At 41.3% G+C, this 262831-nt stretch overlaps 17 protein-coding genes and 1 long non-coding RNA gene across 33 annotated transcripts; 8 read left to right on the top strand and 10 right to left on the bottom strand.

Annotated features, from left to right (window-relative positions):
* Positions 1-7250: 7250 nt before the first annotated feature.
* On the bottom strand, positions 7251-12634 carry otx2b (orthodenticle homeobox 2b). The gene is made up of 4 exons (XM_003453049.5): positions 12380-12634; positions 10130-10337; positions 9389-9540; positions 7251-8885 (listed from the first exon to the last, which is right to left on the bottom strand). Exons 2-4 carry the CDS (start codon positions 10224-10226, stop codon positions 8262-8264), a joined length of 873 nt encoding a protein of 290 aa, XP_003453097.1. The 5' UTR covers positions 10227-10337; positions 12380-12634; the 3' UTR covers positions 7251-8261.
* Positions 12635-12851: 217 nt separating this feature from the next.
* Positions 12852-17073, top strand: LOC102079108 (uncharacterized). Its single transcript, XR_270116.3, has 3 exons — positions 12852-13770; positions 14395-14510; positions 16767-17073. It is a non-coding gene; the product is annotated as an uncharacterized LOC102079108 (long non-coding RNA).
* A 48428-nt stretch (positions 17074-65501) lies between these two features.
* exoc5 (exocyst complex component 5) lies at positions 65502-76479 on the bottom strand. Its single transcript, XM_003453050.5, has 18 exons — positions 76285-76479; positions 75799-75893; positions 74364-74511; positions 74035-74229; positions 72540-72604; positions 72303-72331; positions 70890-70999; positions 70678-70722; positions 70443-70583; positions 70286-70368; positions 69983-70192; positions 69724-69871; positions 69513-69621; positions 68326-68446; positions 68155-68241; positions 67924-68032; positions 67533-67748; positions 65502-66726 (listed from the first exon to the last, which is right to left on the bottom strand). The coding sequence occupies exons 1-18, from the start codon at positions 76309-76311 to the stop codon at positions 66538-66540; spliced, it is 2127 nt and encodes a 708-aa protein (XP_003453098.1). The 5' UTR covers positions 76312-76479; the 3' UTR covers positions 65502-66537.
* ap5m1 (adaptor related protein complex 5 subunit mu 1) lies at positions 76415-80047 on the top strand. The gene is made up of 9 exons (XM_005476966.4): positions 76415-76556; positions 76672-76764; positions 76870-77530; positions 77625-77852; positions 77925-78064; positions 78382-78467; positions 78574-78686; positions 78819-78915; positions 79002-80047. The coding sequence occupies exons 2-9, from the start codon at positions 76697-76699 to the stop codon at positions 79082-79084; spliced, it is 1476 nt and encodes a 491-aa protein (XP_005477023.1). The 5' UTR covers positions 76415-76556; positions 76672-76696; the 3' UTR covers positions 79085-80047.
* Positions 79986-102704, bottom strand: slc35f4 (solute carrier family 35 member F4). 5 transcript variants are annotated; one of them, XM_025900844.1, is made up of 10 exons: positions 102236-102704; positions 89315-89615; positions 88836-89055; positions 88618-88743; positions 88333-88525; positions 87617-87706; positions 83421-87070; positions 82819-82893; positions 82050-82737; positions 79986-81954 (listed from the first exon to the last, which is right to left on the bottom strand). In XM_025900844.1, the coding sequence occupies exons 1-7, from the start codon at positions 102462-102464 to the stop codon at positions 86829-86831; spliced, it is 1401 nt and encodes a 466-aa protein (XP_025756629.1). In that variant the 5' UTR covers positions 102465-102704; the 3' UTR covers positions 79986-81954; positions 82050-82737; positions 82819-82893; positions 83421-86828. The 5 variants fall into 5 exon arrangements, with proteins under 5 accessions (XP_025756629.1, XP_025756627.1, XP_025756628.1 ...); XM_025900842.1 differs by having other exon boundaries at positions 79986-82145; XM_025900843.1 differs by lacking the exon at positions 82819-82893 and having other exon boundaries at positions 82050-82145.
* A 21504-nt stretch (positions 102705-124208) lies between these two features.
* pgfb (placental growth factor b) lies at positions 124209-137368 on the top strand. 2 transcript variants are annotated; one of them, XM_025900895.1, is made up of 7 exons: positions 124209-124892; positions 134466-134502; positions 135605-135801; positions 135916-135995; positions 136315-136344; positions 136427-136489; positions 136587-137368. In XM_025900895.1, the coding sequence occupies exons 1-7, from the start codon at positions 124830-124832 to the stop codon at positions 136606-136608; spliced, it is 492 nt and encodes a 163-aa protein (XP_025756680.1). In that variant the 5' UTR covers positions 124209-124829; the 3' UTR covers positions 136609-137368. The 2 variants fall into 2 exon arrangements, with proteins under 2 accessions (XP_025756680.1, XP_005477020.1); XM_005476963.4 differs by lacking the exon at positions 136315-136344.
* Positions 137369-139295: 1927 nt separating this feature from the next.
* On the top strand, positions 139296-145807 carry cipca (CLOCK-interacting pacemaker a). Its single transcript, XM_005476961.3, has 4 exons — positions 139296-139455; positions 140836-140947; positions 141370-141539; positions 142677-145807. Exons 2-4 carry the CDS (start codon positions 140842-140844, stop codon positions 143469-143471), a joined length of 1071 nt encoding a protein of 356 aa, XP_005477018.1. The 5' UTR covers positions 139296-139455; positions 140836-140841; the 3' UTR covers positions 143472-145807.
* zdhhc22 (zDHHC palmitoyltransferase 22) lies at positions 145545-150349 on the bottom strand. Its single transcript, XM_003453121.5, has 3 exons — positions 150200-150349; positions 147734-148291; positions 145545-147273 (listed from the first exon to the last, which is right to left on the bottom strand). The coding sequence occupies exons 2-3, from the start codon at positions 148287-148289 to the stop codon at positions 146996-146998; spliced, it is 834 nt and encodes a 277-aa protein (XP_003453169.1). The 5' UTR covers positions 148290-148291; positions 150200-150349; the 3' UTR covers positions 145545-146995.
* A 1901-nt stretch (positions 150350-152250) lies between these two features.
* On the top strand, positions 152251-189943 carry tmem63c (transmembrane protein 63C). 4 transcript variants are annotated; one of them, XM_019349191.2, is made up of 23 exons: positions 152251-152376; positions 165394-165619; positions 170171-170250; positions 171061-171148; positions 174021-174058; positions 174758-174900; positions 175714-175765; positions 175873-175981; positions 176715-176788; positions 176915-176995; positions 177074-177194; positions 177400-177533; positions 177685-177807; positions 179994-180147; positions 180242-180348; positions 180970-181056; positions 181174-181239; positions 182037-182199; positions 182291-182396; positions 183582-183749; positions 183843-183955; positions 184055-184126; positions 184806-189943. In XM_019349191.2, exons 2-23 carry the CDS (start codon positions 165410-165412, stop codon positions 185034-185036), a joined length of 2520 nt encoding a protein of 839 aa, XP_019204736.1. In that variant the 5' UTR covers positions 152251-152376; positions 165394-165409; the 3' UTR covers positions 185037-189943. The 4 variants fall into 4 exon arrangements, with proteins under 4 accessions (XP_019204736.1, XP_013131700.1, XP_019204738.1 ...); XM_013276246.3 differs by having other exon boundaries at positions 152255-152367; XM_019349193.2 differs by lacking the exon at positions 152251-152376 and adding an exon at positions 162755-163153.
* Positions 189944-195010: 5067 nt separating this feature from the next.
* Positions 195011-198165, bottom strand: ngb (neuroglobin). The gene is made up of 4 exons (XM_025900989.1): positions 198024-198165; positions 197524-197632; positions 197297-197416; positions 195011-197191 (listed from the first exon to the last, which is right to left on the bottom strand). Exons 1-4 carry the CDS (start codon positions 198119-198121, stop codon positions 197039-197041), a joined length of 480 nt encoding a protein of 159 aa, XP_025756774.1. The 5' UTR covers positions 198122-198165; the 3' UTR covers positions 195011-197038.
* Positions 198166-200838: 2673 nt separating this feature from the next.
* On the bottom strand, positions 200839-211113 carry fam161b (FAM161 centrosomal protein B). 2 transcript variants are annotated; one of them, XM_005476957.4, is made up of 9 exons: positions 210982-211113; positions 209642-209864; positions 209077-209558; positions 208072-208382; positions 203825-203943; positions 201926-202093; positions 201716-201815; positions 201499-201638; positions 200839-201249 (listed from the first exon to the last, which is right to left on the bottom strand). In XM_005476957.4, exons 2-9 carry the CDS (start codon positions 209860-209862, stop codon positions 201168-201170), a joined length of 1623 nt encoding a protein of 540 aa, XP_005477014.1. In that variant the 5' UTR covers positions 209863-209864; positions 210982-211113; the 3' UTR covers positions 200839-201167. The 2 variants fall into 2 exon arrangements, with proteins under 2 accessions (XP_005477014.1, XP_005477016.1); XM_005476959.3 differs by lacking the exon at positions 210982-211113 and having other exon boundaries at positions 209679-209819.
* On the top strand, positions 210762-221642 carry coq6 (coenzyme Q6 monooxygenase). 2 transcript variants are annotated; one of them, XM_003453053.3, is made up of 12 exons: positions 210762-210824; positions 211926-212060; positions 214393-214451; positions 216210-216336; positions 217524-217654; positions 217740-217847; positions 219010-219072; positions 219171-219278; positions 219929-220131; positions 220337-220452; positions 220782-220948; positions 221508-221639. In XM_003453053.3, the coding sequence occupies exons 1-12, from the start codon at positions 210788-210790 to the stop codon at positions 221535-221537; spliced, it is 1284 nt and encodes a 427-aa protein (XP_003453101.1). In that variant the 5' UTR covers positions 210762-210787; the 3' UTR covers positions 221538-221639. The 2 variants fall into 2 exon arrangements, with proteins under 2 accessions (XP_003453101.1, XP_005477017.1); XM_005476960.4 differs by lacking the exon at positions 210762-210824 and adding an exon at positions 211249-211613 and having other exon boundaries at positions 221508-221642.
* A 72-nt stretch (positions 221643-221714) lies between these two features.
* On the bottom strand, positions 221715-228896 carry entpd5a (ectonucleoside triphosphate diphosphohydrolase 5a). The gene is made up of 13 exons (XM_003453122.5): positions 228223-228896; positions 227700-227779; positions 227255-227398; positions 226794-226869; positions 226180-226215; positions 225737-225825; positions 225551-225630; positions 225403-225464; positions 225202-225303; positions 224411-224554; positions 224236-224292; positions 223304-223419; positions 221715-223143 (listed from the first exon to the last, which is right to left on the bottom strand). Exons 1-13 carry the CDS (start codon positions 228665-228667, stop codon positions 223060-223062), a joined length of 1515 nt encoding a protein of 504 aa, XP_003453170.1. The 5' UTR covers positions 228668-228896; the 3' UTR covers positions 221715-223059.
* A 4820-nt stretch (positions 228897-233716) lies between these two features.
* bbof1a (basal body orientation factor 1a) lies at positions 233717-243280 on the top strand. Its single transcript, XM_013276275.3, has 11 exons — positions 233717-233914; positions 233993-234245; positions 235581-235646; positions 237463-237543; positions 237622-237702; positions 238342-238418; positions 240522-240666; positions 241208-241698; positions 241896-242000; positions 242781-242852; positions 243032-243280. Exons 1-11 carry the CDS (start codon positions 233871-233873, stop codon positions 243132-243134), a joined length of 1518 nt encoding a protein of 505 aa, XP_013131729.1. The 5' UTR covers positions 233717-233870; the 3' UTR covers positions 243135-243280.
* An 870-nt stretch (positions 243281-244150) lies between these two features.
* Positions 244151-250315, bottom strand: aldh6a1 (aldehyde dehydrogenase 6 family, member A1). Its single transcript, XM_005476956.4, has 12 exons — positions 250161-250315; positions 249636-249680; positions 249476-249550; positions 249050-249211; positions 248540-248618; positions 247478-247780; positions 247099-247220; positions 246574-246763; positions 245893-246074; positions 245627-245806; positions 244614-244712; positions 244151-244516 (listed from the first exon to the last, which is right to left on the bottom strand). The coding sequence occupies exons 1-12, from the start codon at positions 250197-250199 to the stop codon at positions 244412-244414; spliced, it is 1581 nt and encodes a 526-aa protein (XP_005477013.1). The 5' UTR covers positions 250200-250315; the 3' UTR covers positions 244151-244411.
* A 183-nt stretch (positions 250316-250498) lies between these two features.
* gstz1 (glutathione S-transferase zeta 1) lies at positions 250499-253054 on the top strand. 2 transcript variants are annotated; one of them, XM_003453056.4, is made up of 9 exons: positions 250499-250663; positions 250980-251031; positions 251116-251183; positions 251350-251430; positions 251643-251768; positions 251902-251977; positions 252382-252434; positions 252518-252567; positions 252877-253054. In XM_003453056.4, the coding sequence occupies exons 1-9, from the start codon at positions 250634-250636 to the stop codon at positions 253001-253003; spliced, it is 663 nt and encodes a 220-aa protein (XP_003453104.1). In that variant the 5' UTR covers positions 250499-250633; the 3' UTR covers positions 253004-253054. The 2 variants fall into 2 exon arrangements, with proteins under 2 accessions (XP_003453104.1, XP_003453103.1); XM_003453055.5 differs by lacking the exon at positions 250499-250663 and adding an exon at positions 250710-250904.
* Positions 253055-253093: 39 nt separating this feature from the next.
* zgc:163014 (uncharacterized) lies at positions 253094-257120 on the bottom strand. The gene is made up of 13 exons (XM_005476955.4): positions 256915-257120; positions 256644-256814; positions 256471-256576; positions 255793-255930; positions 255580-255702; positions 255314-255491; positions 255107-255235; positions 254786-254973; positions 254464-254660; positions 254295-254386; positions 254154-254208; positions 253826-253923; positions 253094-253677 (listed from the first exon to the last, which is right to left on the bottom strand). Exons 1-13 carry the CDS (start codon positions 256974-256976, stop codon positions 253448-253450), a joined length of 1767 nt encoding a protein of 588 aa, XP_005477012.1. The 5' UTR covers positions 256977-257120; the 3' UTR covers positions 253094-253447.
* A 1568-nt stretch (positions 257121-258688) lies between these two features.
* On the bottom strand, positions 258689-262170 carry tmed8 (transmembrane p24 trafficking protein 8). 5 transcript variants are annotated; one of them, XM_005476950.4, is made up of 6 exons: positions 262067-262170; positions 261522-261638; positions 261331-261418; positions 261098-261230; positions 260600-260893; positions 258689-260496 (listed from the first exon to the last, which is right to left on the bottom strand). In XM_005476950.4, exons 1-6 carry the CDS (start codon positions 262168-262170, stop codon positions 260279-260281), a joined length of 954 nt encoding a protein of 317 aa, XP_005477007.1. In that variant the 3' UTR covers positions 258689-260278. The 5 variants fall into 5 exon arrangements, with proteins under 5 accessions (XP_005477007.1, XP_005477008.2, XP_005477010.1 ...); XM_005476951.4 differs by having other exon boundaries at positions 261098-261191; positions 262067-262165; XM_005476953.4 differs by having other exon boundaries at positions 261522-261668; positions 261971-262132.
* Between the last annotated feature and the right edge of the window lie 661 nt (positions 262171-262831).

Here is a 262831-nt window from a genome sequence, read left to right as displayed (position 1 = left end):
ACTTATAAAAGAAATTATTATCTCCATATTTTTTCCTGTTACGAAAGGTATGCAGTGTACTTTCCATGTCACAGTCTAGGTTGGACAAAGTAAATTAACATCTGTGTTAAAGACTTTACCAAAAGCTGCTCCAGTTAAAGTAATGAGATTGGCGGCCTGGGTTTTCTTTACCTGTGTATAAAGGATTATTTTGGCTGGTTTGACTGGTGTGAACTGTGCTTTGATTACAGTATCTTTAACAGGATCGTAGACGCATTACAGAGATGCTTTTCAAAGACCTGGGTGTCCTTCAATTCAAAGTTACACAAACTACAAATTGAGAAATTTCAAGACCCTTGCTCGTGTTCCTTAGGGGTGAGTTTGATACGGAGTCCTGAAAGAGCTAGAAAACGGGTAACAGAAAGCTTTTGTTCGTGTGTCCACTGTAAGAAAATCACTGAGTAAAAATGATGTAAAAAGGAAGAAGACCTGAAAAGAAAACAATGCTATCAAAAGAAACACAGTGGTATGTTTGGAGGGGGGAAACACCTCCTAACATCCTAACTGTGCGGCATGGTGGAGGCATTATCATGGTTTGGGTCTCCACTGCCAATTAAAGGCCTTGATGCCTACCAAACACTTATAGAGCAATGAATTAAGAACCAAATGTTAGGGCCCATTACCCGAAGTTTAGCAACTAACGTTCTGAAAAGGCCGAGTCACGTCGCTAAACTTAACAAAATTGAGATGAAGTAGCACCACCCAAAGACGGCTTTTCAATCAAGACCTAACAGATATACTGACAGAACAGTTCTTATCAAGGTCCAAGTCTTATTATCAGCGATGGAAACATCTGATGTCGGTCTTGCTCTAAGATATGTTTGGTTTAGCCAGACTGATTTTGGGTGTAATTGTAACATAGATGAAGATTATACCACATTTTATCAGTAATAATCCTGGTAATTCTAATATTTACCAGCTGTTTTTAAGTGAACAGCTGGTCCAAATATCTTCTGTTTACTGGCTTCAATCATAGTAAAGCTTTTTCTTTTAAAAACACAGATGCAACCGTGTTACTTATTACACTCAAGCTATGAAAAGTCAAAGCGTTTGCTGTCAAATGATCTTCTATCCAGATTCTCTAAGCTTTAATACTAAGATGTGCTGTGTGCATACTTATAGTGGCAATAAGCCTTTGTCACACCAGACATTCTGGGTCGTCGTAACAGGATGTGCACAGGTATAATTAATGACATTAACGAAAGCTCAGGTTCATGCACAATACCTGCACCCTGCAGCCATCATTACTGTTTTTAATTACAACTCTGATTTTCTTGCTATTATAAGTGTGAATATTTGCCATGAAAAGGCCTATATTCACATATTTGAAGCTGCGCTTTAGTGTTGATGGCTTTGAAACTAGCAGCAATATTTTCAAGTTTACCACCAATATGTGAACTTTCTCATTTTCCAGCTCGAAATTTCTATATACATACTTCTAAAACCGAGTCTCTACTGTCTCAATGTGTTGCTATTTTGCTAAATTAGTGGATTTCCATCCCATCTCTCTTGACAGTGTACCAAATATTTCATAAAAAAGAGATAAAAACCACCTTTACCATTTATTCAACCATGCAGTGGACTAAAGTGAAAAGTTAAGATTGACTCCTGCTGGAAGAAAAGCCGCGCCGTCATGTTGGCGTTGAGGTTTCTAGAAGTTGAAATGTGTTTCGAACTTGTGTGTCATGGAGACGGCTGCTTTCATGTATTCAAGGCACGTTGGATGAAGGCATACACTTGCGGGGCCGTGAATTCAAAAGGCTTAGCTTTTTGTGCGATGACACCCTGAAACAGTTCATTGATGTATAACACTCAATGAAATATTGAAATAAGCAAAGAAGAAATTCTTCCTCTGGGGCTGATTTGCTTCTCCGCCATCTCTGCACTCTAACTAGCTGTTGTCCATCTGAGCTGCGGTCTCTGAGCTCTAATCTGTTGGATTCAGCTAATTAATTTTTGGTTCTTCCTATAGGCCTGTCTCACAAGAGAGGGATGTTTGCAGGAGATTAAACCACAGAGTGTTGGTTAGAAAGGTGTAAATTATCAGGGAGGTCTCATCACATGTACCTGTGTTAATTGTTATAACGAGGAGTCTTGTGGGCTTAGCAGCCTGACGAGGAGGAGAGAAGTGGCTCTTTCACAGGTATCTGTTCTAGTGTGCTGTTCAGTGGTTCCAGGGGAACCGAAACACTTACGTGATCTATACAGATGTTGATGAGGAAGAGGAAACCACTGCAGCATTCTGCTGTTAGTGATGGCGAATTATTCTCTGAGGAGTAGATCGCCTTTTATGGATTAATTCATTTACACTGCTGAATTAAGAGGGCAGAGTATTAATTTGAAATTATTAAAGTATATTGTTGCACAACTTCTTTTCTCTCTTTTGAGATATACTGCGCGGGTTTTTGATATTCTGCGTCGCCTGTGGTGAGAATACTGCAAGAATGGAGAGAAATTGGCTCAGTTCACCATGAAGTCATTAAATTTGTAAGCTGTTTGTGATCAAAAGGTGTGTTTGAGGCCATTAACTATTGGGTTTGATCATGGTTTTGCATGTAATGTCAAATGTCAGCTGTTCCTGCTATTTCCCCCTTCAAAACTAAGTAAGTAAAACAGAAGCGAGCATTAAAAGCTTGCTCGCTGTGCAAATGTTTTTAAGTGGCACAATCGAGGAGGTTTCTCGTGCTTTGCATTGTTTTGTACTTGTTTTTACGAACACTTGATCCTCACTTAGCTGTGATTCAGTTGGATAGCATGTGGGTAACACAGTAGTTTATATCCATGAGTCATTCTGGCCGATGTTTTACATTTTATGGAGTAAACCATGCACAAATATTGTGAGCTAGAAAGTTTGAATTTGACAGCAGTGTGGGGGGAAAAAATCAAAGCGTTTCTGGAGATTTTATGCAATATTGAGGCCTTCCTCACAAAAATTTAAAAAAGCTGGGAATCAAAGGAAGGCTGTGAAATATTTTAATTTTACTTTTACGATGATGAAATGCTTAAGCAGCTCGGATAGTTTTGGTTATTTTTTAATGCATTTTTTTTTTTTTTTGCGCTTGAAGCCATATGTGGCTCAGTTTAATATATTATGCGATGAAATCATATGTGTGACCTTTTGAGCCATATTAACCACCAGTTACACTTCCCTCCTCGTGGTACGGCACCATTAGGATGACGCGTAATCCACACTGAAAGTATTTCCATTTTGTCTGGTGGAGAGATTTTTTTAATGTCTGGGAAACATTTAATCCAAAGAGTTTTTAAAAAATGCTGAATTTCAGCCTTTTTAAAATGTAGTTACTGTTACAAAATAAATAAAAATTAAATAAAATCATTGCAGAGTACAAATTTATCATTTCTTATATATACATTTGTGTCTAAAATTGTTTTGTTCAGTAATGGATGGACATCCTCTGCCCAGTCTTAACTAGGTGAGCTTTATCTAACTAGGTATTAAGTTGACCCATAAGTATAGTAATAATGTGTTTTTTAACATATGCTGAGGTCTGGTAATCTTCTTACGGGTTTGATGGGGTTTTTTCTACATTTCTGAATAGCTTAACAAAATATGCCCCAGTAATGGATGGTTGTATCCTCATCCATCACCCTCCTCCCAGCTACTATAACTTGAAATAGGCCATCAAGTGGCTAATGAACTGATAAGCCCTCTGTGTCCTGTGGGGCTTATGAACATCATAAGCCAAATGTTTGGGCATATTTGGTGAAACAGTTTTTTTTTTTTTTTTAAAGAGCACTTACAAGGGCAAAGGACCCCGTTGACCCAGTAGCTAAAGAATTTTTAAAAAGTCTCTTCACATGCTTTCTTTTTACCACAGAAAGTTATAAATCGCTGCAGGCCGTGAAGCAAATAACGCTGAGGATATTTTTGAGGTTACAGGTTCTGCGGTGCTTGCTGCTGCTGCACGAACAATGTGTGGCCCTTTGCATTTTGAGACCTCCTAGTCTAGCTTCCTAGTATCATTATCAGTTTTGGATCTCTGTAAATCCACGGATTTGTGTGAGCAGTCTGAGAAATTAAAATAACATGCTTTTTACTGCGCTTACTTCAAATCTCTTTAGACTTCATTTTTTAAAACATCTAAATCTGTTATTATGTAGGCTATACAAAACCCCTTTAATTTAATCTTTGACAAGATTATCAAATTAATTGATGATGTCACAAACTTAAATAATTTCAGAAAATGTCGACTAAGCCTGGATAAGCACTTTCAAGGGGATACTGCTGGATTAGCTTAAAATATTTATTTATTATTTTGTATTAGTTTTTGGCACATTTTCGCCTGAAAATCATCATTTTATTGATTTAAAAAGAATTATTACATTTTTTAGCCATAAATATATACAAGTATACTATATGTACAAAGCATGCAGGCTTTTAGACATGTTTTAAGACATTTTTTTCTCAATTACTGTTTTTTTTAATTAATTTTTATTCAAAGGCATTAAATAATGTTTACACTTTTTCCAAACCTGTCCAATATTCCTAGCCAGCTATTTTAATAATCTCCCTCAGTAATAAAAATTGGTGTTCTTTGCATTTAAATGAAAAATTCACTGAGTTCAGCAGCTAATATTTATATCTCTCCCTTCTTCTTCTTCGTCTTTTCTTTTCTTTTTTTTGCCTTATTTTATAAAAGGATCACTTACTCTCATCTGTCTAATTTTCACAACCCCCGATCAGACCACACACTCGGTTTGTAATCCTCCCCATTTCCTCCCGCGGGCGTTGAGGCCTCAACCGGCAAACTTTGCGCAGGCCGATGATGCAGAGGATGACTCGCAGTTGTTACAGACCGGACAGCAGACCAGGGGATGAGGGGCGCTGCGCGGCCCGCTGTTAGACAAAAACCAAGAGGGATTAATGCAGCGTCTGTTGGTCCCATATGCTCCTCAGGACTGCTTTGGTCTTGATTAAAACTCATTGTAGGCTGTGTATGAAGTATTGAAGTATTGTGAAGGCCGGACGCCTAATCCCTCTCATGACTTGTGCACTTTGGAGACACGAGACTCCAGGGTCAGAGTAACAAGCGGAGAAAAGGAACCTTTCAGCTGCTATTGGATATATCACTCAGCATTAAATGCGAAAATGACAAGTATGTTTACTGTTGGTGTGTGTATGTATTTATATATAATTCTTCTTGTCATGTGCGGAGGCCTAAAGTTAATTATGGGACTCATCATTCACTTTCAAGAATGCACATTTATTCCGACTGAGATTGTATCTGTCATAATGTTGTAGGTTCTTTACCTTTTTCGATGCCCTACACTTCTTTTGTGATGTGATGCTGTATGATTAAATTTAACCGGGTTACGAGGCTTTTGGTAGTCTCTGAAGGGAGTCATCTTCAAACCTTTGCCATGCTTCTTATTCTCCAGTTCCCTTTCCTGCACCTTGTCTCGGTCTCTTACAGTTTTTTCCCTTCTTGTCTGGCATTTGAAAGTGACCCTGCAGTCTGAACCCCCTCCCTCCATCCTCAGCAGAAGGAGTTGTTGAGGCATCTCATGAATATTCAGTCACCCACTAACCAAAGCTATTGTTTCCGAGTTCAATTGCTTCATTGTTTATGACCATAACGAAATACATGTATGTTGCTAAACCTGGCGGTGCACTGCGCGAACTTAGGCTGTAATTTACTGTTGAATAACGCTGCAATCTGCGTGTGTAATAGGCTAAATTAAAAGGAGCATCCAGCAGTGAGAACCCATAAATAATCTGCTGTTTGTGCTTCAACCTTGAATAAGTTATACGGCCTGTTATATAATTAAGTCTTTCTAAACTGCAGTTCAACCTCATAAAACAAACACACACGCGCACACACCTATTTTCTGACCACGCAGGAGTGGAATCAAAGTCGCTCTTCTCTTTAACGCTTCGATTATTTCAAGCAACGCTTTTAATTAGTGTGATCCTTTAGCGGAGACTCCAATGAAAGAGAGATTATTGGCAATGTCAAGGATGCTAATTGAATGTTGGACTTCTAACAATTAGCCCGCTGCACAACCATGTCGAGTCATTATAGATCCCATACCCGCTTTGACTTTATTGTCTGTCGTCTTAAAGAGAAACGTCGGACTTGAAAGTTGGAGCAATAAAAAGTAAATAACAACAAACCCTCTTTTAAAAACAGCTTTCTCCTCTTGAGTCCTAAAATGTATTGATTTCTTTTTTTCCTCTGGACATAACCTCTCCTGTGCACTTAATTAAACACACCGCGCATGTGGGAAAAAAAAGTTACAGGAATATTGTGCGGAGTTTTTCTTGCCCTCTTTTTGAGCCAATTTCTTACTTTTGTACAACTGCACTGCTATAAGCACTTCTTAAACTGTAAACCCCACAACAGAGCAAAACAAAATAAAGTGTTGTATATTTTAATTTATTTTTTGCTCATGTGTATCTCTTACTGGTGTACTTTCAGGGCAGTGAAAGCAAATTAGCGTTGTTTCTTGATATATTGATGAAATATCAGCGCGCTTGTGAGACATGAAATATTAGCCTTTATATTAAAGAGCTCATCCAGGGATCAGGCGTGGAAAGCCATGCCGCGCGGGCTTTGAATAGGACCACGGCTGCCCTGCGCCCCAGAGAAACCCCCGCCGGTAAAATATTGGGATTAACATCTCTTGGAGTCCGGGATTAAACACTGCTTTCTCAAACCGCACACTCTCTTTCACTGTCTGAATTGCACTACCGGAAACAATGCGGCATTAATTCGTTCTTTTTTTTCTTTTGCGATGAAATAAAGGGAAAGGAGAGGATTAGGTTATTACCACTATGAACACTGGATGGCTCTGAAACTCATCGAAAGACAACACATGGGCGTTAATGCGTTGGGCTGTTTTTAAGACGTGATAGAAAAACTAATTACGCGTGAGAAAACAGAGTTTGGTCGGCACGCACAAGTGTAGGCTAATTATTACTCAGACGGCCATTATTGGCTTAATTAATGCGAAAGTTCTGGTTTTCCCTCTTTGCCTCATCAGCCACATGTACCACCGCAGCATCGGTTGAAAAAACATTAGCACCCACAAAGGTTTTGTTCCATTTTTAGGGCTTAAAGTCGTAGAAAACGAAGAAAACCCCTTAAACAACCGCGATTTTTGCGCACATTGCCAGGGTTCCACTTTAATTTCCAACACACACACACGCACACGCGCACGCACACACAGATCGTCTATTGATGAAAGAGTAAGCTCACAGGACCTTTATTCATGTCTTTTCAGCGGTGAGGTCACACCATCTTTGGAGCCAGTAAAGGATCCACAATCACCGTGTGTTGAGATCAATGGAGGGGAAGCAAGTGTAGAGCTCTCAGCAGCCGAGAGTCTTTTCCAGTATGGCTAACCCTTGATAATTACTACCATCCACCATGTGCTTGGAAAGTCTCGTCTCTCTTTGTGATGCAGTAAAATAACCATTAGCATCTTTCGTTGGTGAAAAAACCCCAAAAGAAACAAAAACGAAAGAAAACAAAGTTAGAAATCTAATAAAATCACAGCAGAGAGTCCGATGCGAGGGGGGGCTCACAAATTGCATACAATACAACAGATCACAGTTTCGAAGGCTAGCACAGATAAAAATAAAAAAAAAAAACACATATGTACCATTTATATAAGACGCACACTGATTGTCTCTTAGAAACTACATATTGATTCCTTATAAACACTTTTTTTTCTTAAATAAAGTAGTGCATCCATGTCCACACGCCATCCTCATGTCCCTCTGCCGGCAGGGCGGCAAAGTTGTTTAAGAAGCTTTAAGAAGGTCTGTCCATCCCGAGCACTTCAGCAGGACTATTAACTTGAGTTTTGTTCTTTTACTTCCGTGGCTGTGGTGTGCTTTTCTTTTTGAGTCCACTCTGTGACGTCCTCAACAGGTGTTTTTTTGTTTTTTTTTTGTTTGTTTGTTTGTCTGTTTTTTTACGCACATAGGTACGCACTGACAGATAAAGAAGAAGGGCTACAACCGGTGAATAAACGGGAGGGGGGGGAATCTCTTTGCCAGTGCTAAAATACATTAACTTCTCCTCTAGGAGGACCAAAGACCATCATGCCAAAAACTAGAGGCCCCCCTGAGAGCCCTGCCTCGGTGTGCCAGGCTCACGTTTTACCCAGTCTGAAGTGTTCTGTTGAGGGATGGCAGCGCTGTGTCTCGTGTGATCGTCACTGTTTGTGCACTTTTTGACAGCTGATTGCTCGGTTCACAGGACCTGGAATTTCCATGAGGACGTTTGATCCTTATAATCCAAGCAATCGGCATTGAAGTTCAGCTTCCACGACGCCGCTTGGTCCTTATAATCCAAGCAGTCTGCTGTGGAGTTGAAGCCCAGGCCGGACGTCCCGTATCCCTGGGTGGAGAGGGACGCCGGGGACTGGTTCAGATGGCTTGTGACTGCGTTTGTGCTCATCGGACTGAGAGTTGACCCCGGGCCTGACAACTGGTGGTGCATGGGAGTGAGGTAAGAGCCGCAGTCCATACCCCCGAAGTAGGACGTCGACCCGGCGTAGCCCTGGCTGTAGCCCGAGGCCTGTGTGTAGGTCATCGGATAAGACCTCTGCATGCAAGAGGAGGAGGTAGATAGGGGATCTGAGAGGGGAGAAATGGACGCCGGACTCCATATGGACACTGGCGCGGTGCTGGTTGAGATGGCGGGGACCGTAGTGGTGCTGGTGGGGGGTGTGAACTGGCCGCTGGCCCCGCTCTCCGAGCTCACTTCTCTGGTTGGGGAACTTTTCTTTTTGGCAGGTCGCACTTTGTTCTGCCCCCCATTCTGCTGCTGCTGCTGCTGCTGGCGACACTTTGCCCGCCGGTTTTTAAACCAGACCTAAAGCAGGAACATAATTGAACACATTCATTACAATGTCCCCATAAATACTAACCAAGCTGTACTAACCATTTAAAATAGGAAAATAGACTATATAGTTCCTCTTTCTTTGCCCCACTAAAATTATTTCAGCGTAATTGGAACAGTTTCCTGATAATTGAAAGATGATAAAACATATATTATGCTGTTCGGGGGGGGGGGGGGGGGGGGGAAAGCGTTTTAGAGTACATATAAAGCAAAAAAAAAACCAGCCATCAAAAAACAACATTTTTATGCTTGTGTTTCCTTTTAAATGAGTCAGAAATATATTTTCCCCCAGATTAAATCAAATACAAGTACAGCTAAAATACTATATATTTAAAATACTAAAACACTTTGGGTCCCAGAGTGAAATGTTTCGTTTGATGCTTCTCAAATTAAAATAAAAAATAACAGAGCCAATTTTTTTCCATTCTACAATATATAACAATATTTTAAATATGACTTGGCTTCAGTTGACTCACCTGTACCCGGGATTCAGGTAGATTGATTTTCAGCGCTACCTCTTCGCGCATGAATATATCAGGATACCGAGTTTTAGCGAATAACGCCTCCAAAACGTCGAGCTGTGCGCGCGTAAAAGTAGTCCGTTCTCGCCTCTGCTTCCGTGGAGTGGCTGTAAGTGCAAGAGAAACACAAATCGCATATGTTATTTATGTCTACATGTACAATAAAAAAAAAAAAAAGTCATCAAAGGCAAATTTGAAACTAATTACGCAGGAGTCCTGTGAGAGTAAAAAAAACCCGGTGGCAAATTGTAGCACTTGACATCTTTGAGTCTAACGTGCCAAAAAATTTAATGCAAACATCAAAGTAATTTGCCAGTAATTTCCTCTGGAGCCACATCTAAAAATAAAATCACACACGGAGAGACTTTGGGATTAGTCCTCACTCCAAGCTGTGTGCGCTAGAAGTTTGCTGTAGACTACTTTCCATCACCTTTTGTTTGTATTGGTCTGGTCAGTCTAATAAATGTATTTATTTTTCTTAATTTTTTTCCTTTATTAAAAGATATAATAATAATAATAATAATAATAATAATAATAATAATAATAATAATAATAATAATAATTCTTCATTCCTGAATTAAAAAATAATGTATATGAAGGGCTGGTTAATTGCTGTAACATAATAGCAAGGAGCCCTAAGTCATTTTCAGGCTGCGTGATCACATCTTATTTAATTTTCAAAGAGGTTAAACATACCTGGATAGCCCACTGATGGATGTAAAAGATCCATGCCGGAAGTAGTTAAGCTGAGGCCATTAACTGTGTAAGGTGGTTGCTTTAGATACGACATCATGCTAATGTTTGTCTGAGTGCTGAAGTTGGAGAAAATTTTGAAAATTGATGGAGCTCCCGAGGAGTATTCGGTGTCCTCTGTTCGCCGTGTGGTCCGTATTACACCTGGCACCTGTTTAAAAGAAGAAAAAGAAAAGAAGAGGAAGATGGATATTCTCGTGAAGTGATATTAGCTCTATTTACGTGACGCTGTGGCGAAATAAGTCCTCTCCAGAGCGCATGGCTCTCCTCAAAAAGCACCAGCCACTTTTCCAGCTGTCCTCATCTTTGCAACCCCCACACGACCTCCCACGATTAAGAAAAAAGAAAATGAATAAAAAGAAAGGAGCCCTGTGATTGCAACAAGTTAAAGCCACTCTCTCCTTTATACAGTGAAATTAAACACCATGAACTGAAGATAAATCTCTTCAAAATAAAAGCTAAAAATAAATAAAAGTTGCTGGCAAATTATCTATTTTATTAGGAGCTAACTTTATTTTTATTTTTTAATATTATTTCTTTTATGTTAACATTAGATTGTATGTATGTAATAATCGATTGGATGAGAAGAAAAACAGCTGAAGTTGAACTGATTATTACTAAAACGTGTGAATCCGTTTAGTCTGAAAGCACACAGTCAACATTAATAAATACTTTTTATGATTAAGATTAATATGCGCCGATATTGAAGTGATTTAGAATAAAAATTACTGAATTTTCAGGTTCATTTAGTGAATAAATTATGTTATTTTTATGTAAGGAGGAGATCATTTTAAAATATTGAATCAGTGAAAGAAAAATGGACACATACTTTCTCGATACACATTTATTTTTTTGCAGTTCCTTTAAATAAACAAATTTGCTCCTTGGTAAATTTTGACTGCTGTCACTTCAACTTCAGTGAACCTCACGCGTTATCCCCACTGTGCCTCTTGATTAGTTGCATTTTTTTCCTTTTCAATATCCAACGGTTTTAACCCCCTCATCCCAATCTGTCATACTTAAAACACACCCGTCAACCAATTGCGCGCACACACGCTCGATAATAATTACTCTGTCCAAGAATTAATTATCAGAAATGGTTTTTTTTCTTCGTGATTTAACAAGGGAATCCAGGTGGCAGCTAACCGAGCTGCAGTTTGGTGTGCGTACAGTCCACAGAGCTTCCTGCAAATCAAACCCGGCTCTCTTTCTTTATATTCCTTTCCTGCAAATCCTCGTGCGTTAATTATGATTTCATCGCAAATTTTACTAATATAAAGTAGGAAAAAAGTATAAAGTATCAGCAAAAGTAAAGAAATTAAACTCTCGTAGATATTTGCTTGATTGAGCTAAACTCCTAATTGTGACCCCCTCCCCAAACAGGATCCATCCAAATGAAGTGTTGGTTTATTGTCTTATGAATTATTTATTTTCCGAGGCAAAGGAGAGCTAGAAGACAGAGGAGGCCCAGGAATAATTTTCAGTAGCAGGCCCGAATATTCCTCCTTTTCTTCTTCATTTTTTCGGTGAACTTTTCAGCCTGGACGCCTCCACATTTTTGCTTCCCTTATCCTGTATTAATTTACGCAGAATACAGGAGTGCAGTGTGTGTACGTGTGTGAAATTTTTGTCTGAAACTTGACTCAGTAAACATGGATAGACGCCCTTGCAGTCCTGGATCAGTGAGTGAGTGTGAAATTGGTAAAATATGACCTCCAGGAATCAATTAATTATTTAAAAGCCCATTATTACATCAAGAGAACTTCAGCCCAGCGCTGAGTCTGGTCTTGCTTTCAGTATCAGGAGCTATCACAATGTAATTTTATCACTTAGATGTGATTTACAATATTTCCGTTTTTTCTTTTCTTTTCTTTTCTTTTCTTTAATATAATAAATCAGTTTGTTGAGTGCACCCATTGCACCCGTATTTGTGCTCACATTAAATCAGTGACAGCCTGGGTTTAAGACGGTTTATTTAATGCCAACAAATATCCTGAAATCTCCTCGCTGGGATTTCTTTAAGAGTCTTCGTGGGTTTTTATTTTAGCACCAGTTGAAACGTTTTGCTTCCTCTTCTAAAGAAAACGATTAGGCGAGGAAGTGATCAGGTGAGGAATTACAGGCTTTAACTAAATTTCGATAGTGTAATGATAATAATAATAATAATAATAATAATAATAAAGCTGAACTTACCTTGGCAGGGATGAGTGGAAAATTCTTTGTCTACTTGGTGTCCTCCGGGAGAAATAATAAAAGTCAGTAGAAATCGACGACGTCCTGTCGCATAAAAGGAAAATATCACAAACCCGAGCAGAGCAGGAGCAGCCGTCTTCACTGGAGATAAAAGTTAAGCGTTGAGCGCCTACATGAGGTTCTGAAGCGTTGCGACAGCGGCGGAGTGAAGGAGGGAGGCTGCATGTACGCCTTTAGGATTTGTTGGTGTGTTGTGAGTGAAGTGGTTTGAGTTAGATTTTGTACAAAGTGCCAGCCAATGGGAGCCGCAGGACTGAGCTGAGGTCTGTCTCTGTCTCCGTCTCTCACACTGGTGGGGAGGGGTTTTTTTTTTTTCCTTTCTGGGAAACAAATGTCTCCAGCTACTTTTTTTTGACGCACAGTCTTCAGCCAATGGCAGCGAGAGGGCGACTGACAACATCCCCATCCCACCGCAGAGAGGGCACACTGATAATAAATAAACGGTACGCCGTTGGATGATGAGAGGTGGAAGGAGTTTAAAGCAAAGAAAAGTCAGTTTATTTCTCATTTTATTATATTTTTCATGACATCAAAGAAAGCCTTAAAGTAAGAGATATTATATAAATAAAAAAGGGGGAAAGAGGCGAAACATATCCGAAAAATAAAGACTTCTCAGAGCATTTAATGTATGTCGAGTATTTTAGTGGGAAACTCTTTTTAAGCGTTTATAATTTCACACCCTCGTCTTTACTTTACGAGTTTAAATACAACCACAGATGTTTTATTATAGAATAATATCACGAAAGCTTCCAGACAACCGATCAATATTAAAAGTCGATTATAAAATGTTTTATCATCTCCGTTGAGGCACCAGATAAATCTGCAGAAGAAGACCGGGAAATATAAGTAGAATTAAATATGTAGGGAAACCCCAAAAACAAACAAAAAAATTAAAAAAAAAAAAACCCTAAAAAATAAAAAAAAACAAAAAAACGGGGGACCAAAGCGGAGCTTCAAAGCTGCACCGTCCTCTCACATTCCAGCACGTCGTAAAAAAAGGGGGATTTAGAGCGACTTATTTCCTTAAAACTGTCCTCCCATCCACTGAGCCAGCCAGTCTGCTACCGTCAGCCCGCTGCAGGCCCTGCACCAAAATGTACCCACAATATTTCCAGGTGGGTTCCCACCGGGGAGACACCTGAGCGCCTGGGGATTCACAGCCACCGCACCTGCGGGGTACAGCCAGCCATGCAATTACACACATACAAAAAAAAAAAAAAAAAAGCTTCTCCGTTTGGCGACGTGCGGAACGACTTTTCACTGACTGCACTTGAAACGGTTCCTGCAGGAGGAAGATGTGCTGGAAGAGAAACAGACTTCTTTATATGAAGGTAGGCCTCTTTTAATTCTGTTTAATGTGCCGAAAGTGCATTTTTGTAGATTTAATAATAATAATAATATTAAGAACAATAACACTAATATCAATAATAATATTAACTATTTATTCATTCCATTTGTTTTTACCTAGTAACAGCTACTTAGTGCAGGGTTGATGTTATTTCATATTTACTGGAGGACCAACAAGCTGCAAGGGACACATAAGCCTCCTCTACGTCACTTGAATTTTGAACCTGCGTGCCCATCTCAAAATAATATGCCGAGGGTTTTTGTCACGGCTTGGTAAATGTATCATCTTAAGAGGCTTTGTGGAACACCTACACACACACACACACACACACACACACACACACACACACACTGTGCGCTTGCACGGACACACCCGCTCCACTTCAAACAGATTTGAATATTGATTTAGATTTATAAACACAGACAGACCGTGGGCTTTTATGACTCGTCGCTTGCCTCTCTCCGTGGCTCGTGTGCAAGGCCGGAGTCAAAGGTGCAGTGACAGCTGCCGAGAATACCGGTTCTCTCTCAGCCTCTGGAGCTCACACAGTCTGACGCACAGCACACCTTATCAACTTTGCAAAACTCAGTGACATCTCTGTTGACAGATTTCGATCGTGGGGAAGCGGCGGCGTGGATCACGAAGCTGGATTTCTTTTAACAGCACAGCCGAGGGGAGAAAAGTTGGGAGATGTTTGAGGAAGAGGAGCTGCGACACATTCAGGTAACCCTCTTTGTTTATTTATTTATTTTGCAACTCGTGCTTATTTTTTATTTTTATTTTTGAAAGCTTAAGAGGAACTGCCTCATCTATTCGAAAAAGAGTCTATTAATCACTTAATTTATCACGTAGAGGCAAATTTAAACGGGTGGAATAATTAACTGTTGGATAAGTATTTTTTTTTTTAAATTGTGTTGCTGTTTGCTTTATGACTAAAACAGCAAAAATCATCATAGCGCACAAAGTGTGAATGAAGTCCTGCACTTTCTTCAGGTTTTACATGATTTCACACGAGGGTGTGCTTGTGACTGTTAAAGTGTGCAAGCCTAAATAAAAAAAACAACAAAAACAAACAAACAAAAACAGTTTGCCAGTAAAACCTTAATTTAAAAAATATTTTGTTAATGTTTCCTGTTTGGCAGCTGCATGCAGAGGGTCTCAAACTGCGTGAAAAATGATGACGTCTTGTGCTGTTATCTGCTGGATCTCACCGTTTAAATTGCTAAATAATTTATTAAACTGTAAAGCCTGGCCCTCCTCGGGGACTTTGTATCTTAAAAGGACGTTTAAAAGGAGAAGGAGTTAAACGCCTCTGGCGAGCAGCGCTCCCACTGACTCCCGGCTAATTGACGACGACTGCTTTTATCTCCGCCTCTGCTACACTCAACCTGAGGGTGAGGATTTCACCAGGCCCGCTCCAATCTGTGATTTCTACAGTTAATGCGTAGCCATGCATCTTTTCAAACGCATTGCGCAGGCCCTGGATGTTTGACCCTTGTTTGATAGGGGGGGAAAAATCGCATTTTTAAGATTGGATAATTACAGGCAATACAGACCCCAATCTCACTGCTCTGTGCTTTATCCAGGCGTGGAAAAGAAATAATCAACACATTATAGAATACATAAACGCACTTAAAAAACAAAAAGGTGAAACTGGAAAGTCTAACAAAAAAAGAGGAAAAAAAGGTGTAAATTTCCTTAATTTCAAATAACATATTTGCCATAAAAACAGCTTTTCTCGCATCTCTTCTGCTTCTCTTTCCCCACCTATAGTTTCATATTCGCATGGCTGAATACGAGGAATGTGTTGGTGGAATTCATTCTCAGCTTAAAAAGAGACTTAAAATGGGAACAAAATCATGTAAAGCATTCATATAGAAACGATAATCTGTAATGTCAAGAAGAGCCTTTCCTTCTGCACATAGGATTTCAAATTTACCCCCAGGAAAGGTTGATTACACTTCAGTCAGCCTTTATCGTTCAATATTACTTCTGCTAACATGCTCTAGTTTTTTCTCCCCTCTTTATTAAATACACAAAGTTATTATGTATAAACCAACTGAAATTTTACTTTATAGAATTAAAACTATTACCATCCATCCAGATATCATTTAACTGCCAAAAAAATAAATAAAAATAGGATTGTTATGCAAATGTAGTAATGATGTTTTAAACTACTTTATTTCAAATTGTTTTTATCGCAGCTGAGAGTTAAGTTAATGTAACGATTGAGGTTAAACTCTATTGTTTATCAATGATGCAGGCAGTAATTACTGTAGCTAGATATTTGGTGTGTGTGTGTGTTTTTTCTTTTTTTCCCTTTCTTGGTTGTGAGTGTGTGGGTGACAGAGAGAGGGGAAGAAAGAGAGAAAGATGAGCTGGAGAAGGATAATCACAAGCTGTATTTTAATTAGCCTGGCAGGTTTGATGGATACATGCAACCACTGCTGCTGCTGCAACAACTGCATAGTGAACAAGATGCCTAAACAGAGGGCTTTCCCTGCACTCTTCCCTTATCACAAAGGAGCTAAACCTTTGTGTAATGTAACATGTAAGTGACCCCAGAGGTCATCAAAACACATCCAGTCCCCTCCCCGGGGATTAAAGGGGCAGAACCTCATTCAGTGTCTGTTTGGGAAGAGTTTGCTAACACGGAGGCACACAAGGCATGTTGATCTCCTTAAGCATGTGCAGTTTTATAAATTTAATTTAGGCTAAAAGTTCTGTTTAAATGATTTCAGAGACGGGCACGGTGTCGGATAAGTCTGTGCTCCAGTTTTCAAGCTGGTGCTAAACTTGGGAAATTCTGGGCTTTCTTTCCCGCACATTTCTCCATAAATTCAAATGCAGTGCCGCCATAATGGCACAGCTCTGTGTGTGTGTCTGTGTGTGTGTGTGTGTTTGCCAAGTTCGTTCTTTCCATTAATATGACAAGTCTTTTAATTGCTGCCATAAATGTTTGTGTTGTGTTTCACGCAGGAGTTTGCCAACAAACAAAACGGATGCAATTAAACACACACTCGCCTTCAGATCATCTTTGAGGAGACAAAGTCGAGTCTGGTGGAAAGCCGACAAGGACAAACAAGGAGGGAGAGGACTCTGCTGCCTCAAGGTTAACGCTGACTGAATGAACTCTCGTCTTCACACTATCAGTCTCGCCACAAAGACACATCACTCATTGCTTTTTATAGCATCTGTGCTCTTTTTAGAAGTTGACACGATGCTCAGTTGATGTTTTATTTTTGTATCATTGCAGAAAAATTAAACCAATTTTATTTATTGACACGCCTCTGTTTATTTTGTGACTTGCAATTAATTCAAGGTTAATATGCAAATAAAGAGATTTATGTTGCCATCACTGTAAGAGCACCGCTATGCTCTGCTTTCCCCCCCTCTCCTTTCACCTAGCCCTCTTCTCTGTGTGCTGCTGAGGTGTCTGCGTGGCGTGGTAAAACCTGCCCTGCAGACCGGACCTCTCAAGTCTTCAAAGGTGGAAGAACTCAATGTGGGGGATTTGTTCAGGCTTATTTGGTAACCTAGGATTTGAATTGGATTCTGGGAAGCATTCATAACACATTTGGAAATGTTACATTGTGTGATTTCGTGTGTAATCCCCATAATAAATTTTAGAAATGGTCACAGCACTTGCACAACTGTGACTATTCATGATTTATCAAATGGTTTTCTTGTCTTGCCTCTTGGGGGTGAGGTGTGTGTGTTGCCCGGGGGGAATGGGGGAGGCGATCTCAGAGCCGGCGAAGAGACGATTCTTCAGTTTTAACCTTTCTCTCAACATTTTTTTTTCTTTTATGTTTATTTGACCTGAATATGTGATAGGGTGAGCCACCATGCTTCCAGAGCGATTCTCTCAGACCCCCCAACAGCACTGGAGCATTTCAACCTCTAGTGGATTATACCTCCCTGGGAGGAGGGTTAGTGTACACACTCACACGCACACACACACACACACACTGTAGGTACAGTTTATTAAACTTGCTGTGTATTTTATAAAAGCCACAGTCATACATTAGCACGCCGGGCTGCACATTTTATTGCAGTTGAGTAGAAAACTGCAACTACAGCATTTTATATTTGTAGCAAGCCAGTTATGTAATATGCAAAAATCCCTCCAAGCATGGTTTATGACATAGAAAAATATTCCTTTTTAAACTCTATAAAGGTCCTTAATGATAAGTCAAATACTGGGGTCTCCTACTAAGAAACCATCTTTGGAATTGTAAGTTACATATCAGCTCCAGGCTACTTCTGATGCCTCCAAATTTAGCTCTTTCTCACTGCTTTTGCCCTCTCGTATAAAATGTCGATAGAGAACCTTTCCCCCCTTTCAGGAGATTAATCTGGAAAGTCACGATCAAAGAGATAAAGGAAGAGAAACAATAAGCGGAGCAAAGCAGGAGCGGAGGTGGATGCTTATCATCCTTCACCATCCAAAATGAGCGATGTGTACTTGCAGAATCGATAGCTGTTTGCCAGATGCTCCAGAAGGAGCCCAAAGGGAGTGAAGAAAGTGAACTTCTGTGTGAACATATATTTTCGGGGCTCTACTATTTGAATTTTGTGTCTGGTGTGTGTAACTCTCCCGCCATGGATTGATAAGAGTGAGAGCTGTGTGTGTGTGTGTGTGTGTGTGTGTGTGTGTGTGTGTAAGTAAATGAGTATTTGTGCCCTGTCCAAACCCCACTTTGTTTTGAATGACACTTTGGCGATGCCCCCAGTCCCCCACTTCGACTTCTCAAGCGTACCCCCTGTCAGTGCCAACTCTGCCAATTCCTCTCATGTCTTTAATATCTCTCTTTGGGCCCTTGGGTTTTGCCAGTGAAGGCTCCCCAGTGACAGTTGGACATTGCCTTCACATTTGGGAGACAGCGGCGGGTGTCTGTAGCGTTCCCAGCCCTGGGCCTGTGGGGAATCTGTGATGGCTCGCCTGTCAGCCGGCCCCTCCCCTGTAATTAGGAGAGTAAACACAGCGTCTGGCTCGGCTTGGGGGAGAAGTAGGAGGGAGCGGAGGAGGGGACCGTCCGGCTCCTGTCCTACTGCTGCTTGAGCTGTCCAGCAGTAGCTTTGGATAGATAGCCTGTGATGTGCAGCCCCTTCACATCCTTGCAAAGGATGGAGATGCGGAGGAGAGTGCAGCCTGTTAACGTGCTGAGAAACATCAGTACCTTGCTGAGCATCAGTGAACCAGCGAGGAGGCTTTTCACTAAGCTGAACCTTTGTTTAGAAGTAGAAAGAAACGGATCATTTAAGATGATCTGAGAGCTGTTCAAAAGAAGTGATGAGAATGTTGATATGGGTAAGCTGTGCACAGAAAGGTGTTCCTTGTACTTCTTTAACAGTATAATGCTCATTTAGGTCTCTAGGCGATAACATAACACCACTACAAAGCCTCATCTCCTCTCTTCACCTCACTCCTGGTTGCTGGGGGGACTGGTCAGCTGCTGGAGGAATGTGTTGTGGGCTGGAGTTGTAGCTGTAGCTCGGGACCAGCTTTGGGGGACTGCCATGCTACCCTAAACCAGCCACTCCACACTGCCCAGGCAGGGAGGTGGGCTGCGGGAATGCTGAGACCAAGAGGGGAGGAATTTCACTGGTTGACCTGCCAGAGAAATGCCATGCAGAGAGCAATGAAGAGAGAAACCTAAAATGAGAGCGAGAGACAGAAAAGCATATCTCAGCCAATTGAAACGCAGCCTGTCAGTGTCATTTTGGTTTCGTAGGATGATTACTGATGATGGGCCAGTTGCTGAATGAGCTGGTTGCCACACAGACACTGTGGCACCACATCTGACTTCGATCTTTTCAGGTTCAGCGGGCATAACCAAAGTAGCTTCAACAGTTTATAATCAGCACATTTAGAGATGTTTCCCATTATTTACCATGCAAATCATCCATCTGTCTTAGTGGACGTTCGTTACTTGAACGTGATCAGATGTATTCGTGTTTTTGCGTAAGTAAAATTTAAATCAGATGGTGTGCACCAGTGTGTACATGTGGCGGAGATGGAGTACAAAGGAGGAGGGGCGCTCTAAGGCCCAGCGTACTTGCCAAAGTCTTTACGGCGCCCAGAGAGCCATGCTGCAGCATCATGGTCCACAGCATGGAAAGACATGGGGCAGATGGGTGCAGTGTAGCAACTCAACCTCCCCCTTCTCCTCCCAAATGTGAGGCAGCAGTGGTGGGAATGGCACAGTGTGAGAGGGAGTCTGAGTTCAGGGCTGAAACAGAAAAGCTGTTGGAGGGGCATTTGGGGGCTGGGAGAAATTGGGGACTGAAAGCTGTTTTTTTTGGGGGGGGGGGGGGGGGGGGGAGTTTGGGGAGGGGGGAGGCACTGGAGAAGCTGTTGGTGGGGCAGAGATCCTGCAATGGAGAGGGAAAGCCAATCCCCCCTGTCACATCCCTTTGAAATCCAAGTGCAGGGGCACGAGCCCAGGGAGGAGTGGCAGCGTGGCCCAGCGCCTGGGCAGACAGGCAGTCACCGCACTGGGCCGCAGTCCAGCTCGCCTGGCCTGGCCCCTTCCCACTGTAGCCCACCCCGTCTGGACCAGGCTTACGGGAGTCAGGCAGCCGACCCCCAGTGGACAGGCCGGAGCCCTGCGCTACTGAGTAGCATCTCAGATCCTCTGCTGGGTTTGAAACAGCAGCAGAATCCCCCAGGGAGAGAGGCCCTGCGGAGCTTAGGAGGTGCCTCCACTGCCTCACAGCTTCTCCTGCACCCAGGCCTCTGGATGGGGGCCCAGTGTAGTCTGCTGCTGCTGATAACCCCCACCTCACCACCAGGCCGTTCTGCCTTCAGGGCCCTGTGCAGGTCCACACATCCCCATGGCAACAGTGGCAGGGCCGTCCACACAATGTGAGTGGGCAACAAGCCAAGTGCTGCCAAATTGGGATGAGGGAGAGACATTTTGGGAGAGTGCTCAATCCTGAATCTTTTCACCTTTATGTTGTCTCTGGGTAATCGTGTTTTTGGCTTCAGTGAGCTAATATCAGAGATTTGGCCAGAATGAACAGTGGTCAGCGGCACCAGAGACGAGTGCACTTTTGGGAGGTTCCCCGCCTCCCGTGTTTCTTAAATTCGACGACTTCTCTTCAGGCTGGAAAACATTACTTGTCAAATATTGCTAACAGCAGCAGCAGGCATTTATAAAATTAAACCCTCGGGTGGGCTGATATATTCCGAAGCGTTCCTTGTGTGTTTAAAGAGACCTTGTCAAGGCAATATTAAGCCTGCGTAAACACAAGTAGTTCAATGACATTCGCAGCAGCCACCTAAAGTTGATTCCCCACCCCCTCCAGCCACTGGGAAGATACTAAGTGGTTGGGTGGTGTTTACTGAAAGTGGATATCTGCTGTTTGTTTTGTTGTTCTGCTTCCCGACCGTAAACACTGCATAGATTTCCTTGAGTGGTGTTTGAAACACATTTGTGTGTGCGTGCCATGTGTTATATTTGCTGATAACAGGATTTACTCAAATTGCGAATCACCAGTTGAGAAAGGTTAATTGTCAGTGCAAGTGGTAGAATGGGTACATGCAATAATTATTAGTCTAAGTTGCTTTATTATTTAATGATGCTAATTAGGCATTAGCTGTGGTCCCCTTTTTGGATCACAACTTCAAATGCATGTCAAATTGCATTAAGTTCACTTTGACATCCATTTATCAAACTAAAGGAATGCTGTTTTGTAGATGTCCTTAGTGTGTTTATTGTTGTGAAACGGATCTGTTCTCGAGGTACTGATCAGGAAATTAGCAGAGGGATTTTTAAGAAATGGCTCATTTTATTTGCTGTGAGGACAATGCATTTTATGATTGGTGCACTTTTGATGGTAGTCTTAGTAGACTGGTCATTTACGCTTGGATCAAGAAAGATATTTGATACATGCACAAAAGCGGAAATTTGAAAGTGTCTTTTCAGCTGGATTTTACTCCACTAAGACACACAAGGTTTGGTTTGTGTGCCACCCATGTGGATTAGACTGGCATGAATCTGGCATTAAGGTTAGGTGGAAAGTGACAAGGAAAGAAAGCAAGAGATCAAGGCATGACTGCCAGTGCATGTCATTGCCCTACACTCTCATCAAATAGCCCCGTGCTGCTTATGTTGCTGCCCAGACGCAAATTAATTTGGACGCCTGGAAAGACTGCAGAGCCCGGGACTCATCTCTGCCCTTTAAAAAAGAAAAGGCACCAGCGGAGAGCACTCTTCCAACAAGGGGGTGGGCAGGGGCCAAGAGAGAGGTTTTGATGGATTTCAGTGGAGGTCAACAGAGTGTCTGAAATAAGATGGGAGGGTACAGAGGACATGGTTGAATATGCTTGTCCTGCTATGATGACAAGATGGCTCAGCTACCACTGTGCCACTGGCCTCCCCCTGCTTTCATGCTTGCCTCCCTCCCCCCTGGAAGCCCCCCACCTCCCCGCAGGACACCAGTGAGGTAGAGAGGAGAAGCAAGCGGGGGGAGAAGAGTGGGGTGCTGATGGTTAGCTGCCGTTTAATCTTCTCCTTGGCTCACTGCAGATTCTTTCACTACATGCCCCTCTCCCTCATCTCCCCAAATCTGTACCTGCTCATCCCTGGGCCCGCTTTACAGGGGAGCTCTTGATCAGTGAGGTGATGGAGAATAGCCCTCGTCACACACTCCAAATAGGATCAGATTGCCTGGGAGCAAAAGGTGAGAGCTACATGGAGCTTGGTTAAAATAGAGGAGGTGGTGGTGTGGAGATGCTTCAGCAACCAGACACTACCAGGAAATGAGCTCAGTTTGAGATGGACTTTCTAGTGCTTGGAGATTTCAGAGGGGTTTTGGTGCTGGTGCAGAACAACCCCAAAACTCCAGTGCATGCGTTGGCCAAGAGGGGAGGAGAGCGAGGTGGAGACCACGCTCTCCACTGGCTTGTCGTTGGCATGTCGTTAACCTCCCGGGGATCGGGGGGAAAAAGGAATCAGTCCTCTGTATGCTTTAAACTCAGGGTTCGTTTGTAAGGTGCCCGGGGAGCACTGCTCCCCTGCTGGAAGACAGGGTACCAAAACAGCAGCATGCTGACAAAAGGGGTGGAGTAAAGGGTTAAATAAAACCGCATGCTGGGTCACAGAGCAACCCCCCTGGGTTCAGCAATAAACAGTTAAGTTGCTCAAATGAAGTGTTTCAGTAGTCTGGAAAAGCTTTTAGTTATGTATTTATTTTTTGACCCAACTCATCACTGATTATGTCTGATTTAAGATTTAAAACTACAGACGTATTATCAGCAAAATCGACTTTAAAAAGTACTCCTTCAGAAAGTCTGAACTTTAAATGCTGTACTTCAGCGTGGTTTTAATTTTGATTGGTTCATACACAGTATTTAGAAAGGTTACATACTTTGTCTTAAGATGAAGGAGTAGTGTTTTAAAAATTGCAATACTTCCCTCGGAAAAGAAGTAAAGTATTAAAGAATGTGCAAAACACTGGAAACAGTGCAATATACATTATATTATTTGCTTAAATCATAGAAAAGCTGGTGTGTGGATGTGACAAGTCGCTTTCTCAGTGTTGGAAAAGGAAAAAAATAACACAAATATTTAGTTTCGAGGTTCAAAGTATGCGAGTTAATGAGATGGAGGCTGGAGCTACAGTACAGCGGAAAAAAAAAAAAAAATGGGCATAAAGAGAGTCAGAACAAGAGGTTGGTAACTCTTGCCCAGTCTTGTGATCAAGCACCAGTGGTTACACTACAAACTTCTATTCCTCCTTTTCACCATTGCTCTTTCCACCCCTTTTCTTTTCTACAGTAGTAATGCCTCTCACTATTTTTCTACATCTTATCCCTTTTAATTAGAAAGCAAATTCTGCAGCCTGGAGAGACCTAATCCCCTACTGCCCAACAATGCACAGAGTGGCTTTGAACAGCCGACCTGCAGCCTCAACCCCCCGATGCTTCAAATTCCCCCCACACTGCTGGACCTTCAAGGGGGGAAGGGGTCTTTTTCTTCTCAGAGCATTATTACTTAAGGATACATGTGCTGCGGTATTTGCAGAACTGCATATTTGCATTTTAGGAATGTTAACAGTAATTAACAACTAAGTGACACATGTGACAGAAATGATACAAGTGTGTGCCAACTGGCTCTGTCTCCCCTGCGAGAGATGTAGCTGCATCTGATTTGCATATATATTAATGTCCCTTATTGTATAGATTAGATCCCATTAGCCGTGGTGATTCTGGAAGAAGGTGCAGTCACTGGGATGCAAAAAGTCCTGTTATTATGTTAAGATCATTTTAAAATTGTTGGGGGGCAAAGAAAAAGAAGGGGTTATGGCACTGATACAAGGTTAAGAGTGATTAGACTCTCTGTCCATCTTGACAATAGGCTGAGATTAGATTCTACAAGCCCAAAAAGAGAGGGGAAATAGGCCTCCATTAGTTGTCTGTGCATTTACTCCGCTTGTATCTAAAATTACCAGCTTTCATTTCTTAATAAGAGTATATCTCGATGGGCACACAGCCGCCAGAAATTAAATTCTGGCTTCATTCCTGGGGCTGTGTGCTTTACATCCACTCTGGCACTTATCGTAGTGGCAAAGTGATCATTTACTGAGCTGTTTGTCAGGAGAATTATGAAGCTGTCAGTGCCTGCTCTTGTGCCATCCGTAGAAGAGAGGTCATCAGATAGCGGCGATGATGAGAGACAGAGGAGGAGAAAATCAGGCACAGAGACTCTGACAGTAGCTACAGTTTAATCTACTGATTGCTGCTCTTGATTTAAAAGAAAGCTGAAACCTTGGGAAGTTTGATTAAGAGTCTTTGTGCCACGCTGCCTCCAGTGGCCAAAGTTTAGCTTCACCCATTACGCATTTTCTTTAATAGCACTGAAGCAGACAAACCCAAGACCCATTCTCCTCGGCCATCACACCATGACAAGTATATAAGGTTCCTCTGAGCTGTTTGATGCATATTGTAGCACTCTTACAGCTTTGCTATATTTATTTTTAAATGCACATAAAGAATGGAGTCACTGTTTGTTAACTAGCTGTCAGCAGCCTACTGTGTTCCTCAGTATTTTAGTGCCCTGCATCTTCTTGCAATGTTATAATTTGGTTTCCTCTCATCCAACAAATTAGAGCTGGAGAAAAGAGTGTTTGTGGGGAACAACGTGCAAGATGTTACTAATGCAGAGAGGTAGGCTGAAATTTTAAGTAAATACAAAATGCAGTTTTTAAATGATGATTTTTATTTATTAAGGAAAAAAAATATCCATTGTCATTGTCATCATCATCAAACATTGAAGCAAAAGTTTGGTTTAAAGTCTTATTAGAGTTATATATTAATTTTATTTTTCTATTGCAATAATTGTTAAAACTGTTGTTTACCTGCTGTTTCCGTTTTTGCATCTGTTTGGTTTATTTTTGTACCTATTTAATTTTTTTCCAATACATATGGCCATACATTGGACTTTTTGGGACACGTGATTCTTTCGATGCCCAAACTGAAACAAAAGATATCTGTTAGATGTGTTCACCTGATTAGTTAAAGAGAAAAAAGAAAGCACTGTTTTCAACACATTAATCAATAGGAGTGCATGTGATCTGATACAGACGGATTCAGCGTTCTTCAACCAGCCAGCTCACTCGTAGAAAGTTTGCGTGATGCTATACTGTGATGATCTGAGGTAAGAGTCACAGCTAATAAGTGGTCATCACGTGTCCTGCGTCCTGCACGCTGTAGCTAGTCGGCACCCGGGGTTACAACAGAGTACTTCCAGTCGCAAGAACATGTCTGATGCGAACTATCTTTTGTTTTGGTAGGAAAATGTGACTTCTTAAATGAGATGTAATTACTGTAATCGACTACACAACACAATTACAGATTGTTTTCTTTTCTTTTAATTATTCAAAATTTTGTTGTTTGATTTGTTTAAATGTTTGCCTCACTGACTTTTCTGGATAACCTTAGCGTAGAAAATGGAAAACCTGTGGATGTAGTGGGAGATTGACTTCTCTTGTGTGAATCGATGTTAGTTAGTAATGAAAATGAAGACAGGCATTTTGGTTCAAACAAAAGAGATGAAAGAAAATCTCTGTCGTGAATTAATAAATTGGGCTCGCGTGTTATACTTTGTAATTTGCGGACCACGTTCGTCGGCGCTGCGTTTCTTCTTCATTTTCATGCTTTCAGCTCTGTCACCTCTCTCCTCTCGCTGTAACAATGTTGTCTTAAATGAATTCAAACAGAGTTTTATTGACACAATGAATGATGTTTCAAAGGAAACACAGATTACAAGAAATAACTTCATTTAGCGTCTATATTAATCATTGCTCAGCTAATTAACACTGATAGAGATGCCCTGAGCTGGGATAGTGCTCTGCGTGCTTGTGTGTGTGGAGAGGTGGGGAGTGCTGGGAGATGAGGGCATTCTCCCACTTCCATTTACTTAAAGCTCAGGGGATCTTTTTTTTTTTTTTTTTTTGCATCCTGTCGCAATTAGTTACTCACGCTGTCAGTCTGTCTGTCACATCCTGGTGTGTCACACTGAAACAACTATGGAGTGGGCTGCCTGGATGAACAAACAGCAAGTGTGAGTGCAAGCATTCAGCAAGAGAGCGTGGGTCACACTCTCTGCCTAAGGCCAACATATTCTTTTCCTACTCAAGGGTTCGATTTTCAGAAAGCTACTTAGGTATTATTCTAATCCCTACCCAGTTTCTTCCCCCCAAGGCCAACAACTCAGGTTACCACTTTGGACAGTTGATAAAATGCACTACTAAAGTTTGAAGCTGTTTGTTAGAGCATAAGAAGCCAACAGTGGCAGATTCGAGGTATTCAGCCTGATCTTCTGACTCCACTGTCATGATAGGTGATTGTATCAGGAATCCAGCGTTGTAGTGCTGCTAATTAGTATGTGAATGTTCAGCAGTAGACTGAGCTGCCAGTCTTTATCTAACTGAGTAGGCGCCAACTTATTAATAAAACATCATCTCTTAATTTGCTATAACAACACATTAGCATGACAAAATCAATGGCTTTGATTTGATATTCATGTATTTCTCTGAACATATTTGCTGTTCTCCTGGGCCTGTATATGCTGTGAGGTGAGGCTTCTTGGAGCTGCTGCAGATGGGGAGGGGGCAGTGGAGGTTATGGTGAGGACTGCTGGGAGTTGTGGGGACGGCCGCCTCTGTGGGATGTTTTTCTCTTGTACAGTTTTGTTGTCTAAATGTTTTACAAACTTAATTGGCATTCCCGGGGGATGGCTGCCAGCTGTCTGCCTGATGGCAAGGGTTTCTAATTTGGTGCATGGCGAAGGTTAGCTGATGGGGTAGCTAGCGGAGCGGAGCAGGGTGTACAACACGCCGCATGCTGCACATGGCCCTGATCAAGCCCAGGGTTTGCTTGTTTTTCCCTCGTTTGTTCAACAACAGACATTGCTTCACCGGGAAAGAGAGTAACAGCTGCTATCTAACAAGCAGAGTGCAGAGAGTGCTGGTCCGTGATGTTGGAGTGAAGTTTTGGAGAGAGCTGGCTAACCAGTGGTGAAGCTGGCAACAGGCTGGGTGCATAAATGGTATCATGGATCATGGGCTGGTACCTTATCACCTCTAACCTGTAGATAGTGCTTTATTCCCATCCAAGAGCTTTTTTTCAGTCATAGTTAAAGTAGGATTTAAAAGTTATGGACAATGTTTCATCAAGGTCTTTGAACCTCCGCCTTCTCTCTACAGCATCTAAACTGCTTTTTAACTTTCATTCAGTCACTTTTGTCTCTTCCTCACAGGTGAAACTCTAAATCATCTCCTCAACTCCAGCCAACCCTTTTAAATTTGACAATCTGATGCCACTGAGGGATTTGAAAGGTCAAACTACCTATTTTAAGAAGTCAAACTAAGCTCACTTTCTGCCTTAAGTACTAATTAATATAAAAAAGCAGAAGAAAGAGCTTGGGAGCATTAAAGGTTTAGGTAATGAATGGTGGATAAGAAACCGCTGACACGCTAATGGACTAAAACCAAAGATTCTTATTTACAGAAAATGTAATTAAAAAAACACAAATGTGCTATGTAAGTTGGGTTCAAATAAAAACTTAATTTCCTTTAGGAATTATTTGGTTTGAGAAGGTGGTATTTCCTTAGAAGCCCATTTTACATAATTAACCTAGATTGGGTTACAGGTTTAGCAGGAGTGTGCTGGCCACCTTTTTTGTGCTGCTTTGCTATGTACAGACAGCTACATTGTTAAAATTGTAATAGTTCTCCTGGATTTCTTGTGTTGCTGTGGCACTGACCTTTAAGGGCAACCATATATATCGCCTGAAGACATTTTGACACTGCAGGATCTGTAAACCAAATATCCAGAAAGCATGTTATCACCAGCATCCTTCCAAAAACACACACACATACATCCATAGTCACCCACAAGTTAGCCTCTTCAAACCTCAGCCCAACCTGCCGTACAGGCCAATACAGCAGGATTCATCTGTCAGCAAGCATCTTCTGTAGGGCATGTTGACTCTGCGCACATTAATATCAATGCATGGTGCTGCATAGTCACATTGGATAATTGGCATGCAGTAGTGGCACAGTGGCGGAAAATGTAAAAGTTGCTGGTTGTTCAAGGGTAAATAGAACTTGTCTCCATGACAAGGTGGTGACAGCTGAGTGATTTATAAATATGCTTTTTAAAACTCTCCCACATGAGCGCAGTAGTATTTTGAGCACAGTATTAAGTCAGTGGAGTGGCATGCAGAGGTTCACCTGAGATTCCTCTCATGTGTTATTCCAATTGCAGTTTTGCAGTTTTGCAGTCTGTGAACAGAAACAAAGATCAACCAAATGTCCTTTTATGTAAAATACCATCCTGTGAGCCAAAGTGGAGTTTTACTTGTGTGACAAATCCAAGAGATATTCCTAGAGTACCCTATCGGAAGATAGCTAACAGCTGCAACCTCTCTGCTATTTATGGGATACCTTGCAAAAATCTTGGCTCAAGGACCATCAGATTTTTTTTCTTCCCAAACAAGAGGCCGGATGTGGAGAATGCAGAGGATCAAGGGATCTAAAGCTTAGCAAAAGCACTGCATTCATGATGCATGTGTCTGATGGTCGGGACCGGAGGAAAACATATGCTGAAGTCTTTATTGGCATTCTAGGGAAGATTGGAGGGACAATCAATTAGCTGTGAGTCCTCTGGGTCTCTTGGGATATACAAATGACTTAGTGGCCGTACAGACACAAAGATGCTAATTCCCTGGGCTTGACTTCATGGGCAAATGCCACTGGTTGAATACCACTCACTGATTTGCTTTACATTACTAAAGGATGACTCATGTATCAGCAGGTGCAGGTGGATAAAGTGGACATGCAAAAGGTGTGTATCTGAACCTGGGTGGTACAGGCAAACCTTGTTTTAACATGGCTGCTCTTGACTTTAATTGGCCTTATAATAGTCTAATTGATAAGTGTTGTGAGTGGGACAGGGAGGGGGCAAAGGGTTGCACTACGCCCCTGGCTGTGGTGCAGACTTGAGAGGAGCATGCGGGGGCACTGCTGATTATTCAACATGTTTCTCTAATCCCAGCCCTTGTGGTAGGAACCTGTGAAAGAGCCTGGTCTTTGTGCCGGGGGGCTAATCGTGTTTTGGAAACGCCGATCGAGGCTAATCTTCTGGCCTGCTTCTAATGTGGAGCCGCTGATATCCTCTGCTGCGATAAATTAAGCTACTTATTAATCTAATTATGGTACATTCATCCCTACAAACTTTCATGTGACTTGGAAAGCCCCCCCCCCTCGTTTCACCATTAACTCCTGCACCCCTTCATCCTCCCCCTCTGCAAACCTTGAGACTGACTCTGCTCTCTCAGACTGCCTGGCCCTGGCCGGCCCAATTAGGAGCCCTCAGGATTTTGCCTCTAACGAGCCTCCAGGCTCCAGTCAGCCTTTCCACACAGACTAGGGTCAGTCTTGCTCATTCTACATCCACCCCCTCCAACATCCCCCAAAATCTCCACCTGCTCTTTTCTGCCTTTCTTTACCCATTTTTTTCTTCATCTCTTTGAAGGGCCAAACTAGTTTAATGTTATATTTAATTTTATTTTGCAAATTTTTGTATGTTTTTATGTTTTACAAAAAACAAGTAAAAAACCCCACAAACTGGCTATTTTTGCTAGTTTTGAAAGCTTCTTTTGTTTTGCTCCATGTTTCTTCCATCAGGCAACCCTTTTGGCTCTCTTGTGGACTTGTTTTATATTTTTAATTCCAAAAGTGAAAGTGGCCTCTTTCTGGCCATGCTATAATTCTCTGCTTCTCATACTTCTGCTCTCAGCTTTTGCCTGATGTTACTCCCGCTGTATTTGCTGGTCTTTCACAGGGTGCTGTGGCTCTGCTGGGTGGGGATCTTGAGAAGATGTAAGGCTAGCTATGGGGAAGTGAGAGCAGGATGACAGGCCCCTTCCCTCCATGGACAGTGACCCGGAAGGGAGATGAAAGAAGTTCACGTCTGCACTTTAGCGGCTCAAACAGGGCTGCAATCATCCGTGAAGTCTCTCCTACCTACCCTCCCCCGCTGTCTCTCTTGTGCACCTTACCCTTTCCATACTTTCTTTGATTTTAGGTGGGGTGGAAAAGAGTGTCACAGCACCCTGGTGTTTGGACCCCTCTTTTTCTTCAGCCCCTCCTCATGTCTTTCTCATGATCTGGCTCCTTTTTCCATGTCCCTGGGGCCAGATGGAAAAGTTTCTTTTATTAGCCTTTCTCCTGTATTAGCAAAGCTAACTTTTAACTCTTTCTCAATGGTGCATATTCAGCTACACATGTTTTGTTTTGCCCAAAAAAGTACTGATCTTTCTCACGTGAGGTCATGTGCACATTGAGTGCAAGAGTTGTCCGCCATATTGGATGTGATGCAACCATGGGTTGTTAGGGAAAACTGTTTATTTCCCAACATCCCAACTTGGATGTTGCTGGCTTTCTCTGACTGAAATCAGTTGCAAACTATACGCTGCACCAAGTTGTTTTTTTAGTTGCTACCAGATTGTCACTGTTGCCTGTTTTTTAATGTTTATATACAAATACTCGTTATCTATTAGTCCAATGGTAGTAAAACTTGAAAAATGTGAAGCAAACCAGAAATGGAGAAGGTTCACCTCAAAATAAAAGTCGGACCTTTTTGAAATCTGCTGGCTGCAGCGCAGAAGCACAACTTTTACTTTGAATGTGAACCTTCTTGATTTCCTGTTTGTGTTGCACTTTTCCAAGTTTTACTGCAACTCAGAGAGTAGCTGGAGAGCCTTTGGAGACAAGTCCATCCCTTGTTTTCAGACTAGGACTGCAGCGATATCTAATTACAAGGAGATTTTTGCAGGCGGTCCGAGAATACTGATTTTTCCTGTGGTTTTTCTGATTTTTCCAGTAGTTGACAAATGGTCGTGGATCAGTCTCTTGGTATGAATGACCTTATTAATTTGATCTTATGTTGTCACTATGAGTGTTATACATGGAAATCAACTTGATGTCACATAATTAGTGGTCACACATTTGCAAAACCTCAACTGGTTAGCTCTCAAGAAGCACTAAGGCACAACTGGCACCAACACCCGAACCTGCTCCGTGGACCATAAGAGCTATTTGAGAAGCAATGCTGCAGCTCTATAGAACAGAAGGACAGACTGCTTGTACCATTTCTATTACAAGTTTACATTATTTTTCTCATAACACAGTCAAAAATCTTTTAATCGTTGTTCATGGAACTTCATTTAATTGCTCTTCTTACATGACCCTACGTAACTCACCTTTTACAGGTATATTCTGAGTGGCATTAACCTTCTGCTGCTCCCTTACTCAAATGATGTTGTGGATGTGTTCTTTCTCAAAGCAAAATGGAGGGTTGAGACAACAGGGAAGCACTCTCTATCATTTGTTCTTAGAAACAAAGGTTCTTTGCTGCTATCAAACTCCCATTAGATATGGAGAATTGAGTGTGCGGTCTTCACTACGTACCAAACAGCGAGGTGATAACACAACGTAGAGGCAGGCCAGGATGCTAATTGCATGCCGAATATTTATAGTCCAGACAATTAGCTGTGCCTTTTATATGCAAAATAACAACAGCAGCAGTGGCAACAGAGAGAGGGATGCGGATGGAGGGGGGGGTAAGTAATTAAGATGCTCAAAACAGGACAGGGACATGCAGTCTGTTGTGCTCTGATTTGTTGCTAACAAACACAATAATTAGCCTGTTATTGCAGGATAATGAAGTTGCCAGTGTCCTTTTCCCTCTGCCAAGTGACATCCTGTACAAGGACAATCGCTCCACTGCTCCCGTTACTGTGGACAGGGCCCTGAGGGGAAGGTTGTTGAGAAGTTCAGGGGTCACAAACCATGATCTGGTACGGGAATAGTACGGTGTATAGTGGTAGCATAAGGCTTTACAGCTGTCTTTGTGTAGTGGTGAAGTGGCAACCTAATTTCCATTAGGATGTGGTGTTTGAGCAGGTATTACATTTGTTATCCAGTGTTAAATCAAGAAAAATCGCAAGCCTGAGTTTCAAAACCGTTAACACGCGTGTTCAAATGTGGCCATGAAAAAAGGATAAGTGATGTGAATTTGCTTGCTATTGTGGATTAAGGTTGTTTTAAGAAGAATACAGTGTTATAACATAACATATAATAAACTTTCTCCAGTGATACGAACACTGTACATGTAGATTTGTGTGTCACAGTGTGTATCTGCCTCCTTTACACATATGTTTGTGTATGTCTCTGACCGCAGGTTCACTGAATCAACAATGCTGTCTGGCGGGATTAGGTGCAGCTAGAGCTGATTTGATATTTGTGGCTGATAGTGCTTGTAAGTACGCCTTTGTTCCCTTCCATTGTGGCCAAGATTAAGGCAAACCTCCTCTTCATCATCCTCCTTCGGTGTAGTAATAACCTAGATAAAGCTAGTCTTTGATTGAATCATTTCTGTGCGTGTTCAGGACCTCCTCTCTTTCTCTTCCTGTCAGCTGTCGCTCGTGTATCAGACGCCTCATATTTACACTTTCTTTTTCTTCATAACTCTGCCACTCTGTTTATTCTCTAAGTTTCTATCTGTAATACCTGTCAGTCACTGCTAGAAACTAATGAGAACATTTGTGTATGTAGATTTCTGCTAATGATGACTTGAATATAACTGAATAATGCCTTTTGATTGCTGTAATGCACAGAGTAATAAATGGATTTTCTGATATGTTAGTTTGGGTAGAAGTTGGTCCATAGATACATGTAAATTGTTTATTTAGTTATAATTTAGTTCTATGCAGTATATAACGTATTATATAATATTAGTGTGCATAGAAGATTTCGGCCTCACAGGCCTAGAGATCAGTTAGAGACCTCTGCCAACATCTGATTGGTAGGGAAAAATGAGTATCTTCTGACTGCTAATCAATGATTGGTGGAGGCCGCGAGCTGTTGCAAAAACGGTATGGTGCTGCACCAAACACTTCAGTCATAGTTTTGCATGGAAGACGTTGACTTGTCTGCAAACACTCGGAAACTACTCAGCAAGTGGTAATGAAAATCTGAAAATGGAGACATTCACCTTCAAAGTAAAAGTTGCACCCTTTGAAGAATATTGTCTGTAGCCGTAGAAAGTATCAAAGACGTAGCTACCGTGACGTCGCCCGTTTCTGAAGTCCTCTTTTGAAGCTTTCCTTGTTATAAAAAGGTCAGATGTATCAGATGAAGAAGGGCGGGTCAGACTGTGAAACTGCACTCTCATTGGTTAACAAACACCAGAAACAGTAGAACCATCAGTGGCGACCTTCAGATAGGCAGAAATTTAACTTCTTCACTGGTTTCATTTTTCCCACCTGGAAAATACTGTCACAGCGGTAAGGCACAACTTTTACTTTATAAGTGAACTTTCTCCATTTTTGTGTCACACTTTTTCAAGTTCCAGAAACCTAATGGAAAAGATGGGTGACTGCAGTAATCTGCTAGCAACTAAAGTAACCACAATTATGTTTTTGTTGCAGCAGCCTCTTTGGAACCGATTTCACTCAGCAACAGTCGGCAACCTCCAGCAACCAGGTGGGCAATACACATTTTCCTAACCGACCAGAGGATCCCAGCAGGTTACGGATGGGTCTTTAGATCCATGTGACCATAAGTCCTAAGGTTTAGGAGAATTTAGTTGTGTTTGGTGTCATGTGGAAGTCCAAAAATTACTTATTGATGATGATTATCGCACAGGTATTGTGGCTATTTTAAGTGCAATATTTGTAGATCCCAGCCTCACAACCAACAAACACACATACAAATTCCGTTTAGGTGAACACAAAATGGTCCAGCTTTCTTCACAACTTTCCAGATTTCTCAGGTAGGATATGAAAGCGTTGGCTTCTGGATTTAGGTATAAATATTATTATGGCACTCAGTTACACTCCATTTAAATGTCCTCCTGTATTTAAGTAACATATAGAATTCCTGTTATTGCTATTATAATATAATTCTTTTAACAAAGTAACTATTGGTCAAAATGGATTAAAACATTGTTAATGAATGTAAGTTAATACATTTATGGCAGCGATTTATTTGTGGCAGAAATATAATTGATGAATAAATTAAAGAAGGTTACCTGGAGCAATTTTTTGATATCTGTTAATAAGATAGATTTTGTGTTTAAAATAGCCTTTTTTTACTCAGTCTTGCTGATGAATAAACCTGTTTTAAATTCAGTTTATATGTGAAGGGGAAATCATTATATTCTTATATAAACGTCATTAGATTATTGCTGCGCAATACTTTAAATTTTGTTATCGATCCAGTACTGAGTAACTACAGGGTCAGTCTTACAGATGTCAGTACCAATACTTAAAACTTATAAAGGCAGCTTATGTAGGGGAGAGCAGTGTGTCATGACTTATGAACCAGCATCATTTTAGTGGGTTACAAATCAGTGTGCTATGTACTGACCTTAGAGGATAGAAACAAAGTATTGACCCTATGGCACTAGTATCAGTCCGATATGAAATAATGAATATTTGTTATGTTTCTTTTCACGTTTAAACACAATCCAAAAGCTATTTAGACATTATTCAATGTCTAAAAGGATAAAGAAGAGTCACCCACAGCCAATCAGCCACTTTGATGCAGGGATGTCTACAACAAATGCATAAATCTCACCTGACCAGGTAGGGCTACTGTACAGTGGACATGCTATGGATTATCTTTGCTCTAACATTTACACCTTCATTGTGTTTGAGCAGTTATGACCTGCTGACACTATTTTTTGTGTCTCTTTCTCACACAGATACACACACCTTACAGTGGTGTTGCATACATGGTCACAAACCTACCCCTCCTGTTTACTTACCCACCCAGGGTCGTCACATGACAAAAGGCATCCGAAGTCATTTATGTGATTGTGTATCTTTCCCGGCTCTCTCTTATACACACACTAATCTCTACAGGTATTTCTCCTCGGCTGCTGTTATTAGAATGCAGCAAATGCTCTCTATTGATGCATGTCAGAGCCTCATTCTTTCATCTCCAACATTTAATTTACCGTCCTGTTGTGCCACTAATCCTGTGTCGTGCCATTTCCTCCGCTCCTCAGATTGCTCTCTCAAAGCCCCCTCTCCGCCAGATAAAGAGGAAGGTAATCGCCATTGTCTGGCTACAGATACACCAGTGCTGGCTCCCCTTCTCTCTGCAGCCCCAAATTAAAGGGCCGTCCTGCCCTCGCGCCCCCTTAATCACTGGCCTCGTCTCTCTGAGCGAGTGGACCCCAGGGCTGGTGCACTTTCATCCACAAATAGGCTTTCAGTGAGAACCACCCAGGGCTGGGCTCCTCGCAGGAGATCCCCACACACTCCTCTGCTCTGTCTTTCCTGCACCACTCTTACTCCCAGCCTCACACACTTGCTCTTCCTCAGGCCCTCCCTCAATGATTGGACATGAAGAGTATTCTACTTTCACTTCTATTGCACCCTGATGAATTGAGTCTTTCTCTCTCCTCAGGAGGTCTGACCCACAAGTCTGCTAAGGAACTTCAAAGTGGTAGTGCACAGAGTCATTTCAGCTGTTTTAACTACAAGTGGAGGCAGCAACGCCTTCCACTGTGTTCCTCTGGTTGCTAAAGCTATAAAATGTGCAAGCTGACAACACAGATAAAAAACATGCAGTTTCAAATGTGTTTCATATACACACATTTCATGAAATTAGTAACCAAAAGTGTGTATTACTGACTGATATAAAAAGCATTTCTGTAATAGCGCGCACTCATCCATGCAGGGTAAATTGGTGATGAGGCAAAAAGCATCTAAACTCCACAGATAATCAGCTACTTGACCGTAATTGACTGAAAGATTCTGCTTGATACTCACAATCATGAAGTTAGGCTGCACCATTGAAAATATAATTGATTGCCGACACACTGTAGGGTTGTGGGGGTCAGCCCCCTGCCCTCAAATATGCAGAACCACTCAGTAGCATTTAGCTAATTTCTGCTAATTGAGGCTCTTGCTCTCCTCTGCTGAATTGACATAACGCCGGAGGGCTCAGCCAAATCATCACCATTATGACATTAGTAAGAGCTTATCCAGCGCTAAGAGCTTGAGCTGATACTAACACTAAGGAGTTTAGGATGCTAAGATGAGACCAAGCAATTGCAGTAGCTGTGGTAAGACTGATGGACAACAATGAAAGTTTACAATAAGGCTCAAAGATCCTAGCAGGGTTAAGGGAACTATCCAATTAAGAAAACGCATCATTCAGAGCATGCGAGGCAAGAGACACTGCTATAACTAATGCAGTAAAGCTGCAACCCCCCCGTCTACTAATAACAAACCGTTTAGCTTGAGCGGCTGCTGCCATGTACAAAAGAGCGACTGGTCTTTGCTACACAGTTAGCCTGTCTGCCCTTCTTATTAAGAATCCTGGGGAAAAAAAAAGATTCTCCTCTTTGCTTGGCTGTTTAATACACACTCAGAGCAAATTAGCAGGGAAATAATATTGTGCTTTTCATGAAACAAGGATGGGGGGACATCGACCAAGGGTTCTGGTGCTGTGGGGGGAAAATGATTGCTTGTAATATGTCCCAAGTTGTAATCCTTGGACAAGAGATTGTGGGCTCCTTTTTAGCCAACAGAGGAGCTCTGGCTGGGGAAAGGCGCTGGGCTTAATTAGACTTGTCTGGGGAAGAGATGGGCTTTAGGTATAGCTAATTAAGATCATAGCTGTGGCTGAAATGGTTTAAACTGCACTGTAATGCCAGTCAGATCCCAAAGAAATAGAAAAATGCACGTGAGATGCTATTTTCTGTTGTCCAAAAGTGGACATCTAGGTGATCAAGGCAAAGGCAGAATGGATGGCTCCCTGTATGTTCTTTATGTTGATGGAAGCATAAAGGACTACTACTACAAGTTTGCCGGTGTGATGACACTTCATTTAACCTTAGTTTTATGATATAAATCAGTGATTTCCAACCATGAGATGCAACAATGTGAAAACCTCCAAAAGCAAAGAGTTTTGCAGGTGGTGGTGGCCACAGACCATTGCTCTCTCCTTTTTTTGTCCTGACAGATCTTTCTGTAGTTTTGCTTCTTGCTGCTGACTGTTACCTGCTCCTCTGTGTAAAGAGAAACAGGAGGAGCAGTAACACAGCCCCACAGCATAACCTCCAGTGGGCTACTCATGTGCATAGTTTTAACCAAACTGTAAGAAAGAGATTCCATGAGTGTGATGTGGGATCCTGACCTCCTTTAGTAGGACCTGTCTCACAGCCCAGTGCCGCGCAGCTTGAATGGCATTCATCTAAGAACACCAGAATTGGCCACTGTCGCCTCATTCTTTTCACAGATGAAAGCAGGTTCAGATGGAGCACTTGTGACAGATGTGTAAGAGTTTGAAGACACCGTAGCAAATGTTGTGCGGTTTCAGTGATAGTCTTGAGAGGCAGAGATTTGGAAGGTTGCACACACCCTCATATCCTAGCCAACAGTACTCTGAGTGGTGTTGGGTACGGGGATGAAATCCTCAGGCCAACTTTTAAACCTGCATCTAATGCATCTGCTGCAGTACCTGGATGACAAAGGAACTAATTTCACTAACTTTTCCTCAAGTTATTGACATTAGTGACTTGGATTACCTGACCTGAATCCAATTAAGAAACTTTGGGGCGTTATGTATCAGTGGAACCACAGGCTGCCCACGAGATCATTGACAGATCCCCCAGTGCCCTCTCCACTGTCTCATCAGGAGATGCCCAGACATGGACAGGAGTCCATACAGGGGGAGACAGTACTGAGTCACATTATGAAGCAAGGTTGATCACCCATAAGTTGAGTTTTTAACTTTAATCCAGCCCTTAACTCCTGTCTGCTAAAATCATAGATACAAATAAAATTGTGTGAAAAACTCATAGAGAGTGGAAATATGTTAAATTTATTAATAAAAACATGAAATGATTAGTTTCAAGATAAAAGCATAGATTTTAGAGATTTAAATGAAGACATTAAACAACTATTTGAATATGAGAGGTGCTGTTGTCTCTGATAATGGGGTTGATGCATACTGAGGCACAAAAAGTGACCTATCAAATCATAATTTAATCAAATATAGCTTATTAGATTCAAGTAATGTAAGGATAAAAGCTATTCAGATATAACAGAGTGCAGTGAGTCTACATTAGGTCAATCGCCAAATCTCTGTTAGTCCGTCTGCTAGTTCCTGGGCCTGTTAGCGCCAGAGACACTTGATAATAAGAGTGGAACTGAATCAAACTGGAGCCCTCTTGTGTCTTCTGGCGGGCAAAATGGTTGGAGGCCAAACAGCCGTTCCTATAATCCTCGCTATTGACAGGGCCTGCTCTGTTCTCCGCCTGATCTGTTTGGTCTGTCAAGTTAAGGGAGCCCCTCTAGTGCTTGTGGGAACCAAATCTATAAACAAACCCTCAAATGATCTCAGAGCCTTCCTTATGTATTGTCCTTGGCCTACCATCATCCCTGCTGCTTCAATCGGAATCATTATTTAATTGGCCCCTACAACAAAACGGCCATTTTTTGTTCCTATATTGGAAGGGGGAGATTATATTTCAGCTCACACACGTTTGAGGTTTGGCGGTAGCTTGGTAATAAAGTTGGAGGCTGGCTTCATATTGAGAGAATATGCCTCACACCAGAATAAAAGCGTGAATGAATAGAGCAGTGGAGAAATACATTAGATATTTCCCTGGAGCTTTTGAGCCCTTTCATCATTTCATTCATCTTTGTTCGGACCAGACCTTTCTTGCTGTGACTTTGTTAAATTTCAGTATTTCATCTCTTGTTCGTTTCGGCTAAGGGTGAAGAGGGGAGGGAGCTTTCTAAATGTTGTCGCATAGCTGTGATAACCAGGCTCTCTCTCTCTCCGTCCCCTCTGACCAGCCGTCACCTTTAAATCTGCCTTTTCATATTCTTCTCAAAGCGTCTTGTCCATAGAAAAGGCGCCTGCCAAACCGGATCTCTGGACAAACAAGAGAGTGTGGAGAAAGAGAGAGATGGGAGACCTATTGGAGGCAAATTATTTAACCACTGGTGAAGAATAAAAATGCCTCCTCTTACTTCTGCCTCGCTCTCCTGTTTTCCATATTGTTACTGGTTTTAATAGAAAAAAAAAAAATCCATGATTGCCTGTTGGCTTCAGGAGCCTTTTACTATAATCAACAACTACTTCTTCTTAAAGACTCTTGAGCTGTACGGCATCCTCATACCTGGACTTGTTCTTGCTAAAAGGCTCCTGATTTGTATTAAACAGTCGGGCTTGATGCTTCATGCTTCTATAGGGTGTGAGTGACAAATCCGGACAGCAGTGTGAGTAAAGAGTACATCTACCTGGGTGGTTGTCCGGTGACAGTTTGCCAGTGAGCGCAGGCCGACTTGACCGACAGGCCTGCGATGGGCGACGACAGCATGGCCTCCTCGCCCGTGAATAGCTGGAGGCCCAGTAGCACCTTCAACTACATCTGCCAGCGCTTCAGAAAAAGGAAAATATTCAAATGGTAATCGGAAGCCTGTGAATCATAAGCCCAAGGTAAGCTATGTAATGCTGGTAAGACAGTGAGTAGTGCTTTATTTGTGGAGAGGGAAATCCTTTTTGCCATTCAGGGGAAGAATTGCAACAGTAATACCATTAACTTGCACCCTGAATCGCCAAATGCCATTTAATTGCCAATAGCAGCCCATTGTTTGGAGTGGGTGAATTTAGCCTTCAGCGCGGCTGTGTTTGTACGTGTGAGGGCAAGAGGGGATAAAAATGGAAGGGTTTATGTTGCAGGGGGGGTTGTAGGGTGTCATAGTGTAAGATGCCTGAAGAATGATGGCCCCTCACACATGCACAATCACACACAAGCAACCGACATCTAACTAAAGCTCCGAAGTAACTAGCTTAACTAAAGTCTTTAGGGAAAGTAAATTCGGACAAACTCCTTTCTCCTTAATACCTGATTTGTTCAACAACATGATTTGGGGCGCGTCTATTCAAGGCCCTTTTGGGCCGAGCCGAGGTCTTAAGGCTCAAGGCTTGTACCTCGCGGTTATTGTTGGCTGTTTAGGGTTTGTCTCAAATCTCCTTGTGCGGGTGTGTGGACGCTCCTAATGCTGGCTAATGGGCTTCGGCAGAGTAGCAGTCTCACAACTCCCATTGAGGACCCCATGGAAAGCAGCATAAGCTCCATCGAATAAAGGCTCTGGCCAGACCTTTCTTTTGGAGTTTTTTATTATTGGGAAGAGGCCACCCTCCATCACCCCCATTTTCACCCCAAATCTCCTGTCCATTCTCCTTTGGATCCTCTGTCCTCATCGACCTCCCTCCAACCTGATCAACACCAGCACCCCTTCTCCGGACTACAAGCCCAAACCCATCAGCATTGTCATTATGCCCCCTCCTCCTCTCGAAACCTGCCACAGTCCAAGACGTTGGCCTCCACCCCCAGCCTTGTCTCATACCGTCGATGCTGACCCTGACAGCCATGTCCCGGGGCGGGCTAAATTGAATGTGAAATGCATGGTGGGTCCTCGCAGACTCCATTGTGCAAAGGAGGAGTCTGGGAGGCAAGCAGCGTCACTGCTCCTCAGTGCTGATCGAGTTTGACAGCACAACGGGAGGAGGCAAGAAAAACGTTCTCTTGCTCTCTTTCAGAACTGAAAGAGGGCCTTTTTCAGTCACCCCCACCACCCTCACCCTCAACCCCACCAACCACCTTACTCACCAACCAGCTCTGCCTTCCCTCTATCACCTCGTTCTCTTCTTTTCACCATGCTCTGAAATGGGCTGCAGCTTTCTTTTGACCACTTGCTCCCCTGAGATCACACTATATTTCATTGAGCTCATCCTTGAAATGACAACAGAGGAGTTCAATTTCAACGCAATGTCATCTCTCCTTGCTTTCTACTGTTTTTCATTTGTAACTGAACAAACTCCACCCCCTTCAACTGATTTCCGGGGTGCTTTTTGGATCTTAAAAACACTTCTCCTCTTCAAATTTAGCTTAGAATCCACTGATGTCAATGAGTTAAACCTAAACTGTTCACACTACATAACCAGCATTTACATATATGTAGGTTGGACATATGCCTGTGCATGAGAGCTAGTCTGTGAGCGTACTATTGAAAATGCCATTTGTTTTGTTCTGCTTGGCCTCAGGCAGCCCCTCTCCCTTGGATGCTGCAAACCCCTCATTTAATGCAAATGACAGTCATCAGCAATCCAATGCATCTTTCATCGCTGCACATTGCCTAATCAATGTGAAGTGCTGTGTAAAAAAATACATTGCCTCCCTGTAATAGTTGTTTTTGACCGAGTCAAGTGCAGCTCCTAGAATTAATCCCAACCTGAGATTCAATTATGGGCGCCTGGCTAAGCAGGAGAGGGATAGCACCGTAAGCAGGAGTGAGGGGACTATGATTGTGTGGTGGGGTTGGGCTGTATGTATCTGTGTGCTGTGTGAAGTGTATGTATGCGTGAACATTCCTAGCTGTGGACATGCAGGTGAAGTAAATAGTAAGTTCAAATTTAATGTTTTTCTTTGCCCTTGTTGGCTTAAATCAGGGGCAAAAGGCCCTCCAGTCTCTTCCTGCAGGAGACTCATCATCATTCAGAGGCAGCCCACGTCAGTCTCCCTGGCCCTTTTGCACTCTGCGTTGCAAAGGGAGATGTGGAAAATTGGCTGGTGGAAATTCAGAGCTGTGAAAGCTCATTGTCACCTTTTTCTAATGAGTTCCCTGATCATCAGATCAGTTCTCAGTTCTGACACTGCTTGAAGAAAAGGAAAAAGAAGGAAGCGTAGCCTGGCTGCGGGAGACAAATGGGAGCTACATCATAGCTCCATCAATGTGCATGGAAGTCAGGCTTCCGGAAATTCATTTCTGCGGCCCGTGCCAGATAAGCATGTTTCAGGTTAGCATTTGTGCAGTGTGTTTTCGAGGAGACGCTGTGTTCATTATAAGGTGTTAGAGTGGCTCTTGTAATTTTCTTTCACATTTACATACTGTTGTTCTTGGGATCCATCAACACCTCAATTGTGTATAACGACCAATTTGAAGATATTAGATTAGCCCACCCAGCGCGCACCTCCACTGAGTAGATGGGTGGGAATTTAATTCAGAACCAAAAAGTAAGATCAGGGTTTTTGTAAGTATTGGCATAAAAGTGAGCCTACAGTGTCTGATTGCAGCAGATGTACACATCTGAATGAACATATGCATAAAAAATTAGCATACTTCCCAGTTACACACACACAGATTACACATGAATATTTGCTGTATATACGCTATTTAGTATACACTAAAAGTTGATCTTCTACCAGCCCAAGGACACTGCTGCTGTCTTCCATCCTCCCCCTCCTCTACCCTTCCCAACAGTGGGCCAATGACAACATAAACACAGAAAAGGCAATTTAGCTCCCTCTTTTAGAACTACTTTGAAAATAAAGGAATTTTAATTATGGACACAATGAAAAAGAAAAAAGGACTAAAAAGGGAGAAAACATTCACGCACAGTAAACAAAGCTGAAACAATTATCTTCTGGTGACCAGTCGGTGTTTTTAGAACAGTCATTTTTAATCTTTTATTTACTGCAAAGAGAGAGAGGGGGAGTGAGAGAGCAAGAGAGAGAGAGGACAAGAGGGAGTGAGAGAGAGAGAGGGATGGTGATGAGATGGGTGAGGGGGGGTGAGAGAGGCTAGGGTGAAAGAGAGAAAGATAATATGCATATATTTTAAATATCCCCACCCTCACAATCAAAAGATGTATTTTTTTTATTAGGGAAACAATTTTGCTACACACCCGGGTGGAGGAGGGGGTAGTTTGTCATTTGTTGTTGGAAATTGCTCGCTGTCAACCCCCCAAAGACAACATTGCATTTTCCCATTCATCAGTGAAAGAGAATGGAGTGACACTGTGAGTTTCCTGCGCTACGATAAAGCAAACCACAACAACAGCAACACAATACATTGTGATGACGGTGGAATGATTTTAGAGTTAGGCATAATTGAACCTAGAAGGAGGCCTTTTGTTGCTATGTGGTGGTTATAATAGGCAGGTGATTGACATTCAGACAATTTGCGTGTTGACCTCGTATTCTTAATACACAACATTACGTTTAATGGTCAATTTCAGATGTGAAACACCTTCTCTCCCCCGTGCAGAGAATTGCCTTCGCGCACTGCTTTGTGAAATGGTGAGTAACAAATCAGGGCCTGTTCAGCATCTTGGACATGGTGACTGTTGCCTGGGTCTTGTTATTTGCAAAGGAGCTGTGCTTTGGGACGCCAGAGTAAGTGAAATATAATTAATCTATCACATCTATTCCAAATGAGCCATTGACACCTTGCCTTTGAAGCTGTGCTGCTGCGTGGATGTAGATGTGTATCAGCTGTGTCTGGCCCCTGGGTGCCTCAGATATAAACATTCACGCCACCGGATGCTGTTATCCTCTATTGAGTGACACTGATGCGTTATGTGGGATTGGCTAAGATAGCAAGGCAAAAGCTACAAATCTCCATTTGCAATGAGGAGAAAATTCCATAGGATTAATTTTCTGTATAAGACCCCTGCCTGGGCCCCCGCCCCCACCTCGTCCACAACTTCAGCTGTGCAGCCTGGTGTTAAAAGACCCAGAGGAATACTGTCTTTGTCATCCTGCCGTTTGGGGCTGAAGAATAAGAGAAGTTTTAATCCCCATTGTCCACGAGTCTGGTGGTTGGTGGTGGGGGGGTCGGCGGCTGTAAGATGATCCAACCGGCCACACTAATCCCTCCATACCACTTTCGCCTTCACATCAAAAACACCCCCACCCTCCCACAAAGCAGCGGTCTTGTGCGTTGGACCCCAATGTGCAAATTCTAAAGAGGAAAATGGAGCAAAGAAAAAGTTGCAACAACAGAGCAGAATAGACTTAAAGACAGTTGCACAGAAGACAGGGCGAGCTCTGGGGTGACGGTGGGGGTATCACGGGCTCTTTCCAGCCTGCTAGAACACACGCTCCCTCTGCCGCCGCTCTCCCCCTCAGGTCGGGCCATGATGCTGCTGCAGTTGCTCTTTTATAAGGTCTCCCTGGCAACTGGAATATTTCCCAAATCCTGTGTATTTTTTTTTTTCATTTTCTAGAAGGACTACGAGCCAGGGGAAAGGGGACAGGTGCCACTCAGCCGAATGCACATGGGCTTACCGTTGTACACAAATACCAACTGTGATGCACCATATTGTTTTTTTTCTTTCTTAAATCCCACTGGATAAGCCAGCATAACAAAAAGACAGCCAAATGTTAAAAAGTGGGTATTGTGTTTCTACTTTTGCTGGTGGATCGAACGTGACTTTTAAGAAGTATTTAAGGAAATAAGTAGTTCTTCATAATATTTACTTACGTACTGTTTACTTACATGGAGAAACTGGGTTTTTTTTATGTGGTTTTACCAAAGCTGCGTGCCTTTTGTGCAGTCTTTAGAAATAAGACCACATTAGGAATAACCAAAAAAGACATTGAGGGATCTATTCTGTTGGTATTTGATAACATAACAGCCACATCATTATGACTGTGATGGTAAATATTAAATGTGACACCTTGGTGAAGTGGGGTTCCTTTTATTATGAGGGTCAGAGCGTCCACAGCGACAGGACCAGGGAAGTATATGAGAGATTAGGGCAAAGCTCAAGGCCACTGAAGTCATCAGAACGATCCTTGTTGTGGCCTCTGGGGGCACACACACACGCACACCGGAGATGCGCTGATGAAGTTCACTGTAACAGCGAGTGTGTGAGGAGTCAGGGTGGGGGCAGGGAGCAAAGACACAGGGGGGTGGTGTGTGTGTGTGTGTCTGTGTGAGGGAGCCAGGAGACAGCCGTTTAAAATTCTGTTTCCTGCAAGTGAGGAGGCTAATCCTGCCCCCATAATTCCCTGCAGCCAAAAGCACCCCTCCTTCCTCAACATCACCACTCCCTTTTTCTCTATCTAGCTCTCCCTCTATCTCGCTCATTCTCGCTCTCTTAGTGCACACTCCATGAGTGACAGCACAATGCCCAGGCCCTCGCACGCTTATCTAACTCTAGCAGATGGTCGACTTGGATCAATGCACACACGCCACGATCAATGGCTGCGATAAAGAGCGGCGGGGATGGTACCCTCTCCCTAGCTCCCTCTTTCCTTCTATCTGCCTCCCCTCATGCCCAGCCTGCTGCCCCCTGCCCAATTGTTTCTCTTTGACGCCTGTTCATCTGCATCTGCACTGGCACCTACCCGGCGGCAGGCCCTCTGCTGGTACTGAGGCCCCGCTGATGGCAGGGGTGGCGGATGCGCTGTCTCCGGCATCCATCCATCTCGCTCGACCTGCTCCCTGGGAGAACTTTGAGCCCTCTTTCTATCACGCTTATCACGAGATCACTGCTTCATCTCCTCCTCACCCACCCTCCTCAACTTATCTCACTCTCTCTTTCTCTCCTGCATCGGCTCTGGCTGTATCTCACATGTTAATCTCCCACAGCTGTACACATTCTCTTCAGCCATACAGTGCGCTTTCTGCCTCTGAACTTCTTTGCTCTCCTTGAATGCACCGTTTACTATGTAGTTACTATCATCTGATGATGCAACATTGCGCTCATCTGTTCACAGCTGTATGGGATGTTTGCACAAAAAACATTCCCACTTTCTTATACGCTACAGGCACTTTGATTCAATATCAGCCAAAGGTCAAAAGTGGCTGTCTAATTGGACACTGACATAAATGAAGTGAATCAAAGTGGGTCATAGACAGAACTGTGAAGAGAAAGTGGAGCAGAAGTCTGACTGAGTGAATCCCCAACAGGAACTATGGGTGGAAGTGGGCCAGGGTGCACGCTGGTAAACAAATTTAAACACCATAAGCAAGGATTGTATTCAGAAACACACAGGGGAGTCTGACAGACACGAGTAAAAAACCCCACAATTTCCACAAAATACATCAGATGTATTTATTTAAGCGCAGTTATGTCACTGTAACTTTATGATCGGACTCCTCATGACATGAAAGTCACATTTTCTCTTTCAACTACAGTTAAAATGAAATCAGCACAAATAAAATGAGCAGAGGCAAAGATTTTCTGATTTTGTTCTTTAGAAAGCGTTAAAATAACACAGCATTCATTGCAACACTACTTCTATAAATGCACCTCATATTCTCCTTTATAAATCTGACAGTTCAGGCCACTTAACCCTAATGTTAAATTTGTAGTGTTGAAGAATTACATATGAAAACTGAACATTTCCTGGATGCATTTAATAACTGACCAGGGTAGCATTTAATGTATGGTGCAGTGTTTCAGCGTGTTATTTTGGTGCCAGCAGAAAATCGAACCAAATGAAACAACTTTTGTCCTTCCAGGAAACAAAATTGTATTATGCAGCTCTTACTTAGTACCCATAGGACTAATGCCTTAACATGAGGCCACGTGACATGTCAGCTACCTAAACTTTGCCTAAAGAGCAACTTCTCCCTTTCCTTCTTCCATAAGGAATTTGTAATTGGCCGTTGGTGATGTAATGCGGTTCATAATAAGCCCATTAAAGCCTTTCTCTGTGCTGATGGAAAACGCAGTGGCAATATGGACACCTCCGCTATTTATACCTCTCAAATCCTCATGCATATTCACACAGTGCAGAGACAGGGAAAGAGCAGGCAGACACCCTGACAAATAAGTGCCTGGATCTCATTTCTTTTGGAGTCTAAGCTATTTCAGCACACTGGGGCCTCCTTCCCTCCTCAGACTGTGGCCACAGCCACTCTCAGACTCTGCCTGCCTTCATTTGGTTTTGGTCATCATGAGCAAGAAATGTGTATAATACAAAATGTTTGTATTTGTGTGTGTATGACAGAGCAAGAGTGAGTTGAAGACGGAGAAGAAAGGTGATAACTAGGCTGCGCTAAAGAGTCTAATCCATCGGTTGAGGCCCCAGGTTCTGTAACTCATTCTATACTTCACCATCAGCAAAGCACACCTACCTATAGGTGTCATCAAGCATCTGTATCTCTCATCAGTCACACTGAATGCTTTGCCTTGCGCCAATGATTCTTCAGGCTGACTTGTACCACATTTTTATCTGTTTCATCTTGCAAAATTAATACATCTTCATAAAACCACAGACATACAGCCTTTAGATATAGACTGTAATCTTAAGATCTTCCTATAAAGATGTATGTGTGTTCCTCAGTTTGGTGAAGTAATTAGAATTCAGTCAGGCAACTCACGTTTGAAATAACTGAGGTATTACAGTAGTAGAATAAGGCTAGAGCATCTGGGCTTCAAGCTCATCATTCCCATTAGATACCCACAAAAACTGGGGAGTGATGAGCAAATATGATCAGGGAGCCTAAAGGTGGATGCTAGGGTGGTGGAGGAGGAGTTGAATCAGCAGAGCACGATGTAGGGTAGCAGCGCCAAAGACATCAGAAGGAGTAATGGGAAATTTTGCAGCTTAAATAGACCACTAAATAAATTTGTCCCATATATGATGTGAGAAGAGTGAGGCACATAAATGTTTTTGACACACTTTGGTTTCCTGGCTAAACTAGTTCACCTGCTTTAAACCATTAATAGATTTTCAGTTCTTATTTTTATTATGATAAAAGAGGGAGCTTAAGCAACACTGACATTTCCTACAAGAGAGACTATAACAAAAAAATTCTGCTGTTATTTTTTTCTGTAGCATGTGCCAGTAATTTGTTTCCATAGTGGAATACACTGAAGTTAATAATGATCTTTTTTCTTTTTAAGTGGACACATGCTAACATCTACCTAACATCTGAGAGAGAAACAAGGCAGAGCTTCCTTTATCAAGATGAAGGAAGAGCTAATGGAATAAAATGCCCACTGAGTTATAAAGAGTTTCACTTCTTGGTGTGGCTCTCAGTCCTGAACTGCTACCCACATCCACCCATGAAGAGGTCATCTTGCTACTAAATGAGCTACTTTAATAAACTTTTATTTTTTAAGAAACAAACTTCCCAAAATGCTAACAAACATGCACAATTTAACATCAGCTTACATAAAAGAATCAACCTATTAATTAATATTAATTCCACCTAGCCACAACAACCACATCATGTGAAGGTGAGTGGTAAGGGCCAGAGTTGCTATGTGCAACAAAAGCAGCTCAATGGCTCGTCAGAACTAGCCCCAAAGCAAGCCCAATGCTCCAGGATCATTGGCAGGCACTAGGGGTTACTAGGGGTGACATGTGGGTGGATGTGTGCATACAGCAGGATTTCAGTATAAATATGTATTTTAATTTGAAATATGTATTATTATTAATGTAATTTTATGAAAAAGGGGTCCACCCAACCAGTGGAAAAACAGGTGTCCCTGCTTCACAGCAAGAAAAGGGCTCACGTGAACGTAATGTGAGATTGAATAAATGAAGTGGACTTTAGTTCAGTGTGGCGAGGTTTCAGAAACTGAGCATCTTAGGCCGTAGACGCTGCTCCAATGGGTAACTGTGTGCTGAAACTTTACTTAGACACTAAGTTGTTTGTTTCTTTTCTTTTGTTTCTGACCAAGCCATTCCCATGCTAATTATCATCAGGCGGTTCCTGTATGCTAGCAGAGCGCAGCGGCACAGCTCCCACATCTACCTACTGCTGGACAGATAGTCTGGCTGACCACACTCAGCTATTGTCACATGAGCTGTTGTCTGAAGAAGCCGTGCTCCCCCTCTGTCCCCCTCTGTCCCACTTTGTTCCCCTACCCACACTTCTTAATCCTGCTTAATTTGAGTGCAAAGAAATTCACATGTGCCAGTAAGAACATTTACAGAGTACACTGCCTCCATTCCCCCCTCCAAAATAAAACAGAGCTTAAGCACTAAGCTGTATTGATCTTACAACTTGATAGTGTGATTAAGGGGTAAGATGGCGCCCCTAAAAAAAGTGCACACTTTAAGATTACAGGCCACGCTACACCACTTTTAATTGGGAATTCATTAGTATGGGTGCGGAACCTCGGCAGGGATGTGCCCCTGAGTCTCACCGTGGACTCTGTTTTGGTCTGTGTGTGAAAACGTCACACCTTTAAGAAGAAAAAAGGTAAAGAACAGTTTGACAGCTATCAAAGCAGAGGAATGGAGAGAGAGGGGGGCGAGGGGGAGCTATGGGCCAGAGAGAAAGACAGATTTGTCCCAATGGAGATTTGAACACCTCTGTGCTGTGGGTGGGCAGACTCTTGGAGAGACACAGAGCTAAGGGGCTGCACGGCCACCCGGTAGAAGGAACTCTACACCCCAGCGTTGGTAGGCATTAGTTCAGCACCAGCTCTTCAGCTCACACACACACTGACAAACCCAAAGGCTGTAGAAGTAGCAGCTTTGATCATTGAATCACTGGCAGAGACGACAAGAACAGATCTACTAGTTCCATTTAACCCACTTCCACTAAATGACGAAGAAAAAAAACCCTTCATTTTTCCCCTCACAGCATTAAAGTAGCAGAAGCTGTTCTGTCCAGCAAGGTAGTATCTCCATTTTAATAAACAGACATTATCATTTTTCCTGTCATTTTGGACTTAAATTGTCACATATTAAATGTACTGACAAACGAGAGAGAGGGAGAAAAAAGAAACATCACCATGAAGCCGAGAAAAATTGACATATTTTCCTGAAATTTTTCAAACATTAAGCCAAAAGGTAAGAAGCACAAAATAATATATTTAAAAAAAAATCCTCAGTTGACAATGGCAGTATTTCATTGTTTGGGATACTGAATGTAATGTCTCAGATCTCACTGGCATCTTCCTCTGGCAGCCCCACTTGCTTTCCTTTTTGTATTTTCATTGTGGATTGTTGTTTACTGGCTTCAGCGCATTATATCAGTGCCTCTCTTTCCTCAAAACACCTACTCATTTGAAGACTGATTCATTCCAGGCTAATTCATATTCCCAAGGGATTAGAGACATCTAATTTGGTGATATTTCTGTCATGCATACTTTGGATGTAGTATTCAAACAGTCGTCCCCTCCCCGTTTGCCACAGCACAAACACACACACACACACATGCACGCTAAACCAGAAACACTGCAACACATCATGTAGTTATCTTGCGTGCCAAGCCAAGTATTTTCTGGTGTGCTTGAAAGATTCTCAGTTCACGTCTTGGTTGGGCATCTGCATTGTGGTGCGATTGGCAGATAAGGTTCAAAATCAGGACAGGGAGGGAAAATGTAAAAAAAAAGAAAAAAGATAAGTATTTCCAAAATGCAATCAGGGTAGAGAGGCACATTGGAACGTTACGTGCCAATGGATCCAGATAAAAGAGAGAAACAGAAAAAGTCTGAAAGACTTGGACAAGACCCCAAACTATGCAATAAACAGATTATATCCCAAGATAGCAATCATCTGTTTATGGATGCGTAAAAAGATCAGAGTTAAAGGTGAATATGAATGAATTTAAGCTGCAATATGTAGAAGTTCTGCATCCAGTACAGCATCCTTACTCACAGTTAGAAACTCGCATCGGCAATAGATAAATAAATATAAGAGCACTGTGGTGTAGTAACATGGTTAAAAATGGATGGATTGGTTTAGTAAAGTGAATTTCTAAACAGTATATCACTCAGTGTGTTGGTCATACATTACTCTATTGCTCATCCAGTAATAATGTTAATAATGATAATAACACTGCCACAACCATTGTGCAGGGATTAATTTGTCTCCTGATGTAGCATCTGAACGCTTCGATCAAGTGTCCGCATCTCAATTAAATGTTTTTTGGTGGAAAAACACTACCTTTGCTTTTTAGTGTGAATTTTTAAGTTGATCAAGATTTTAATGCTAAACAGGTTAGCAACATTACAAATAAGTCAGTATCAGTGAGCAGTAGCTATTAAACATTAATGTAGCGCCACAATTTTTGGTTGGTTAGGCAAGGTTTCAAAGGTTTTGTTGACTGTTTGAAATGTTGTTTATATAAGATCTGCAGAACAGAGACGGGTGGAGTGAAGACGAATGCAAGGAGTGATTTTCCCTAACCGAAAGGTAACAGCAAGAGTGACAGTTTGTAGTGAAACCAACTATGACTTAGAGACGGTGCTGCTGATGAAAACAGGCAACGGAAGCTGGAGGCAGCTGAGATCAAGATGCTTGGGTCTTACTTGGGTGTGTCAGAAGGACAGCTCAGGTTGAACAGTGCTGGAACTAAGTAAGAGAAGCATAACTGAGTGGGTCTGGACACGTGCACAGGAAATAAACTGGGTATACCGGGATGCTGTTGATAGAAAATGAAGCTTTAAAACACCTACCCTGCAGACAGTGACTTTGATATTCATAAAGTCAGAAGTGTTGATGATGTTTCTCTGCAGTGCGCCCTGTTTTTCAGAGGGTGGTGTGACAGTGATGGATAGCTGTAAGCTTGGTACCAATAAGAGCCTCCGAGTGGTCGATCTGGGGCCCAGGACTCTAGTAGATGGACCCTCCAGGAGACCTACTCTAAATTAAATCCTCTGAGGCTGCCAGGCTACACTGACGCTTTCCTGTGCCTCACACCCATTCTCAACCACTGCCTCCAGCCAGCCTCACTTTTGTTCCCCAAGAACAAGTTTTTCCTCCTTAATTAATTCAACAGAAAGTAATTAAACCTTTGCATTCTGCCGACGGGCCTCGTCTGCCCCCACCCTTACGAGACACAAAGAAAAGGTAGGATGGAGAGAAGGGGCGCAAGAAATTAAGAGCACTCAGTGCCAAATGACCGTCGGAAGCAAAACAATATTAGCCCCCTGAGTTAGTAGCCAGGACTCATAATAAAGGAATAACAAGACCAGGCATCGAGCTGAAATGAATGCTCTGCGGTGGTAGAGCAGGTTGTATTGTTCGGCAGGGAGATGAAGGCTGCTGACATAGACGGCTCTAGCCACAGAACCACTCTTAATTTGCTGAGTGGTGTAAGTCCTCAGGGGAGCGTGTTGTTTGGCCCTGAGGGGTAATAATGTACTTGGCAACTTCACCCCTGCATTCAACACTTTATGTGAGCATTTAGAAAAAAACCCCACCTCACTGTTTTAAGCCTATTCTTGAAATCACATATATATATAGTACTGTGTAAAAGTTCACAAAGCACTGGGAAGCATCTGATTGGTCCAAAATTCATGCAAGCAACACCAAACATAAGCAATCAACATTTTAACCCAAAGGACCCTGAGCTGCAACAGCTTACCTGTCGACAGGCAAGAAACAGTGTGATCACATTACAGCGTACATTACAGTCTTAGTGTTTTACTTTAGTGAACCTGGAAACTCCAAAATCCTACCAAAAGACTAAACTGCTCTTGAATATTCGTAGATCCAGGCTCAAAAGCAGAGGTGATAGAGCCTTTTCAGTGGTGGCTCCCACATGACAGCTGCCAAGTCTCTCAATCAGGTTAAAAACCTACTTGTTCTCATTTTCTTTCAGGTCTACTTGAGCAGGATGTCCTGGCTTTTATTAACCAAACACAATCCTATTTACTTTCTTTTTATTTAACCATTTTTTAGCAAATAATTATTGTTGATTTAGTGATTGTTATGTATAGTGTATATTTCGTATAACCTGAACAGCACTTTGGCCAACTCAGATTGTTTTAAATATGCTATAAATATAAACTTTGACTTAACTTGACTAGTTTGTAAGATGTTTCCATATCACAGAGACACAAATACCTGCAAATTAATCCCAAATACCGCTGTGACGGACTGGTAACCTGTACAGGGTGTATCCTGCCTAGTGGTTCCAGCTGCTTCACTACCCTAAATTTGACAAGCAGCTAAGAAGATGAATGGATGGATGTTGGTGCTAAGTAGCAAACATAGAGAATAGCAGAATTTCACTCACTAAAAAAGATGAACCTACTTCTTGGATCATCACTACAAACATGAAGGTGAGGTTAAGTGGCTCAAAATAGCATTGTTATAAAAGGGGAGACTACAAAATAGTCATTATGCAAAAAAGTCTATTTTTTCAGACATTTAATACTTTTTAAATAGGAGACATTTTTGTAATTGGTTGTTATTTAATTGAATTTATTTATTTTTATGTTTTCTTTTTTTAAGTGGTGGTAGTGTTGTAAGAATGAGCTCTTTGAGTTAAATAAAAAAAAAAAGCAGAAAATGTATTCAAATCAGTTAAAATTTGATCTTTTTTAATGGACTGAAATACCACTTTCACATTAAGCATCAGTATGAATAATCCTGTATATGAGATTTTCATAAATTTCAATTTCTGACACTTCAAGTGCACTTTTACTTAAGTAACACTTTTGATGTAAAAATTATACCTTTAGCTAAGCGTTTAGTACTTTTTTATACTACAAATAAAGAATCCAAAATCCTTTTTCCACTGCAGAAAGTCTCTCTCTTCCACTGAAAGTTTCTTTATATTAATCCACAGAATGCATCTTCATGTTCTGTAGTAATTACCTCCCTTTCAGTGGAGCACATGATCCATCTCATTTGGCTCCATGCAGCACACAATCAGCAAGTGTTTTCAGTGTAATCAGCCTGCATACAAAGAGCTGGTGGTTTTTATTAGTCTTACTGGGCTATAAATGATTCATGGCCTGTGTCCTGGGTGTGGTTCAGGGATGTCTTGATTATTTGTCAAGTAAAGAGAAAAGTTAGTTAAGCCCATGTCTTTGAACTATGATGTTGGGTCAGACAGCCAAGACAGATATTTTCCCAGCAAATATTTTAATCCCCAACTAATCACTTTGTGAGTCCAGTGTGTGGAGGTTTCAGAGGGGCTGGTGGTTGAACTGGGGGGGATTGGAGGCTATGAGGAGGGGGTTGCCTCATTGGCTTGGCACATTCTTCCTGTCAGCGACACGCCCTTTTTTCCAAGGGGATTGTGGGAAAAGTCAAACAGGGCGACCTCCGGAGCGAGCTGCTGGATGGCAGGAGGTGTTGACTCAGGTCCTGGAAAAAAGCCACGTGGGTGCATGCATGGGGCACCGACAGCCGCACAGGTGCTTACACATCCACTAAACCCCCCTGCTAACAAATGCGTGTGATTGATAAGAGATGTGACTCAATTTGTCATTGATCTAAATGTTAAATCTGAGGTATAAATGAAAGTATGCATCTCTTTCATGTGCAGCATAAAGAATCTGCCCTCAAGAAGCCCCTCTCTTTCTGCAGTTTGGATTACATTTCCTTTGAGTGGAAATGCTGTGCATGCACTCCTCACTCTAAACATTTTTTCCACTGATGCAGAGAAACACACTTTCTCATGCTGTGGCACTCCAGATTCCTCAGCCGTTCGGTGACTCTTGGCATTTGCTTATTATCAGAATATTCTTAATCATAGTGGAGACAGTGCCAGTGGAGAGAGCGAGCCGAGAGAGACACGTCAAAACATCTTCAACCGTAAAGGACCAGACAGCAAGCGTGATGGGCAAATTAGTCAGAGGCGCTGCCTAAATGGATGGTGAGGGCACAGGGGGAGAGATAGGGAGTATACGAGTGTGTGTGGAAATCAGCGAGGGAGCAGAAAACAGAAAGAGAGAAAGAGAGGAACCTTCTCCATTTCACCATTCAGCGGTGCCTCCTATTCCCGAAGCACTTCGCCAGATCACAACCCACTAACTGATAGAGAAATAAATTAAGGAAAGGCTGCTCAAATAGATACGATTCTGAAGGAGATTTAAGGAGTGGAACTGATTGTGCATGTCTGATTCCTGCGCTTCAGAGTCCTCACCCGGGGGGCTTGGCTTTCAAAGCTGAGTGACTTGCATGGAGAAACACTCCATTAACAAAGTTCAGCTCTCCTCTGAGCCCCCCCCCCTAAAAAAAAATCTTCCCCTCTCCTATCCCCCCTCTCCCACCACAGACGACCTCTCCCAGGCAGCAAAGCTTTTTGCTGAAACTGTTTCAGGGTGCAGTGCCTTCATAAACAGGAAGATTGTAGTATGTTTAGAGAGCAAACAGTTGACAGAAGGAGCTCCAGGCCCGGTTAGAGTATTAAGGGATAATTCTAATTAATACAACTTGGATCCTGTTTTTGTGGTTTCGGCTATCATTTCTATCAGTTAGGATAACATTGTACTCAACCAAAGAGTCTGCTGAGCTCACACCACATATTAACAGCGACATAAAATGAAGACAATGCGGCAAGACTAACAGATGATCAGAAACATGGCGACAAAACAGCAAAACCAATGACTTTATATACATTTAAAAAAAAAAAAAAAAACGCGTATGTTTTTATATTTGTGCATCTGTAACCAGTCACGAACACGTTTTTCCTCACCTGAAAATAAGTCAGATTCATTTAGAGACACAGGATTTGGGATAAAGTGAGAATCGGCACACAGTACCCATAGTTACAATGATGCATCACTTAAAAAAGCCATTCTATATCATGAGCAAGGAAATTGATGGGACACTCAAAACTGTCCCATCAAAGCTTTAACTTCCCGTCTTTAAATATGGTTGTATTTTACCTTAAATTATAATTTTTCATCTTTGTCTGCTTCTCTTGTTCCCAATAGAGGCATCCAAGCTTTGTTGTGCTTTTCTTTTTATCCTAATTAAAGGCCATTTGGGGACATTTCCTGTATACAATTATGTTGTTCGAATTGTTGTTGGAGTTCTGTGATTTGAGGATATGTCAATAAAGCTAACATGTCTTAAGTAGTAAGTATTGTACAGTATCCAAAATTTGAACAAGAGTTTTGATACGTTTTTCATAGTTTCTGATAAGTTCAGATATAATGTAATGCTATATATAATTTGTGAGCAGGTGCTTCCGCCTTTCAGTCCTAGCTTTGTATTTACAGATATCAGAGTGCCTGACTTTGGACTTTCTTCTTATTAACTGAAGACCAAAACTACGATTCCGTTATAACTTTATTCGTCCTGTAAATGTTTCTGCTACACAACTTGCTTTAGCCCTGTCAGACTTGTTGGTGCTAAACTATTCATGCATTCCTAAATCGTATTAAAGGGTTAACCTGAGCTCAGGCAGTTTAGAAAGACAGAGGGCCATTGAGCAGGCAGCATGGAGGAGAGCAGTAGCTCGGGTCCAGAGTCCCAGGATTAGAGTCATGGGACTAGTCAGAGGCAGGACCATTACCCCTCAGTGGAAAGCCTCAAACCCAGTGACTCCTTCTCACATCAGATGGAAAGGAATATACTCAGAAAGAGAATAAGTAGAGAGAGGGATGTAGGCGTAGATGGAGAGGAGTGGGTTATGTGTCCAAAAAGAGGCTCGCAGTAGTGCAGAGCAATTAGGCGCGGTGGGATGGGGAAGCTGTGTTTTTATGGTCGGAGAAGAGACTTGTGATCACTTTGAAGGAGGGTGTTCGTAATCTCTGTGAGGTGGTTACCACAGTAGAAATGATTGTGGTAATGGAGGTCAGCCTTTGAAAGAGGCGCTTTGATGCGCCATCACCACTGAACTTCATTTAACTTAGCCCATCTAATCATCTGACACCAGTACTCCAAAACCCATTCACAAATCCCTCTATTATGCCAGTGGGGCTGCTATCACCTGAATATGTTGCAACTTTATCACACAGCTCATGTCTACAACTGAGCTCTTGACCATTAACCCCATTAACTTGTCAAAATGCTGTTTGAAATATTTGACTTTTTTTTTTCTCGATTTCTTTGCATGGGTAGAGAAGAGCAAGTAGTATAGAAGCTAGGTGAGTGTGGATAATTGAGCAGTCTGCAGGCGTGGAGCCCAGAGATAAGTGAAAGAGTCAGAAATTGAGTGTGATGCTGAGGCGAGGGCCCGGCCCTTTATTTGATGGAGAAAAGAAGAAACGGGGAAAAAGGGGAGAAGAGGATGTCTCTGAGGAGGAGAGATAGACAGCAGCAGAGCGAGGGACTCGGAGACAGACAAGGGGAAAGATATGGATGGCAGGCAGCAATTACTGAGACTGAGGCTCCATGCGAACGCAGCCAAATGTGTGTGTGACAGTATGCGAGGAAAAGAGAAGCACAGAGCGAGTAGAGGAGTGGAGGCGAGGAGGAGAAGGAGGAGGAGGGGGCAACAGAGGGAGGATTGAGATCTCTGCCTGCCTGGGCCCCTGCTGACTCTCATACAGGCAGATCACAGGCTCATCATGTCAGCTCTGTTTGTGGAAATCCTCCCTCATCAAATGACAAATTTGCTACACGTTTACCTTTATCAGATCTGAGAAGAGAGGCCGAGGAGACGAGTGAGGAAAAAGGGTGTGTGTGTGTGCCTGTGTGCGTGTGGGGGGCCTGTGTATGTGTGTGTGCGTAAGTGCCTCTTTCTGTCGCTGCTACCATCGAGGGGCCAATTACCTGCTCCTCCGAGAGCAACTCTGCCATCTCAGGCCTTTCATTCAGCCGCCCGTTTCTCCTCCTCCTCTCGCTCGTCCTCGGAAACATCTGTCTCTGAATATGCAATGAGTGTGTCAAAGAGAATACACCCACGATCTGCACAGAGCTAATATTTGCTAACATCAAACCTGTCTGTTCTGCCTCTAGTGCCGCGTCCGCCGCTGGAGCAGGATGCCTCCGGTGCTGCTGGGATCCTCTCCCCCTCCTGCTGTAAGATTACTGGCCTTGTTACTGACACCATGCCTCGCCGGCCTCCTCCCTCTCCTCCCTGCCTCTGCTTTACCCATCCTCTTCTTATCATCCTGCCCCTTCTCTTTTTTTTCTCCCCTCCTCGATTAAGTCTTAATTAACTGGACTTGAGTCTCATCAGCCTTTTACAGCCCTCTTGAATAAACATCAGTATTGACCATAGTTTACATGTCAGTCTGGGCTATTAGGATTTTTATGGATCATAGATAATGAATGCATTTAGCCCGTCGTTAACCTGTCTTTACCTGTTTGTCTTTTCAAGAAATGTTCAGATTCTTGTGCAGGAGAATTCGAACATCAATAAAGGGAGGATTTGATTATGCGTCGCTGTGTAGATTTTCTACTTTTGTGGGTTCATAGAAGTAATAGTTTAATCTTTACATGTTTTTGAGCACAGTAACCCTGTGGTTATTTAATTTGTTAGTTATTAAGGAGTGCTAAAATACACTTTCAGAATGATCTGTGGAGTCGATTTTGATTAATTAGTTGAACTGCTTAATTTTTGCTTTTAGCAAAGCAAGTTGTCACTTTGGTTCTTTTTAAAGCAAAGAGCTACGCTAAGAATAACATCTTCACTAGTTCACACTGCTGTTAAATACTTGCTGAAGTAAAGAATGAAACTATAGATTTGTCATTTCACGTCTCTTGTTAGATCACAAAGTTTGATGTGCTGTAGATGAATTAAAAGTTGCAGATTTGATGTCTCAAAACGAAAGTGCTAACCAAGTTTTTCCATTAATCATGAAACATGCAACATATATACATGTGCACTAAAACCTAAATGATAGATAAGACTGAATTCTTTCCACTCCTTCATTGTCTCAGCGTTCCTCAGTGCATCCAGCTTCCACCCTACTCCTCCTGCAATGCCCAGCTACGCCCAGCAGGAAAGACTTTACCATTAACTCCACCAAATGTTTGACTAATACTTTAACTGTTTTACACTATCAGCATCCCAGCCTCCATTATTAATCAGGACAACGTGCACAACTCACTTCATTCTAACTCCACAGTCAAACTTCTTTCATTGTTAAACTTGAATAATAGACGACCAAAGTCTTCATTCAGTCTTTTTATTTTTCTGACACTTCAGGTAATTTATGCAGTTTTGTGCAGCTCCTGCTAAAGAAAAAGTCTTAAGTCAAAGTCTTAAACAACATTTTTTCATGTGCAATAGTACATCCCCATACCTGTAAATATTTAACATATGTAATGGTTCCTTTTTAATTAGACACTCAATATTATATAGGATGTGCCCCATATGCCAAAAGTCCACCCCAGACCATTATCTGCATGTTTTTCCTGTCCACTCTCTGCTCAATACTATCAATAAAACTAAGTGCTGCTGTGTGATGCTTCACATGCTGACATGTCCTTGGGCAACACACTGAATCCCAAGATGTTCCTGTCAGGCTGAGGGTGTGTTAATAGGTGAATAAGAAATAATATGAAGCCTTTTGTTTCACCAGCGCAGGTGATTAATAACTCCACTCTCTTTACTTGCTCCTCATCTTTAATAAAGGATTTGATTGGGTCTTCCAGCGTCTTTAAAATATGGATTTTCGATTATATAGTCTGACTGTCCAGGATCCCTCTAATGTTACTTTTTGAGATTTTTGGAAACCAGCACTTTAGCACATGAGAGAAAACAAGGAAAGAGGAGCTGTTTCAACAGGAGCCGCTCTCCTCTGTGTCTGCCTCTGCTGAGTGATGAAGATTAAAGAGAGACAGAGAGAGAGGGAGGGCAAGATTAAAAGGGGACCATAGCTTGAGTGCAAGAGAGAGAAAAAGAGAGAGAAAGGGTGAAAGAAGGGAGGGAGGAAGAGCGCACGGAAGATAGCAAGCTATAACAGAGTGAGGGAGGGAGAGCATTTGCATAATGTCCTCCACCACAGTAAGTCCCTGAGGCTAGCCATGCTGGATAACAGAGGACCAATACTCTTAATTCAATCTCTTTATTTTTCTAATACTTCAGAAATTAATAATTCGTCCCCATTCCACCTCCAGCCACCCCCTCTCGTCCACAAAAACCACCGTGAGCGTCAGGCTGAGCTGCCTAAGTTTGTAACTTTAACCCAAGAAATTGATGTGAGCAGGCCTTGAGGCAGACCTGCTAATGAATGGATAGAGAGAGAAAGAAGAAAGTTAAAAGATGGTCTTTTATAAAGTAATTTAAGAAAATCCTGTTAGCTGGATCAAGTACAAGAGTATAATTTCTTAAAATGGGAAAAAGAGGAGCTTTCGCGCCTCTCCCGCACACTTAATAACAAAATTAAGGAGGTAAAAAGATAAAGAGACCGAATCAATTAGGGCAGGCCTGGTAAACAGTGCTAAATGTACAGAGGGTGGGATGGTCCGTGGAGGTGGGATGATGGGTGTGATGCTTAGGTGCTAATAACCCTCAGGCTGCTTTATGCCACACCACCTCTGACATGTCCCGGATGAGAACTGGGCTGGGTGAGATGAGAGGGGGAGGACACAAATGCAGCTGCCCTCACTGCCATTTTAGAAATTTTTTTTTAAAAAAAGGGAAAGTATTTGAGCAGTGCATGATATCCCGAACAATTCATTTTGGTAGTTTCAAACAAAAACGTCTTTTTGCAAGAAAATTAAACAACCACAGTCTTTTTTTTCTACTTAATTTCAGTTTCATTGGCTCCTCTGCTGTAGCTTTCCTTCCCCACCAAGTCAATAGGACACCCTTTTTTCTGTTTCCCGATGACACGATCATTCTCCTATGGCAGAGGCGTAGAGAGACACCCATCAAGTTGACAGCCTGTTAACCAGGCACTAAACACACTAGAGATAAGAGGAGATTATCAGACTGTTATTGTTCCAAAGGGGAGTCCTCTGTCACAGAGACCTGGCCAGGCTCAGTCAGTCAGGGAGCTGGGTTGATGGTACAGTGCCGGTGCTGATTATTTTTTGGGAAGAAGAGGATCCTTTGCCATTAGTTCCCTCTGTTGTAAGAAAACTGGAGTTTTTCCTCAGTGTGTCAAAATCAGATCAATCACACGAACAAAATTGTTTTGAAAATTATTCGTCACTTAACTAAAGTCATTGTTTATCAAGTATATGAACTCAGCATGGTTGTGTGCATGCTGAAAGTGGAAAGCAAGTGTGTGTAATGCAATATTTAAGCTATTAAATCATTTTCTGCTTTAATAACACCAAAAATACCTTTGTTTTTTATCAAGTTGCACTTTGTTATTCCTGTGCACCATTTTTAGCATTTATAGTTTTTCTCTTTGTAAGCTTGTACATCATGTGTGCTGATTATCATGAGTGGATTGGCTCACTTATTGTTAAAAAAAAACGTGTATCTTTTGTTAGTTATTATTGAATTACTCCTGGCGTCTGTGTATTTTTTCATTATGCAGAAAAAAAGGAAATTTCTCGTAGTATTGGAAACACTGTAAAGATATATATATATATTTAGTGATGTGATTTTTTTCAATAACTGCATTATTTACAATTATATATAATACTAATATATAAATGATAGCAGCACATAAATTTTAGGGAATTTATTGTTGAAAATGGCAAAGAATTAATTACAATGAAATTAAAAGTAACCAAATCAAATTTCCAGTGTGTTATCTTAGGGATCTTTATAATTTGTATCTTTACCTTTGCACAGAAATGTGACTCTTTTGACCTTTTATCCAGCGCTTCACTTGTGTTCCACTTCCTCAGTAGATAAAAGCAAGGATGAATGCTCTCCGTAGGCATACCAAACACTGAGCATTATTTGATTCACATTCCCCTGGGTGTTATGACTGGGAAATAATTGTACGTATTTGTATTTGTTTCTTTTAACTGTGGTGTGCTCTGGGAAATTCTTAATACCTTCTAGAGATTATACGGTAACTCCCAAACTCCCATGATTATAATTAAGCCTGACTTGGTTATAAAATGAGCAAATAGCAATTTAGTTTTGCATCGTGTGAGGGAGCATCTCTGTGTGTTCCCTGCGTCTCCGCACATCTTTACATTTCTAAATATACTTGTGATGGTGCTTGTGAGTTTGAATATATACATGCGTTGTGCATGTATGTGTGTGTGTGTCAGGGGGAAGTGCTGCAGAGGAAATGCACATATTGAGAGTGTTTGTTTGGGCATGGAGACTGCTATCATCTTTCTTCTTGCAAAGAAAAAAAAAGAAGACAAAAAACCACACGCACAAACATTCTCCCATCCATTCTTTCTCTATCTCGCACTCACTCTCTTCAGCTCTCTCCCTCTCTCTTTCTGTATCACTTACAAAGGCAGCCGTTTCCTCCAAAATGAGGCCACGTACGGAAGGTATGCAAATGAAATCATTGCTCGTGGATTAGAATGGGACACCATATACCCTAAATCATGATTGTCAATCATGGCTGGGGATTAAGGGATATGGGCTCACAGACCTAAAAAAGCAACATTTCCCCCCTCAGGCAGATCCCCATTGTGAGAAGCTCTGAGGAGGAGAGGGCTCCACAGGGGAGGAGAGCAACACTGGAGCACTAGTGCCCCCTTCTGTCTCATGTTCACCGCACCGTTTCATCATCAAACACAGCCAGTCTCAACAGAAATAAGAGGCTGGCACACACAAGCCTATTCATTTACATTCGATGTAGCCGCGGGCAAAAACTTGATTAGACAAACGCACATGCTTTGGTGATGCAGTGTTTCATCTTCAGTGGAGGAGAGAGAGACCTCATTTGTTTCTCTGGCAAGTGTGCAGGCTTGGTTCAACATCAGTGGGTTAGGAGGGCCAAAGGCCTTACAAACGTAACAGATGTTTGTTTGCCCTGTGAGTGAATGTGTTTAACACCAAAGTCCCTTAAACATCACAATCAATTTGGTTTTTATACCGTGATTTTAAAATGCTTCTGCAGTATTTTTCTTAGTCCTGCATGCACCAACATGCCAATAATGGTGTACACAGTATGGAATTTAAGCATGTATTGTACACTATAATAGCAAGACTGGACCAGCTGCTATAATTCCTAATAATTACCCATAATGCACAGTAATATTAAATTATATATTATGACGTTAAATATATTTACATAAAATAATTAAGAGGAAATGTGCTTAATGCTGCTACAACTCGAGATTCCTCCTTCATATTTAGGAAGTAGTGCAGCTCCTCACACAGAGACATGTTTAGTGGATTGTGTGTGCAGACCCCGGAGCCCTCAGCTAGAGTGCCAGTCTGTTCCTGTGGAGCAGTCAACCAGACAAACCCAGCCAAGAGAGAGCAAGGCACAGGCACCGGGCCAGGAAATAGCACTGGAAGACACTCCACTACGGCAGAGAATTAATAGTGTTTTTAGGAGATGGGGAGGGTGGAGGAAGAAGGGTAAAAAAAAAAAAAAGCAGAACAAACAAACTACTTTATGACATCTTCAAGAAACTGGTTGTGTATGATTGCAAGAATCAAGGGATTATTAAACCCCACTAGATAATAGAAGCGAGCAAAGGAGGAGAGTTGGCACCATTCACATCCTGCACAGTACAGCCCTCAGCTGCCCAAGACTGAAGGTGGCGTGGCACCTGTGCCTTTTTGGCCCTGGCATCGTATGGGCAGGAGGTCAAGGCCAGGGCAACATCTGCATCGCATCAGAGGGCCTGGATGTGTGCCCACACCACCAACGTCTGTCACCGAGGAATTCTGAAGAATAGATTTGAAAAAGACCACAAAAGCCTTTCTTTGAATATCCACCATAGATGTATAAATATAAAGATTCCACTCTTTTAACAGCTTTTACTCCAAATCAGCTCACATGTAAACTAGTTAATCGGGACACAGTGATCCCATCTGTTGCGTGATTTCTAAACGTCGCTCATTGTTTGCTTCGAAAATGCTAAGAACGGAGGACATTTAATCAGACAAGATGTTCTCCGTGAGGCCAAAACACTCATGGATCTAGTCACAATTACTGCCTAATTTTAACAGGGGGGATCCTTAATCCCAGACTGTCTTCCACAGCGAGTCCACCTGAGTCATCTTTTCACTGGTGGGTAAAATAAACCAGAAAAATTGATATGAGCCACAAGCACACTAAAGAGCAAATCATTATGCATCATTAGGTGAAGATTTAGTTTAAACGTGTTTAGCAGGAATTAAGCAAAGCTGTTGTTGACATGGATTGACTGCTGTAATGCTTTATTGTCAGGGCTCCAGGAGGCAGAGAGAGGGACGGCCTAGTTGGGGAAGCAGCAATGCGCCGAAAGCAAGGATTTATGGGATATTGGGAGAACTAGCCGGGTGAGTGGACAAATAAGAAGCTACGGTCGATGATTTGGCAGAGGAGACAAAGGAGGGAGGGAGATGCATAAAGAAAGCAAACAAATATGGGTGTTAGTGTCAAAGAGGATTCAGCTGTAGAATAAAATTAGAAGAATTGGTTAAAAATTGCATGCTTGAAATGTGCACGTAGAGAGGTTCTATTTGAAACTACTGTACTACAGACAGAATATAATTTTCTCACCTTCAAGAGATTTGGATTTGTGTGGATTAAAACCCCTTAGATTACAAAACAACCATTTTCAACGAGAGCCTCTCTCACTGACACCTGGCTAAACAAAGCTTGATCTAATAGCACGGTTTAAAGATTTTATTGCACAATGGAAAGGTCAAAATGATCGATATTGTAGGTATGTTGATGAAGATCACAGTCCCGGTATAAATTCAAAGCTAACTGCACACATCTTGGTATGGTTTCCTTGCACTGGAGCAGATATTCTGTTATCTGAATACAAACGTGGCGGACGGCACTAAAACAGGAAACGGCTTTAACAGAAAGTAAAAATCAAAAGTAGAACGACACGTTCACGGTCAGTTCAACCAGTCTTTCTGCTGTCCTGACACCAGCGTATGTTTGTATGTGTTGGAGTCTTTATGTTTCTGAATGTGTATGCAAGAGCTGCTCAAACTGACGAGTAAGAGAGGACAGTCTTATCCAGCTCTCCAGTGTTGACAGTTTTACTAATCCCCTCCACCTGCTCAAACACCCACCCCAAAAAATACATCCCTCCCCCTTTTCCATGTGCCTGTGCTGGGAGTCCCTGGGGCCAGGCTGCGCCTCTGCCTTCGTCTCCACACCAGTTATCGTCTCTGGCCTGGCTCCGCTCCCCTAACCCCTTCCCGTGCCACACACATTAATCGGCGCAAAAACAAATAGTTTTCAAATGTTTGGAAAAGACCCACTGTTTGCATCAGGGCCTAACAAAATAATTTTTACAAGCTATCCAGTTGTGATTAGGGCTGAGAGAATTGAATTTATGTGGCATTGATAATATTAATATTAGCCTAATTAATTATGTTGTTTGAACTTGCACAGCACCGTGTGTACCCTCTACACAACACTAACCAGCCGGCGCTGGAACTGAGCTCTCAGCCATCTCTATCTCCCCAGCTCTCCCCCAGTCCATGACTACTGCACACAATTCATCAACTCGTAGATATCTAATCCCCTCTGGCTCTGCTCACTTCCTGAAGTCTAAGAAAGAACTTTACTCTGGTGGCAAGAATTCCTATGAATACTTGATGACTTCTATAGACAGACTGTTTCATCTCACTTTGAAAGTGACATTTGAAGAGAACTCAGCAAACTTTCTATTCACAGCTCCCCAATTTATGAAGGATATTCATAGACAGACAGTAATAAAATGCAACAGATTTTTATTGGGTCACTAATTAAGGTAAACAGCAGTACAATGAGAGCGACTTTGTATAAGAGACAGTTTTGGGCATTAGGTACACGACCCTTCGTCTTTCTCAGTGTAGAAGCTCCCTAATAAGCCCTGTGTGAAGAAGTCCCTTCTAGCTTGTTTCCTTAATCATTAGAGGTCAACACTGTAGTGTCTCCTGACCCAGAAACACTGCAGATCAGACTGACAATGTCTTTGGACCGTGTGCCCCACTGGATGAGTAAGTGTTGATCTGTGCAATTACAGTGACACATACTCAGTGACCCATCACACCAATCATCTAAGCCATAAAGAGACCACCCAAACCTACAGAGAGGTTCTCAGACCTGTTTACAGCTCGGATCACACTTCTCTGAGATGGCCTCTTGACCTGTAATTTGTGGTCAAGGGTCAAAGGTTATAGAGGTGGTCATGTGTCTCTCTTAGCCAGACAGAGCTCAGATCTCATGCTTAGTCAGGCTGTCTCTGTCTGGTTTCCTACAGTTCATTACAAGGGTAGCTGTCTGCAATGCACAGAGCGACTACAGCCTTGACTTTACAGCGTGATTGTTGACAGTTTCCCTTTAAAGCAGCTTTTGGGTCCACTTCTGTGCACACGTGCAGCCACAGAATTTATATTTTTGGCACAATAAAAAAAAGTGTTTCTTTTTAGATAACCACAGAAATTAGTAATGTCCATTTACTTAGATTTCAGATATCTTTGCCATAAGGATTGGTGATAGATTAGTATTTAAAAACAATTGAAATGAAGTCAATAGACATTTAAATTTCTTCAGCTTGGAGAAATAAACAATGGAAAAAAAGGTAAAATGCACACATTCAAGGAGCACTGGCCCTTGTCTCCATGACGCACAAAGCGATCCCAGTACAGTCTGTATGCTAGGGCCAGACTGATGCATTCACTGAAGCAGTAATGGGTATCTTCAAGATGCATCATCTCATCAAAGCATAATTTACTGGACGGAGCTCAGGGAGGTGTTGAAACAGTCATTAACTGAAGTGTCTACCGAGTCGAGCTGAACGGTAATCCACTCTGAGCTGGACGAAGGCGTGCAGGAGGTTTCGGTCCAGATTGGTTAGCTGCTCACCCGAACAGACCTGCTTCAGGTTATCAGGGGCAACCACCAGGAGGTTACAAAGGGCATGGAGTGTGTCAAAGAGCTGCAGCACCAGAGGGACCTGAAAGACAGTGAAGCACAAAACTATTTACATAGTTTAGGTTTTTATGTTATTATTTAGATTAAATAAAAATGTCTAATATTTAGAGACTCTCTGTGAGAATTGCCCGTTTTTTCATATAATATAGTTAATTGTAAATAGATTTATTTTATTTATTTATTTGCTACATAACATGATACACAGGTCAAGTTTTTAAACCTCTACATCAGTGTTTTTCCCCTCCAACCTTAACCCTAGTCCCCTTATGTTTTTGTTTGAGGTAAACAAACTGCGAGCAATAGTCTACAAAAATGCCAGATTTAGTAAAAATGACACAAATTACTATAAAATGCATACATGCAAATTTATATTTATAAATGCATATTCTTTTTTTAGTCATCATAAGGTTAAAAAAAATAAAATTTTCTGAAAATGTTTTAATGGTTCATGCTTTACAGGGTTAAATAATTAATAATTAAAATGAATTGTCTTGTGGACTTTTAACAGCTGTTCTGACAAAATAAGCAAATGTACACGTTAAACACTGAAAATGTACAATGCTGTTGGTCCATGTATGTTTAGACTGAATGTTTAACAAAGGAAAATAAGCAATCAAATAATCAATGATGGAAATAATTCTTATTTGCCACCCTTCTTGTTTGTACTGAAAGATTAACAAAGGATGCCAGAGCCTTTATTTTGGATTGGCCTGACCAGTTTATTTAATAAAACATCCCAGGTAGAGCCTTTGTAGGCAAAGCCATGTTTGCCCTGTGACCAGTGCATTCTGGACCTATGCTCCACCCCCCACCCCACCCCACACTCACCCTGAAGTCCTTGGCGCATCGTCGGTATTCAGCCACGTCGCAGATGGCCAGCATCCCTCCCATTGAGCTGTAGCTGTATTGCTGTAGATGCTCATGGATGAGCCGGTGGAAACGAATGCCCAACTCCGTCAGCACTGTGTCCACATTTTTCCCATCCATGGACTTCCGCACGTGCTCCACCTGCCGACTGACGTAGGCACATACCTTGGAGCAGGCCTGTCAGGTGGGGGGTACACGCGGAGAAACACGGAAAACACGTTCAGTCCGACACACTATCTGTATTCAGTCGAAGAAAAACTAGGTGTGGATTTGATTTGGAAGTTTCCTTTGCTAATTTGTTTAGTTTTGAATGTGAGCTCCTTAAAGCAAGCTGAAGATTTTTCTCTCTTACTGTAGTGTACTGGATCATGACATTGTTTTCATCCTCAGGCCTGAAATCGGTCTTCTTCTGCTCTGTTGCCAAGATGTGCTTCATCTGGCCCACCATGCAGTTTAGTGTTCTGTGTGCAGCAGGGAAAAAAAACAAAATATAAAACACCCATAAATGTCTTTTAAAACTACTTGCTATTTCATTACAGGTTTCCATCTGCACATACAGACAAAGTATTAGAAATGCACTGACCTGTCGATTCCAGTGTCCAGTTTTACTTCCATCTGCTCTATCACCTCTTTTTTCTTGTGCAAACACTCTGCCAACTTTGGAGATGAGCTAAAAACAGATTAGGAAAGGTAAATTCGGAAAATCTTTTTACTAAATGAATAAAAGTTTCATCATCTTTAACCCTTAACTGACCTTATCAGAGGCATGAGCTGGTCATTAAACTGTTTGTCAAACAAATGGAAGATAGAGTTCGCCTGCTGAACCACATCCAGGAAGTACAGGTTGGCATTCTTTGCATCAGGTGAGGGAATTGCTGTAGAAGAGAAAGAGAGAAAGCCAGACAATAGGAAAAAAAGGTGGGTAAAAGCATGAATCAACATGATTCACAAAGAGCAGAAAACCACTACTGCCTGATGTCTACTTCTTGGCATTAGAGAAATATAATGCATGAAGCAGAAATTCTCAGTAACGCTCTATTTCAGTGTCAGACAGTGAGGAGAAAGTAATCAAACCACAGGGACATCAATGATCCATTTCCTTAATGCAGAATGTACCTAACGAATTGAGCACTGGGATGTACCAAATGCATGTTTAGTTCCACTGTAGCTGGCTGAAAATGATAAGCTGCTTCCTTATTATACAGTCCCATAGAAAATGTAAAGAAGTGCCAAAAGCGCAGCCTGCATGGCATCAAGGTAACTTGGATTTTTCACTTTTTCGTATGGAACAGACATTAATGGGCACATGTAACCAACCGCAGTAAGTGATGTCAGAGCAGGTGTTTTCCTCTAGGTGTCGAATCAAAAACTGAGGAGGATGTGGCGTGCCAGGTAACATACTTGATGGTTTCAACTCATGTGGAGCAAATAAGTCACAGGAGAATGATGATGGATCGTCCACATGCGGCTAACAAACTGGGATTTATTTTGCCTTTGATAAAATGATTTGTGTCTGTCACTATGTGTTAGTTCTGTAATAGACTGGTGACTTGTCCAGGGTGTAGCCTGACTCTCACCGAATGACAGCTGGGTTAGGCTCCACGTCAACACTGAATTCGATGCGTTTCCAGCTTCCTTTGTTAGTGTTTTGTTATAAATAAATGTAAGACAGAAATATTGTATTCATCTGGTTTTCCACACCTAATCTGCTCTGGTTCAACAGTTTGAGAACCACTGGACTAGACCATTATCAAAGTTTAACCGGGATGGCTGCTATTATTTAACAGTCTGCTGGCTGTTTGATTGAAAAGCTTTTCTTAGAGATGGCAAGGATGACCTGGATCATCCTTGCCAGTGTATTATAAGTTTTAGTTTTAGGACACAGCTATAGTGAACACTGCAGACAAACATTATGGTTTTAATGAGCTAAATTGGATTTACCTGAGAGGCCAATCTCTAAGGCGTAATCAATGTGTTCTACACAAAGGTGGTCAACCAGTAGCAGGAAGATTGAGAAGGCATTCTTGGGCAGGTCAGACGGGTCTGAAAGCTGTGTAACATCAAAGAAAAATACGCATTTAAACTTTTTCAAAAAACACAAATGCAGTACAGTTAGCGCACCGCTAGTAAACATAGGGCAGAAAAGCCTCACCCTGTGGCATCTCTCAAAGGCATGGCGTGTCTCCTGCAACAAATTGACAACCAGCTCCGGAGAGAGAAAAGTCTCTCCGTGGGTGTCAATGCTAGGGCCCAGTGGAAGATTGGTGCGTTGTCTGATCCGTTCCTTCAGATCTTGAATACTGTTACAAAAAACAAAACTTAAATTATGTTTTTTTTTATGTTTTTTTTATTATATTTTTTTTACCTGTTAATCTTTTCTTCATGTAAAATCAAATGTGCAAAAGTCTGACCTGCCAGCGCCCACTGGCCGTTTCTGGTGATTCTTGGAGTCGTAGTATCGCTGCAGAATCATGGCACCTCGAGTGCGAAGGTATTCTCTCTCCATGTCAATGTAACTTTCCAAGTACGAAGAAAAAATGCTCTTAATCAGCTTGGAGAGGAACGTATGCTTGTCTGAGCCCAGGTTGAACTCTGTGAGCTTTGTGGCTAATCCTGTGGTCCTTCAAAAGGGAAATAATCAGAGTCATAAACAAGAACAATGGTTTCTGGGTATCCATGAAGTGAACTGAATTAAAAGTCAGCAAGTTAATTACCTGGTGTAAAGATCATAGAGATTCTTGAGGTATTGTTCTACATCTGAGTGTCGAGTTTCGTCCAGTTTTTCTTTAACATGTGCCTGCAGACACAAAGCCAGTTAAATATAACCAAACACAGAGTAACACATCAAACTTTTAATTTCAGTAGAAATACCTGTAACTTGTTCTCAAAGATGTTCTGGATGAGTTTGGCCATGACAGTCTCAGGACTACTGAAGACCTCGCCCACCTGCTTATTGACCCTCTGGCAGAGGACTGCCGTGTCCTCAAACACGTCATTCCTCATGTAGGCACCCTTACAAAGACAGATGACACCAGCAACATGTAAAGGTCTGCAGATATTACTTGAAGCAATACTACCAAGTGTAAGAGGAACTTTACACACTCACCTCCTGACACTGCTTGATGTAGACGTCCACACAGTGTGCATAGCCCTTTAACGAAAAGACACATGCGTTACGTCACTGTGCAACAGTTCAAGGAAGTGCAAAAAATTTAAATCATACATGATTAATATGAACAGAATGGGAATCACAATTATCCTATTAATTTGACCAAAGATTAGGTCAAATGTGGACACCGAACCTATTTTCTAGGTTACCTTGAAATGTAATAGAACCGCTGCAACCTCTCGCATACGTCCAATCTCGCCCCTGCGCTGAGCTGCAGTGAACTCCTGGATTAACTGCCGCTCCAGGTCATGGTATTTACCTGGTTAGAAAACCAAACAACCAGCAATAAATTATTAGATTTTATATTATATTATTACAAAGGATTACTAGGATTTCTGATTTGACTGCTCATAAAATGTGGCCTAATATTCATCTAAGTCACAGACACCAACAAACACAAGCTGACTAAATTAATGATACACAAACAGTTGTACTTCATGTGATTTAAAAAAAAAAAAAAAACTCAACACAGTGCAGGCTGGAAAAAGGAATTAAACTCTTAAATTTAGTTATGCATCATAATGGCAAAAACCTTCATCAGATGAGGATGGTGTGCATCAGCATCAGCACACATCAGCACGCCCCAATTGGGAAGCCAAAAAAAGTTTACAGGTCACATCCTACAGCATAAACATAAGTCAACTTTTACGTCCCATTTTCCTCAGTTTTCCCACACTCCGCAGTTTCATATAGAGACACCTTTATTGTGAAATTTCATTGTTTCCCCCTGGATTGGGAGACATCCAGGCCCCGAGATAGAAAAGCAACATAAAGTTCAAACAGAGTAAACTGATGATCTAAGGGTTGAGTGCTAATGTACTTTTCTCTTTGCACAGGATTTTGTGTTTATTATTCAAAAAAAACAACAACAAAAAAACAACTTCTTTCTCATTAGTCCAGGAAACACTGATCAACAAGTGTTCTGGAATACCCAAATGGACTTCAGTAACATTGACATATTGCACAAAGTTGTTTTTGGAGGACAGTGGTTTCATTTGTCCTTCCACCAGCACACTGTCATTTACTGTTTTTCTAAGATTGGAAATAAACTTACAGAACAAACATTTTTGCAAAGTTTTTATATTTCTGCAGGTGTTTTCTGTAAGCCTTGTTTTGTTTTGTTTTTCATTCTTTATGTACACACAATTTTGCTCCTGGTCTGAACTCTGTAGTACATTCACTACTCATGACAGTAGCATCGAGCCTGGACCGGTGACCACCCAGGTCTTCAGAAATACTTTTAAAGGCTTTTTAATGTTCGGACCCATGAAAGTTGTTGAGACTGAGGGATGGTTAAAACAAACTGTGTTTGTTTAACTTTAATCACGTTTTCTTCATTGGAGCAGTGACTCAAATTCAAACAAACCGAACACTTTTTTTCAGCCTGCACTGTGAGATTGCTTCAAGTGTTCAATAAAGGTGCCTTGGTTTTTGTAACTGTATCTCAGATGAAGATCAGATCATACATTATTAATAATTAATGAAGAAAACTTGGTCATTCCAAGTGGTTTATAATAGAAACACTAAATGCAGCCAACAGTGGATGACTGTCAAAAACTTACTTGCAATTTTTGCCTTGACATCTGCAAACCTGGCAGAGAAAAACAGTAAATCAATATCAATGACATTTTACTCTATATACTAGTAAAATAAAAAAGTAGAGGGTTATATTTTTAGAAATCACATGATGCTGTAAAGATTTAGTGTTGCGATTATGCTGAGAGGAACAAAAGTAATGCTGTGTTCCTCTTGTATGTGACTGCTTTTGTCTAAAGCTGCCTTCAGGATGCCTGACTCACCTGTCGAATGGCAGCTCCTGGGCAATGAGATGCAGCTTCTGAATGATATCAGCAGCTTCCTTAATCTGAGGAACAGAGAAAAAGTGAGAGTGGGTATGTATGTGTGTGTAGGTGTGTGTGAGAGAGAGATATCAGGTGATGGAAAAAGAGTGAGAGCACAGCGGGACCATGTGAGGTGGACATCCAGAGAAAAAGTGGGCAGGCCGCCGGCAGTGTCTCCCCTTGGGGGATCATCATCTTAAAGCAGCCCTCCTCCACCTTCCCGTGTTGAACAGGGAGCTGATAACAGACAGGCTGCGCTCACCTGGGCATCGGCAGCAGCAGCGGAAGTCCTGACTTAGCAGCACATCCAACTCTTTATTGGCATGCCTTTTCTGAATAGGCTGTAATCCCACAGGAGTTTAAATCGCCTTCAATAATCTGTCCGTCCAGGGATATCTGTCTAAAAAAAGGGGCCCTGTCGAGAGCCGCCCCACACCCCCTACACACACCCCACCCCTCCTGACATACACGCTGGCTGAAAAAAAAAAGCCCCAGACCTACGAAAGGCCCGCCGTCCGCAACTCCTCTGTTCCCGCAGATGCCTGCCTCAGCTAACATCATTACTCTGCTCCCGTGAGGAGGATCCAGCCTTTCTGCTCGGCGAAGGTTTTCTAAGTATCTGTCCCCCAGCTAAGATTAGCTAAATCCCATGTAAGTAATGTAGCCGTCTCCCTGCAGTCAGGGTTTAGCAGCACTTGTCTCCACGCTGGCGGCCCAGCCCTCCCTTTCAGAAGGATTAGCAAAGCCATCCCCCTTCAGCTATTCACTTGCAGCTTTCCTCTTTTCCCCCTCATATGGAGGTATGCTCAGGAAAAAGGAATCTGGACAGATATTTCTGCATGCCTTTCCAGAAAACCCGCTCCATCTCCAGCTTTCGTCTCTGGGATTGACCCCCAGACACACTTCTCAGCATCCGCTAATGACATTCCTACTAACAAGAATAAATCTAAAGCATCTCAGTCTCTCTGCTGTCACTACAAAACTGCAAAATCAAACTTTTGGCCACTTGTCTAACATCGAAAAGGCCTCTGTGTAGACTGAAACTGGGTAAAAGTGTGCATATCTTTTCCCAGGATGTATGTCACCGGTGCCCTTGCGTGCACCACCTTGCTACAAGCTCTCTCCTGCTGTAACGTGACACAAAGCTGAGGGCCATCCAAATTCTCTCTCCCAGACAACCTACTGTAAGTGCAATTAGTTTTGACGTGAGCATGTTGACATCCATGCTAGTCAATCAGCCGGCTATTGTCAGACAGCAAATGACAGTTTATTAATCCAAATTAGTCGAGGGATCCAACTAAAGGGATAAACTTAACAAATTAATATGGATGGTTTACCTCGTAATCCTGTTCATTCTCACCTCCAGCAGTATCACAGCAGGGGGCCCCCGACAATGGTCACGCATACACACCTCCACTGATGTGAAGGGAAAGAACATGTGCAGCATGCTTACCTTCTCTGGGTTGTTAAATACATCGCTGCGTAGGTCTCCATCCAAGAACTCGTTGAAGTAGGTCATCAGACGCTGAGCTTCCACAGCTCTCTGGCGAGGCGTGTTCACCCCCTCCAGCTGGTCCCCCAGGTGACAAACCTTAGTGGCCACATAGCTGATGTGCTCGTCGAGCTCTTGGAAATGCTGAAAGGCCACCTGATATCATCCAAAACAAAGAGGATGTGAAATAGAAACACACACAAAAAAAGTTTTTGGAATGACAGATAATATAATCTTTGACAGCTCAAGGGTTTTGCAGTGGGTGTGATTGGGCTCCGTTCACAACACACCTGGTTGCTTCTCTGCAAGTCTTGAACTTTGTGGGCAAATTCCTTGGCCTCACGATGACACTGATGCTCAAGCTTCTCCACCTTCCGCTGGATCTTCTCATCCAACTGCTTCAACTCCTCAATGTGGTTCTGAAACTCCTCCAACAGCCTTTAATGGGGGAAAGAATGCATGTGCAAATGCAAGTTTCCACTTGGTAGTTCTTCAAAAAATAACAGGTAAAAGATGCAGAAAATGCCCTTAGTTTAGAATAGTAATTTGGTACCACAAGGTTAAATCTGTCCCACTGACCTCACAGTTACAGTTAATAGTTAAAGAATAGTGCCAGATGCTTAATTCCTGGGTCCCCAGGCTTAAGAAGCTCTGAAAACTAGCAGCTTCATCAGCTGCATTTTAAGTGCCACCAGGACTGCAGAGCAAATGTTCTAAGTCAGCACCACATTTCACAGAGTAGGAAACATCCCAAAATGATGAGTGTATAATCTTCTGACTAATTCCCTCAGCACTGGCTAGAGCTTAAAGACATCTCCCATCCTTTCCCAACAGACACTCATTCCCTGGCTGGTGACTCACAGTATGGTGGCCTCCACAGATATGTTGTCTCTGACTTGTAGCTAAGAGTATCCGAGGAGGTGGTGGCAACAGTTTGTGTAGTGAGAAGATAAGCAGGATGCATCTGTGGTACAGTTAAACTGTTGTGGCATTTCTGCTTACGAGATGCAGGCCTGTCCCCAAATATAAACATCATAACAAATATGGGGAAAAAAGATGCAAAAGACTTTAATATTTATTTCTTGTGTTTCCAACCCGAAACTCTAAATGAGTGGAGAGGAGATCCAGGTGAGCTTTGTGAAGCAAGGAAGGACAGCTTCTTTAGAAAGTCAGTCTGTTAACTGTTATAAAATAATACAATGACATAATGTAATTTAAACACTAAGATATATCGAATTATCTCTAAGTATTTTAACAGGAAGCTTACCCTAAATTATTATTAAAATATATTTACTGAGAGAGAAGAAGAATGTTTATGTGTATTTAATGGCTACAGAGAGAAAACGGTCTTGATTACAGAGTCTAATTAACTGTTCAAAAAATGAGTGGCACTATGGCTAGAAAGACAGTATGCATGGTTAATGGAAAATCTTTATACAGCTAGGTGAGTCAAAAGGCTGTGTTTTCCCATTTGTAAAAGTTGAAATATTAATTCATGAATAAGGCATCCTTTTGAGAACATATTTATTATTATAATAACTAAAAATAATCAATTAAACTTTACTTCCTTTCCAATAAAGCTTAATGGATGGAAGGAGATCTTATACGCTATACAATCTAAAACTTTGAGCTAAAATGTGGTGCATGTAATTCTTATAAACTACGACCTTATATTAAGGATAAGAGAGATGCTCCTGCATATGTAATGACAAGTATCTAGAGTACCTTTTGGGGTCAAACGCCTCGGCTCCTCCTTTGGAGCCTCCCCCAGGAGTCCTCCATGCCAGCCTTTCAATGTACTCATCTGCATCAAAGGGCTCCTAAAAGGGAGAAAAAGCAATGGAAGAAGCGTCAATTGGGCCAAAATAGGACAGTCGTCTACAAAAGGATGGTAAAAAATTACAAGATCCGGTAAATTGTAAAAGGTTACTAAAGTTACCTGTGCTGATTTTATTGCACACAAACAGCCAACAACATTGCTATTTCCTCGAATAAGCGAACTCATACAATTAAACAATACGTGTCCTCTTTTCTCTCACTTTTCTCCCACAACAACAAGAAACCAACGTTTCTCCTCAATGCTTGAGTTATTATTAATTCTTAATTACGCACTCAATTGATAAATACGGTCGGCACCGTTAGGGTACCGTTAATTGTAGTTAGCCCCTTAGCTAGCCTGACAGCTAACACAGCTACCCGTTGTCATTTTACCTCGAACAGATGAGCGGTCGTCGCCATGTTAAAGATTCAGCTGGCGGCGCGGTGAAATAAAACCTAGGAGATGGAACTCAAAGCCGGCAATAAAGCCGACTTCTGCATTGATTTGGTGGTTTCGTACAGTTTTGCCCTTTGTTGACAGCTAGCTGGTTGGTAATCCAGCTTCCTGTATGGGAGAGAAGGGTGGGGACAGCCGCTTGGAAGTGCGCAAGCGCATTTGTCAGCTGATTGGACGTAGTTGTCACATGAAACAACAAAAGCAGGAAGTAAGTAGCAAGCATCAGCGATGTTCATACAGCGAGGCAAAAAATGAATTTAACACATGCACAGGGAGATTTAAATGTGAGATTTTGACGCTTTTGGGTTCTTTTTTCCATAAAGTCAGGAGTTTACTGTAGCCGGAGAAATGACTGTACGTGGATTGTGGATTATTTCTCACGAGAATGGAGGAAATCTGTCAATACGCTTTTCTAGGTTTGCGACTTCTAATTATTGTCACATATATGCTAGCATAACATATTTTTTTCGGATTGCTTGTAGATCGCTGTGTTTTGTCATGTCTTGTGTCTCCTTCATCAGGAGGTTTTCCACCGTGGAGCACCGCGCAAAGAGCCTGGCAGGTTCCTCATATGTAGCAGTCCCAGAGGAGAGTACTTTCCTGCAGCTCCTGCTCACTGAGCTGGGGCTTTCAGACTCAGGCAAGAATTATGTTACCCTCAGAGATGACTGTCTTTACCGTCCACGGTCACCAGCCCTGGAGCTGCATGTGGATGGACCTGGAAAAGGAATACTTTGGCCTGTGTTGACTGTCTCGCAAGGGCCTCTCATTCTGGCTTGCCTGCCTTTAGTGGATGTCCCTCCTGATCCGCGGCCACCTCTGGCCAGTTTGCTGTCAGTCTCACAGGGTCTCACACTTCTGGCAGGCCTACAGACTTTTCTCCTTGGCTCAGGGAGTAAGCCTGATAGTGAAGGGCTTGGCTCTCGTCTGGCAATGTTGCCTTCGGTCCTCTTGCAGGTTTGTCCACTTGGCACACCCCTTGATGTCCCCCTACCAGGGACACCTGCTACACCCACAGCGCCCACTTCTGCTGGAACTCAGAAACAGCCAGCCTGGAAGACAGGACTACACCGAGGTCGAGCTGTGGTTAACATTGGACTGATAGAAACAGTGCGGTCCATGCAGTATGGTAATCGAAGCAGACAGGACCTCTGGGATGTTTATGGCACTGTGACATGCAAAGTAAGTTCACAATGTAAATAAAAGTGATTGATGTTATAACTTCTGGAAATAATTTATTTAGGATTATTCTACATTTCTACCCTTCTTTCAACAGTGTGAAGTGGAGGGGGTGCTCCCAAATGTGACAGTGACTCTATCACTGCCACCAAATGGTTCTCCACTGCAGGACATCCTGGTCCATCCCTGTGTGACATCTCTGGATTCTAGTATCCTGACTGCCAGCAGTGTGGATAATTATGATGGCTCAGCTTTCTCCGGGCCATACAAGTTTCCCTTTTCCCCTCCTCTAGAGCCCTTCAGACTATGCAGCTATACTTCTGAGGTATGCATAGAAATTCCTTGCAGATATGTTTTCATTTTGTACATTTCTTCTAAAGTCTTAATTTCTCACCAGGTTCCTGTTCCACCCATACTTGGTTCATACCAACTAAAGGAAGAGGAGAACCAGCTTCGCGTGTCAGTAACCCTCAAACTTCATGAGAGTATAAAGAACAGTTTTGAGTTCTGTAATGCTCACCTGCCATTCTTTAACAGGTAAACTGCACAAAGTTCAAAATCATTATTTCCTCGTGCATTTTTGTTTATAGAAAACTCTTCTAAATGTTTTTAAATCTAATTTAGGAGAGTTATAGTCCCTTGCCTGTGTGTGAGAGACTATTAAACAAACTGCATTGTATTTCATTGCACTGTGTTCTGTAACCAAGGTAAAAAAAAAAAAAAAAAAAAAAAAAAGCTTCAACAGCAAGTCTCAGACTTGAAATTATTGTGCCTGCCAAGTTTTTGTGGAACTCTAATGTCTTTGATCCGATTTGATTGATTGTCTGCATACTGCCTCTGTGTGCACTGTGCAGGGATCAAATGGGTGTTGTAGATATGAAGTTGAGCTCTGGACAGTTGGATGTTTCAAAAGAGAAAAACCTGCTTGTCTGGATCCTGGGTAAGCGTTATGCTTCAGACTGTTCCTATAAGAAACAAAATCACTTTCACTGCATCTGCATACTTAAAAAGAAATGGATGACTATTTTATTCTCAATGATATGTAGGGCAAAAGTTCCCAAAGTCTCGTGAGGTTACGATGGAGGGTAAGATCAGCTTTTCTGGACCAACACCAGGACCTTCTGACCCACTCTGCACAAAACTTACTGCTTACGTCAAAGTAAGTTATTATGTTTTATAATTACCAGTAGCCAAGGATCGTCACACATACTTTACATTATGGTCTTCATGTACTACTCACATTAATGTGAGATGAGATAAAAAGATCATCCAGTGGCTTTTTTCTTCACAGTTGCATTTCAAAGTGCCTGACATGACGTTGTCTGGGTGTTATGTTGACCAGCATTCGGTGCAGGTTTATTCTTCTGCCAAGCCACGGATTGTAACATGTAAGCTTACAGTAAAAAGTTTTTGTCAAAATATTTGTTGCCTGTCTCTTGGGTGACCCTGACAACTGTGTCTGTCCTGCCCTCAGCCCGAGAACTTCAGTCCAAAGAGTACTACATATGGAATTCAACAGGTACAGCTCCAGTATCCTCTGGACAGATGATGATGTAGCATGGATTCACAAAGAGGGGCTTTGTGGACACTGCACTGTGTATTAATGAGACTGAAAATACTGTAATGCACACACAGTGACGTACGGTCCTCGGTCAGCTGAAAGTAAATAATTTTGACCCAGTTAAATTATTTTTGTGGTGCCCTGTTTTACAGGAGAATTATTATCTATTATCTACTCACATGTGCAAAGGTACTTCACAATATGCAAAAATCAACTGGATTACTGCTTTTAAAGAACTACCTGCACCTGCAGTTCAACTTCTTTTATCCCCCAGTCTTCAGTCTGCCTCAGATATATCCCATTGCAGACACAAGGGCCACCCCTTGCTCTGACAGTCGCACTTCAGTGACTCTCCATCAGCCGGATAATTAGCAGCTGGGGCCTTGTCATCAGCTGTTGTAGGCCTGGAGTAGAGGGGCGGCTGGACTGTGAAAGGGAAGCCTGATTCGGCCAGTGTCTTGGCGACAAAAGCTTCTCTTTTGAGCTGGCAGGAGTCCACACCCATACCAATCACTGGCCCCCACCTCTTTTGACCTCAGCTTTGCCCTGTCAACTAGTAGCTAGCTGAAACACAAACTCTCCAGCCTGACTGTGATTGAGCGCTGACCCTCGGGCCCTTCGAGACTTGAAAGCTGTCGGTCTCATTCTGTGAGCAGGACCTGTCTAATTGGTGAAAAAGTCACAAGGATGGTAACTGTTGGGTTGCCTCTCGAGGTTGCAGAGGAGGTGTTTTAACTAATTTATTGTACACCCTATAGTAAAGAATTTTGATCTTTTATTGATGTAACACAATCATCAGAGTAGCCCTCTATTTATGCTTCGATGCACAGATAAAACGGCTCAAATCTGCGTTTGCTTCCAAATGCTTCCCTCAGTTTATCAGCACATTACCTGAACTATGCATGTAACATTCTACTACACAAGCTCCACCTCTGTGCATTAAGTTGAATGAATAACTAGCCGATGAAGGGTTAAACCAGAGGAGATTGTGTCCCAACTATTCCACAGCAGCCAGACTCCTCTGAGTGGCCTCATTGTCTGCCATTGGCCTCTTGTGCCCCTTGCTGGTCCAAATGCTACATTCTCACGTGGATTTCCACTCAGAAGGCTGACCATGACCAATCCTCTGTCAATTGGAACCAATTGCTCACACGGCATCCTTCACCTTCTTTTTATGTAGCAGTATGGAGTGGCAGACACCGAGACCTCTCGGCTCTCCCCCTCCACGATGATTTGGCTTTAAGGCCCAGTGTGTGTGGTTAGCGAACTGGAAAAGGAGAAGGTTTTTTTTTTTTGAAGAGTTGGGCCACTCTAAATCTCCTCAGTGTCGCAATATGTGGTCAGTCTGGCTCCTCAAGTCTGCAGTTAGTGGCCTCTCACTGGCAGACTTTGCTTTGTTGATTGAATAGCTTGCTAAGTAGATGGACTCATTTAATGTGTTGCTCTGCTCCAGTGCCTTCTGTCCATACCTCTGGGCATTCAGCTGAATTGTTTCTCATTGTTCACTTATTTAATATGTGTTTACTCTTCCATACATGCATACAAGATTTACACTTTTGTCCTGTAATAATCAAAATAAAAATCATGTGGGCCAAACGCAGCATTTTGGATTGTTACAAATCATTTAAAACATCATGAAGTTTGGATACTAAAATGTTTTTTCACACCCACAAAAGAATTTGCAATTAAATGCCAAAAAATGTTTTCCACTTCTCTGTGGATGTTTGAATTACTGTGTGTCCCTCAGCCCAATAATGACACCCAGTGGCAGATTACAATAAAAGTCACATTAGCATGTATTTATGTCTTTAATACATTTAATAAAGTACATTTCTTCTGTTTAAATAGTTCTACTCCACCACTGCAAGATTATCACTGCTGATTCAATTCCTCCTGCTTTGTAGTGTTCATTTAACATGCTGTGCTTGAGGACCAAGCAATTGAAAGCTTCTGTTGCTCCAGGTGTTTGGTAGGAGTCCAGTTCCTCTCAGCCAGTCTAAGTCTGCTTAGAGTTGGCCTCAGAGAAGCCACTTCATAAATAATGGTAGAATTACCAGTTTCCTGTTTTCAGTCTGAGTGTGCAGTTGCTTTTAAATAACAGAATATATTTGCAGACTGAAAGTTTTGGGGGGGTTGCGCTAATTTTTATCCCAAATGTCTAATAATGGACCAGAAGCCTCAAAGCAAGTTGATTTGAATCTCTTTGAGCTAAATAGTTCATTTTTGGATGTTTGTTGTCAGTATTGCAGGGAGGCTAAATGAGCGTCAATGTCCCAGCATAAACAGCAGTTTTTCTCACATCATCGCATTTCTTTCACCAATAGAGGGCGCCATAAACTCAGTCATGAAAGCCAGAACATGCAGTAGCTTCCAAACATCAAAACTTTCATCATATTGTTAAAAGTTGGTTCCAGAACACACATGGCAACTTTGTTATCATTTCTGAAAACTGAAATTTGGTATGATAGCTTAAAGATCCTGCTTCTTCTTCTTATCCTGCCTATCTGACCGTTTCATCCTGTGACCTCTGTGCACTTCAGCTCTCTGCACCAGTTTCTCTTCAGTTGTCCACAGTTTTCTATTTTGTTTTGCTGTTTTCAAAAACATCTGCCATGTCCAGTTTGTTGTGTGGTTCTTTCCTTTAGTCTGTGCTACATCATGAACTCTGTCTTCTTTGACTGTATGGTCTAACTTGCGTTGTAGCTGTTTTTCTGGACAAGTTACACTTCACAACCAAAGGAAGGGAGAGATATTGGCTCCAGAAGGCAGCCGGGGTTCCCATTTCTTGTGGTCTCATTCCAAAAGATGTCCCTCTTAGTGGGTCTTCTCACGAGTTTCAGCTTCTGGATGCCTTCTGCATTTGGATCTCCATCGAAAAGGACAAATAAAAGAAGGCAAGTTAGGTTGGAATACACCACATTCAAACAGAGTATGTATTAGATCAACAATTTCCAAGCCTACCGTTAAATGTGTAGACTGTAGCTTATGTCTTCTCTGCTGCCTGACGATTTAGAGGTGAGCTTGAGAGGCAGCTCTCTGAACCTCCAGAAACCTGCCCTAGAAAGGGTTAAATAAACTGGATATTGAAATCAACTAAGGTCATTTACTCCAGCACTGTAGTGAATTATAATAATGAGCTATTTGTACTTTACTGAAATATTTCTAGTTTGTTCTGCTGCATACTTCTGCTTCACTGCCAGGAAAATTCCTATAATGTCTCTACTACTTATGTGGTATTAAATGCTCGGTATTTTCATATTGAGGTAAAGATATTTCTAATTAAAGGAACTGACCCATCAGTTTTTGTTGTAATTGGTGATTTGTAGGTGATGGAAGAGTGGATGCTGGGTTTAAAGCCAAACACTCTAAAAAAAAAAGTCACACAATTGTGGAGTCTATGCTTTTATTTGTTTCTGCAAGTTTGCATCTCCTGGTGGGAGCTTTTCTGTTCTCTGTAGCCTGAAAATAGATCCCGTTGAGGGCCAGTCATGGCTGTAGACCACCCCACTTTCCACTCTACTGGCACTTTAATCAGATCCACTGGGAGACAAGAGGAAAGGCTCAGACTCACAGCTGCCTCTCTCTCCCTCCTTTCCCATCCACCCCATTTTTCTCCTCTCTCCAACTCGCACTTAAGCACCGTTGCACACTGTTAGTAAAAATGTATGATTTGAATTATTGATGCTAAAGATGCACTTCACCTCTTCCATACTTTGTCAAGATGCTTTACCTGAATTACTTTGCTCGTGCTTTCTTGGCCGGTTGTAAAAAACCGGTGGACATCCCCATCTGTGAGGTCCCTGTCCTACAAAAAAACCATCAAAATTCCTTATTGGAATTGTTTGACATAGCATGAAGGTGACAGTGGGTTAGCAGTGATATTTTATTTTTTTTTATTTTTTTTTATTACAGTGGCAATTTGATTGGCAGTGCTTGTATGGCCAATTTGAAGGGCCAGCAGTTGCAGTGCCTGAGGAGAGATAATGACGGGATGTCTGGGTAATAATCACAACCAGTCAGAAACAATAATGCAGAATGATGTCTCCCAGAGTCCCAGCGCAGATGTGAAATGTTTTAAAAATGAACCAGGCAGCACGACTAGTCTGTTTTAGTTAAATATATTAGGCAGCTAATTTTGCCAAGCTAACCCAAGGTCTTCTGGGTGGAGGAGAATGAATGATGCTTAAATTGTCACTTCATTTTGATAGAAAGTTCCTGAAAGCGTGGGTCTTACAGCACGCAGACACAAAATCAGTATCACACAGTAACACATAGTGATGAGTAACAAAACAAATAAATCATAACTGGGAATGAAATTTGGCGCAGACTGACCTGAAAGCAAAGAAAGAGTTATTTCCTGCTTCAGTGGAGGAAAGGTTGTTCTTTTCTCTCCCACAGATCCTGGTGGCAGCTCCACAGCGTGTGGCAGAACAGGGACTGTCCATTGTGGTTTTGGCTTCTGAGTCTTTTCTTGCAAAATATTACATGGGCCCACTTTATGCAATCCTGGTCTGGAGTGTGTAGAGCCCATTGTCCTGCTGTCTGTCCAAGAAGCTGACACTTGCAAAATACTTCTCGGTCCAAGCTATATATGTAAAGTTTAATAGTTACAATATCTGTCTTAAAGTTGGGTGTTACTAATGACCTCAGTCACATGATGGCTCTGTGAGCGTAGATCCACTTGTATTAATATTTCTGTTCCTTTTTGCCCTGTCCTATAAAAATGTCAGTAACTTCACTTTTAAAGGAGTCTTTTCAATTTGCATCATTTGCTTCAGCTGCTTCCAAGCAAACCCAGTGGTCTTCACATCTTCAGCGCCTTTCAAACTTATGATTTGTCCTGGAGCGTTGTTGTGTGGCGCCCAAGTAAAAATGCAATAACACTTTTGGAAGAAGTGGTTAAAAGAGTAGGTGTACACTCCATCCCAACCTGACTTTCACATTATAATGAGCTAGGTTTCTATGGCAACTCTCCCTACAGGTTACTTTGTAACTCATAAGTTAATGCTTGAAAGAGTCTGTTATTTTCCTGCACCCTCTTTGCTATCTGAAAGCCCAGAGGGGAGCAGAGAGGGAGCCAGGTTTGTTGGGAAATTGTTTTCTGACTGAAAAATATGACTCCAGTAGAGCTCATAAAAGCACCGGGGTAGGAAAAAACTGTTACAGTCGTGGTTCTTATTACACTGCATACAGGAGTTGTTGTGCATTTTTTTCTGTGCTTGGTAATATTTGGTATTTTTTTAAAGATTGGTATTGTTTTTGTTATCATGCTAGCAGCATGGATCTAGGGATGGCAGTCCCAGTCTAACAGTGTGTTGGTATACTGCTTTCACCTGACCGAAATATTGTGTCAAACAACTACCCAGTGTGATTTTGCAAAGCCACTTGTGGTACCCAATTTCATGATTATAGCGCCACCTTGAGATGGATAGATGTTTAAATAAAAGGTATTGCTAAAATATCTTAGCAATCAATGACAGCAGGTGCCCGTGTCCAGTGGCTGCTAAACGAGCCCAAATCATCACCCCTCTACCACCGTGCTTGACAGCTGGTATGAGGTGTTTGAGCTGATATGCTGCGTTTCTTTTTTGCCAAATGTGGCGCTGTCCATTATCACCGAACTCCTCCACTTCGGTCTAGTCTGTCCAAATTGTCCAGTTGTTCCAGAAGTCTTGTGGTTTGTTCAGATGTAACCTAAGCCATGCGACCAGGATTTCTCCTGGCAAACCTTCTAAACAAGCCATACTCGTTCATTGTTTCTCTAATTATACTGCAATGAACCTTAATATTTAACATGCTAATCGAGGCCTGTAAACTCTTAGATGTAGCTCTTGTATCCTCGGATGATTGTCGAATTGTATTGATGCACACCTGAATGCTCCATACCAGCAAAACTGCCAAAACTTCTGCTTTGATAGAGGTGCTCACACTTGCTGATGATCAAACAACCAAGTGCATGTGAATAGCAGCACCTGACTGCTACTTACCCTCTTATTTTCTATAGAAGCATTACAGGTGTTTTCACAGGACAGCATATAGTCGTACTTTTTTAAACATGACTGTATGTATTTTACAAAATACTCTTTCTGCAGCTAGAGATTATAAAAGATCCCTCTGATTAATGTGTTTTATCAGTTTCTAGCTGGATACCAGTGACCATTATGAAAGTACGATTTGAACATTGCCTTTTTTCCTTTTGCTTCTTCGACATCATTTATTTTAATATGTTAAAATGCCACCACAGTTGTTTAGCTGAAACCGTCATCTCAGCAAATGCTTCATTAGAGGTTTCGACTCACTGACTGTGCTCCAACATAACAGCACTGTAGTGTGACTCTTGGGATTGTCTGTTTTCCAGACAGTGCTACTGATGATCTCAGTAGCACTGTTTGGAAAAAAAAAATGTTTCTCACCATGTTATGAGATATTAAAAAAAAATCACAGTGACAAGATCATAGCATATGCTGTGTGGGAAACCATGTCCCCTGAGCTTTGACCATTGTTAGACATTTTCACCATTAATTGTGTGTATCTGTGAAAAAGGAAAAATTACAGTTGACTGTCAGTTTTCTGTGTATTGTGTATTTGTGTGTGAGAAAGCGAAGAACAGCACTGAAAAGCATCGTAATTCTCAAAGAGAAGAATCATCACTGCTGAATCAGAGCAACACACAGAATACTAATACTGAATGAATCACACCACTTAATTTTGCTAAAAATACTTGTCCATGAGCAGTTAATGGTCAAAGGGACAACAGTCTGCTTTAGTTCATTCTCATAGGCTTGTTTCCATCTTTATAGACTAGCTTGACTAATATTATATATTCAGTAAATAATTTGTAATGGCAGAGGAGATTCGGTTAAATAAAAAATGTTTTAATATTATTCTACTGATAATGTGATTCAGGGTGCTGAGTCCTTTAATGTTTTTACATTTATTTGTCTCAAATACTTAAATATACAGTCAGTTTGTCAGTTCTAAAATATTAGTCTAATATTAATACCAAAAATGTGTCCTCATGTCAGAGCTTTGCTTAGAAACAGTGGAGCTGTTGCTTTGCTCTTTGGGATGTGAAGCTTTTCCAGCACCATTATCTGTATATAAATGTATATGAATGTTTTTCGGTAATTCAGGCAATAAAGTTCTAAAGCTAGAAGTTTTTACAAAATATTAGAAATACATACATGTGATCCTCAGTTAGATGAGGAATATGCAGCTTTTTGTGGGTTTTAAGCCTTTTATTACAAAATCAAAAGATCCTGTACATTAAGCATAGTATAACTGTCATTCTTCTATATAACGCTATTCAGTAAGATTTAAAATTATTACTCTTGTTGATACAGATCTAAATAAATATCATAAATATGTGTAAGACTGAGCCAAACTGGCCCTGCTGATAGTTATATTCACAGAATACAGTCTGCAGAGCATCTCAAGGGGGAGCCAGTCAGCTCTTGGTTTGGGTGCGTGCGAGGGATGGAGCGCGGGAAGTATTTCAAGAAAGTAAATAACACTTTCAGCTCAAGTTGCATGATCCATAAATGTTTTCAGTTTCCCCTGTTGTTGTGAAGTGATAGAAACAGTACGTCTCCAGAGTGAAGTCTGAAGTTCAAGACGTTACTGCCTCACTTCCTGATAGATGAGTCCACATGGACTGAGCGTCCCACAACACCTCCAGTGTGGGCTCTGGAGAAATTTGGGGTTTCCAGACTGGTTAACGGAGGTCACTATCAGAGCACGTCATGCCAAGGGAATGGAGACGGTGCCGTTTGCGCGACTGCGGCTTCGAGTGTGGGTGCTGGAGTCTGTGAGCTCCTCGCCGTGGTCCTCTGACTTTTTGTCTGCAATGGTGGCCAAGAAACGCAGAGTGACTGAATCCCATTCCTCTGGCAGCAGCATGAGCAGGAAACCCAGGCAGATGATGCAAGTGGCAGCCAGTCGCACCACACTGAAGATCACCTCATGTTTCAAAAGATCTACAGCTAGAGTGAGAGGGGAATAAATATGGGCGGGAACAAAAGAGGGAGCCAGAGAGCAGGATGGGGATAGAGAGTGTGAAGGATGGGGGAGAACCACAATCAAATCGAGATTAATTACATAAAGTAAGATAAACCACAGGACAGTGCGGCTGTAGGGGGATTAGTGTAACAAATGCAGCTTATAATCAGCACAAGCAATCCACTTTATCCTCTGTGTCTTTGCGGTCTGGAGCCCTGGGACAGGTTCCCGTAACCCACTGACCTTCATACAGACCGTTAAGGAAAAGAACTTGTCTGCAGGCATTTGTGTTGCCTTGGGAATCTGATCCTCCCTTAGCAAGAGGATGGTTGCAGGATCTGTCGAGGCACACTGATGATTGGGTTTCCAGGACAAAAGAGGCAGACTTGCTGTGTAATCTCTTTGCTACAGTGGCCCTAAATGCTGACCTCTCAATACAGCGCCACAGTATGTGTGGCCGTTTACTCCATTTTTTACAATCATATTATTTTACATTGAAATGATCAGTGAATGACAAATAGAAACCTCACCTGCATTTCCCGGCACACTGAGCAGTGTCCCTATAGAGATCAGAATGGGGTAAGTCAGTACCACACCAACATGGACCAGGATGTTGAACACTGCAAAAGAAACAGAAGACATTTAAGGTAAACATGAGGATGAGTGACAATTTTGAGGGCATTAGGTAAAATCTTGATAATCTTGGTTCTGCTGAAAAAATAAAGCACAAATATTTCAGACTGCTGATCACACAATAATTAATAATAAGACATTTTTTGTTATCGTTTGTTATAGTTCAAACAATCTGGGAACCCATTAGATAGTTATCTGACCTAGCCACTGGGGATGGCGGCCAATATTTTGTAGCTTCTGGTCTTGCCAGGTTATCTGGAAAGTGGATAATGGAGGTCCATTTAACACTTCCTCCCACTCGCCATTATATATGAATACACATATATTTCAAAAAGCTAATAAAAAGCTAAATTGTTGTCAGTCGATAGCTAAGGTTCCATTACTGGGGCTAAAAGCAGACAACAAACGGAAACCGGAAAATTTCCGATACTTAAAATAATGCCCTTTGCCTACAGATCCTACATCCATATTCAGACAATATAAACATCATATCCACCGAGTGACTGATGGTAATTATTATAAATTAATCCCTATAGTTATACTAAAAGCCTTAAAATGATCCAAAATGGTTTGTACATGTGGATGAAACCATCCGGTGTATATGCACTCTCACCCAGCCACAGTCCTGCCAGTCCACACATGTATCCCCACGGCAGTGAGGAGAGTGAGCCCCAGTGCTCTACCCTTGTGAAATACAGGATGAGGGGCACACAGGAGATGAAGATGAGGTTGAAAAAGCCCATGGTGGAAAGAAAATGAGCCACTTCTCCAAGGTTGGCGCTGCCTAGGAACATCTTGAACAGCACCTGGATGGTGAGGAAACAAAGCTAGAGTTGACATGATGCAATCAAAAATCAAGCATAGCTCAGACTGGAACGGGCTTATGAGGAAGTCTGACCTTATAAAGAGCTGAAGTTGAGGCTGAGCCCACAGCCAATGCCACACCCACAAAGGAATCACCATGGAAACCGTCAGCATAAGCCATCATGACAATACCTGTGATGGCCATTATGGCAGCCACAATCTGCACATAGAGACATAGATGACACATTTTGAAGTAGTAAAAGCTTGTGTTAAACTGGTAATAAACAATCTCCTTCTTGTTTTCATACAGACCCGAACACCCATGAACCGGTCCTTGAGGACAATCCATGAGAGGAGAAAAACAAAAGCTTTGTGGCAACAGTAGAGGGCAGAGACATCAGTGGCGGTCAGTTTCTTCAAGGCTAAGAGGTACAGGTAGTTGGTCAGTGTCCACAGGATTGAGAAGGGTGCTGTCCTCTTTACAAAAAGCTTAAGAGTCATTCCATCCTCCCCAAAGAGCTTGCTGCACTCCCTGTTAGAGAAAAACACCAGTAAAGTCTTCTGAATGGAAATGCTTCATTGTTGGAAGACTGTGTTTAGAGAATGGACACGATGGTTGTTTGGCTCTCACAGGTTTGAGGGTGGTTTAATACTGGTTCCAACTCACCAACAAACAAAGCCTCCTGGGGCTGCTATTGAAGCTCTTGAGGTAAAATGATAATAGATAGGAACATCCTTAGATATCACATTCAGCTAACTGTGTTTTTAAGTCTTTTTAAAAGAAGGTTTACCTGAATTTCTGGATGGGGGTCTGCTTCTCCCGTGTGGTGACTACATGTCCCGAGTAGTAGATGGGGAAGATGAGGATGTTCCAGTTGCTGCTGAACCAGGAGATGAAGAAGGGACAGGAGAATGACTGGAAGGTCAGCTTCACCACCTGAGTGGTACCCACCCAGGAGGAGGAAACACACAGCACCATCAGCAAACCACCCAGCACCTTCAGAGCCGTGTTGGTGCACATATGGAAGGACTGGCTCTCCATACTGGTTTCACTTCCTGGTGTCTCTGCGTGAGACTCCGAGCCATCCTCTCCTGATGAGAGTCAAGAAGGGAGGAGAAAAATGAAAGGAAATCCACAGCTAGATCAGATTTCATCTGAATAATTTTGATTAGTATAATGTCACAGAGTTTAATCTTAGCAACTTTTGTATTTTTTGCACCACTATATATAGACTTCAGTGCTGCCTGCATTGTGGCTTCCTGACTGGGTTCCAGCACATGGGCTTCATTGATCAGTTGCCCTTAGTGATCACTACCTCAGTTTGCCTTTCTTGCTGTGGTGGCACAATTGAGGCTCCCTTTAAAATGCATTGGGTTAGCATGGTGCATGCTGCACATGCCATAAATAGCTTGGTTGCCTCATGATGCAGCATGTACTGTACTCCCTTTGCAGCCAGATGTGCACAGAAACCGGATGCCGAGAGAGCAAAAGTAAACCTAACCACATGACAGTCAACATGAAAGTCAGGCCAACCTTGGTGCTCATGGGACACTGTTCATGTATCACTGCTATGAAAAGGAATTTACTGGAACTTTACTGGAACATCCAAATTGCAAAGGTTAAATGATACGTATGGCCCAGTGCCTTTATGGATGATCAGAGAAAGCAAAGTGGGATGTGTGCGAGCTCAGATCCGTTCTTTACCTCTCAACAGTGTGATCAATTTACACCAGGGCAGGAATAAAAGATGACATGTGCTGGCTGTTTGCTGCCTGTGCTGTTTGCTAGATCAGCACCTAAAGCTCTGCCATTTCCACCACAGACACCAGAGCCCTGCAGACACACTAGAACTTGTAGCAGTAGTAGCTCTCCTCTACACAACATCTCAGGGGTGCTCGTTATTGCATGCGATAGTCTTCTGTTTGTTATCTGCAAAGAGACCTCAGCAGGATGTCAAGCAATGGGAGCACAAGTCTGTGACGTGTACTGGAAGTGGATTGTACCAACAAGTGCAGTAAATAATCCTTTCTTACATCCAAAGAAGCTGTAACACAGTGTGTGGAGTGCAAACTCTTTGATCAAACAGCCATTTTCTTAGTAGGACAGCTGGTAGAAGTTTAGTTTTTGTAAAGTTCCTTATGTGATCAGATGCCAGTATGTGTTTTAAAATCGATTCCTTCTTTTTACAGGACGCAAACAGAGGAATACGTCACCAAACTTTGAAAGTAAGTTGCTGAGTAACTTCATAAAACAATCCAAAGTCTTGCCAAACGTAGTATATATCCTTTATAAGTGCATGAGATCATCGCTGGCACTCAGTGGCTGAAAAACTGCCCAAGAGATTATAAAATTGCAGATTGGAAACAGTCATTACTGGCAGCCGTCTTCAATCAGTTCAAGGATAGAAGTAAAAAATAAGAACATAAAAATGCTCCTTTGCAATTAAAAGTCCTGCATTTAAGATCGTATCAGTGTATTATCCTCTAAATGTACTTAGCATCACATGAAAGGAAGCACTCTGAAGAAAATTGGTTTCCTGAAACTGAGTATCAGTATCAACTTTTGCATTAGTGATACATCAGTGCATTTTGTAGACAGTTTTAACTGAACTTTATATGCATTATACTTTGTTTTCCTTTAAAGATTTCAGTTCACTGCAGAAAAACATGATAAATGGGGTGAGAAAGAAGAAAAAAACATGTTTTTCAATACTCAGTACACTAAAACACAAAGTAATGATTTTAAGTAAAATGTAACTACAATAAATAAAAGAAAAATATATGCCAGTCAAATTTCATTTGACCTGGTTCCATTAAATTTAACATTTCAAATCGTAAAATTTACACGTAATCAAAATATTAAAGTCAGCATTAGGGAACAAATATTTTTTGAGTGTAGTTGTCTCTAGGCAGGCTAGTTGTGCTTTAGGGTACAGGTAATGGGGAATTTAACAAATATATATTTTTTACAGTAATACAGTTTTATTCCAGCCTGGGCCTCAAAAAATTATTTAGATGAAACCAAATGAGTATTTTAAAAGAAAAAAAAAAAAGCATTCCTCATTATAGACAAATAACTTGTTTTTCATCTGCAAAGCACCAGTGAGCTTTCTGGTTAATGTATTGGTGTAAAAAAAACAAATGAAAAAACTGTGGAATGAGGCATTTTACACATTTAGCATAAAATGGAAACACCCGAGTAAAGTAGCTCCAATAAAGCTCACGTAAATGTATTTTCCAACACTGCATTGCTGCAGCACTGACCGTCTGTCCACAGTGCAGAGTGGAAAATTCCCTCTTCAGTGACCACTTACACTTTAAAGGCTTTTACGAGCCTTCAAAGTGCAAAAGAAAAATATTATTTAGCACCCAAAAATTAAAAAGTAATAATGAGTTCAACTTGTACACCCCCACCACAAAAATTGCTCATTGGAGAACCCCACTTCAGGGGATGTGTTAAAGTTAAAAAGCTCACCATCGATACAGTTTAGTGTCTGCAGGATCATCGAGGGATTTCATTTAATTGCATTCTGTCACAGCAAGGGTTCTTAATCAAACTAATGAACCTGGTGGTTGCTAAGTGGAAAAAACTGAGATCAGATATTTCTGCAATAGAGAAGCAGCTCTTTTATTTATTTTTATTTATTTATTTTTTTTTTACTTTAGGTCTGTTTTTCTTCATCCACACAGCAGGATGGTTTGTGTTTCACAGCACCGACAAAACCTAAAGCTTTTAGTGTCGGATGCAAGCTTTTCTGTCCTGAGGTAAAAGCCACAACAGGCTCATCTGATGCCAAGACGCAGTAATATTATAACTCTACTATTCCCCTGTCTCATAAAAGTTGCTCCCATTGCCAAAATTGTATTCTCATAGCAGACAGTATTATTGCTGACAAATATTGGTGGTAAAATTTTGCAAAGGAAACAATAATCTCTGCTAAACGCTGGCTGACAACACAGTACTGCAGGAGTGAAGGTAAATTCAGTCCAATTCAGGGTAAGTTTTATGAAAAGCTAAAATTTAAGGTTAGTAGTGTTAATTATTCATGATGAATAATTAGTTACTTAGCGCTGGGGTGGGTTTTTTTTAAAATGAGTGATGATCAGTTTTGGTGTTTTGGTAGGTAAAATGTGATTGGATAAAAGAATGAATACATGCACAAAGATTAAAATCTACAAGTCAGGATAAAATGAACAGTGTGTTAAATGTAACCCAAGAAAAGCAAATTTCCTCATGTCAAAGAAGCATCCACTGATACTCGGGATAAAAAAGTGTAATATTTTGAGGTTTTTTATAGTTTTATAAGTTAAACGCACAGTAGCTTATATCAGTTCAGACATAGAGTCAGAGTATTTGGAAGTGCTAGAACACTTCATTGCAGAAAACCCAGTGCTGCATAGCATCAGTCACCACTGGCACCCATTTATCCATTCATCGTGACGCAGTATGCTTCTCGAACCTCACTTTTCAATCCATTTTCTCCTTTATCGCCACCACTGATGTTGCTTGGCAGTGATTGATGGAGGCCCGTTGAATCCAATAAGAGGCTCATAGTCTTGTCTGCAGTTTTTAGCCAGCTTAGCACAGGTCAAAACGCATTAAGTCTTTATCTAAATTAGGCCTGAAGATGAGACATGGATATCATGATGCTGATGAAAAGTTGATTAGTGGCATCACAGTAATCTCTGTTTACAGAGTTAAAGGTGGGGGGCTAAAATGTTCAATCAGATGAGGGGGAACAACAACAGGCCCGCTACCATGCTTTACACACTCCATTACCATTACAATTACACTGCTACCAGGAGGCTGAAATATTAGAAAATGTGTTTTTACAGTATTCAAATTCAAACAGTTTTTAGATTCAAAGGCTGCTCTCATGTAAATGCAGCACAGATATAATTTGGAAACGTCCATATTTATTAAAATCTCAATATTTCCTATGAAGACGCATAGACTCTACATGGCACTTTGGTGTATTTGATGCCTTGTAGGAAACAAAATGTCACTTGTGACCCTGAAAATAAAAGTTAAGCACTTTGTCTTATCTTATTTTGCTATTTACACACACAACGCATACAGTATACTCCAATACAGTATAAATGGCATCTTATGTCTCTTTGGATCTTTCAGTTTACCTTCAGAGTTAGGGCAGGTCAGGACCTGAGTGCTGTATGAGCTGAGAGGAGCCACTCGGGCTGAGTGCTTCTTCATCCTCCACTGGGGGCACCACACACTGTCCTCCCCTGGAAGTAGTGTGTATGTGAGTTTAGAAGTGTTGCTTGGCTGCTGCTGCAAGCTCAGCAGCTCCTTCAGCTCGCTCCGTGCATCCTCAGACTCCCGACTCCTCCGCTTCTTCTTCACACTCTTGACTGCCTCCTCCTCCTCCTCCTCCTCCTCCTCTTCCTAGGTCTCTGTCAACTCTTCAGTCTCCTTCCAGCACTCCAAGTCCTGACTCTCTGTTCCTCTCTAGCCCAGCACGTCTGTATAGTGCCACAGCTCAGTGGCGATAGCTTAGTGGAAGTGTAGCGAAGTGGAGACCCTACAGTTGCTCTATCATGCCGTGATCCAGCTCTGCCAGTGTCTCCAAGGGAGACTGAGCTTCAAGTGTGTGTGGCATGGCGCAATCACTCCCCTCATCTCTTTCTATCCTCCCCCTCCTCTTTTCGTGTCTGTCTCGCTCACTTTTCCCTCCTCTTCCTTTGCTCCGCAAATCAGCAGCTTTGTTTGGAAGGTAACCAAGCAGCTCAGGCTAATTTATGCTGCGCTAGCTGTGCCCCCTCTTTTCCTCCTCCCCTCGCTTTTCTACCTGACCAGGCTCTCCTCTCTTCTTCCATCCCTCTTTTTCTTTAATCTCCCTCCCTGTACAAACTCTTGTCCTCTGTCTTGCAATGCCTCTCTTTCCTTGGCACCTCTCGTGCTCTTGGCTACCCCTTGAGAGTCAGATTATTAGTAGACCTCTCTCAGTCTTGTTGCCTCAAACCCTGCAACATTAATCAATTGAGCGACGATATGAAAAAGGCAAAAACCATGTGCATACTACACAAGAATACATGACAATCCCAGAGATTTAAATCCTGTTGTGCACAGAGGTCATTTTAGTTCTCACAGAGGGAAAATAGGCCTTTTTACCAACGTAATTCACACTCCACTACTAAATGTTTGCACTTTATTATTGCACGGTACTCATGCGTTATTTCCATATTCAACACACACACTTCATAAAATAGAGAATATGCAAAACACGTTCAAACCTTGAGAAAAAGAAACAACTACTTTCAAATCTTTCAGTTTATTTAAGTTTTTATCATTTACTTGTTTGCTTATTTATTTGTTTATTACAGTGGTGTACTGTCAAACTGAATTGCCCATTGCATGATACATAAAGTTCTCTGAATCTGAGTTATTTAAAGCAGAATACATTACGAGTTAGTAAAACAATCGTTTACAGTGTTCTGTATCTGTTTCCTTAAATGAAGAATCACACCGGTTATCTGTTGCTGACTTGGAAGGAAGTCAAGAGCTCCCCTGTTAGTCTCATAATTTCATGCACCTAAGAACTCAGGTTAAGCAAAGCAGAGGTACTTGCCCTCTGTATCGTTCCATTGTACCAAATTTACTTGAAGGCAGAAGGTAAGAAAAGACTCTACATAACACAGATCACCAAGATACGGTGGGCCGGAGAGGTCAATAGCATTACAACGTAAGAAAAGACCAGCAACTACAGAAGCTCTACAAAAACACAGCAGAAATAGAAAAAAAAAAACCCCTCACGAATCACAACAGAAGTGTGTTTTGTGTATTATATGAATCACATTGTTAAAACACACATTACTGTTTCCTTTTTCTCCCTTACAACACAGATGAATCCACAGCGTCTTTTAAGTGCGTCTCAGTGCGATCCTTCCCGTGTTTTGGTTTCTGTCACTTCCAAAGCTTCTAAGTTTGTATTATGTTTGACCTCTCAGGGCCACCATACCACCTTAACAAATGTCCATTTATGATAAATCATAATAAATGGTTCTGTAAAAAAATAAATAAATCCATAATCACTGTAAGCGCTTTTGATAAGAATTTCTTTATTTATGTAGAAATTTCTGTGCAGGATGTTAGCTGTTTATTTATTTATTATATGCTGGTACTTTAACGAAGAATTTTAATATTTTATCCGTCACTGCTGCACAGTCGAGGGAAACCCTCATCAGCAGCTATGTTGATGATCGGAATAGAGTTTGTGAGTCAGGCTCAGGATTATAGTCAATCGGGAGTTTCCATTTCAAGGAAAGCCATGCAGCTATCCAATCTGATGCTGTGGTTTATCTACCTGAAGATTTAATGGACCTAAATATCACTCTGGCCTCTACGTCAACAACATATCAATGCCAAAGTATATGCGGTCAGACACATGAGGCGATGCAGCCAGTAACATAATATTACTATGAAATCTTACAGTAAAATCTGAATTGGAGAAGCAAGAACAGGAGCAATGTGACCTGAGAAACAGGAAACAGGGGAAACACTCAGTACAGTAACTGCAATGTGATTTTTGCCTAAGTTGGCTGGCTGTGAATACTGAAAGCTATTTGCAGCATGTCTGCTCCAGGATTTCAAATGCTGATCAGCCAAAGATCTGGCAAAGCTACAAAGGGCATAACAGATCAGAGTATTTGTTGTGCATTCTTCAGGCTGCGAGAGAACAGAAAACAGCACAGTTATTGTTTGGCTGTTTGTTGCAAGTGAAAAAGACACACTGAAAATTTGGGGCCACGTTCCAGTAACATTATGGTAATTCATCTGTTAGAGTTCAACACTTTGAAAAAAGCACTTCTCTGCTGTCATTTTTTAGGATGATGCCGTGACGCAGGCACATTTACTCCCTGGGGTCACCCAGTTAAAGAATGAGTGTAACAAGAATACTAATGCTTTAAATTATGCAACCAGAATCAGCATTGTTTTAATATGTTTGCACATTTAATGTGTGACAAGCAGGACTGAATAGCGTAATCCAGGGACAAGCTGGAGGGTTAAATGTAAAAATAGACCTGCCGATGAGAGGAGCCAACACCTAGACACCGAGGGGACAGAAGAGCGACCCAGTCAGCAAATCCTGGGATTCGAATCAGTATCGGATTAAGAGAAATACCTGGAGAGCGGTCACTATAGGAGGCCACAGTTCAATCTCAAATATTGGACTAACAACTCTAAGTTTTAAGAAGATTATTGCTTTCTCTATCCTGCGTTACTACACTGTTCAGCCTTCATCTAACTTTGGATGCTTTCTTTTTTGTTACATCTGTAACTGATAGGAGGAAAGTTACTGATCATTTTACTGAGCATTTTATTCTACAATTCAAGCAAACCACAGATGAACTTCAATCATTCAATAACCCTCTAACTAAGAAAGAAAGAAAGACAGAAAAAATACTAATAATGATCCCTTTTTAGAGTAGCTAATAAAATGGAAAGTGTGTCTATATAACAAAATGGTCTGCAAGCATAACTGATCAAAGCACAATATACCACAGCATCCTCCCTCTTTACCTCCATAGCAACACCGAGTCTCCTGTGCACACTGACGCACTCGACCCATTCAGGCTCTTTTGTCATTCAGATTAACTAATGCTCGACAGTTTGCAGTAGACGGGTCTTTGTCTTTAGCACCTCTCTGTTACTCATCACATCTCAACAAGGTCCAGGAGCAAAGACGACGAGCACAGGGTGCTAATTTTAGCTGAAAAACCTCTGAACAAATTTCAGGTGTGTATCCAGACACGGTACCTCACCAACTCAAGGTACTGAGAACATTTGAAGATGAGGACATCTAGTGGTAAATATGATTGGCTGCATTACAGATGGGACAGGAACACTGGAAAAAACCTCTTAAAGAGACAATTTTCTCCACGCTTTAAAGGGTTGAGTCACTCACATTTCTGCACTATACAGTCAAAATTATGGTGATTTTTAAAATTGAAACAATAACAAAGTACATTTTAAAATACTAACATCAGTGTGTGTTAAACTAGGCCCAGTTACCATTCACAATTAATAGGATTTGTCCTTCTGAGCCAACTGAACAAAGCAAGGATATGGCTATTACTGTGAGTTTGGGTTTTTTTTGGTTTGTTTGTTTGTTTGCTTTGTTTTATTATATTTTGTTGTTTTCACTGCCTTAAATATTGAAAACCTACACGAGTGTTAATGTTCTTCTATTTTAAGTAAATCGAGCTTGTTTGTAATGAACTGTGTCACCCCCACAAAACAGACAGCCAGACCCATGCTGCTTTCTTCTCTTGTTTGTGCTCTATCACTAAATCCAATAAACAAGTAAAATGCACAGACATCCCATACCTGTGGTGTATGGCCATTTGACTGTGGAAACTGTGGATATGCCTGATTAATAACAGCACAGATACTGACTTTACTAAGTAGATCAGTTTGGGAATTTAATAACACTTTGTCAGTGTAATAAAATATGGCTTGGTCATTATTTCTGGGGTTTGTTTTGTTGGTCCAGTTCACAAACAAATAATCCCAATGACTTTCTAAAAATGCTGGAAACATTTTTACAGCTGGTATCTTATTACTTTTATTAAATGTGAAAGGTTTATTGACGTTATTAGATTTAAAGACCACAAGAGGGCAATGTTTGGCTGCAGCTCATACCTCAGCGTAGCAGCAATGCACGCACACACACATACTCCCTTCCCATATTATGTAATGTTACTTTGCATGACAGCAGTTGGCTGTAATTTATATGCTCCTTTATTTCTTACTGATCACTCAAAGGGCTTTTACACTGCAGCCATTAACCCACTCACACAGTGACAGATGCATCCAGAGCAGCTGGGGTTCAAGTGTCTTTGTGGGCGATAATCTCTGCGATTGCCCCAAGATACTTGCAAAACAAAGTTCCTAACCATAAATTGCTGAGATGAGCTAAAAAAAATCTCTTTTTTTTTTTTTTTTCAATTTTATCACCTGACATGGGCTGCAATACTACAACACCAAGTGTACAGTCGCACAAGAATAGGTCAGCACTACTGTAACTCTCATGGAGAAATATTGCACCCATTACTCCCAGGTTAGTTCTGTGCTTTCGCAGGAGCATTGAGGACTAACAGCACTCCAGGAGTCATTCAGGCAAAGCTCATATCCCATTCGTTGGCCTGGCTATAAATAGCACAGAGTGAGCAGGCATGGGAACGGGACGGTCCAAAATAAGTATGTGCACATACAGAATGTTTGAGGAAGAAAAGGGATATTCATCTAGTGTGAACGCTGTCTGGTTTTAAAACACACACACACACACACACACACACACACACACACACACACACACACACACACACACACACACACACACACACACACACACACACACACACACACACACACACACACACACACACACACACACAGGCATGTATAGATTCACAATCATCATCTGTCTTCTTTCCTTATGTTTCTAGACTTTGTCTGTGGACAGAAGTAGACATAAAAACACACTGCTCTGTGATAAATGGTTGCCTTTCCTGCCCTTCCTCTATACAATTTCCTTCTGAGTGCTCAGGTGTGCCCCTGCTTCACTGTGACGCCTGCAGTGAAAAGGATATAGGTCCAGTACTGAGTGGGACTTCAACTACAAGTACCTGCAATTTCTCTTTCACCGTACCTATTTACCCAGCGGGGAGCGCACACGCACTACACACTTTTTCTAAATTACCACCTCAAAAAAGACACCCAGCAAATTACAGTAATGTTTTCCAGGAGGTGCTGAGGAAGCATTTGCCTCACACACCATTGTTCTGTTAGAATTTAATCGATTCCATTACAGCTTCTCTCTGGAGCAGGCGTTCATAGCTGTGCATCCATGTAAGTAGCGGATCAAGAAATATTGCACCTTGCTTGTTTGGAAAAGCATTTACTTTTTCCCTCTCACATTCTGTCACCGCATGCAGCCATTGTGTCATGACTGTACCGTATGCATTAGAGTCCGGACCCCGTCTCCAAATGTGGTCCACAATTCCCCTCAGAGGCATCTTCTAATTCACCACAGATGGCAAGTGGCAATACAAACAAACTGGCAACAAGATCTTACTAAATATATCATTACGCCATAGGCTTGGCAGGACAAGCCTTCTGTTCTATTTAGGTGCTCCTTTGTCTTATCCTTTATGGAGAATGATACTCACCAGCTTGAGGGACATGTGATTCAAAGTGTAAACAAACCACAGTACTTGAGTGCAATGCTTTCAGGCAGCAAGACGCAGCAAAGAAAGAGACTTTGCGAAGAATTAGCAGGATGATGATGTGCAAATCAAATTTAGTCAGATTAGCAACTGCGTGTTTAAGAGCTGTAAACAGGAAAAACACTGACAAGCTGCACTGGAGAGCAGCTTCTATGGACTTTCATTCATTTGATGGATGGATGGAAAAAAAACAGGGGAAACAGATCTATCTAAAAAAATGGGAAATGTCTTTCAGGTCAAAAACACCTTCTGACTGATGCACTTTTATAACCTTGGTACGGCTCTTGCAATCCACACCTGCTCCCTATATTTCAAATAATATCACAGACAGCACCCCATCTTTCATTTTCACAAGTACAGAATATGATAGACAATAAAATAACAGGCTCAAGCCTGCAAAAACTGGAAACCAGAGCTTCACCAGATACTGATCTTCATTGTTTAATTTGATGATTATTTTTCTTTTTTCTTTCTTTTTTTGCAGAAATAGATGAAGAATAATTTAGCCTGTGTTGTCAGAAAATAATGAAAATGCCTACTGTTCTTCATGTTGGCATTTTTACTTAAAAATAGCTAAAACGATCCTTCAATAATCAGAAAAAAACTCTTTTTACTGGCCAATCAGTAATCAACAACAGCACCTTATCATCTCATCCTTCTGCGATATTGATGTATCAGAACATTTGCACCATTTAAAAACTAGAAGTGAATATCAATGATGCCAGTGCTACTTCAAGCTTCTAAAATACAAAATACTAAAATACTTTACTTTTTTACTTTATTTATTAGAGCCAGTCATTCAGTACTGGTTACACAACTCTGGTGCTGTCTCAGAGGCTTTGAGCTGTTCAATCTGTTTTCAATTGAAAGTTTGGACTACTCCTGATTAATCAGGTGTTCTTTCAATAGATTAATCCAGACACGTAGATACATTCTCAAGTAAAATGTGTGATTGCGTTCATGGTTAATCTACTGCAACTGACACCCCTGATAAACAGGAGGCGGTTAATGAAAGACAGGCTCATTTCGCTTTTTCTTTCCGCAGCTTCTATCTAAAAAGCCATTGAGATGCTCTGAGCTGATCTGAAAGGGCCTCAGCTGGAACTGTTCTTGATTGAATGAGACCCTATCAGCATGGCGGTATTTCCTTTGAGATTTCAAATAGATTTGTCACCGTATATCACAGAGCAGGGAAGCCATAACATTGAGAGCACATCGTTTTCCTGCATGTGTATTTAAGTCAGGAATTTATGTTTGAACTTTTATGTAGCAGCCAGAGGGAGATGTTAGGGAGCCGCTGTTGCGTGCCCAATTTAATTGAGGTTAAGGGTCTCAGCATCTGAATGTCAAGACACTCACATATAAAGGCCTGATGACCAGCTGCATTTTGGTGAATTTATTCAACGGGAAAAAATCCCTTTAAAAGATAAACGACATAATATCGTAGTGGTTAGGGCAATTATGCAACACAAAGGTGAATCTGTGCCTGCTCCGGTGCTTTAGGCCTTGTCAAATCCTCCTCCTCTCACCTCACTTCATTACTATAGAGCCATTTATGATAGCACTGATTGGCTTTTCAAAGAGCTTAGTGCTTTTCTCCCCACTTTTCTCTCTCATAATCTCGCTGCCAATGGCAACACTCGAACAAAACTGGAGGGCAAGTTTTCTAAAGATCATCCCTGAACAAAGTGCACCATCAGCTCTCTTCTCCAATCACAGCCATTGTCTCAATGTCAGCAAATTCAGAGCAATGCCTGACACAAATCAAAACCTCTTTGACAAGAAGAAAATTATAGAGAAGCTTAGCTAACACATACCCGCACTGCCGTATTTGAAGCATACCAGGAGATAGCTGGTAATATTCCCATCCATCACAGGAGAAGCTGTGGGATTTTCAATAAACAATTGATTGGGAGTGACTGTTCACAGACTTCGCCAATGTGGGGAATGCTCAATAGCTGGCAACATTAGAGTACAGTTCAAGCAGTCACTTAACTGCATGGCTCTTTGCTGTGGAACTGCATTGTCTCGTAGCGCTAGATTTGGTTTGTATGCCTCTCTCTGCCCCCTTACCCCCACCTCCCCCTCTCTAACACAGTGCCTAAGAGATGGAAGGGCCAGCTCATCACCCACCCTCCAGCTGACAGTGGTAGAGATGGACACTCTGCTGCTCCTTAACAGCCATAATTAAAATCCAGTTTTCATTAACCAATTTTGCACAAGGCCTAATTAGAATTAAAAAGATTTGGCAATTGTACACTGTTTCTTCCAAACACCGAATTACAAGCATTTTTGCTTTTGGCAGCTATAACATGCTTTGATAGGCAGCACCGTTTTCCCACAGTCTTTAATTTACGCAGTATCGCACTTGCCTAATAAATGCGTGAACCTGTCACATCAACAAATGACCACATCAGACTACTTTCTTTTTCTTTTCTTTTTTTTTCTGGCATCTTTTCACTCACTTCTATGACTGGAGTATCCCGGGTTGTAGCCGTAGTAGCCGGTGATCCTCAGAATCCGGTCCTCAATGTCGTGCAGTCCGTTGGCTGTCACTTTGGGGCTGCTGTCCGTGAAGACAACGCAGCTGCCACCGGTCGGCGTCGACTTGCCCGGCAAGTGTGTGCTCTTCAGGGGCTCCAGCCGAATACAAGGCTGGTCTCCACTCTCTAAAACACTCTCGGTGCTCATCATTGTAGGTCAGAGCGGGAGGAGATGAGATGAGACCGGGGACGAGCCTTGATAACCATGCGAGAGACCTCCGGGGCTGCATCAACAATTAGCAGCAAGAGGAAGGCATCCAGACCCACATCCACATTCCTTCAGTGATGCTCTCGGACGCAGAGCAAGGTTATCAAACTCAAGCAGCCTCGCAGCCGTGAAACACCAGGGGGCGTGTCACTACTATCACATGCGTTTTTATGCGTGTTCAATAAAATAAGAGACGGCAAACTTGGCTGCGATCAGCGAAGAGGAGCAGAAGAGTCCGCTTATAGCAGTATCTATAAAATAAAATAAAAAAGCAAGGTGGTTAAAATAATCACTAAAATGAGTTTTCAGTAATTAGTTACTCTAATGCGTTTTTTATTTCATGATATCTCTATAATATTCCATATTGCGTCGGTCATTTCAGTTTAATGAAACAGCTAAATTGTATTTTTCCACTATTTTTGGGTAGTGGATCTTTTGACTTCAAATTGCACCTTGGTATCGCTGTTATATTTCAGTTGATGGCTGGCATCCGCTTTTGTTTCCTTCTCTTCTCCTTCGTCTCTTTATTGAGTTCTACTGAAGAAAGAGGGGAATTCTTTTTTTAGGAATATTTTATTTATATATTAATTTTTCCCAAAATCAATCGGTCTACAGCTGGGTGCCGGGGGACACATCAGACAGAAACTGATTAAATAAATCTTAACTTCTCGTTTAACCCAACACAAAAATATCTTTTAAAAGACCACAAGCAGTTTATTTTTGACGCTCTATTTTCAGCACGTATTCACTGCCTCCTCTGGCTCTCTGTTATTTGTGGACTAATCCTGGACCTCTCACTGACTTTTCTGTTTGTTGTTAATAAAACATGCGTGTGTGTTTGGCACAGGTTTGTCTGACTCTCTGGTTCACAGCTATGGGCCCTTGAATGTGTGTTATTTTTCTTATTGTCAGCCTTTGTGTAAAATGTTTTTCTTTCAGTATAAAAGCTTGCAGATTATGAAGTTTGTGCACACTGCTGCTCACCATAGCAAGTCAAGTTTTTTTCTTACAATTTTCAAGCACTTATTATGAATTTTATTCTAAGGTAAACCCCCAGAACAATCTCTTTTTCTCAGCTGGCCACAGGTTCTTGTGCTGGCTCAGGAAAGCTCCACTTGACTGGATCCCCCAGCTTGCAGATACTTGGAGAAAAAAAAAACATTCAGAAAACTGGGCTCCAAATCCAGTAACACAAGATGCAGTATTTCAGTGTCTCTGCGATACGCCTCTTTTCCAAGTCCTCCCCTCTCTGTGTGAAATCGATTCCCAGTGTGTGGAGAATTTGTGCCCCTGTTGGCATTGTTGTGCAGACACATGCTGGGGTTTATGATGCCCTTGGACGGCAGAAGTGCTTCCTCCCCCTGTCTTACTTACTAAACCAATCTCCACCTCATGTTCTTTTGTTTCAGTTTGTTTGCACTCCAAAGCACTTATCTCACACATTCAGTTCATGGACAGCTTTGTGGCTACAACAATGAAATGCCAATGCCCAGAAACTTTCTCCTCGCCTTTTTGTGAGAATTGCTAATGTATTATTGGACACTTTCTTACAAGTCTGTGCAGCTCAGTCCAAAAAAAGTTAAAAAAAAGTTTTCTTCAAGTGTCTACTTTTGTTACATTACTGTATAGTTTATGCAATACTGTATCTAAACCGCTACAGTAGCAAATTTTGCATTGGTTTGTGCCCTTTCATGTCTGAGGTGCTTGTCAGAGTTACTATTTTCTGTCAGCTGTTAATGCATGAAGAAGAGTTCAGCTCAGGGGGAAAATTGCTCTCTGACAGCAGCGGGCTTATTAAAAGTCTTTGCAGCTATAACCCACATTAAGAAAGCAGTTTATGCATGAACTGTTACAATGCAAGGCCTGGCATTTTGGATTTTAAATGCTCGTGCTCTGTGTTGTATGAAAGTGTCATCGCAAAGTGATCTCTAAAGAAATCATTCCATCCTTGAAGCAATATCTTAAAAGCTATTATGAAAAGATGATCCTCGGATCGACTTTAATAGGATTTCTAATTGTCCCCCAGCAATGAGGCTGACCTCAATCTCAGACAACATGATTATCATTCAGAGCATCTCCCTGATGTGAATCCTCAGTGCATGATAAATTACTGTCTCACCTTCCTTTCTTTCCTTCTCTAGTGCAGGAGAATAAGTGAGAGGGCCCGAGTCTAAAACTCAGATTGTCTTATTAATCAAATCTTCCAATGTTTCTCACTTTTTGGTGTGCCGGAGAGTTTTTCATCTGTTAATATACAACAACAGCATGTACAACCGGTGTGTGCAAAGAGCACGGGTCTGATATTTGATGCTTAGAGCTGAGAACATCAGTCAAATGACAGTTTAGCCATAATAGCACTCTAATGGCTCCCTGACTCTTCTCCTCTGTGCTTGTGGTAGGCAGTCTACCACACAATATAATCCTTTACCTAAGTGGAATAAAAGGACACACCGAGGAGACAATATGTCCCATGTGACTTCATCCCAGACCAACCCCATCACACCAGCACCTCCCACAGAGGCTCAGCAAGTCACCTTAGAGATCAGTGACTGACTCCCCAGCCACCTGCTGTATAAATATTCAATGCACACTAAAGATAAACCCGGCTCGTGCACGGAGAAAGAAAAAGAGGGCCGTTCAACAGAAGAGGAAGGTTGTAATTTCAATGTAGTGAGTCCAGCTGTGATTGGAAGGCATGTTGGCCTGCAAAGGTCAGATTTAAAAGCTTGGTAAACGTTCAATAACTTTGTGATAATGCATGGTTTCAGTTGGAGAGAAAATGGAATTTAAATACAGCGAGAAATGAATATTCATACCAGAGCCAATTTTTGAGACTGAAAAATCACATATTCAGACATTGAGATAGTTCTCTTCCAACTAGAGAAACTATTCTGTTGCACAACAACAGTGCTTAAGATGAAATATCGTCATGTCCTTTGAAGCCTCACATGACCTTTCTTTGTTGTCTCCATGCAAAGAAAAACACTTGCGTCTCACAGAGCACTCTCCAGCCTATAGGATTTCCTCTTCCACCTCCTCTGTCTTCAGCCACAAAAGTTGATTTGTGTCGAGAGGACAATTGGCAAGAGAGAGTCTGCTTGCTCTCACTTAACGATGCCAGTCAGTGTATAAACAAAGTATGCAACGACGCTGCATTTTTAAAAATAAAGGATCCACAGAGCCTATCCTCTCCCTCGTGCTAATCCACTCCAAGACACTGTCAACATGCTTTTAGTGGAAAAGGGCATCTTGTCACACATTTCACTCATTTTTGAATAATCAGAAGTCAATGCATTGTTATACAACCATCTATTTTCTTCCTAGAAACCAGGACCTTAATTCTGTAGGGCAACAGTACAAACCACCAAACCACCATAACGTCCCACATTGTTATAAATGATGCACCAAATTAGCAAAACACAGCGTTTCCATTTTTTAAAACTTTGGATCAGTCATACAGCAGGCTGTTATCTATGCTCACTTAACTCTCAGTGGATATGGCCTTGCAAACTCAACATTGCAATCATTCAAACACAATGCTTTTCTGTCATTTTATCTGTGACAAATCACCTCGATGGCAGAAATTTAGTCAGCATTACAACCAGAATTAGTAAAAGCTATAAAACATCACACTGGCGCCTCTGCAGAATTATTTACACGAAGGAAAAAACAACATAAATCAAAATGCTCCAGAGAGCAAAAAATAATACGTTAGTGCTAACTCCAGTTCACACATTGCTTTGTCTCTCGCTATACATCAGACTTTAGTAGATGCAAAAAAGGTATGTTCACCCTGAAGGCAGCTCCCTCTGGTGTTGAAAACAGGACCAGTGTGACAATTTAACTGTGACAAGACAGAGTGTAATTAGTGCCTCAAGTCACTGTCTGTCACATCGACTCAGTATAACGTCTAAAATATGACGTTTTCATCAACATTTGTCTTCTTATCCGCATCACTGAAGGTCACTGTCTCCATATGTGGCTATGACTTGTAAAACATGTACACATGATTTATTGTTGCCTGACAGAGGACGCTGGAAGTGCGTCACTGAAAGAGTCAGCAAAATGGATATCACAATACGTCTTTAAGCATGTGGACTCGTACACGAGAAAGCACTTAACCCTTGACCTTTGTCCTGTTGTTAAAGGACGATCAATAAACCAATCCAATCAAGGTTGAATTTTGCAGTGAACATTTGCATGTCATTAGAAGAAGCTGTCAATAAGAGGAATTTTTGCATTTGTTCATTAGATTCTCTTTAGGTGTACTGCATGTATTTAATGCATAACAAGATATATTGTTAGATGAAGAAATGTGTTTACTTGTATTTACAAGGCTGGGTTGGAAATATACTACATTTTAATATCAAAACGATAAATATATTAAAAAAATGTCCTTTAAGAATTGGATGAAATGGCTTCTTTCCATTAAGCCACGCCGTTTGTCAAGTTAAGAAGCTGACTGGACCATTCTTTAAATCTTGATAAAGCTCATCTTTGAAATATATTAAAAGCTTAGAACTATGCAGCACATTAGGGTACAGCTCTATAGCCGAGGTAAAATATCACAATAGTGTCACACCCACAATTTCTCATTCACATCTATGCATCCTTTATATTACGTCATACATTTAATCATGTAATTGTAGAGCAGCTCTTGGAGGCAGCCGCTGTAGATTTATGGCCTCTGGTGGTAACAAAGTTAAATCCCTCAGTGTAGCTTTTCTGCATGCTCCGTCCCTTTGCACTGCAGGCAGGATGATGGATTAGGCCTCCGGTGTGAGGAGGGGGCTGAGGAGCAAAGGCTGGACGACAACAGCAGGGATGGGGACATTTAGCATGATTGACCAGGCGGGATTGTGAGTAATGGTCACGCTGATATTAGCTTAGGGGTCTGCCTCACTGCACACGCTCTGAATTTTGATGATTTCAGGGTGTTTATTACAGCAGATGCTGTTCAACAGATTGCAGATTTGCAGATCTCTATTTCAACAGCTCCACGGGGGTTTTGATGGAGACACATCTGTACAGGAAAATGCTGTTTTCAGTTTTAATAGAAAATTCTGTAATGCACATACAAATTGACAGTTGAAAATGAGTCAGGCTGCATACACTACAGGACCAGGGTTATGTTAAATTCCTGGGGCACACAAAGGGCCCAGGAGGTCCTGCCACAGCCATTTCATTCAAAAGTGTGAATGAGAGTTTCACCGAGGTGCTCCACAAGGTCAACTAACTTAGCAACTGCTGCACGCTACAACAGATGTCACCTTGCCAGTGCATCTGACTTTTTCGTTTTGCAGTATGTACATTTTCATATGGATTAAAAAAAGTTCACTCAAGAGCCTTTGAAGAATATCCAGGTCTTTCAGTTTTAGAAAGTTTTCAGCCCCAGAAGCACTAAGTTAGATAAGCTGCAACTCGACAGCCAGTCGATGAGGACTTAAGCTTCAATCTATTGAAGCAGAGCTCGATGAACTCTTGATCAGACTTGTTTTTCTGTGGTTAACCTCCATTTTCAGCACTACATAAGCTCAGTTCTTGTTGACTATCGACAGGTTAGTCTCTCTCCTGCTCCATAGGCAGATTTTTGGTCGCACTGAACTCTGAGCTCATTAATTACATCAAGTATCAGACAAGATGGTCAATTCTCAGAGTGAAACAGGTTGAACCCTGATCTAACAAAAGCACAAGAGGTAAATAAAGATATGGTGCATGAAGCTCTCGTTGTTGTTTCCTTTGGCAGGTATGAAGAGTGAAATGGTGGAGAGTGTGGCTCAAATCATCCTCTTCAAGCAGCCTTAGGGAGGATGAAGCTGTAGCTTCTACAGTGTATTCATTGTCATATATTAAAATGTGGTTATTTATGGTTTCTCGCCAATACACAGAAAAAAAAGTGTCACTGGGAAGTGCTAGTCAGCAAACACCACCTAAATAATGCATTAAGACAGCCTTTTTCAGAATATAACCAAAAGTACACAGCTTAAATTAAGGGTGATAAAAGAGCTGATGAAGATATATTTTTTCTCTTTCTGCAGAGTGACAGAAATATTGCAGTTCATGCTCATTTTATAGGGTCTCACATTCAGAATCCATTTTTTTCATCAAGATAGCTGATTCAGCTGCCCTGTGCTAACTTATATTGTTAAGGGAACAATGGGAACAATGCTACCTGCACTTAGTTTTTTGGTTTTTTATGTACAAATGTAAGAGCAGGCTCATAATTCATCTCCAGTTCTAAGCTTATTTCATACAATGTTCGCCTTTAATTTACGCAGGGGCATATTAACGTCTTACAAGTAGCTTATTTTTTGGTTAGAAGGGAGCTAAAGATGCACATCTGCACTGTATTGCCAATGCTGTGGGCCCCTTAAATATTGATCATCCCCTCTGACCCTATGCACCCTTGAGCATCATCCCCCATAAGAGCCCTTATCCCTCAAAGACCCACATTGATTAAACCATTTAGGCCATCAAGCTGTGTAGGTGCAGGGTCACACTCTGTCTCACGGCCACTGTCTCAGCAAGGGGAGTCTACAGGGAATTGATGCTCACTGATAACTAAGTCCCCGAGGAGTTTTCTGAAACAGGAAATGCTCCCAAATGATGCCTCATGTTGATGAAACTCTTGATAAATGACTTGTTTTGGTTATGCGCTATGCTATTTCATCAACACTACGATGCACACTTGGGATTCAGTATGTAAACTCACACTGAAGCTCTTTCTCTGGGTGACTAGTGTGCAAATTGGAAAGTTACTGTTGATTTCGGTGGGGAAAATAATGAGAAAAAAATCCTTCTTAACTGTCCTCTTATGAAGAGCTACAGTGAAATGCATGACGAAAGGAAACAAAATCACAGCAGCACTCGTTTCCTGTTTGCTTCACATTTATCCTTACAAGTCAAAAAGAGTGAGCATGTGGAGTGTAATCGATCTAGGATCCCAAATTTTAAGCAGGTCCATAGTTTTTTCAGTGGATCTGAAGCCATTAGCATGTTTCACATCATGCAAACTTTAATAGACTATATTTTGTGTAAGTCCTTTTCTTTCTTTTTACAGCACCTGAATCTCAAGCATATTAAATAGTATGAGATGATACAGACATGCTATGACTTTAAGTTTTAGTGCTTACCTTTAACTGCAGATTAAGCTGCAGGTATGTGTGGCAAAGATATTTACTAAATATGTACAGATGTATTTGTTTTGATCTTATTACGTCTGCCTTAAAACTAACCACAATCACCTTAACTGATGAATCTAGTATAAATCTATTCACATATATTGTATTAAAAAAAAATTCCCCAAACTATTGAACTATTGAAAACTCCGTCTGTCTTATACATCTCTTGGTTGTGAGTGTGATATCGGTGCTATAGATATCCAAACAGCCTCATATACAAATATGCAGTTTACAACCATTTTACTGCTGTTACTAGAGTGCCACCCTCTGGTCATCCTGCCAACATCACATCTGTGATGAGACATGAGAGAGGTTTTTTTCAGATGCTGAAAAGCACTCAGTTGTGTCTATTTAGGCTATGATGTGATTTTGCATCTATTATGGATAGAGCATGAGGCTGTAGCAGTGCTACAAACAGCACATTGCGCACAGACCATCAAAAAGATATCACTTGCATGATAATCCTTCAAGTAAGTCGATGAAAAAATGTATGTTTTACTTCTTGAATTAATCTTTATAGAATCCCGTACAGCCACCAGAAGGATGTAAGAACTGTTTTGTTGTCCACAATCAAAAGCAACGGCTACTAATGAGGAGGTCCCGCTGCCATGCTGTCTTTTACACATATTAGATTTTAGTCGTTTTCACTTCTGTTACATTTTCCAAGATGACACTCTGATTTTCATATGAAAAGGGAGGACTGCAAACAGAGGAACCACGCCGAGTACTAAATTATCTTGTCTCCCTCTCACCATTTATGTATAGTATTGCTATTATTTATGAACATCTTTTGTTTGGAATCTAAAAAGAGGGAGAAAAGTACTTCAAAAGCATAAGCGCCTTGTTACGAACACTTTCGCTGGATACACACTGTTTTTCTGAGACTGTGTTTTTCTCTACAAACTCCCAGTATTACAAGCATTATTCATTCATGGCTGTAAGCATCTCAGAGTCTAAAGATACGTGTTGTAGTCTGGTGTACAAACAGTAAACTTCCTAATACTGTCATATCGTTCCACTTAAAAAAAACTCTTTGTGCATTTTGCTCATTTATACATAACTGTATTGATTAACTCTTTGATATGAGCATAATTCCTTGTGAGTGGCCTAATGAGACAGTTTCATTACAGTGAACCCTGCAGCAAGCTGCAGCTGTTAGACCCTTGAGCTAGCCACTAATTCATTCTTTCTGCACCGGGGGTGCTGTCATAGCTAAACTTGCACTCTCCTGTAAAATGTCCAAAATGCTGGATTTTAAACAAATCAATCAGTTTTGTGTATTATCATTAATATGCCCGATTCTCACATTTTTAACAAGGTGTTTGTATCTCCAGTGTCAGGCTAGGCTGCAGATAAAGATGTGTCTCTGATCAACTCTCCTTCTAACTCGATCCACATGATTAGATCATTGCAACACAGCAGATATTCTCATGACAGAAATAAAACTTTCATCTTCGCTGTTGCAGACAAGTCAAGTCCAAGTGAGGCTCAACATTCTTCTGAAACAACTTAATACAGAATAGCAGACTCACTGTTTAATAAGCTGTCTGTTTATACTTCCTTTGGTGCATTCAGATTAAAACCTTCCTTTTCAAAAAATATCAACTGCAATAATTATTAACAGCTAAAAAAGACGGTTCACAAAAAGTCACATACACACAAAAAAACATGGTAAAGAATCAGATTTAAGGTAAACGTTCTGGTGTTCAGGTAGTCTTTATGTTCTTGCATCACACATTCAGAAGTCTCACTTCCTTTCCTGACTGGTCCATCTGATTACAATCCAGTTTGAGGCCTATGACCTTTTCCAAGGGCAGATAAACCTTTATCTGACTTGTAAATCCAGGAGTCTCATGACTTTGGCATCCAAAGGAGGAATCCTGCTTCTAAGTTTTCAACTGTGGATTGACAGAAATTCCTTAGCACGCTAAACGTTATCAACTTGGCACCTCACGAAGCATCTAATTTAGCGAATGAGTCAGGTTACTCCAACTGCACAGCAAGACAGTGTTTCCCAAGGTTTTCTGGGAACTGAGATTAGGAGTAATTTCAGATGTTATAGCGATTGCCTGGTTTCCCTGAGCTGAACTGTGTCCAAACGTCACTTTATAGAGAGACGAAGTTTGTCTATAAATCATGCCACATGGAACTTACTGAGCAGTTCAATATGATCACTATTGCTCGTGACAGACTAGTGCAATTAGATGTAATAGTCAGTCTATGTATGGTCAAGCAAGTGACCCAGAATACTATAGTTTAATAGCTGGGCTTCTCTGGGAGTGTTATTATCCATGATAGCACAATTTCTGGTCATTTGAGTGTGATGCATTAAAACTGCCATGTACAGTATGTTCTTGTCATGACACTGTTCAGCCTCAGGACCTAACTTTTGGTATAGGCACTGAAAATAGAAGTCTCTCTCATCAGAGAAAAGATGGTACAAGATCAGCTATATCGCACGTATTTAATTTTAGATTTTTATACCTTTTTGCAGCAAAGCTTATGAGCTGATGATTCACTTTGATTTATGCTAATAACTTCTGATACGTGATTCCTTGGGTTTGTGTGTGTGTCTGTACCTTTCTTCCTGTCTTGAGAAAAACACTTTACCAATCTGATAAGGGCTTTTTAAGCTTTCATGTCTTCACAGTTGCTGCCTTTCTTTGAAGCGATTGGCTTTGCGGTACTTCTAAGATCACACACTTTTTCATTCTTCAGACAGATGCATGTTACACGATAAAGAGAATTGCCAATATGTCGCTGAAGCGTTATGAGAAAGATTTCTTTTAATAAAAGCACGTACTTTGACTTTAAAGTTTCTGTTGCAATAAAACATCTGGGGGGGTTTTGTGTGTGTGGGTTTCTTTTTTATTATTATTCTTGTGAAATCCAGTAAACAGCTGCAGTGTGCATAGTATGTTTCCCATTTTGTTTGCCATTAAAGGTAAATACAAAAGAAACACATGCTGTTATGATGGCTGATTTAAAACTGACAACAGAATAAGGATGAAATTGCATAACTTCGAGTCCTTCATCAGCCAGTTCATGGGAAAGGCCTCTTTTATTTTTTGTTTGTTGCTTTGAGGTTTATCACTTGTTTCACATTTCTCAAGCAGCCTGCATGCATAACATCATCTCAGATACCAGATGCTTTGGACTGGACACTGCCTGTAATACTTTATTTGACTGCATCCTTGAAACAACTTGCTCTTATCTCTTCCCCTGCTTCACGTCCCTCAGCTTCCATCTCATTTCCACCAAAGGGAATAAATATGCTGCATATAAGGTGCCATTTGCGCCCCTCACAGATTGAGTATGTGGGCAATTTCTCAGAAATATAGTGGAGACTGCCTCCACTGTGCCACTCCATTCAGAAATCCAATTTATTCATTTCAGCTTCATGCAATAGGACTCTCTTACACAAGCTATTGGATGTAAAACACAGCAGTACGCCCGGGATCCTATATTTCATGATAACTTATTTCCCATGCAGATGTCTCCCAGCTGTTCAACATCTGCAGATTTGTGTTTCCTGCCCAGAGTAATAAGGTCTGTCCATTCATGAGCACATTTCCCAAGCCTGTGTGCTCAGCCTGTTCCTGTTGCTTCTACGCTCTTTGCCATGTCTGTGAGGCCTGTAATCTGATCCTGGAAGCAACAGGGTGCACAGGTCAGATCCTTTAGCACGCCAGCCACAATGCCACAAGGCACCCTGTCTAATAGTTACAAGCCATGCCTGAACCCAGCAGTGGCAAAGCAAATCTTCTCATCGCTGCAGACAGGAGATGAAGAGCGGTGTGCAGGCTCTTTAAATTAAGCTGGCATTTCCTTCAGTGACTTCTTCACGTTGATAAGAGCCTTCCCAGGAGGCATGGGGGGCTAAAGGCAGTGGGCGGGGTGGCATAACGTGAGTGTGTAAATCCCACTTTACAGTTTATCTGTTATGTGGAAGACTAGGGCTGTCCCTCGGGACGGTGAGGCCTTTGCCCCCTCTAACCGTGCCCCTCCTTCAAACCCAGGGAGCTTCTGGGTATCTCTGCAACCAAAGTGGACAAAGTCACGCCAGAAAGAACCAAGATTCCTTCTGGTTACAGCGTGGGAATATGTCCTCTCAGGAGGAAGTAGGAATAATAAGAAGAGGAGGAAAACCACAGCGAGGAGGTCAAGAGGGAGGGTGGGGAACTACTTGCAACTGCACCATCAAAAGCAGCAGATGTGGAGCTTCTCTTCACTCACTTCTACTTGTTAAGAAAAAAGAAGAAGCCCTTTTTGGTCTGAATACTACTGAATGCCAGATGATGGCCCATTTAGCCCCCTTTTGTACTGGTTCCTCAGGCTATCTCGCATATGCCTATCTAGATGTTATGACCACAGGGTCGCAGTTTCCCATTAATCACCAGCACCCATTTGTAGTGTGATTAATCTCTTTATCTGTGGTGTTCTGGATCTGCAGGTGCCTGTGGTTTGGTGTTTCTTTACAGCCAGGTGTAGCATAGTGTGAATGGAGACACCCCAATGCTTCATAGAGGAACATTAGAGCAGATTTGTTGAGTTGCAAGATGTGTCAGGATGACAGATGAGTTCAGTACTAAAGTGCTTCCTCTTGTATATTGAGAGAATAGCATGGTTAGCGTGTAAACAATAGACTACGATCTTCTTTGATCACCAGCACAAAGACACTTGATGACTGACCACCGGAGCGACCCCGCTGATATGAAAGTGTTGCGTACAAGCCTGGCCTCCAAACCCCCATCGACACCAGTTTGTCATCTGCGTGCGTGCCTCCGTTTAATCCCGGGTCATTCAGCTCTACTTAAACACAGAGGCACAGAGTATAAACACAGGCTTATTAACACCGCCAGAGTCAGTAATCTTCCTCGAAAACTTTCGACCGTGACTCACGCTTTTACCCTGACATGTGCTTTGCTCATTACAGCATGATGTATCACAGGGATTTTTATAGTCAATATTTGCCTGGATCTGTTTGGTTTCATTGTTTAATCTGCATCAACATTTTGACACCGTGATGGAGCTGTTATCAAAAAAATCCGAAACGTGTTTTTCGAAAAAAAGAGCATTGGTGAAGAGACGGCTGTAGTGTATTTACATACTGTTTAAAAGGAATGTAACCAAGATTTGCTCTGTGCACAGATGTTCATGAGGGGTTTTTGATATGTCCTGATGTTCTGCCTCAAATGCGTTTATCCTAAAATGTCCTTCTAGAGTTTTTCTCACATTTATGCCACGAGTATCGAGCAGCTATCAGTCTTTTTAATTCCACAAATTCTCCAGTGTTGTCGACATTTCATTATGCAGTATCAACAAAAAATGCACACATGGAAAATCAGTGGAACTTTTTTTAAATAACTTGTTTATTAACACATTCTTTTTACTGAAGAAGGTATTCATTTATCTCCAGAAGGATTAGTCTCTTGCTTGCTCCCTCCTCTTAAACTGCAAGGTCATGGAAGGAGCAGCCTCGTAGGAATCCCGGTATCTCGCACATTTCAAACATTTTAGCATTTAGATTTTTGCTAAATTGGGTGCTCTAATCTAAATGCTTTAGTTGAAGGATGATCTTTCTAACCACTGAGCCATCCTGCAGGCTTGGCCACCTAAACAGTCTCATACCAAAAACCTTATCTCAGCTGATGGCAAGGCAACATGGACATTTAGCAGACAGCTATAAGCCTTGTATCTTGTCCTTTTGCTCTCCCGCCTCAGGATAGTCAGTTAGTCTCATCTCCACTGGGAGTAACTGTTCCTCCTCCTGCTGATCTGTTTACAAACCACAGCCAAACACCCAGCGATTGGCCAACTGTTTGTGTTACGCTGCAAGCTGCAGTATTCACGTCATTACTGAGCCAAAGAAGCCAAGGCGCCAGGCTCTGGGGAAGCCATAGGGCCCATGGGAGTCGCAGGTGCACTACACAGAGCCAGAGAGGATATTTGTAAAAGTAGAAGTTCCAGAAGGTTCCAGATGAGAAGAGGGGGAGTGGTCTAGTGGGTCCCATCTGATATCAATGATTCTTCTTCCTGGCAGAAGCCAGGGGTCACGCCCTATATCAACATTGGGAACAAAATAGTAAAGCCCAGTCCACCTTGAAAAAGCATGCTGGTTGTCCATCTTACGTAGGAATCGTCAGAGCATGACGCTTTTATCAAATTTTCTTGTTTGCCTTTTTCCATGAGAAAGTTGGGAGCTCTTGGACTCGCTCCATGTGCTCACAGCTCTGTACCTAAAGTCAGTGCCTCCCACAAAAAGGACTCCCTCGTCATGTGACTGGGCTCAAGGACAGCTGCCCTTCCCATGGTGCTCATGTTCCTCCCCCATCCCTTGGGGGGGGGAGAAGGCCCAGGTTTGACTGTATGAAGGAGGGAAACAAATACAGAATCTGTGTGACACCAAAAAAGAGAGACATCTGCTTCTCATCTCTATGGGAAACTTCCCGCGATCCTGGAGATCGGGATGGAGTCCCCCAGTCAGAGTACACTGGCTCCTCTAAGGCTCACAGCTTGTGTGCAGACTCCCCAAGGCATTGTTGGCTTTAATCCAGAGTAATCCATTTGAGTGAGTGACCCTGTCTTCCCCCAACAAACCACAGATACACATAAACAGCGTAAGTTATCATTGCTTCCTCATACAAGTTTTATTTAGTGAGGAAATGCTGATATCCAGGTAGCAAAACTAGCATGAACACGGGCTCACTGTGGTGTCTAGGCCTCAACATCCTGCACTCATTCCTCTCATTACCATGATGCCTGGGGGTGCGACTCTGTTTATTTTCACCTGATTAGCGCTGCACATTTTCACTCGTTCCCGAATCGGGGTGTGGGGGCTCAGTTAGTGTTCTGTGTTCATTCAGCACCATTTCTTTCCACGGTGGTTCAAAGCTTATCACAACACCTACTAACTCTTTCACATCTGCCCCTGCACATGGAGACAGGACGCATGGTCTGAACTTTGTTGGGCTTACTGCTGGGATCGGGTCTGATTTCAATTTTAATCACTTTTCAAGCAGATCATGCAGTAGTTAAAAAAACAAAAACATTTTCCTTTGGTAGCAGTTTTTTTATAGTCTATAAACACATTTAATATATCGGGGATGTCACAGCCTTACAGACAGTATGTCTGTGTTCTGTTCTTCATCAGAGATGGATACTGAAAGGACCTCACGGTTTGTTTCTAAAGAAAAAACTTGCAAGTTCTGCAACAGATCCTTCAGCTAAGCGCTGTGGATTACTAAAATCTCTGCAAATGTGTTACAGGAATTTAAATGTGTTGTGGTGCAATGTAGAACTTGAGGCATATGTGTGGCTTAGCTGATAGAAACTAAATGAGAAACTGCAGAGCATGAAAAGAATTACATCTAACCTCCTTTCTCACAACCCCAGCCTCACCGTCCTGGAAATTGTGTGTTTATTTGATTATTTTCCTTTTCAGGGCAATGGAAAATTACACTTCAGCTACTGAAAATGTTTCCTTAAAATAGAGAAACATGCCTGAACGCTTTCTTTTTTTCAGTCCAGAGGCCCGTTAAGTTGACTAATGTGAGAATATCAACGAAAAAGCGTTGGTCAAGCTTCTCTACGTTTGTTCTAACTTAAGTTAATAAAGTGCGCGATCATCCTAGACCAAGTTTCGCTGGCTGTTTTATCCACCCTGGTGGTCCTCATTTATCTGTCCCCTCAGGGCAGAGCGCCATCTGAGATTGGCTGTCTCCACCATCTTCCTGACGGCAACACTTTAAGACCAGACACTTAATAGCAGCAGTAAAACAATAAACATACACATTGTCCTAAGTAATTGAAACTTTTGTCCCAGAAAGTATACAGGGGGCATATTTTTTGAAACAAAGTGGATCATTTGACGATAATTTACTGCGCTGCTGCCAAATTCCCATCAGCTGGATGTATATTTACTATTTCAAGTTATTAACTTTCCCCAGCTCTTTGACCTCCACCCACTCTCTCACTGCTCTGCTCCAGTTTCCTTGTTTCTTGTTCTACAAGCTATAGCTATTTGAGTAAATGTATTTTTCTACACATAAATAAATCTCAGCGCACAATTTTACTTGGCTACAGTTTATATAAACAGTTGTGCACAGATGAACTTCACCTAACGCTTGCGCAGGTCACGGCGCGCTTCTGTACTTTTCAAACTTTAAAGGTCTGTCATGTCTGCTTCTAAAGGCTCGGCTTTTAAAAATGAGTCTCCGTGGGTTCATTAACTGAGAGGAAAGCGTCGTTCCAGCTTTCCTACATCGTTCCTGATATTCTGCATATCAGGTGTTGTCCAATGATAATTATCCACCTCCACTATGCTTCCAGTCTTTGCTTTTGGGGGATTTTTATCTTATCACACAGACATAACAGTGGTATTGATTACATGTATGCTTCTAATTAACAAAGCAAATAAGTCTGTCTCCCACTTAATGATCAGACATCACTCAGCATGGAGACCAATCATCATTAAAGATGTATTTTCCCTTAAGACTGCGCAGAAAAAGCATCAGAGGTTGTGCTGACTGTTTTCTATTTCACAGTGTCAGAGATGAAGTCACTTCTGTCTGTTTTCATAATTAACTCATTAACCATGAGCTAGGATGATCACACAGAGCACATGCAGGAGACAGAGTGATAAATATCAGTAACAAACTCATTTGTGTATCCTGTGAAGGGATACAGAACAAACCCTATAATAAACTCTGTCCCTGATCCCGAGCTGCCTGTGCTGGTTTATACTGTTACTAGTTGACATCAATGAAGCAGCAAGAGAAGCACTGAGTCTGTTTTAAAGTCAGCTGTTGTTGATGACCACCGTCGAAGAGCTTATTTTAGCTTATTAAAAGATTAATTCCTAAACTACTTGCAGAAATGTTATACAGCTACCATCAGTTTACTAAGGTTTGCTTTATTAATGTGGCTGATGTGAGTGTGTTTTGTCAGCAAACCTTTTAAAACTTTTACACATAACCCCCAAGGTTTTTAAAAAAACATGCAGTAACCTGAAAAAATAAACGGCAGCCCTTGAATGTGATTTCAGTCCAGTAAATCTCGCTGTCTGATTGAATTTATGTTTGCTTAAGTGTCTTTAACCCCCTTTACTTAAGTGCTCACTCTTCTAGCAATACCTCTATTCTCCCTGCCAGTCAATTCAGATTCAACATTCACTATTCAAAGGTATACTCCATTAGTCTCCCTTATCTCTTTTAATAACATGTCAGATAGCTGAAAATATCGTGGAAGCTCGCAAGAAAGCGTGTTTACAGAATAACTCGAGGCTTGCAGATGCACACCTGCTGGAGCTTGAAGAAATGAACATTTGATTTACATTAAACATAATTTTGTACTTATTATTTGAGGAGAGTGTTTTAACATAAGGGAGATGTTAAAAGCATCTCATTTATCTGTTTAATGACACAGCCTGAACCGCCACCAACAGCGTCAGCCCATGAAGACATGAATGCGCTCCACATGTGGGACCTCTTAATGGAGTTTAGAGTATGACTGCGAGCCTGAATTATAACCTGCTCTCTGACTGCGGGACCACTTCCGCACAGTTTGCACTGCGTGTTCTTCATTTATAATGCTTACAGCTTTTACAACTGGCAATGACAGAAGCCGAGATAACTCAATCGCAGTGTTGTTGTTTTTCTTTCTGTATTACACAAGGCCCTTTTTGCCTCCAGCTTCTGGAGATGATGAAATTTTATCCTAGACAAACACTTGGCTCTCCTTTCAGAGCGCTGCTGTGGCTGTGCGCCTGTCTCTCTGTGGAAGTTGTTGAATATGAGCTAGTCTTTGTATTATATGTAAAAACAATGATTATAATAATAAATTAATGAATTATAAGTAGTTTGTTTTCCATCTGCAGTAACCTATACTGTATCTGGCAGCACAGCTCTGTTCTAGAACCTCCCTTAAAACAGGCATACATAGAAAGCCCATAGACTGTATTAAGATGATGGAAATAGCCATTGTGAAATCACCTGTTGGTGATGTAAAAAATGCATTTTAGTATGGTGATATTTTTATTTTTATTTTTTGAGCCAGTAGTGACCATAATAGGACAAGATGGTAACATGTCAATTTATCGGTAAACAACAGAAAACCTGTTTAGCAAAATGCATCCTAAAAGTTTAAGGGTGTAGCACACAAACACAGATTACCATTTAGTGCTAAGTAACTAATAAAATACCAGAATTTCTCTCACCAAAACCTCACTGACATGGTATATTGGTCCAATTCAGCAAGTTAAAGTAGCAGAAATGAAGCCTATCAGGCAGTTGTAGCTACTTTTTGCACACCTGTCAGTCTTAGAGATTATATAACTAACTTGAAGCCTCAGCAAAATCTAAATGGGTGCCTTTTAATCCTCAAGTGGAAATAGCTATTCAGGCCAAAATCACTTTTTATGCCAGGCTGCAAACATGATCATTTTGCAGCTGAAGTTGGATATTTGGTGGGTGTCAAAGTGGTGAATGGACTGGTACTTAGTATTTTTCCACTTTAAATGAGCACTCTTTACTGCAAACCATTCACACACGCACTTTTTCCTCCTATACCTAAGCTTTTCTATACCTTGTCTAACATTTGTGCGTAGATTCACACTCTGATGGACGCAACAGGGACAACTGGGGGTTCAGTATCTTGTTCATACTGGGCAGCCAGGGAATCAATCTGCCAACCTTCCACTTGGCAGACAACCCACTCTACCCTCTGATGGTAATGCAGTGACTAGCCCCCAGTGATGCAGTGGCTAGCACTGTTGCTTAACAGCAAGAAGTTAAGAAGAGTGAGTGTGTGTGTGGGTTTGCTTCTGGAATTCCAGCTTCCTCCCAAAGACATGCATGGGGTTAGGTTAATTGGTCATTTTAAACTGGCCATATGTGTGAATGATGGTCTGTCTCTATATGTTAGCCCTGCGACAGATTGGCGACCTGTCTGGAGTCTACCCTGCCTCTTGCCCTGTGATAGTGGAGATAGACTCCAGCCCTCCCTGTGACCCTGAATCAGATAAGCAGAAGAGGATGGATGATGTCTGGGAATACTGACTGGCTTCTGAATCCATCCTCAAGTGGCCAGTGGAGGAACTGCAATTTTTAGCATTTATGTGTTGGATTCATTTTTTAAGCATGGACATTGCTTCTTCAGAGAGCTGGAGGCAGGAAGGGTACCAGCAAAACCTCGTGTACCAGCATCACCGACAATGGACATGGACTGATTAAGTCAGACACAATATAAAAAGAAGGACTTTATTGTTGGTGAGTTGTAAACTAGCTGTGAAAGACAGACTAAAGCCTTGTGTGAGATTTGCCATTTGGATGCTTTGTAACACATCGGCTGAGCCATCAGCTGATTTCTATTGGCAGTGACATCAGCTGGGATTGAGCATGGCTTTGTGGCCTGCCTGAACAAAGGCTATGCTCATTTTTGAGCAGGGCGCTCCTGTAGGAAGTTAAGAGCTGTCCCAAGTTGTAAACCAACATGTTTACCCATCCACCATGTTTATCCAGCATGGGACTTCCTGCAAAACCACTAATTGTCACTTATTCATTCCCTTTTAACTTCCCACAGAAGACTTTTTGCTACTTGGGCTATTCAGTTCCTAGCTTCACATTGACTTGAAGCGTCTACTCAACTCACAGACCTAAGAGTGTCATCAGCAGTGTTATTTAAATTTATATTTAAAAAAGAAAGCCATAAGAAATAAGCACGGTTCCAAACATTTAAATTTATTCGACTCTTTTGGTACGATCATTGCAGCCAATGAAAGCTTGTGTTCATGATTGATTGAATGCTGGATGTTTGACTATAATGGCCCCTAAAATAAATCAGTGAGAACAAATGGAGTCACATTTCCTTCTGACATCAAAAATTAAATCCTCATTTAGCCTGCGGTTGCCACAGCCAACTGACATTGTGATGTCCAAGACACAGCTGTATACAGTTAAACAGCGTCTAGCGGAGATTTTTGCACTGACTGGTTCATGGGACATACAGACCAAAATAATTCCCATTTTTCTGTTAACATGTTGACTGACTTCCTAAAAATCAAACAATGCTCACACATGAACAGACAGGAGAAGAAAACAGGATAGCACCTGACAAACTTGGACCGTGCCTGAGACACAAATATGTCAGTGTAGCGTAGATGTGTAAACAGGATTTGACATGTTTGAAATGAAAGAGCGTGTTGTGATATAACAGTAATCACCTTAGGGGAAGGTAAGCAGCTTTTTACTCATAGCTGAAGCACTTCCTATTTTCCACTTCGTTCAAATATACTTTACAATACTACAGTTGTTGCAGGCAAAAAATAGCCGCAGTTCGTCACAGCTAATTTAATGACAGGAAGAGGGAGCTTAAGTGTCAAATATTACCATATCCTGTTTGGGTCTGCCGTCCAGGTGGTCCATCGTGAGTAAAATCCTGTTACATCATCTCACAGAATCCTCTTGTTGGAGCTGTCCTCTCCGCTCTCATGCATCTGCTTTTTTCTTTTCTTCTTCGTCCTTTTTCAGGAAATGAACTCAACAACATGTACAGCAACATTAAGTTACATAATTTAAATCAAAGATGATCACCGAGTGATGAATTCATTCACAAGATTCACTGTGACAGTGCGACCAACTTCTGTCTTTAGCAGAAACATTGGTCTCCCTGTAGGCCTCTAATGAGATCCTTCAAAGTAAGGGGCTCTCTGCCTCTCAGCGTTCCCCTTAAAGGCCTCACTGTGGAGGAAACCAAAGTCGCCCCAACAATGATGAATGGACATCATTAATGTTGTTCATCTGTTTAACTTTTACTCAGCAATCTTGGAAAATGAGAGGTCAACAGCAACAGGGAACTCTTATTCGCTTTTGCACTCCAGTTCCTGAGAGCCACCCATTTGGTCCTCACAATTTCAAAAGACATTTGGGCTTATTTGTTCGACCAGCCGACCTTCTTTCAACCAAGCAGCTAGATCACAGTTAGAGAGGAAGTTTAGCTCACATTTTAGCTTCTATATTCCTTGATCATCATGAGTCTATCTAACTACAAAGAAAGAAGAAAACAGCATCTCAATTACTTTAAAAACTTAATTTCATCAAATTAATAATTTAAAACACCCACCCTTCAAAATAAATCTTTAAATGAATGAATATTAAATCTTCTCCAATCACATCGTTTATCTCAGAATTGAGGAGACATGTGGTTACCGCTATCAAGCTTTGTGGTTTCAGCAAAAGCAACAGGGGCCTCAAAGTTGTTTCACTTTCAGACAGCAGACAGATCCATCTCCACTGGACTGGACTGGAGTACATTATCAGTAAAACCTTGTTTGCTCGTCTTATCAGCATGTATTTATAGTCCAAACCGTTTGAGTGAGCTTATTAGGCTCTATCAGCTGGTGCACCTTTCAAAACACAGATAGATCACTGAGTAGATGGCGAGATGGTGAGAGTCGGTCTGACCTCTGTTAAAACGCAGGCTGTCCCTGCGCTACAGGGAGGAGATGCTATGACCTTTAGCTTTTCTCTAAAACATTAAAAAAAAGGCATGAACATCTCTTGTACTCTATTATTATAGCCTTACATAGAACTTTTTCTAAATTGGAGGTATCTGTTTCTCAACTTAAGAGGGAGAAACAGCGTCTGAACTATCTGCATTTGGAATATTGCAGAATATGGTGGATAATTAGACAGTCTGAAAACGATATTGTTTTAAAAAAAATGCTGACTATCAAGACAATGACTGCACATTTAAAAGCAGCACAGAACAAAGTAATTGCAGAGTCAAGTTCCCTGAAGAATATGTTTGCTTTTCTTGTCATGTCCCTGAATTTCAAGAGACATCCATCATTGCCATCTGGAGATACAGTTCAGGAAAAGACGAGCGTGAAATGTCTTTCATCAGCTTTGATAGTTTGCTCTTACTGATTCTGTGGAAAAGCCGGTAGCTGGTGGGTGGGTGGATGTCTAAGTGTCTAAGATGTTTAGAGACACCACACTCCTGAGTGTGGTCTGTTCAATAGCAGAGGCAGTGCGGCCATTGAGCACTGCTGAAGGAATGTGTGGAAGCCCACAAGGAATCCTCTCGTTCCAGTGTTTCTGCAAACACAGAAGTTCCACACTGAAGAGTAAGCCTGTGTGTCAACAGAATAGGAATCTCCCTTTTCTGTCTCTGCAAACTTGAATAAATAGAATCTCCGTGCACCCTGGAGCCCCGGACGAGCAATGAGTCTACCATCCATGTCAGCAGTTAAAAAGATCTCCAAATGTTTACCCAGCCTGAATTGCACTCACAGAATGCCGCAGGCACTCGGAGGATGTTTCTGTGTACGCTCCATAGTTTAAATCACCTGCGGTGTATAGTCTAGAACGGTGTTACAGCATCACAAATAAACTACCTTTTTATGTTGCAGCTAAAAGGGGGAAGCTGTAAAATGTCATCAGTAAGTTGTATGTAGACAGATGTAGCAGGGCAGAGACCAAGACAAAGGGGGAGGAGATTAAACGGTCTTGTGAAAAGGTGGCGCGGAGCAATTAGACGCAAGTGCTTGTCTCTGTCTTTCTGCTGACTGCAGCTCAGAGGAGGACTGGAAACTGAAAGTTGTTGGCACAACTTCATGCGTGATTTTTTGAAGCGGATTCCGCACTTGGAGATCTTGGACTGAACCGGCTGCGCACTGAATATGCTTCGTCCCATCTGGCGTTCACGCTTTTATTTCCACAGAATCCGTTTTTAAGATCAAATTAAAGCAAAACGAGACACAAAAAAAGTGTGTAAATGTGAATATTTATCAGTTTATCCTTTTTTTTTGTTAAAGTATTATTGTGTTGCCTCCTCGTCACCTCCACTTTCTCCTGAGGGGCCTTATTCATTAGTGAGCACAATCTACTTCATCAGGTTACACGCGCGGAGCTACGTGACTCCACTCATTCTCCGCGCTACTCAACCGGGAGCAGATGACTTGGAAATTCCCTGGCAGCGAGTTTTTTTCTGTTTGTTTCTGTTTCTGAGTATTTTGGGACTTTTGTTGGATCTTTTTTTCCTGTGTGTTTGGCTGTGTGTGGGATTTTTTTTCCGCCACTATCTCCATCGGGAGCCATCGCCACTCTCCACGCACAGACGTCACGAAATGTTACTGGGTTTTGTCATCGGGACTGTGGTGGCGCTTTATCTGCAGTTCTCACCTGCACAGGTAGGACGTTGCACGCTTGGGTGAAACTTTACACTCAGAAGCAAAATGAGGGGATTGCTTGTTTCCCCCACTCTTCCCCCTCCTCTCCTCTGTGGTTTCAGTGCAAAAGTAGACTTTGGGTTGAGATTTTCACACGCTGCTCGGTTTATTTTGTGTCTGCTTTGTCCACCAGTAACCCAGCAAAGTAGTAAATAATGCACCTCGTTATAGAATGATAAATAAAGCGCCTATTGTTAGGTCTGCTAATAGCCTCGTTTAAGTTCAAAGTGTAACCTACATATGAAACGGTCGAGTCATCAGAAGCCAGTCAAGTGATAATGATCTATTGTTCTTTCTCATGCTGCTTTGAATGAGCGCCATCAGGCACCCCTCATTCATAAGATGAAACGTGACAAACTGCATCACTCTCTCTGTGGAGCAAATGATGCAAGGTGACTCACTGTTATACTTGGCAAAGCTTGCTAAGCTCATAATTACAGCCGCATCATACTTTAAAGGCTAGGTTCACAGACATGGATTATATTATATTCCCACTCTTGTAGGCTATGGTGGGATCTTTTTTTCGGTTTAAATTTCCATCAAGGGAGCACTCTGATTGCCATGTTGGTGATATGTTCTCTAAATGGGAAATTGCTGTGTTTCTTTCCAGGTAGTAGATGTAGCAGATCCTGGAGCTGCTTAGTCTGAAAGTGTATTTAGTAAAACTGGATCATGTTAATCTTGCAGGCACCTGCAGCTTTCCCTTCTTGTGCTTTCTTAGGACATGAAGAGAAGGCAGCATATTTGCATTCTTTAACTGCTTTATGCCAAGAATAACAATAATGAAGATGAACCAGTGTTAGCATGTGGAATTCAATTAAAAGCATAATTTCAGGGAAGCCGTATCAGTGTCAGGAGTTAAATCGGCCTACAAAGCCGGCCTGTTCTCTGTTGTCTGGCATCGCCTTTTATTCTCTTAATGAAAGTCTGCCAGAACAGGGGAAACGTTGAAATTGGAGTGAGGAGTTATTCAAAGGCCTGTGTTGTGCCAGAAATACCTGTAAGAGGATGTGTCATTGATCATTCGGACTTGTGCCACCTTATGCTTCAGCCCTTGAACCTATTCAGTCTCTGATTTCCTTCCAAGGTGGCTGGGGACTTTCAGCTGTCTCTGATGGCTTTCATGTTTAATGCAAAACCAGGCAATTCCCTTGTCCATTCACTGCCAGTGTCACACTTCATACTCTGCTGCTTTCCTGTTGAATCAAGTAACACCCCCTTCCCCTTTGCAAAGCTGCAGGGCTCACATAGAGGTACTACTCGCTGACTCAGCCAGGCTCTCAGGGTTTGAAAAAACTCTATGTCCCACCAGATTCCCAAACCCAGAGTCTTTGCAGCTGTTGCTTAAGTTGAGAGTGAGTGGGAGAGGCATGAGTTCACCACATTTCCTCTAATCCTCATAATCAGCTCATGGCCCGGTTAGTCAAAACAGGAGTGACAAAATCCAGGGGCCTCAGTGTGTAACAGGTTAGATGCCCTCTGCTGCACCCAAAGACTGATGGCCAATGTAACAGATCAAACATCTAACCTGACAGATGAGATTTGGCCTCGGGATCCCTGCAGTTGCTGAAAACATCTTTGCATTTACTGATTACTTGTAAATTTAAATGTTTTCTTTGTTTTCCTGCTTCAACACAATATATACATAAACAGTCCCTGACAAACAAAAACTCAAACCAGCAGCTCTTTTCACAAGTTCACACACCAAGTTATGACTGGAAATACAAACACTAGACATGTGTCTGGGAATCGCAGACCAATAATTTAATAATGATTAGCTTTCATAACTGTCACAGCTGTGAATCATGTGGTCAATTAAAGCTGTGGACAGCAGAGAAGCTGGAGTTGACTTCAACTGTTTAATACCGTCCTACATGAGATTTATAGTGTAGTCTGTGTGTGTATGTGTGTCACAGACAGAGGGCGAGTCTATCATTACTGTATATATCAGTAGTTCACTGCAAGTTAAAACAAGGAGTGTTTTCTCCAGTGTTATTGGGTAATTGTTATAAGACAGAAGAGATATAAAGAACCAGTGAAGAGGAAAAGATTGGCTGGACTAAAGTCTGTGTTCTGCTATCTCGCTATGTTCCATAAAAAGGGATAAGATGACTAAAGAGAGATGGCTGTGATTCGCAGCGGAGGCCTAGCTACACCCATCTCTCCACCTCTCGCTATTCCTTGTAGTAATCCCATGCTGCGAAACAGTGGTGTGATAACTTTTATCAGTAACGCTGCTGTGTTATGTTAGAAGCATGGTGACATGGTGTCATCGGAGGAAATGGAAACAGTATAAAAATATGTATATATAAATAGTATTTTTTAATCATAAATCAGCACTGTAACAGTAGGTGTAGTCTGCTGATGTTGATTCCCATTGAAATGAGCAGGTCAAACTTCCAAGCTTTGTGGCTTGTCACTGAGGGTGGAAGCACCTGGGTTTCCCTTCTCAACAATAGTGGCCGCTTGGTCACCCTTTTATGAAATACAGTACAAGCTCCATGCCATCCACCAGGTATTTTACACATGAACTACAAACAGAGTTCAGTAAACCTAATATTACTTCACGGGATCAATTTACAAGTACTGTATATCTCTTGTTATTTTGTACAGTGTATTTCTTGGGACAAAGCCATCATCTATTTACTGTATTATTGGCAGACCTGCATGTACAGTACAGTGTGTGTTTTGACCTGAAGTGACAGTAGCAGGACTACTGTGAAACCTGCCTGTACTTTGCTTTTTAAATACCTGTTGCCTCCTGCTCATTTGACAGCGATCCCAGAGTTAGATCAAACCCACTGGAATGCTCTCCGTACAAAGCCGATCTCTTAGTGATCGTAGTGATTGTATTTCATGCTTGCATAAACAGAACCAAACCTGAGTGGCATTTGGCAGCATTTCCAGGGTGAAATAATTCATGTCCTGAAGATTTGGACATCTGCACAGCTCACAATTTTGGTCAACCTCTGAAAAAATATTTTTGTGATTATGTTATGATGAAGCTGTGGAAAAAGAAATAGCAAAGGTTGAGGATTATACGCCTCACTGAAATGCAATTATGAAAGTCTTTGAGTGACTTTTTAAATGATATAACAGAAATTATGCCTAAACCATGTGTTATTGCCAGAGTTCTGATGAAGATCATCACTTCATCGGTACACCGTGTTTCCATGTCTCTAAAGGCAGTGAGCCTCAGCTTCTGCTTTTGTATTCATGAGGACGTGACGCCACACAGGTGTTTCCTTTAAATCACCCACCGCACCAAAACAATACTTGAGACTGGCCATCTGTACCGCACACATGTGTTTGTGTTCATGTCAGAGCAAAGAGCAAATTTATAAGCAAACATTAAGTCGACTGCTCCCTTCCCTCCATGTCTTACTGTCTTACGCTTAGCACATCTTCCTGTGTAGATCAGATGTCTGCACGGGAGTCCCTGCAGTGGTGGTGACCCGCTGACTGCCCCTCTGTGTTGTTGTGGTACTTCTCCCTGGTTGTAATGTCCTAGCCCAGGGGAGATTCGCAATCGCAATCAGGAAATATGGATTTCTCCTTCCTCCAACAGAGGAGGAGGAGTGGTGGTGCTCGGGGCAGCCGTCTACTCAGCGAGCTTTAATCTCCCATCTGGATGTAATTTACTGTGGTTTACAGAACAGCGTTTACTGTAATGGAGACCACAATTACCACCGGTCAGCTTATCTCAAGACTTGTCGTGTGTGTATGTTTGCGGACAGGGTGCACAGTTTACACAGTGGTTGTGTGTTTTTGTGTGCGTCCTTGGGGAGACATTTATGCATGCATTAATGGACTTATACTGGGGAAATCGTGGTTATCTAAATTAAAATTTATGCCGACCCTTACCTCTCCCTCATCACTTGATCCTATTTTACTTCTTGTTGTTTTTTGACTAGATGGCGATGCCAAAAAAAGCAGGATTGTTTTCAAACTTCAGCACTTAGGCTTGAAAAAACTGTTTTGGTTGTTGCACAAACGATACCTATTCTTTTTGTCAGCTCTCACACAACAAATCTCTTCTTCTGCCGTATCTCAGCAGCAGGATCCAGTGCATGTGGCTTCAAATTGAGAAGGGGTCTGTCTGCACATGGATCCACCATATTTAATGTAAAGGACAGACATGACGATGTCAGTGAGTCTCAGCTATCTCCCAGCAAGAACACCTATGTGCATGCTAAGCTGTATACATAATATCAATTAAAATGCATTTATTCTGAAATCTGGCAGTCATACATGCCTATTTATGCTACTTTTTTGTTTGAATCTGTGTGATCTATGTGTGTTTGTTTACTTACGTGTGGAATAACTCCTGATTTCAAAGTCTCCGTTCTCTCTGATGCCTCGAGGCATTGATGTGCCATGTTTACCGCATGCTCTGATGACGTTTTTTGGTCCTTTGGCTTTCACCAGTGACCACCTAGAGACTGGGTACTTCTCAGTCCTGTAATAGCACCGCTGTCAAAAGCTGACCCGCCATGCATGTACAAAAGAGAACCGGTCTTTCTTTTGTAGTGGTGGAGAGAGTGACTTCATGCTCCACGAGAAGGCCATGAGTTAATGTTGTGGCCATGGCGCTGATGACGTGGAATCTGGTTAGCAATAAAGGCCACATGAGGAAGATCAGTAAAGCATCATCTCTAACTTATTGAGTTGTCCACTGTCCCCCCTTTTGATCGGCTGCCTCCCTGAGAAAACCATATTAGGGGTCCCCTTTCTCTGTGACATAATACAGATACAAGAGTAGATAAAATTTGTCAAAAAAATGAGCATTAAAAGCAGTCTGCAGTCTGAGACTTTGGCTTGCAGTGATTACTTGTACGTATTCTTGACCTCCATCATTTAAAACTTTTATGATTTATGCAAGCTTCCACCACTGTACCAAAATATGTGAGAGAAAATAAAGAAACACAAGATAGGTCCACTTAAAAATTCCCTTGTTATGCGTCTTCAGAATTACCCAACTGCCAGACTACTTATATTTACTCATTTCATTTAGTTTACTGTCATTCTTTACCTCATTTAGCAAACCCAGTCAGCCAAGTTATACAGCTTGACTGAACTAATTAATGTAAAAGCAATTACAGTTTGTCAGATGGTCAAAGATTAAGGGGGCTGCCTAGAGGACTACAGTTTACTACTACAGCCTGAATACCATCAAAGCAGGAGATCCAACGATACATGTGTGCTAATCAGATGACCTAATCTTTAGTCAACAGAAGCAATGAATCAGCATTAAAACTGCGTGTTATATGGCAACATTTTGTGCAGAATAACACATTAAAAGTTGTTTTTCAGCCGAAAACTGTAGAATGTGGTCGGCTTTTTAATGGTGGAAATACAAGCATGTTGCGAAACACTCTTTCCTTTCAGTGTCTTTGCTCCATCCTGAATAGTATGAATTAAATCCTATTGTATTGTCAACCACAAGAGAGATAACCTAAAACGCCCTACCAGCATGTGAAAAGAAAATCTTACTGCTGGCTTTAAGATAGCCCTCTGTTCAGATTTCACAAAGTAATAATGTATTTATGAGACTCTGATTACTGATAATGATTAATTATTACTGTTTTATACCTTGGACTGGAATGACATGAAAGCATTTAATTGTGATTTATAGCCGCCTTTAGAAAACTTCCATTTCAGTCTGCTGGAAAACAAAAGCATGCCCCACCCTTACTCTTATGCAATCCACTGGAGAAGACAAACCTAACCTCCAGTCTGCATCAGTTTCTCCTAGCCCTCAGAATAGGTTTGGGAAATTTGGGAAAAAGGTTCCCCAAATTGGTTTGGGAACCTTTGTATTTGATCTGCCATCCTCTTCTTTCCTTATGAAAGATACATTGTGGAATAAGCTGGCTGGACTCCAGATTTTTCTGGCAGAGGGCCACGGGTACCTGCTGTTTACCTCCTCCCCCACTTGACCCTCAAAGCTGAAACATCTTCTGACAATTATGCTGGGTCCCCATCATGTTTTACGTTTGCTCCCTGTGCACGCTGCCCTTCCTCTGACAGATGGAATAAGCAAGGAGGTTAAAGATGACGCATTTCAGCTGTGTGGGACTGCAGAGTAATGAGGCTTGGGGCCTCTGCGGCCCAATGGCAGGAGCCCAGGGACACAACATGTCCTCTGATTTGACCTAGAGTACAGCACAAACTCTTAACCAGCAGTAGTAGGGGCTATTTAGAGTGGCTTTACAACCAAAGCAAACAGAACCTTATAAACAATGTTTTATTTCAGCTGCAACTACTACAGACAACTCAATCCATACTCACTTTCTCCAGATGATTACTGAAATACTGAAGTACACTGTGCTACCATAAAGCACCAAATGTCAAGACCTGAAAGCATTTTGTACAACTACAGTAACCAGACAAGGGTGGATTACTTAGGAAACCTTGTAGATGCAGTAAGAAAGGTTTCTCTGGCACAGGAATAGTTGGAAAGTTTAGGCACTTAATCATTGAAAGGTGCAAGTTATGTTTAAATAAAATGTCAATTACCAGTTACATAAAGTTTAAAGGAGATGTGGCATCCCAATATTTTTTTTATCTTGCTAGCATCAAAGAGTTGCTTAAGCATGTCCCATCAAACATTAGTTGGGAGATGGAGTACACCAGCTTTACAGAGAGCTAACACTGAGAGAAGCAACCATTCACCTACAGCTAATGTAGGATCACAAATTATCTTCGCATGTATTATCTTTGGACCATGGAGGAAAATAACACATGCATATGTAGACCATGTAAAGTCACCACACCTGTAGAGTCCAAGCCACTGCACTGCCATGTTGTCTCCAATCCAATTAGTACAATTTTTATAACGTATATCATTTTATATCGGTCTTTTTTCTGAAAGTTTTAAAATAAACTAATCATTTGTTGATAATAATGGTAATTGTTAGGTCCTGATCTTTGATTCCTCTATTAACATAAAGTACACATTTGCATTCATGATAAATACTTTTTTATCTATCTATCTATATATGGTGGATTAAGATTAGGATTAAAAGTAAGGAGGCGATGGTCTGTTTTTAATCAAATCAAATGTAAGCCATGGACTTTTCTTTACGTGTTTGATACATTCACATATGTATATGAATTGACCCTCCAAAGCTGTTTTTGTTGCTAGCTTTTATGTATTGCCAAATTTTAAGTCTTGAGTCTATAAAATATAAGACTATAATTTTAATCTTTGTGCCAGACTACAGCCCATTATATTTAATCCGTTTTATGAAGCATCCATTTTTTGTGTTAGACACAAAAAGTCTGTAAAACTCATTTACTGGAATGACAGAATGGATGTTTCTGCTTGTGTGTAATGGTAAAAAAAGGAGGGATTTTCTGCTCTTAATTCCTTCTTGAATATTTCAGCATTTTCTGTCAATTGCAAAAACCCAGATGTTGTACATACAAGTGAAAATTCCAATACAATGGACACAGAGGAGAAGTATTGGGTTATAAACTAAGAACAGATGAATTTAGTCTAGTCATGTCTAGTTTATTTCTATAGCCTTTAATCACACTTACTCTCAAAGGTCCTAACACCCACATTATGAAACCAATAAATGATAATGACACATGGTAACGTTACACTCTCGTTGAGGACAAGTAAACTCCCTGAAAAAGGTCATCAGGGAACAAAATGTAAGAAACATTTAGGACTGCACAGAAAGCGAGCGTGTTTTTAGGATTAATGACACATTGAACACATTTATTAACGTGAAACAGTCCCCCTTTCCACAAGAGCCTAATCACCTCCTGTCACCATGAATCATACAGTTAACACATAAGACGGAGGGAACTGCTACGTGAGGATCCTCATGAAGCCTTTTTAGGAATCTGGTGGATTCTTTTGGGCAGCTCATTCCTCTGCTCTCCACCACAAAGGGTACCAAAGATGTTTCCTCACCATGTCGAGGCTTAACCCATGACCAAGGTTAGAAAATCCTCCAAAACCTCAAAACATTCAGCGAGGCAAGTGAGGCCAGAGCCAAAAAGCCCTTGTGATGTGGAGCAGCCGCGACACGCAAAAGGGTGGAAAAGGGGAAGCTGATCTTATGCCAGTTAACGTTGGACACGAGATTCATTTTATCAGCCTGCCATTGAATATAAAATACACTCAATGGGCCTGAAATGAAAGCAACTTTTGACAATAACTGGAACTGAACTGTGACTTTCCCATGCTGTGCTTAAAGAATATTCTGCAAGTAGAGCTTATATCCTGCTGTGTTTCTGTGAGGCTGACACAGCCCGATGGATGCTACACTATAGAACAACTTGGCAATCATAGCAACAGCCGTACATTTTTAGCCAGAAGAACAAGAACAACCGTGTTGAAAAACGGGGAAGATGCCTCAACAGCTCCCTTTGCCCAGAAAGGACTCTTGAGTGATATTTGTAGTGTACAGTACGCTGTGCAGCTCAGACGACAGATCAGTTTCTGACACTCATGTTAGTGACAGTTTTACGGGAACTGCTGAAATGTTTGCAAGTGTAAATGCATCATCATCATCATCATCATCATCATCATCATCATTAAATCGGGACATTCCTCTTAAATCACACTTTTTGGAGGAGGGGGGGAAGGATGAATACAGCAGTATGCTGACAGATACTATCGTCATCCTGAAACTAATTTTGGTTCATAACAGGAAAAGGATGGATTTCAACAAAGCACAGATGGTGTAAAAAGCAACAGTCTTTATTGCCATCACTCGAGGAAGTCCTTGTCAGGCTGGTTGCTGTTGCATAAAGACTTTTTGCTCCAGTATCATTTGTCCCACTGCTATTGTCTACAAAAACATTGTTACACTATGAATGTGATCCGGCGTGTGTCATAGAAAAACTCAAGTCCAACACCAGTGACGAGGAGAATCTGCGGAAGCAGGTTGTCTGCCGCCTGTCCTGCACTTCTGCCGGAGGGTATTTTATCAAACATAGATTTCCCTTCCTGAGATGGAGTCAACCAGAGGTTTTGTGTTTTCCCAGGCGAATGAGAAATTCACTCTGTTTATCATGAGATTATGGGAAAAAATCAAGACAGAGGAGGAAACCATCAATGGGAAAATAAATAGAGAGCTGAATGTTACACCACAGGAAACAGGTTTTGAACCTAAACAGTTGGGCACACTGTAGATATATATGAAGACCTCTATCTGCTGCCTGTCCAAAAGACTCATCCCCAACAGAGTGGAAATGACCGTCCACTTTGGTGTACTGTTGTTCCAGCTATCGCCGCCAGAGGATAAAAACACTGGTTCTGTCAGACGTTAGTGTAAAGGCAGGCTGACCTCTCTATGTGTAAAAAGGTTGTAGGCAATAGGGTTTATATTTGAGTGGGTGGGTTAACAGTTTGGATTAGTTTTATATAATGTTATTCATGTTTAGGTATGGGTTTAATGTTTCTGGCTTATTGCCACTACCTGTTTCACTTTCATTGTCAGTCCTGAGGCTCGCTGTCACATCCTGTCAGACCACAAATAATAATTCTGGATCCCCACGTTTTGTGTTTTTCAGAGTCTTCCCTTGGCAAGCATAAACAGTACAATGGAAGGTAAGGAATTCTTTTAAGTCTGCATGTCCTGGATAATAAGAGTTATAAAACTTTCTTCGAAAGAGTAGCTCTAACTCTTTTGTTACGCTGTATTTTCTACAGTGTTTGTGGCTTAGAGAAAATAAAAGGGGGAGACTAGAGTTTAACAGAAATGTATTCCCTCGTGTTGTGCTCGTCACGCAATGCTGAAAAATACAAACGACTTAGTTCTTTAATCTTGCATGCTAGTTAGTCATCGAATTTCATCTGAATATAGAGCACAGCAGAGCATGTCTAGGCTAGCAGCGATTACTCAACTGCTGACCTTCTCTCTTCATATCCTTTTGCTCCCTTACATTGCTATATATTAATGCTAATTAAAGAGGAATGCACTAACAGCCTGGTAGAACTTGCAGGCAGAAATGATTGCGTGGTCGTGTAAGACAGAAGGCCAGAGGAGCAGAAGGCATGCAGTCCACTCGAGAAGCACTAACTGGCCATTGAACTGTCCCTTTGCGCTGTACTACATTACAGTTCGTGGCCTCATCTCCTTACCATGGGTGCTTCCCCAGCCGTCTCCTCCCAGCCTGTCTGCTTTTATAAACAGCTGTTGTAGTGTAAGGCTCCATTTGGTGACCTCTGAGGGTCACCACAGTCCCAGAGGTGCCTGCGGGGCAACTCCAGTTCCAGATCCAGCAGGGTTCTGTTCATGGCCATGTTCCCAGTGTTTGTTTTCTCTTACTTGTGTGTTTGGCCATAGTTGTCCCTGTTCTTCCTCCACAGTCTCCCCAAAGCAACTAGGACACTTTCACACATGTACTCCCACAGGAAAGCATACTGTACATTAAACAAACATTTTTTTTCCCCCCTGAAAATGAAAACAGGATACATACTGGTGTATAGGTTTCTGTGTACAGGGCATGAAAGCATATCATTACTGAGCTAATTACCAGTACTGTTTGTGTAGAACTATATCATCTTTAAGTTTAGCTTTTTTTGGCTGTCAAATACAATCGATTTCGTCACAGTAATATGAAAAACTGATCGCTAACCAAATAAAAATGCAGAGAAGTCCCAGAAAAAAGATGGCACTGCTTTATACTTTGCCTACTCTTATTCACAGTGCTTGTGTTTGAAAAAGTTTGGGGTCGCAGCTTTTGCCGCACCATTGAGAAGCTGGTGGAGGTGGTGCAGGAATACCCATCGGAGGTGGAGCACATCTACAGCCCCTCCTGCGTTCCCCTGGTGAGGTGCGCTGGCTGTTGCGGAGATGAGAACCTGGAGTGTCATCCCACTCAAACCACAAACGTTACCATGCAGGTAAGACCTAAGTGTTGTGCAACATAACTGTGAGTTATAACTCGTAGCTGTGAGCGCTTCATTAGATCGTTTTGGCAAATCTCCGTTTCACCTCCACCCCTCCTCCATCCCCAGCTGTTGAAAATCAGGCCATCAGAACAAGGTCAAGAATATGTTGAGATGACGTTTGTGGAGCATCAAACATGTGAATGTAGGTAAGAAAAAAAAGAAGGGTGTTGTGACATAACTTATTGATAAGTATGCAAAATATAAACCCCGTCTCCTGGAAGCCATGTTTATGTTTCTCATAGATTCATCTCCAAAAACAACCCCATGCTTAAACTGAATACCTCACTGAAAATCAAGTTGTTTTCCTAAAGATTCCTGCACTGTCGACGCAATATCTGCTAATCGCGTTTGGTCATTAATAGCAGGCAGCATAAACGTAACTTCTAGAAGACTGGGTTACTCTCACAGACTTTTAAATGTTGTACCTGGACGTTCATTTTAATTTATCGAAACCTTTGCCCTCAGAATCAGAAAACCTGTTGTGAAGGTTCCAAAGTAAGGGAATATTCTTACAATATCAATTTTGCTATTTGTCAAAAACCGCAAGCTTTTTTTTATAATTTGGTTCTTGGTTCAGGAAAAGGCGAAGAGGAAGAGGAAGGAAGAGGAAGGAGAGACAAAAAAAGAAGGAATGTGACAGGTGAGGGGCACACGGGGGGGAGAAAACGTTCACATAGCCACCGTTTTATCTTACAACAGCTTTTAACAAAGGCTACGTTATCGCTTGTGTTCTACAGGTGCCAGATTCCTCGCAGGTAACTGCAGTGGCGACCCAACCCCCTGTTGCAGTGTGGCTCACTATTTGTTTCCAGCCCAGTGGGAGCATCAAGAGTCTCCTTCACTCATCTATCAATACTGTGTCTGCAGCCAGAGACTCAAACAGCTGGGTTGATTTGCCTACATGCCCTTACGCTGATGGGCAGGGTGTTTTTGTAACGACAAGGTTCAACAGGAAGTGCGTTTTGACTGGTGGAAACACTGCTGTTACAAGCCTGAAACAATGGACATCCCTGGGAGCCAGTGCAATGTAGAACCAAACAGACTGATGTCTTCTTTTTATGCTAGGTATTACTGTATCAGTTATTATTTGTCAAATCCTTTGGTATTTAAAAGAAGGTTACACATGTAAAAAAGAAGAAAAATCTATATTTATTAATATAGTTGGACCAGAGAACACCTTGTGGACTTGATGTGCAACTTCTTTGTACATGCGATAAGGAAATGTCTCCCTCTAGTGTTTATGGAAAGTGTTTTTAAACCTCTATATTAAAGTATTTTGAATCAGATCATCATCATATCTGAGATCTGTTCCAAAAGCCATTGTTGCGTAGTTGCTTGGTCTGTATAAATCAAACTCTTTTACAGCATCATGTGACCTGAATGGGAAAACATTTAGCAGAAATGTTTATAAATCGAAGATTTTCACAGAACTTCAAACTTTCCATATTTATGGAATCCAGCATACAGATATTCTCCTAACAAGAGGCTAATCTTGATTATCTGGCCCACTTATCTGAAATGACCATATGGATGCACAGTGGGTGTGGCGAGATCAACGGCAACTGGCGCATTCGTGTTAAAATAATTAATACACAAGTTCGAGTAGCACACATATTGTTTTTACAAGAGTAAAAATCGCTCATTTCAATTTTTTCTTTTAAAATTTTGATCACAACATTCTCGGATATTTCAGCTCGCCCATCATGCATTTTCAACTCAGGACCAAATACCCATGCGTTGCTTGTTTAGTCGCTCACAGTAGACAGGTTGCAGCTCTATGACAATACATGAGCCTTCAGGAGGGTATTTGAGGTATGCAGATTGAATTAAATACTGTACAGAGGGGCAGTGCACATCACAGGGTTGGACCCAATTTTTGGCAAACCACTAATTTTTTCTCGAGTGTCAGTCACAAGGACATAATGATATACAGTGCAGGTCCAATGATACACTACTTCACTCTGCCTGTGCCTGTACTTGAAACGTCTGGAGGACCATACAACTAATAGCCACAAGGCTTCCTTTGAATGCCCTGGAATATTTGGTGCGGTATGTTTCTTACTGTGGCGTAAACAAATAAGTGAAATGTGAATTCAGATTTAAGTATTCCAGTGGGATATATCCAGTCATCCACTGTCTTATCTACTTGTCAAAGTCATGGTTGTGGAGGAGGCTCGAGCCTGCCTGTCGCTGACCTTGGGCAAGAAAGAGGGTACACTCCAGACAGCTCGCCGGTGTGTCTACGGAATACAAATTCTTAAAGTTGGAATTTAAAATAAGTGCCATGACAGGTTAAAAGTAATTGCACTGTATGGAGTGCTGCAGCAACAGGGGAAAGCTTGAATACAAATTATTTTTGCTTTCTATAGCTGTTAAAACATCATGTAAGCCCTCAAAATCGTTTTTTTATTAGATTCCAAGCTTGAGCTCACACATGTAAAAGCATTAGTTACAGTCTCAAATGTTCATCCCATATGCTGTGTGTAGCTGAACAGCACAACCTTGTGTCCGACTGGTGACTCAACAGTCCAATAATCCCACACCACAGGTGTCATCCTCTGTCTGTTTCTAGAAACACTGCAACATGGAAGGGATGAAGTGACGTAGATATGTTAAATGGCGTTTGTTTTTTTCATGTACCACATAAAGAAAATCTATGAAAATGTAAAAATAGCATTTTTACTGACTTAGTGTTTTATTTCATTTAAATATTTATTTTGTAATAAAACTGTTATGATTGTCAGATTGTCTTGTGTAATTGTTTAGTAATTCCAGTTGTATTCAATAATTATATACCAGTTGTATCCTAATAGATGTACTAACTGCTGGCAGTCTTAATCTGGTTCACATTATCACAAATAATAGCAAACTATATGATAGGCCCTTTACATTTGTAGGCTTACAATAAAATATCAAACACGGTAGATTTTTTTTAAAAGACGTTTTTCAGCCTAAACAACAAGTCTGATGGGGTTACGCACACCATAGCGTAACCCCATCAGAGTATATGTCTCAAAACAAGCTCCTCTTTCGCCAACCCCAAGAATAAAACATGTACTTCACCCGTTTCCGTAGCAACCTCTGTGTGTCAGGTTATTAAAGCCCTTAATGGTGTCTCACAGGGAGTTGTTGTTCCCGTCACAGCTCTTAAAGTACACTTCTTAAAACCACTTAAATTACAACCACTAAAAACTGGACTTATAACCCCCATCATCTGAAAACCCTTACTTACTTTTAGAAACTTATCCAGGAGGCTGCCGTAACAGACAATAAAGTTGCAAATGTGTTTTACGCTTTTTTGTCCTTAGATAAAAATATTATTATTATTTAATACTTTCAGAAATGTATTCCATAATAAACTAATTCAAAGCATTAATACTTAAATACAAATCATTTTATGTCACCGATTTGTTTAAAACTATATCTGCGTGAATGCGCGCACGTAATTGTGTTTACCTGTAAGACCGCGTGGAGGGTGTTTATTTTGTAGAGAACAGAAGTACAGCTGGCGTTAGCAACACGGGAGTTGGGTGGCTTTAACTAGCCACATATTTTCAAGCTACTAAAGTCGGATTTTCGCTTTGAAGCAAACGACGTCTTTGTAAGGTTTGTAGAAATTATGCTGTTACTCATATTGCTTATCGATCTCGTGATAACAAGAGTTCTGAGCTAAAGCTACGGTAGCTAGCAGCTAGCGTTACCCAGCTAAATGCATAGTAAATAGATAAAACGTACTGTCGATGATACAGACAGCAGCTAATGTTGCTTTCCATATTTTGTTAATGCAGAAGCACATTTCTGCAACCCTAAAGCTGTGTGTGTGTTTGTGTCGCGTAAGTTAGTTGACGTTAATGGCCAATGTTGACAAAGTTGCGTGTACTGCAAAACAATGCTAGCTGTAGCTAGTTAAGAAGTTATAAACGCTGGACTGTTCAGGATCCCAGCTTTATACCAATGATTGTCTGCACTAACTTCTTTATTTGTTGTTTTTGCTGGGTAAGTAGGACATTGTTTTGTTTTGTTTTTTTAAAGTGTGTCTTGCCATGACTGCCATCGCAGTGAGTGGGTGTGGGAGGGTCACAGGCCCTTCATCCAATCGTTCAGCTCGAGTTTGTAAAATGGGAGACGTAAGGCAGATAATAATACGCTTTTATTATGTTTTAATGTGTTTATTATGCAGCTTAAAACATTACGTAATCCCGTTTGTGGGTGTGCGCCTGCTCTTTTCAGTATGTTGGCAAAAATAAATACAGTCATGTACAGTATAAATACAAAGTGCAGGCCTTAAACGTGAAGTGATGATCAGTCTTGTAAACAATTCAAAGTAGAAGCTTTAAAAAGACAGATTACGTATTAACTACAGGCGAGTGTTTATACTGTGACTGTTGTGCTTTTAGTCATTATACATTTTAAATCGTATATAGTAATGAGTTACTAGGAAAAAATTATAGGCAAGGACAAATTAAGGGAACAACCTGAAGCCTTGACCCTGCTGTGTCTGAGTGATCACCTTTATCTTGTGATTGTTTACATTTATAATTGGCTGCTGTTTATTTATTTGTTTATAACTAGATTATCACGTAAGATATGATATGTAAAACGGGTAGGTTTGCTAAGGCCTAAATATTTTAGTTTATAAAGGTTTTTAAAATGTGTAAATTATTAGCAAAAAAAAAAAAATCATTGTGACCCATCTGTCTGTAGCCAAAGATCTTTAAAAAGTCTCGAAATGTCTTCCATAGCCAAATAGGATAATGTGTCACCTGTCATGAAAAAAATCCAAAGAAATGGAATATTACTGTTTTAAAATGGACATGCTACTCGTAGATATTTAATTAGCTGTTTCTCTCCTTCCCAAGACCCTGAATGGATTTAAAAATAAAGAAAAAATGTCATCAAACTGTATCACAAACTTGCATAAGACTGTCCTGGAGAAATTAAGTCGCAGTTATTTAACTTCATCTGTCCGTTTTTTTTCCTGTATAGACCATCATGAACCGGTTTAATCGACCAGGCAGTCACAGGACTCTGCCGTTCACCCGGACATCGCACCTTGCAACATGCAAACAAGACCTGGAAAGAGATTCAGGCTTCTCAGGTTTGATTTGCTTACATTGTAAAAAGAAAATAGCATACCTTTTAAGTCTTGTGATTGTCCAAAATATTCTTGATTTTGTCTGAAAGAACACGTGTCTTGACCTGGGATATAATTAGCCTTAAATAAGTACAAATAATGACTATCAGTTCATGAACAAGGTCGACCCTAATCAAATGTGGAGATCTAGGTCACATTTTCTATGTAGGTTATGTTCTATTGAGGACCTTTATTTACAGTATGGGGGTTGACCTGAATTTGATTTAGCTCTTCACATTAAGGTGATAGTATCCTTTTTCAGACACGCTACAGATATTTATCTACATCTGCCACTGTTTTCATACAGCTAATGTTCTTCCACACAGAGCAGAAGTCTTTCTTTTAAACAAGATGAGCCTCATATACCTGTCGTGTTGTCCTCTCAGATGCTAGCTCGGAGTACCTCAGCACAGTCGAAGTGACTGACTCTGAAGATGCAGCAAGAAACGGGTCAATAGTCAGCCAGGAGCCAACTGGTCCACAGGTGGCTGTGATGGGAGGTTCATACACTGGACTGTCTCCAATGATCATCATGAACAACTTTGTGTTAAAGCAGGTAAAATATTGCAATATTTGTCTTAACAGACTACTGTGTATTTCATTACTCTTAGAGTGTTTTATTGCTATATTGTCTTTGAGCTGTAGTGCTCAATGGAGCATTGTTTGGCTCATAGTCTCTTAAAGAGTGTTTTGTACCCTGAACTTTTAGAGAAATTAGTTAACAGCTTAATTTTGAATGGAGTTTATTAACTCAAATTGAGCATTCATTTCTGTCTTTGCATGTTGTGGGTAATGCTGTGTTTTAACACTTTCCTTAGATTGTGTATGATCTGGGGCTGGGCTGGTTTTGTTATAATTCAATTGTCCTATCCTCTGAGATCAGCAAAAGTGATATCAATGCTGCTGAATTGGTGGTGGGTTAATGTGCACTCACTGAGGTAATATTATCCACTCCCAGTAAGGCATACTGTGTTCCCCAAACACACTAAAAACAATCATGCTACTGTTTGATGATGATTCAGCCTTCCATAATTAGAGTCTATAATAGCACAGTTATTAGCGGAACATTGAAAACATTATTACATCATTACCTATAGCTGCCTCTCCTTTTATAAAAAATTTTGGGGGGGCTACAATTCTCCTAAGTCGTTCAGTCTGTGTTTACCTGTGTAAAATCTCTCACCTGTTTTTCCTCCACTCTACACCAAGCTCTCACCACACACAGTGGCCTCTTTCACCGACAAACACACACATACACCCACAAAAGTTGAAAGCGGGAGATAAACAGCGAACCCGGCAAGCACTCACATGGAGCTCTTGTTTAAATAAACACCCTCTGTTTTGTCTCATTTTGATATTATGATGATGGTTCAGTGTAGCAGGTCCTCCCCCTCACACACAGACACACACACACACTTTAGTCATTCATCCATTTCAAAGTGGCAAAAAGGCCTCTTGAGACACATCTGTGTCTCAAGTATCTTATTATAATGCAGAGATGCCAACAGCAGAACTAACCAGAGACATTAAATGTAATATAAATGGAAGAACAAGCTTGACAATCCCTGAGATCATCGACTATAACCCTGTAACTCTGTCATGCACTTTCCGTTTTACAGCTACCGTATTATAGATAGTATAAGAAATGTTTTATAACATTAAAGGTCTGTTTGTTTTTTTTCTTATTTTCTAGCAATCATCCACGGCTCCAGCAGAAAAACAGTGGAACTTTCCTTCACCGTTGGAAATAATGCCTCAGTCGCAAGTGGTTCTTCTTCAACCCATGCTATCAAATGACAACAACAGCTCTCCTAAGACTGGCTCTGAAAACACGCGTCAGTCAAAAAGCTACATGCCCATCCTCAAATCATATCCCAAAATTGCCCCGCATCCCATGGACACACCCACTAAGAGGGTAGGATCCTCAAGGGTGAGGGGGAGTACAGCAGCGGGATATAACCAGCGACAGAGGAGGCATCATCATGGCCACAGGGTGTACAGCGCCCCCAGCCCCCTGTCAGCACTGCAGATGACAGCCCAAACCACATCCAACTTTGAAGCACCAACAAACCAAGCACAGGCAGCTGAGAGTCAGGAGCAGCTTATCAAGTCTTTCTCCTCACAGGTAGGAACCAGCTCCGTGCCCTCCTACACAGATGAATTTAGGATTCTAGCAGGAGACAACAGGATGCTTGATGACGAATTCGAGGATGAAGACTCGATGCGCACTAATAAGCAGAAACGCTTCAGCAATACCTACAACATTCTCAACAAGTCCGGCTTGCTGGGGATCACCATGCGCACAAAGCAGCTGATCAAAGAGAATAAGCGCACCCAAGGCCAGCTGCAGCAGCTTCAGGAGCAGACGACTCTGCTGCTGGAGGCTCTCAGCAGTGGAAACCCACAACTCTGGACTAAACTCCAGCTTTCTCTCCAGGACACAGAAAAGGAACAGTGGGGGGTGAAACCGCAGAGCATCCTAGCTTAAAATATGTACGAACATAATCAGTAGTCCTGAATCTGGAGACGAGGATTAATCAGGAGGCCACAGGATGATTTAATAAATGTGGACAAATTGTGTTAAATATACTCTTGAACTAAACTTTAAGCTTTCAGACCTTTATCAGTAGGTTGTAGGTATTAATCATTTTCTACAGCAAAGTCAAGAAATTAGACAGTTTTGGAGCAGCTGGTTGGATATAAAACTAAAGGTCTGTCTCATATTGCATGTTGTTATTCCGACAACATCACAATTGATATTACTCCAGGACCGTTACTTCAAATGACCAGTCACATTGTTGGGATGGAGTAGCTCTGCAACTTGGTGATAAAGGACTGTGAAAAACCAGCAGAAGTGATATGGGAAGTCAGAAGCTATTTTCAGCTGCTCCCTTGTCACAAGGGGTCCCCACAGTGGGTTGTTCCACATGTTTGATCTGGCAGAGTTATTATTCCAGATGCCCTTCCTGATGCAACCCTAACGGGGATTTCTGTCTCCAGCCTAAATATCATTACAGAGTTGGAGAATGGGAATTCAGAAAATGTGGCATAAAGAGCAAGAAAGTCTGTATAGATGACATATCAGGGTAGATGAATAGGTTATATTCAGTCATATAGTGCTGATCTGCCCTGCCAAACATCTTCACAGGATAGCAGTAATTATATTTGCTGCTTGTGGTGACATTTCCTATACTTCTTACCCTTAGCAGTGTCAACAGTGATTGGTCTAGTAGAGCAGAAGATATCATAGGCATGGTTAACAGGCAAAAATTTGCACTGCTGGTTTAAGTTACATAGCTACTTTTATGGGGAAAAGGGGGGGTTGCAGTTGCAGTTTTAACTGCATGTTAGAAAAGGGCAGACTCATTTGCTCTTTTTCTCTTAGTTGCACAGTCGTGACAAAACAATGTGATCGGTCCACAGACACTAAAACGCTGACATCAGATCGTGCTGAGGTCGAAGCAGCCGTTCTTATGAGATGGGAGTTAGGAAGCATGCTTGTATTTCAAACCCTTGCCTATAATGAATTTTCTTGCCTCTTCTGTTTCAAAATAGCAAGTATCACTTGCAATAGGGCTATGGCTTCTGTGTCAAACTCCTAAGTGTAGGGATGCACTGATTGTGAAGTACTGACACCAGTGTTTAGCCGATAGCCCAGGCTGATATGTTTTTATTTTTCTCTTTGTTTTGTTTTTGTTGTTATTTAATTATCGTTTTTGAAACAAAAAAAAGTTTAAAATTCTTTCATACTTTTTCACGCTACCTTTTCTCATTAAACCAGCTCAAAATTGATGGCACACTGTAGATAAACACTGGCCTCTCACTTTGATAAGTGTTGTCTTACGTGCTGAGAAGCCAGTGTTCGTCCATATGATTGATTTCAGTTCGTAATGATGTTCGGTCAATATGTCGGTGCATCCCTACTTGATTGCATTATTGCATGCCTTACAGCACATACGAAGACACATGGGGTTTACTCCTTATACGTGGCATGAATGTTGTTAGTGTGGAGAAAGTATGAGGGTTATTTACTTCTTAGATCAAATCCATCTTTCATCTTTGTTCAGCAGGTTACTGTGGTCTTTGTTTTTCTTTATCCTTTATTTCTAAACTGGTAAATCAAACTGATAGAGCCGATGCATCTTTTGTAAGAAGTGTCTTCTCAAACAGTGTCTGATTCACACAGAGTTCAGATGGCTTGCTAAATCGTAAGTTTGTTTTTCATTTAATGGAAGTTTATTTGGTGTCAGTATTATTTATTTGTAATGATGTTTCTGACCAAGACTAAAGCTGTGTGAATACTGTAAACAGAGATTATTGCACGGATTTTGCCAGTTCTGGTAAAGTAAGCTTCTTTTTTTTAATCATTATTATTATAAGATAGAAACTTCATACCTACAGCTTGTAGCAGGTGAAGTGCTGTAGCCATATAACTGTGTTGCCTTTGGATTTGTTGCTGTCATGTTCATTCCTGCTATAGTTTTTGCTTATTATTTCGTATTAATTTAAACTTTAAGACAATGAAGTGGGGTTGTTTTGTTCCATTTCTCAGATTTCTGAGTTGCCTCTAAACATAAGCATAAGATAATGTGAATATATATGTTTATCAGAAGCCCTGCACCTCTTTTTTTTTTTAAGTTAATGTTGTATGTTATGTCAATGCTTGAGCAGCTAAGATTTCTTTATTTCTTTTTGAGCTTAATTTGGGAGAAAGTTTAATATACTTAAGGGTTTCCAAAGATTTATTATTCTTCTTTGAAGTTGTATAACAACCCACAGTGTGGTTAGATAATGCATTCAGTGTTACTGTATAAAAATCATAAACACAAGTTAAATATTAAGTCTAGGTTCACTTTGATTTGTTTTCAGGACCACGATTTGCATACCCCGATCATTAGTAATTAACCTGAATATTAAAAATGAATCAAAAGCAGTCTTGGTTTTAAAAGGGCAAAAGGAGGGTGGCAAATTATTACAGTTTGGATACTTTTTTTCTGATATTGTCAAGTGTGCTTTGTGTAAAACTGTTGAAGACCAGTGTGTCATTATTAAAGACAATAATTAATCACTTGCTGTGATTTGAATACTTTTATTGGTATAACAGGAATAGACAAAATATCTCTAGAAAGTATACTTATTGAAACCCAAAACCTGTTCGACATGAGCAGTGTATTCGTAGCTGGAGTCGCAGAATAACAGTGAAAAGTCCTTAATAATATTATTATGCAGAGCGCCTTATTATTAGCAGTGTAGTGAATACCTCATCTTTGGGGTCATCTATAAGCAAATAAGAAATGACTTTATGGCACATTGTGAATAATAACCCTGGATAATCGTATATTAATCATCTTTCCCACCCATTTTTCCAAAGGAGCATTCCCTCTTCACACTGCCTGAGTCACATTACTTTGAGTAGAGTACATCAGGCTAAACATGTAATTGTCACAACAGTATTGTCAAGCCCGGCAGTTTATGCTGCAGACAAACGGCTTCCTTGTCTGATAGCCCTTAACGACAAACGTGAGTCATTGTCATGAAAACTACCCAGAGTTTCCTGAACGTTGCTTTGTAGCATCTTAATAGGATGTGTGGAAGAACATTGCACTTTGATAATCTCAGAGCACCGCATGGCACAGGCTGTCAAATAATACAAAACTGCAAAGCTGTGAAGGCATGCAAAGCCATCGTTATATTTTCATGCAAGCGTTTATAGTAGTGTAAGTAAAACTGCTGGATTTCCAAAAACGACCAACTTATTTGTCTTAATATTGCCTTTTAAAAAAAGCTACCTAAAGGATACACTTAGACTACGCGCTTATTTCACACTGCTTGTATGGCTCCTGTCCTTAAAGGAATGTGTGCTAACAGCTATTTCACAGACTATTTTAAATGTCAAAAAGCATCCTCTCTGTGTTCAAAATCGTTCACCACATGGGTCTTTAGACAGCATTTTCTACAACGTGTCGCTTTTTTGACCTGTGGGGAGCTATTGTTACGACATGCGGTTTTTCCTTAGTCCTGTTTATGGACATCTGCGTCTTCAGAGCACGTCTCCACTGTCTGCACAGGCAGTATAAGGCCAAGGATCCAGCGGGTGCCAAAGACGTCCTTGAGGTTAGCTCTCCAGGGGTTGCGATTCTCTGCAAGTTGCCCTCTCTGCATCTGACACCATGTCTGCCCCCGGGCCACCAGCAGCACCTGCTGACAACAGAAACCTGCACACACCAAACCGATGCCCAGCCACACGTACAGCATCAGCACCAGGAACAACTGCAGGCCTGAGATTGTTCCTGTGAGGAGATATTGAGGAGGAGAAATTACTATCTGTCACATATATTATTGTTAGAATGGTGGATGGTTGTGGTGAAGAAAAGAGTATTAAATGAGGTCAGTGTATATATAAGTAATACCTGTTAGCCTGAAGCTCAGGCAGACTGACCTAAATGCTTAGTTTAAGACCATTTTGATCTCAGTGAAAGCGAATATCATTAGTGTGACCACTTCAGCCACACAGCTTTGCAAAAGCCCTGCCGACGTGCTGTTTTAACCTTCTGTTTGCAAATGGCATCCAATCAGGAGAAAGTTAGCCGAACGTGAATGAACTGAGAGGCTGCACAAAGATCCATTTTGATATAAATACAGATTATTTTAAGCTGTGAATCTTACAAACTTTAGCAGACTCCATCAATAAAAATATTGAATTGGTAATTGGTGCCCCCTCTGAGATATCAGCTTGAATGGAAAACTCACCCATGAAGAAGTAACCAGTGGAGAACGGGAGAAGAGTCAAAAAGGTCAGGGGGTTCTCAAAAGAGATCGAGTACTCCACTGTTAGAAAGGCCACGCCAAGAACCAAAGAGTATAAACATGTGCAGGATGTGTAGATGCAGAACATGATGAAGTAGCGCATGTTTTTGTTGCCGATGCAGTTTCCAGTGAAGAAACAGTGGTGGTCCCTCTTAAGGATAACCTTCTTGCAAAGTTTGCAAAAGTGACGGCCGTTCAGGAGGTAGTGCGCGTCCACTTTATCCGAGCAGTGTGGTGAGCACACTGGAATCACAGTCTCGTTGGCACTCTCAGCTGGGTATTTAATAGTCATTATGTAATTCCCTAACGCATTGAACATCAAGAAAAGGAAAATAACTGTATGTAAAACTTTGGACCCCTCCAGTGATGTACCCTGACTTGGGAAAATTGTTGGTATGAAGAAGCCAAAGTGCAAAATGAAGGTGACTGCTGTAGCGGTGAAAAAGTACGCAGGTGCTACAGCGTTGAGAAGTCTCAGTTTTAACATCCGGGTGAACATATCTGTGTGGGAGCAAAGAACACAGTTAGCAGAAGAAGTGCAAGTAACTGTGAAAGTAACTGCACAGAAGTTTCTGGTCAGTTTGAAATGTTCTTATTTCTGAAAGCAAAACACGTTTTGTTTTTATCTAATATAACAAGAACAATGACCCAAAATGGCATGTTAAAAATCATGCTGATTTAAGAAGCAACACGTTTGACGTGTTCAGTTTGCCGGTAGTCACAAAGCCAACCTTCCTACTCAGTTTATTCATCTGATGGTGTCCCCAGTTCCCCCAGCAAACCACAGAGAAGTATACCATGCTCATCATCAGGATAGACACAAGTGGTGCAGCCGTCCTCTGAGGCCGATCACCATTTCTCGGGTCTTACTCACATTTGAAAGCAGATGATTCTTCCAAGACCACCTCCATCACTGATACATCCAACCACTGAAGAATCATCAGAGTATTTCTGTAGGTGGTTTTTTGTATTCTATAGGTGCATATACACAGTTGTAGTTCACTCATCATGGGCATCATACTCCCTTTACAAACCTCCCCACGCTGGCTCGTATGGGTGTAATTTAATGAAGATGCTGGCTCAGGATTAGTCTGACATCTGCTTTTTAAGGTAAAGGTCCTGATGTTTGCACAGTTTTGTAGAGGGAGGAGTACTTCCTGTTTTATAAAATCTGTTCTCGCTCTCTCTCTCTATTTTTATTTCTTTTTTTATTTACTGCATGGATTAACTTTATTCCTTAAAGCAAGTACAACATAATGATTTTCCAGTCCTTTTTTTAAATTTAGAGACTATAATCAGACTGAGACAGCCAATCCAGGCACTTATTTAGCCGCACTTAATGCTTCTCCAATCAGCACACTATTTTCAGTTGTGCTGACATAATTGGAAAATGGTTTTTCTAATGACTAATCAGGCTTTTAATATAACAAACTTGCATTAGGAAACACAAGGTGCCATCAGACACACACTTGCTGAAAATAGGTCTCTGTATACAAACACAGATATTCATGATGAATCACTCTCAACACATTTTTTACCGATTTTATGTTAGATGCAAACACAAACGTGCAGCCCAAATATTCCCCAAAACAGAAGAAACTATGGTACAGTTTTAGGAAATAGACAAAACAAATTCTCAGCTTATGAGGATTGCTAAGTACCTAAAGAATTGGCAGTGCTATTTGCAATTTAAGGGGCATCAATAGTCTTAATCCAGCAGTAAAGTCATTTACTTGTAGGGCGATTATTACATTAAGATACTTGAATTAAATAGTAGCAAATTGGAGGGAATGACCCTTCCAAGGACACAGTTTGGTCTGAGGAGAGATCAGGTAGTTCTTCCTTTCCGTTGTGTTCAAGTGCTTGCTCACAGGGGATAATTGTTTAGTTCTATGTCTACTGCTGAAGGCTCTTTACCTGACAATATGAAACCCTGAAATAAATAACACTGAATTAAAACCATTTAAAAAGAGCACAGTGCAGAAATGTGAATAGAAGAGAGAATGTAAGCCTGCTGCTTAGAGTTAAAAACTAATTTCTGAGCAAAGTGGGGGTGGGGGACTCCCAGGGGCCACTGAGAATAGCAGTAATGTCTTATCCCTCCTCTGTCATCGCATAACCTGCAGCTCTGAAGGATGTGCAAATCACAAGATAGCAAACGACGAAAAGGAAAGAGGGCGGTCTCGCAGACCAAATTTAAAAGTTGGTCTTTACGTCCCTCATTAGAGGGCATCGACACTGTGGATGCTACAGAAAACAGAAAGCATTTATAATATAACTGTAAGGTAGTCTCCTTCGTGTTCTGTTTTCTTTCAGAATTACATTATATCGTTTCCAGCATGATAATGATTGCGCCAGTAATGTTATTTTCCCATAATTTCATCTCCATGGCGCGACGCATCTGCCTACCTGCAGATGTCAGAGAGCGGAGGAGCTGTCCTTTCAGCACTACGGAGCCTCGGAGCTCAGGAGCTTCTTCAAACGCACACAAGAAGGTGTCTTTGAGAGGCACTGACGTCGTTTTTACATCACCACATTAACTCCTTTGTCTACCGCCGCCTGCTGGTCCGGATGCGTCCGTGTGCCTCTTTTTCTTCACTTTTCCCTGCTAACAAAACAAAAAAGAAATTTAAACAAAGCAAAACAAGTATTATTATTTTCACATAGTTATTTCATCATATTTACTTCCACATTCATCTATTCAATAAGTATATATTTATATAATATTACATTTTATAAGATTAATTATCCTTCACTTCCTTTCCATGTGAACAGCTATTATTATTATAGCATGTGAACAGTCTGCAGTGTTTAGGGTCAATGCAGGAAAGAAAGAATTCAGTAGGTGGCAATGTATCCTCAGTTATCTGACCTCCCATGCTGTTAGCGCAGAGGTACATAAGCTAATTTTAGCAGTTACAATAAAACAAGCTTTACTCACAGGATGTAACATGCTCAGTGCATTTTCTTTCTTTTGTTAACATGACTTACTCTCACAAACACTCCATAGGAGTCATAAAGGTATCAATTTTCAACATCTAACAATATAACAGGAAATTATAACTCCATTGGTAAGTCTGCATGTTTACCCATCACCCAGTGGACCACTATCAGTCAGGTATTGGCCTCCCCCTGTTAAAAACAAATATTCTTTTTATTATTTTTCTTTATTTAAAGTACAATTAACTTGAGCACTAATACATTTTGCATCATATCTGTTACCAGGTTAAGTTTTGAGATAGATCCTCAGTATCCTTAGAGTAATGTCTCTAAAGAACTTTCACTTCATTACTTTAGTCTAGAGACCTCTCCTTTAAGGTAACATAGGATTATTGTTAATATTAAATCCTGTTTCATTGATATTGAGATTTCTTTTTCAAAAGACACCTGTCTGTAAAAACATATACAACAATATAAACAGGAGATATTATATGTGTTCATAAAGTAATAAAAGCATGTGCAATAGGGAGCACAGGTAAATAAATATAACCTTTTTAAAATTTTCCTGTGAAATATTATATTGTAGCTTTAAAATCTTTTGTACCTCATTCCTTCATAGGAAGCAAAGTATTTACAAATAATTTTTCCAATCTCATTGTGAACAAGAGGCAAAGCCAACAGTGAAATCGCCTGTGACCACACACTGTAGGTAGTGCATTAAAATATAAGAAGGGACCAAAGGTAATTGGACATCTTTTAAAGTTCAGCCACACTGTTGATCTCTTCTAAATGCGAAGGAGGATGGAAATATGAAAACGTTTCAGGGTGGAGGAGGAAACATGCGTATAAACAGTATCAGATATGGGACTTTTTTTAACAAAAAGTTGGGAATTTCCTTTGTTACAGTAAATAAAAATGAAATAAGTAGAACAACATATACCTTCAATAATGTGAAATGCAAAGCAATTATCTTAGTAGGTTAAAAATAATCAGAAATTAAACTAAACATAATACGCAACATATAATATAATATAATATAATATAATATATATTAAAACATAAAAAATAAAATATCTTCAAAAATATCATCACAAAGAAATATAAAACAATTTAAACAGTCTACTAAATGGTGTGTGGTGGGGCAACGACCATCTGACAGATGAATAGTGACTGAGGAGTTGTACCCACAAAACAATGCTGTATGTAAAAGTTGTTTTGTATCTACACTTGTGATATATTCTTAAGTTTTTGTAGATTTTTTATAAAGAATACAAAATACAGAAATAATGATAAATGTATATTTAAAAAAAACAAAGTAGCTTTAATTTAATAATGCGTGCATTTGGTATTCAAAGTTAACATTAAAAATATATATAGTTAATTTAACCACCTAAATCGACCTAGCTAACTTTAAGGTGGATGTCTGGTCAAATATATCTTTATGTTACTTCGAATAAAACGAATAAAATTTTGTTGGCATCACCATTGCTTGATGGTCCCTTAACGCCTCCAAAGCAGGTGTTTAATTGTTAGACGGCCCCTGCGAAGGTGGGAGTTTCTCTTGTTTCTTGGCGTTAAAGAAAAATCAGCAGCATCTCTATCACCGCCAGACCTCAGCGATAAGGGAGTTTTGCAAGGTGAGTGAGGTAAATATTAAAGCCGTGCGTGCCTGTAGTGATACAAAATGCAAACCGGAAGGCTTTACTGCGCTATTAGTGGCGCAATCGTTTTCATCAAGTTACGGAGCTGAGGGAAGGTGGGTGTGCAGGCTGCTGTAGTGCTGCAGTAAGCGGGGGAACCGAGAGTCGATAAAAATGTCTGATTACGGAGAGCAATACCTTTTCCTTTATTTATAAAGATCTTAAAGTTCACGGTACAGTGTGGTGGTGGTGGTGGTGGTGGTGTGGCTGGTGAGGACGAGCCTGTCTCTGGCAACGTGTCAGACTACTACACCCAAACCAGGTGCATCATTTCTCCTCTCTGTCACACCTATTGTTCCCGATTGTTCCTCGTGGACTCAGCTGCGTGGCAAACCTTGTGTGAGCATCGTTATGTGTAACTTGGGGAGCCCGTTTTTAATAAAATAAGAAGCCTCTGAGGCTTCCATTCATGCTGCCACCCTCTGTCTGTGTAGCCTGATGTTGTTCAGTCTGGACTCTGTTGGAATCGCACAGGAAAAAATGATACCGGTCAACTTCTTGTGACTTGTTGATTCGATGCTTATCCGGCTGCATATGATGTGGGTTTTAACACAAGGGTTACCCTGTAAAATAAATGTGATTCTTGAGGTACACTGAGGTTTTACGGTAAGTAAAGCTAGCCTTTTCGGTGCCTTTTCTGACTGTTTTTTCTGTTTTCGGAAATTGGGCAGAGTACTAAACTGACATCTGGTAACATTTCCACCCGACTGTGCTGAAAGGACGTGGCCTTAAAAATGCCAGATTTGCTATGGACTTTTGACATTTTAGTGGAATACAATATGTCAAACCATAATGAGAGCCTGGGAGGAAAATAAATTTAGGATGGTGATATTCAGATTTTAGCCAAGATGTATAGCGTAATCTTACAGGACTCAATATATGCACATCTCATCACGTTTGATAACACCAGATAAATGATAGTAATGATGGCAATTAGTGTTGTTTATTCGTTGATTAGAGAGGAGTCCTATCCTGTTTCCAGGCTCCCAATTATGCGTGTTCTATAAATAGAGGTATTGCGCTTTCAGAGAGATCTCAGAAATCTCAAGGAGGGTCGGAATTAGTGTCACAGGTTGGAGTAAACAAAGCCTTGTGGGTGTGAAAAGGTCGTGTTTGAAAATCAAAGACTTCAGAATCACTGCAGATGCTTTAAATGAAGGGGAGAAACTATATGTTTTTACCTCAATGTTTTAGACAAACATATAGCGGGTGTTTGTGTGATCTAATTCATACCTAGATGACAAGAACATTGACTAAATTTGCAGCTGATCAACTGCTTCAGTATAAAACATGTATATATTTCATAGTTTCTTACCAAAGTGCTGTAAATTAGTTGCAGGGTTTGATCCTGTTCCTTTAAAATTTGATCCATACAAGTGCACAGTAAGTGTCACATAGACATTAATATTTCAAAAGGCTCTAAGCTGAGATTGAACAAGGGCTTTTAGTAGTGATATGGATATGGTGCACTTGTGTAGCACTGAGCAGGTGCAAAGGGATGGACAATATTGAGAGGTATGTTAGAGCAAGTCTTAAACCACATTAAGCCTCGTGTTCATTTTCTCCAAATACTTTGTGTTTGGTTGTTTCCTTGTGTTTGTTTCAGCACCACGAGCAGGAGGACAGCTCCAGCTGAGCAAGCAGATGAGATGAGATTCTTTGCAGTTTTGAGTTTAGACAGAAGTGAAAAGCATAACATAATCTGTGAAGATTAATACCATGCATGCAATAATTTGCACAGGTTTTAAATATTGCAAATGTTAAAGGTACCAAAATCAGGTGGAGTAAATAGAAGACAAATTATCTGATAACTCTTGGTGTGCTACACCAAAACCAAACACTGTGTTTTCAAAGACCTGGTTAATGTATTTCACATCTCATGGCCCCTACAGGATTAACTGTATCCTATCACATTATTGTGATGTTATTGTAGGGTCTTTACCTTATAATGTAAAGCACCTTGAGGCAGTTTTTAATTTTATGATTTGGTGCTTTATAAATAAAGTTGAATTGAATGGGCTATCTATTATTTAAGCAGTCAATATAAAGCCATGGTTAAAAAAGAAACAAACAACAACAGCAACAAAGAAGTAGATCCTTATGTATGTCAGGTCATAATAAAAAGAGATGACTGTGTTGACTAATGTGACTGTGTTACTAATACAGTAATGAATGGGAGTTACATGCGTATTTGAGTCAGGGTTCAGAGAGAAATAGCTCACATTGCTGAGAGATTTCACACATTTCTGTGTAGCACAGAACACGGGTCATCCAGTGGACCGTCCCTCTTTCCGTTCTGGTAGTAATGCTGATGATGGTGGTAGTCATGCAGGTTCTCACAGTGAGAAATGCAGTCATGAATGTCTTGTGTGCACCAGACATTCATGACTGCACCACATATTTTATGTTTTTTTACAAGTCTTCTCCTCAGCCCCACATCCCAGACTGCCAGATGGAAATAAGAATGTTAGAAAACCTTTTGCTGTCCTCTTGACAGACCGTTGAACACAAACAGAATATCAGAACAAAGCAAAGGCTGATGATACCACAGTTAGCTGCGAAACCTCCATTTGTATTCCACCTGTCATCTAACCACAGCATTTGTTGGCTCAGGCTTTGTTCTTTTGAAGTCTTTAGTAGAAAGTAGGTGCCCTGCTATTTGAGATTCAAGCTGTGAATTTTTACTGCTGTTCCACCGAGGTCTATCACAGTGATGTTGATGCATGCAGCGCTGTCACTGATGTATTGTGCACAGACTTTCACAAAAAAGCACCCCGTCATAAACTTACCATACAATGAGGAGTATCAGATATTCACAGTCATGCATAAATGTCAGACTGTCTTTTGATACTTCATACTGACAGTGCCTTTTGTGGGCTAGCATTCATATCAGATAAACCTCCTTAGGCATTCAGAGAGGTCACAGCAGCAAGAAACGGCATCAGATGCCATAATTTACAAACAATATTTGACACTTTTTTAAAAAAAATTCCAGTTTCCAGATGAATCTATATTAATCAAATATTTCGAAGCAACTATGCGATATATTCATTGCAGTGTTTTTAAAATGTGAATATTTTCCTTTTTTGTTATGAACTGCTGGTCATACAGTACAATGTGCTGTTTCTGTGGACTTATAGGGCATTCCACTGATTTCCAGGATTCCCAGTGGCTTTTTGGCAAACTTTATTCTCCGCAGGTATGTCTATTAAAATAATCTGGCTATCTGCAACAAATTAAAGTCCATTAAAGTTCTTTATTAATGTTTTCCACAGTAATATGTGCATATATTGCACTCAACTTTATTTTCAAGCAGCTGTGGTGCATAAAATAAATAGAATGTACATATATAGTTTATATAGTGTGTAAGGCTGATAATTGTATCTGTTTCCTTAAGTCTCTTTTTGATTAAACCATTGCTGATTGTTTGCCAGTACCCTGACGTTTTTTGTGTGCAAAGTAATCAATTGCTACTTTTTATGTAAATATGGTTTAGATAGTGACAGAGAGTAGAAGTTTCTCCAGAATAATCTTTTCCAACAGACAGGATTTTATGGTTGACGTGGAGGTGAGGTTTATATTGATTGGGGCTCAGGTTTTCTCACAGGCCCAGTTTTAGATTCATCTACAGGAGAATTTGCGGTGTAAGAAGCTGTGGGTGGAATCTTCCAGATCCTGCGTGGTGTGCAGAGAAAATGCAGCTCAGAGAGGTTCTGTGGTTACTGAATAGGTCAGGTACAGTGTAATCAAGCATTCATATCTTAGAGCCAAGAATCACAGATGCTACATTGGTCCTAATAAGGACTGGTCCAGTCCACACAGCAACAGCAAGGCAGACACACAACCACAATCTCTCGGGGCCTTCTGAGCATGTGCAGCCAGACAGGAAGCAGGTGTTAGGTTTGTTGAGGATAGCCTGCGTGTGCAGTCATCGCTCCAGTCATGCAAAGGCTCATTCAGCCTTCGGAAAGAGGCTGGGTGGGGAGGGGACGGCGCGTTAACCGTGAGCTCAGAGCAGACACACCTCAGTGATCTGTGCTTGTGTGTCTGATGTGATAAAGAGTAAGTTATGAAAAGAGTAAAGCCCCCTCCCTTTCCCTCCACTGAGCAGGTGGTGAGCAGATTGCATTAAAACCTCCGCCCCAATCCTCCTCAGCCTCAGGCTGAGTCTGACAAGGATTGCCCATCCACACATCCACCCTCCGCCCCAAACCCTTCACAGCAGAGGATGTAGCTCCTGCAGAGTTAGGAATAAGATGCATTCACACATGACATCCCCATCACAACAGCAACAGTCTACCAATCAGATGCACCACATAATAATGGAAATGTCCCCAACTCACTAGCTCAGTGTGAAGTTAATCAAGAATGTCTTGCATGTCTTGCACTGAGATGGTGGACAATCAGAATGTGTTTAATTTTCTATTGTTCAGGCAGAACTTGCCATGTATAAATGTAGCCGATAAGCCGAAGAGCTCACATTACTATGCTCCTGATTTTGTAAATGCACTTTCATCCCTGGGCTTTGCTTTGATAAGAAATTATTAAGCTATTATTGAGCTTCTGTTGGATTATTTGAGGGCTTAACCATGTCCTGCAGGAACTCTACCACAGCTGCTTTTGAGTGTGTTGGTGGAAAACTACTTCTGTTTTAACCCCTGTCTACTAGAGGGGGTTAGACAGAATAATATAAACTGACTCAAGGTGTAAAGTCACACAATTGCAAATGCTGCCATGACCATCAAATGCCGATGTGATGTGGAAAAAAATGCATGTACGTTACTGGGAATCATGCAGGTAATAGACGGAAATATAACTGTACAGGCTAAAACCTGAAATTATGAACATAATTACTGCCATGCTCCATTCGTTTTTGCTTTTTGTTAATTGTTGCACTGTTGAAATTTTTATTTCTTGTTCATTTTCAGCCAACAGCTAAAGCAGGCATTGATATGATGCAGAAATTGTAGTTCAGTTAATGACTGCAAGGTGGTCAGTCTTCAAGGCAGCTGGATAACCCTAAACCATAAGTTTCCCATCATCACACTTCAAACTTGGCATCGTGTTCTTCTATTGAACAGCTGTCCTTGCTCGGCACCAAATATGAATACTGTTACTGTTTTGCTGTATCTGTCCAGTGAACATTATTCCAAAGCTTCTGGTCTTTGACTGTATGTTAATTAGCAAAATTAGCAAAATGTAGTCTTCACTACATTTCAAATAAGTGTGGTCCGTTTTCGTTTTTAGATGTGTGACGCCAACAGTTTGTAAGAGTCACCTGCAGACCCTGTAATAAAACTTTGGGATTCCTTATAGAGCAGATTGCTCTAAAGCTGTATTTTTTATCATCAGCCTTTCCTAATTTGTTAAATTTTTAAGGCTTATTTACATCAGAGAATAGTGTTTGGCTCTAACCTTACTGGATACCGCAACAGCATATAAATCGTCTAGAAAAGCTAATAATAATAATAAGATATTAGAGAAGCTGCATGGACTTGGACTGCTGCAGGAAGCAGGGTTCAACTCATCTGTATCTGATACCAATGGCCAAGGGAAAGGGACACTGTAAGCAGTGTACAGAGAAACAGAAGCCAAAGCTTCTCAGCTTGAATGGATTCTTGATAAGTGCTTCAGCCACTGATGTTTGTTTCACTGTCTGCCCTTCAACATGATTGACAGGAGAGCAAACGCATAGATTATATAAAAGAAAAATATGATCCTCCTTTGAAGTTGGATGAGGGCAGACTGGAGGTTGCACTGACTCCCCATCTCATCTTGAAGTACAAAGTATCTGGTATTACAAAAGGAAAGGGTCTGGTTATCATGGTAACCTAAATAGCTCTCTCTAACATAACCCTCGTTTAACTTCATAGCTGCAATTTTTTTTGACAGTCTTTTAGGTTATACTATTATTAAGCTACGAATTTTATCCATTGTAGCTTTAAGGTTCTCATCAGAGTCAAGTGGCAGTTATCTGTTTAATTTTTTTGTCTACCTTCACTGACTTTATCCCATACATCTCAGCATGAAAGGTAGAAGGAGATCTCCCACTATGTGTTCTCTCATGCAGTTTCATTGGCTTTTTAAAAGTCAAATAAAGAGAGACTCTATGCAAAACACTTTTTAAAAACTAGGATTTTGCTAATTAGGGTCTCACCTTCAGAAAACCCTGCAGGGCACATCTGACAAAAAGAAAAGTTCATACATATTCTACCAGCTCCGAGCCGTCACAAAAGCAAACGATAAGGGAAATGTCAAATCCTTCCTGTCCGTGCAGGTGCGGCCGTCTCGCATAGAGAGGGCATACTTTGCAAACACAAACAGAACAGCAGCAGGGGGAAAATGTTTAACAAGGCTGCAGTCAGTGCAGTCAAGAGGAGAAGAGCGTCTCTGAAGTCGTGAATGTTTTATTTATGGCGATTGCAAATTGTACTCAGGGTTATATCATAGTTATTGTGACAGTGAGTTGATTGGGTGCAGAGGTTTGGAAGTCACCAGAAGTTAACATTTTATATATAGTTCATTTCTCAGGGAAAACGGGCCCATTGCTCTCTTGTTCTCTCAGGCAGGTGATATATCTTGATCCAGCTGAAAGTTTTACGAAGGAATGGGAAGTTACACAGAGACTGTCCACCAAATGCTTTATGGTATTTATTAGCCCGTGGTGCAGCTGGGAATTAGAATCCAGCCTCTCTGAAGCAAATTTATATGTAGAGATTACAGTTTTCCCTGACATGGATTTTATATGATAGCAGCTTCTTATTTCAGCATGACAAATTATCTGTGAAGAGATATGGTACAGTTATTTAAAGGATAGTAAAAGCTAATAGTGGATGCCAAAACTTGGCTTGAACATTTATTTCTTTATCTTGCTTTCACAGCCCAGCATATCCAGTGTCTTTGATATGGTGCTATATGGTGGAAGACAATGCGAGTTTGTTTGGTCCACCTCTTTGGTCCAGTCTGATTTATCCTTATAAAAATGCATTATGTGTTTATATAGATATTCATGGCACAGAAAATGGATCCTAATGACTTTGGAAGCCTCCCTGTTGTTTTTCTTAGCACCACCTGTTATTTTTGTTTTTGGTGTGATTGTTTAATAGTTATTGATGCCAAATTTGCTTCACACATTCATGTCCCTGTCAACATGGATTCCACTCACTTAGGTGAACCCACTGACTTCTCGTCTAGTGCCATCGAGAGATCAACAAGAGTATAATCAAGTGTCTTCAAGCTAGTGGGATTCCCATCAACCCTCAATTGGTTGGACAGGTTTTGCCTTCAGGACTGCTTTGATTCTTCATGGCAAAGATTCAACAAGGTGCTGGGAACACTGCTCAGAGATTTTGGCCCATATTGATTTGATAGCATCACACAGTTGCTGCAGATTTGTCGGACGCAGATCTGCCGTTGCACCACATCAGAAAGGTGCCAAACTGAATTGAGATCTGGTGACTGGGGAGGCCTTTTGAGTACAGTGAACTCATTGACATATCTTCAAGAAACCAGTTTAGGATGATTTGACCTTTGCAACATGGTGTGTTATAGTGCAGGGAGCAGTCATCAGAAGATGGTACACTGTGGTCATAAGGGATGGACAGGGTCAGCAGCAATACTCAGGTAGGCTAAGTCTTCCACTGGCCTATTTTTCTGATGTTGTGCGAATTGTAGCATCAGTTTCCTGTTATTATTTGACAGGAATGGACCACAGTGTGCTCTTCTGTTCCTGTAGCCCAAGTCCCTTAAGGTTTGTGTTGTGCGTTCAGAGATGCTCTTCTGCGGACATTCGTTGTGGATGTTTGAGTTACTGTTACCTTCCTAGTAGCGCAAAGTGGCTATTCTCCTCTGATCACTCACTTTAACAAGGTATTTTCAACCAGAAAACTGCAGCTCACTGGCTTTTTCTGTTTCTGACCGTGATCTGTAAACCCTAGAAATGGTTGTGTGTGAAAATCCTGAGAAGATCAGCAGTCTGAAATACTCATTGTTATTGGTGCATGTCTGGTGCACAAAACACGTCACACTCAAGGTTATTCAAATCATTATTCTTCCATATTCTGATACTCGGTGTGAACTTCAAGAGGTCGTCTTGATAGGGTGATTAGATATTTGCATTAGAAAGCAGTCGAACAGGTGTACCTAATAAAGTGCCAGTGAAAGGGTTAGTGCTAATTAGCACATTTTTTCATTGTCACCATCATTGAGCTTGTTGCCATGTAAACATTAGCTTTTTGCTTAAAATACTACCATCAGTGTTTCCAGAGTTTCAATATGAGGTTCTTTTTCTTTGTGTTTTAACAAATAATTTGTAGGTAGTGACACGACAAAAATAGTCTTTTGAAAAAATCCAGAAGCTGGTGATTGATTTATTGATGAACAGTGAAATTGTTTTGTCCGACACACACACACACACACACACACACACACACACACACACACACACACACACACTTGTGCATTCATGACTTGAGAAAACATCACACTGGGTTATATTCATTCTTAGGAGCCTCCTTTAACCTTCACTACTTCTAAAACACAAAAAATATCACAGTGAAAAATACAGTTAGGTGCATAATTTGTTGGACTGAGCTTATGTAGTTTTTATCACGAACATCACCACAGCAGATGTTAAATCAGACAGCAAACATGTGTTTGAAATGCATAATTTTTACCTTTAATTCAAGGAGATTTAAACAATAAATTGCACTGTTTATGAATTATATTTTACAGACAATGCCTCATTTTTCAATGTTCAAAATTAATTGGATAAACTAGCTTAATTTTAGATATAAGGATTTTTAAAAAAAAAAAATGCTTGGATTAAAATCCTTTGCAGTCAAGTACATCGAGTACTTCAAGTGTAGAATCGACAGACAAAACCAAATGCAGTGTTTTCTCCCTCGAGATGCTCTGCCAGACCTTCAGTCGGTGCTTGTTTTTTATATTTCTGGCTTCAGTTTTGTACTTAGTAACTGAACAGCATGCTCTGTTGGGTTAAGATCAGAAGAATATCCCATTTCTTTGCCTCCTGAAACTCTTGGGTTACTTTTGCACTATGCTTTGGGTCATTGTCCATTTGTACTGTGAAGCCCTATTTGATCAGTTCTGTATTTGGCTGAATCTGATCAGAGAATACAGCCATGGACACAATTCATCTGGCTGCTTCTAACAGCAGTCACATCAACAATAAACACCAGTGACATAGTTTCCCCATGCATGCTCATGCCATAACATTATCTCTACGATGTTTGACAGATGATGTGATATTCTTCAGATCATTGGCTGTTTCTCTCCGTCTCTATACTTCTGAATTCTGATATGACTTTTCAGACTTTTTTAGAAGTTGTTTTTGGCAAAGTCTAATCCAGCGTTTCTGTTCTTGAGTGTAACGGGTGGTTTGCACCTCTATATTTATATTTATGAAGGCATTAATTGATTGTAGACCGACACACTCTGTCTCTCAAGCGTTAATGACTTGGGTTGATGTTGTGAAGTTGTTTTTCTTAACTATGGAAACAATTCTGCCATCATCCACTTTAGTTGTCTTCTGTGAATTTCAGGCCTTTTGGTGTTGCTGAAGTGGTCAGTCTTTGTTTTTTTTCTCTCTAATCCTCTGGAGTCAACAAACCCGCTGGTGTGTCCAAATCACATGACCAGTTTAAGATGGCCTAGCAACAAGACGCAGGCTCGCTGAGTCTCTGTCTCAACTTGTGTGGAAAGTGCAGACTTCAAACTATATTGCAATTTTTAATCTTAACAGTGCAGTTATGTGAATTTTATTGACAGTTTGATGCAGTCCTACCTCACGAAAACAGACTGAAGCCAGCAAAATAACCATGCCTATGTTTCCCACGTTGTGGACACATCTTACTGTAAACAACACTAGAGAAGCATTTTAGATATTTAATAATGTGATAGTGTTGCTCTTAAACGATGTAAAAATAACAGTTACAAAAGCAAAAATGTCCTGAATCCCATTTAGTGTTATGTTTAGATAATAGATATTTGGGATTCAGGTGTTTGCCTTAGTTTGATATTGAAAAGCACCATCTGCTAGGAATGGTTGGTGGTGCTCTCCCAAAGTGTGGGGTAGGATTATGGTTAGGGTTAGCACAGACAAACACAAACATCCATCAGCTGTTTTTCTGGTGCACTGAGCAGATTAGATGACCTGAGCTAGGTTTTTCTTCTTTACAGCTTGCCATTTTTTCTGCTTGCCCGACTCAAACTTAGGCGTAGCTCGTCAGAAGCTCACGGCTCCTGTACTGACTTCAGCATCTGTGATGATAATAGTCTCACTGAGCACAGAGGAAAGATACCACTCATTCTGCCAGCGGGAAGCACAACACTGCTTCACAAGCCAAACATCAGTTTGTAATCTGCTGCGTTGGCTTGGAAGCCTGATTCGGAGGAGGAGAGATGTGGGAGCAGAGGGAGAGGCTTAAAAAGACTCCGGATTTGCAGAGTCAAATAAGCTGGAGGAGAAATGGATACCTTGGGATCAGCATTAGCATGTCTGAGCGTTTAAGCACGAGGGATGGGACAGAAAGAGAATAACCATGGAGTCGCACCATTAAACTGCTGAGTCATGCTGTGACGTTTGTCCAAATGTTGTGCAAAACCACACCACAGTCAGCCTGTATCCTTCAGCATCCTGCCTGGTCCTTGAGGTGCAGAAGAAGAGTTTCACTGTTTGCATCAGCAGCCGGCAGCAACAGAAGTAAGTGGCTTGTCTGGTAAAGGAAGGGGGAAGAGCTCAGTGGGTCAGTAGAGGTGTGTATAAGTTTCTGCAAGTCAAATACAGTAAAACGTAGCATGTTTTCAGTTTATACTTATGTTGTGGTCATCATTTCTGTGAGGAATTTTAAAAAAGGGATAGAGTTGTTGTACAAATAAACCACTTAGATTTAGTCTGAGGTGATGTTTGCTGTTTTGTAGCTCTTCTAATCAGACAGCTTGGACAAAAATAATCACCAAAAACTCATCATCCAGTAGCTGCAGGTATAAACTACACTCATTTCTTAAAATTTATGTGACAAACTACTTGATGGCAGTAGGAGTCTCTGTGTTTTTTTGTAATCTGAGCACAGCGTTCTCTCTTTGTGCCATAAACGTATTTGTTTACTCGTCCATTTTTAGCGCTAAAACAATCCCTTTGTTTATACTAATGGCTCAAATTCATCACTGGCAAAGGGAGAAAAGGTGATCTATGAAACGCAGCTGTGCTGACTAACAAAGTGTGTATGTTGTGGATTCAATTTGTGACCAGTCCTCAGGGAATCTCCTTCCAAGTCATCTCCACAGGGAGGATGCTGCTGTATCTGAATATTGACTGTAAGCTATACAGTTTCACAAGCCCTTCCTGGGTTATATTTTTAACTTTCTGCTCCTCAGACCTTTTCCGAGTGTGACGTACAACACTTGGGCAGCACTACCATTGATCTGCTCGCCTCCTACACGAGAAATCTTGCTGTGCACAACATGAGGTGTTCGGTAAATGCTTCAGAAAGCTGTGATGGAGCTTCTCAAGAAGTGACATCATTGGTGCAGTGATAAATCATCCCTAGATTTGGTTCAGTAATGGTTGCCAATTTGATGGCTTTTAGCCTCGTTTCCTTTTTTCTCACTCTGGTACCTTTTAATTTCTTGGCTGCCGTTTCCAACTGCGACTCACGCGGCGTATTTACTACAGAGCATGCCGTTCTGTGACAGCAACAACATCTCGTGGAATATTATTTTCACCATGAAATCTGGTCGTTTATGTGAATCTGCAGCACTGACGCGGCACTTTGTCAGCACTGCGTTTCGGCTCCATTTCCTCCGAATGTTTATTTAGTAAGGAGTGTACACAAGTCGAGCAGCTGGGAGTGGGGACTGTATTGATTGAAAGTGAGGATGGTGTGTGCTGGAGGACAGATGGTTCAGGCCTTCGTTCTGTGATCATATCCTGTGCACGCTTCACAATCTGTTCGAGCTTGCAGTTGGGTTTGTTGTTAACTCTTGTTAAACTGAATCTCGTCTCTCTCACAGTGGAATGATGTTTCTGTGTGCTCAAATGGGCTTGTTTGTATTTTTTCTAAAGAGCATCCGGTAAATCTGTTATCCAGTTTGTCACTTTCATGTAGCATCTCTACTTCCATTTGTCTGATAAAGAAAAGGAGCAAACGGATCAATTGTAGCTAATGGACCGTGATGCTCATTAAACTGATCCTTGCAAATGCAATCATAACTGCACTTAGAGTGTGTGTGGCACTTGTCTGATGAAAGTGAGTCACAGCAGTAAATGAACTTCCAGTTTCACAGATTATTGCTAACTAACAGTGTCATTCTGATTCTTTACAGGCAGAGGCTGGGTATTCAAAAGATGGGTGCAATAACAACAAAGACTAAAGCTGTTTAGAGTGACCCGTGTGTTCTTTGAGAGATGAATTACCACATTATTTAAAACACAAAATGAAAAGGTTGGCTCATAAACTGTGAAGTAAAACTCCTCATTTAGGTGGATTGGGTGCTACCGCCTAACTTGAAGTATGAAGGTAGTTCTTGTTAGCTAATGTTAGCACACTTTAGGTATATAACATTGCTGTGTAAGTGTAGTTTATATATCACCTGTGACTCTTTTAAAGGCTTTCATCTTCAAAAAATGAGGAAACTTATTTGTTAAGCAGATTAAGTTTATATGTAATAAAATGTGCTTTTAAAATGGAGTTTTTAGCTAAATGCTAAATATTAACATGTTAAGATAATGCTAAATTAGCATTAGTTTAAAGGTGCTGGTATCAAAATAGAACTGATGAGCAGTAAAGCAATTGTGACTCAGTTACAAATCAGCAATTGTGCCCAAGGCATTTGTACCACCGAAAAGCATCATTACTCAGAGCTTGAAAAACCAAACCAAAGAGACATCAGTTGACTATGGCTGACACATTGTAAGTGATGCTCATCTGTATTTCCCATTAGATATGGTCCAGTGCTGATGGCTCAGTCTGAGCTGTTCGTGACGAGAGCTTCCCCTGTGGAGGCGAGGCCCGTGGAGCTGGATGTTCTGGGGTTCCTTCAACGTTTTGGGGATGAAAACAGCACAGCTGAGAGATGCTACCGCTCGCACTCCCACAGCAGCGTCCTCCAGGGTCTGCCATTTGGTGGGGTTCCCACGGTCCTCGCCATCAATGTCGTAATCTGGATGGTAAAGACTCAACCAAACTAACTAACACACAACTACACAATAATACAACAAAGTCACAGTAGCATGCAAAAGTCTTGAGCCACCCTTCATTTCAGTGCATTTTGTTTCCAAGGAGCCAGACTTTCTTGTCATTTTTATTACGTTGGTCTTGAGTAATAGTTACCTGAGCTTTGTGAAGGTCTCTGGGCTTTTTTTTTGGCTGATTTTTCACTCATTTTCAGTCCCATTTTGTACCCAATCATTTTCAGACTCATGTTTTTTGTTTGTTAAACCACTTAACACTAACCTATGAGTCATCCAAAGCATAGAGAAGGCACCTAACTCAATAGATGAGCCAGTGTTGTGTCTAGATATTACAGATAGCTTAGCAAGGAGCAATTTTAAATAGTATCTTTAGGCAACAACAGAATTTGTTCCCATTTCTTTATCTGAATTTATGAAAAAATGCCAAAGATAATACAGTTTGACAGGCATTAAATCTTATTTTTGCATCAACAAGGTTATTCCTAAACAGTTATTAGCTGGAAAACTTGACATGAATCGGCGTGTTGTGCAGTGTGTCCTTATAAAATCTGATAAAACTGGGCAAGTGGAGGACAAAAGAACAGGTAGCAGATGAATAGCGTTCACTGACACAGGACCTGAGAGATGCATCTGGCCCTTGATTTGATCCATCTACTGTTTGCTAAATAGTCTCAGTGGAAGGGTGGCTGTCAAGAAGCCATTCTTATGGAGGGGAAATGGGAAGAAAAGGCTGAGATATGCCAAATTATACAAGAACTAGACTAAAAAAATCAGTGATAACAGGCCTGGATTGATGAATCCCAATTTGGTTCAAATCACTGTGAATAGTTAAGGCGGAGTTCAGGAGAGAGTTACGACAGTAAATGTCTACAGCCACCTGTAAAATGTAGAGGAGGCTCGGTCATGGATTGAGGGGCCATTTTAGCCGGTGGGGATGGGGACGGATCTATGAACATAGAAAAGTATTGTCAGACAATACGGCAACACCTTCATTTTTCAGCATGACACTGATCCCAAACACACTGCCAGGGGCCATACTTGGATACGAGAACACACAATGGAAAACTGTCAGTCATGGATTAGCCTCCCCAGAACCTGGGCATCAACATTACTGAGCAGTGTGAGATCATTTTGACAGAGAATAAAACAAAAAAATACTTCATTTCCACATATGTTTGCGCAAGTTTCTATAAATACACCTATTTCCAATTTTCATGCAAAGTATAAAGAAATTAGGAAATCTCAAGGTTTATGCACAGTACTGTAACTCTGTAGAGTCATGGCAAATTGAGAGATAAACTTATTTCAAGTCCTATGTTGATATTATCTAACAGTTCCATTTTCTACTATATTGATTAATCTACTCACTATTCCCTTTTTGTCCAGCAGAAAGTAGACATTGATTTGTCTCACAGCTAATATTGTTCAGAGACTTTTTCACTGAGCGTGAAAAAAACAGAATATCTTTATATTCGAGAAACTGAAACAGTGGAGTTTTGTATGAAAATAAAAATGAGATTCTTTAAAGTTATTCTTTCCCAAATTATAAATCCTTCAGCTTTGGTTAAAAGCACATAAACATCTTCCAGTTTATAATATTTGTGCCTTCCCCTGACTTTGTATATTTGGAGCCAAAATCTGTAACATCTGCACTAAACTACCTAATCCTACAACTGTGACAAAGTCAGTAACAAGTTGTGGGATTTACTGTATCCAGTATAACACTTTGCATTTGGAGTCTTTTGCATAATTATTGTGATCTGTGCAGGCACAATCTATAATCCAAATGGAAGTAAAAGCACAGAAAAAATAAAAACCTTCAATCGCTGCAGGACCAGGATAACACCACTACCTTTACTTAACCTAACATGGTTTTTCAAACCTATCCACCGTGTACGGAAGGCAGGAGGTTGACCCAAACGCAGGACTCCAAAGATAAAAGGTTAACTCAAAAGGCAGCTTTAATAACTCCTACAAAGATACAAAAAAATGCAGGACAGGACTAAAAAATCCAAAATCTTCAAGGAGAACATAATACTAGGAAAGAAACGGCCACGAGGAAAACTTGACAAAGGACAAAGGGAGACAATATTTACACAGCCAATAATGAGGGCAGAAAAAATGTGGGAATTTCAAAAGCAAATAAGTAATGACAAGACAAGCGAAGTAACACTCAACATATAACACGCACGAGAGGAGAAACTTTCACAATAAAACAGGAAATCTAACTAACACTGAGACAGAGTCTCTCAACACAAAATTGACACAAACACAAAGCTAAACAAACACAGAGACATGACTGACTTCACAAAGGAGACACAACAGGACAAAACCCAGAGAAGAAACTAAGGGAACAGGAAGGGAACGAATGAACCAAAAGTCATCTATAACTAGCCTAGAGACACAAATAGGGAACCAAAACAATAACAGAATAACAGATAACAGAATACAAATAATAAAAATCACTAGGAAACTACCAAAATTCAAAATCCCGGGTCACAACTCAGGGACCCAACACCATAAGAGTACCAGAGCTCTTAAACAGAACATGAACCGCAGTCTCTCTGGTGACAAACTTGTGATCCAAAGCTTGACTCCCACTTGTTCCGCATGATCATTCAACAAACACGAAGCATCAGGATATCAAACACTGATTCATGTGTACTAGAAAAGCTAGAAACACACAGAAAGCTTCATGTTTTTTACTAATTGCATGACATCCCATCGATTTTGCAAATTTTGAACCAAAACTCTTACAATCTAACGTCAAAGAGTTGTGACTTGTTTTGTCACCGCCACTGCAGCCTCCTTCTGTAGACTTTGTTACTCTTTAAAAATTGAATTTGCACTACAGCCCACTTGGCTGAAATAAACCAAAGGCTGGGGCAAACTGCGCGGTCCTATCAACTAAAGGCTAAATGCCAAAAATAGAACTTTGAAAAAAAAAGGAAAACCATTTCTGTGTGTCTAATATTGCTACAGTGTGTGCGTCAGGGGCCTGAACCGAAAGGTCATCCTGTGCGACACCAGCAGCATCTTACAGAACAGCAGTAATTGACGCCCAAGTACCGAGACTTTCTGTGAGGGGTTCCTGTGTTCTTAGATGCATGGGTTTCTTCCATATCAAATATATTCCATGCATATATCAATGCAGAATCACCACTCAGGTTAGTTATTAGGACAGTCAAAATGTGGTGTAGGCGTGAATGCCAGTGATAATGGCTTAAAGCGTTTTTAATTTGTAGTTTTCTTCAGGAAAAGGCTGGAAAAATAAACCCAAACTTTAAGCCAGCGCCTTGCAAAAAAAAAAAAAGCTGCGATGCTTTCTGTTTGTCTCCTCATTGTCTGGGTTTTGCATAATTATGTACAAGAACGGAGAGAAATACAAACACATTATGTACATGTCATAGACGTCAAGTTAAATCTGCACATTTTAACGTCCTTTTTCGCAAAGAATAATACAGCGTGCGCACTGTTTACAAACACAGATGCATTTCTTTTCCTCCCGTGTTCCAGATAATAATAGGCTTCCATTTTCAGCTGTCAGCTAACTCAGTTCCACTGTCAGGCCTTGTCAGGCTTGATCTCTGCGCTGATAGGACTTCTCCATCTGCCACCTCCATGTTTTAATTGGCTCATTTTTATCAATGCCTGGTTGTCAAGCCAACAGCGAGGGTTGAGCGCTGTCTCTTAATGACGAGCATGAGTCAAAGCGTGCTTCCCCCCAGGTGACGGGAGCACGCCTCTGCATCAATTCCATCATCATACAGAATAAATCATCAGTGGGACTTGAGGAGAGCGTGCCCACGCATAAAGACAGAATAAACCGAAACAACAGGGAAGAGCTGGGCCAAAAGGAGATAATGGAGAGATTCTTATTCAAAAAAAGGGGTTTTGTGCCCTGACTGCTAATGTAAACACAGGCTGTTTATTCATGTACAAGCCCCAGTCAAGTCCTCTTGATTGTCATTGCATGGCTTTAGAGTGAATCATTCGACATTCATGGGCGCTTTCTTCCTATTAGCACAGCTGTCACCCCTTATCCACTAAACCTAATGTCTTTTCAGCTCAAATGAGGTAATAATTTAATTGCTGCAATTAAAATCAAACAGTCATCACCACTTTTACTGCATTTGTCAACCTTCATCCATCACGGTCCAGTTATGCTCAATGATATTTCATCAGGGAAGCTCAGCACAAATCCACTATTGTACAGGATTGAATAGGGTTTTATTTTGGACCTCATTGTTGTGCTCAGTTTGCTCTCCATTTGTGGAAAATGGGAGGTATTCAGATTGACCACGCTCTGTTTTTTTCCTCACTGAACAGCATATGTCCGCGCGTGCTCGCTGATCTATTTCTGGACCACATAGCATACAGACAAAAAAAAGCTTCATTAATGCTGTGGCATTTTGAATCTGTTGCTTTTAGACTGCTTTTTTGAGTGATTTTAGACAGAAGCTTATATTTCTAATCAAGGAGATAATGAGGACAGAGACTGTGTGAAATTGTTTTTCTGTGTTGTAGTTTTTACTGCTCATCTTCTCATGTCTGAGGAAAGCTGCTTGGGACTACGGCCGCCTGGCTCTGCTGATGGAGAATGACAGGTAAATCTCTCACTCAACAATATCTGATACACTCTGATAGCCATGGCAACTTTTAACATGCAGTAAGAAGCCTCAGTGGAGAGAGACTTGATGCTCTAGCTCCCTCTGCTGCATGTAAGTGGTAATGGAAAATTACCGTGGGCAAACTGCCTGGTTATACTTGAAACACTGATAATACTTTACTCGTATTTGCTTTAAATTAACAAAGTAAAATTCCAAGCAGTAGACGTCACGCGATGGTCAGAATTTATTCTTCGCTTAATTCTCTATTGAATGGAAACACTGAATTGGACATTTAAGCATGTTATCTATCTTATATCCACACCTATGGTCAATTTAGAATAACCAACTCACTTAACACTGTTAATGTTTTCCATCCAGGTTCACGCAACACTCTGCATGACTCTGCACCAGTTTTCTTTGTGCTCGCTCTTCAGGGGAATGTGGGCTCGATTAGTCCTGCCTGACCGACAGTGCCCTCGTAGCACTTGAGGGCAAGCGGCATCTGTTCTCTTTGCCAAGCGGTCGTCTCTCATTGTAATTCAATTACCCTGCTTAATTTGACATCCTGTTGAACTGTCAGTGTTATAGCCCACAGAGACAATCCACAAATTCAACGGCTGCACTTGTTTCACCATGTGAACTGGACCACATGTTATATTATTTTAATGTCTTCTGTGTATGCACAGATTGATCCCAGATGGGTACAGGGACTGCAGCAATTACGGTACATCTTGGTGTATTAATAAAGCCACGTCCAGCTACGATCACCAGGATTCTGTTTCTTTGTGTGTATTCTTCCTTATGCAGTCTCACATCCCTGTTTTATGGAGAACCAAGTGAGAAAGAGAAGTCGCCTTCAGAATCCAGTCCCTCTGACTCTGAGACCAAGGACATGGTATGCTCAAATCTTATCTTACATTTTTCAAAGGATACCTCATAATTTGTTTCCCATGTTGCAGCATTCTTGTTGTTGTTCTTCTTCTTCTGCTTCTTCTGCTTCTGCATTTCAGGTGTGTTTTTATTTCACATCATCAGACTAGTTTAAAGCCACAGCAGACAGTTGTTTTCAGTTTCTGGCAGAAAGTTATGACGAACACACCACATACTCATGTACCAAATAAGAGATGAGCTGTTGAACATAGTGGAAAAACTAGCAGTAAAATATTTTATGTGCTTATTAGGGGTTTGGAGAGTTAGCAGTCAGCAGTCACATGTGATAAATTAAAGCTGGTGGATGTGTAAAACACACTTGCAAAACGTTGGTCAGTTCTTTGGTTATTTCATGCTTCTAAATAAGCTGTTTTTGCTGACTCTGAGCTAGTAAACTGGATTACCGGCCCAGAAAAGAGCAGTGCCTCATCTTTGTTGATACAAGCTCCCCTTAATCTTCTGTTCTGACCACGAAGAAGCTTTGCCATGGAATTTTTTCTCTGGACAATCTAGGTCAAAATACATGCAGTCATGTGGTGGGAAAAAAGGAAGATGTGAGCTAACTTCTCAGGAGTGGACATCCCAACAAATTAACCCCAAGGTCCGAGTACAGCAGACAGTACATGACAGTACAATTAGACACAAAGCTGAACAAGTCTGTCTCGTTTGGACGGTTTGCCAGGAGAAAGCCTCTCTTCTGTAAAAAGAACGTAAACAGCCTGGCCTGGTTTGCAAAATTGCATCCGATGAAACCGCAAGACTTCTGGAACAATGTCCTTTGAACAAATGAGACCAAAATGGAGATGTTTGGCCACAATGCACAGTGCCACATTTAGAGAAAAATACAAATGCTTCTTACCAGCTGTCAAACATGGTGGTGGAGGGGTGATGATTTGGGTTTGTTTTGCAACCTCATGACTTGGGCACCTCGCTGTTATTGACTCAACCATGAACTTCTCATATACCAGAGTACTGGAGTCAAATGTCAGGACATCTGTTTGACAGCTATAGCTTGGCCCAAATTGTGACAAGACACGTGACAAGACAATGATCCCAAGCACAGCAGCAAATCTCCAAAAGAATGAGTGAAAAAGAAAAGAGTGAAAGTCGTCCACTCGAACTCGAGACCTCAACCCGATTGAAATCCTGTGGTGGGATCTTCAGAGAGCTGCGAATAAAAGAATGCCCACAAACTTCAATAAACTGAAGCAACATTGTAAGGAAAAAAGAGGGCAAAAATCCATACAGAACGATGTGAAATACTGATGAAGTCTGATGAAGATGCTTTTTTTTCTACAAAGCAATGGAAACCAGGAAGGGTATTTATCATAAAACCCCAAAATAAATATTTTAGATTTCATAATGGGATAATCAATACAACAGTATCAGAGTACTCTGCATTAGAAACCCCACTAATGCAAAAAGCATGTAAGTATTATCAACAAAGATCTGGATGCTTAACATGAATAAATGTGCTGTGTGACTCTCGTAGAATTAGATACTATATCATCTGAATATTATCACTCATGCATTAATGTATAAGTAGGCGTTTATTATTTGCAGCAAATCAACTGGTGCTCATTTCGAATGTTTCGTATCCAGCTGCAGCGAATGAATGTTCTCACTGTGGATTAATCTGCCAATTATTTTATTTTTGCGAGATGTCATTAAGCGCACTAAACAATTATTGCAAATGAATTGTTAATTGATTCACTTGACTTACTGGCTAACAGATGAATGAGTTCAGATGTGCTTGTATAAATTGTTGGGCAGCTGAATTCATAACAAAACATTAACATTTTAAGCTTTTTATGTGTTTGTGTGCAAAAATCCTGATTTGCAAAGTATCTAGTAACTGAAAGAGTCAGATAGCTGTAGCAGGAAAAAAGTCATTGAAGTGACATTTAGTGGAGAAGAATCAAAAGAAGCTAAAATTTATACTTAAGCACAGAAAGCTGCTTGACTAAATGCACTTAGTTCCAGTTCACAACTGCACTGAAAAGCTGCAGAAGACAAGTTTACACTCGGCCCTTTCCACATGTCTCCCTCTTGGTCAGTGACCCATGTTCAGCTTTATGTTTGTGGCGTGCATGTGTGTTCTCATGCATTTGGCGGCAAAACACATCCAAACAAAAACATCAGTCTGCTCACCGAAGGGCTCTACAGTGCCACTAGTGGTTAAAAATACCACAGCATATTTTTATTCACTATAATAGTGTAATTAGGGCAAAGAGGCACAGTGTTTGAGGAGGAGAAGGGCAGATTCCAGTCATCGTTACACTGCAAATTATGAAGGAGAGGGCCTCATTTTAAAGAAACACTATCATTACCAATAACACTGATGTTAGACAGTCTGCCAGTCTTCCTGATTATGTTCTTGTGTATTTACACTAATTATACCAAGGTGTCACAGTTAATTTCCCAGTGATATATTGATGTCTAAAAAAGCTCCATCCTGAGCTTCTATAATAAGTCGTCAAGTCATCTAAGATGGCACCAAGTCAACAGTTGTAAGAGGAAAGTTTGGATCATTACTCAGCGGGTCTGTCTCTGACTCCATGGCACCTGAGTGATAGACTGAGGTCATTCCCTGCATGTTTACAGCAGTGTAAGTCAAAGAGTCAGACTGGAGTCATCGTGCTGTGCCTGCACACAGCTGAGACTGCAGTAAACAGATTACAGCTCCAGACCTATTAAATCTCCATCTCTGTGTCACTTTGCAGACCGTGTTACTATTCAAATGGAGGTTGAGTACAAGTCACCATATATAACTGCCGAAACGTGTAATATATCTTCAATAACCAGTTCATTGGCTGTTTTATGATTCTTTTTTTCAGGGCTTCTGCTCATGGCTGTCATCTCTTTACCGTATGAAGTAAGTAAACCTAAAGCAGCTGCTCCTATAATCGTTTCATCCTTCTCTCATCTTGGCTTCCAACCCTTCGCCGGCCTGTTGTCTTCAAAGCTGATGTCACCATCGAATGTAAAAGTCTGGTCTTATATCTCACTTAGCAAAGAAAATGTTTGAAAAAACAAAAGAGTCTAGGCTCATGCGACCGCTGGTGCCACGGTTTCCTGTTGAATATTTGCACTTGCTCGAGTCTCAACTCCACACAACAGATTTAGAGCTGTAAAAAAGCAATTCCCGTGGTATCCATGGTTTCCATAGTATTATGGTGGAGTTCGGGTGCTTCTGTTTTTAGCTCTGCTTTGCCAGTGTTCACCCTGGGATCCCAGGCGAAGTGCAAACCCACCCTGTGAGTTCTCGATGTGTGGGCTACCATGAGACCAACGTGCACTTCTTTTCTTCTTCTTTTTTTCATGCCTTTTTTTCTATTTTATGACACTGGGTTTCCTGAACCTCCCTGATCTGGTAACCACAGATTCTGACACCAAAGTAGTGGTGCCACAGTTTTTTACTCAGGATGAGGTAGAAGCTGAGGCCCATTTTTATCCAGGTTCGGCCTGTATGGAACCACTGCCACATCAAGAAAAATGCGCATGTTTATCACGCTGCGTGGAAAAACTCGGCATTTGCGGATTCTGAGAATGCATCTTCTTTGTTCTGTTGCAGGGATGAGGAGATCCGAAGTAAATGTGGCACTGATGCCGTGACTTATTTGTCCTTCCAGCGCCACATCATCCTGCTCATGACAGTGGTTACCCTGCTGTCCTTGGCTGTAATCCTGCCGGTCAACATTTCCGGGAACCTCCTGGGTATTTTGGTCTTGAAGTGATGGTCTAGCTAGCTCACTGAAAAGTCAAGGGATATCCTTAACCTCCGATAACAGCACACCGGACTCTTCATAAAAAGAGAAGTTTGGTTGAATGCACATAAACATTATCTCTTAACAATTCATGGTACAGCTGAGTTAAAAACAACCTGATCTCTTGCAAAACTTGGAAGTCAAAAGGTCAATGAAACCAAAATAAACACTGATTACATGCACAAAGGCTGCACTTCATCCAAAGGGAGTCACTGGCACACCAGTGGCAAGTCATCAAGCACTTGCCCAAGTCAGATTATAGAAATAGAAAGTGCTTAATTTCCTCTTAACATACACATGTAGGTGCCAGGGGTGGGACGACACACTAAACAGGCTGCCAAATAGCAACAGAAATGCCTTTTTGGCAGTTGTGTGCTTATTTTGTAGGAAGTGTTGAGAAAGCCTTTCCACAACAGGATGAAGTCTATGAGGAGTGGGGCTGTCCACAGTAATGTTTTTATTACTGCTGGTTGTCATCATATGGACCAGTGTGTCACCATCATTAAATAAAATGGCCAACACCCATAGGCAGGCTGCCATGGTGACGGCAAACAAAGGGTTCCCAAGTTAAAACAGCGCAGTTAGGCATGTTTGAACTTGAACTTCATTGAGATGGCTGATATTTCATTTGACTGGATGGAAAACATTTTAGCATTGCTTCATTTCTTGGCCTCTCCCAGACAAAAGAGGGGAGGGGTTTCCTTTTAAGTCATTACAGAAGTTCAAACGTCTCGCTTTGTGTCATGTTTTATTATCTCTACAGGAGACAGTCCTGAAAACTTTGGAAGAACAACCCTGGCGAATGTTAGTGCAGTGTAAGTCCAGCAATGCAGGCATGACATCAGATCTCATGAAGCATCCCAGAGCTGCGAGCAAACCTGGGCAAATCTGTAATTGCTCTGTTTGTTTATGTTCCTTGAAGGGACAGCTTTCTGTGGCTGCACAGCGTCTTGGCTCTGGTTTACTTCATTATCACGTTGCTGTGTATGGCTCACCATTCGCTACAGCTGGAATACAGAGAAGATGAGAAGGTCTGTTACCATCAAATCATACTTTATACCATCAAGGTCCATCCAGCAAAAGATAAAGTCAAATTATTGAGATTCTAACCAAACGGTCTTTTTTATTGTTTCAAAAATCAAATACAAGAAAAAATAACACAACAAAAATATTTTAAAACAAAATTAAATGTAAAGACCGACGCGCTCTGGATTTCTGGCTTCTCCCATCCCTTGGTGCTGCATTCCTCCTTATATTTAAAATGGGTTAAATGCAGAGAATAGGGCATTCCAGTGGTGATCAATAATGACATCATTGTTTTTATTGTTCATTTGTCTTCAGAAAATAAGACTACAAAGATCCTTAAAATGATTCTGCAAACTGCCAACTATTCACCCACTTAGTTTGGCATGTTAGCATGCCTGCGTTCTCTGGTTAGTGCAGTTAGGACTGATGGGTTTGTCTTTACTATTAACATTTCATCAGAAACTAAAGAAATGGAAAGAGGAATAAGTACTCTTGTATTAAAAGAAATCGATTTATGGATCATCCTGAGAAGTTTTAAGTCAAATTCCTATAGCTGTCCATCTAAAAGTTAATGAAATTTTTCCTTCCTTAACATGTAAACCTTAACAATGAAACTGCAGATGTTCTCTGTGGATCAGAGAAGTTTGCCACTATATAGGCAACAACCTGGCATTGGCTTCCCTAGAGCAATTAAAAGAACGTATAATGGATTTATTTATATTGTGTTATTTATTACAGGTGGCTCGGACACTGATGATTACCTCCATACCCAAGGAGATCTCTGACCCAGGACTCATCACCAAACATTTCCAGTACACGTTTTCTTCTCTATTAAATAATCTTCCTGTGTTTGTTTGGAGAGCTGTCTATCATTTTATTCACGCGCATCCACACTTAGAAAATTCCTTATAATGAACATCTTTTCCTGTTTTCACCAGTGAGGCCTACCCAAGCTGCACTGTCACCGACATCCGGTTCTGCTTTGACGTCCACAAGCTAATGAGGCTGGACTTGGAGAGGTACGGCGGCTTTTACAGACTGGAGCATCACAGTTTTTGATCATATGGCTCTTGTCTGAGGACGCTGTCGTTTTTCAGGCGCAAGGCAATGAAAGGCAGGCTGTATTTTGCCACCAAGGCCCAGAAGGAGGGAAAAATCATGATCAAGACTCATCCGTGTGCTCAGATCTTCTGCTGTGACATATGCGGCTTTGAAAAGGTAAGATTTGCACATGGCCTTCTGTGTACAGTTGCAACTTAATTGCAGTGCATGGGAAGAGAATCACCACCGGATGGCACTGCGATGCAAAAATAGGTAAACGCAAGCAACATGAGATGTTGTGATATTTTTGCAAGTGTAAATCTGAGAGTGAGAGTGAAAGATGAAGTGAGCAACATATCCTTTAACTCTTTTTTTTCTGCAGGTGGATGCAGAGCAATACTACAGTGAATTAGAAGAGAAGCGGACAGATGAATTTAATGCTGAGAAGAACCGCATCTCCATGAAGAGGTTGGGCATCGCCTTTGTGACCTTTCGTGATGAGCGGATGACTGCTGTGTGAGTAAACAAGAGCGTGACACTGAGGTCTGTGTTTGATAGGTTCTCTCATCATACAGGTGCAGTCACGGCAGAGAGTGACCACATAATTCATGGTGGCGTTGCTCAGTAGTGATGCAATGCCTTTTGAACACCTTGTTTTGGTTTCCAGCATTGTGAAGGACTACGGTCGCGTGAACTGTCGTCGCAGGCCCCAGCAGTCCAGCATCAGTACCGTGGTGCAGTCGCACAAATGGGACGTCAGCTACGCACCTGCTCCGAGTGATATTATATGGTGAGAACTGTCACGTTTGTTTGTGCCCTAATGTCTTTTAAAAGCTCAAGCTACTCTTGGATTTTCTCCTGATTGTCTTTGAAGTCTCAATTTTCCAAATTGACAGCTGTGTACTTTTTCCATCTGAAAATGAGCAATTCATTCTGATCTCTTCATATCGCCATGGTGACCTATCTCCGCACACACGCTGGGTACACCCTGGGCAGACACCGATTCACACCTACACCACGAGAAATGTATTAATCTAACCTGCATGTCTACTGACTGTGGTAGGAAGCTGGAGCAGCCAAAGGAAATCCACACAGAAACACATTTTGAGCACAATATCCAATTTTACATGACTTGTGCATCATTTAGACACATTTCCCTGTAATTATGCCTGACATATTTGGTATCTCTGGAAACCTCTGGATCAAGACTAGACTTCAGATGAACATTCTGTGGGTTTTAGTCATGCTTGTCTGTGCAGCTTTAGCTTGTGAAGTTGGACCTAAAGGGTCCTATTTAGAGCTGAGGTATGCATCATGCAAATGTTGCTTATTGGGACTACTTGATCCCAGTGTTGCTTTTGATACTTGTGATCACCGTAATTTTGGTTTTAGAGGCTCGGGCAGTTGGTGGAACAGCTTTGATGTGGTTCTTCTCATAACTCTCAGGCAGACCTTTGTTGCTTAGTGGTTGTAATAACTCTGTATAGCTGTATTTCTGTCTTGTGGTGTTCACCAAGTTTCTGTTGCGGGCCCCATGCTAATTGTACTTTGTGTCTATCAACCAAATATAAAGTCACTTTTAAAGTCTACTGTCAGTGTCATATGTATGATGTGTTTGTTTAAGTTTCTGAATGTTCCAAAAGTTTCTGTTCTGCTGAATAATTTTCTACAGCTGAATAGTGACAGAGGTTATATCCATCCCACAGGTGATGAAAGGCTTGGCTCTTTATGGTATTATGTTAAACTTTGGTTCTGAATCTGTACTCTGTGTAGTATTTAGTGAAGCTTTGAGTCACTCCTTTTACTACCAGCTATGAAACATGGCTAAAATTAAGTCTGTACAACATTTTCCTTTTTGGTGTTATAACTGCAATCAGACAGCAACATAACGTGTACTCCAGCAGACTCGCCAGACTTTTTTTTTCCCAGTAAATAAGGTTTCTCGCTGGGTTATATCTCATTGTGTGTTACATGTTGAGCTTATGTGTGTGGGCCACTGGACAGCTGATGCTGATTTCTTCTGATCGGACTCAAAATTTGGTTCTTGTGATGATGTTTTGAGCCTTGCATGGACAGGCACTCACTCATATTAAAGACCTGTTGCAGCCAGATAATACCAGTGGGAATCTGAGGGCCTTGGATCAGGCCTTGATAGCTGTTTCCACACAAGGCTCAAGGCAAAAGACTCGATGCTTCTTTGGCTGTGGCCCCTACACGTTTGTCCTGGCTCCCACCGGACTCGACTGGACTCTGAAAGAATCACTAGTTTAAATTCGCTTTTGTTCATTTGTTTTATTTCTTCTATTTTTTAATCCTCCTGGTTTTATCTGACTGTCAGTGTTTAAATTCCCCTGTTGTGTTTGCTTTTTAGTCTTTCATGGTTATTCACCATCTCTTGAAAGGCACTATGTAAATAACACAAACTGTGGATGTTTCAGGGATCGGTGCCTGCATTAGCATTGCTATTCCTGCTTCTTTTTCATAAATTTCAACTTCAAAGACATTTAAGATTATCGGTATGTTGTTTGCTGTAAGTAGCAGATCTGAAACACCGTCTAAAGCTTAATCAGCATCCACGATTGGATTAGCTGCGGTGCATGTTTCTTATCTCGGAAAGCAAGTGCAGAGATTATGTAACAAGTGAGTGCTGCATATGTATGGGGATTAACCAAAAGAGGCTCACTGAGCTTCACATCTGACTGACTGCAGTGTGTTTGTGTCTATGCATGAACTTGTATTTTCTGTGGCAGTCGCAGGCTGAGAGGTCGAGCAGGGACTGGGAGCTGAAGTGAGCTGGTTTAAACTTGCTCTTCAACCCAGTACACTGGACTGCTCTTAGAAGAGACCACTCATCCGGCTATTTCAGGCATATGTCAAAACATACAGTACATATACATCAGAGAAGGGTAATATGTTAACTGTGTTCATCTTGCTGGATGATTGGTAACTGAGTCTCGTCATTTTTCCCATCGATAGGGAAAACCTGTCAGTGTGTGGATCTCGGTGGTGGCTCCGCTGCGTCCTCCTCAACATCCTCCTCTTCCTGCTGCTCTTCTTCTTCACCACTCCTGCCATCATCGTCAACACCATGGACAAGTTCAACGTCACAAGGCCCGTGGAGAGTCTGAGGGTTAGAGTTTCAGAGCAGTTTAAACTTACTGACGTCTGTGCTCCATTGTGAACCTCCTCACTTTCATCAATCGCCATTTTGCTCTCCAATGCAGAGCCCAGTCGTTACCGAGTTCTTCCCGACCCTTCTGCTGTGGGCGTTTTCAGTGCTCCTGCCCTTTATCGTCTACTACTCCGCCTTCTTTGAGTCTCACTGGACCAGGTACTGGGTAGTCATCAACTACCGCTCTCCTCACCCATCTGAAATAGAAATGTGGATATTTTGCTTCGTTTACTTGCAGCGGTTTTTCTTCCTCCCAACTATCAGCGTTCCTCTTTTTTTCCATCTAATTTATTTCTTTTTCACCCTCTTGCTCTTTTTACTCTCTCCCCTCTCTCTCCCTCCTTCTCTCTGTCACTCTCCCTGCACTGTTATTCTGGGCAGGTTGTCATAGAGATCTCTGTGCGAGGATAATGATATGAACAGTAGTCACCGTGCGCCGTTTCCTCTATGCGCGGTGACTAGCAGGAGGAGGAACAAGTGTGCATAAGAACAACCTATAAGCACCCTTTCTTTACATAACCACCCCCACAAACGTGTTGTGCAGGCGTGATGTGTGAAGGACCGAATGCAAATCAACTGTTTACTGTAGTGAAAAATGTAGTTTGTGCTAATGGGTACAAAGAGTCAACTGTTTTTTCCATTTTTGGCTTTTAATTCATGAATTTATTATGTTGTTTTTTTCTTTTTGTGTTTTTTTTTTAATGTGTGCTTTTTTAGAGATATGTTGCAAAAAAATATGTAGCGCATGTTCTCATGGTATTGGTTCATTTCATGTCTCAGATCTGGTGAGAATCAAGTGACGATGCACAAGTGTTTTTTCTTGCTGGTCTTCATGGTCATCATCCTGCCTTCACTTGGTCTGTCCAGGTACATCTACAGTGATTTCCCTTAAAGGCATTTTGATCTACTTCTTTTGAATTATTCCTGGGTTTGGGGGAGTTTTTGTAATGTTTATGCACTTTTTCTATTTTCTTTCTGCTCTAGCCTTGACCTCTTGTTCACCTGGCTCTTTGATGTCAACTTCCTGGAAGAGAAGGATTTAAAATTTCAGTAAGATGAAGCTCGCTGTTGAAATGTAATAAGAAGTGCAATCAAACACATTATTTCCACTCCACGATTATCTTCTTGTGCAGCTACACACTGCTATCTGCTCAGGTGCATTTTTTAGATCACTCAATGGAAGTAAATAAAATAAATAATAACAGAATGAAATGATTTACAAATTTCACAAACCCACATTTTACTCACAATAGAACATAAAAAAATGTTTAACCTGAGAAAATATACCATTTTAAGAAAAATATTAATTCATTTGAATTTGATGGCAGCAACATATGTCAAAAAAATTTCTTACGCCTACTTCTTTTACTGACTTGTTGCCATTTGACTTAATTAGTTGCAAAGCATTTTTCCAGCTATTTCTTTTTAGTAGTTTTGAGATGTGTTGCTGGCATCAAATTCAAAAATGAGCTAATATTTTTTTTCAAAATGGGACGTTTTCCCAGTTTAAACATTTCAATATGTTTTTTTTTCTATTGTGAATAAATTATGAGTTTAGGAGATTTGTAAATCATTGCTTTCTGGTTTTTACTGGGGTTGCAGGTAAAAAAGTTGATAAGTTGATATTTGCTGCAGTAATAGTTTGCGGTCCTTGGTCCAACTGTAGGACATTAGTGTTGATAATGGGACTTTCAGGTTCATCAGTGTCCCTTCACTTGGGAGCGAGCTAAAAACTGGAAAGCACCCCACAGATGCACAAGAAGATGACTTTGAGGCAATCTGCCACAGTGAAACCTGATATATTTTTAATCTCCGGCAGCCCACCTCTTGTCTGTGTCTTAATGCAGGTGTGTGTTTCTTCCCGACAACGGCGCATTTTTTGTAAACTACGTAATTACATCCAGTTTGATTGGCACGGCTATGGAACTGCTACGTATCCCTGCACTGACGGTGTACGCACTGCGCCTCTGCTTTGCAAAATCCCAAGCTGAGCGGATTCATGTCAAACGGGTAAGCAGAGCCTTGGTGCTTATCTTGGCATCTTAACACGCTGTTTGGTTTAAACTTTAAGAAGCCAGCTGTGTTTATTTTGTCTCCGCAGAGTCAAGCTTATGAGTTCCAGTTTGGCCTTGAGTACGCCTGGACCATGTGTATCTTTGCTGTCAGTATGACCTACAGCATCACGTGTCCCATCATTACACCCTTTGGTGAGCAGCATACAACTACGCTCTTGTAAAAGCATCTACCTCTTCTTCTCACCCTCTCTTCTCAGCCATCTGCATCCCAACACGTCCCGTCTCAGTCGTGTTTGTGTAAGGCTGTGTCTCCTCGTACTGTAACCTCACTCTCCTCTGCTGCCTGCCAGTCCGATGCAGACTGTGTGAATTTGCTGCTGTAGTCCCAGACACCCAGACACAGCGAGCTGTGAGCCAGACGCCCACTCTGCTCCTGTCTCTGCCCAGCGCTCACCGAGCTTCTGTTTACTTCTGCAATCTAATCGTCAGTCCGAAACAGGCAGCCTTTCATGCACCAAACTCTGTCTGCTTGCATTTCACCTGCTTTTTTTTTCTAGATTTCAGTTTTCATTTGATAAAGAAGACCAAGACAACAGAGGGTTTTTTTTGTTTGTTTGTTTTTTAAAGGCAAAAAATGTAAAATTAGCTTCCAATTGATCAAAAACAGGGACTAGAACAGGGTGTAAAAAATAAGGCAAGAATCTGTTTGGCAAAGACTCACCAAAATGCTTTGGAAAAATTTGAATGAATGCATAAATTTTGACCTTCTAACTTTAAAACTATAAAATAAATAAGAATAATTTTCTGTAAATTAAGAAAAATTTGTTTTCCTGTAAATGTGTACATTTAACATGTAGGAAAAACCAAGACACACTGTTGAAATTGCATTTCTTTTCTTCTATTAAAGGATATCCCAGGGATTCCATGTTTAGTTAAATATCTGTCACTGGTCTGGTCTAAGTTCAAACTTTTATGATGTAAATGAGTTTGAGGTCATATTTATCCTGTATTAGTATCTTTTAATTTCCTCTCTTAAATCCATAATTTAATTTAAAATCATACTCCTGACATACAAAGTCTTGAGTGCTCACATCCCATTACATCTGTCAGACCTTTTAGTATCATAAAATACAACAAATCACTTACTGCAGGTTTATTTGTGGTTCTTAGAGTAGAATGGGAACCAGAGCCTTCAGCTATTAAATCCCATCAAGTCCCAATTTGGACTCAGGAAACAAACACCCTCTCTGCTTTTTGTACGTCACCATAGTTATCAAACCCTGTGAATGATGTTGACGTTGATCAGATAAATTTGTCTCTCTTTCATGTTGCAGACACTCATCATCAGTGCATTTTTGTTTAACTTTTTCCTTCCAGGTCTGCTCTATGCGATCCTGAAGCACATGGTCGATCGATACAACATCTACTATGCTTATGTTCCCACCAAACTCAACCAGCGAATCCACAGAGCAGCCATTAGCCAGGTCATCGTAGCTCCCATTCTCTGCATGTTCTGGTTGCTCTTCTTCTCCGTGCTCCGATTAGGTAAATATCCCTGCCATAAAAATTCATAAAGATCAGTGGATTGTCAGGATGCTGTGATATTGTAATTTAGGTTTTTCCCCTTCACTGTCACAGGTCCAATGCATCCGATCACCCTCTTCACTTTAGTGTCCCACATCTTCTGCATTGTCTGTTACCTCTTCCGCTTGTGCCTTAGGAAGCAACCAGACAAGTCAACAAGCTACCAGGTCAGAGCCACCAAGTGTCACAGAGACAAAATCAGCTGAAGATGACTTATACTGAATTTGAACTAATATTTTTCCCATGTATTGTCGCTTTTGTTTCAGATGTCTGATCAGCCAGACGGGACGCTCACTGATGCAGACAGGAGTACCGTAACATCCACCACCGCCTCCAGTGTACAGTACCATTTTTTTCTCTGTTGGCGAATACACAACCAAAGCATATTATTGGAGAGAGACCTAAATGTGACAGAGAAGGCTTATGTTATTTAAGTTAATATATCAGTGGATTGTGTGCTGAATGAGATTTCCACTGAATGAGATTTAATGTTTAGTTTTCCATGAGATCTGAGAGCCATATGCTCTTAAGATTGTGAAAGAATCAACCTCAGAAGACAAGCACTGGGGTTATTCCATATAAAATCAAATATATCACTATAAAGTTCCCTCTTGGCTTTATAACTACATATATATATATATATATATATATATATATATATATATATATATCCACTGCAAGTGTCACAATGAAAGACAAAATCTTGTTTATGTCCAACACAGTTTTTCTCTTTTTCTCTTAATTGGGACATAACAAAAACTCAACCAATATAATATCCATGACATGCAAATAGTAACAAGCTCTGGATGTTTGAACTGTTAGTTCACAGGAGAAAGAAGTTGAAAGAGCTTTTTGATGAACCATCTCCATGTGGGGTAGATTAGTGGTTAAATAAAGTTATAGCATGTGAAAGGTCTCTTGTTTATCTCCATTTCAAACCAGGCACACACTGCCTGTGAATAAAGTGATTTACTGGGTGACGCAATTCCAAAATGTGCATTGATCTGCTTCCCTCAGCTTTTTGTGGCATCTGTGTTGCTGGAGCCAGAGCTGGCTTTGACTCCGATGCCCTCCCCAGCCCACCACAGCTATGGCGCCCTGGCCAGTTCTCAGAGTTCAAACCGTGGGCCAGCGGAGGAAGAAGAAGGAGAGGGGGAACACACCCAGACCCGTGAGACTGAGCTCCAAGACCCACCAGACCTCTATTGCTCCACCACGCTCATGGACAGCTCCATGGGCTACCAGTAACACCAAATCTCCGCCCAAAACTGACTTCTACGTGTCCTTCAGCTGAAGAACACAGATTACTAAATGCCGCAATGCTGCGTTTTCACCACTGACCTCAGACTCCAACTACGCTGCTGCCTCGGACTCTGAGACTAGACTGTGCTTGCTAGAAAGGCTGAAGAGCCTGAAGAGTAACGGAGCCTGAGAATACAGGAGCTAAATGCTCATAAACATCACCGTTGCAGAAGAAAGCCATTTGCCTAAACAATCTGCCGAACCCATCAGACACAGCTCAACAGAACATAACATCAAGCTAAATGTACAGATTCTTTTAGCTAAATGATCAGATGCTGATACGGACTCTGTCTTCTTCTATGGCTTATTTGCAAATTAAAAAGGTTACAAGTAATGCAGACTGGAATAGAAATGCATTAGGGTTTCAGTCAGTGACACTCTATTCATGCTGTGCCGCTTGGAAATGAGTGGAGGCGAAAGCTCCCATCAGAGTGGGTGGTGTGAGCAGGCTTGCCCCGACAGACTGACAGAGGGGTTTGGGCATAGGTGATATCTGGTTCCTCTGTAGCGGAGCTCGGCAAGGCTGAGGGTGAGGGCAGCTAGTTGTGAAGCCATCTGCAGTGAGAGAGCAGACAGACGGACGGAGGGCCAAATGTAACTCAGAGATGTACTGTAATATATGTACGCTCTAAACGGAGGCGCAAGCAGCTTGACTCAACCTGAAGCTTGTTGTAACTATTATCAATATAAGGTTGATATTTTTGCTACAGTATTTTTGGTGTCATTGATATTGTGCTTTGGGTTGGGGGCGGGAGGATGTACAATGATTTGCAGAGATGTCTCATCTTAATCAAAACCTTACCTAATTATGTTTCGACTGTACATATGGTCAAAGTGGAATAGCTTGAGCTTTTTGGAAATCTGCTTATCTTTTTTCTTGCCCACGGCTTGGTAAGAAAATAAAGCATGTAGCCTGTTAGCTTAGCTTAGCACAGGTTGGAGCTAATGACCACTGATTGTGCACTAATTTTCTGTTAGGCATATCGAGATACTCTGAGGGCATTATATAGGGTATAGACTGGAAAGTACTTTTAAACATCAAACTCACTTTATTGTTAGCATTGTTAAGTCTTTGTGTAACATTACTGAAACTTGGGGACTTGAAACATGGAGAAAGGGCTAGCCTACAGGCAGAACCAGTAACTTTGTGGGGTGTTGATGCCAAGAATCTTGTCTTCACTTGTAGACACACACAGGCACCCTGGTAAGTAGTTATTTCTATAATACTTTTTTTCAAGTCCACCTAAAGAATGCATGTGCAGTAGGTGCACTGTAGAGTAGCGTCTGGATTAGTCTACACAGAAAATTGGCAGGTACTTGGTTTTCCTTACAAAACCTATAGTTTACCTTCTGATGATTAAATTTAGATCTCTTGGCCCCAAGGAGACATTTGTATACACTGGTTGGGTACAGAGTCATGGCAAAAACAAACTAAATGTCTTTCAGTTCTGAGGTTTTATTTATCAGCACATAATAAAAAAGTTATGTCTTTACAAGGTAACAAAATTGGATAAATACAACCTAGGATGAACAACACAAGACATATTACAACAAGTCATTATTTATTTAACAAAATCTAAGCCAAAATGCAGAAGCAGTCCTCTGGAAAACTAAATCCATGTCATGAAACTAAGGTAAGCAAATTTAGCAGCAATATCTTGAAGTCATCCTTTTCCATGCGATGGCATCAGTCTCTCATATTATTCTGGAGAAATAATAGCTCACTCTTCTTTACAGAGTTGTTTCAGTTTATTGAGGTATTAATTTATGCACAGCATTTCATTCAGGTTGAGGTCTGGTCTTTGACTGGGCCAACACTGATTCCTTTCTTTTTCAGCCATTCTGTTGTAGATTTGTTGCTTTGTATTGGATCATTGGCCTATTGCGCAAACCATTTTTGGTTGCGCTTTAGCTGTCGACCAGATGGCCTCATATGTGACTCTAACATACCCAGATCCCTTTAGCTGCAAGCAAACCCTAATCCTCATCCCTCCATTACGATTAGTTGAGGTGGTCGGTTTTCACTGTGGATTGAGGCCAGACATCTTCACTTTAGTCTCATCTGTTCAAAGGACATCGTTCCAGGGGTCTCACAGTTTGTTCAGAAGCAATGTGGCAAATCTAAGCTGTGCTGCCATGTTCTTGTTAGAAACAAGAGACTTTCTCCTGGCAACACTTCCAAAGAAGCTCTACTTGGTCACTCTGAGATGTAGCTCTTGCGTTTTTTACAGTGTCTCTGATTGACCTTGGGTTGAATTTGCTGTGATGTCCATTTCTGGGAAGATTGGCAACTGTCTTAAATGTTTTCCACTTCTCACTGTAGAATAATGGACTTTAAATTGCTTGGAAATGAACTTCTAACGTTTCCAAGATTGACAGGCAGCAATAGTTCTTTCTCTAAAGTCATTGCTAATGTCTTTCCTCCTTGGCATTGCATTAATACACATCTGAATGCTCCAGACCAGCAAACTGTCAAAATTTCTGCTTTTACCGAGTTGGTCAGACTTACTGACAATCAGTCAATCAAGTGCATTTGATTAGCAAGACCTGGCTGCTACTTTCTCTTTTAATTCCTAAGGAAACAGTAAGTGTGTACTTTCTTACACTGCTTCTGCATTTTGGCTTTGCTGTTGTTAATCAGTAACGATTGAGTGTAATATGCCATGTGTTGTAGATCATCTAAGGTTGTATTTACCTCATTTTTACCGTGACCGTATAACATTGTGCTTAGCTAGCAGTCTGTTAGTTTAGCCCATAAGAAAATTGGTTTTAAACCAGAGACTTTGCTTTGTGGTGTGTTGCTGCTAAGTTAAGCTAACTTGCTATGGTACTAATATATACATCAAAGTGCAGGCAAGAAAGTGTTTTGTAAAATGTGAAGCTGTTCCTTTAAGTTGTGAAGACATGGAGTATAATAGAAGCACATCCTAAAATTACATCATTTTCCAAATATGCCATGGAGTCTGTTTTCTGTCACTGCAGGAGAGCAACATGGAAATCTCCAGAAGAAGTTATTCGGTTTTGCTAATTGTTTGAGATACTAACTACACTCTGTGTTACAACTAAAGCCATTATATTTGCATTTATTTAGTTGTGAAAATTAAAAACAAAATGAGCAGAAAAAAAGTATTGTTACCAAAAAAAACTCAAACGCTTTTATAAAATTTTCCAGTTTTTTTTTTGGGGGGGTGTTGGTCAAATAGTTCATTGCTAAAATTAGGTTTTGTTATGTTGCAAAGACAAACAGTAAAATAAAGCACTATCATGCTGTTTTCAGTTGACATATGCTATGTAACACGTCACTGCATGTTAATTATATATCGTCTAAATGAGGTATGCATTTCATATGTGCTAAACTTCATGTTTTTGTGTCAATCTGTTGTTTTTTTTAATTTTTGTTTTTCTTTTAAATCCTCTTTACAGCGGGTAAAAGATTTTCTCATGTGACTGAATGTTAATTTCTTACTCATGTCTTTTGCTGTGCCTTGGGAAAAAAAAAAAAACGCCCTTATTGTGTGACAATCCAGCATGGCCTGAAATATGCTGCATGGACTAAACAACCAAGAGATACAAATCGTAACAAACCCAAAACTCAATTTTTTTAACAGCCAATGCGTCCTTCATTCAGAATAAAACAAACATACAATGTGAGCTTATTATACTAAGATATTAACAGTCAATCTGCACACGAGGTCCTCTACCTTTATCTTTATCTAGAGCTTTTGAATATATCACATATTAACTGGCTCAGCTGTCATCCATTCATTCAAAGCTTACATCATCCTGCGTACTCGTAGGACAGGAAGTCCTAAAGACGAACAGATCACTGACCACTGCACAAACCTCATCTGTTCTTGAAGACCAAGTGATGGGATCAAAAGCTGTAGAATAAGAAAGCAAGTGAATGTCATAAAAATGGTTGATTGCGAGGTTAAGAATGAGCGTGTGGCTTGTAGTTGTATCAATATTTTGTATTGTGTACTTGTTTGTGCCTTGTCACTGATTTCAATCAAGACCTTTTTATTCCTCGGTTACTTTATTTTTGGATCATACAGTATGTATGACGGGGTTCTCTAAATGTTTATTTGTCTTTGATTAACAGTGACTGCTATGGGTTAGGTAGCTCCTTGTTGTTAAGTAGAGTAAGTTATAATCGGTTTTCTGTTCTGTCTGAGAGAATGTATCATGATATACTTATAGTCATGCTTTATATAACATTAATGGCACGTTTTTTCATAAAATGAAATGTATTTTGCTCATTTTACAGGGAATCTAATTGTAGTAGCTTATGCTGTATAAAGTAGATGAAAGCTAGCAGCAGAGCGCAGATGAAGTGGCCACTGCAGAGGATCATGAAGTTTAAAAAAACACAACATCAAAGAGCATCTCAAAATTTCTGTCTCCAAACTGCAAACATGTCCCATGGCTTTCTCTTCCAGAAGCTTGTTTCACAGATCATTAAATGCGCTTTCCTTTGAAAAATACAAAGTAAAAACTAATAGGGTATTCTTAGCTCTAATGGCCATGCAAAGAGGGATTGTCCGTTCCCATGCTTTACTAGTTTTATTGCATCCGGACATGTCTGTTCATATGCAGTCAGCTTGGCCAACCGAGGTCTATTGGGTTTCCAGACGTGCCCGATGCTTTTTGCTCTTCGTTTATAAAATATGTGTATCATAAGTACATTATTTCAGATTTTATTCTGCTGTAAAAGTGGGCTGTTAATATCTCCAAGAAGTCTGAGGTTTAGGGGCAGACTGTGTTTAAGATTGATCTCTGTCAGGCTAATGAGTTTTCATCTGTTATAAGTGAAGTGCTGTGATCTGAGATTAAAATTAATTCAGCTCAATCCACTCATCTTGTGCCATGAACTTCTTGTTACTCTCTGCTGTGGTCTGTGATGGAAGCTTTTTCAGACACAGTGAGTCAGACTTCATGTGGAAAATGGAAGAGCCGCTGTGAGTGCGCTGGTATAAGAATACGATTCCTTTAGGAAATGTGCAAAGACATGTTTTGCACACTAGTTTCAAATGTTCATTTGATATTTAGGAAATATTTTTATTTATGTTAGAAAATAATGTGGATATCATCTGCTCTTATTCTGTTAAACTAAGGTAAGGGCAGCTTTAATGGACACATCCAGTATCCCATCTAATTCTTGGGAGGAAACTGTGTAAAAAGTTAAGCTACTCATTTAAAATCTACCAGCTGATAACAGTGTCTCTTCTCATTTCCAGGCTTACTACCCTTACTGAACGTCTTCACACAAATGACTTTTTGGACAGTTACCTGTACATACTAGAGAGCTCACTTGCCCTGAAACCACATCAGAGTGTGGCTATGGGAGTAAATTTCATAATCGAACCACAGTGGAAATTTTTGTGCTGATTAAAGATGTTTTTCCATCAAAATAATGAAAATGTATGAACCATCTTGCACTGACTGGATTGGTTGAATTTCTCTGTACGAAACAGTTTGCAGAGTGGAAAAATACCAGACTTCCACCGTGCACGATACTCCTTCATTGCACAGTCACAAAAGAAGACAGAGAGAGGAAATGCCACGGATGACATTTCCGTCGTCACCTGTGGCAACTGCTGATGGCATGATTCTCAGTGAAAGGTGAATTCCTCTGGGCCTGTGGTCTGCCATCTGCTTTCCCCTGTCCAGATGCTTAGAATAGAAAATGTCTCTGCCTCCTGCTGCAACCATATTGTCACTCCCATATGGCTTTGAGTCAACATACAAACGCAGCTCAAAAAGTCAGTATTTTAAGTCCCCTAGAGTATATTATAGTATCCAACTGACTTATATAAGAGCGTTCATTGTTCCCCTTGGCAAAACACAATTACCACAATGTCGATTTAGTGGCTGTACTTTCCAGCTCTTCTCACAATCTTCTTCTAAACATGGTTTTTGTCCAGTATTAAGTTTCAAATGTAATAGCACCGTAGAGACCTTTTGTTTTCCATGTTGGTTTAAGGGTGAACCTTTTTCACTCTTTGACCCTGGAATAACTGAGAGAACAATCCCCCCCCCCCCCCCCCCCCCCCCCCCCACAAGGACCTGTTACCAGCTGCTCAACATTCAGTCACATCAGTGTCTTTCTCTACTTTCAGACTAAACCCTTTGCTGACTGTTTTTCCAACTGAGGCAATGTTTCAAACAGGGAAAGTCTTATACGGCTGGAGAGGTCTACAATACATTTCTTTTACATAACATTTGTTGGCATCAAGGATGCAAATCACTCAGGGTTTCAGGGCATACACAGATTGTGTCGGAGCCCGGAAATTGCTGCTGGCAAACCTGGTTTTGTAGGAGCATGCATTTTGGATTTGGCATTATAATGCAACAACACCAACACAGTAAGGGAGCCCAGTTCACAGACCCAGACATCTAAGCTGAGGAAGCCAAACAAATGTGAAGTAGAGGTGGGCGGATCGATCCAAATATTGATGGGATCGATACCAACATCGGTATTGGTCATCAATACTAGCACGACAGGATCAATACTTTTTTCTATCCTTTAAGTTCAGTATGTATCCCACTGAACTGTGTTGAATATGCACTAAGAAAAATGTCTGAATGTTTTTGTGTTGACAGCAAACTGTGTTTTATTTATAGCGCATTTAAACAACAGAAGCCAAACCAAAACCAAAGTGCTTTGGAAACAGGTACATTTAAATTCCAGATCTAAAAAAAAAACCTGTTTCAAAATACATGAATAGCTGAAAGGTGTTAACTAAGTGTGGTAAAAAGTAAAAATCACAGTGATTTGTTCAGAATGTGTTCAGAATTTGCAAATTGATGATGATTCATTTCATAAATCATGACACACTGCCCTCCCCTGCCTCTGTTGGTTAACAGTATCAGTATTGGAATCTGCAATACTGGCCCTGTATTTACTTGGTATCGGATTGATACCAAATTTGAAATATCTTACAGCATTAATGTCAAGTGACTTGATGTGACAAAAAGAGGTCACCCCCTATATAATAAATAATTTGCCAGAGAATTCAAATTTTCAAAAAATGTTGTGACAAATTAAAGAAATAATTAATATTAATTTGCATATATATGTTTAAATTTGTATCATATTTGCTCCATTTAAAAATGTATTGTGCAATTTATTTAGGACTTAAGGTGTGCTCTACATTGATGATGAAGAAGAAGAAGAAACTCACAAAAACACTTGTAAACTAATGGGGTTACACTTTCATATAGTCTAAATGGGTAATATATCCTTTCACGTAATAACATCACACAAAATTTTCACAGCCATGATGTGAAGCTCCCGTTCCACTACACCCCAAAGGTGGATTGAGATCCGGGTAAATGCCAAGGCCATCTTCATGAAACCAGTTTGAGATGATCTGAGCTTTGTGACATGGTGCATTAACCTGCTGAAAGCAGCCATCTGAAGATGGGCACACTGTGGTCATAAACGGATGGACGTGGTCAGAAAAAATACTTGGATAGGTTTAACTCTTTAAAGCCCGAAATATTAAATGATGGCCTGAAAATTCAATTGTTTTGAAAATGAGTTTATTGAACTATCTGACAAATTTGTTTTAAAAAATTAATTAAATTTGAATTTCTGTAAGACTTTTAATTTGTGTCATATTTACTACACCTGCTATTTCTTTATTTATCTATTTCAAGGGGGGATAAAATCACACTGATAATGCAGAAGTCTCAAAAACTCAACTCACCAGTTTGTCTTAAATATGATACACTAGGTGTTAACGGGGAAATCATGCTCAGTTGACATACGTGGCCCAAAATATGCCAAGAAAATATAGAGATATATATAGAAGATACAAGGCAAGATGGATCCATGCTTTCGTGTTGTTTATGACCCTAGCAACCAAGTGTCATAGCAGAAAGACTCATCAGACCAGAAAATGCTTTTCCAGTCTTCGGTTATCCAATTTTGGTGAGCTGGTGTGAATTGTAGCCTCTTCGCCGTTCTTAGCTAACAGGAGTAGCACCCACTGTGATCTTCTGCTGCTGTTGCCCATCTGCTTCAAGGTTTGCAAATGTGCATTCATCTTGGTTGTGACAAGTGGTTCAGCGGTTCTTATCATCTAAAAGGAGTAAGACCATTCTCGTCTGACCTCTGACATCAACAAGGCTCAGGGACCGGCCGCTCACTGGATATTTGTCTTTGTCAGACCATTCTCTGTAAACCCTAGAGATGATTGTGCTAACCAAACTTCCCAGCAACAGTTGCCGACTCAGCACTCCACCCTTTTTCCCGATGTGGCCTTTTCTGGATAAAAAGAGCCAACATGGCACCAGCCAAAATGCTAACAGTGGGGACTCAAAATGAGACTTCACCATTAGAAACAAATGGTTGATGGCCAAGTCCATCTTTTATATACAGTCTATAACATTAAATATGTGGATCTGCGGGGACTGAATTTGGAGGCAACTCAAAAGACCATTAGTGACAGTTGGTTTAGTTTTTCAGCCATGGAGGTTGCCATTTCAAAATATACTCTGTCATATTTCTGGACTACCAATTGTAGAAGACATCGGAAATTCCATTGCTGATGTTCATTAATCCTGTATAAATAAGATGTAGTACACCCAAGTTGTACTGTTCAACATCTACAAACAGTCCCATATAAATCCACTATCCTGTTTGAGAAACTACAGTACCCATCTGTTTTCTAGTCACACTATAGGTTTGACTGTTTAGATTATCTCTCTAAAGCTTCCATAGGAATGAGCCTGATCCCTAGACAGGCAGAAAAGGGAATTCAAAGACTACTTCTTAGTAGGAGTAGCTGTTCAGCAGCTGCTGACAGATAGCTCATTCTCATGCTTGTGATGGCTGCTTGGCAGGCTTGTGCTGCAGTCTCCCAGAGAGCCATCGGAGCAAATCTTATTAGCCCGAGCTCACATGCACAGTCACTGTCAACTCCTCTCCACTGTAGGATTTGCGATGAGTGAATGATTGAGCAATGCAACGCTTTCCTCCTTCATCAAAAACAAACACACGCGCTCGCTCAAACGCACATATATACAACCATCACCTTACAGTTGCCATGACAACAATGAATACCCCCCCCCCTCTTTTTTTGTTCCAAAACACATTGCAGACTTTCTAAAAATATGTATGTTGTCTTTTCTCGCAGACTTTTTTTTCCCAGACGACAGCCTTCAGAGCAAAAAGCTACAAGGTTAGTCTGAAGCAGCAGAGAACCGGATTAAACCATAAAGGAAATAAACATATAGTCAATGTGAGTTTATTGAAATTTGTTGCAATGCATTACCAGGGGATGAGAGAGAGCATGAAGTTCAGTTTTGGTTTTTATATTGCAAGAGCAAGAGGCCGACACAAATCCAGCAGACTCTTGCAGAGAGGGTAAGGATATTGTTGGCAGTGCAGACAGACGGGTAAGTTCCAAGTCAGCTGCTCCACCATCAGCCGAGCAGACAGCGACTTTCACAGTGACACAACAGAAAAAAGAGAAATGAGCTGATATGTGTGTAAATCATCATAACCCTCCTGCCTGCTCCCACTCCTCTGATCACTCTGGCTTTAGCTGATATTCAAGCAGAAACGCATCCAAAATCTGCAGTTTTACCAGTTTTTGAAGGAAAGCATAAAGGAAAATAAAGATAAACTGATCCAAATTGTGAAGAACACAATGGAAACTGTGAAATTCTGAAAACATACTTGAGGTGACATTGTGCAGTTGCATGAGTAAGTGGGCTGAAGTCGCCCTCGTCTCGGAAGCCAGGGGGGCGATGAGCCATTCGACGCTTGGATCTTATGTAACACTGAGAGATGGGCTGTCAGTGGGAAGCAAATCAGGCATTGTGTGACTGATTTCAAAATCTGACCGCTGTGTTGCGATCGTAATCAGTCCGTGACAACACATTTAAGACAAGGAGGAAAACACACTGACTTCAATAAGCAGTAAAATACCCACAGATCACTTTATTTAGCCTCAAGTAAGCACATGACATATTTAAAGTTTAAGATGGAATCCAGTTTACAAAGAGTGTGTGCTTGTATTAACTGTAATAATCATTTTTGGTTGAAGGATAACTAGGTGAAGTCATCGCTGTTGAGTAGCAGCTGATAATGATGAGGTAGACAGTGAGACAGCCAATATATACACATCTGAATGTTAAAAAGACGCCAGCTGTGCCAGCTGAAAATACTTACTGTCGGGTAATTAAAAACACGAAGAACAACAACCTGCATAGGGCTGCGTACTGAGACTAAGAAAAGAAAGACAATAAACACAGCACCTACATAACCAGGGTACAAACATTACACCTGCAGCCTGGAAAGTACAGACTAAACACATAATATTAATAAAAAAGCCCTGTTCTTATACTCTTCTATAATAACTACACATCTTTTTTAATATAGCTGTTATATATCTGCTATTCTTTGAACTGAAACCTGATTAAAAGTAACAGATTTGCCACATTGTTTTCTTGTATTGGGTTCATTATCCGAAATCTACACAGTACAATGTATCTGAAGGTCATATTGTATATGACAAGAAAAAAAATCAATGCTCTTTCACTGCACATACAATTCAGAATATAAAAATAAACTTTGTAAATATAAACTGAAGCGAGGAAAAACACATATCAGCAGCTTGGATTTACAGTTGTGTGGTGTTATTATGTTATACTTGGCACACTGTTGCTAAGTTACTTGGCTATAGATGTAAATAACTGATGATACATACAGCGTTATGGCAGCATAAATACTACACACATACATACAGTCAAGCACAGTTTCTCTGTATCATCTGTTTTGTGTCAATAATTTAAATGTAAAATTGCCATCACTTAAGTTTGTTTGGTTTCTGAAGTCAAAACAAATATTTATTTCCTTCACGTCCTCACAGAACCTCTTAAGTTGGAGAAACACAGGCCACTGATCCCCGTCACCTGTAAAGCTGAGGTAATAGTACATTTGTACCCACATCGTCGCAGTTAATAAGCATTAATAAGTTAAGCAACTACAATACACCATTACTACTTTACACTAAGATTAACTGGAAACTGATAGCCAAGGAACAAAGATGTTACAAGTCCTCCAAGATGCCAATTTACTTTCAGTCTCCTAAAGTCATATAACAGTCTTTTAGTTAAAGTTTAGTTTAACAGTCATCAGAAGCTTACTGAAATACTCACACCCTCGACTGAGGAGCGCATCGCACGCCGCGTCGAGGAAGGTGCACTTGGACGCCTTAACAGTCGTGGATAACTAAAGAAAGCTATCAGAGAGAGTAAAACAGTTCCTGTCAGGAATCTATTGAATAAAATGTTAAAAAACTGTTTTTTCTTCATCCTAGCAGCTTAAAAGTTAAACGACAAAGTCACTCGAAATACATGAAATGTAATATCGATTTAAAAAAACACACAGTTTTGATATTCTTCTGTAAAATCACATTGCATTGTCCCACACGTTCTGTTAAGTATCACTGTGTTCCAGTTAGATAAAGAGCTGCCCTTGCTGGCCACAGTAACCATCACAGTTTGAGCAGTGTGTGATGTCTAATCATAATAACAGCTCGTGTTTCACAAGTGTGCAACTCTTTTAAGATACACCACAAACACCACTACAGTCACTGTTATCATTTGAGTAAATATATCAAAGCCATTATATACATAAAACCCTTCCACAGTTTCCCGAGTGTTTCTTCTCAGTGTGAGGCATTCAGATTACAGTCCACTCACACTCTGAAACTGTACAAACAGCACTGCCTGGTAGCTAAACATCCACAGCAAAGAAAACACGCTCTGTGACTTGCTGGTCCGACTGAAAAATGTGTAACTATATCACACGTTCGCTACGCTATGCGACCCCACTCACAGAGCAAATGTACAGCAGCTAAAGCCACAATGCTGCAAGTTACACAACCTTATTCCATGGCAACCAACTTGATGATTTGACAACTACTGGTGCCTCAGTCGGCCTTGTCTTCGCCATTCTCGGCATACCCTCGGCTCATCACTGCTACCACAATGCTGTACATGTTGAGCCAGGCTTGACGCAGCGGTGCCGTGTAGGCCGGGCCCAGACTGCACTGCAGCATGTAGAGAAGGGACTCACCCACCGCCTGCAAAAACACACAGGAAAAAAAAAAAGAAAAGAGAAAGTGTTCACGGCTCATTCGCTCGTGAAATTGCTTTGGCAGAGTTGTGCGATAAGATGCTGGTCCTACGGCAAATGACTGCGTTCTGACTCCCACTGCCTGATGCTTCTTCCCGAGGTTGAGCAGAAAGTCCTCCAAGGAGTGAAGGTCATCCAGGTGGCTGACGGCTGCGTCGATCACAAGCATCACCTGAGGCCACGGCCACAAGAGAAACAGAGAGCCATCGCAACTGTGCACAAACTAAACTTTAACGTGTCTGTGTGCTTGTGCTGGTTAATGCGGTGAACAGAGCTCACCTTGGTGACATGTTCCAGAAACTCGGGGCTGGCGAGGCGGTCCTGTGTGGAATCGCAGTTTGTACCGTAGTGGAAAAGATTGAGGAGCGCAGGGTCCAGCTCAAACAGTCTACCACAGACAAATACAACGCTATTCTATAGGTGTACACACATGGCGTAGCCTCAAATATTCACAGAGGGATAAAAATCAATCTACAAAGCAAACATCCACACATCTCCCCTGTCTGATTTAGCAGCAGCTGTCTCAGAGTAAATTGCAGGATTATTGCAGTCTGTCGCCAAGCAACAAGTCAAGCCTCCGGTCCGTGGTGCATGTGGAAAGTGTGCAGGAAAGGATATACACCTGTGCTACATTTATTTACACTGCTGCTATTAGGTAACAACAATACACAGTCCTATCACTTATGCTCTGAGTGCTTTTATATTTGATCTTTTCTTCCAGCACAAAGAATTAAACAACAGCCTCCTTTTGTGTCGTGCTGATCATGGTAGAAGATTACCTGGAGAACATGACGACACCATGAGGAACTTTGTTCTTGCCCAGGCTCTCCCAGCTGCCTCGTATCAGCTCCTTGTCTTTCGTCGACAGCTCCTCCATGCTACCTCAGGCTGCAATCACAAGACAAGTTCTTCAACTCCTCTAGACGATCAGTTGGAGGACGGCCATAGCATCCGAGGGAATGCACAGACAAAACTTCTGCCAATCCACCTGCAAAACAAAGTTGAGCATCAGGTGAGCAATTTGCTAATATAGTGTAAAGGTGGGGACACTGGTGCAGGAGAAACGCTCAGCTCAGCTCGAGGCATACTGTACCTTTTTGAGGTCAGTCTTCCTCTGAACTCCTTCTGGTGCTTCTGTGCTGTGGGGTCTGTCTTTTTCTGTGTGTGTGTGTGTCTGTGAGTGTTTATGTGTGCAGGCAGCAGCCTTGCCTGACACTCTGGTGCACTTGTTCCTCTCTTTCCCCAGCTCACGGTGCAGTCAGGAAGACAAGTTGTGCCACAATCTTATCTGTCACACAGGCTTCTATCTCTCTCTCTCCCCTTCCTGTTTGCCTCTTGATATGCTCTCTCTCCAGCTCTGGGGATATTATTCACGCCGCTGAAGGAGAAAAAGAGGGATATCTCTCTGCTGCTCCAGATAAGCTGCAGCGAGACACAGCTCCTCCTGCAGGTGAACCGAGGACTGAGACATGCAGAGATGCTGCTTGCACACATAACATGCACTGCGTTTAACCCAAAAAAATTAGCCACTGGATTTTTAAGTTGTAATCAAGTGAAAATAAGCAAGAAAACAGCAACAGCAAAAATGCTGCGCAGTGCAATTGCTGGGTAAAGCAGGTAAAATCCATTTAAGGCCCACATTATCCATTTTGGGATGTGTCCCCATCTGCCTAAATTTGCAGCACATGCATTTGAAAATGAAATATGTGGGAATTTTAATACTGCACAGCGGCTGGAGTAATAAGAGACCTGCACGCACCACCTCGGTGAAATTATATTGTTCATCTGCTGAGCAGAGCCACTCCTTAAACAGCGCGATCATAACATTCAGCGGCCAAGCGTGCAGCCTCTCATTAATTTAAATGGGATGTGTTTGTTTCCTTCTCAGCCTCCACACATCTCCGAGGCTGCAGTTTGTTTAAATAGATGTCACAGCCGTCTGCTCCATCGCGTTTCACCGATGCAGGTTCCCGCTCAGATATTATCTAACAGGTTGAAAGCAATTTGTTTTGCTTTGAGCTTTGCATCGGGGAATCAGAGGTGCGCAGCTTTTTCCTAAATGGACTACAGTGGCAGAGTGAGGAGGGATACATGGTTCCCATGACAACCTGACAGGATGTAGCCCTTGAAGCTTGATCCTGTGATATTTGAGATTTCAAAGAAGCGACTGTCTGATTGTTATTTATTACATATTATGTGACAACATTTTGGATTTTTCTCCTTCTCTGTATTTGTGAGGGAGGGCTGAGCGGCAGAGGCACAAACAACGGGCTTGCCGACAGCTCCACAGTCTGGTCTCTTTTTATTCCCCATTTTTTCTTCACAGCAGTGGATTTTTGCGCCGTATTTATAGTGCAGACTGGTCAGTCAAACTGAAGATAAAGACATTTAATAGAAAACAAAATGAAAAATAGCCCCACCTTAAAGATGATGATCCAAAACTAAATCAAACCGCTGAGAAATGATTTTGCACGGGGCTCTTGCGCCTATATAGGCAGTAGCTCCTCCCACTTAAGGAAATAACAATTAAAGACTAATTAACTGTTACATTCATTTATACAAGTGCTCAATCTAGCATTTAAAGAAATGTGAATAAGTTAGCAGTGGGAAAATAAATAAAGATACATTTAGAAAATTTACCTGTTCTTTAATTGTGTTAAATCAATGCATCCTTCAAACATCAGACAAAACTCCCCTTCTTTCACACTGGCCCAGGAACTTGACCATATAAGGAGTTCAAAAGGGCCTGGACTTGTTTGGCAGTTCCTGGGTCTGAATTAGATAGAGGTTAGAAAGCAAATTAATCAGATGCAAATCTTGAAAACTTATTACGATTCCATGACTAATGTGGAGGCAACGTTGCTAAGATAAAAGCACTGTGTAGTATTTTAGAGGTCACGAGCCCCGTTGCCATGGTATATCTTTACTGCAGTTATGCAAAAATATATTTAAATCTGAAGACAGCTAGCTAGCTGCATAGACTATGTAACTCCTATCTAAGTGTTACGTTTTAAACCATGCATTCAATGACGGCGATACCACTTAGTGATTTTTAATATTTTCTAGTGTGAATTTACTACACTGACTCCAAAGCACGGCACAACAGCCTACAAAACCATACGGGCGTGCACTGATCTCCATTGATTATGCTTGTAAAACTATTCAAACACTCCCATGTGGTTTGTAAGTAAAAATGACATCTCGAATTCCTGGCAGTCAGCTGTCAAAGCACAAGAGTACAGCGGAGGCCAGTGTGTAAGAGTATTTGATGTGGATGTACAGGCAGACCGCTGAGATGGTTTGTGTGAATGCAGATGCATGGTAAGGACTGTTTATTTAGGTGGCACTGTGGCTGTAGAAATAACTGGGAACTTTAACCCGACAATCTAAGAAAAGCCAGTGTCAGATGCCTGGAGTTCTTACGGGACCTGTTCAATTAAAAACATGTAAAAACTTGTAAAACATGTTTTGTTTTGTTTTTTGAATAAAGTAAAATGCAACGGTTAGCATTAGAATACAAGCATTAAAATTTAAGCAAATTTAAGTATTTTCTTTTTAACACAGAGACTGACTGGTTAACAGACAACAGACAAACTGGGCTCAACTGGTGTTCTCAGTGTATTTTTGAACCATTTATTCTGGCAACAACATGCTCATCATCTTCAAAACTACAGATTACATATTCCTTGGGGAAAGTGTTGTAAAACCAACAGCAATCACTTATGTACATTTTTATAAAGTTTTATCTCCTTCCATTTGTGATTGCAAATTCCAGATGTTTTGCGATTTCGTGATTTATAGCCGCTCATCTTAAACTATCAAACATTTGGTGCGGACAGTCAGCAGTGACATGAATCATTTTTGAGGACTGTTGTTTTCTAGTGGAGAGGCCACAAAACTCTGTGCCGCCTGAACCTTTTTGATCATGGCATTTCTTCCCCTTTGGACTTCACGCTCTTCTCTCCCACATCTTCAATTTTCTCCCCGTCTCCTCCATTTTCTTCCCTAAATCAGACATGTTGGGTTAGAAAATGACTATATTGTAATTACATCGAACTTTTACTTGGCTACGGAAATGGTCTTTTTTTTCTCTAAAGACTGTAGAGCAAGCTCAGAAAATTATGTAATGCAACATGACCAAACCACATGAAGTCCTTGGCTCTCCCAGCAGCAGTGCTATTCATATTTTTACCGGACACAGTGGTATTACTCACAGGATGAACAAAACTTGCTACAATTTCTCACGCAGCATACCTGCTTCGAATGTCGTCTTCAGCGCTGCGGTCATCCTCGGATATGAGCGCTTCTCCATTTTCTTCAACGAACTGCTCCTTTAGCCCGGCTTTCTTCAGTTTGCTTCTGTATGTCTGCTCTGCGTGAGCTTTCGCATTTCTCTGCCAGTGAAAACTCAGACTTAGATTCCTGAACGTATGTCACCTAATGCATGTAGTAATGTTCAGGCATTCCTTACCTGTTTCACCTGTTCAAACAGATAAGGGCGTTCACTAACTCTGGCCTTCATTTCCCGTAATTCTCTCATGTAATCCCTCATTCTTTGTTGATCAGCCTCCCTTCACATAAGAGGAGATTATAGTTTTAACTGTTGTAGCAGGCATGTGTAGTTCTTGTGACATGAAATGTAAAACTGCAGAATAAATAGCCTCAGTTATCCAGAACTCACCGATGGTTCTGTAGTTTCTCGTCATACACGTCTTTCAAGCTGCTGCGTGGGTCCAGTAACTTTGCATGGAGGGTTACTGTCTTCTTCATTGCTTGGCATCTCATTTGGTAGTTCCTCAACCAGTTCACACTCTCTTGATTCTTACTATCCCTCATCTCCATTGACGTTCTGTTCAGGTAAAAATTGTCTGCATTTCAGATCATTTCATGGTTTAGGTGTTGAAACAATATGGAGCCAAGTTAATTTTTTTCCCCAGTGGGCCATGCTGACATACTGAGTCACCGCAGCTATGTTGTAATCACAAATCCCTCTAAAACCCTAAAAGCAACCCGACGTTCACCGCCCCAGAAGGTGAACATAAGTACACATCAGGTCGACTGTGATTGTCCTGTTCGGCACCCTCGAGTCCTCTGGTGCACTTCCAGCTACTTTTCCGCCAAAGTTTTTCAATTTATCCCTGAGAGAATAACGATCACTGTCCCACTATGAGGAACAATAATTGAATCATCAATACAAGGACTCACAAATGTCAGAAAATTCCTGAAAGGAAGACTGCAGAAATCGGAATGGATGTGAGGGAATGTACAAAGAAGTGGAAAAGCTAGAGGGACATATACGTTTGTCCCCCCCAAACAAACTGACCACAGCTAAGAGTGGGGGCCCATAAAAGTCCCAGCATAAGTGCCAGCAACGACGTCGGGCACTTACATAGAGATGTCTAAATCAGGTCTTAGCTGTCAGTGACCCAGGGTTTATGTTTTGGAGTGTTCTGGTTTGGTTGCAATAGTTGAGTTATTCTCTTTGAGTGATCTATGTTTGGTTTTCTTGTACTTTAGTGTTCTCTTTTGATCATTTTGTTTCTGTTAAGTTGTAGCTCTTGGGTTCCTAGTTATTCTTTCAACATGTTTGGGGTGTGTTTTTGTTTTCCTTCAGTTCTTTGGGATTATATTCTGTCTCCCTCAGTGTCTAGTCTCATCCTGTGTTTTCTTAGACTTGTCTCTGTTTTCATTCCCCCCAGTCACAGTGTGACGCTCGCGTGTCTCGTATTTGTCACGCTTCCTGTTTTATTTTGATAATCCTTGTCCCGTGTTCAGTGTATTGAGTTTTGCTTTCCTTTGTCTCGTCATGTCAGATTAGATCCAGCTGTGTCTCCCTCGTGTTGCAAATCCTCCCGTTATCCTGCCTGTGTTTTTAAGTCCTCAGTCACCTTCTGTTAGCTGTCGTGTTCTCTACATTTGCTGTGTGTTCTTGCGTAAGCTCCAGGTTCTCAAGTCACGTCTAGTTGTTAGTTGTCATGTCTAGTTCATCTTTTGTTTCTTTCTTTCAGCGTTCATGTACTTAGTTTTAATTTGTATTTTCCAGCAATAAAGATGCCGCCTTTAGTTAAGCTTTTGGTCTCCGAGTCCTGCGTTTGGGTCCTAACCTAGCCTGCCACACAGCTTACCATGACATTAGTGAAAGTAAGTAAAGGGCTTTTCACTGAACAGCTCCAAAAATCCTCCATTAATCTGGTAGACAACAGATTATATTAAAATAGGCTATTTTTTCATATACACAGCCTGAGACTTAAATAGTGTTTTTATCAACTTCATATATTAATGTGGTGTACACTGGTTACACAGTTATTATGTAACTCAAACCACTTTCTATTTGGTTATTTCAAAATGTCTGACATTATATTGTGATACATGGAATCTTTATCTGACTTAAACGTTTAATAGCACCGGAGTGAACACAAGCATTACTAACTGAAGGACAGATTAGCCTCATTAATCTAATTTATCATTACTGAAAAAACAAATTTATTGTACACGAATACGTCAATAATGAAGTCTTTTTTTTTCCTTTTAGGATACACTGAGACAAGATCTGCTGTCATCCAAAAATATTCCAACTCACCTGATGGCCATAGAGCGCTTCCTCACAGCGTCCGTGATGTATGTGGGCAGTGTGTCAGTGGATATTAACGTTAAAGCCCCGAGTGACTTGCTTCTACTGAGATTACTCATTTTTGGTGCCTGTGGATGAAGAGACAAAAACACTCATAACATAATTTTGTTAGCTGAAATCAAAACCAAACTCTTGGCCATCATGCTGCATTTTTTTTTCAAGAATTTGAATAACATGAAGAAAATAGTAACATAAAGATAGTGCAAGAATTGCAGTGTTAGAGCAAATGTAATGGCTTTTCTCCATCAAACATAGCATGACTAGCTTAATTAGTTCTTTTTTTTTTTTTTGAAAATGTATCACTGTGCACACAGCAGACACTTTATTAGCACTGGGTTGGAACTCCTTTTTTACCCTCAGAACTGACTCAATTAATCATGGCAGAGATTCAACAAGGTGCTGGAAACATTTCTCAAAAATGTTGGTCCATATTGACATGAGACATGATAGCATCACACAGCTGCTTCAGATTTATGCACATCCATGATGCAAACCTCCCGTTCCACTGCAAAACAAACGTGTTCTATTGGACTTAGCTGTGGTGATTGGAGGTCACTTGAGTACAGTGAACTCATTGTCATGTAAAGAAACCAGTTTGAGATGATTAGAGCTTTGTGACATGGTGTGACATCCTGCTGGAAGCAGCCATCAGAACACTGTGGTCATAACGGGATGGACATGGTCAGCAACAACACTCAGGCAGGCTGTGGAGTTTAAACGATGATGCTCATTTGTTACTAAGGTTGCCCAGAGTTTTACCAGAAAACATTCCCCACACTGTTACACCATCAGCAGGCTAAACTGTTGACACAAGGCAAGATGGATTCATGCTTTCATGTTCTCTAGGCTATATTCTTGGCCTCAGTATCATCTCCTTCAAGGTTTAATGTGTTGTGCATTCAGAGATGCTCTTCAAACCTTCCTATCAGCTCAAAGCAGTCTGGCCATTCTCCTCTGACCTCTGGCATCAACAAGTCATTTTCACACAGAGTACTGTGGCTCACTGGATATCTTCTTTTGTTCAGGCCACTCTCTGTAAACCCTGTAGATAGTTCTGCAGGAATAGCCTAGTAAATATGAAATATTCAGACCAGCCTGTGTGGCAAAAACAACCATGCCACGTTCAAAGTCACTTAAATCACCTTTCTCCTCTATTCAGATGATTTGAACTTCAATAGGCTATCTTGACAATGTCTACATGTTTAAATGCATTGAGTTACTGCCATGTGATGGCACTGACAGGCAGCCTAATATGTGTGCCTAACAAAGTGGGCAATGAGTGTATATTTCCATATATTCCTATATGGAAAGCCTAACTAAAACAATGACTGACATTTTAATGCAAGATTAAATCAACTAAGGAACTAAGGAAGACCATCATTTGCCTTCAACAAGTGTAAACTGGTAGTTTCGTTTTTATGTGTAACTACAATTACTGTGAGCACAACTGCTTCCAGAACCTCTTACTAAACAGTTACAGAAAAAAAATAAATAAAAAGATTAATGGCAATAACAGCTTCAGGAATAATTTCATATCACTTACAAAAATCCTAAAGGATCTTCCGGAAATATCACACAGTAAAAGGTAATTTAGTACAATTACATGTGATTATTCTAGACATATGGTAACAGTTAAGCTAAATGTACAGTAGATATTTGTAACGTCAGTAAAATATTTAAAAATCTGCCTTAAACTTTCTGACAAGCGTCATAAAACATAACTGTGGTAATTGGATAATTACAAAAGCCACAAGACACATGAAAGGAAGACGTGACGAAACTTTCACTGATCACAAAGTTTGGATTAGAGAAAATTACTGTTATTCTTACCTAATTACTGGTATAATTATTTTTAGCCTTTAATGCTCTCATGTGAATCATCCGCCCAGACAAATTTCAGTGAACATACACTACCAGTCAAAAGTTTGGACACACCTTCTCATGTAATGTTTTTCTTCATTTCTCTACTCTCTACATTGTAGAGTCTCACTGAAGACATCAGATATATGAAGCAAGATATATGGAACTATGTAGCAAATGAAAAACTGATAAATAACTCTAAACATGTCTTTGCATGCCACCCTTTGCTTTGTTGACAGTGCTGCCTTCTCCCAATGAGCTTCATGATGGAGTCACCTGAAATGGTTTTCACTTCACAGATGTGCCTTGTCAGGGTTCATTTGTGGACTTTGTTGCCTTCTAATGAGGCTGGGACCATCAGTTGTGTTGTGCAGCAATCAGGTTGGTACACAGCTGACAGCCCTATTTGACAGCTGTTAGAATTCATATTATGGCACGAACCAATCAGCTAAGTAAAGAGAAACGACAGTCCATCATTACTTTAAGAACTAAAGGTCAGTCAGTCCAGATTGCAAAAAATTCTGAATGTGTCCCCAAGTGCGGTCGCAAAAACCATCAAGCACCATCAAACTGGCTCAGATGAGTTAACAGCACCTTAGATTAGAGCCCAGATAAATGCCACACAGAGTTCCAGTAGCAGACTCATCTCTACATCGACTGTTCAGAAGAGACTGCACGAATCAGCTCTTTATGGTCAAATAGCTGCTAAGAAAGCACTACTAAGGAAAAGCAACAGAAGCGGAAGATATTTGGTTGGGGGAAGAAACACAAGGTATGGACATTAGAGCAGTGGAAATCTGTGTTTTGGTCTGATGAGTCCAAATTTGAGATCTTTGGTGCATGCATGGTTCCCATTGTGAAGCATGGAGGAGGTGGTGTGTTGGTGTGAGGGTGGTTTGCTGGTGACAGTGTTGGGGATTTATTCAAAATTGAAGGCACTGAACTAACACGGCTACCACGGCATCCTGCAGTGACATGCCATCCCATCCAGTTTGTGTTTAGTTGGACCATCATTTATTTTTCAACAGGACAATGACCCCGAATACACCTCCAGGCTGTGTAAGGGCTATTTGACCAAGAAGGATAGATTGAGCGCTGCGCCAGATGGCCTGGCCTCCACAGTCACCTGACCTAAACCCAGTAGAGATGGTTTCGAATGAGAGGGACGGCAAAGTGAAGGCAAAAGGGCCAACAAGTGCTCAGCATCTCTGGGAATTCCTTTAAGACTGTTGGAAAACCATTTCAGGTGACGACCTCATGATCCTCATCAAGAGAATTCCAAGAGTGAGCAAAGCAGTAATCAAAACAAAGGGTGGCTACTTTGAAGAATCTAAAATGTAAACATGCTTTGAGTTATTTCACACTTTTTGTTTATTACATAATTACATATGTTTTCATTCATAGTTTTGATGCCTTCAGTGAGAATCTACAATGTAAATAGCCATTAAAATAAAGAAAACCATTAAATGAGAAGGTGTGTCCAAACTTTTGACTGGTAGTGTATATACACATCTTCTCGTGAAGTATGTCTCATTAAAAAAAATGCTGCTTTAGCTGAGGGATGGAAAGAGAGCAAATATTATATGGCTGAAGATCCGGCTCTGTAAAAGCACGACTTGAATTAAAGGTTACAAATCATGAGTCGGAAAAACTTTGAAACATGAGAAGAATAATTCCTCTTTGAAGATGGATTGCTGAAGGTATTTTAAAATAGCAATACGATTCCACAACTGAGGAGACTTGTTTGCAAAGCCACGAAAAAAATAACACACAAGGCCTCAAACCATACAATAAATCTCATTTCATGAAACACGCTGTTTTCAAAGTCACAGAAACAAAAATGTGACCTGGTCAAATTCCCTTGTTACATTTTGTGAAATAAACACTGTGCTGTGGGACCACGGGAATATGTTATATTGCAGAGCTGCCAAAAACTGCGGAGTCAAATAAGAACGGATTTAAATGGAACAGGATAACATCCTGAACAGTAGAGGCTTTAAAGAAGGTAAGTGGCTCAGAGTAAATCTCCTTAAGAAAAAGAGAAGGGTACTGATTTGATAAAAAAAAAAAAGGTGGGTGGATATGTCTCAAACTATCCATGAAGCAGAGAAGGAGTGAGAGACTTCAAAAAACTTCTGAAATGTGCATCTGGTTCAATACAGAGATTATCCATTAAAACTGAGTTTAATATGATTTCTTTCCTGGCTAATAAAAATATTTCTAAAAATCTGATTTAAAACATGAACTCTAGTACATAAATGTTCAGAGAACATAAACTGAAGTCCAAAAGCAGCTAAAGAAATAAATACCAATAAGAAGCAATGAACATGTTTTACCTGCGAGTGTACCGGACTCGTCCTGCTTTGCCTTGGTGGGCGAGATGAAGTTCTCAGGACAAACGGCTGACACTTTGTCACATCTTTAACCTGCATTTTCTTCAGCGTCTCTGTCTGCAAGGCCTTGTGCAACATGCTGAAATCAGGGACCTCGTGGATGATTTTTGGATGGAAACTAGGCTTCTCATCCAAAAATCTCAGCTTTTCTTTCCTTGTGCGCTCTGCTGTGCGAAGTTTCGGGCCATTCCGAGTAGGATTCTCCTCCCTCGCAGTCGCCTGAGAGTGGACTTTTCTGCAGACTTCCTCCTGGTCTAAATAAAGTTAGACAGGGTATACACTGTAGCCAATTCACTGCCTAGAGTGTACTGTATGCATGCACAAATATGATACAATAACAGTTGAAATCTTCCACTTAATAACTCTTAATTAAAGTTTGAAGAAACACAGATCAATCACCCAGTTTGCTTCCACTGAGGACAAAGAAAATCTTCACTTTCAAACAGCTTCACACATAAGCACTGCTACTTTTGTGGTGTTCTATCAAATGCTGCTAACAAATTGATCTGAATCAACTAGCTTTTTTTGTTTGAAGTTTTAGATGAATGTCAAAAGAAAAAGAAAACATTAGACATCACTGTGTTAAAGGGTTTTTACATTAAATTTGGGGATTTTAATTCAATTTGATTCCTTAAAAAATTCACAATGTCTAATGTTTATGTTTATTAAAGTGTAGCATGGCGTCTTTCAGATTTGTGGGCTTCATTACTATTTCTTCACAATTTTGGTCTTAATTCATTATTTGATCTCAAAATTTTGCCAGTTCAAGCTTTTATAGTAATTACTCTGGCTGTTTAAAACTTACTTATATATGCAGCCTAAGACAAGAAGTCACAGGTATGCTTTACCTGGTTCCAAAGACCACAACCCAGTTACATGAATACTAAGTGCCCTTTCTAATCCATCTCTTCATAAAACCAAATCATTAGTCAGAAAAGGAAAACCGACCTTTTGTCTCAGAGTCTGGGGAGTCTTTTATTTCTTTCTGAGATGGTTTTCTAACTCGAACACTGTTTTTCATATCTTGCTCGACTTGGTTTAACCTTGCAATCAGTTTCTCCCTTTTCTCCTTTTCTCTCTGCAGGAAGCTGAAAGGCTTCTGAATGGAAAGCAAGAACTGCTTCCTCTGTTCGTGGGCCTCCTTCCTCTCCTTTTCTCTGTGCTCCATCATGTCCTGGTAGATGGGCTGAATGATGTGGCTGGGGACAGGAAGAGCAGAGAACTTCTTCTGACACTCAGCCTCGGCTTCCTCCTCTTTGATCAGCTGTGAAGTTTTAGCTAAAGGAAACGGCTCACACGCTTGAGTCCTGACAGAACAACGCTTCCCATCTGTTAAAGATAACCAGGCTGGAGAGGATGAGGTGTCGGGCCTCTCTGATTGTAGGGGTTTGTGGGAAGTGTTTAGGATTTCTGAAGAAGATCTTGTCATCCTGTAAAACAGTACAGCTCTTTGAAATAGGTCAATTTTAAGTGGACGAAAGCCAAAAAAAATAAATAATATGAGGTAACATACTCTGTCGGGTTTTTTTTATTTCCAGAAGTGTTTTTACTTGAATCAGCTGACAGGTGAGCGTTCTGCTGAATCCTCTTTTCCAGCTCCTCCGTCTGTATCCTTTCTGTCTCCTGCAGCTGCTGTTTCAGGGTCTCTCTAAGAGCCTTAAGATGCAGCTGGAGCATTAACTCTGATTGCAGTCCATCCTCCAGCAAAGTATCCAGCTTTAACTTATCGTTCATACCTGTGATATTGAAAAGAAAAAAAGAGATAAAAAGAGTTGTTGTTTTTTTTAATCTTGTGAATATCTATGTTGACTAGGGGCTGATATGCTTAATTTAATATTTTATTTGTCTATTGATAAAAACTATGACAATCATTTTGATAATTGACTCATAGTAGATGTCAACTGTCAGGAATTCAGTTCAACTTTATTTGTATAGCCACACTTTAAAACAATATTTGTTTCAAGGTGTTTTATATTTTAAGGTGAAGACCTTTCAATATTAGAGTGAGCAAGCACTTGGTCACTACTGGGAGGAGAAACTCTCTTTTAACAGGAAAAGATATCCAGCAGAACCAAACACAGGAAGGGGCCAACATTTGCAAAGACTGGTTAATGGATGAGGAGGAAGAGAAGGGAATAGAACCTAGAGAGACCACAAACAAGACAAAAAAACCCCCAAAAACTACAGGACTTAGTACCTAGTGTGTCTGTCTCCTGAGCCCAAACTGTAAGATGGTTAGTTGGAAAGAGTGAAATACTTTACTGAGATAATGTGATACACTATAAGGACAAAAGTACTGGGACAGCTACACATTACACATAGACAAATTAATACATAATAATAAATAGTAAACAATATGTATGTGAATAATGTGTATGACAGCAATGTGTATTTCTTCATTGCAATTAAAAACTGTTTTTCTTGCTGCTAAAAAACTGTTGAACACGTTTCTCTAAGGTCTTTCTTTTTATTAATCACACAAAATTCATGAAATAAGCAATAAGAAAATTAGGATTTGTTCTCACTATGAACTAAGAAGGGGAAAATACAATCAAATAACTCTAATCAATGCAAATAAAAATTTTGACACTCCTGCATCCACGGACTACATTGCACATGCGCTCTACTCTCAGTGTATGAGCTGTGTAAATTGGTCACTATGGCAACCACGCTCTCAGCGGAACATCAACATGGTTGTATGTGTTTACCATTAATAGCGCTTGTTTCAATACGATTTATACTTTTTTTTTCTATAAAAACAAACTTCCTTTTCATCTTCTGCTACTTAAGTTCCCGTTAAATACCAATATAATCACAGAAAAATCAACCTGAGAGTACTAATGAGCTGCCAACCTGGGAGCAGACGAGTTTTAACAAGTATTTCACGGCGTCGAAGATTCCTCCAAACGCTCAGTAGTTGCAGTACAGTTTGTTTGTTGAGCTAATGACTCCCGAAGTTGATACAGTTCTTTGTATCCCACCAGAAGAGAGGTTTTAGAGTTTTTAGCCAGTTGTCAGTGCTGGTAGCTTTAGCGCTGTTTGTGGTCAGAGGCAGAAACGCCACCCGCGGAAATTACCTTCTGTGATTGGTCGTAAAACCGGAAGTACTTCCTCTTGCAGCGCTTGTCAACACAACATGGCTGTGTCACAGAAGAGTCGCGGCTGCTCTTAGTAGGACACATTCAAGGGGAAACGTCTGTCTCTTTAATTGTTGTATGACACTCTTCAAAGCCCGACCCTGGACTGTTTTCCTTTGTTTATCCAGAGGCTTCTCTCTCATGCGAAGACAGACTGAAACATGCACAAGCTCACGAGGGCGTCGCTGGCCTTAAACGGACTCAGCCGGTGTTTTGTAACAGAAAAGCATTTATCTGCTATAAAAATCACCAGGCGAGGATTAGTATGTGCAGATCACGGGAATGATGTTTATGATATAATTATATCCGGGGGAGGGATGGTTGGATCTGCAATGGCATGTTCCTTGGGTGAGTGCTCGACTAGTGTTGCAAGACTTTGCTGTTAACTTGTCCAAATCCAGATTAAAGTTGGTGTGCAGAGTAGCAGTGCACTCTTTCTCTCACAGAGAGGGAATGTCACTCACTACTATACTGGAAAAGATATCTCTAAAATGTGCTGGAGTATTAAAACATGTAGTCAGAGCTCTAAATCAAATGATTGCATCCACATCACAGGACAACGAATCCAATTGCAGGTTCATTACACATGTTTAATCTTACACATGTGCTCTCATATTTAAACTATATTATATATTGTATGCATTTACTTTCCATCCACAGGTTTGGATCCAAACTTGGAGGGTAAGAAGATTCTGCTGCTTGAAGCCGGCAACAAGAAAGTAATGGACAAAGTCCCGGACACCTATAGCACCAGAGTTAGCTCCATCAGTCCAGGCTCTGCCACCCTTCTCAGTGGTACAGTATACAACCAAATCTGAACAGAATCTGCTTGAAAAATGCAGCAAAATATAATCCTGAGTAATTTCCTTTCTGTGACAAGTTTGTTGTCCTTGACTACTAAATGGCTCCCACAAGGTAAGCCAGGGATCAGACGCTGGCTGGTCACCCATTTTTAGCAGGGATCATATTTAACCTCAGTTGTTCCTTTTGTAATGGATCACCTGAGGTTTTTCCTAGCAGTGTTTTTTTTTTTTTTTTTTTTTTTTTCCCGTAGTACAGCTAAGAATGTGAGGTTTGGTCCAGCCCAAACTGCAGTTTAAATATGTCTCCTGAGCTTAAAGAAGTCAAAAGCCAAGGAAAAGGAGAGTCAGGGATTTGACACTGTAATTTCAGTTGGGCTTGATGGGCTTGTTTTTTAAACATAGTCTTTGTCCTAAATTACAACTTCAGGTCTTGAATCCATTAAAAATAGCTGAAGGTGGTCATCAGAACTTTTTCTTCTTCTTTCGGCTGGTCCCTTTAGGGGTCGCAACAGCACCCCACCCTTTTCCTAACATCCGTTTTTGTCACAACAACCCTCTGCATGTCATACTACACCACATCCATGAATCATTTTTGTGATCTTTCTCTTTTCCTTCTGCCTGGGAGTTCCTCTATTAATGATTTTCACTTATCCAAAACATCCTTGCCTGTCTAACTTTGTCTCCAGACCGCTCAACCTGAGCTGTCTCTCTGACATAGTCAATTCTGATCCTTTCCATCCAGATCACTACCAATAGAAATTTTAACATCTTCAGCGCTGTCACCTTTAGTTCAGCCTCCTATTTTTTCACCACCGTTTCCAAATCATACATCATAGCAGGTTTCACTACCATCTTGTAAAGCTTCTGGAGAAACAATCCCCCAACAATCAAGCGACCCACTGTGAGCAAGAACTTGGCAATGGTGGGAACAATAAACACCCTTTTAACAGGAAGAAACCTCTGGCAGAACCAGGCTCGAGGTGGGACAGCCATCTGCTGCGATCGACTGGTGGTTGGGGGATAATGTGTGTTAGGATGTCACAAATCACACCTCCAGGGAAGAGTCCCTGCAAATCAATGCAAAGTTGTTCTGAGTGATCACCTTTGTATTATAACTAAGCATTTTTATTCCCAGTGGAGTTGTTTCTTCCAGAATGACAATGCCGCCACCCATAGGGCAGGAAGGGTCACTGAATTGCTTAGTGAAGATGGCATTGACATATATAATATGCTGTGGGCTTTGCGGCCACAAGATCTCAGCTTAATTACACACCTATGGAAGATTTTAGACTGGCGTGTTAGGCAGCATGCTCAGCCACCGTCATCAAAACACTGAATGAGGGTATATGTTTTGAAAGTATGGTGTTTCACCCCTGCAGTAAATTTCCAGTGACTTTTTTTTTTTTTAGAATCAGTTGAAAGCTGCATTTAAGATGTTCTAGATTTAATGTGGTCCAACAGCTTATTAAGGTAGTTTGTTAGTTTTTCCTTCAATATGTGACATGTCTGTAAGTTAAACCATATTTATCCCGGTTCAGGTCTACACATGCCAACCTCCTACCTGTCTGCCTGGTAGACTATGCAGTCCAGTGCATGAGCATGTGTGATAAACATTATTTTTGCAGGTGCCAGAGACAAACCCTAAAGTTTATCTTAGCATCTCAAATAAAGCCCTTCACATATCTTATTTGTGTTTTCAGTCACAGTGACCCATTAATAAACTTTTCCTCTCCAATCTCAGACTTTTATTTTGACTGTAGTCTCAATAAAAATGTTGAATGCGGCGGTGCAATTTGAAAGGGTAAATGTGAGACGTCAAGTTTGGCTTTGACGTCATTGCCCGTGACCGACACCTGCACAAAAGATTAAAAGGTTACTAAAAACAAACAGTGACTGATGAGAGATCAATGAATGATCTGTGTCATCCTTTAAGCACTTTATAATGTTAGGTTTGATGCCTCTGCTTTAATTAATACTCCTGAACAAAGGAAAAATGCACCCACAATCCAACATCTGCACCTGATTGTTGATCCTGGAGCTGCCAAAAGTGTCGGTCCTTAACCCTAGTCACAACATTCTGCACATTATGCAAACATGTGCATTCATTTTTGTTATATTTACTTCCAAAGTGTGACTATGATTATTTATCCATACTGGCATACTTTTTTTTTCCATTACTGTTAATTGTTCTGAAACGTGCAGAGAAAAACACAGAGGCGCAGAAAAATCCAAACTGCCCTGAATCAGTCTGTGTGAGTCATCTGTGGATCTCTGAATGACTTCACAAACCACATTTGTCCAATCTGACCTCTTTCTTTTGTCAGGTATCGGAGCATGGGAGCACATCACAAAGATGAGGTTCAAGCCCTATAAAAAGATGCAGGTAGGTCAATCTTAAAGTTAACATTGTTAACTGTGATTATACCTAGAGCCTTGTTTAACACGGCGCATCTCCCCGAGTTGTCCTGTTGCACCACTCGGCTTTTCCTTCTCACGTCCTCCAGACTTTGTAATTTACTGGCATACTGGATGTATTTCTGTCATCCATCAATCTCGACACTGTGCAATTTGTGGATAGAAAAATCTGTGACGCTCAGCCTCCGCTCAGTCATTCCTAATGAACAAGCAACACAATACTCTATCATATGATCATGAGTACGGCATATAATTGTTCTCGTTAAAATGGCAAGCGGTGGTTTCGCGTGACATGCATTTCATTCATTCCTTTGTGCAGTTTATGCCCCTTCAGTATCACCGCGCAATCTATGGCACCCCAAAACGCTAAAGAACACAAGGCATATTTAAAAGTACAGGATGGCTCTCTGACCATGCTAGTTCTATTTATTAAAACTGTTTCCTATGAAGAATACATTATTTTGACATTTTCAAATTAGTATCCCCCCCAAAAAATCCTCTAATTATGAAGATTCATGTGAACAACGGGAAGAAGATGAAAGATTAGGAGAGTGGTTGTTTGCTGCAAAGTCGAGCCCGCTTTACAGCTGTGGGTGCAGCCTCGGTGCCTCTTGTAAGATGTGGTCGGTGTGTACCAAACACTCGACCGCAGGGTTTCTCTCTGGGCCTAAGATGTCATCATGCAGTGCCTCACAGTGATTATGGTAGTGTACCTCACCCATTATACCTTCACTCTGCTACCACTGTTTTGGCTTGTTTGCCCATTGAATTTCAGTCATATACATCCCAGTCATAGCACTGGAAAGTATGTTCTGCAGGTCAACTCTAGAAAGCAGGCTTTCCCTGCACTAAAGTAAGCGTCGAGGGTTTAGATTTGAAACACAAGGCGAACCGTTTGTTTCTTTTTCTTTCTTTCTTTCTTTTTTTGCTAACGAGGCGTTACCCCCCACCCCGACCCCCCGGATTTTCTCTATAAAGTTTTATTCACGCATCTTGTTTGAGTCTTGCAAAAGAAGTAGGAACTCACTCTGCCCCAGAGCTGCATCATTTCACCCTGCATTAAACAAAACCAAAACAATTTTTGGGCTGGTCTCAGTAAATCTTTCTTCCCAACCACTTATCACAAGTTGCAAACTCACTGCCATTAGCGGTTTTCTCATGGGTATATCTCCCTACTTTATGGCAAGTTGGAAAAAAGTAGCGCAGCAGCATATTACTGCAGAATGACGGGTTCTGTCACCCAGGAAAGGATTAACCTTGTACAAACGCTTTTCAACCCCCCCCATCACGTTTAGCTCAGGCGGTGCTTTCAGGGTTAGAATTACAGTAGCCTAAAACTATATCTCACTCTGCCACTTTTGGTCCCGGATAAATATTGACTCTCACTCTGTAATGTTCTCAAACATGACATTTGTTATTTGTGTTTCCCAGAAAGTGTTTGAGAGTGAGAGAGAAAAAAAAATCCACATCACAAAAATATTATTTGGTCCTCCGCCTCACAGAGCTCCATTAAAGCTGAAGTCAGCTGTCCACACAGAGCGCTGCCGGTGACCCTCGCCGCTCTGCGTTTGATGCATGTAGGCTGTGCCGTCCTTCGGCAGCAGTTAACAACTTTGATGTGTTCAGCCCAAGCGAAGCGCCACTTCTCTGCTTACTATATATAGGAAACGGAGATGCGTTTAAGGATAGACTTGTAGACCGCAGGCGTAATGAGTCTCTCATTTAGGTTTGGGATGCCTGCTCAGATGCCCTGATCACATTCGATAAGGAGAACGTGGAGGACGAGATGGCGTACATCGTGGAGAACGACCTGGTCGTGGCCGCGCTCACTAGACAGCTGGACAGTCTGTCTGGTAAGATTATGATTAAAACATGAAGCACCCCCCACCCAGAACACACACACACACACACACACACACACAGTAGTTTGATTTCTATTCCATCTCCCTGCTGCCATACTCAGGCAGCTAAAGCCACCACTTTTATTCCATCCCGTCCCCAGGTTTTGTTTATTTGTACTCTCTCTCTGTCCCTGTGACTGTTTTTAAAGACAAGCTCTTGGAGCCATCCTTGTTTTTCCTGCAATTTCAATCTAAACCTCACTGCCAGTGCCCCAGCACCCTGCGAGGACACGTGAAATGGTCCAGTGACCTATTTAAAGCCGCCATGTGCTCCCGGGTTTTGCCACCTCTCAAGACGCTAAATCGCTGACGGGGTATAGCGCCGCATTGCCTTTGACAGCAGCCCAACTTTTGTGAGGTTCACAAATAAAACTGAGCTCTGCTATGTCCTCCACAGTTAAAGTGGCATATTTATAAACACTTTTCGGCGTTGTGCGCCAAACAAAAGGGGCGTGCGGTTACATCACGTTTGTGCCTCATGTGCCACCAGCTGTCTCATTTTTAGCATTTGGGATTGTTATGCTCGAGATGCACATGTACTCGAAAAATTTACTCCTCGCCAGCTGTTTTCAATGTAAGCCCTGCTCTCCAGGCAATGAAAAAACCCCAATTTTTGACAGAAACCGGTCTGTGGATGGGTCCCGCTCCAAGTCAGCATGAGCCAGAGTACGATCTGGATCCTTACATGTTTTGGGATGTCCAGCTGTGGATATTTTAGGATGAGGAGCAGTGTTAGTGCAAAATCTAACAAGCTGAAGTGTGGATTGGTGTGCTTGTAGATAAACACTATTAGTCAGTGCCATGCGGCGTGCCAAGACCATTAAGAGGACTGTCAAATGTGAACTTTGGCAGCTACTGTATGCCACCGAGGAAAACCAGTGGTGTTTTATGAGGTGGTTTATAGATCTTCCACTGCTTTGGCTGCAGGCAAAAACCATCCTTTCTTTCCTTAAAGGAAAAAGTGGCTGATGATGATATATTCACAGGACCAAGATTGATCCCTTTCTTGTGAGAAAGTCACACCAGTTGCTCATTTATTTTGAGAAACACAGTTTTTCTTTTTTCTTTTCTTTTCTTTTCTTTTCTTTTCTTTGAACAGTAGTCACCATTTTTGTGTGTGTTTCTTTGGTGCTTTATAGAAAATGTACAAGTGAAGTACAGGTCCAAGGTGGTGAAATACACATGGCCCATGCCTTCCCAGGAAGCAGACTACATCCCATGGGTGCGCGTCACGTTGGCTAACGGAGAGACTCTTCAGACTAAGCTGCTGGTCAGTTTAATTTTATCACGCAATCTGTGGTTGTTGTTGTGTCATTTTTATTCCATTAATTTCCTCCCACTCATCTGTTTTGCAGATTGGTGCAGATGGACCGAACTCAATGGTGAGGCGGGAATTAGGAATACCCACAGTCAAGTGGAATTATGACCAGTCTGCTGTGGTTGCTGTACTGCACCTATCAGAGGTGAGCGTTAGTATTTACACAATGTAAATCCTCATCATTTGAAGGTTCTTATGCTTTTTTCTTATTTTATGTCTCATATGTACACTCAAGGGACATTTTATTAGGTACACCTTGCTAGTACCAGGTTGGGCCTCTTTTCGTGAGCCTCTGCAGAGTCTGGCCTCAATAGCTTCAATATTCGATGTGTTACCTTTTCAGAGATGGTCTTCTGCATAATTTGGTTGTAATGAACGTGTTTTTCTTCTTCTGTTCTCTTAGCCACGTCTCTCTTGAAAAAGAGATTTTAATTTCAACGAGACTTTTACCCGGATAAATAAAGGATAATTAAATAATACAAATTTGAGGCACAGCTGCATTCCTATTAGTTTAAAGCTGTCTGACCATTCTCCTCTGACATCAACCAGGCATTTCGACACAGAGAACTGGCACTCAGTGAATATTTTCTCTTTTTCAGCCTGATCTCTGTAAACCCTAAAGATGGTTGTGTGGGAAAATCCCAGCAGATCAGCAGTTTCTGAAATACTCAGACCAGCCAGTCTGGCACCAACAAACATACCACATTCAAAGCAAAGTTACTTAAATCACCTTTCATCCTATTCTGATGCTCACTTTGAACTTCACCAGGTCATCTCGATCATGTCCACGTGCCTAAAGACACTGAGCTGCTGCCCTGTGATTGGCTGATTAGATATTTGTGCTAATGAGCAGTCTAACAGGTGTCTAACAAAGAGGCTGGTTGGTGTATATGTACATATATACTGTTAGAGTAACAGATGCTCATATTAAACCTTGCAGCTGCTCTAAACACTCAAGCTGAACAGCTTGTTTCAGGCAGAGGGTGAACTGAGGAGTTGTGTGAAGGCCAAGTACTCTGAAGTGTGAATCATGCAAAGCTACTCTACTATAGTCCAAAAATAAAAATATTGAGCTGGAAATGAGCACAAGTCTCCTAAATATTTAAGCAAACCTTATTGTAAATTCCTTGGTGGATTTACTCAATGATTTTGTTATAATAGTAATTTTAACGTCACATCTGTCAGCAGTCGGAGAACAATACACCCGACCTTTATGATATTGTTTTTATGCACAGTTTATGATATTCAAATATAGCTGTAGAAAACAATGCAACTGTTTAATACGTTTTAATTTATGTGTCGGACAGCCCACGGAGAACAATGTTGCATGGCAGAGGTTCCTCCCAACAGGACCCATTGCGATGTTACCGGTAATATCTGGAGGTTTTTTTTTTACTGCTGCAGTATTTTCATTCTGTCACAGAAGCATTTAATGAAACTTCAGCTGTCGCGTTTTGTTCCTATGCAGCTGTCCGACATGCACAGCTCTCTCGTGTGGTCAACCAGCCATTCGCTCGCAGAGGAGCTCCTCGCGCTGGATGAGGAGCGCTTTGTTGACGCCATCAACTCTGCCTTTGTAAGTCTCGCTTCATACATAAACTGCCAATGCCATATTTACACTCAGGTTCCCTGTCTGTCAGTAAGATTTTGCAAAGTGTCTGTATTTGTATGCAGTGTGCCATATGTGGCACGTGGTTCTCCATACACTTCCACGATGAGCTGTTTTAAGTGGCTCATGCAAACAATACAGTCATTGTTTAGCCCAAAGTATACACAATACTAATATTTCACTGCAGGAACGATACACCTTTCTATTTTTTGTGTTTGGAGAAACTCCTTTTTCCCAAGCTGGCTATTTTTACTGGGCCTGCTTATGGACGGGGTCACCACGGTTGAGTCACGTTTGGTTTTAGGCCTGGTTTGCTAATTAAACCTGTGGTCTCCCAGTGTCGACCATTACTGCATGGAATGTTTTTCAAACAGAGCTAATTCAACTCCATAGCCTGACCGTCATCTTCTTTTAATTAGCCCAGCTCGCGAAGCCTTGCCAAACCAGTTAGTTAGGGAGGGGGGGAAAAAAAGAAAGCCCTTTCGCTGGCCTGGAGTTCAGCTTTGCTCCTGTGTCAGCTAATTTCTTTGTCCACTCAAAGGGGACGGTGTCTGTTTTCTCTCTTTTCTGCTGCTTTTCATTCTCGTCTTCTTTCCTGTCTGTCTGCTCGCTGGCAGTGGAGTAATGAGAACCAGTCGGACCTAATTGAGACGGCTGGCTCGCTGTTTCGAGGTGCTCTGTCAGCCCTCATGCCGTCCGCAGGTTCACCTCGACAGCTTCCCCCGAGTGTGGCGGGGATCGGCCCAAAGTCACGGGTCATGTTCCCGCTCGGAATGGGCCACGCATCTGAGTACATCAGACACAGAGTTGCACTCATTGGGTAAGATAATAAAAACTAAAAGAAACAGCTCAAGCATGTTAATGCCTTTATAAAGGAGAATACGTATTACAAGGTCCTGAAAAAAATGCTCTTAAAGTACGCTTTAAATCTCTTAACTGTTTGCTTAGTTAGCTAATAAAGGGATGGTGATTTGAACTTGTACTGTGTCTAGAACTACTTAACTCGTCCTTTGTTTCTATTTCAGGGATGCGGCCCATCGTGTCCATCCTCTGGCTGGTCAGGGAGTTAACCTGGGATTTGGTGATGTGGCCTGCCTCACGCAGATTTTAAGTCAGGCGGCCTTTAACGGGAAAGACCTGGGTCAGTGAGAACTCTAAACAGACATAGCACAGCGGTTTTCACTAAGCTCTTTTCCATTGCCCCAGCTCAAACGCACGCCGTCAATGTGAACTATAAAAAGCATCAGCTTTTCCGGCAACATTCATTTGATGTTTTATTTTTTGCCCATTCTGTCCCGGAGCTCTATGTAGTCGCTTTTCATAAAAAAACACAAAAATGCTGGTATGTGATGTTCTAAAGTTAACGTAGCGCCAGTGCTTTGAGCTAATGTAGAAAACACATGACGGACTTATTCGGCGTAGACTTTATTCTCAATTTTTTAGCCTCCCTGTTCACGTGTGTTTGTGCAGGAGCAATTCAGCACCTGCTAGAATATGAAACCGAACGTCAGCGGCACAATCTGCCCATGATGGGTGCCATCGACCTCATGAAGCGGCTGTACTCCACCAACGCCGCGCCTGTGGTTCTCCTACGCACCTTCGGTCTGCAGGCCACCAACATGCTACCAATGCTGAAAGTAAGCCTCTCCGTCTGTTTTAGTTTTAGATTTTAGCGAACCTGGACATCGCTCAGATAACATCAACCACCTGTCAAGCACAAACCCCGCCTCCACCTTGACCCCACCTTCCGCCCACTTTTCTGATTACACGGAGCTTTACTTTAGCAGCGTCTATAATTTTACTGGTTCTCAACCTACTACTATGGCATCTAAGTTTAGCCTCAAATTTAGTGTTACCAAAAGTGTGTGGGTGGGGTGCACGGCTGGTCCTGAGGCAGCGGACAGTGGCTTGTGTTTTCACACCCCTTTTATTACCGACCACTCATGTGAAATGGCTTTATTCCCTACTAAGTGATTCAAACCAACACAACTGTAACGGGTTGTAAAGGCATCTCGCTGCTGAGGCACAAAGTTAAAAGTCACTTTCATTTTTTTTCCACATTAAATGCTGTGAGTTCACTGATTTACAGGTCTTGTGTAGAGATTTTGCAGTGCCGCTCGCTTATAACAGGCTTTTCCTGAGCACGAGACAGAGGGTTGGAGAGTTTTTAAGTTCACGTCTGTTTTCACTTCGCAGGAGCAAATCATGGCATTTGCGAGCAAATGATGCGTCTCTCAAGCAGCAGCCGTTTGTGGATCTCCAGCGACTTTCAGCTCTAAATGTTGTAATGTAAAAATACAATAAAATAATAAAAATTTTATTTTTCTCTTTGCCTGTCTAACATTAAATTATTTAAATCTTTTTTCTTTTTAATACATTGAAACATACACAAAGCTTATTTTTTCATGTTTTATTGACACATACATGATCTCACTGGATTATCTTCAAATGTACATATTGTCACGCATCAGTGTACTCTGATACTGATGAGTATGAGTACAGAGGCATTTGGCAGCAGTTGTGCGGCATAAAGTTTTTGCAATGTAAAAGCACTTCTTACCAAATAAGTTTCACTAAGTTTACATTATGTATATACAGCAGTAGTTATTGGAGTATGTTGAATACTAAAAGGACAGTAGAGGCATGGCTTATGAAACGGTTACACAAAGAGTTTAAACATTAATATTGGATGAGGATAATTAAAATACTCTTACATAAACTTTCAGTTATTTAAATATTTGTACAGTTCACAAGAAATACAAATGACTCTGAGCAACCAACAACAAGAAGGAGTTTTCAAAGATGTTATTACAAAAACATTTTGCTGTGTTTGTTTGGCTGTGGATTATGAATCTGCATGCACGGTCTACCCTGGATGAGGTTTTCTTTTCCTTTGGTTGTACAGTTCATCACAAAGGCCCCAGGTAATTGAGCCCTGCTTCATAAGATATTTTAATCTTACAGTAATGACTGCATGCTAAAAGAATATGGAATTTAACCTCATTTAAGTAGCAGCATCTATAATTCACTCTGTCAGAGGCATCTCTCCACATCTCTCTTTGCCCCAGGGTCATGGTGAATCCACCACTAATTATGAATATGTACAGCTGTAGAATACATCAAGGTGAGTGGCCTTGGCTACATTATCTGCAGTTAAAGTGTTACTTGCAAAGTAAATGGAAGCTATATGATGGTCAGCTGCTCTGTTTTGAGTTTGTCTAAGGCTAGAGAAAATTAACTGGGGTCCTAGAAGATGATTTGCTTCTAGCATGAAAAGAAAATGGATTTCCAAGCATCTACAAAGACTACAATGGTTGCTGCTCCAGCAACTCGTCTCTAAATGTTCCACTGTACTATACAGTGTACGCTGGGGCCACAGTGAGCACCAAAGTACCACCACCTCTTGTATTGCTTCTAAATGGCCTGTCAGGCACTTTATAGGTAGGTGGAGAAGCTGTTTCAGATTAGACACTCGGAGGGAATCAAAAAGGTAAACGTTTTACAAAAATAAAAGTCAGCCCGCCAGTTATGAGCTCAACATACAGTAGAAATAGCTGGCCTTGTAAAAAAATAGTGATTTCTTTTTCAACAGTTCTTGAAGTGTGCTGAGGTTGAGGAGATGAGGGGCATGGTGAGCGAGGAAGCATGGTGGGAGTGGGTGTGTGTGTGTGGTGATGGGCTGATGGAGGAAGGGAAGCCCCACAGTGACGGTCCCTCTCAGTGCCAGCTGCAGCAACAGCGACCCGCCTTAGTGGATGTTAAAGTTTCTGAAGTAGTCAAAGGTCGCCCCCAGGGCCCAGCTTGTCTCCACATTGTTCACCTTTTTGGCAAGCTGTCGAAGCAAAAGAGAGGAGGCTCTCCATCAAAACCATTTAGTTTTACGATGATTTTAAAAATACAGAGTTGAAGTGACAGGATGTGAAGGTTTTTGTAATCCAGCCTTTTTTTTAATAGCTACAGTAAAAAACCTGTCTGTAATTAATTTCACTCACATGAAGCACCGTGCTGTCTTTAAAGCCAAAGCCCTCTTTTAACAGGCAGGTGATGTATGTCATATCCATGCACAGGAAGGGATTAATTGCCCGGTATTTGGTCATCTTGTTGCACACTGCAAACACACACACATAAATGAAAATATCAAAACACAGTTTTCATATATGGCATGAACAGAAGAGTCACATTTTATGCAACAGCATAAAAATACCACCTTTTCTAACTTGTGTGCAGCATGATTAAAAGATAGCCTTTCTGTTTTGGTTGGCTGAATAATCATGGAGGTGCGAGTAATACAGCTCAAGGTCAGCACAAGGCTGTGGGTGGGTGGTGGTGTTAAACAGCCGAGCACAGTGCGTGTGTGTGTGTTTCAGTATGTGTCAGCCCCCAGGTGGTGTGTGGCTGTCAGGTGCCCTCCTGCCAGGGCCAGACAGACATCCTCAGCTCAGCTGCCAGCCCAGCTTGAGCTAGACTTGTTCCTCCAGACCACGTGACAGCGTTCTCACAATACAAACAGCCTTACATAACACACCAGCTCATTCCTGCTCGCTATAAATGTGGTTCAGCATGGACGTTACAGCTGTCACTTACTGAAAATGATAGGAATGGCATGTGTCAATTGAATATACTTGTGCATTTTAATGGAATGTTAACATATATTTACTCTGTAATAAACTACATTTGACCTGTAATTTGTCTCCATAATGCGCTTAGGAAAATAATCTGTTACATTTTACTGTTGTAACACATTCTTTTTTGACAGGATAAGTTGTGCCAGTTTGGCGTGCCAAGCTTCTGGGCACAAACAAGCCTTTGCTTGACTCTACAGCATGAAGTTTCAGCGGTTAGAATATATATATAACTTGTAAGATTGTTGGTTTCACTCACAAGTTTATCCAACCCCAGAGAAGATAGCGTGTGTAACTCATACCTTCTTTGGCTCTCTTCTTGAAATCCCTGACTTCAACCGTACCACCTCGACTGCCATCTGTGGAACAAATACAAAAACAAATGTGCAATTTGAATACCTACTTTGTGCAAAACATGGTAATTGGCATGAAAGATAATGGAAAGGCTAGGTGAGTCGCTGGCCTGTGCCTACACACCGATGAGACCAGACTCCACAGCTCTGTCGAAGTAGTAGGAGAAAGCATAGAAGATGCTGCTGCCTCTCACTTCGTATGGCTGGTGAATTATTCCTTTGATCACCTTCATGACCTCGTAGTAGCACAACTTATAGCCGGCGTATCCTGAGGAAAGAAAAGAGCAGGAGGTGGAATAAGATTTGTGACTTAATGTTGCATAGAGGAAGCAATGGAAGGAATGCAGTTCAGAACACTGGGAGCCTCACTCTGAGGTCAGCCAGCGGTTGAAGCTAGGGGCTTACCAGATAATATACAAGGGAAGCCCCAGAAGGGCAAGTTTCACACAGCCCCATGGGTATGGTTGGCTCACTTGTGCCGGCAAAACCATGTGCTGACAAGAGCGGCAGCTTGCACAGCCCTGTTGTGCTGTCTATTTTTACCACATAATTGTGAGCAAGCCAGATCAAGCTGCTCGTTACACAAAAAAATAACAATTCAGGGACAAGCCCAGCATCTTTTGGCTACTCGACTGTGGTATGGGAGTGACTGCCTTATTTGTGAACTTAACTGACAGTTTTCTTTTCGTTTAAATACAAGGTTGACTGCAGTATAATTGTTCAAGAGGGAAGACAGAGAGGGAGAGAGGATGACAAAACATGCGTTCGGCGCCAAGGTTAAACTTTAAAATGTTCTCATGTGAGACTGTATTATACTGTACGCTATTGTGTTCCAGAGTTTGGAAAGGAATGCATGGATTGTTGGAACCAAGACAGTGGGAATGCAATCGAAACCTCAGAGTGCTTTTATCTTACCGTCTGGAATCCCGCTAACTTTATAGGTGGTTCCTGAAAAAGTCACATTTTCCCTGAACTTTTTCGGGAGGCATGAGCTAGAGAAGACTTTCCAATCCAGACCTGGGAAAACAAACATTAAAAAAAGTTTTTTTGTCTTTAAATCAATACATTTATGAAGGAATGACAAGAAAAATGATTAAAGTTATTAAGACACCCTACCATCAGCTCCCAGTGCTCCAAGAGTTGCAAAGCGAGCTGCAAATAGTCCATTTCCAAGGTAGCTGTATAATGATGACATACAGTTAGGGTCAATTTAAAGACATATATGCATGTCCTGCTTTGCATAATACTAAAAATATGGATTTACCTGTGTGTGTAGAGCTGATATGTTTGATTGAAGAGGTCAAAGTTGGCAATGTAATTAGTTGGAGCAGACTGAACTGTTTTCTGTTGGATTAACAGCACATGTTTAGTTTCCTGGTGGACTTTTGGTTAAAAAAAAATATGTATATATATATATATATATATTTAACATGTAAAAATGTTTATTCACCTTTGACTTCGGGAGGAATGTGATCTGTGTAGATCCTCCGCCCAAATCCAGAATCCCGACCGTCCTCCTTGTGTTGGAGTAAAGGTGACCTAATGGCAAATAAGCAACAAGTTGAACACAGGACACGGGATAAGAACAATTAAGTCCATCGTCAGTGTAATAAAAAGTGCATATTGTTTTAAATCTACTAATTTCCTAAGTTGTAGTTAGAATTTCCTGTGTGTGTGTTCGTGTGAAATACATTTGATGGTATCACAGCGGTGTGAAAAACGTGAGGAAATATTGCTTGTTTTTGCAGTCTGTTTTGGACCAATGATTCAAGCTCATAACCTCAGAGAGGAGACAAGAGTCTTTCACTGAAGGGCTTCTGTGTACACTGGAGCCTCAGATATGAGCCTGCTGACCACTAACACCACCATAGCAAAACACAAGCAATGTCTTACCTGTAAGGAAGTTCACTGTGACCCAGGCAAGGACTCCTAAAACAGCACATGGGTGAAAATGTCAGCATGAGTCAATCCCTGAGAAGTGATTACAGCTGAGTTATGATAAATGTGCCCATTTAAACAACTTTAAACCCGCAGAATAACCTGCGAATGACTTTTAGTTTGGTTCTTCTTCATTAGGCTGATACATAAATAGCAGCTTTCGGTCTAACTTGCACGACTGCTGAGCAATCCAGGTAATTATAGTTGTCTCAGATGTAAAAGTTATTGCACTCATAAAGTGAGGATAACAAATAGCGCATACTCTATGATGAAACATAACATAGTGAGGGTGTCTTAATGAGTGATGTGGAGGCTCACGCTAAATTAAAGGGCGTGGGGCAGCTTGCGCTCACACTGCCATATTTATTTGTCTTAAATGAGGTAGTAACAGAACTCTCATAAAAAGAATTACAAGAGCAGCATTGTTTGTCCTCAGTAAATGGGGCTGTTAAAGCACCTGGTCAAACAATACCTCAATTCAAAAATCGTAATTTTTAAGAAAATAAAAATGTTTTGCATACTATAAACAGTCCAAATGGTAATGATGCAATGAAAAAAAAATGACCCACCTTCATTTTTGCCATTCATGATGGTAACACTGTTGCCTGGCACATAGAAAGGGGATTCTTCAAACACTTCTTGTACCTGTGGAAAAGATTTAGTCTACTTAATATGTCTTCAGCTGTACAATCATAGTAGACTACATGATCAAGCGTGTCACTCTTTGTCATAAAAGTCTTCTCAACCCCCAGAAGACAAAATGTGGGCTCTTGCTTTAGAGTGACAGATAACTAAACCACATGCACGGCTGGAACAGTAGTCTGGATAATACTTAAAATGACAAATATGGTTACTCCACACAACCCCACAACAGCTGTTCTTTGCAACACGATAGCCACCAAACGGGCAGACATGCTGCCTTTTTTTCTGTGACACTTGTAAGCACTTAGTGGTTTCTCATCCCGTTCCTTGGCGGGACGGCTGGTGTTTGTGCCAAACTGTCTGAGGGCAGAGAGAAAACGTGCCTCACCTCCTTCAGAAGAGCCCTGGCCTTGTCTTCAGGCAGCAAGCGCAGACCTGCCGTGGCCTTTAGGACCACCGGGGTTCTTCTCCAGTCCTCCTCTGGCACTGTCTTCTTGGCAATCCTCAGTAACTGGCGGATGGTGTTGCCACCCTATGGAAGAGAGAACAAGGAATATATCGAAAAATATTTTTAAAATATATATTAAAAAAATTTACGTTCAAACTTTGTGGACATTTCTTTAGAGGTTGGTGTTTAAAAGCAGCTCAAAAGTGAGGTAAAATCAGCAGATATTTTTATAATTACACAGTGTTTACATCACATGAACCCAACCCAAAGAAAATCCCAGCGGTTTTGTGGATTCATGACTTAAAGGTATGTGTTTGTGTTGGGGGTGCCTCCCCATTGTACCTGATAATTAATAAAGAGCTTTGGCGTAAATAGGCATCCATACCTCTTCAGGGTCGTCCTTGTAAGAAGACAGTCCAGGTTTGACTGCGTGGTACATTTCATTGTCCAGAACTGGAAGCTCAACTACAAAAGAGAGAGAGAGAAAAGAAAAAAGTCAGTGAACAGATCTTAAAACAGACAGACAGTAAAATGTGACATATTGTAATAAAATAAAATAAAAAGAAGGGTGACTGAAAAGCTTTATTTGTTTATTTATTTATTTTTTCTTTTTACTTTTAATTACTGTGGATATTTAGGCTGGAGCTTTGACCTACATAAAGCTTGAATTTTAAAAGTCTGCTTCCTACACAGTTGAGTCAGACGGGTAAATTAAAAGTCTCATCTACTTTTAGAAGCTGCATTGGCTGTGCACTCTGTCGGTGCATGTCTGTCCTTACACCACACAGCGAATGACCTAACAGCAAACAGAGTGGGAGTCAGCGGCATGTGCAAAATCCCTACTACTGGTTCAGAGACAGAGCGAGAGAGAGAGGGAGGGCGGGAGGGAGAGGGAACCGTGCACTTACCGGGGTCTTTCTGAATGAACTTGTAGATATGGATCCTGGTGCCTGTGCTCCCAGCGTCAAACATGATCCCATAGAAAACGCGACTCGTGTTGAAAGGAGAGGACCGCTCAGGCGCGTGATCACGCGCAGGATGCGCGTGGTACCGCTCAGGTGCAGGATGCACGACTTCGGGCACCGGGTGGAAAGCTTCTGGTATGGTGTGGGTGACTTCAGGTGCCGGGTGGAAGACCTCGGGGACCTCCGGGTAGGTCGGCACACGGGGTTGCGAGACTTCAGACACCGGGTTGGATACCTCGGGGAGGAGGTTCTCCGTGTTGGCGGAGTGCTCCCGGTAGCGGTAGAAGTGGGGGATGTAGCGATGGTGGCGGTAGTAGGTCGCCTCCGCTAAGAGGTTCCCGGCCAGAAGCCACACGTATAGAGAGAGGAGCAGGCTCGGCGTGGCCATTGTTTTCACAGCCAGAGTGAAAAGTCAGCTGGATTAAAGAAGAGAAGCCCTGTGGATGCTGAGGCAAAGGAAGGCTTGCAGGGGCCCTGGAAAGAGAGAGAAGTGGAGATGAGGAGAGGCAGAGTGGATGCGATGCACACTCAGGACTGTCCGGTCATCTGTTTACAGTATATAAAGACATAAGGGCTTGGCACGGGGCCATATCCAGAGCAGTCATCCACCAATCCTGTGGCGGTCCATCCCAACTCCATCAGGAGTCCCCCCCCCCCACCACCACCACCACCCTCCTCCCGTGAGCTGAGCTAAGCTGACTGACTACCTGCCTACCAACAGCATTTCCTTTTTTCTTTTTTTTCCTTTTTTTTTAATATGTATATGATGAGGATTATTTTTGGCCATGTTTTTCCCCTTCTCATCTTTACTGGTTATTCCAAAGCCCTGGAAAAAAAATCCCTCAGGAAAGGAGAAAGGGGTTTATAAAGAAGTCAAATGAATGGCTCACACTGGAAAAAATTCCAAAGAAATGGTCCCAAAATACTTTTATGAGTGCATTTAGGACTTGTATAGTAACTTTGCCTCAGAAATGTCTCCATCCTACAACTCTGGACTTTCACTACTTCACAGGAGCTCAAATGTTGCTGCTGCTGCTTAAATTAGGAGTGATGCAAGTTTATATTTGGCACATCTGCAGAGTGTCACACCAGTTACTGTAGTTTGTAACATTTTGAATGTCTTTGTTATAGGATCGTGTTTGCACTGATTTGGGGATTAACCTCTACCAAGTAAGTATTCCCGATTTTTGTTAGGAAGAAAAGTAAATTACTTTGAAAGCAACATTTTATTTCAGATTGACAGCTGGACATAATTATAGCTATATTGTATTATTATTATGTACAATATCTACAAAAGTATGTTTAGCTGTCAGAGTAATTGTGCAGTTATATATGTATTTATATACAAAATTTAAAAGATTTTCTCTCCTCGACCGTCTCTTCACAATCCTACTATGATCACCATATGAAATCCGCTGCAGCTGTTTCACCAGCCTTAAAAAATGCAAATGTGACCTGCAATCCAGCTGTAATAAAAGTTGAAAGAATGTTAGCAATCATCTCACTCCCACTCATCTCTGTGTTAACCACAGGCTTTCCAAGGGAAAAAATATTTGGGCTGCAAAGCACGTTTCATGAGAGAATGCATGAGTAGCTGTTTCTCCAATTTAGGTGGGCGGCTGGCATGCCATCATAAGCCATGCTGTAGAGAATCATCTAAAGCTTTCTCGCGTTACGTGTTTCCTGGTTAATGTTGAGGATGCAGAGGATATCCCACATCAGTGGAGTGCAGAGGCAACTGGGAGACCTTACGTGAACTGAGATTTGAACCGAGCTGTGATATTTTTCACCCACTTTGAATCAACAGAAAGAGGACAGAGATGTGAAAAAAAGAAGGCGCTGGTAGTCTAGCAACTAAGGCATCCCTGGAGAAGTAACCCCATCTCAACCCCCGTTTCGACTCACGCAACAACCGAGGCAGTAACCGAGCTATGGGCCTGACCAGCCAGGAGGGTACGGGGGGGGCAGAGGTCCCATCAGTGGGCACAAGAAAGTGCAGGATGTCCACGGAAAGGACAATGTGGGGAGGGTGGGGCTTGGCACCAGAGTGCACCCATCATGCCATTCCCCTCCCAGGACACTCAACTGTGCAAAGCACTGTTCCAACACTGTAATTTGGACTAAAAATAATGGACTTTCTTTCCTCCTTCCTTTTTTCTAAATACTGTGGCTACTTTTTTCAATCCTGTGGCTCACCAGAATGGTCGTTCGCCCCTATCAAAGCGTACATGTGCAGGACCTCTCACTACATCTATGTGCTCATAGATGTCACATTGATATCGCACTTGTAACATGGCTGCAAGATGCAATTGTATGAGATGACGTCAACAAATCCTGAGTAAAACCTTTCTATTAGAAATAATAAAGAAGTTATTTTTTTTTTTTTTTGATTTGCTGAGTGAGTTTATTCTTAAATCATTGGTGCTTATGTTCAGACACATCCTGGGGCTACTGTTGCAATTGATATGTATAATGTGCAATGTTTGGACAACTCCACCTTAGGACATTTAGTGCTTCTGCCATGAATCACAGGACAATTTAGTTTTCAACACACACCTATATTTATGTTGCCACTAAAGTTGTGCAACTGGAATTTTCCTCCGTGTAAAATGTCACGTTAACCGAATATGTAAAACAGGTATTTAAGAAACAAATTATTATATTATTGCAGAATAAAATTTAAAAAATAAATAATTAAAAATAATATTTTGCTATATTCTGAGTTCAAGAGTGAACTGCTGCTGTAAGCCTGCTGTGCAGTGCTTGTATGGCATGACACAGCACAAACACGCTGTGTTAAACAAGAGGTAGTTTCAATTCGGCGTTTGGTATTTTGTTCAAGTTAACTGAAACCGTAAAGCATGAGAAGGGACCCCAGCTTTGTAATCTACACTGTGCAATATATCATTAATATGCTGCAATGTTACCCTCAGGAATGCCATGTTTGTGGGTGTCCTACCCCAACAAGTCCATTGAAGAGACCCAAACCTTGTCATTACAATTCCAATGATAATGACAGCTTTGAAAAGTTCAGGGTTATTTCAGTTTGCTCTCTTCACTGTCATAGTAATTACCTTTAAATTTAGTCTTCAAGCTCTGTTCACGATGCCAGAGCACTGAACGCCCCTATATGGTTCAACTTACAGTATAGCCACACACAACTCGTATTGCGATATCTACTTTTCTTTTCTTTTTTTCTTCTTTTTTTTTCCAATTTGATGAATGATTTGCACTGGACACTCAGGCTCCTGCCTGCAGAAAGCTGAACAAGATGATATGAGAGAATTTAGTGGTTTTGAGCTTGAATTATGACCTGCACTAACTTTACATTGTTTCTATTGGATGAGTCTCTTCGAAGATGTAAGCCAACTGCATTTATGTTGATCATAGTGGTTTTCCCATAACCTCGGCAAAAAACAACTGTGGGGATAGCAAAGAAAAAACACACAGTTCTTTTCAGGACAACATGGACAATACTGCTGACAGGAGCCAAATGTGTCTCATGTCATCATGTGGGAGGAGATCATGTGAAAACAGATCCTGTTTGATAGAGCCCAGCTTGAGACGACTATAATTACAAGACAAGTGACAAATACAGACAGTCCTATGTCAGCCTTGCACATTGTTCAGCAGAACAGACATTTGCACATCATCTCTGACAGTGATTGATTGAGTCATCGAGTAGCTAACTGGACACTTTACCTGTAAAGAACAAGGTCGGAAGTGCTCTTCTGCAGTTGGAGATACAAAATACAAAACTGCAATCACAAAAACGAAAAAGAATGAGTTACTTTTGGCTTTAATTTATCAAACGACAGCAAAACACAGCACCTTTATGACACTTCATTGCAAAAACTATTTTTTTAAATATTCAGCCAATAAATAACTTGTTTAATGTTTGCAGCCAAAGGAAAAGGGACAGTACTACATGTAAACTACATAAAATTTTTCTATAGGGGTGAAACCAGCATGCAGTTCATACAGGCACAGGTTTGAGTAATGTAAGAATATTAATTACAAATAAATAAGTTATTGCTGGGGCATCTAAGTACTTTGTTTTCATGGTCATCTCTTGTACAGGTTGGCTCACCATCATGGCTTAAGCCATTTGAGCCAATGTTCGTCTTATCTGCACCTTACTATCATAAAATGTAGCAATACACTATAATAATCTATCTATCATGCTATCAAACTGGGTCAGAAGTGACTGAATTTCAATTTTCTTGGAAAATACATGGCACACAACTTGTCATTTAATTTGTCTATATTATCTATATTTTCTTTTTCTTTCTGTCTTCTCCTTTCTTTTCTCCTCCAGCAGCTGCTGGCAGTGTAATGGTGTGGGGGATATTTCCTTGGCTGCCCATGTCCATGCCTTTATGATCACAGTGTAACCATCTTCTGATGACTGCTTCCAGCAGGATAATATTTTTTCACCTATTTCTAACAAGGAATACTTAATAAAATTGCAGGTAAGTGTGTAGTGCAAGATAAAGAAAAATCACTAACAAGCCAACAATCTCCTTTGAATAGCACTTAAAGATACTGGAAAGATACTGAACATGAACTATCCCTTTCTGTAGCTGCTTCTAAATACACATCCTCTTCCACTTCTCTTGCCACAAGGTTTTGTTTTAAGCCCCCAAATCTTTCTAAGCAACAGCTCTCACATAGGTGCTTAGACTCCATTAAAAGTTGGAAGGCTCCCAACGTCCTGGTTTGTAGCCCTGACAGATTTGTGTCTAAGGTAATGGAAACTCTAGCACCCCTTGCCACATTTGTTAAATCTTCTATCAGGAACCTTGGAATAACTTGTGACTCCGACTTCACATTGGACAATGAAATCTCTGGTTTGCTCTGGTTTTTATTACTTAAGAAATATTGCTAAGTTAAGTGTCACTGTATCAGGCTGTGAACTGGAAACTGTTATTCATGCATTCATTTTATTTTGTCTAAGCAAAACCTCCTTGGAACGACCGAAGGTTGTTTAGAACCCAGCTGCAGGATTTCTGACTTAGTCTTCCGAGTAAGTAAGAGTGTTGCTGACCCAGATGCACTGGCTCCCCATTATGTTCACGGTCCATCTTAAGATTTGGCCTTTGACTTTTAGAGCTGTGCATAGACAAGCACCATCATACATTGGAGACCTTTTACATGCACATGTCCCAAGTAGGTCCCTGAAGTTATGTGACTAGTGTCTGCTGGTTGTTCATCATAAAAGGCTGAAAACTAATGATACAGAGCTTTTTTAACTGTGCCACCCCCACCCCAGACTCAGGAACGCTTTCCCTGTGGGCTTGAGATCTGTGGACTCGGTTCTCTTTAAAGAAAAAAAAACAAATAGCTGTTACTATTGAATAAAAAACAACGGAATTGCTGGAGACGGCTAGCAAAACCATTGTAACGAGCTATTTGTTGCATATCAATAAAGTTTATACAAAAAAAGTCTACCTCGTGGCCTTGGCAACAACCTTTGACCCAAACATTCCCAGCAGGTTACTGGAGCTACTCATCTTTCAATGTTATTATTTGCTCTCAGCTTTTCCTCTTTATTCTAGCACTCGGTTGTTGTAGCAGTAATTGTAGCAGCGATGCCGACGAATAAAGCCTCCAAATCTAAAAAGGCCAAAGGCGGGTAAGTGTGCGTTTTGTTGTTGTTAGCCGAGCTGAAGTACAAACGGAAACTTGAACTCCTCTTTGGGTTTTGTTTCAGGAAAGAAAAGAAGGAAGGCAAACGGGACTCGAAAACGGACAAAGAGTCGGACGTGGAGAAGGCCAAGGCCCACGCCGTACTGTGGGAGCTGAGGTTAAAGGCCACCGAGCAGTCCCTGAGGGACTACACCGAGTCTTGTCAGAGGGTGGCACGCGCAAACGAGCATCTCACCAATCAGCTGTACCACGCGGAGAAAGACGCGATCCATATAGCAGGCCACTGGGAGAGACAGCTGGCAGCTAAAGAGGAAAAGGTCAGAGATTAACTCAAACTGAACATTTTAAAGCAGTGCCAACCGAAAGTACAATAAAAGCTAAAACAAAAATGTCAAACTTTTATATGTTAGGTGTAAATCAGGGGTGTCAAACGTAAGGCTGGGGGACCAGAATCGGCCCAACAAAGACTCCAATCTGGCCCTCTATGACTTTGGAAAGGAGGGCATAAATGTAGGATTTCTCTACTGATATAGACTTCAGACCAAAGATGAAGCCAAAATTAATCAAGTCATAGATAAACAATCAAATGATGGATAAGTTTCTGTTTTTTCACTATTTACTACAAAAATGTATGCTTTATATCCACAGTGGGGGAAAAAATGAATAAGAAATTTACAGTGAATTAAGAAAAACCTTTTGTTTTATAATTACAGACAGTTTAGGCAATGTGCTACCAGAACGTTTTGTGTAATTTTACACATTAATTTCTTATAATTTGAACCAACATTTAAATTATCAGTTGTGCTGACAGATTTCTGTCATTTACTGTAGCATTTCTTCATATGTAGAAAAGTGAGACCTACTGCTGAAATTGCACTTCTTTTCTTTTATGAAGATATCTCAAGGATTAAATGTGTACTTAAAGTTCTTTCCACCAACAGAAAGGGGAGATTTACTGGTCTGGCCCATTTAAGATCAAAGTTGGCATAGATTAGGATAATTTCTACATTCTATATACAACACCATAAAAAACAAAAATAATTTATTGAATAAAGAACAAGAATACTGCTGACCTGGCCTATAATGATACCAACCTCTCTCCCAAAAACCTTGGTAGTCCTAACGAGGATCACCCTGTACAATCGCCAGTGCCTAGTGTCCTAATTCCTAGTTCCCATCTTAGCACCTTAGCACCCCCGTTTTATCATTATTTCTATTTCTATTTTCATTAATTACCTCTCCTTTTCAGCATTCTTATTACTATCAAGAAGTAATAGAAATCGTAGCAGAAGTAGTGATGGTGGGAGTGGTGTTATTACTAATGTTATTACTAATTATATTGTTGTTGTTGTTGTTGTTGTTGTTGTGACTTTTTGATATCACACATATTCACATATGAAAAACATCAGTAATTTCCACATTTCTACTTTTTTCTCAAAATAGATTTTTGACTTTATTTTTTAATATGATCAACAATATTTTTTTTCTTAATGTGGCCCTCCGTCGTAGTGTTCCACAGTAAAACACTCTCTGTTTAAAAAAGCTCAAAGTGTGCAGTGTGTGGCCCATGAATATGTAAAATTAGGTTGACAGCCCTCATGTGAGTGATCAATGTGGTGTTTTCTTGGATGATTTAAAATGTCACTTTACAGATTTGTGTGCTGGAGAATGCCTTACAAACTCAGCAGGCGCTTGCCCGAGAAGAGAAGGACAAATTGGTGAGTTCATATAAAACTCAGCCACACTAAAAGAAAGACGGGCACCTTCAGATCTAATTTGGTCCACGAAACATGCTCCACATGCCTAGTATGTACATGGCAGAAAACTCCAGTAGAGCTTGTGATTTACTGTACTCGTGTTAAACCTGTAGCATCACAAAAATGTGCTGCGCTGTGTCTCAACAGCTGTCTTGTGTGCAATTATGTGGATATTTATTATGTAAGAAAACAACCAAACAAAGTGACCATAAAGCAAAAAACAAACCCCACACATTCCAAGTTACATGGTCTAATGTTATTTAAATCCACGTCAGTGGCTACAGGGGGAAAAAAGTGCTTGGTTGGAGAAAAGCAGTCTCGTTGCTGGTCTTGATGTGTTAACCATACCTCACATATCACACATGTCTTTACGCTAAAATGCAATTTCAAGTTACATAACATGCCCTAAAGGAACTTTTGACTCCTCCATCCCTGCACTCATCTTCTTATAATTAAAATAAAGAAATTTTGCATTGCTTGCTTGACAAATACAAGTGGAGACAAAAAAAATGTACAGAAAAGCCTTTTGCTAGCAGCTGTTTTCCATCCTCCAGCTCTTTTTACATGATGGATGAAAAAAGAAGCCTGGTTTGGACAAACTTAAAACAAGCCTGTTACATAAATGTATGGACCTCTCACATACGACCAGTCAGTGGAAAATTCTGCGGCTAACTCCAGAGATGTGACCCAAAACATGCTGTTTACAGCCCTTTTCTTACTGTAAGGTCACATGAGCTTAATGCTTAGTCCTTCCTGGAAGACATTGAGTTGGCCTAGGATGCAGCGTTGGCATATCGGGCCTATTTTTGCCACCCTCTCTTGGCTTTCAGTGAAATGTAGAATTCATTTTAAAATGTTTTTTTCGTGGACTCTACATGGTCTGGCTTATACTACAGGGCTGCAGCCTCTTTAATTATGTTATCGGTGTTTTTTAACTGTTTTTAAAACCAAGAGGCGACCACGTTTTTGATGTTTTAGCAACCACAGCCTTCCCCCTTCCATCAGGTCAGCTGATTCAATAGTTTGTGCTAAAAGCTAATTTCTGTAGGTTATTGTTTCCATAAACATTCACTCCATAGCTTTTATGTCAGTATGACTGCTTATCTCTGTGTAATGTATGTTTTGATGACTATCCAAACTATTCCAATAGTGATGCACTTTGCAGCTGTGTTTTAAAAAAGCTATTTTTATAACTGTCCTGCATATGTTCAATTTGCAGCATCAGGAAAAGACAGATGTAGGCTATACTAATCACTGTGAACTTTAAACTGGAAGGTATTTTTGGAAGGCTTGACCACTTGATAGATCACACACAGTGAAAATTGCAGATGACGCAAACCAGCTTGTGTAAATACTGTCGACTGGCTCTCTGAAGTCGACGAATGCGTACGGAGTTATCTGCAGAATAACGATTAGGCCTAACGTTGTAATCAGATGGTTGATAGCCTCTCATTTACTCGTCATGTACATGTTTGTGGGTGCGTGTTTTTCTAGTTTCTCATGACTTTGGTCATTTTGTCACATTTTGCTCAGACTGACTTCTCCACAGTAGCATCTTGAGGTATTTAGCATGAGTGATCTGTGCTGAAGTCGGTTTGCAAAAGAGCATTGGCCATTTAAACTCCACGATGAAATCTTCCTAAGTATTACAAGCTGCACTTGTGGGACTTTTGCACCAGATCCAGTCTAAGTGGATTTATGTGTACAGTTGCGACATGGCATTTAATACTCAGGATTCTGTTTTTGTGTCTGTGTGTGTGTTTGTCTAATTCAAAAGGTCAGTGAGCTTAACATGATCCAGGAAGAAATGAAGAAAATGAAAGAGATAGAAGTCCAAAGGGAGCAGGATATCGTTCACGTGAGGACACACAAAAAATTGTTATTACATGTAAGGATGTTAAAATGCGACCACTAACCATGGCTTTTCATATTCCAGATGAAACAAAGCAGCGATGATGCTTACAAGAAGCTAATGGAACACCTAAGAGAGAAGGAGGATCAGTTCTTAAAAGAAATGGTAGGAAGTCAGAAATATAATCCAAAAATTCTCCCCCGGGTTTGGAACTACACTCACTGGTCAACTTTGTTAGCTATGTCTTGCTACTACCAGCTTGGACCCCCTTTTGGCTTTAGAAATGTCTTCATTCTTCACGGCATAGATTTAACGAGGTGCTGGAAACATTCCTCAGAGATTTCTGTCCATATTAACATGACAGCAACACAGTTTCTGCAGATCCGTGATGTGAATCTTCCGTTCCACCTTGTCCCAAAAGTGCTCTTCCTATCAGCTTAAAGCAGTCTGGCCATTCTTCTCTGATGTCTGGTATCAACAAGACATTTTCTCCCACAGAACTGCTGCTCACTGCATATTCTTTTGTTTTTTGGCTGCTGTCTGTAACCTCTAGAGATGGTCATGAGTGAAAAATCCTGAGCAGAGCAGCAGTTTCTGAAACACTCAGAACCATTTGGTACCAAATGGTCAAAGTCACTTAAATGACCTTTTTCCCCATCTGATGCTCGGTTTGACCAGGTACAAATGTCTAAATGCGTTGCGTGGCTGTCATGTGATTTGCTGTTTTTCAAAAGATGTTGGTGAAAAAGAAGCTTTAATATTGAAAGGTGAAAGAGTGAAAAAGCTTTGTAAATTTCCCCTCAGGAACGCTTGGAGAAAGAAACAAAGGCATGCAGTCAAACAATGGCCAAGATGGCGGAGGACCACCGTGAAGCCATTGTGTGAGTGCTTTTTTTGTTTGTTTGTTTGTTTTGCTGTCACTTTACAGTCTAATTTTGCTCTTTAAATTGCACTGTCATGCAAAGTGCAAAGAGAAAATAATTTACTCATATGAGTGATTATGTATAAAAATAGATTCAGCTAGAACTGATGTTATTTTTCATCATGTTCCAAGGAACACATCCTCAGCCATGCTGCAGGGAGGAAAAAGTAAAGTGTGTGTGTGGAAGACCATAGTTTATTACTTTTGAGGCCATAAGATGTGCACTGCCTCTGCTGTGTTTAGTTATTTTTTACAGCTCATAAAACATTTACATTGATACTGGTGTGGTCCTGTCGGTTTGATCTTAGTGTCGGTAATTGATTTAATTTTGGACACATGTGGGTGATCTTAAAAAGTCAAGTGCAGTCATTCAGTTAATTCACTTTACAAGACTTACAAAAGAAAATGTGTGCCCTATGTCCTTATTATATTATTCTAATATGCACTACTTAATAACTTTGAAATATGCAGTCATGGTAAAAATAATATTCTCTTTCAATTACATTCAAGTTTTATGTATCAGGACATCAACAGATGACATATTCGTCAAGGACATCCTTTAATTAACAAAAACTAAGCCAGAATAAAGAAACAGTGTGTGAAAAACTAAGTACATCCCCACCACCTTTATTGTCTGTTTAAAGCACACTGAGTTGAAGTATAATGAAATGTGCTGTATGAATAAAATTGCCATCGTCATTTAGCAGAAATAACGTTACTGTGTGACCGTGTGCCTCTTATATCATTGCGGAGGAATTTTGACCCCCTCTTCTTTACAGTTTTGCTTCAGTTTATTGAGGTTTGCAGCAATTATTCATGCACAGCTCTCTTAAGATCCCACCACAGCATTTCACTCGGGTTGAAGGTTGCGCTTCCATCAGGTCTGTTTAGGCTTTTTCTTTTTTTGGCCTTTCTGTTGTAGATTTGATGCTGTGCTTGGGATCATTGTTCTGACCATTGGCATGACCGAGTTTCAGTCAAGCTTTAGCTGATGGACAGATGGCCTCTCATTTTGACTCCAGAATACTTTGGTGTACAGAGGAGTTCCTGGTCGACTCAATGACTGCAAGGTGCCCAGGTTCTGTGGCTGTAAAACAAGCCCAAACCATCACTCCTCCACCACCGTGCTTGGCAGTCGGTTTGAGGTATTTGTGCTGATATCCTGTGTTTGCTTGTCATGAAATGTGGCACTATAAATTATGGGCAACAACTCCATTTTGGTCTTGTTTCTCCAAAGGATATTGTTCTTGAGGTTTTGTGGTTTGCTAAGATGCATCTTTGCAAACCAAAGTCATACTGTCATGTCATTTTTTAGAAAGACGAGGCAAAGATGCAGTACTTGTTTGTTTTGTTTTTTTCTTGTACTGTAGTTACATTCTAACTGGGGCCTTAGTACTCTTTTTTTGATTTATCTTAGCTGGAACATCCACTTTTGCAAAGATTAGCAACTGCCTTGAGTGTTTTCCACTTGTGAACAATCCTTCACTGTAGAAGGACTTCAGATTGTTTGAAAATGACCTTGTAACCATTCCCAGATTCTCTAAGATCATTGCTGATATCTTTCCCAATTGGAATTGTGTCTACACACATCTGAATGCACCAGACCCACAAACTGCCAAAACCTTTGCTTCTGTGAACATGGTCACATTTCAGATCATTTGAGTAGCAGCATCTGACTGATAGTTGTTCTCATAATCCCTGTGTAACTAGTACTTAGTTTTCCCCATACACTGCTTCATCAGCCACGTTGATCTTAAAACAGTATTGACTCAGTATAATATGCCATGTTTTATAGATCATCTGAGGTTGTATTTATCTTATTTTAAGTGCTCATAAAGACTAAACACTTTTTATTGTGTCCTGATGCACAAAACCTTAGAACTGACAGTTTATACTTTTATTTACATTTTTTGGACTGTATTTCACAAATAAATAAATGAATATTTCTTGGACTAGGCTAGGAATTGACTGCAAATACTGCTGAGCACAAGATCAAGACTGGTGCGTGTTCATAACTGCTGATTAATTTTTCAGTGTCTCTTTTACACTGTATACTGTTTAGGCGATTGAAAGATGCTTTGCACTCTGTGATCAAGGAGCGCGATTGCCTCAGGGACAAGCTGAAATATCACATAAAGGAGGCAGAGGATCTGCAGAAGTTAGCAAAGTTACTGACTGAGGAAAACACCTCACTGGCATTGGACAAGGTATGTTTAAACCAAAGGACAGCAAACACCAGAGTAGCTATTAGGCACCAGCGGTCCCTGGACAGAGGCCGTTCATCTCCATAAAGACATTTTAAATCGCTTTCAGTTATGAAACACTTGTCAGATCTGTGCAGAATATATTTCAGGTGGTTTTTCCCTTGTGTTGTTTACTTGTGCTGATCCTGTGTATTTTGCTTGTGGTCCCACTCCCACCCCCCTCATCTTCTGACTACTATCCAGCCTCTCAGCGGTCAGTGGTTGTGGTGAGTTTCCACTGGTGTCTGGGTTCAAATAAAGTAGCTTATCCTTGGCCGTTTTCTGGCTGTGATTCTTAAACATAAATAAATACTGGGCACATTAATCTTACCTCTGATGATGACAGCTAATCAGTAGAGTAAACCTGGCTTACTGAAACTTTGACCACTCACTGAGCAGAACAGGCTGGAACACAAGTCAATATCTGTTCCTTGTTCTACACTAGAATAAAAGTGAGAGGATTTTCTAAAATTAACTCTGCGTTATCCGTTTCCTGCTCACCCAGAGCATGTTGGAGTTGACGGTAAAGGACAACGCAGCACAGTTGGGGACTCAAAAACAGAAGCTATCTGAGCTGAGGGCCGAGGTGGCTTCCCTGGAGGAGGCCCTACAGCTCAAAGCCGTGGAGATTGAGCAGCAGGAGAAGAAGGAGAAGGCGAACCTGGTCACCATCCAGGCCAGCCAGGTGGAGCTGGACAAGTTGCAGAAAGTGCTCGCGATGCGAGAAAAGGAACTGAAGCATGTGAAGCAACTGGCGAGCACCATTGTAGCAAAGCGCCAAGAGCTGGAGGAGTTCTTCCATGAAGCACTGGGTCACGTGAGGAAGGAGATCAAGGACAGCAGGCTCCAATACAAAAAGGAGGCACTGCAGAGTTATCGTAGGAGGTTTAGAGAAGCCACAGCAGGAAAGATAAAGTTCCCACCCATCCGCACCTTCCATAAAACTGCCCACAGTACCAACTCTGTCTATTCAGACATGGAGGCGGCTGCGACATGGTAGGTCTCCTGCCCTTCTCATCCTTTCCATACGCTGTGTGTATCTTCCTGATATTTTTAATTCCTTATGTTTACTAGTGCTGATTCCCAGCTTGTTCAGTGGTCAGGAAACATCTTTGTGGTTCATATTCATTAAGTAAAGGAATTTACACAACAAAAGTGACACTGAAATGTGATTTCATCTGCTTGTCTTGAAGGACGGATCGACCAGGGAGCGAAGTTGAAATCTCTGATCTCACTTGGGAGCAAAAGGAACAAGTGCTTCAGCTTCTCTTTGCTAAAATGAATGGATGCAGAGAAAGGTAATAAAACACTGCAATTATTTGTTTATGTTTGACTTAGCAAAAGTCATGCTGGCTGCTTTGTTCGCTCATTGACTTCATCCCAATTTTAATACATTCGAATCCTTTTGTAATCCCCCAGAATGAACTGACACTATTGCAGCAATTAACTCCGAAGAACAAAGTGCAGTGACACTGTGCAGTGGTTCAGTCACAGCTTCTGATGACTCCTCCCTCTTTTTAATGTTTTAAACAGCCATTTTCTCAGCAGAAGAGGATACCATAAAACATCAGTTAGGCTTCAAGCAATTTTCTTTTCCATGCAGCTGCTTAAAAAGAATGAAGAAAGAGTCTGGGCACAATAGTAAAAATAGGCCCAGGCCGCAGAGTCGTGTGCTTGGAAACAAACATCTGGTCACGTCGATTTGCTTTCAGCCTATTGGCCTCTCTTCACGTGCACTCGCAGCTTATTTTGTTCTTTGAACACTTGTGGTCAGAGAGCAGCTGGTAACATGATTTTCAGGAAGGAGTGTGCAGGAGAGCTGGATGTATAGGGGCAAGGCAGGCATGAGGAGAAGTATATTCAGGTTAACCTCGGTCTGGCAGCTACACCAGCAGAATAACACAGAACATTTGGCAGCTGAAGTTTGCAGCATGCAAATCCATGTGCATTGTACTGACCCGGAGTAACCCCTTCGCTAGACAGCCTGGAGGCCTCAGTGAAAAGACACCACTGTGCTAAAACATGACTTTTCACTGTGAGGTTCTGTATTTAACCGCAACTCCGCATTTTCCTGACAGCCAAGTCAGCCGACAGGTGGCTCTGCCGGCCTCCACTGAGAAGAGGAGCTTCACGGAGAGCGATGTAGCCGGGTAAGATGCTGAAGGAATGCACAAGAATAAAAACTGTACCTCATCCTTGCAATTAAGAAGCCCTTTAAGATTTATTGGTCCCCACATTCCATGTTTAGCCAAAAAAGCAGCTGCTGTGAGAACATGAGTGCCTACATGTGATTTATCAACACAGTGGCATGATGATGACTTTCTTCCAGAATTAGAGAGGAGCTGTCCCCGGCGACCATCAGCACCCCGGCGCCATCGGAGTCCACGCTGCCCTCGCGGCCAGCCGCCCAGCCAGATACACACATCACGTGACCTCCGAGTGGCCTCTGTGTCTCACATTAAACTGTGCTTGCGTGTTTCTTCAAGAGTGTCAACTCAACTAGAATATAGGATGTTTGTTTGTGCTTGTTCAAAATATCTTACCATGCACGCATGTGCGGTGTGGCATGCGAGTGCTTTTGCACGTTCTGTCTGTTGTAACTCAGTTAAAAAAAAAAAAAAAAAAAAAATCTATTTGTGACTACAGAGTGCTGATAAGAACAAATGTAACAGATGACATGAGGATTTCAGTTTACTCACACGCCTCCTCATTACCTCCACTTACATCCTTTTTTTTTGCATATTTGCACCTTCCAGCAAGGATGTGACAAGCAGTTAGAACAGAAGTAGCATCTTATGATAAGCTGAACAGCTGGGTCACCTGTACAAATGAATACATTTTGTATAGCCGCTGTTAACGTTAAGTTAGAATTCAACACTCAAGGTGCACCCTGGACAGGCCAGTAGCCAATGGTGGAGCCTGATTTTACAGTTGTGGGCACAGTTGGTTCACAGAACCCCCCCCTACCCACACCCACCCATGTGGTAAGTGGTTAAAAAGAATGGATGGATAGATGGGGGGGGGATTGATCATTTTTGAGGGGTTTTATCCTTTATTATGATAGAAAAGGTGACAGTAGATTGGAAAGCTGGGAGAGAGCAGGGGAAGATGTGCAGCAAATGGCTCAGGGCTGTTTCAAACCCAGGCCTGTAAAATTTACAGCTTATCGGTCAGTTGCTCAATCCGGTGAGCTGTAGTGGTGCCTGTGTATTGATCAATTTGATATTGATTGATAAGAATCAGCACAGCGGAGGTGCAGCATTTGCACATTAAGGCACTTGATGAATGGATAAACATGAGGCACGTTTACAGGAAGATGCCTCATTGTGGCCGAGTGGAAAAGTTTTCCAGGTCACGGGAGGAGAGGTTTAAGATAACATAATCAAAAGCAACCGGTGTGGCTCTAAGCAGCTTTCATTTCTGTGGACACACAAACACAGCAAGTGTATAAGAGTTTCAGCAGGTGCTGTATTTCAGGAAATGACATCAACCCAATAATGATACAGAACTTTTGGATTGCCTTAGTGTTGTCCCCTCGCACAATAGCCACATATACATATCTAATATAAAATCTTTTAATCTGGGGATTATTTATTTATAACTTGTATTTATGAGCTATTCACAGGTGACATATGAATCGTTTTTTGCAAGTGGAGCGTTTGACGTCTCCTGGTTTACAACAGTAATCAGCAGCGACTGGACGGAGCATTTAACGTCCCATGGTGGGCATGGTAACGGCAGGACTTTTTAACGTGGCATCTTCAGCTTTCCATTGTGCGGTGACGGTTTTGATCTGCGTGTAGAACTGGATGCCCTGAAGAGCAAAAATAAAAGCGTTCACATCAAATTAAGACGGCTGCAGCTGTGTTTTTACCCTCACAGGCCCACGACAGGATCCGTTTGTCACTCACTTGCTTTCCGTAGAAGTTCATGTCCCCTCTGAAGGATCCCCTCGATCCGGTGAAGGAGAACATTGGCAGCGGCACCGGGATTGGAACATTCACTCCCACCTGCAGAAAACAAGCATTGTCCCTTTCATTTCCATAAGTGTAAGGTTTGTAAAACAATTCCCTCAGGTCCTAAATTGCTAGGGACGAGCGAGACGCAGCTGATGAGAGATGCGGTACGTGCGTGCTGTTTACAAAGCAAGCTTACACGATCGCAACAAACAGAGATAAACCTGTGGCTTTTATTTGATGTGTGAAAACAAAGCGTGCTCTTACGAAAAAGGGAGGAAAACAAAGAATATATAAAAATAAAGTTTTGTTGCGAAAACACCAAGAGGCATGGCATGGTTGGTTTTGAGTGATTTAAACAACGGGAATAGGTTTGCATACTTGGGCCTTTTGGCAAAGGTGCATGGGAGAAAAGAAAAAAAACCCCAACAAAAAACAAAAGTAGATGTTTGTTGCATGGAGGTTTGGAGACGAGTACGGCACATGGCCTGCACAACATTCCCCGACATGTGAACAGCAAACACAGGGCATAACTAGGCTCCACAGGCAAACAAACAGGATGGCCATGTTTTTACTTAACTGTTAAACGCGAACCTAGAAATCCCTTTTGAGATTTAATTTTAACAATCCTCGCCACCAACGCCCCTCTTCCCCTGAATACTACCTGGAAAAGTTTCGATGCATCCCTATTTTTATTTAACAGAAGCATATTTGCTGTTGCTATTTGGGACTTTCTTGGGTGTGGATGTGGAGGGGAAAAAGGGGTTGCTCAAGGTGTGCATTTTGGGTAGGGAGCAAATATGGGTATGCTCGACATGGAAAATAATTGTTTTTTGTTTAATGTGTGAAGGCTTTCAAACAAATATGATGTTCTCTCCGCTTGAGATGGTGCATAGAAACGACAGAGCGACGTGAATGTCTCCTTTCTCCCTGAACGAGCTGCGCATTTGGAAGCAGCGGCCACTCACCTGGCCCACATCCACCTCATGAGTATATTTGCGTGCGGTGGCACCATTTGTGGTGAAGATGGCTGTACCGTTGCCATAGGGGTTCTTGTTAACTAAACTGATGGCGTCCTCCAGGGAGTCTGCCTCCAGAACGACCAGCACGGGCCCAAAGATCTCCTCGGTGTAGCACTTCATCTGAGGCTGGAAGAGCGCACAACGGAGCACTTTCACCAACTGCAGACATCTTTGTAATAATACTCACATGCAAATACTTTTAAGCCTCATACTGTGACGTTGCTGAGGATGGTAGGTCCCACAAAGTTGCCATTCTCGTAACCTTTGACCTTAATTTTTCGGCCATCCAGTAGCAGCTTTGCTCCCTCATCCACGCCGCTCTGGATCAGACTGAAGACTCTGTTCCTGGCTTGGGGAGAGATCAGAGGCCCCAGATCTGCACCAGGCTGGTCTCCTAGCAGGGCCCCAAAAAACAAACAGCTATAAGGTTACACGTTCTGTCACTTGACGGATGGGAACAAACTAAGGGCACTGACATTTCGCTGGCCACAAACTCACAAAAGCCAGGACAAGGGGCACTTTGAGGCACTCCCTCTAAAATGGATTCTTGCGGGTTTCCTGTGTATTGTACAAATTAAACTTCATATCGCTGTAAACACACAGACTCATTCTCCATTTTACTTCACATCAACTTCTTTTCTCAAAGGATTTGATCCTCTAGACCGCCATTTAGGCCCGAGCCGCAGATCTGGCCACAAATTTGCAGCATGGCTGACTCAACAAGCCCAGATGACTCCCAATGTGAAGTTACAACAGGCCATAAGGCAAGAGGTGAGGTTAGGGCGGCGTGGGTGGCCCCGAGATGAATAAAACCAAAAAGAACCTTGGGGGAAAACGGGCTCAGGAGAACAGGAGAGGCCGAGGTGAAGGGCGGGGGCGATGGGGCGTGGTACCTGCATTCACGCGCAGAGCTTTGGCACGTTCCACCAGCTCCGGCAGCCAGCTACGCGCCTCGCCCACCAGTATGGCTGTGGACAGAGCCATGCAGCGTTGTCCCGCTGCCCCAAACGCTGCGCCCACAAGCTGGTTCAGAGTGTTCTCCTTGTTGGCATCGGGCATCACCACACCATGGTTCTTGGCTCCCTGCAGTACACAAGAAGTGGTTAGCCCTTTGCCGTTTGATCTCCACATTACAGCAACCGGTTAGTCACAAGCAGGGACATAAAAATCAGGGAATTAGATTAGAAACAAACGACCTACAAATTTCACATTGCAAACTTGGTCCACATTTCAGTCCACGTGAGGTGATGGAACATTTCCAGTTCGCAATCTAGGCCTTTTTAAATGTGATGCACAGCTGCACCATGCACATGCACTCCTCAGTACCATTGAACAACACAAACACATGAAACTGTTGGCCAATGCTGCCACCTTCTGGATGTTTAAAGCACATGTCAGGCATTAAAACTGTTGCTCACCATGTTGGACTGCACCCTTTTGCCATTTTTAGAGCCCCTCTCATAAATATACTCCCCTGCTTGATTTGAGCCAACAAAACTGATTGCCTTGATGGCCGGATGGTCACAGATGAAGTTCACAGCTGTAAGAGGAAGACAGTTACAGAGATGACTTAAGTAATGACACGTGATTACGGTTAATGATTTAGAACAAATGTAGATATGCTCATTGTTACACGCATCGTTTTTTTGCCAAGATAACTAAATTTTCTATCTGAATGATGGATTTAAAAAAAAAAAAAAAAAAAAAAGGATTTATTGGCGGTAATTTGAGGCTCTAAGCTTATTTGTCAAACATCTTTACATCTTACTATAACATTGCACAGCCACCAGCTCTTACCGTTGTGTTGGCCGTGGATGATGTTGAGCGTTCCATCTGGAGCACCGGCATCCTGCAGCATCTTAGCCAGCAGCATGGCGCATGTGGGCACACGCTCTGAGGGCTTCAGCAGGTACGTGTTGCCACATACCATACCCATAGGGAACATCCACAGGGGGATCATGGCCGGGAAGTTGAAGGGGGCAATGCCGGCACACACCCCAAGGGGAAGGCGATAGGTGTAAGTGTCCATGTCTTTGGTGATGGAGGGCAGGGTTTCCCCGAGCATCAGGGAGGTGATGCTGCAGGCATGTTCTACCACCTCTGCATAGAAAGAAGTATGAACCGTAGTATGGTCAAGTTTAACAATTAAAGGATGACTGGCATCTTCTTATTTCATTTCACGAGATTTTGTTCAACACCCCTGGTAGTAATTGGTTATTTAAAGATGTGCACGGGCACGACATTTAAACAAACTGCATGTGTGTCAGCTGCTACACCAGGATAAAGTTAGCAAAGGTAGATATTGTGATCTGCATTTTTAAAATGATGTTTCAAGTATGAAGTAAAGATGACATATTTTCATTATAATGACAACTCCAGCTGTCACAGATACATTATTTTTATTCCAAGCCAATTTATACAACTACATCAATAGAGATATATACATTTTTTACAATTTTTTTTTTTTTTTTTTTAAATGAACCGGGCATATAAAGATGATCTAAGACATCTCCATGAAAAAAATAACAGACATAACAAACCACATCAAATCACTGAATTTGAACAAATAATTTTTTCCGGAGCAACTTTGTTAGTTCACATATTACTAAAAACTCATGTCCTTACTGTCCCAGGCCAATTGTTGCATGTTATTTACTATCATAAAGGGCCTAAAAATATCTAAATTGAACCTTCCAAAGAATCAGTCATGAAATAAACCACCCTCTGTATACAAGATAAAGCAGATCAACAGATTCCTGTAAAAGAGTTAAGAGCCTACACAAAATGCAAATATTTAACCACTTGTTGCTCAACGACAAAAAGGACATGTGCACATGTGTGTGTGTCAGACACACTTACGCAATCCTCTGAACACATCTCCCTCTGCATCTGCAAGGGTCTTCCCCTGCTCCACTGTGATGGCCTTGGCAAGTTCTTTCTGAAACGCAAGAGGACGCTTGTATGAATTCTCTGTATCAGCTACATAACCTAAAGTCAAGTTTCACTCAGAAATGCAAACAACAGCTCTGAACTACTGTAGAAGGACTAACATGCTGTCTGTCCATCTGTTCATTCATCCGTTGGAGTGGGCCTGGATACGAGCTGTCATATGTTGAGCGGTGGGGTGCACTCTGAACAAGTCACTAGCCTATTGCAGGGCTAACACAGAGACATAGCCAGTCCAAATTCTCCAGTTAACCTAACGCGCATGTGTTTGAACTTTGGGAGGAAGCCAGAGTACCCAGAGAGAACAGGGAGACGCAAGAACCTCTGTCTGTGAGGCAACAGTGAGTCCACTCTCTTGTTTGATTCATTAATTAAACAAGGCTGAATGTGTTTTTACTTTCAGAAGACTTTACGGTGACTTACAATATTGTCCTTGATAAGCTGCTGATAGCGCAGAAAAACCTGCTGTCGAGCCAAGATGGAGGTCTCAGACCAGGAGCGAAAGGCTCTGGAGCATGAGTCTACAGCAGCCAGCATCTCCTCCTGGGTGGCTTTGGGCACGCGGGTGATCACCTCGTTGGTAGCCTGTGAAAGTGGAAAAAAGTAATGATCATTACTAAGCTGGATTTTTTTTAAACACTAAAAATAATTGCTAATTTATACTGTGACTCTGCTCATTCAATAATGCCAAATCTGAATCTAAATGATGACATGGGATGCCCATCTACACAAACCAGTCTGGACCAGTATGTCCAGGTTAAGCAACTCCATACTGTACAAGCACAGTATGATGAGGCATCAGTATACATTCACCTCAACTAATAATGGATGTTGCCAAGAAATACTTACAGGATTGTGAATATCCAGCCATTCCGAGGACTTTGATTCAACAAACTTCCCATCAATAAACAGTTTGGTGGTGGGCTGTGAGGAAAGATATCAGCATTTACTCGCAGGGTTGATTATCTCTGAAATATATTACCAGATTAATAGTTGCACATAAACTCACCACAGAGGAGGAGGAGGAGCACAGTCGGCTGACTCTAACCGGAACCTGTGAAAGCGGCACAGCAGGGAGTCAAATCGCTAAATGTAGCAAATACTGCAGTATTTAACCATCCAAGAAGTACAATGTGCTGTTTGATTTGCACATTTTGTCAACCAGCTGCAGCCTGTTGGCCGATTAGATTAATGTGCAACTACTGAGTGGTGTGGAGTTGTGAAAATGGGGACAAGGTCAAGCTGAGTGAAGCGGACTGAAAGAAGGATTGCGGTCCGGGCTGCAGGTGCACGGTTAGACTTCTTTGCGCTTAAATACACCTGCAGCTGAACACGAGTAGAAAAACTTTCTTCATGTTATAAATCAGCTCTTCAAGGCATAAAATTATTATTATTATTACTTTTAAATCCTCTTAAGATTTCTGAACTGAGGAAAAACGTTATTCCTCCTCTGTAAAGGAATCCTCGCACATAACTTCTGCAGGACACTGTGTCAACAATCAGAGCTGACCACACGCTGCCACTTGCACTTTACCTTGGTCCTGAACGCTGATCTCAGAGCTGTTGACGCCATTCTGGGATATCATGTGCTAGGCCGAACTGATTTGACCCACTGTGCAGGCAGGTAGCACGGTGGCCAGCAGAAGACAGCATTCAGCTTTCTACCCCACAGATGTGAATCACCTGTGGGCGGGCTGTGGGGAAATCTGAGGCTTCCTATAGGCTCCAAATTCGCCCTCTCGCTAATAACGCAGCGTGATTGGCCACTCGAGATTGCCTTCTGTCCAATCACGACTCCAGCTCTTGGATTAAACCCGCCCTAGCTACTGAATTCCATCAACTATTGGCTAATTAAACCAGTCAGTTCTCCTGTCAGGAAGTGTGTACCAGCTGAGCTGTGTCCACACGCAGTTTTGCACAAAGTGGGACTTTGCTGTAAAGTGTGTGATCTTTAATCGATCAGATGCCCTTATCCTAAAGATTAAAGTGTTATCGCAGCCAGCGACCATGCGCTTGTCGTTAGCTTGCCTCGCTAAGGTACTGTCAGACCACTGTTACTGTTCGCTGGGTGTTATGTGTGCATCAGCTGCTTAATTTGAACCATATGAAGCCCAAATGGTGCTTAGTCATGGACCAAAGAGTAGGTAGGAGGGAGTTTAGGGGACACATCCTATTGGCTGCCCAAAGTGGATGAGATTTTTTTGTAGAAAAAGTACTTGCAGTAACTGATCCAGTTTAGTCGAGGGAAATCTACAGAAGTATGGCAACTCAGACTAAGGTGAACCCACTGCATAAAACCACAAAGCAAAACTTTGTTTCCAAACTGACTTAACATTTTCTGTTTTCTGTTCAGCCCATACTTCACGGATACTTCAGAAGCTCCTGCTCCTGGAGGGTTCGCATTGGTAAGTCATGCCCTGGGATTGTTCAGCTAAGCTTTGGTGTAACTTTTTTTTATCACTAAGATAATGAACTTGTTTGTGCACCAGCTTTTGCTCTAAAAGGTGTTGAATATGACCAGCTTCCAGTCAATCTGATCAAAGATGGAGGGCAGCAGGTACAGTGTGCAGACAAACATCAGTTTCTACATGATTGCTTGAATAAATCATGCTGAAACATTATGAAATTTCTGAACATGGTGCTGTCTTAAACGAACAATAAAACCATGCATTTCTTTTTTTAAGTCATGTGTTAGTCTGACAATGGTTCTCTCTGTGCCAAAGCTTACAGAGGAGTACAAAGCACTAAACCCCATGCAACAAGTGCCTGCAGTGGAAATTGATGGCATCACTCTCTCTCAGTCAGTGAGTCTGCTTTCATAACACCGTCACATTATCTTATTACATTTACTGAATATTTTGGTAATACTGGTAACAGTTCTAGTAAAAACCTGACTTGGTACCCCCTTTTTCTAACCTTTAAGCATTTGCAGGTAGTTACTTTGTAATTTCAAATAAAATACCTTTAGTCACAGACTGTATTAAAAAGCGTTACCAAAATTCTTTTGTTTATGTAGCTGGCAGTGATCCAGTACATCGATGAGACCAGACCAGGACCCCATCTTCTTCCAGCAGACCCAAAGGCGCGTGCCCAGGTTAGGATGATAAGTGACCTCATTGCCTCGGGTATACAGCCCCTGCAGGTAAGCAGAACACAGTCCATAACGCCATCAGTTCAAATCTCTACTCTGATTCACAAAAATCCATGCTTGCAATGCCACAGTTAACCTGCAAGACCAGTAACTTTATCTTTTTTTTAATTCCTGGGTTTCTCAGAATTTGTATGTAATCCAGAAAATGGGAGCAGAGAAGATGCAGTGGTCTCAGCACTTCATCAATCGTGGTTTTCAAGGTAAGCGGAAGCCTGTCAGACCTCTATACTTTGTTTTAATTTTAAATGCGGAGAACTGCACTCTGAAAACACTTGCTCTGTTTTACACAGCAGATGATGAACACTGAGTTGCCTCTATAAGTGCACATTTTTGCTGTCATTACAAAGCGTGACTCATCAGCTTAACCATCCTGCTTTGCTGTAATGTCGCAAGCCGGAGGCTTTTAAAACTGATGATGATTAAATCAACAGTGATCCATTCCTGCAAACTTAACACAGAAGTACAAACTGCTAACATTTCTTTTCTTCTAATATTTACATTTCCAAACTTTCCAAAGTGATAATCTAGTTCTGCCCGACACCTGAACATGATGTGATAAAAAAAATGCCAATGTGGTTTACATGCATGTGTTATTATCCCCCAGCTCTCGAGCCAATTCTGAAGCAAACAGCAGGGAAATACTGTGTAGGTGATGAGGTAAGAACATGAATATATCACAGGATAACATCTGGGCAACTTCCAGCACAAAGATTATTTCTTACTTTCTGCTTCTCTTTTAGATTTCCATGGCAGACATCTGTCTGGTCCCACAGGTCTACAACGCAGAGAGGTATGCTATGAGACATTTCATAAAAACTGCAATAGAAGTGCTACTTTAATAGAGACGGGCTTTCCACAAAATCCAATTTACATATTTTCCCTCTGGCGTGCAGTGCTGTTTCTCTGTCTAGTGTGTTTTGTGCGAGCTGACCAGCATTTAAGATAGTGGCTATAAAAACATCTGCCTTCTTTTAAATATAATGGAACCAGATGAAACTAGTTTTGTGCCACTCAATAGCATCAAATAATACAAAACATGATATAACCTCAAAACAGCCTGTACAGGGAAGCATCACCACTGTGCTTTTAATGTCTACAGGTTCAAAGTGGATATGGGGAAGTATCCAACCATCAAACGGTTAAATGAAGCTTTACTTGAGATTGAAGCTTTCCAAGTGAGCCACCCATCACGCCAACCAGATACACCTGATGATCTGCGTGCTTAGTACAAAGCCACTGAGAAGTGGTTTGTGTTAAATAAAATGACTGAAAAGCGACTCTGTTCCAGCGCAGTTACTTTAAATAACAAGAAAGGTTCAAGTAAAAAAAATATTTATTAGTATTTTAGCATGAAATTGAACTATGACTTTAATTTGCCTTCAAAATCATACAGATACGTGGAGAAGAGGTACGGGACAATAATGTGTAAAACAAAACGCTCAGATTTGCTATGCAAAGTGGAAAACCTCTCTTCTCAGTTTGCAGCACATTGCCTGATGGTGATTTTCGAAGATTCACACAATAAAGTAAAAGAATCACACAGAAGACACATAAATACATAATCAATGCAACAAAACACAAAGCAGAAGAATTAGTCTTCCAGACAAAACGCTCTTCTCATGTCAGATCACGTCACGGGCCATGGTGGCTAAAAACTGTCCAAGTTGGACTCATTTGTCAAAAGGAATCTCCACGGTGCATTTGATTGTGTCATCGTAAAAGGAACCAGAGCAGTCCGACCCACCAAACACCAGCAATGCACACTGGAGTTTAACATTTTCACCCTGTCCATGTGTCCCAGTGTCTCTTAGGATAGCGCTGCCCAAAAGCATCATGCTGTGTCCAGCACGAGGCCTGGAGCAAAGCAGGGGAGACGCCAGTGAAGTCCACATATTCGTATCTGGGGGAGAAAAGAAATGAAGCTTGATTAAAAAGCAGTTGATTTCATCAATATTGATGCTTAGTGCAAAATAACAACACTGGACTGAATCTGAACAAACACACCATATTTTTTAAATCCAATAACACTGAAAAAACAAAACACTCACCTGTATTAAAGATGTGAACATCCTGCAGGGCTCCGATTGCACTGCACCCTCCACTGACTAAAATCCTGTTGTCTGAAACTGGGAGTGCTGCATGAAACCTGTCAATTTATATATAAAGAGGTTTTATCTGTATCATTATTATGGCCAATCTTTACATATTCTTAAATATGAATTATGTTCAGCTAAAAGAAAAGAGAATAATCTCACTAGGATGAATTTTGTGTTAAACAACATTAAAATTGCACTTCCCTCTTTCTGGGATGCCCAAGGATACTACAACCAGATGGCTACATGGATGACATTTATCAAGGTTGATTAGTTTACTCACCCTCGAGGCAGCGGTGGCATGTTCCCACTCTTCACAGCTGTGTACTCCATGAATCCTTCACTCAGTAGGGAAAACGTAAGCATCAGTGCAATCCTGGACACTCAGTCTCCATCTAAGGCTGTCAGTGAATCTTTATCTTACCCAGATCTAACACGTGGAGGTCGTTAAAGTAAGCAGCGGTCTTGCGTCCACCGAATATGATCAACTTCTGAGACAGAAGCGTAGCCGTGTGCCTGTTAAAAAGCATGAAATTAGCATTCCTGAGAATTAAGAAAGCACTTAGGGTACAATAAATTTACTGAAGACTGACCCAAACCGAGGCAGAGGTCTGTCCCCTTCCACAATGGGCTGGTACCAGAGTCCAAACTCTGGATTGAAGATGTATAGAGCATTACTGCAGGATTTATCCCCTGAGGAAAGGCTTGACTGAACTCCTCCAAAGACAAAAAGCTCTTTTTTGTAAAAGACTGCAGAGTGATACGCTAAATTTGGAACGCTGCCTTTTGCCTTAAGGATGGGAAATATCCCCAAATACAGCAATGAAAAAAAAACAAAAAACAAATAGCCTATTTCACATACACGTACATGCTTTTAAAGAATGTGAAAACGCAGCATGTTAACAACAAACCCACATTGACAAGCTTCCACTTCCAGGTCAGAGTATTAAGGATGTACAGCTCCGTGTAGCGCCGACCCTCCTTCAGGCCACCGTAAACAAAGACTGCTTTAGAGTCTGGGTCATAGGTTGCAGTGTGTCCTCGGGCACATGGTGGTTCAGGTCCAGAAGCAGAGGAGTTCAGCGGGAACCAGAAGTCACCGTCTGAAAAGAGGTCAGGTAACAATTAAGTACAAATGCTTCCTCCACCGGTGCCACACAGCAGTGAGATGCTTTATAGATACAGGGAGCTAATATACATATATGGCCAGATGTATATTCAGCAAAGTCCACTGACCCAACTCGAGCTTCCACAGGGAGTCCTTGCAGTAGTTTTGTTCTGAAGTCTCCCCTCCGATGAGGATGGCAGTATCAGGGTCACTCAGACACATGGTGTGGCACCAACGCTTTGACGGACACGCTGAAACTAATTAGAAATCTTTGTAAAAGCCACTTCTGTGCAATCCTGTGTAATCCCAATATTTTTTTCCTTTTTGCCTCTGACCTCCTCTGTTCTCGCTCTTTATGAGCACAGTCATTTCTTCTTGACTGTTTATCCTGGATGACCTCATCTTCTTAGGGGTCGAAGCTTGGTCTACATCCTCTGAGAGACTGTCCACGTCCTCAGAGCTCCACCTCAGCTGGCCTCTCCTACTAATGACTGTACGTCTGGGTGTCTTTTCCTTCCAGCCACACAGAGCGCACAGCAGACCTGCGTCAGTTACTGCCCTCACATGCAGACACTAACATACACCTAAGGATAACACTCACTGTAGGCCACACTGGAGGTTTATTCCCCACAGCGGAGTCACTGGTGTCGACTTTATTGACTTGGATCTCAGCAAAGCACACGCTGTCGCTCCTGTCGCTCAGGTGTGAGGTCTCAGAAGTCACCTGTAAGGATTTGTATTAACTGAACAATCATGACGCTTGAAAACCAAAGCATGCATTCCCACTGAACTATTACGGCCCCGTTTATCTCACCGTTTCACTTTCAGCTTCTTGGGTGTGTAATGTGGTGGAATGATCAGTCACATCGTGCCCTTCGGGGAACAAGCATTTCCTTTGAACCAAAGGGGTACTGCTGAAGACGCTGGAGTTGTCCTGTGGCTGGTCACAAGTCTTTGCAAGAAATAAACAAGTGAAATGCCACTATGCAATATCAGCTACAAACTGCTTTTTTTGTTTTAAATCCCACATATAGGCATGATGCCTAACACAATGATGTAAAGAAAGCAGGGAGTGTAATGGAACTAGCACAAAGAAATTAATATTAAATGACGATACAGGCCATGAAGCTATTTATAGCTGGGTGAAAATGGTGGAAAGCGATTCTGTTTTTCAAGAGTTATTTATATTTTCACACAAAAGTAGAAAAAAAGCAATCAGCGTAAGATATTACTTTAAACTTCACCTTCCTTTTAGGCTTATTGTATCTACTCAGCACAGGAGTTGGATTAATTGCATTCAGATAAGCTATATTTGTCCTTTGCATGCTATAACCTGTAGCCTGAACAGTTTGTGTGTTTTAAAGTGAGGCTATATGTAAATTCCCCACTGCATTTAACCATTAGTAAAATAACCCACACTTTCCCCACACAAACATGAGCTCTACGTGAGTTTTTTTCGGATCTGGTCGCGCTAAATACTTGTGTTTTGTACCTCTCCAGAGACTGTGAGTAAAATCTTGCCATAAACTCCCCTCCTGCCCCTCTCTGCAGCCACTTTGACCATCTCAGGGCTCCAGTCACCTTCCCAAGTCAGACACCTGAGCACAAAGAGATCTCAGCAAACTCTAGTTTACAAATTCACAACCTTGCGGCTACTTCACGTACCTAAATTGAGAGGACAGAATCCCAATTTTCTGAGCTGGTACTTCTGCACTGACCAGAACCTCGACTGAAATTGTGGTCTCACTGCATTCCCACTGTCCCAGACCGAAGATGACCAGCTGCTTAGGAAGAGGCAGCGGGAGATGGACTTGAAAGCACCTCCGGTTAGATTTGCTGTGAAGAGTGAGTCCAAGTAATGATTCTTCGCGTTCTTAATAATCGTTCAACATGTGTTTTTTTTTTATTATTATTATTTACTTATCAAACGACTTACCTAATAAACTGGCGGGGGGCGTCACGCAAAGACCAAAGGACATAAAAATTGAGTCTCCCCATACTGTTTTACGGATCCAATACGTTTTGAGAGCAGCAAACATCGGCGGTACTTAGATCTCCAGTGCTAACCTCTGATTGGCCGAGAGGAGCTCGAGGCCGTGGTGAACACGCACAGGTGAGAGGTCAAAGTAATTAAGGAATAGGCCCCGTGGTGGATCCGCTGGTTGGACTCCAGATGACTCACTGCCTTTCTATATGTCTTTGGATAAAGGGAAGTCAAGTGTATGACTGGACATCTATCCATGCGCTTAGTAAATTCAAGATCTTTGTCTCGTAACAAAAATAAAAATAAAATAGTTACAATTTAAACTCTAAACACCAAATATCTGCAATCAGTATTTATTATGGATCTGTACGGGCTTACTGAATAGACTTTCAAAGTCATTTCAATGTTTTATAGACACAATTGATTGGCATGATCAAATTTCGTCAGTCATATTTGCTTCACGTATTATTGGTGATCAAGTGAGAATCTCCACTGCACTAATAGCAATATCAGATGAGAGTTCTAGCTTCTCTCTAAAGTAGGTGAGTGTGGGGCCACTTAGGTACGAGGTCCATCCAGGAAATGTGGCTTGTGGCTACCATCTCTACTACTACACTACATGTTAGCGCTTATAGTTTTGGAGAAAGAAAATTATATATGGTACAAAGAAACTTCTGAGTGTATTAGACTTGTGTTTCAGCCATCTAGAAAATGGCTGGTATCTGAAATTTTCAAACAACGAATGAACTTTTATTAAAAAGACTAATCGTGCACTGTGATCTTAAAGCAGGGGTGGGCAATTCCAGGCCCCGAGGGCCGGTGTCCCTGCAGGTTTTAGATCTCACCTTGGGTCAACACACCTGAATCACATGATTAGTTCGTTACCAGGCCTCTGGAGAACATCAGGACGTGTTGAGGAGATAATTTAGCCATTTAAATCAGCTGTGTTGGTTCAAGGACACATGGAAAACCTGCAGGGACACCGGCCCTCGGTGCCCACCCCTGTCTTAAAGGGATGGACATGGTCAGGAAAAATATTCAGGTAGGCTGTGGTGTTTAAATGACGTGCACTTGGTACTAAGGGGGCCCAAAATGTGCCAAAAAATCTTGTCAGGGCTCTGTGGTTTTAATGTAGTGTGGTTGTGTCATATTACTTTGTTATTATTCTGTCCACCCACAGGAGCAACATTTCATACAAGAGGCGACAATGCTAAAAACAGCTTTTATTATAGTTCATCTCCCCTTGCAGTCTGAAACCATGCACTCTGATTCTTACTTTATGAGACCCAAGCTGATGTAGTGTTTGGAATAACAAGAGTAAATCGATATATTTATCTTCATCTTTATTCTGATTGTTTATATCACAAGAAATTAAATGATAAAAACAAAGAAGAAATCAAATGACAAACTAAACGGGTGTAGATTGATGCTACAGCTTATATAACACCTGCTCCTGACACCAGACCAAAAAATGACCGCATAAGGAAAATTAGATCCCAAACCTCTGATTTACATACAGAACCAAGACAAACCATGAAAAAGAAAGAAAAGGAGCATTTATCACAGTACTGAATAATTATGTTAGTCCAATTTTTTAAGCAGTTTGAGTGTGCTGCAAATTTTTATTTAGTCAGTACAGTTCCAAAGGTCACCCCTCGAAACAGAAACTCAATGACTCTTCACATTTGTGCTAACCTTGGGTTTCTCAAAATAATATAATTTCATCTTCATTTGTATTTATTATCCCTGTTTTTTAAACAGCTTTTGGATGCCAACTAGGATTCGACCATCATATGCTTGTAGATAATGTTTATTATGTTAGAATCTAGTAAATCTTTATATTTCCGTGAAGTTAATTGAATAAATAATGAATTTGATGATATTGAGCTTTCCATAAATTTTGATAATTTGCTTTTTCTTTAAAAAAAAAAACCAAAAAAAAAATCCAGTAAAGCCCAAGTAAGACTAGCTGCGTCTTAAGATTGTGAGGGGCCTTAAGGGAGAACTGAAAATAAAACCTGGTTTCATCAGCACCTCTGTGCAACTATTACATCAATCCCCTAATGTCACAATTTAATGGAAACACAAGGGGCCACCCTGAAGTGCTTTCTAATCCTGGATGTGCAGCGAGACTGTTATGAAATGACGGGGTCTCGGGTGAAATGCGCAGCTTTGGCTGGCCATTTTTTTATTTATTTTTCTCCTCAAGCTGTCCAGCAATCAACCATGATTCATGCTGGTTTTATCTAATCGTCTCAATTAACCACAAAGGAAATGAGACAATGGTCTGTTTATTGTGGAATTAGAAATTTCAGGATTTGATGCCATCAGCAGAACTTACAGTGACGGTTTAGTACAGTACAGTATCAGTTGCTTTACAGTATGCTGTATACAACGTCAGCAGCCAGATCTGTGAAATCTTTGGAAGATGCACAAAGAGTGATTGAAATGAGGAAAGAAAGATTTTTTTTTCAAAAAGACTAAAAACAAAACAGTAACTTATTTCTTAGATAGACTTGTGCACAAAAAATAATCTACCTCCAAACATAATGAAAGTGTGCAAGTCAAATGTAAATATTGATTTTTTTATTACATAACGAGAGCTTCATGTGATAAGGGATGGCTTTTAATTGTGTCATAAAAAGCACAGTCTGATTACCACTTGCTTCAGTACATTCGACTTATATATTTATATATATATTTTTTTAAACCAACACACCACTGTGACAGCAGACATCGCCATACTCTGAATTTACATAATCTGAAACCTCACATGATTAGGATCAATACAGACAAGAAAAAAATAAGTTAGGTTGGTAACAAAGACAAAGCAATAAGAATAATAAGAAAGAAAAGGTGCACAAGCTCGCTCACACACACGCACACAAAACTTCTTTCTTTAGATCATAGCTGATTTAACACAGTTATACCCGTGCAGGCCTTCCCTGATCACTGCTACCATAGATCTGTTACAGGTGAAGACAATAGATATTTTATGATGGGCACTTGACCAAATAGCACGGTGCACACATGGGAAAAATGGCACATATGCAAGGCTTCTTCAAACACATGTTAGCAAGACACTGAAGCGTTTGAAATCTGTGGGATTAGAAACTTAAATTCAACAAGAGACAACAGAAGCGGACGGTGATAAAAAATAGATATCCCTATACATATATATATATATTTTTTTTTTCTATTTTACTTTAGAATTTCAATTATGTCTCCCCCCCATCCCTTCCCCGACAAGTGTGGAATCAAAAATAGTTCATTGTTCTTCAGTAAATTGTACATTCATAAGTGATAAACTGGCGTCTCAGGCACTGTAATAAACCCTGTAGAAAAGTGTTTTATTTCGCCAAAGGGAGTAGGAGTTGTCAAACTTCAGGAGATAAGTGCCTTCACCTGGAAATTCGTGGCTCCCCCCCTGCACAGACAGGTGGCTGTCCTGGCGGTACACGGGGAGGATTTCAGACAAGTTAGAGTTGGTGTGAGTTTTGGAGCCCTTCTCGATGTCCCCGTTGCCGACAGGCCCTGCAGAAATCACATCATCCACAAAGTCAACACACCGAATCGTAACCCCAGTGGGGGGAAAACATAACAACTGCGATCGCAAAGAGGGGCGTCGACACCTGACCTTCGAGCTCCTCCTCTTCGTCCTCGTCATCGCTCGATTCGCTGATGTGCACCGTGATGGACCGGCTCGTCACGGGAGTCCAGTCAAAATAGATGCCGAAGCCAATGTCGTAGCCGTCTGTGGCAAACTCCCAGCACACTTTATTGGCTTCGGGCACGGTGGGCACGTGGACCGTCATGATGTCGCCTCGGTACACCGTCACCACACTGTCCTTCTCTGTTCGGAGCTTCGCCTTTAACTCCTTCACAGCAGCAGATGTCCAAGTTGTCGGGGGGTTCAGGGGCGGCATCTGGGCTGCCATCAGAAGGGACACGTGGCAGTGACTTTAACAAGATGTGACAGCAACTGCGACATTTCATCAAACTCATTTTAAGATGGCAAAATCTCAAACACATACTGTGCACGCACACTGCAATTAGCGGCATGTTTATGAACCTGCAGAGTCAGAATCACTGCTAAACAAAGCAGCTGTCACGATGGCACACTGCAGGTCCTCACCTTTCATCTCGGCGGAGAGCTGACAGCTCCCTGCACTGCTGTTCTCCTCGCCTCCTTCCCCAAGGGCCAGCTCAGCAGGGGCCTCTTCATTACCCTCAATATGCACACACATCAGGGTTAAATTGGTGCAAGGCTATGTCTTATTGTAAAGACATAGCCTTACATTGTTTGACTACACCTCCCTATTTACTGCAACTTGTTTACAGCTCACCTAAGCACACGGTATTACCTACCTCAGAAAGACGTCCTGAATCCTCCTTGGTGTCATCCATACTGTCTTTGGACTGAGTAAAGCTCTCTGAAAGATTTGTATTCTGCAGCCTTAAGTAAAGAAAGAATACAAATTTTAAACCTAGATAACATTCAGACCACCCATCTGCACAGCTGCTGCATTTAAAAGCCACATTCTGCAGCAACAGGTTACCTGTCCGGTGGCGTGTTGTCGCACTGTTTGGCTGTTACTCCGGGGAAAGATGAGAAAGACAGTGATGAAAGCCGTGACTGGAGCTGTGATGTAGCCTCTAATCTCTCCATGGCTGTCCTGAGAAGGCAAACACCTCAGTCTGCGTGGCTGCAAAAAGATGAAACCCCGCCCCTCCCAACCACAGGGGAGGGAGACGGATGAAGCTAGCCTCCTAAAGCAGGCTGTTTAAACTAAACAAGCTGCCGTTTCACATAATAAATCCTGTCAACCGCAGTATTGCCTTCTGATTTAACAGTTAAAGCAGTAGAGACGAGCTGTGTTTACATGTGCGTGGAACTCTAGCTTCATTAACCAGGCTAGCTGTTAGCTTATAGCTCACGCTAGCTAACCAGCGAGCAGTTAAAAGGACAGCCGAAGCTGCGGACACAACACCCAAAAACTTATCTCACCACAACGTAGCGCCGAAAATATGATGTGATTTTAGTTTAATCAAACTCAGGGCATGAGGAAAACCGCCTCCATATCCCTGCAGTCATGTGACGGACCTCTCCACAGTGCTGCCGCTGCTGCTTCTGTTGCTCAACAGGAAAAAACAGACCCGGATTTTTTGACACTTCCGTCTTTTCTCGGAAAATCGGCGAATCTGCATCCTTACCAGGATCCTACTGCAGCTCCTCTGAGGACATATACCGCTGCTTAATATTTAAACCAGTCTAAAAGTATATGTCCCAAAGCCAAATCACAAACACAGATTATTTAACAAAATCTAACAACGAACTTTTTTTCAGTTTTAAGTGTTTTTTCTCATGATACAGTACTCTGCAAAGGTCTTGAGGCACCCCGTTTTTCTTATTTTACTGGGAAAATCTAGGAAAGAAATAAAAAATGTATTAAAACATGTGTATACATGGAAAGACAACACGTAAGACAAAAGCAGAGTTTGTCCAACTACAACTCTCTTAGGCAAGCTTTCTTGTTATTTCTTTAAGCAGTCTTGAAAGCTCTTCTCTAGATGTTGGCTGTATTTTTGTTCCATTCCCTGTCGAGATGATCCCACACTGTTTCAATATTGTCGAGGTCCAGGATCTGGGGAGGCGATCCATGACTGACAGTGTTCCCATGTGCGTAGTATGCTCTTAATGCATTGGCAGTGCATGTGGGATCATTGTCATGCTGAAAAATGAAGCTTTTGGCAATCAAACCTAATGTTGTTCCATTAATTTCAACAAGATCACCAACACCACTGGCTTAAATGCAAACCCAAACCATGACAGTGCCTCCACCGTGTCTTGCAGATGGCTGTAGACACT

Source organism: Oreochromis niloticus, linkage group LG19 (genome assembly GCF_001858045.2).
Source record: "Oreochromis niloticus isolate F11D_XX linkage group LG19, O_niloticus_UMD_NMBU, whole genome shotgun sequence".
Taxonomy (NCBI): Eukaryota; Metazoa; Chordata; class Actinopteri; order Cichliformes; family Cichlidae; genus Oreochromis; species Oreochromis niloticus.
Note: the sequence above shows the minus strand (reverse complement) of the source record. Positions and strands in the feature narration are given on the sequence as shown.

Excerpts from the sequence above, each read along its gene's own strand:
- otx2b (XM_003453049.5), bottom strand. The coding sequence starts at position 10,226 with ATGATGTCGTATCTAAAGCAACCACCTTACACAGTTAATGGCCTCAGC. Across the intron at positions 9,541-10,129 it reads TCCATCAGTGGGCTATCCAG|CCACTCCACGGAAGCAGAGG; the intron begins GTATGTTTAACC and ends TTGCACTTACAG. Across the intron at positions 8,886-9,388 it reads TACCTGAATCCCGGGTACAG|GTCTGGTTTAAAAACCGGCG; the intron begins GTGAGTCAACTG and ends TTCCTGCTTTAG.
- exoc5 (XM_003453050.5), bottom strand. The coding sequence starts at position 76,311 with ATGGCGACGACCGCTCATCTGTTCGAG. Across the intron at positions 72,332-72,539 it reads CAGGAGCTGCCATTCGACAG|GTTTGCAGATGTCAAGGCAA; the intron begins GTGAGTCAGGCA and ends TTTCTCTGCCAG. Across the intron at positions 69,872-69,982 it reads CGGCCAGTGGGCGCTGGCAG|TATTCAAGATCTGAAGGAAC; the intron begins GTCAGACTTTTG and ends TTTTTGTAACAG.
- ap5m1 (XM_005476966.4), top strand. The coding sequence starts at position 76,697 with ATGACTGTACGTGGATTGTGGATTATTTCTCACGAGAATGGAGGAAAT. Across the intron at positions 78,065-78,381 it reads CACCTGCCATTCTTTAACAG|GGATCAAATGGGTGTTGTAG; the intron begins GTAAACTGCACA and ends TGCACTGTGCAG. Across the intron at positions 78,468-78,573 it reads CCTGCTTGTCTGGATCCTGG|GGCAAAAGTTCCCAAAGTCT; the intron begins GTAAGCGTTATG and ends AATGATATGTAG.
- slc35f4 (XM_025900844.1), bottom strand. The coding sequence starts at position 102,464 with ATGATGAGCACCGAGAGTGTTTTAGAGAGTGGAGACCAGCCTTGTATT. Across the intron at positions 89,056-89,314 it reads ACCCCCATCCAGAAATTCAG|GGAGTGCAGCAAGCTCTTTG; the intron begins GTAAACCTTCTT and ends TTTCTCTAACAG. Across the intron at positions 88,744-88,835 it reads ACCGGTTCATGGGTGTTCGG|ATTGTGGCTGCCATAATGGC; the intron begins GTCTGTATGAAA and ends CTCTATGTGCAG.
- pgfb (XM_025900895.1), top strand. The coding sequence starts at position 124,830 with ATGTTACTGGGTTTTGTCATCGGGACTGTGGTGGCGCTTTATCTGCAG. Across the intron at positions 124,893-134,465 it reads TGCAGTTCTCACCTGCACAG|AGTCTTCCCTTGGCAAGCAT; the intron begins GTAGGACGTTGC and ends TGTGTTTTTCAG. Across the intron at positions 136,345-136,426 it reads CCTGTTGTGAAGGTTCCAAA|GAAAAGGCGAAGAGGAAGAG; the intron begins GTAAGGGAATAT and ends TTCTTGGTTCAG.
- cipca (XM_005476961.3), top strand. The coding sequence starts at position 140,842 with ATGAACCGGTTTAATCGACCAGGCAGTCACAGGACTCTGCCGTTCACC. Across the intron at positions 140,948-141,369 it reads AAGAGATTCAGGCTTCTCAG|ATGCTAGCTCGGAGTACCTC; the intron begins GTTTGATTTGCT and ends TTGTCCTCTCAG. Across the intron at positions 141,540-142,676 it reads ACAACTTTGTGTTAAAGCAG|CAATCATCCACGGCTCCAGC; the intron begins GTAAAATATTGC and ends CTTATTTTCTAG.
- zdhhc22 (XM_003453121.5), bottom strand. The coding sequence starts at position 148,289 with ATGTTCACCCGGATGTTAAAACTGAGACTTCTCAACGCTGTAGCACCT. Across the intron at positions 147,274-147,733 it reads CACTGGTTACTTCTTCATGG|GAACAATCTCAGGCCTGCAG; the intron begins GTGAGTTTTCCA and ends ATCTCCTCACAG.
- tmem63c (XM_019349191.2), top strand. The coding sequence starts at position 165,410 with ATGGCTCAGTCTGAGCTGTTCGTGACGAGAGCTTCCCCTGTGGAGGCG. Across the intron at positions 177,195-177,399 it reads ACATATGCGGCTTTGAAAAG|GTGGATGCAGAGCAATACTA; the intron begins GTAAGATTTGCA and ends TTTTTTCTGCAG. Across the intron at positions 183,750-183,842 it reads CTTCTCCGTGCTCCGATTAG|GTCCAATGCATCCGATCACC; the intron begins GTAAATATCCCT and ends TCACTGTCACAG.
- ngb (XM_025900989.1), bottom strand. The coding sequence starts at position 198,121 with ATGGAGGAGCTGTCGACGAAAGACAAGGAGCTGATACGAGGCAGCTGG. Across the intron at positions 197,633-198,023 it reads GGTGTCGTCATGTTCTCCAG|ACTGTTTGAGCTGGACCCTG; the intron begins GTAATCTTCTAC and ends TGTCTGTGGTAG. Across the intron at positions 197,417-197,523 it reads TTCTGGAACATGTCACCAAG|GTGATGCTTGTGATCGACGC; the intron begins GTGAGCTCTGTT and ends CCGTGGCCTCAG.
- fam161b (XM_005476957.4), bottom strand. The coding sequence starts at position 209,862 with ATGAACGATAAGTTAAAGCTGGATACTTTGCTGGAGGATGGACTGCAA. Across the intron at positions 201,816-201,925 it reads GAGAAACTACAGAACCATCG|GGAGGCTGATCAACAAAGAA; the intron begins GTGAGTTCTGGA and ends TCTTATGTGAAG. Across the intron at positions 201,250-201,498 it reads GAAGACGACATTCGAAGCAG|GGAAGAAAATGGAGGAGACG; the intron begins GTATGCTGCGTG and ends TGTCTGATTTAG.
- coq6 (XM_005476960.4), top strand. The coding sequence starts at position 211,427 with ATGCACAAGCTCACGAGGGCGTCGCTGGCCTTAAACGGACTCAGCCGG. Across the intron at positions 217,848-219,009 it reads CTGTACTGCACCTATCAGAG|CCCACGGAGAACAATGTTGC; the intron begins GTGAGCGTTAGT and ends TGTGTCGGACAG. Across the intron at positions 219,279-219,928 it reads ACGCCATCAACTCTGCCTTT|TGGAGTAATGAGAACCAGTC; the intron begins GTAAGTCTCGCT and ends GCTCGCTGGCAG.
- entpd5a (XM_003453122.5), bottom strand. The coding sequence starts at position 228,667 with ATGGCCACGCCGAGCCTGCTCCTCTCTCTATACGTGTGGCTTCTGGCC. Across the intron at positions 225,631-225,736 it reads CATTCCTCCCGAAGTCAAAG|AAAACAGTTCAGTCTGCTCC; the intron begins GTGAATAAACAT and ends TTAATCCAACAG. Across the intron at positions 223,144-223,303 it reads AAGACAGCACGGTGCTTCAT|CTTGCCAAAAAGGTGAACAA; the intron begins GTGAGTGAAATT and ends TTGCTTCGACAG.
- bbof1a (XM_013276275.3), top strand. The coding sequence starts at position 233,871 with ATGCCGACGAATAAAGCCTCCAAATCTAAAAAGGCCAAAGGCGG. Across the intron at positions 238,419-240,521 it reads GACCACCGTGAAGCCATTGT|GCGATTGAAAGATGCTTTGC; the intron begins GTGAGTGCTTTT and ends TATACTGTTTAG. Across the intron at positions 240,667-241,207 it reads CCTCACTGGCATTGGACAAG|AGCATGTTGGAGTTGACGGT; the intron begins GTATGTTTAAAC and ends CTGCTCACCCAG.
- aldh6a1 (XM_005476956.4), bottom strand. The coding sequence starts at position 250,199 with ATGGCGTCAACAGCTCTGAGATCAGCGTTCAGGACCAAG. Across the intron at positions 249,681-250,160 it reads GATCAGCGTTCAGGACCAAG|GTTCCGGTTAGAGTCAGCCG; the intron begins GTAAAGTGCAAG and ends CCGCTTTCACAG. Across the intron at positions 248,619-249,049 it reads AGCTTATCAAGGACAATATT|AAAGAACTTGCCAAGGCCAT; the intron begins GTAAGTCACCGT and ends CTTGCGTTTCAG.
- gstz1 (XM_003453056.4), top strand. The coding sequence starts at position 250,634 with ATGCGCTTGTCGTTAGCTTGCCTCGCTAAG. Across the intron at positions 251,032-251,115 it reads CTCCTGGAGGGTTCGCATTG|CTTTTGCTCTAAAAGGTGTT; the intron begins GTAAGTCATGCC and ends TTTGTGCACCAG. Across the intron at positions 251,184-251,349 it reads TCAAAGATGGAGGGCAGCAG|CTTACAGAGGAGTACAAAGC; the intron begins GTACAGTGTGCA and ends TCTGTGCCAAAG.
- zgc:163014 (XM_005476955.4), bottom strand. The coding sequence starts at position 256,976 with ATGGGGAGACTCAATTTTTATGTCCTTTGGTCTTTGCGTGACGCCCCC. Across the intron at positions 255,492-255,579 it reads AACCTCCAGTGTGGCCTACA|GAAAAGACACCCAGACGTAC; the intron begins GTGAGTGTTATC and ends TGTGGCTGGAAG. Across the intron at positions 254,974-255,106 it reads CCTGTGGAAGCTCGAGTTGG|ACGGTGACTTCTGGTTCCCG; the intron begins GTCAGTGGACTT and ends ACCTCTTTTCAG.
- tmed8 (XM_005476950.4), bottom strand. The coding sequence starts at position 262,170 with ATGCAGATTCGCCGATTTTCCGAGAAAAGACGGAAGTGTCAAAAAATC. Across the intron at positions 261,231-261,330 it reads ATTCAGGACGTCTTTCTGAG|CCTTGCACCAATTTAACCCT; the intron begins GTAGGTAATACC and ends AATAAGACATAG. Across the intron at positions 260,497-260,599 it reads CGAAGAGGAGGAGCTCGAAG|GGCCTGTCGGCAACGGGGAC; the intron begins GTCAGGTGTCGA and ends TGATTTCTGCAG.